A 243,793-nucleotide genomic window follows, 5' to 3' on the forward strand; every position below is an offset into this window, starting at 1 on the left:
AGGTCATAAACAAATAGTCCCAATGGTGTCAAGTGCTGTACCGAATAATAAGCCAGAGTAAGAGGATAGATAGTGATATGAGATGGGAAAGATGGCTGTGGGATTTGAGAGACGGTGGTCAGATAAGGCTTCCCTTATAAAATAGCATTTTAGCAAAGATCTAAAAACATGAAAGAGAAAGCCATGTAGATATCTGAGGGAATATGGCAGACAAAATGGGAATTGCAAATATTCTGAAATGGAAGCATTTCTGGGTGTTTGAGGAACATCTGTAAGGCCCATGCAACTCTAACAAAGAGATATAAGGATGGTAAGAGATAAGGGGAGAGGTAGCAGAAAGCCAAATAATATAAAGCCAAATAGGCCTTAGTAAGAATTTTGACTTTTATAGAGCATGAATGGAAAGCCATGGCAGGTTTTAAGTCAGGAGGATGACTACCTCACTTTTTTCTTTTTTGGAAGGACCCCATGTATGGAGGTATATGTATAAGGAGCAGACTACACTGGATCAAGGATAGAGCAAGATTCTAGTTCAAAGGCTGCTATAATAATCCAGGTGAGAGGTGGTGTTGCTCACACTGGTGTAACTGCATAGAGAGTCGTAAGTAGTTGGATTCTGAATATGTTTCAAAGAGTATGCTATCAAGATCTGCTGATAAATTGGATGTGGGATATGAAAAGAATCAAGAGTGATTTCAAGGTTTTTGGCCTGAGCAACTGGAAAATTGGAGTTGTCATACATGGAGGGGGTGGCATGACTGTGGAAGTAGCAGGTTCAGGCACAGAAGAGAGAGCTACAGGTATGGGGTCCAAGGGAGAGGTCAAGAGGAATAGTCAGCAAAGAGACTGTAAAGCTAAGGACTAGATGAACTCACCTAGGGAGTAAAGAAAGAAATGATCCAAGAACTCAACCCTTGGAGGCCTTCTAACCTTTTAAGATTGCAAAGATAAGGACAATCCAACAAATGAGGCTGAGAAAGAGCACTTGGTAAAATGAAAAAAAAAAAAAAAAAACCTGGAGATGAAGGGCTCCACTATAGCCTAGCCAAGAAAAGTGTTTCAAGAGGAGAATGACCAGCTCTGTCCAACTCTTAGAACAGGAGGGTAGAACGAGGGATGAGAATTAATCATTGGATCTTACCATATGGAAATCACTAGCAGCCCTTATAAGGGCAGTTTGGCTGAAATGGTGAAAACAAAATTCTAGCTGGAGTAAATCCAAAATAAAACACAGCTGTCCTTATCACTGGGTCAATCTTTCCAAAGCCAGAAATTTAGAGTTAATCCTTAACATTTGCTATCTTCTTCACTACAATAATGATTCATAAGTTCAGTATTGATTCTCCTTCTGAACATCTCTCTGTCTACTTCTTTTCATGCCCAAATTACCATTCAAGTCTTTTGTCCAAACCAACATTACCTCTCACTGGCTCAACTTCCTAGTGGTCTCAAACATCCACTGTTGGTCCCTTCCAGATCATTCCCCACTCAGAAGCCAGTGAAATACCTTCTCAAATCAGATCCAACCATGCCACTCTCCTGCTTAAAATTTTTTCAGTGGTTTCTACTGGTCTTAGAATAAAATTTAAAACTCATAAAACAGGGGTGCCTAGGTGGCTCAGTCAGTTAAGCATCTGCCTTCGGCTCACGTCAAGATCCCAGTGTCCTGGGTTGAGCCCCATGTTGGGCTCCCTGCTCAGTGGGAGCCTGCTTCTCCCTCCTCCTTTGCCCCGTCCCCCACTCATGCTTGCTCTCTCTGTCTCTCTCTTAAATAAACAAACACATAAAACACACAGCCATAGCAATAGCTGTTCAGCCCGCAGTTTTCTTCTAATCTTCATGTCTATTCCATGTTGCCCTGCCCTCAGCTGATTTCTTTTCTGGGAACCTGAAACCTTAGTAAAGAGGCATACAGACCATAATTAGTTCCTGAGTCTATCCCAATATAAGGGCTCTAGAAAAGGCCCACAACCAAACCTATCCCTAAAATATCCTGGTTGGACCCAGGGTAAGAAGTACAAATGGAGGCCCACATACTACACGTCTAAATATTCAAAAGTTATAAATCAAAGCTAAAAACCCATTAAGTAAAATGTATTCTGTCCTTCATCCTTTATAGTGATCTGGAAGGCTAGATCAAATTTAGAATTTTCACATTCCTGAAAGTTCTGAGGCAAACGCCTTCTTTCTATTTCTATCTGCTGCCCCATCTGAGCCTGCAAGGACATTATATGCATTTCAGTATATTTTTTCTGAGTCCTTGTTTTTGCATTGATCAAAAAATGTACTGAGTACCTACCATGCACCAAACAGTGCATTAGACAATGAGACTTCACCTCAGCCTGCATGTCCTATCTCCAATCATCAGCCCCTAAACTGGCGATTTCTAGGATTTTCCTTCTGCTAGAGGGTTCTACACTTGGAGGAAAAAGCTCTACATATATCCCAAAAGCAGGCTTATGACCTTTAGGGCAGGAAAGTCCCAAATCCCAGATACTCGGGTTATGGTCTACATGGGTGAACATGAACTCTAGGTGATCATTTACCCTTTGTCCTGAGAACCCCTTGCTCCCTGGAAAGAGGAATCACTGGAAAAAGGGCAAAGGAGGACCTTCCAAGGGATATGCCCTATAACATGGGTAGCTTTTACTCAAGTTTAAGGGCAATACTAGCCATACAACATCCTGCTGCTAATAAGCTCTCTGGAGCTGCTCAGTCTCCACCCTGAACAATGCTGGGCTGTTCAGCTTTCCTTCCATCTATAAGCCAACCCAGGGTCACTCTTCCAATAACTCCCTTTTCTCCTTTTCAGCCAGTGAGAATGTTGCCTGTGGCTTGCAAGCCCAAGAAAATTTATTAACACAATGTGGCCTTATGACAACACATGGCCTTAAATTGCTTGGGTGGTTCTGCATAATCCTCTTCCTGCCCATCTCTTCAGCTTTGCTTCACGCAGAGCCCAATTTTCTTCTTTGTGTCCTATATCCCAACTTCCTTCACATCCAGTTTCTGAATAAATCTACCATCTCACATTGCACCCCAAAAGAAACTGAGCTCTCTCTTTTCTCAATTAACAGCAATGTGTTGAGTGCCTATCATGCACCACACAAAGTGTTAAGGAGGCCACAGAAACCATGGAAACCTGCCCCCTCACCTTCAAAGAGTGTGCAGTCCTCATAATAACAACATGCTGGCCATTAAAGCAACTATATTCCCCTTCCTTACCTATGCTCCACATCACTGAGTTCCTACACTTGCTGCTGGTGGGCCCCCTACGTCCATATTACCTGCATGCTCACTTCCACTAACAGGGAATCCCTGAGCGGTACTACATGACTACATGTTAGCAATGGGTATAATCCTGGCACAGACTGGCACAATTTGGACCTCTAGATGGTCTGGTTTCCTCACTTTTAGGTCTTCTTTCCATACACCCCAAAATCAGGCCACATATCTTATCTGAATGTAACAAACCTTGGATTCCTGTCCTCAGTCCTCTCCCATTCGTCTTACTTATCTACAAACCTTGCCCTGACCTTATTATAAAGGGCGTGGGGATGAGCAGTGGAGAGGAAATCTGCTTATTTCAATTTTCTGGATACTTGGATTCTAGATTAGTGGATGCCTGCTATAAAGATTTTTTGCTAAAATTTATATAAACAGATGTCTGCTAGAAATAAAATTATATTCCTGACAGCCTCACTGTAGAATGACTTCTGACCACACAGAAAAAATAACCTTCTTTTAAAAAAATCTATCTCGGGATCCCTGGGTGGCGCAGCGGTTTGGCGCCTGCCTTTGGCCCGGGGCGCGATCCTGGAGACCCGGGATCGAATCCCATGTCGGGCTCCCGGTGCATGGAGCCTGCTTCTCCCTCTGCCTATGTCTCTGCTTCTCTCTCTCTCACTGTGTGCCTATCATAAATAAATAAAATTTAAAAAAAAAATAAAAAAAAATAAATAAAAAATAAATAAAAATAAAAAAATAAAAAAATCTATCTCTTAAAACATAAAAAGATATAAAATTAGTACCCCAGAACAAAGGGACATTTTTCTATGGTCATTCCCTTCTATACTAGTTTTTCAGAAACACGCAATGGAAGGAAGAAGATTTGGTTTTCTGAAAAATACATGCTTTTAAGAGGCTATAAAAAGAAGTCATTCATCCATAAAGGGGAAAATCAGGAATATAGAGAGCCAAAGGGGCTATCTTCACACTTTTCTTCCTCATGGCTGGTTTTTCCACTAAAAATTGAATATCTTTTTTTTTTTTTTTCACAAAACAAAATATACTTAGAGATATTACTGTGAGGAAAAAAAGTCTGCTAATGTAATTTATAAAAGATGTCACTTTCGTAAAATGTACTCATAACAAAAGATGCTCATTTTTCTTTTTTTCTAGTAACAAGTCTAGGCAGGACTATCTTAAGGTAACAATTTCTTAATTAACTATTGTAAATCATCGTAAGGAATTAAGAAGCTTAAGATTCTATTCTCCAAGTAGGTTATTGGGTGAGTGCTTTCACTAAATTTAGGGGGGTTTTTTGGTTAATTAAAAAATAATTAGCATTGGCCACACTTTTCAACTTTTTTGCATTATATTCCATTCAACACACTTTCCTAGGAATGATGTTCTAGCATGTGTTAAATTTTTCAAGGAAAGAAATGAAACTTTTAGGTATTGATTAATTTCAAAATATGATTCTAATTAGAACAAAATCACTTAACCTTTTTAACCTATCACTATAAATTATTCTATATTAAAATTAGACAAATGAAATATTAACTGAAGAAGGCTATAATCTAGAAAATTAGAATGACATGTTCCTAAAATTTTAAAACTTTGAAAAAATCATCACCCAATATATGTCTTTAAATCATTCACATAAATATTGCACTGAAACTAAGAGTGAAGGAAGCTGTTCTAGGGGATGGGTTACAGCTCAATGAGATTCATAGACTAGGAATTCTGCTATTTTTTAGCAATTTATTGTGAGTTTAGCAAAGTGTTTACAGTAGTGTCTCATTTGTTATTTATTCATGAGAAATTTGAAGGCTGATTATTTGGCATTCTTAAAAATACTTTGTACTAAGTTTTTAAAATGTTATTCCTTCATATTTTAAAACTTTTAGGTCCTCCAAAAAGGAAGTGTCTTGCATTGATCACTGATCTTTTCTGTTCCCCTGCCCAAGGGATGAAGGAGAATTACCCTCTTTATTAACTAGGATTCCTTTGGTTGCAAATGTCAGAAGACCCAATGAGTTAGAAAAAAGATAAATATTTGTCTCCCCTAACCAGAAAGTCCAGAGGAGGACTTGCCTCAGGCTTTATTATGATTGATACTGTGTATGGTTTTAACTACCATCTTCCTTTAAGATTCCTTCCATCTTCCTTATAGTCTCATGTCTCTGCTCCTCTTTACAGCAAAACTCCTTGAAAGAGTTGTTCATACTCAGGAATTTCATTTCTCCATTCTCCATGCTTTGATGATAGTGCTGGGCATGAAACCTGTGTGTCCATCACTGAGCTAGATCACAGGAACACTCCCAGCCTAAGGGAATGAGGCCTCCTTTCATAACACCACTAGTCCCCACATTCTAGGGTATCCCAGCTTCTCAACACCAACAACAGCTTTCCTTTCCAAGATCAGCCGCAAGTGGTGAGCTAGGGGAGGAACAGGGAGAGGAAGCTCTAGACACCAGGGAGAGTCTCTGGGAACAGGATGTTCACTCAGAGTCCCCATTTCTCAGCTCCCAGGTGGTTTTTCTCCACTCCTACCCCTCCCAGGTTTTTTTCCACATTCCTTCCTCTCCTGTGAGTAGTTCCTTTGCCTTCCTTTCCCTGTTCTCCAGCCCAGGCTTCTAAGAACTCAAAGAACCTCTGAATCTCTCAGCCTGACATTTCAGCTACCAGCCTTTCTCTACAAATGCCCTAGTCTTGGGGGCTGCTTCAGATGTAGGTGACAGTTGTCCAGAGACAAGGACTGGGGAAGGAGGAATTGTCAGGGTACTTCTAACAACAAAAGGAAATATTCAAGGTATAGATTAATACCTTGAGATATTATCCAGCCACAGTCTTTGTGTTGTTATTCTTTCATTATTTTATGTTTTATGTTGTTATTATTCCAACTGATACTAAATTAACATTAGCATCTCCAAATCTCACACTTCCAACAACATAACTAGAGTTGAATTTTTATTTTCCAGGGGAAAAAAAAGGAGAGAGGTAAGTTTAAATTATATCTTTAACTTGGGAGAAATATCTTCAAGCTAGCATTAACCATTCAGTGGGACATTTATTATCCTTAAACCAGTAAGTCCCTCGCTGAATAAATTATTCTACATTCCTGCAATAAAAAAAAAAATATGCAGCCATTATAAGAATGAGGTGGGTCTCCATGTGCTGTTATGAAACCATCTTTAAGACACTGTTAAATTTAGAACAGCAAAGTATAAAATGATCAAATCCCATTTGTGCATGTGTTTTAAAATAATGCTACTTAAATTTTTAACATACCTTTATTTTTTTTTATTATTTATTATTGTCACACAGAGAGAGAGAGAGAGAGGCAGAGACACAGGCAGAGGGAGAAGCAGGCTCCATGCACCGGGAGCCTGATTTGGGATTCGATCCCGGGTCTCCAGGATCGCGCCCTGGGCCAAAGGCAAGCGCTAAACTGCTGCGCCATCCAGGGATCCCCTTAACATACCTTTAAATTACACTTTCATGTATATACATGAAAATTTCTGGAGGCATACATTAGAAACTATCGAATGGCATTACCTCCAGTGGGTGACACTATGGCTAAGGATCGACTAATCATTTTTAACTGGATAGACTAGTTTACTGTTTGATTTTTTTTCCATGTGCACATAATTTCACAATACGAAAATAAACACAATTCAATTCTTTACTCAACTATATTTGAAGGTCTATGTTCTTTCAAAGTATATGAAAGTTAGGTCAACAAGGGATTCAGATTTTTGCTTATAAATATTTTTTCAGAAGTGGCTCTGGCATGGGAAATTAATTTGAAATCCCATCCTTAAATGGTCTCCTCTCCCTGCAGGGTCTCTGACAAATACATATACACAGAGGAAAATTAATCAAGTAAACATTTGATTGCTCTGAGTCTGCAATCCAGCAGCATGCTAAGCCACAGGAGACCACCTGGAGACTCATGCCTAGGTTAGGCAAGCCTATATAACCTGGAATCAAAACAACAAAAATGGCCGCTTTTGCCTCTTTCTGTCTCATGCCTTCAATTAAATGAGATCTTCCCACTCCAAAGCAAGGAAGTCCGATACAGAATACACCAAAGAGAAAAACTGGCAAAGCACTAGAGCGTTTGCCCATGCCCAGAGCAGTGAGAGCTGATCTACAAAGTCTGAGCCCAGACTGTTCTCAAGAAATAGGCCATCAACTTGGTGGCCATCAGCAAGAGGCTCCCAAGGGAGTGGGACATCAGGACAGAGACAGAACATATCCAGAAGTATTGCCCTAGTAACCATCATTGACGCTGGGAAAGGGCCTCTACTTTGGGGTAGACTCAAATGCCTGTCCTTAGCTATTTGCAATCAAAGAATAAGGAAGGCAATCCACTCCTGCTAGGAGCCAGCCCTAAATTTACTTCATACAGAATATTTCTTCAAGATCCAGCTGTTTGCATGGAGACACCATCTGGTTGGCAAAGTCACTTTTTAAAATGTATTTTCAAATGGTCACCAATGTATTTACCTTGATTAAATGTGTCATCTTTCATTTCAGAACTAATTTGAATTAAATTTGGCTAGTATTTTAGAGGATGACAGATTATTTCAGTCTGGTAGAAACATTAACATTGAGAAGCCAAATGACAAAAAGCATCAAATCAAATGGAACTCTGAGGACTACTTCATTGAAATAACAACAACATCATCTTTAAGTGTTTTTCCATACAAGATAGCATTCTAATGCCCAGCCCCCAACATTATCTCACCACAAGAAAACACACACCCAAAAAAGAGTCAGAGGTCCAAGCTATGGCAGATGTTTTAAATGTTTGTTGGGCTAATATTTAAAATACTGGTCATAGATATTTATTTATAACATCTTTAACATCCATGTATTTCAGAATTTCAAATGGTGCCTAGAACAAAGTAGGCAAGCAATAAATATCTGTAGAATAAATGAATGAATATTCAAAAGTTAAGAAGTCTTAAAAGAATATTCTTTAGTGAACCCTGTTTATTAACAGTTTTATTCAGTTATCTCAATGTTTTATTGCATCTTTTCTAATTATATTGTGCTTTTCATCATCTTCAGAACTGAAAATATTTCTTAGTAAAATAGGAGGCAATAATATATATGTGCTGTGTCACTCCACTCCTCCATCAATTATATATTTTAAGAAATTTGAGGGACACCTGGGTGACTCAGTGGTTGAGCGTCTGCCTTTGGCTCAGGGCATGATCCCAGGAGTCCAGGATCAAGTCCTACATCGGGCTCTGTGCAGGGCATCTGCTTCTCCCTCTGCTGTATCTCTGCTTCTCTCTGTGTGTCTCTCATGAATAAATAAATAAAATCTTTTAAAAAAAAAAGAAATTTTGCTATTTTGAACTTGTCAAAAATTTAATGTATATGTTTAGTAACTCAGATTGAAAACATAAATTTGACTATTAAAATTTTAAAAAAAGAAAACATATGTAAAAAAATATCAGCCTGAATCTTTTACACAACCCATACATACAGATATGTCTCAATGTGTCCATTTCACAATGACAACTCTAATGGTTAAACATAGGCATCTCTGCTTATTAAGACTGAGGAATTAGGATTCAAACTTCATGGCAGTGCCTATAGAATCAAAGACCTTCCCAGGCCAGTGTCAGCTGTAGCAAAGATGTCAATTTAGATGGGGAGGACAAGATACCAGGGCTGCCGAAGACCAAAGGCCTCTATTGATGGGTAACTCATGTATAATCAACATAATAAACTAGAAGATCATTTGAGATGTATGTAGCTAAAAATAAGGATGAAACAATTGGCTGGGGCCAGACAATGAAGGGTGCTGTATATCACACGAGAAATACTGAATTTCATTCTGTTGCAATGGGAAACCATCAAGAGATTTTAAGTAACAAAACGACATGAGTTCAACCAGGAGTTAGCAAACTGCTCAAGGTCCAAATCTGTCACACTACCTATATTCTTCTAAATAAAGAGTCATTGGAACATAGCCACACCACTCTTTACATATTATCTGTGGCTGCTTTTGCTCTATAACATTAGAGTTGAGTAGTTGCAAGAGATACCAGGACTAACTACATCACCCACAAAATCTAAAATATTTATTGTCTAGCCCTTTACAGAAAACATGTGCTGGCCCCTAATATAGACTAGTACCTTAGAAAGAATTCTGGTGGCAGAAGACAGAAAATTAGAGGCAAGGAAACAGCTTATGAGGTTCATCACTTGGGAATATTTTCAATGAATAAAACATGGGGCTAGGAAAAGACTTCTTTAAGAATAAAAATCTGCATTCTTACTGAATACAGCCAGTACCTTGTAAAATCTAGGGCTGAAAGAACTCTGAATCACTACTTATAAGTTATCTTCCCAAGAAGGTTAAATATCAAACTGGATGGAATATATAGTCGTCTTTGTGGGGGTTAGAATATGAGGATGTTTTAGGCCGTTTGGTTTTTGTTTATCTGTTGCTTTAGTTTTGTCTATCACAGCATTTGTTTTCTGGAATTCTATAGTCTTAGAAGCCCCTCCCCCAACTCCTTTCAGTCATTCATCACAATAATAAATGTTTACTGTTTACTGTGTGCTTCGCAGTGTAGATTATACCACAAAAAAAGACAAAAATCCCTGTCCCTGTGAAGTGTACACTCCAGTGGAAAGAGACAAAATGAAAAAGTAAATTATATGGTATATTAGATGGTGATAAATGTCATGTGGAATAGGAAGTAAAGATGGTGTGTGAAGGAGGGAAGAAAAGGAAAACAGCAAAGTCATGTTGGGCTTTATAGTAGGCCTGTGCAAGAATTTTGGCTTTTAACCTGAGTGAGATGGAAAGGCATTGGAAGATTCTGAGCTGTGAAGTGACATTATCTAGCATATTTTAAAACCTCACTGTGGCTGCTGTAGGAACAGCCCAAGAGGGTAAGGATAATTATAGAGAAACTGCTTAAGGAAGCTACTGGAAAATCCAGGTGAGGGATGATGATAGCTTGGACTAAGGTAATATGGGTGGAAGTGGTCAACAAAATTGTCAAATTCTGGGAATAGTTTGATGGTAGATCTAAAGTCTTCCTGATGGATTGAGCATGAGTTATGAGAGAAGAGTTAAGAATGATCCAAAGCTTTCTGGCCAGAGCAAGCTGGAAGTATGAGGTGTTATTAAATAGAATAGAGACGACAGTTGTGGGAGTTGGGAAATCAGAGGCTCAAATTGGGATATTTTAATTTGAGATGTTTATGGATATGCAAAAGAAAGTATGCTAATGTTAAAGGTCAGGTTGATGAGGAGAACCCAGCAATAAGAGATGGAGAACGGATCTCCATTGATAAAAAGAAAATCAAGAGCGTATGGAGGCTGTTTTTGATCATCTGCATCATCTAGGTTTTCTGTAATGAGCATGTAAGGCTTTAAAGGATTTTTAAGACATAAAGAATCTTTACCTTTAAGAAAAAAAAGGATATTTGTCCCATTCCCTTTTTATCACAATTCCAGCCAGCGATGATAGATACATTTTAAGAGGAAATGCACTTTCCATCTTCTTAGATAAATCAAAAGGATCCAGTATTTATCCTTAGAGCAAAAGCAAATATATCAAGCCAAATTTTTTAAATACTTATTTAAACCGCTAGAACTTTTTTGTTCCCTGAGACTATGTGTTAGATTTATTGTCTTGAAATCTACCCATGACACAGTAATAAATAAGTAAATGCTCTGGTTTGAGTCTTCTATTTAAAGTTAGATTTCTGAGTGTTTTTTAGTTAATTACAATCAGCCGTTCCCCATAAAACTTGAGAACAGAGCTGAACTGCTAAGAGAGTGCCAGCTTCGAGGGCACTACCATGAGGTTTTATTTGATGTCCTTTATTATTCAAAAGGAATTTGTTTATAAAAGGAGGGATTCAAACCATCAGAAGCAACAAACAAATGCCCTGCATGGCTGAGTCTATCAGCTATTGATTCATGAATCATTTGGAAAACTCTTTTGAAAATCCTTGGGCATCACAAATTTTGTTCAGTTCAGCTTTGCTATTTGCACCAGAAATCATGGTCTCAGAAATGGAAAATGAAGAAAATGTTCTCTGGAGTGTTTAAAACACACATGCAACTGGATTCACGAGGCAAGACTGAAATAACAGCAGCCATTTTTTGTGATGGCTTGAGAATTCCATCTATTTTAAGTTTATGTATTGTGTAATCACCACAGCACATCATTGATTTAGAAGATGTTAAACAACATGAAATCATGACAACCAGCAGCCTTGTGTGAGAGCAAAACCTCTAAAGAGACTGCAAATTGTAACATGGTTGCTTACATGCCCAACCGTCTAGAGTAAAATTTATTATCAATTCTTCATTAAACCATTGTAAAATGATGTGGCCTCTAATTATGATTATTAGGGAATTCAAGCTCCTTCCACATGAAGAAACTAAGCATGTGTGATGTGGAAACATTCATAATACATGTCTCCCTGGGTGAAGCCTGGCATCTGAAATCCTGTCCATTTCTGGAGATAGCCCCCATAGGAATTAAGGATAACCCAGATCACAAACTTCTCCCCAGAGGTAAATAGCAACTGGAGTAGTCATATCCAAATGGCAGGCTTCTGCTCATTAGTAATCTGATATTTTCCTCTCATAAGAATAAGAAAACTTTCTGATTATGAATCCTTTGAAAGCAAAGGATTTTCATTCTCATGGTGTATTCAATAGCAATTTGAAGTTATTGATTCAATGTATATCACGAAACTTAATTTTTTTTAATTATATAATTACTGGATCTACTTAACAGTTCTAGGATAAAAAGAAGCCTTCAAATTGTATGTGACTTCCTGAAAATCTTTTTTTCTATTAAAAATTAAGATTCTACCTACTAGTTGGTGCCCACTAAAAAAAAATTTTTTTTTTAAGTCTCTCATGCTTTTTAAGACTTGCTCAGGAATGCAGCCTTAAAGAAGCAGCTCCTGGATCTATATGTTAAGAAGAGACAGTTCAGTTAGATGTTAAAGATAGAGGGAAAGAGGAGGTAATTATGGATCAAATTCTAGATGATCTGGGGGAAAGTGGGATCTACAATTAGAGATTAGATCAAAACTCTTCAGAGTGTAGAGACAAAGGGAACATTCCTCAGCATCTTAAAAGCCATCTACAAAAATCCCACAGCAAATATCATTCTCAATGGGGAAACACTGGGAGCCTTTCCCCTAAGATCAGGAATAAGACAGGGATGTCCATTCTCACCACTGCCATTCAACATAGTATTAGAAGTCCTCACCTCAGCAATCAGGCAACAAAAAGAAATAAAGGCATTCAAATTGGCAAAGTCAAACTCTCCCTCTTCACAGATGATATGATACTGTACGTAGAAAACACAAAAGACTCCACCCCAAGATTGCTAGAACTCATACAGCAATTCGGCAGTGTGGCAGGATACAAAATCAATGCCCAGAAATCAGTGGCATTTCTACACACTAACAATGAGACTGAAGAAAGAGAAATTAAGGAGTCAATCCCATTTACAATTGCACCCAAAAGTATAAGATACCTAGGAATAAACCTAACCAAAGAGGTAAAGGATCTATACCCTAAAAACTATAGAACACTTCTGAAAGAAACTGAGGAAGACACAAAGAGATAGAAAAATATTCCATGCTCATGGATTGGAAGAATTAATATTGTGAAAATGTCAATGCTACCTAGGGCAATTTACACATTTAATACAATTCTTATCAAAATACCATGGGCTTTCTTCAGAGAGTTGGAACAAGCCATCTTAAGATTTGTGTGGAATCAGAAAAGACCCCAAATAGCCAGGGGAATATTGAAAAAGAAAACCAGAGCTGGGAGCATCACAATGCTGGATTCCAGGTTGTACTACAAAGCTGTGGTCATCAAGACAGTGTGGTACTGGCACAAAAACAGACACACAGATCAATGGAACAGAATAGAGAATCCAGAAGTGGACCCTCAACTCTATGGTCAACTAATATTCAACAAAGCAGGAAAGACTATCCACTGGAAAAAGGACAGCTCTTCAATAAATGGTGCTGGGAAAATTGGACACCCACATGCAGAAGAATAAAACTACACCATTCTCTCACACATACACAAAGATAAATTCAAAATGGATGAAAGAAAAAAAAAACAAACAAAATGGATGAAAGATCTAAATGTGAGACAAGATTCCATCAAAATCCTAGAGGAGAACACAGGCAACACCCTTTTTGAACTTGGCCACAGCAACTTCTTGCAAGATACATCCATGAAGGCAAGAGAAACAAAAGCAAAAATGAATTATTGGGACTTCATCAAGATCAAAAGCTTCTGCACAGCAAAAGAAAACAAAAACAAAACTAAAAGACAACCTACAGAATGGGAAAAGATATTTGCAAATGACCTATCAGATAAAGGGCTAGTTTCCAAGATCTATAAAGAACTTATTAAACTCAACAGCAAAGAAACAAACAATCCAATCATGAAATGGGCAAAAGACATGAACAGAAATCTCACAGAGGAAGACATAGACATGGTCAACAAGCACATGAGAAAATGCTCCACATCACTTGCCATCAGGGAAATACAAATCAAAACCACAATGAGATACCACCTCACACCAGTGAGAATGGGGAAACTTACCAAGACAGGAAATGACAAATGTTGGAGAGGATGTGGAGAACGGGCAACCCTCTTGCACTGTTGGCGGGAATGTGAAGTGGTGCAGCCACTCTGGAAAACTGTGTGGAGGTTCCTCAGAGTTAAAAGTAGATCTGACCTACGACCCAGCAATTCCACTGCCGGGGATTTACCCCAAAGATACAGAGGAGTGAAATGCCGGGACACCTGCACCCCGAAGTTTCTAGCAGCAATGTACACAATAGCCAAACTGTGGAAGGAGCCTCGATGTCCATCGAAAGATGAATGGATAAAGAAGATGTGGTTTATGTATACAATGGAATATTACTCAGCCATTAGAAACGACAAATACCCACCATTTGCTTCAACGTGGATGGAACTGGAGGGTATTATGCTGAGTGAAATAAGTCAATCAGAAAAGGACAAACATCATATGGTCTCATTCATTTGGGGAATATAAAAATTAGTGAAAGGGAATAAAGATAAAGGAGAGAAAATGAGTGAAAATATCACTGAGGGTGACAAAACATGAGACATACCTAACTCTGGGAAATGAACAAGGGGTAATAGAACGGGAGGTGAGCGGGGGGTTGGGGTGACTGGGTGATGGGCACTGAGGGGGGCACTTGGTGGGATAAGCATTGGGTGTTATGCTAAATGTTGGCAAATTGAACTCCAATAAAAAAAAATTAAAAAAGAAAAAAGAAATGAAGGAAACTGCTATCTTTGTAAGAGTTTCCTTGGGTGATTCTGGTAAACAACAAGATTATACTTGCCTAGAGTATATTTCATAGTACCTAGTACAAAACAGTTTTCCTCTTTGAAACAGAGAAGAGTCAGATTATGAAAGAATGAGTGCCTAGTTAACATTATAAATAGTGAGTAGAAAGTTGAGATTCTTAGAGCTGCGATACTTGATTTTATTTCATGTGATTTCCTAAAGGAAGAGAAGGAGGAAGAGTAGAATAATATTCTAGGTTGGCAAATCTTTAAATGATAAGAATGAATTTGGTCAAAGATTACATAGTATCTTTTGACAGTGATCCTTACAGAAGACAAGGTTCTTGCTTTTCCTATGAAATAAAGTTTGAGTTCTAGGAAAGATTTCGTCTTTACAAAATGCATCCCTTAAGTTTCTTGTCTATGCATATTTTAGCTTAGTTGCTGTGCAAGAATTCGTTAAACCCAATTGTGTCTATGACAGATCTCTAATTAGTTTCTGCAGATACATCCTTAAAATAGTGCCATTTTAAATGAAAATATTAGCAGTCACGCAAGAGCAAGAATTGCTTCAAATTTATAATTGTTTTGAAATTATGACTAGGTGTGAGAATGAAGATGAACTAATCAATACATATTATTCCAAATCTATAAATGCATGGCATATTTTAATAGCAACAATAATAGGAAAAAATACAGATAATACCTTCATATCTCAGTCTTTAGAGGACTTATAATCCAGTTGAGGATATAAGATATACAGATATAAAAAGATAAACTAAACTTTAAGATGACATATGAACAATTAAAAATTTTTATGAATCTGATAGCACTGCAGAGAGGTCATAACTATGTGCTAGAGTGGCTGAGGAAGATGATGTTTAAATGGGATTCTGAAAGATGAAACATTTTCAAACACAGAGAGGGAAAGCTAGCAATATTCAAATAAAAAAAGGTTTTTTACAAGTTCAAGGAATATAAACTGCATCATATTCAGAAACCCATAACCAGACAATTTGGTTTAAACACAGATTGAAACATCTACTGCAGTCCAATGTTGTTCTAGGTACTGGGATATCACAGTGACAAGGTAAAAGAAGTCAGAGGAGGCTCCACTCACAGGGATCTGAGAGTCCAGTGGGCAGAGGCAGACAATAAGTGAGTAAACCAAAAATAAAAATTTTAGATAGTGATAAGTTCTGCAAAGAATATGAAATTTATAAATATAACAAAAAGTATACAGAACACTAGCTTAGATTGGATGGTCAGGGAAGGCCTCTCTGGGAAGACAGTATTTGAGCTGAAATCTAAATGACCAAATGAAGCCAGCCATGTGAAGCTCTGGGAAACCAGCACTCCAGCCACAAGTGACAAGAAGGGGTCACCTGGGTGGCTTGGTTGGTTTAATGTCCGACTCTTGGTTTTGGCTCAAGTCATGATCTCAGGATCGTGGATTGAGCTCCACATCAGGCTCCACACTTAGCAGGGAGCCTGCTTGAGATTCTTTCTCTCTCTTTCCTTCTGCCCCTCTTCCCACTCACATGCTCTCTCCTTCTTTCTCTCCCTCTAAAATAAATAAATATATTTTAGAAAGTTATAAGAAGGACAAAAGCCATGGGGAGGGAACAAGTTGGCTTATTATGAATTAAAATATCCAGCATATGAAGCATAGTGGGAAGAATAGAGAATAATAGCAAAACAGGAGAGCTGAGTCATACAGTCTTGGGGCCATGGTATGAATGCAGACTTGAATCTAGATGATATGCAGAATCATTGGAAAGTTTTAGAAGGGGAGTCTATAATCTGATATATGTTTGAAAGATTCATCTTTATATGTGGAAGTTAAGATTTTGGAGGGAAAGCATAGAAATAGGAAACTCCCATCTGGTAAGACAGGATGGTAATTCACATTAGATGGAAGCAGTGGCTGTGACAGGAAACACTCCAATTTGAATGTATTGATAGGTAACCTAAATAGAACATGGTGATTGGCTGACCATGTCAGGTCATGAAGGAAGTGGAGGAATCCAAGATGACCTCTAACCTTTTGACCTGATGGCAGATGGTGATATTATATCCTAGGATAGGAAAGCCTAGGGGAGGAACCAGTGAGGGAAATTTGGCATCACAGTCTTTTTGTATATATGATCTGTGAGACACTTATACCTAAGTTGAGATGTCAAGTAATCTGTCAGATTTGAAAATTAAGTGTTACATGTAGGGTCACATATGAGGTAAGCTGTGTTATAAAGGTAACGGAAAGTTGATACAGACTGTGCAAACCTTGAATAAATGTTGAGGATATGGTCTTTAATCTGGAGGAATAAGAAGCCACTAAGTGTCTCTATGTAGATAGTGACATCAGTGTTTTAGGAAGGTTTTAGATGACTGAAGGGTGTAGAGCTGGAAAGTCCTAACAGAGTCTGGGTGGGACAGCACATTAGAAGGTAACTGAGGTCCTCCATACTTAAGAGGATTGAAGTTATTTTCCATAGAAATATAATTCAATCTGAAATCCTGGCAAAAAAGAAAAAAAAGAAAACCTTTTTCCTGACTATGACTTTAAGGAAGCCATAAAATTCAGATGTTTTCCCACAATTTTGTGGCATAGTCTACTGTTTTTCATCAAGTGGACTATAAACATGACAGATTCTAAATGTACAGCTGATTTAGCCATTATGGTAGTCAAAATCCCTATAAAACCAGCTACCTCTATCAAACAACCCATTATCTGCAATCTCTCTTGCCCAGTTTTTACAACTGACTTGACCAAGGTGGTACTTCCATATATTTCTGCCTAACTTGTGTGAAAGTAGACAGAGCACTCGCTACTTCCCCAGCTCACTAGGACTGATGCAGTGGCTTTTCCTGGGTGGACTTAAATCTTGAGTGCAGGAGTTAGAAATCAGCATGTGTCCTGCCCCATGGTCTGCCAACTCTGAACTTTTTGGTCCATCTCTTCTACCTTCCTCCCTTTTTTCTGTTCATCTTCAAACTGTGGCTTCTATTCTCTAAGTCTGTAAAGGGAGTATAAAAAGAATACAGAAGATGTTCTTCTGAGTGGATCAAAGAATCATACCAGTGGAAAAAAAATCATAAAAAAATTTTCAGACATCTGCAAATAGAAACAAGCTCTGAACATGGTTATTCCCCAAATGTTCAGAGCAGAAATATTCCCCAATCTCCAGCAACTCAACTCTGGAGCTGGTATCATTAAGAAAGACTGAAGCAGTTCCAAATATCACAATTCTGTCTCATTTTTTAGTTTCTGCATAGCCACAAGTTTTTTGCTGCCCATGCAAATAAATGAACAAAATATAGTCAAAAGAAATCATTTAAACACATTTTCCCTTGCCCTATGTACAACTTTTTGACAGTTTCCATAAATTATATATTTTTTAAAAATCACAAAAATCATATGTATAGCTATATAATACTGCAAATGTTCACTTACATCTGAATAACACATCTCTTACCTGCAAAAGTGCTATATTAATTTCACCTTCACAGGTTTTTTGAGAATATTAATATTTCTATGCTGAAGGTGGTAGAGTACTAAACAAATATTACTTAATATTATATCATGAAACAGTAAAGGAAAATAGTTCACTAAGTATGGACTTTCCTATTTAGTCCCTGAGAGATAAACTGCTTTTAAATAGAAAAGTAATAACAAACTATACAATTTAAATGATTATAGTTATCAGGGCACGTGGGTGGCTCAGTCATTTAAGCTCTGCCTTTGGCTCATGTCATGATCCCAGGGTCCTGGGATCAAGTCCCACATCAGGCTCCCTGCTCAGCAAGGAGTCTGCATTCTCTCCCTCTACCCCTCCTCCTGTTTGTGCCCTCTCTCTTTCTCTAGTTCACTCTCTCTCTCAAATAAATCTTAATAAAATAATAAAATAATTATAGTTACCAAAACCTATTATCCATTTGGTAACAGCCTGTAAATGATTCCTATCTCCTTGTATTCACAACCTTGTATAGTCCCTCCTCCCCTTATATGTACTATGAAGTCAAAAGTGACAGGATATCACTTCCAACATTAGGTTACAAAAAGATCCTTAGCTATCTTGTTTACTCTCTCTTGCTCTCCAAGTGCTTGCTCTGATGGAAGCCAACTGCCATGCTGTGAACTGCCTTATGGAGAACTCCATGTGGAAAAGAACTAAGAGAGATCTCTGGCCAACAGCCAGCAAGGAACTGAATCCTGCCAACAATCCCATGAGTAAGATTGGAAGCATATCCTTCCCCAGCCAACCCCTTGATTGCATACAGGGAAAGATCCTAAGTTACATCCAGATTCTTGACCCACAGAAGCTGAGAGATAATAAAGTTTGTTGTCTTAAGCCATGAAGTTTTTGAGTAATTTGTTACACAGCTATAGGTAACCAATGCAATCCATAATTAGTCGTGTCCATGGAATAAAACTGTAAATAAAACAATTTCAGTGTTTGCATGTGATGGCTTATAATTAGTTATCAATTTTCAAGTTATTTTGATTGAGAGTCCATGCCCATATCCTATAGAAGTACATGAGCAAACAGAGCTCCTTCAAATGGAAAAAAGACCGTAAATGGGCTACCCTGTTTTGTCAAAGGAGATTTATTCCCATCAGCTTACTTTATACATGGTAATTCACAAATCTGTGCCTAGTTTATAGAACAGTATCTATGGGATCTTCTTTTACTTAGAATGGACCGTTCTAAAAAACTCTTGCCAAAACTTCCACCAACTTTGTACATATCACTAAGGAACCAAGACCTTTCCAATAGACCAGGCTGGTTACTTAATCCTCTCTTGATGAAATGGTCTGCTTCCTACTACTAATAAACAGAACCTCATCATCATGATACTTTCATTTGCCTTTACTGCTAGAAAATTTTAAATTAAGCTTAATATGGAAAAATAATAAAACCTAAAATTTCTGTCCTTTGAATCTCTAAAATAGATTAAGTAGTAGATAATCTATACCCTGTCTTGGGCTAAAGACTTACATTTTTAAACTGCCAGCTGGTTTTATCAAGAGGGTATAAAAATATCTTTTACCTCATTCTCTCTTCCAAAAATTAGATTATAGCTTGTTAGGAATATTTTTGAAAAAAGTATCTTTCCTCCTTAGTACCAAAAAGAGATAATGACAATATTCTGTTCCCCACCTGTAAGGTAAAGGAACTCACTGAAAATGTAGCTCAAGATCAAAAGCAAAGTTAAGGAATCACAAAAAGAAGACAGACCATACGCGTGCCTAGAACTTGAATCTACTAAAATGCCAACTTTAGTCTCCCAGGCTTTGATGAACATCCAACGATGCATATGGGGGCCCAAATGGTATAAATATCACAGGAGAATACAGCTGACAGTATGAGAAAAAATGAATCTCTGCTTCAGAAGAGTATCACACAACACTAAACAACATAAACCAAAGCTGTACAATTTCCAAAAAATTGCCAAAATATCTAAAGTTTCTGGATTTTTCTGGGAAGTATATTGTATACCGATTTAAAAGAATTATTCTATCATTTAAGAACTAAGAAACATCTACAGATGACTCTTTTTCATAAATGTCAATTAGATCCAGCTGAGATGTGGATGCTGACAGAAGCGTGCCTTTCATCAGTGCTTTTCTAACCACACACCACCCCCACTCCCTGACAAAAATTTCTGTCCTCATTTTTTCAGTATATTTTGGCTCTGAAATATCCTTGGAGACAGACTTAAATGACAGGTCTCAGTAACAGAAGTGACCACAGTTAATTCCTCTCTTCATTGCTATGATCATAAGCTAGAACTGTGAATTGACCTATTCTGTTAGAAACACTTCAAGTTCAAACTTTGCCTTTATTTATTTAGCAAATGAGAATTCCGGCATTTCAAGTACTACTTAAAGTTGAAGATGGTTCTGAATCACTGAGCCATCAGCACATTTTATTTGCTTCTGAGTCTAAAGTTGGAGAAACAAAAGGGTTATCAAATATTAAAGAAGGATAAATTGTATTACCCCTGGGTGGGTGCATTCTTCCTACTAAATCTATCACGTGTCCCAAGTTATACAAAACTTGTTGTCATTTTGAACAACCTAGTACTGTTGGCTTTGATGGAGTATAGTGCAGGAGTCAGGATCAAGTCTTCTTGATCTCCCAGCCACCTAGGAAAAGTCACATTCAACACATAGTCCAATGACTCAACTGAATTCTCATTAGGGTTGTAGTCATTTGCAAGAGCTGCCACAAAGTACCACAAACTAAGCAGCTCAGACAACATAAATTTATTATCTCATAGTTCTGAGTCTGGAAGTCCAAGATCAAGGAATTAGCAGGACTATGCCTCTTTAGAAGGCACTAGGGAAGGATTTGTTCCAAGCCTCTCTCCTAGCTTCTGGTAGTTGCTTATTTTGTGGCAGCATAACTGCCTGTGTGCACATCTGTTTCCAAATTTCCCTTTTTTAAGGACACTTGTCATACTGGATTAAGAGTATGCTCTCCTCCAGTATGACCCCATCTTAACTAATTGCATCTGCAACCACCCTACTTCCAAAAAAGGCCACATACTGGCAGTTAGGACTTCAATGTATGAATTGGGGGAAAGGGGCACAATTCAACCCATAACAAAGGTCACTAAGCATTTTGCTAATGAGCTATTTTGGCAAGCCTTGATAGACCACAGTGTCTACTTTAGAAGGGTGATGTTGCAAGCAACATTCCTGGAAGAGAAACCGGACCTGGTAGCCAAGACAGAGGGGGAGATTTATTTACAGAGAGGTTATCCTAATACCTTTTTAAAAGTCAAAGGTAAGCCCTGGGATGAAATTGAGTATTGAGTAGGGCCCAGGGAAATAGGGCAGAAAAGAAGAACCAGCTGACTCACAGCTTTTAGAGAAGAAATATTAGAACCGCTTAATTTTTCAGATGAAGACACTGAAGCCAGAGGCCTAAAGGCACACAATTAATCAGTCACAGAACTAAGACTAGATACCAGATGTGCTGATACTCTGTCATGCCCCTTTCTCTACACTATAAAGATTAGAACTGCAAAATAGTCCAGGACATCCAGGCTCAAAGAAAGTACCAACCCACAACTAATTACTTATCCTTCTATGTCTAGAACTCCAGGAAAAGTGGATGTCCGAGACATTCAGTACTGTTTATCCCATTTAGCCTTGACACAGATTTCGGTGACTGACTCGTGAGGTAGCACTGCCCTCTAGAGGCTCGATGCCAGGGGCTCGCCTGCCTCTCTGCGATCCCCAGCCCCATAGCTGTGCCTGTAACCCAGAGTATTACTGTCACCAGCAAGCCTGTCCTAAGGGAAATGCATCCAGTCCAAGTTTCTCCCAGCAGCATACTCTGCACATAATTAAACACACACAGCCACCAGACATAAAGGCAAAAGCACGTTTTCTCAGCATGTGGGATAGTTATCCCTCACTTCACAGAAACTTTGCATAATTCATTTGAGCTCATTTATCTGGCCTCAGCTCCATAAACTGAGAGAAAATAAAAGCCAACCCCTAAGTCCAAAGGAAACATCCATTTTAATTATGTACAAAATTAAAAGGAAGCCAAATTATTAACCTTGGAACACAGAAAACAGGTTGCTATAGATGCATCTCAGGATAATAAACTGAAAGGATAATAAACTGAAAAGTGGCTGAGTAAAACCACTTTTAAATGTTATGCTTCTCAGCTTCATCCCCAAAAATCCATTATAAAGCACCTAAGAAAAGACTCCTAACTCGGGGAAACGAACTAGGGGTGGTGGAAGGGGAGGAGGGCGGGTGTTGGAGGGGAAGGGGTGACGGGCACTGAGGTGGACACTTGACGGGATGAGCACTGGGTGTTTTTCTGTATGTTGGTAAATTGAACACCAATAAAAATTAATTTAAAAAAAAATAAAGCACCTAAGAAAGCCATTTTTTAGCTCTTGGTTTTTTTTCATTTAGTTCTAATACTTTTCAGCATATGGCAGAAGGATAATGAAACTGGAAATCAGGAGTCTTAGATTCTACAACCATTTCTTCTGCTAAAAAGATGTGTGGCCTTGATTAACTCCTTTAACTCTCCTGAGTCTTAATTCCTTCAACTTTAAAACAGGGAGGTACTTTCAATTATTTCAAGGACATATGCAACTTTAACCCTCTATAATTCCCTGAAATCAGTTCTTCTGGTCTAGCAAACCTCTGTGGTCTGGAACATTCCTACTTACACAACACAGAGGGGCCTATATTATAAATGGGGTTGTCTTGGCAATGACCCAAAGAGCTAAAGCAATCAAAATAATGATGCTCAAATAATTATTTCAAATACAAAAAATCATTTTTTTAAATTTATACTATTTGGAATAAAAAGGGTTTCCCTAGGAATTTGCAAACATTCAAAAACATCTTGTGCTCTTATCTCATACCTATAGACCTGACAAATAAGCTGTTAGGCAGCAACATTTCAGTGTAGCAAGCCTGCCACGTTCACAGCAAGCAGCTGTGACCGCTAATGGGAATCAAAAGCTCCTGCTGGTCAAACTCATAAATACTTTCCCCCAAACTTTGAGTTCATAAAGCAGAGTCAAATGATTTTATTTTCACTCAGCTATTCCCAAACTGTTTCTAAATTATTAAATTAGTGACTGCTTCCCACCACAGCATCTACAAACTACAAAATTATAGGCAGTAAATCTATTGTGCAATTCATCTTTGGGGTTATTTTTGAACAAATAAATTGAAGCCACTCAGAAATGACTCCATGTGTTACGAACAGGAGATTAATTAACTTCCCCACTAGCTCTGGCAGAGCAATTTGCTATGCACTTATTACCTATTAGAGACAAGAAATATGTTGATGTGGTCAACTGGAGTTCTAAATCTTTTGTTTCTGGGACACTCAGATTCTAGGGAAAATATATGCCAAACAACCTTTAAAGACCCTTTAAAGATTCTACTGCACAACCCCCAAAATGTCAGTAACATGATAGCTCATTTTCCTGTTTGTCAAACAACAGTTCTTTATAGAATTCACCTGGCAGAAATTCTAAGATTTCAATGGTAGTCCATTGAAATAGGAAAAACTGCACTTGAAGGATGGAGCTATGAGTCAAAGGTAATCTGAAGTCCAAATTGCAAAGAAAGGGGATATATAAACCAAGGATCAGCATGGGAGAAAGAAGCTAATATCTCACCCACTCTCCCCCCCCACCCCCCAGGATGGTGAAGATGGAACTCTTGATGACTATCTGGCTTGGTTCCCACTGTCTCAAGAACTCCACTGATGCTAGAAGAAAAATCTCTTGACACTAAGTGCCAAGATGGTACCAGTGCAAGCAGGAACTGGAACAGCCTTATAAATATTCTAGTAACAACCCCCTCTTTTCTCTCTGACCTACAGTCTGCCTTTTCCCTCCATCAAGTTCTTCAGATGAGGTAAGGGGAGAAGCTCAAGTGGAGAAGAATACAGCAAAATGCAAATGGAACTCATTGTTAACAACCATTTAATAGCCCTAGAAAGATACCTAGACTACTTAAGCTGAAGGTTTTAAAAACTGAGTCACAATCATTTGTTTCTAAATGAAGAAACTAAAGCACAAAGAGAGAATAGTCTCACTCAAATTCATATTAGCCCATTGGTCACAGAACCAAAACTAGAAACAAGGTCTGCTGCCTCTTAATCCAATATACATCCCACCATAAGACATTGTCATCAAAGCCAAAATAAAGTTCTGGGGAAAGTAAGCATCCCAGGGATCCATAGCTATTTGTCCCACTTGACAACTAATTTATTGGGGTCTAACTATATTCTTTTCTAATTACTGCTGTGCTGGTTTTAAAAACGTATCAGTCCTAACACTGCATTTCATGAAATCTAGAAACACACACACAGAAACAAAGGATAGATTTGGATCTGATGCCCCAGAACACTCTATAGGAGGAAAATGACAGAATCCTAGGATAAAATGGCATGTAGTCAGCCTAAGAAGTCCCAGGAAGCCCAGATTTATGTGTCAGAGATGACATGTTGCCAAGCATGCCCTCAGAACATGTCTGGAGCTTGAAGGGCACCATTTGAAAAAACAGTCATTCAGATGCATTTTTCATATACAGCACTCATAAAGATGTGTTTCTATGACAAGCTAACATTTTTCTAATTCCCAAATGTAATGCCAAGACTTGAGGAAAAAAATAGAAGCCAAAACATATGTTGGAATGGACCTGGTATATTCAGGTCAATAAAGTAGGATCCCAGATGACTCCTCACACGAATCCTAACATAAGTGGTTGGATGAAAGAAAACTTGGTTTCCAGATGAAACACCAGTTTTAGAAGCCAGAATGATTCTATATCCCAGATGGGGTGTGGTGGGACACTATAGGCAACTGATGGAAAAAATGTGTTTCCCTCTCTGCCAGGTCCCTTTGGCCATGTGAGGACACCCACTGCACATTTCCAGTCTCCTGCTGCCTCTGACAAGTTTGTGGCATGCACCAACTGCTTGACCAGGGCAAGCTTAAGCTAATTCCAATGTGAAATATACATCAGCAATCATCAATTAAAAATTCTTGGCAAAGTTAAGCAATACTGAATCTGTCCCCTGGGTTATAACTCATGTGCTCTACAACAATTATGGGAAAACAACCTGTTAAGAATATAGACATTAAGGTCATTTATTAGGTAACTTACATAGGAATTTTGTTGTTGTTATTTTAAGGGAAGAGTTTTCCCTGAGAAACCCAGATGCCTCATTCATAGAAAAAAAAATGGTGACACCAGAAAAACATTTCATCTCTTGGCTATACAGTTCTGAAATCCTGAGAGTGAATTCTTTTGATCTCCATTCTCTGGAACACAGGGCACCTGTAAAGCAGACCCAGCCACAAATGAAAACCACATAAATGAAAGGCAAATATGGATAGAATTAGTACTCACAACTTGCAACATATGTTGAGTAAGAGCTTTCTCTGTGGCCAGAGCCTGCAGACATTCTATTCTAAAAAGTGTCCAGCTCCTGTCCACTTGTATTTTTGATCAGATTTGTGAGAGGTTTTTTGGTTTTTGTTGGTTTTTTTTGTTTTTTGTTTTTTTTTTTTTTGCTTTAGTTTTTCCTTTTTCTTTTTTCCTGGCTGCAACTCAACAAATATAGAAAAACTTTAATTTATTTACTGTTTCAGAGATTGTGATCTATATCCTTCAACTGTACTCCATTCCTGCCAAATATATTGGCAATGGAAAAATGTGTAATGGGCACAAAGAAACTTGCTGGAAGAGATAAAGTTTTACCAGTTGCTACTTTATTTAATGTTCTACCTATTACCAAAGCACTTGATAGTTCAATACAATCAACTCTCTATATTTTATTTTAAAATGAAGATGACTGGGGATCCCTGGGTGGCTTAGTGGTTTAGCGCCTGCCTTTGGCCCAGGGCGCAATCCTGGAGTCCCGGGGTCAAGTCCCACGTCGGGCTCCTGGTATGGAGCCTGCTTCTCTCTCTGCCTGTGTCTCTGCCTCTCTCTCTCTCTCTCTATGTCTATCATGAATAAATAAAATCTTTTAAAAGTAAATATAAATAAATAAAATGAAGATGACTCTCTTAAAACAGTTCTCAAAAAATAAAATATAAACAATAAAAAATAATAAAAATAAATTTTAAAAAAAACAGCAGTTCTCAAGCTTTAAAGTGTTTCAGACTCAGCTGAAGGACTTGCCTAAACATAGATTTCTGAGTCCTACCTCCAGAGTTCTGATTCAGAAGGTCTGAGGTAGAGTTTCAAGAATCTTCCTTTGTAACAAGTTCACAGGTGATGGTGATGCTGCTTGTCCAGGGACCACACTTGGAGATCTACTGTTATAAAATATCCTACCTGACTCTGCAGGTCATACAAACAAATACAAAGGGTTTTAAGCGTAGATATTGAATCATATGTGGTGATTAGTTTCAATCTTGTTCTGTGCAAAATGCAATTATGGCATAATAAGGACTAGGATATTTTTTCAATGTAAGGTGTAAATTTGGGCAGGGTTTCTCTCCTGCACATTGTATTTATGTATGCATATAATTATGTATACTAAGGAACTCACTTCATGATCTAGAACTCCAGATTTCAGAAGAGTACAGAACTAAAACCTTGAACTGGAAATAGTAGGATCATCCAATGGTGCCTAATGGTATCTTTTGCTAGCAGTCTACACTCCTTTATGGATTCATCTCATAGCAGAAATCAAGTCTAAGAGGGAGATCCTCATCAAGGAAAGTTGAAGAAGGAAAAAGACTCAGCTTTAAAAAGTTGGTATTTGCTCTTAAATTAAGTAAGGTATCCAAATTGAATATTTTCCAGATACTAAGGAAACAAGATAAAACTCAAGGGCTTCACCTTGAACAGACAAGGGACTTGGAAGGAAAGAATTCAGGCATAGGCAAATGTTTGACACCCTAGCTGGGGTTAGAATAACTCCTTATCTTAGGATAAGAGCATAAGGAAGTGTGAAACACAGTCCAATTTACTGCTGTTTTTACTGGGATAGGATGTTAAAAACTATTTGGACAACTTGCTTATTTTTATAATGTTTGTAAATTTTGTTGTTATTACTAGTCCCTCCTGGCTTTTCATTTCTTTAAATTGTTGTTGTTCTTCATATCACCTATTAAAAAATAATTCTAATCTCTTTTAGTGGAGCATAAGGAAGCAAATATCTTTCTTTCATAGTTAAGACGAAGAGAAAAACTGAACTGTGAGGGTCTAGAACTGTAGGAATCAAAGTGAGAGATGCCACAAAGAAAAACAAAAACTCAGAATGAATGTTATAGAACACTTAAATCTCACACTTGGTCATTTCCCACCAAATGGTTTCTTTATTCAATCCCCAGAGGGTTTTTACATTTTTATATGAACAATCCATTTGGGTGCTCTAGGTTTCCTTTTTCCAGATCAGGTGTCTCCAGGAAGGAAGGGCACATTTCATTGCCTCAAAATCTTAATATGGAGAGGATGTGATCAGTAAATATTTAACAGATAATTGTTCCATATACTGAATATATTAGAGCAAGGAGCATAGAATTCCCCCACAAAGAGCTGACAGTCTTAGTGAGGTGCATAAGCAAGTAAACAAATTGTTATAATGGTCTGTTAAATGCTACGATGATAGAATGATAGGAGGGCTAGAAAGTAAACACATGGAATATCATGTAAGGCTTTACAGAAGAAGCCCAATGCATGTTGACACCTGAAGGATAGATTGGAAAAATACAAACTAGCCAGCCAAAAGTATAAACAGAAAGAGGAGAGTGCCCAAAAGCCCAGAAGTGAGTGATACACATGAACTGAAAGAATTTAGTATAACCAGAACCCAAAACAGTGAGGTATCAGAAGCAGAGCAACCATTTACATTACCAACTAAACCACAACACTTTGGAAATAGAATGAGGTTGCTATTAATAAAAAGTGGAACAACAGTGGTTTAAACTGAGATGTAAAAATAAATTAAAAAATAAAATAAAAATAAAAAAATAAACTGAGATGTATAAGCACTCTAATTATGATGCAAATTAACGAGCTTGGACTTCATTTTAAAGACATAGGAGGTCCTTGGGAGAATTACAAAAAAGAACATGGCACGCACATTTGTATTTTAGAAAGATAACTGTGGTATCTGAACAGGTTGGAGGATGCCATACTGGAAGAAGACAGAGCAACTGACAACTATTCAATAGTTCAGCAAAAGAAGATAATTAATTAAACTAGAATACTGCCTTAAAAAAATGGAGAGTCATAGAGAATTCCAGGGATTCAAAGAGGCTACTTGAAGTCTACCTAGGAGCTACAGAAGTTGCTAACTGGGGCAGGGAGAAGGCTAGCATAACATGTGTTTGACTTGTTTTGCCTTCAAAATCTGGCAATTCATTCATTGTCATAACTTTAATTAAGGAACTTTGACCAGCTTATGTTTTTTTGAAGGTTTTATTTATTGGACAGAGAGAGAGAGAGAGAACAAGCAGGAGGAGCAGCAGAGGGAGAGGGAGAAACAGGCTCCCCGCTGAGCAGGGAGCCCGACATGGGGCTCAATCCCAGGGCCCTGGGATCGTGACCTGACCTGAAGACAGGTGCTTAACCAACTGAGCCAATCAGGCAACCCCTCAGCTTATGTTTTAAATAAGTGAGAATCAACCATGTTACACATTGAAAACAGAAATAACTGTATTACTAACTTCTGAACTCTCCTCCAGAAGTTTAATTGATACCAAAATAAAATAATATTCTTTATATAAAGTGGGAATACTAGATGTCCCAATGTTCTAATATCAGTTTTTCATTTCATTTAAATTCACCCCGGTAAATTTTGGTTAAAAATAAGTAACTCATCCTGGGCTAAGAAAAAGTTTCTATGGTACAATAAAGTAAGCATGATTCAAAATTAGTATGTTGAACTTCATCAAAATCAAGACTTCTCTTCAAAAGACATTGTTAAGCAAATGACAGGAAAAGTCAGACTTGGGCAAATGTTTCTATATCACATATCTGATTAAAGACTTAAGTTCTAAATTTCTTGAAACTCAAAGCTCAATAAAACAAACAATCCAATAAAAGACAAAAAATCTGAACAGAAACTTCACTAAAGATGACATTTGGAAAAAAAAAAGATGACATTTGGATGACAAATAAGAACATAAAAAGATATCTGACATCAGTAGTAGTAGGGAAATGAAAATTAACAACATAAAATTGCTACACATTTATTAGAAAAAAAAGACTGTTGGCAAGGATGCAGAGAAACTAGAACTTTCTTCATACACTGCTGATGAGAGCAGTGTACTACTCATCAGTGTACCAGTAAACTGGTACAATCACTTCAGAAACAGTTTGGCAGTTTCTTAAAAGTTAAATCTTTCATATACTCTATCCACTCTACTCCTTGATATTTATCCAAGAGAAGTGAAAACATATCTCCATAAAAGGATGTATACACAAATGTTCATGACAGCTTTATCTGAAATAATTAAAAACTGGAAAGGGATCCCTGGGTGGTACAGTGGTTTAGCGCCTGCCTTTTGCCCAGGGCACGATCCTGGAGACCCGGGATCGAATCCCACGTCGGGCTCCCAGTGCATGGAGCCTGCTTCTCCCTCTGCCTGTGTCTCTGCCTTTCTCTCTCTCTCTCTCTCTCTCTGTGACTATCATAAATAAAAAATAAATAAATTTTTAAAAACTGGAAAAAAACACAAATGGCCATTGATAGATGAATGTATAAATAAATTGTGGAATATCCATACAATGGAAAACAATTCAACAAAAAAGGAATGCAACAACATGGAAGAATGTCCAAGAAACCAGATTTAAAAAAAAAAAGACCATATACAGTATGGTTCCATTTATACAAAGTTCTAGAAAATACAAAATAATGTATAGTGACAGAAGGCAGATCAGTAGTTGCCTGGGGATGTGCAGGAGAGGTAAGAGAGAGGACTACTTTGAGGGAGCGATGATGATATATTCATTATCTTGACTGTGGTGATAGTCTTACAGGAATAGACACATGTCAAACCTTATTTAATTGTACACTTTAAATGTGCAGTTGTTGTATGTAAATTCTATCTCAGTAAAGCCATTAAAATAAAAAGAAGAAAAAAATCAATCACCCATAGTGCTGAGACTTTCTGATAAGCTGAAAAGTCAGGAAGTCTTTTGTGAGGTCATCACCAACCTTGGAAATGATTATCTAAATGTTTTTACTCCCAAATATGAGCAGAAAGTGCAAGAATAAGCCAGGCCAAAAATGGGTTGTTAAGTAAGACGATCATACCTCCCAGTTTGCCAAGGGCTGTTCCAATTTACACCTATTATCTGGTATAATTCTTCATTAAATGCCCTTGCATTCTCTAAAACGTCCTGATTTGCAAAAAAACAATTACAAATATTTCCCTGCTTTCCAAAATTCACATTATACTACTTTGCTCTTACAAAAGACCTACATTAGTACCTGTTTTCAGTAACCCAAATAAATCCTAAGACTTTTGCTTTTGCAAAAGGCATTTGTGTTGGAGTGAGCTCAAAGAGAGCTAATGCACACCACAAGCATTTAGAATGGCACGGCCAAGCGCCTTCCCTGGGAACTACACTCAGCATCTCAGTATCAAAGGGCCACATCTTCGTCTGTGACCATCTGTGTGGTTTACCTCAATGTGTTTTACACAGCTGTTAGCAAGATCTATCCTATGGTATCAGAAAAGCCTAAGGTTTGGGGGTCTGTGAATGTTTAAATTTTTTTTCACATAAATTAATGGTAATTGTTTCTTCATTTAACATCTTTTGACTTACAAAGATTTCATAGGAACACTCCACTTTCAGGTAACCAGGAACCTGTATCTTCCCAGGTATTTAAGGCAGAAAGCCAATCTGAAAATCACCAAAGTGGCTATTTTAAAAAGAACTTCAAATTAGGCTTCAGAGCATCCAGGAAGATGTTAACCAAAATAGAATTTGGTTTCCAAAATACAAACAAAATAACAAAAGCAAAACATAATTGGACTTTAAGTGAAAAATCAGAATATGAACAAAAGGGTCAACAGCCATTTCAAAGATCCATAGCACATTCATTTGTTTAGCACCCACAAAGTATCAGGACTGTGCTGAATGCTGGGAATACACATTTTGAATAAGTAGAATGAGCAAATAGGATGGTTATAAAGCAATCTTTAAAAAACATAGACAGGGACAGCTAGTTCTTAATAGTACGATTATTTCTAACAGTGTCAAAAAGTCTTGAGGACAAGAGTTGGACTCTGCTGCAAGAATTTTGAGCTCATTGCCTTCCATCTCTTTCAAGGAACTATTTTGTTTTGGCAATATTAAGCACTAAATAAATATTTACTAAAGAACAAATGAGTTAATTAATTTTCACTCAATGTATTTTCTTGGGCGAAATTAACAGCTTTTGCCAAAGGCAAGCATCAGCTTGCTGTCTGGACAAACCCTCCCTATTATGTCTATGTACAAATACAGTAATAGTTGTAATCACACATTTGTTTTATTTCCCTGGATATTACATCATAGAGTTTGTGGGAAAATTAAAATAAATTATACATGGAAAAAATAGATGTTAAAAGCACAAAATATAATCAAGTAGTGTTGGTTAATCTGTCAGAGAGGTGGGGAGGATGCCAAAACAATGATATTGTTTTCATATCCACCAAAAACCCTTCACAGCTGAGAATGGTAAGATACAGGTACCACCCCTGGGTAAGGAATGCCTTCAACCTCAAACATTCAACCCTCATTTACTGCTCAACACTTTGCCAGGAAGAAACCTTGGATCACTGAGGTGTGTAATGCATATGTTGTTCATTTCTGTCCCTATGACATTCAAAATTTATCTGAAGAGGTAAGTCTAGTATTATGTCAAATTCTCTTAACTCTAAAATTTCAAAAGTCTTATTTACCTAGCTATTATTAGAAATCTCCTTTTTAATTAACTAAACCAGGTATGGTTGTGAATGATGATGACAACAAATATAAACTTTGTGATCAGTCCATATGCAATAATATCTGTGCAGTAGCTTTTTTAGATACAACATATATAAATTCCAAGGGATAACTCTAAATGCCACAAATTAATTGGTGAATTAATTTACTTTAAGTCCCATCCATACTGATGGGGAATTCCATGCCTCTAAAGAAGCTATGGGAGCACAGCTGAATTGGTCTCATCCATTCTGCTTAACTTAGAGGTATAAGCAGAGGTTTTCAATTCTTCTCTGACTCCTATCAGCATTCCTAGAAGACCAACCACATATGAAAAATACAGAAAAAAAAGAATGAAAAAGAAAAAAATACACATAAGTAGGGTGTAAGGAGCCTGGTCAGGCCAATCAAGGGGTACAGCACTAGCACGCTTTTCTCATGACTTTGGTAGATGAGTGCACATGTGGAATTGAGAGTTTTCCAATGGAGTTTATGATCATCTCAAACATTTCACAGCAAATGCCAGGTGGAAGTGTTAATAAACATGAGACAGTGTCCCCCAAGTTCTCTCAAAGAGCCTTCAGACATTGTAGACAAAACTGTATTTCATGCCACTGTTTTAAAAACTAATAATTCTTTAAACTGCATATTTCAGTTAAGTAAGAATTTGTGTAATTTCTCCATCCCTCTAATAATGCATTTCTTCTCACCATAATTTATTTTAATCCCCATGGTAGGTAAGGACACCATTTATGGCTTAAGAAAATTGGGGGGAATAAAAGGTCAGTCTAGAGTTAGTTGTGGTAGTGGAAAAATATCTGGCCGGTATATATCATGGAATGTTTTGCAATCACTTTTAAAATCTCTGGAAAGCTAACACTGAAGAACTTTATAGAAATTAAGGAGTTATTGGCAAGCCCTGTTGACTGAGACAGATCAGTGGACATACACCAACCCCCCAAAATAATCATTATTCTCTTTCCCCTTCTTTCCCTAGCAATCACCTGCCATCTAGTGGATGTAATGCAATCTAGTCATAAATTGCTTTCTTTAAAAACAAGCAGCAGTACTCATTGAATAATGTAATAATGTTTTTAGAATAACAGTAAGGGCAGGAACTTATACCACTACACCCCCAAAAAATAAACTCTATCTGGTAAAGACATAAAAGAGTCATGGTAGAGTCCTTTCTTACCAAGACTTTCAAAAAAAAAAAAAAAGCATAATTTTCATGCTTCACTAATTAAAAACCAATTCTCATTAAATCCAAGCAAAATCAAATTAAAATTGTTTAAAAAAAAAAAAAAGAATTGCTATTGGGGCACCTGGATGGCTTAGCTGATTAAGCATCAGAGCAGGTCTTGATCTCAGGATTCTGGGATCAAGCCCTCCACCCCAGCTCAGGAGGCCAGATAAGAAGCTCCTCCCTTAGTGGGGAATCTGCTTTCAGGTTCTTTCTCCCTCTGCCCCTCCCCCCCACATGCACAAGTGCTTGCACGCGCGCACGCACACACACACACACACACACACACACACACTCTCTCTCTCTCTCTCTCTCAAATCTTTTAAAAAAAGAATTGCCATTTTCACACTTTCATGTTATTTTTGTGCTTATTCAATAAATGAATTTCACTTCAGTGTACTATAATTTTAACATTTGTGCCAAAAATCATAAAATCAGTAATTATTTATTGAGCACCTCTAGTGATGTATGCTATGGGAAATACAAAAAAGTAAGAAATGTAAACCCAGATTTACAACCTAGTTGAGAAGACAACAATAACCCAATGGAGTAATCAACTACCATGCTAATTTATGTGGTCCAAGGGAAGGAGAGAGCAGTGAGAACTGGAGTACTAGGGTGAGTGTGATAGTGACACTTTAGGTGCATTTTAATATATAAACTGGAAACAAATGATGAAATACTTGGGCCTAGAGACAGTGAAGATACTTTTTTATGAGAATGGGGAATTAATATCTTAATATAAAGGAAAGGAAAATGGATCTAGACTCATGAGTGGCAGTATCATGTGAACCTGGGCCATATTGTGCACTGTTCAAGTATCACCTATGCAACATTTGCAACATTGTGAAGATATTTATGAAAGAGTTAAGTAATATTGCTACCACCATCTGAGTCATTAGACCCTTCCTTATTCACCCTCAGTTGAGCAACTACTGCCTGATTGCAAACAGAATCAAATTCCTGTAATTAGACTCTAAAGAATACTGCAAGCCTTCCTATTCACCAAAGAGAAGCTCCTGATTGCCAGACTCTTAAAACATCTGGGATGGGAAATTTGAGTTCATAGAGCTAGTGTTATTAGTGAACTCCCCACTCATCTCTCTGGGTGAGGTATTCCCTCTGCCGAAGGGTGGGGCCAGGCTGCCCTTTGGAGATGCCAGATGCTTCCTGGAGGGCAGAGCCCCATCACCCTAATCAATGGCCACCAACCATTCTTCTTTCATGCTCCTCGACCCCACCAATGGCTTACTTTTAACTCCTGTCATCTTACTTTAACATGAATTTTAATGTGCTTTATATTTTAAAGGAATTCTTGATTCTAGAGTTAAATTTTTCTGTTCTTATCTACCTATTCTTTGACTTTGGGGCCCTTTTTATTTATAGGACCTATATAATACTAATTAAAATTACCATTTGTGGGGATCCCTGGGTGGCTCAGCAGTTTAGCGCCTGCCTTTGGCCCAGGGCGTGATCCTGGAGACCCGGGATCGAATCCCACGTCGGGCTCCCGGTGCATGGATCCTCCTTCTCCCTCTGCCTACGTCTCTGCCTCTCTCTCTCTCTCTCTCTCTCTCTCTCTCTCTCTCTCTGTGTGTGTGACTATCATAAATAAAAAAAATAAAATAAAATAAATAAAATAAAATTACCATTTGCTGTCTACTGTACACCTCTCATGTTCTTTTATTTAATATTAACAAAAGTCCTATAAGATTATGATTGTCTCACTTTTGTAGATAAGAAAACTGATGTTCAGAGAGGTTATGCAAATTGCACATTACACAGAAAGAAACAAAACAGAGATATGATTTTAGATCTTTTTAACTTTAAACCTTGTCTCTGTGGGTATGTATGTGTTTTGTTTATTTTACTGGACTCTACTGCTTTCTACTAAAGAATATATTTTAAAAGACTATTTAAGGGACGCCTGGGTGGCTCAGTGGTTGAGCATCTGCCTTTGGCTCAGGTCATGATCCCAGGGTCCTGGGATCAAGTCCCACATCAGGCTCCCTACAGGGAGCCTGCTTCTCCCTTTGCCTATGTCTCTGCCTCTCTCTCCATGTCTCTCATGAATAAATGAATAAAATCTTTAAAGAAAAAAAGACTATTTGATCTTCTTTTGATTTAGATACATTTCCTTACAATTAAATTTGATTCAATCAGTTGAATTAGATTTGGAAAAAAGACCTTTCAAGTCAGGAACCACAACATCCAGCCAAGAATAGGATTTTCCCCTACAAAGCATTATTGCTCAAACACATTTATAATAAATATCACATTTGTCTATTGCATGCCCCCCAATGAAGCCATCCTGCCAATATCTAAGATTACCCATGAAGTAATAAAAACATTCACCATTTCCCATCTAAAGCCTCTTGCAGTTATAGTTTCCTACTCTCCAGTGTCTCTACTTCCTAGATGGAGACATTCTGCCATTTCTACTCAAGAGAATCATTTCTTCAAGAAGTGGCTAAGCTCTCATTTGACTCCAGTATAGGGACAAGGTTAACAGAAACAAGGTTACTGTCACCAGCTGAAGATTTTCACAAAGAACAAAATAATCTAAACTCACACCTGATGAGCAGCTAGGTTTTCTCAGAAGCCCTGTTAGCAGTCATATTTCTGGCAAGCACTTGCTCCTAAAGTTCTTTAGAAAAGAACAGTGGAGAAAGAGCCCATGAGTTCACAGGCCTCAGGAAATTACTGGATATCCCACCAAAGCAACATGAGCCAGCAATGGGTTCTTAAGAAGAAAGTCCTGGTTCCCTATGGGCTAAAACCACGCAAACTGCACTGAAAAGAACTTCTATTATGTTCCAAACAACTTCTATCAAGATTAAAGTAGCTCAAGACTTTTCTAGAAAATGAACCCAAAGTGAAAACAGATTCTACCACTGGGTTCTCCTAATTAAGCAAGACATTTATAAAAAGGTATTGGAGAGTTAGAGAACTTTTTTTAAAACTTGGAATAATGTCAAATATTCACTTTAACTCAATAAAGTTGAAAGGGACACTAGGTCACTTGTGGGGGTTAATTACCTTGGTGATGCTGGTCTGGAGGGAGATAGGACAAAAGATCATGGAAAGCAAAAGCCATAATTGAAGTACAGAGTGAAAGGTTGCTACCTCTCTATTAGTGCAGGGATTATCCAAGAAAACCAAGTAATCTCTTTACTGAAGATCTACACTGCAATTAACGAAAGTTAAAAGATTTTTCTGAAGGATAACTGGGGCAGGAGTAGGAGATAAGATGAGGAGAACCCATACTTTGAAGCCTTTCATTCCTGAAGCAACTGAGAATCTGTAAAGAAAAAGTAAAGCATAGCAGCTAAGAGCACAAAGGCAGACAACCCTGAGTTCAAATCCTAACTCTGCTACTTACCATGTAGGAGAAGTAACCTGACCTTCTCTTACCTGAATACTAGAATGTTGGGAGGATTAAATGAAACAGCATCTAGAAGCATTTGGCATTTGGCCTTGTATATCTACCAGCTTAATGAATGGAATTCACAGAAATAAAGGGGGCTATTAGTGTTGTGGACATCACTGATTGTTCATTGACTAAAACAGAAACAATATCTAAAAATTGTAAACTAGTAGAGCAGACTCTTTCTCCATCATTGCTAACAAAATCATCCCCTCCAGATACTCCACAGCGCTGCTTGATCTCTTACTCATTTACCACCCCCAGAATCACATCAAATACGTCATTTCCACACACTCATCCACAACGTCAGCTTCAAATCTCTAAAAGATACTGCAGATCCCATCAGATGTCCTACTTATAAAAACTGCTAAATCCTTATCAGGTAACAACCACCTGGGACAAGCTATAGTCAGTCTGACAAAATCAAATTTATTGACTTTATACAGCAAGAGAGGATGCTCCAGAGCAACCATGGAATGCCACTCAACAAAATGGAGAAAGGAGGTGTTTTTACCTAAAGTCTGACTTCTGTGAAGGAATCTGAGGAATATCTAAGGGAAATAGGGGCCAGTTTTGTTTTGGTTGCTGTTTCTAAGGTAAGAGTAGGAAAAATGGAGATAAACAAGGGACTAGGTGCTGTCATGTGGTAAATACTGGATATCCTCAGTATTAAGTAGGTATAAAAAGCCAACCTGGGGGCATCATTCAGAAAAAAATGCATTTGCTCAAGGAGTGGGTCATTACAGCATTTGGCAGCTGTTGCATGACCCTGGAGAAATAATGTCTCCTATTGGTTTTGCAACTGATTTATCTGGGTCCATAAGAGGGGTGTTTTTTCCTTTTTCACTCTGAGTTGATTTTCACTCTTTCTCTCCTAGATAAATCTTTCCTCTTCCTAAGTGGCCCCCTAGAACTGAGTGTGGGGTTGACCAGAACTCTCTGCTATCTCTGCAACTTATCTGTAAGTCTAAAACTATTCTATTTTTTTAAAGTAGCCTCTACATAACCACTGACAAATGTTTATTCAATCTTCCTACAAGCACCACTTCAGAGGAAAGAAATTTCATTCCATGTTTTAACACCTAAAATTCCAAATTCTTCTTAATTTTCAGCCCAAATATGCTTTATACAAAGCTATCCTTCCAAGGTCCCAGAGAGGTTTCTGCAAAGCTATGTGGAATAAGTTTACTTCCTTTTCCAAAGGTTCTTTTTATTATAATTTTATCCTTAGATTTTTCTCCAAAGTAAATCTCTGCCTCAACCCCCTACTTGCCCATCTCTGGTTTCACATCCAGTTGCCAGTGGACCCTCTTTAAACTAGGCCCCCCTACTAGACAGAGCACTCTGGTGTGGTTTGACCTTGTTGGTTTCAGGCATTCCTCTGTGGTAGTAAAGGCCATACACGCACATGGCCCTTTTCAGCAATAGCCTGTGCTATTTGTTGGCTCATACTGCGCTTGTGGAAATGAAATCCCCTACATCTTCCCCGTATGACCTGGGGTAGAGTCACCTTTCCTCTCCACATTCTAACCAAGCTATACTCACAGAGTTTATTTTTTAAGCCAAGCATAGAACTTTACTGGTAGAATTCATCTTGTAAGTTTCTCCTACCTATCAACACTGCAACAGAATTGAAGAATACTAGGAATAAGAAATTCTGGGTGTAGGGATCCCTGGATGGCTCAGCGGTTTAGCACCTGCCTTCGGCCCTGGGTGTGATCCCAGAGTCCCAGGATCGAGTCCCACATCGGGCTCCCTGCGGGGAGCCTGCTTCTCCCTCTGCCTGTGCCTCTGCCTCTCTGTCTCTCTCTCTGTCTCTCTCTCTGTCTCCCTCTCTCTCTCTCTCTCCCTCTCCGTGTCTCTCATGAATAAATAAATCAAATCTTTAAAAAAAATTCTGGGTGCAAATTCTACTTCTCTAACAGGAGTTCTTTCTGTCCAATGGTCTTGCACCAAAGATATCTCAAAAATTCTTTCTTGGTCCTCAGCTCTGGACCTCATCCCACTAAACCTCATATATATTCCAAAACTACCTCAATTCTACCCCCCTTCCCAGGTCTCATTTCTTTGCCATTATACAATCTCTAAGATCTCTTCATTTCCCCTCATGACCCTATCATACTAAGAATCAGTCTATTGAACTATATTTCATCTTCATTTCACTGATGAAGAAACTGATTTGGGGGGAGGCGGTCAATGAACGTGCCCAACATTGTACAGTTCCAGGATTCTAGCAAGCATGGTCAGGGGCTAAAGCCTGTGCTCTTTACCCCACTCAAAACAGTGTTCTTACATCACTGATCTCTCCTCTGCTTCTCTGCCACACAAGGCTATCAAGGACCCTCTTAGCCTGGGAAAAACCATCTGCCCCCAACAACCTCCACTTGCTGCTCCATCCTATACCCCCCTCTACTATACACTTGCTCAAGGGCCATCTGTACCCCTGTTTGCATCTCACTGTTCATTTGTTTCTTTGTCCACTGAAAATCAGGTTGTTTTCCCACACACCACTGAAACTGGTCTCTCAGCCAGTAGATCCCGGGGCCTTATCTCAGTCATTATCACATTGACTCTGAGCCCACTTCCTTCTCCCCCAGAGTTTCCATAAGGTTTTTGTTTGAACTATTCTCTTTTCCAGAAAGCTTCAACTATCATCTCTACACAAATAGCTACCAAATCTGCATTACTAAGCTGTTACCTTCAGACTATATGACAGGATCATTAACTATGATACTCATTTTGGATGGACTCTCCCTGTATTTTCCTTTTCTGTTAATCCAAACAGGTAGCTTGGCCCTTAGATATCCTCCTTGGCCCTTAAAGAATTTTGCTGTGTGGAAATGTGAAGGCTCTACTAGAGAGAAATTCTGTCCAATGGCTGTGAGCAGGCTTGTGGTAGCTTTTGTCCAAAGCACTATTAATTCAAAAGCTATAAAGCAGGTAAAAGTCCACAATGATATTTAGCAGGAGGTCAGAGCGTTAACACGCATTTTGCCAATCTCTCATAAAAGTACAAAAATATTCTCTTTTCAGTTAGAAGAGGAACGAGTGATAAAGCTTAAGAGGAGCTCTGGTTACCTAGATGTGTAAATAAACATGGTTTGTTTTAGGGCCGAGAACATTTTTTAAAATCCTTGTCCATTTGCATGTCATGGAAACAGTCAAAACAATCCATATGACAACCCTTTAGTGCAAACAAGAATGTGCTATACACATTGCTGAAACAAAACAGAAACACACCAGGAAAAAAGTGAGAGGCAAACTCAACTGACGACTCACCACATATGAAAAAGAGAAAAGTCCCCTTCATTCAACGATGTACTTAGGAACACTAACTAAATGTCTTTCAATGTTTGTGAAACAGATGGGAATTTTATTTGGTGTGAAAATTTAGAGATTATATGAATAGAAGAACAAAGCTTAGAAACCCCAAATCCCCACCACAACCATCTATTCTACCCCTCCAAGTTGATAGTCAATAAAAAACTAAATTTAGATAGATGTTTTTAAGAGACTGCAACAATTTAATTTTATAGTACAATAAAAGCTAAAGATTAAAATATTTCTATAATTCATCTATAAATTCTCACATAAATCTTAGACTATTATCTGAAGATCTTTTCATTTATATTTTCCAGAATATTCATACCAGTGTGAAGTCAGGTCAGTTTAAGATCTATGCCACATGTTGTAATGGAATATAATTTTTTATTTTTTAAGTTATATCATGGATGGATTATTTAAGGGCAGTTTTATTTTTCATTTTTCTTGAATTCATTATTTTCATTAAGAAAACATGCTCATGGTAACAGTACCATATTAGGAAAGAATTTCCAACATCACCCTGCTGGTGTGGAAATCTTACTACCTGAGGTGGGCCTTCTTTTTTCAGTTATGGAAGTACATAGACTTCAGGTTGTCAAATTGAGAGGAGTGTGTTATGTTTATGAAAATATTTTTAAACTAGCCAAGTAACATCACACCTAGTAAAAATTACAAAATATGGTTCTGACTGTCCTGGGGAGAGAAATATGTTAATGGTGGTAAATTTAGGTTAATGAAGTAAGAAATAATTTGCAATGTGTTGAAGCTGAGAAACTAGGAAAGAGGGCAGGTGGGAACATTCAGAAAGTACACGCTGTCCCTAATATCCATCTATCTCCTTCTTTCAGGGTCTGCTTTTTAGCTGTACACATGGCCACCTAGAATAAACACGACATTAGAAGAAGCCAGGGGTGGCTATGTGACCTTTATGTCTGACCCAATGAGAATGAAGTAGAAGTTCCTGTAACAGCTTTCAAGAATCCTCCTTAAAAAATAATTGGTATTTGTACTGTCTTGCTGTTGGAATGCAGATATAATGGTCTGATCTCCATTTCAAACTATGAAGACAAGAAGCACAACCTCCTCTAAATGACAAAACAAAAGGCCAGAAGTGCGTCAATGTTGAGGACTTTGTGGAGCAGAACTGTCATACTAGTCATGGATCGCTATATTCATTCCCTAGAGCTGCTCTAACAGACTACCACAAACTGGGTGGCTTAAAACAACAGAAATTTATTCTCTCACATTTCTGGAGGCCAGAAGTTGGAAATCAATATGCTTGGCAAAGCATGCTCATCCCAGAGCCTCTAGCTAGCTTTCATAGCTTCTGGTATTTGCTCATATTGAGGAAATGTAATTAAACATAAAATTTTCTCTCAACCCAGGAAACCTCTCCATAAAGGTAGAAGAGAAAGAATTTTATTATTGAATAAGCATTAAACCAGAATGTGATGCACATTACAGGCAATCCACCAACAGATGGCAAAAAAACAAAAAGAAATCTTACCCTTTTACATAGCCAAGCAGATACAACTCATTCCATGAATGTTCTTGAGATAAACAATGACTAGTCCTCAAGTAAGACTTGACAACTCCATTTGTCACACACAGTTCATCCTAGATCCACTTGGTAATTGAGGTGGCCATCTGTGTTTGCAAATTGGCTTTATCCAAAGGAAAAATAAACTTCTCATAATTTATGTGGCAGGAGGTGTTTTGGGAGGGAGGTGTCTACCTACTCAAGGAAACTGGGAAAAAGAGATGCTATCTTAATGATTGCCTTTCAAAGAGATGGCACTGGAGTTCTTGAGAAAGATATTGCTGTGGGGCATAAAGCTGGCAAATACATTTCAAAGAGATAAATAACTTATAATTAAAAGTTTTCTAAAGTAAATACTGTAGGAAAAGGGAGGAGCAGGGGAGTCTCTTTTCTTATTTTCAAATGAGACCTCTTATTTTTAGTTCATATCCACCCTTACATTGGCAATCTTTGGCATTTGTTGGTTTGTAAGATGCATCTTTCCAATCTCTGTCTCCATCCTCATTTGGCATGTCCTTATGTATCTTTGCATCAAATTTTTCCTCTTCTTGCAAGAACATCAGCCATTGGATCAGGGCAAACTCTAATCCAATATGACCTCATCCTAACTTGGTTATATCCACAAAGTATTTCTAAGTAAAGTTACATCCCCAGGTGCCAGAATTAGGACTTGGACATATCTTTCAGGGAGACACAACTTAACCCATAATGATGACCTTCCCACAAAATTTTATGTTAGAGAAAAATTCTAACTTGGTTAAGGCACCATTTTTTGTGGTCTTTGTTACAAATAGTTCTGGGTTCTGGAAGAATCCAGTAACAAAATAAGGTCTCCCAGAATCCTCCACTAAATCAGGTCAGTTCTTCTCCCTTGGGGTGCAAAGAACACTCTTGGGAAGATGCCCTGGGCCATCTCTTGTGTCACTTATTCTTTACCACCCCAACCCCGATCCTAGTTACCCTTAAAGCACCAAATCAGTTGCAATCTTGAGGCATTGTTCCATTTTATCTCACCTAGCTAATATCTAAAATTGTTTAAGAGGAAAAATAAAACCTTTTAATTTCTTAATTAGCATGAGAGCCCTAATAGACATATGCTAGTTGTGGTAACATAGTGAATGAGTTTCAGTCAAAATGCAATCAAGTTATCGATCAACAGATATCAATTACTGAAGTGAAAATCTTGGCTCTTTTTCTAAGAACCAAGTGTTGAGAGCAGGAAAGTTCTGTTTCCCAAAGTCATATCCAGAATAATATGATTAAAGCAAGAGCAATTTTTTTAAAAGATAAAATGGAAAGTAGATTTAAACTCCTAAAATATTTAAAATTTATTACTAGACCAAATAGTGAAATCATGAATATGCCTTAACAACAAAACAAAAAGCCCCCTTGTTTTGGTTCTGTGGTAATTCCAAACTGCCTGAGACAGACTTCCTCTTTGTTCCTATAAAATTGTAGAACAAAATTCATGCCAGGGCAGAAAAGTGAAGAACCAAAAATGAAAGCAGATCTGCAGAGGTAAAATGTGTGCCCAGATTACCCAGCAGGAGGTCGCCTACAGCAAGGTCTAGGAAAGAAATGGAGCATCTGAGCTGGGCCCTCTACTGCTTAAGGTCTTTTCAAAGGCCCAAATGTTTAAAGAAAAAGAATCTCAGAATTCTAGATTTACACTGGGTTAAGCATCACCTGTGTGAAGTCCAAAGCAAGCACAAACAATCCTCCAGAAATCATATATCCCAAATGCACAGGGATGGGAGATGGAAGAGAGGGGAGAGAGCGGGTAGGATGGTGAACAACCCATGAGCAGTAACAGACAACATGTGGTCCTGGCAGAGATGGCAAAACAATATGAGCTCCAGTTAACTTTTTTAAGTTCTTACTTAAATTCCAGTTGGTTAACAAAGAGTATAACATTAATTTTAGGTGTATAATTTAGTTATTCATCACTAACATAGAACACCTGGTGTTCATCACAAGTGCACTTCTTAATACCCATCACCTATTTCACCCATCCCCTCACCCACCTCCCCTCCAGGTAATTTTAACTTCCCTATACATTTTCTCTCTGCAGCTTCCTGATGTTTCCACAGTCCTCACAACACGTAATATACGTGGTACTGAAAAAAATGGCTTGAAATTCTATTATTTTATTAAGCTGAATTCCATTTAGAATTAAATTCGTTTGCAAATAAGATAATAATATTCTAAATCATTTTGGAATGCAAACAACATTATTTTAAAATATACAAGGTTACCTCTTACCTTCTTTTCTATGTAGATTTGGACTATCATATTTGTGTTTTGCTCAGTAGTCAAGAAACACATAAGAGCTTTTCCAAAAGACATATTTCACAAGAAGAGATCAAAATTTCTGTGGCAAAAATAATGAGATTGTTACCAAACAAAGGAATTTGGTTCTATAACTTTTACATTTTACTTGGATTCAAGTCTCCAAGTGTTATATTGTAGTGCCCCCATGGGCTGCCATTCTGAAGTACCCCACTAAAATATCTGACTGGAGAAAGGATGGTAGATGGTATTTTAGTGATTGGAATGACAGAAAGTAAAAAAGGTCTTGCTTACTTGTGAGTGCAGTTGTTCTCAACACATTACATTAATTCAACGAACCTTATTGGAAATGAGGGTTGGTAATGCTGGCTCTCACAGTTTCTGATTCACAAAGTATGGAGTGAGGCCTGATAATCTGCATTTTAACAAGCACCTCCAACTAATCTGCTGCTGGTGATCAATAGACTATACTTAGAAAAACAATGCTTTAAACTTTGAAATTTAAAGGTTGTAGTTTATTTGTAACATGTAGGCTTCACCATATGTCCCACAACCATCCCAGCAGCCAGGCTACCTTTCACTTCTCACCACCACTATTCTCACCACACACACACACACACACACACACACACACACACACATACACAGTGACTTTGAGTTCATCCAGGAGATCTAACTCCTTGCACTTGGGGCAATGTGCTATCAGGTAGTAGAGATAATCTGGTGATTTCTCTTCTCTAGTAGACCCGGCTTTTTAATAAATGTCCTTGAAATCTCATCTACTTATTGTTTTGCTTCAAAAATTTAATCAATCAATTTAACCAATAATTTGGCCAAAGGAGTACCCATGTATATATATGGTGGTTCAGTGTAGTCTAACCCACAGGAACTCTTTGGTGACAAAGAACATTAGTACCTAAGTTCTAAGAGCTTTGAGGTCCACAAACTCTCTTTTAAAACTTTACGCCCTGAGTGTTTGAACACTAATTGGAAATTAACAGTGAAATTAATTGTAGATTTCTGATCAAAGGGTTAGAAATCTGCAGGGCTGGAACTGTATTCCCAAACTGCCTTCCTAGAGATATTGGAGGAAACAGGTGGGAAAGCTCCCTGGCCAATTTGTTTTAAGCAAAACTTTACTTGCCTAATCAGTTATATTGAAAGAGGTTGACAACAAAATCAAAATAAAAAATACTACCAACTAGACTAACTTTTGGCAGCAGAACATGAGAAAACCAAAATGTGCTGGAATTCCACAAAAAATTATGTATATGCAGAAGTTTCAATTAATGAAAAATAGTATCCAAAAAAACCACCTTAACTGAGCATTCAGGCTCTCAATCCATATTAATAGGCTGAACAAAATTGGGTGCCTATGCATTTCTGTTGAGTAAAGTATATGAGACAATTTTAACCATCTAATATGGAGTGGTAAAGTAAATATCTAGAAATTTATTTTTTTAAGATTTTATTTATTTATTCATGAGAGACAGAGAGAGAGAGGCAGAGACACAGGCAGAGAGAAGCAGGCTCCATGTAGGGAACCCGACGTGGGACTCAATCCCAGGTCTCCAGGATCAGGCCCTGGGCTGAAGGCAGTGCTAAACTGCTGAGCCACGGGGGCTGCCCCAAAATATCTAGAAATTTAATCTTTAAATCTATGTATATTTAGATTATATCAATCATTGTCAAACACATTATTACCAAAATGTAGATTAAAAATCCTGCTCAGGGGCACCGGGGGTTCCATTGGTTGACTTTTGATTTTGGTCAGATCACAGAGTCGTGAGAACATGCCTGGCATTGAGCTCCACACTGGGCGTGGAGTCTGCTTAAGATTCTCTCTCTCTCTCTCTCCCTCTACCCACCCCACCCATGCTCTTGCTCTCTCAAAAAAAAATAAAAATAAAAAATCCTGCATAGGATGGCTGTAAAAGGTAAAAATAATACATGAGAAATCGAAAGCTTATAAAAGTATTTCAAAAATCTTGCTAATGCTGAGTAAGGTCCTAAAGACACCCCTGAAATTTAAAATCCCTAAAGATGTAAAATAAAAATCTCTGAAATATAAATTAAGAATAAGGAATATGCATGAATATGAAAGAAAAAACTTTTATACTTCTGTAGCTTGCAGAAAATACATATGTAGACACACACAAAAAAATGCTATTGTGTAGAAAATATAGTTAAAAAAGACAAGGACTGAATAATGACCTTTCTTCATGCTATTAAAATGTTGTCTGGTCTTTAGTTTACAGAATATCATAATTGGAAATCATGTTTATTTAAAGCATCTCTAAATTACAGATAACCATTTTAATAGAAAAGGGTGCTAACATTCTACTGGAATACCTCATGCTATTTCTATTGCTACAAATCTTTAAATAGGGAAAAAGAAAAATTCTTATTATGAGAGACTATAGTGAAAACACTATAGAATACATTTTAATTTACAAAAATAGCAGATGCAGGGTACCAAGAGCATCTACTTTGGCTCCAGTGATGATCCCAGGGTCTTGGGATGGAGCCCCACATAGTGCTCCCCACTCAACAGGGAGTTTGCTTCTCCCTCTGCCCTTCCCCCTGCTCATGAACTCTTTCTCTCTCTCTCTCTCTCTCTCTCTCTCAAATAAATAAATAAAATCTTTTTTTAAAAAATAGTAGATGCTATTCTACATGAGGCAGAAACCTTTTTAGAAACCTTTCATTTGTATTCTTTCTGGAACAGAGCACTTTTAATGTAAACTTAGATTTACCCATCTTGGGGATCTCTCTTTGGATGTTTAAAGGTATACTTAGAACTCAAAGTCTTATAAAGAAAACAAAAAGAGGGGCATCTGGATGGCTCAGTCAGTTAAATATCCAGCTCTTGATTTCGGCTCAGATCATGATCTCAGAATTGTGAGATGGAGCCCCCTTGTGGGGCTTTGTGCTGGGCATGGAACCTGCTTAAGATTCTCTCTCCCTCTCCCTCTCCTTCTCCCTCTCCCTCTCCTTCTCCCGAAAAAGAAGAAGAAAGGAAAAGAAAAACAAAAGGATTGCTTGACAATTACAGAACCTACACTACTGAATACATTGTGATATTTTGATATTTAAACAAATACTATAAAAGACAACAAAAGCAATAATATTTATATATGGCTATTTAAGCCTGGTGTTACTAATTTTTTTTAACATTTTTAAGTAATCTCTACACACAACGTGGGGCTTGAACTCACAACCCTGAGATCAAGAGTCACTCTACCAACTGGTGGATCCCTTGGTGTTACTAATTCTTTATAATTGAAATATCAATGAGATCTTCATAATAAAATAAGTTAAGTAAAAAATGTCCTAGACTTGTACAGATCCTCTTTTCACATCATCCTTGCCATCACCATCCTTGAAAGATAGGTCACTGGAAACACATTTGCCAAAAAGCAAAATATCAAAAACTGGAAAAAAAAGAAATGACAAGCTAGAGGAACTAAGCCTAGGAAAGACAAAATAGCAACAGAATATCAAGTATAGAGGAAGCCGAAAGTTAGAGAAAGTAAGGTCAAAATTAAAGATGAAAACTGGTTGGTGGCAACTACGTGAGTACCAATTATGTGACTGGTATGTGTGAGTCAGCGGGCAGCACTGGAATAAAGCTTGACTCTTCAAGGAGTTAAATATGCTCAGACATCATCTTTGCCCTGAGGCCTCCTACCACCATCCATACTGCCATACAGAAAACAGAAAGAGGCTGATGCCTTCCCAACTTCATTTTTTATAAAACTGTCTTATAGTCCAGGGCTCATTTAAGTTCAGCCAGTGGCTCCAAGATAGGCTTCTTCAGTCTGCATCTCTGAGGGCCCACAGCCCAGCTAGACTAGTTCTCTTTGAACTACTGCTTCCAGCCACTGCATCTCCTCTATCCCTAAGGAACTCCATGGCCAAAAGGCCTTTGCTGGCAGCTCCTATCCTGGCTTCTCCACCCTGATGACTGGGAGCAGATGAGAGATTAGACAAAAATCTGCTGGCCTGGCTAAAGGCAGTAAACTCAGGAATAGGGAAGCTGTAGATCATAAGCTGTAAGAATGACTCCTTGTTCCATGGATCCAAGTGCAAGAATTGTCCTCTGCATCACAAAGGACTGGGGCATGGAGGTGTGACACAGAAATGACCCTAACCTGGCTCTGATTCCAATTACTGGCCTATGTTTCCAGATCTTGATTGCCAAGGCCTAATGGCAAAAATATTTCATGGAAATACGAATTTTTCACAGGTTAGCCTGATTTACAGTCTTTTTTTTTTTTTATTATAAGTTTAGGTATTGCAGTCAATAATGATGACAATCACAAATACTTGAACCAGGATCACAAACCCCTTCTATAAGGAACTTCATGATTTCTGCACATTCTAAGTTTCACTTACTTTTTTACTCCTTTCTTGGGTGGACAACAAGAATTTGCTTTGTCTCATATGCAAAATAAATGGGTTGGAAGAATATAAACTTTCCTATCACCTCTAGGTCATTTATTCATTCAACGAAGATTGATTGACCGCTAATAATGTCCCAGGCAATGTGCTGTGCATTCAAGACGTGTATAAGTCCCAAACTTATGCTTTGTTTGGGCAATATCTGAGGAGCAGTTCATTATTTTCTGGGCAATAAGCAAGGCTATATGGCATCCTGGTGGTCATTATCCTTAAGGCATTTAGTGCCTGGTGGGCCCTCCCAACCTCTCCTTTCCATCACCCTTCTTTTTTGATAACGTTCATTTCCACACATTCCCCCTCCCCATTTCTCTCTTGACCCTGCCAAGCACTGTGTGTGTCCTCACCTAGCCACACCCCAGCCCTGAACTGTTACATTTCATCTCTTAACCACTTGCTGTCCCATTGCATTTTTCTGCTGAGCTTATTCTTCAGTCTCACTGAGTCCTCCAATATGGTTTATTCCTCCACTTTCCATTTTCCTTCCCTATTTATTATAATCATCACTTAAAACATACCTTTACTAAAACCCCAAATCCTTTATAATTTGCTATTCCTTTTTTACTTTCTCAAAATACTCCAACTCTGGACAAATCCAGCTATTCATCTTCTTTCCATATACAAGTTGCTAAGTGCCATTAGAAGATTTCACAAATGAGCCATGAGAGGGCTGCCTGGGTAGCGGTTTGGCGCCTGCCTTCGGCCCAGGGCCTGATCCTGGAGACCCGGGATCGAGGCCCACGTGAGGCTCCCTGCATGGAGCCTGCTTCTCCCTCTGCCTGCGTCTCTCTCTCTCTCTCTCTCTCTCTCTCTCTCTCTGTCTCTCATGAATAAATAAATAAAATCTTTAAAAAAAGAGCCATGAGAAAATTTGAATACCTACATATTTATGATCTAGAACCCCAGCTGGATTTGCAATGTTGACAGACAATTCTCTGTGCTTGAGAGACTTTTTCTATAGTCTATCTTAAGGATATTCCAGGTCTTTATTGGTCTAAGTCTTTAGTTCTGCTACTTCTCCTGTGCTTTCCCAGTTGATGGTCTGCTCAAAGAAAATAAAAATCACTAACATTAGCTGCTGTCAGTGGTTTTTCTGATTTTATTCAAGTTGATGCCTATGTACAGGTGAGACAGATTGGAGGAATATCCTAGTCCAGGACATTGCTCTGTATGACCAGTGTTTGGAGAAAAATCTATCCTCCTATTTTTCTTCTTCATCTTTATACAACAATTGTCTTTTATTCTGTTTGCAATAAATCCCTCTGCTTTATTCTATATCCCCACCCCCTCCTCCTCTTTAGGAGCCCTATCACATCTAGACAATCTCATATTTCTTCCTCACCACTGCCTTTTCTTCTCAGTCTATACCCATGAGCAAGGTCATTCTATGTTTAAAACTCTCCCCTTGACCCCAAGTCTCCCTCTAACTACAGTCTGTCTGTTTCTTTCCCTACTTAGACAGTTTCTAAAAAGAGCAACCAGGAAAAAAATATTTATCATATTTTTATCTTAACAGTAAAAATATTGTCTTCATTTTAGGAACTCTGAAAAAAAACAGAAGGAAAAAAATTACTCTTAACCAACCACACAAATAAAATCACGCTTAATATTTTGATGGAGTATTCATCAGTCATTTTATTTCTCTACATTCCCAGCATCTAATCCCATGCCCAATGCATATTTGAAGAACAAATTAATAAATAAATGAATAGATGAATCAATGAACTCCTCTTATTATGATAAGCAAGTAGAGTTTTTATTGTTCAAAATTCACAACACATTCTCACTGACAGCTGATTGTCATTCTGCCCAGTTGGACTAAATTTCTCCAACAGTCAGAGCAAAGGCCATCTATGGGCCTACTGCTACAAAAAAAAAAATCCTTGTATACCTCTTTCCCTCAGACCCCACAGATGGCAGAAGATGAAGCAATCTGAGTTTGAAAGCAGTTGGGGCCTCCTCAGGGTGCCAGAAATAGGGTTGTTTTGGTAGTAGTACAGTTCATTTCCACAAAACTTCTAGAAGAGAATGTATTAGGCCCATGTAGTCGCTATATTCTTCTCCATGATAGCCCTCAAGAAGTAGAAAGTGTGGGTAAAAAACTAAAGAGGGAGAATTTCATGAAACAAGACATTGTCAAGAAACTTGATTGTCACGGAATGGCATTCACTCCACTAAGGAGAGTCACTCATCTTACATTTCTTGCCTTGCTCTGCTCAGAGTGATTGAGCAATTACCTGTTGAAAACTAAGCATTACAAAATTCAAATGGAATAGGATACATGAAAGATTGCTTTTAGCACACTAAATGTGATACCTGAAATGGCATCTTCTATTTTTCTTCCCAAAGACGCACAGCAGAAGTTGCTGAGGGTAAAGATACTAGAAGGTAAAATGTTACTCTCATAGGACAATCAAAAGTGTGAGGCAGGAAAAGAGGTAGGAGAGGTATGCAAACCCATAAACTGGAGGCCTTCCCCCTGCTGTTAGAGAAGGAGATACAAAACAGATGAGAGAAGAGGCAGGGAACTTTTAGAAGAGTGTCAGAAGTATAAAGGATTTGTCCCTATTACCAATGATTGTCTCCACTCCCCATTTCTGAAGCTGAGGGAGAGATGGGAGATTCAGAGAAAACAGAAGTAGGTATAAGTGCATCTCCTATGAAGTTTGGAGCTCTAAGGAACAGGGGGAGCTATATTCTAAAATACCCCTCAAAAGTTTCTCCCACAGTCAAATTTGGTGTAGGGAAATCTGTACATTTCTTGTGGGCCCAAAATTCACTGAGAATGAGCAAACAACACAGCAACAATCCACTCAGCAGAGTGGCAGGTAGCCTAGGTTTTAGGTTTAGGGGGATTAGGAATGCTGCATCTAGGAGAGTAACTTAACCAATGTCAGGAAACCATGCAGGGGTTCCAGAGGAAACCCCTAGATCACCTAATGACCACATGGTGGAGCCTTTAATGAACAACACCATCCACTCAAGAGATCCTAACATATGGTGACACCAAGCAGAGGACAATAGCAGAAAAGCAAACATAGATACCAAACAGAACAATTGTTCCCAAAAGCATAAGATACCTAGGAATAAACCTAACCAAAGAGGTAAAGGATCTATACCCTAAAAACTACAGAACACTTCTGAAAGAAACTGAGGAAGACACAAAGAGATAGAAAAATATTCCATGCTCATGGATTGGAAGAATTAATATTGTGAAAATGTCAATGCTACCTAGGGAAATTTACACATTTAATACAATTCCTATCCAAATACCATGGGATTTCTTCAGAGAGTTGGAACAAATCATCTTAAGATTTGTGTGGAATCAGAAAAGACCCCAAATAGCCAGGGGAATATTGAAAAAGAAAACTAGAGCTGGGGGCATCACAATGCCGGATTCTAGGTTGTACTACAAAGCTGTGGTCATCAAGACAGTGTGGTACTGGCACAAAAACAGACACATAGATCAATGGAACAGAATAGAGAACCCAGAAGTGGACCCTCAACTCTATGGTCAACTAATATTCAACAAAGCAGGAAAGACTATCCACTGGAAAAAGGACAGCTCTTCAATAAATGGTGCTGGGAAAATTGGACACCCACATGCAGAAGAATGAAACTAGACCATTCTCTCACACCATACACAAAGATAAATTCAAAATGGATGAAAGATCTAAATGTGAGACAATATTCCATCAAAATCCTAGAGGAGAACACAGGCAACACCCTTTATGAACTTGGCCACAGCAACTTCTTGCAAGATACATCCATGAAGGCAAGAGAAACAAAAGCAAAAATGAATTATTGGGACTTCATCAAGATCAAAAGCTTCTGCACAGCAAAAGAAACGGTCAACAAAACTAAAAGACAACCTACAGAATGGGAGAAGATATTTGCAAATGACCTATCAGATAAAGGGCTAGTATCCAGGATCTATAAAGAACTTATTAAACTCAACAACAAAGAAACAAACAATCCAATCATGAAATGGGCAAAAGACATGAACAGAAATCTCACAGAGGAAGACATAGACATGGCCAACAAGCACATGAGAAAATGCTCTGCATCACTTGCCATCAGGAAAATACAAATCAAAACCACAATGAGATACCACCTCACACCAGTGAGAATGGGGAAACTTACCAAGACAGGAAACAACAAATGTTGGAGAGGATGTGGAGAAAGGGGAACCCTCTTGCACTGTTGGCGGGAATGTGAACTGGTGCAGCCACTCAGGAAAACTGTGTGGAGGTTCCTCAGAGTTAAAAGTAGATCTGACCTACGACCCAGCAATTGCACTGCTGGGGATTTACCCCAAAGATACAGATGCAGTGAAACATCGGGACACCTGCACCCTGATGTTTATAGCAGCAATGTACACAATAGCCAAACTGTGGAAGGAGCTTCAGTGTCCATCGAAAGATGGATAAAGAAGATGTGGCTTATGTATACAATGGAATATTACTCAGCCATTAGAAATGACAAATACCCACCATTTGCTTCAACGTGAATGGAATTGGAGGGTATTATGCTGAGTGAAGTAAGTCAATCAGAGAAGGACATTTATGGTCTCATTCATTTGGGGAATATAAAAAAAATAGTGAAAGAGAATAAAGGGGAAAGGAGAGAAAATGAGTGGGAAATATCAGTGAGGGTGACAGAACATGAGAGACATCTAACTCTGGGAAACAAACAAGGGGTGGTGGAAAGGGAGGTAGGTGGAGGGTTGGGGTGACTGGGTGATGAGCACTGAGGGGGGCATTTGACAGGATGAGCACTGGGTGTTATGCTATATGTTGGCAAATTGAACTCCAACAAAAATATATACCAAAAAAAAGAAAAGAAAAGATACCAAAGAGAAGTGACAAGCCTGTGAGACCAGTGTACCACTGGTGTGTAGTCAGCCATGGAAGTGGGTTCCTGCTCACCACACACTCACACATGTACCCACACAAACACACAACTAACTATACATAAACAGACAGCTATATACTGAATACACAAAGCACACAAACACATATAATATATGCACACATACATATCTCCATCAGGCAGCGGGCAGGACCAGGAAGAGAGCAAGAAATAAGTCTCATCAATTCTATGAACTGATATGTAACTAAGAAAATAATCCTGAATTTCAGTGAAATCACTGAATTGGACAGGATTTTCTTGGAAGAGTCAATAAGTTTCCCACAATTTGTGGAAACTTAGCTCAGCATCTAGATAATTGCATTCTACAATTTTTGTGCATAAATTTAACCATACATAACTAAACTTATACCCATTAAATAGGAAAGTCATAGGTCAAATTTAAAATTCCTTATGGGATGCCTAGGTGGCTCAGGCTGTTGGGCAGCCAACTTTTGGTTTCAGCTCAGGTCATGATCTTGGGGCCCTAGGGTCAAGCCCTAGGTAGGGCTCCATGCTCAGTGGGGAGTCTGTTAGGGATTTTCTCGCCCTTCTCTTCTGCCCCTCCCCCACCACCCAGCTCACCCTCACACTGTCTCTAAAATGGATAAATCTTTTTAAAAAATCATTCAAAAAATAAAAATAATAAATGAATATTCTTACAAAGTAAAGTGAGGAAATAAACCAAAACCTACCACGAAGGGATTTCACATCATGTGAAGCCACAACTCCTCTCAAGTATTTTATTACAAGTCTAAGTATATTAAATTGGATTAAAAAGTAGATTACTAAAGTTTTTTAAGTCAGTCATAAAAAAATGTGATCAAATTATAAGAAGAAAACAGAACTAAAAAAAAAAATCAATCCACCTACTTATCCAGCACATTTATTGTGTTCGTTGACTGTACTGCTCATTGACAGGGATGCACAAGACAAAGTTCCCAAATTCCAGTAGGTTACTCTTCACCCTATAGCACAAGCATGTATGGAAATTGCAAATAACACCACACTCTGCCGAAGTTAAGAACTATGTAAGAGGGACATCTGGGTGGCTCAGTGGCTGAGCCTCTGCCTTCAGCTCAGGGCCTGATCCCAAGGTCCTGGGATCAAGTCCCACATCGGGCTCCCTGCAGGGAGCCTGTTTCTCCCTTTGCCTATTCTCTGACTCTCTGTGTGTGTGTGTGTGTGTGTGTGTGTGTGTGTCATGAATAAATAAAATCTTTAAAAAAAAGAATTATGTAAAAGATGCAGACAAGGGAGACCTTACTAAGGTCAAATTAGCAAGACAAAACTTCATAAAGGACACAAAAACCAAGCTGAATCTTAAAAAGGTGGCTTAGGATAGTTCTGGCACAGCCAACACACTACAGAAAAACAATTAAAATCAAGGATATCACACGCATTGCTTTTAACTTTATCATGTGTGGCAATTTTTATGTAAATAAGTGAAAAATAATAAATAAAATAGTATGGGATACATTTGACATTTTAGATCCTACCATGGTTCTACATGTTACACAGAAAATAAAAGAAAAAAAAGGAAGAGAGAAAAGCAGGATAGCTCCATGTAAGACAGAAAAGCTAATTCCAAGAGCATATATAGAAGAAAGTTTATTCAATTTAAAGTCCTAGAATAAAATTCTTAAAATAGGAACCAAGTCAAAATATTACTGTGTATATCTATTTGTAAGTTTTTTGTGTAGGGATTAAGTATATCTTGGAAAAGAAGAGAATTTTCCTAAATGAAGCCTCTTACTCTGTATTATACCCCAAGGGACTATTATAAATGCTAGTGCTTGAAACATTTTAAATGAACCAAGATTATCACTGGCAAATACACTGTGGGGACAGCTCTGGCACTAGGCAGAAGGATGAAACCAGATGATCTAATGGTGGGTCTTTTCCTGTCCAAAAACAATGAATCTGTAAAGCGGATTAATCATTTGTATTTTTTTATTTTATTTTTAAGAAATTCCTTCCTTTTATTTTTTTTTTAAAGATTTTATTTATTTATTCATGAGAGACGGAGAGAAAGAGGCAGAGACACAGCCAGAGGGAGAAGCAGGCTCCATTCAGGGAGCCTGACCTGGGACTTCATCCCGGGTCTCCAGGATCATACCCTGGCCCGAACGAAGGCAGGTGCTAAACCGCTGAGCCACCCAGGGATCCCCAAGGATTAATCATTTTCAAATGAACTTTAAAAAAAAAAAAAGATGGATAGAGAAGAATGAAAGTAGCTGTTTTGCCATTAGAATGCAGCTGACTTTGAGATGTACACAAGGGAGAATTATACTTCAATAAAGGGCAAGGGCCACGAGACTTTTTTTTCTTTTTGCCTGGGAAAGAAGAATATCCAAAAGCAGCATGGTTTACATGCTTCCCACTAACATTTCAGCGGGGATGGAGACAGGAAGGAAGGAGGCTTGGGGGAAGATTAAACCATGAAAAATTTAGGAAACAAAAGAAAAATCCCAGGAAGGTTTCTATTGTGGTAACAGAGAAGTGGATTTAACAGAAAGTGAAGTTGTAAGGTTTGCTGTGCAGATGAATACAGCACAAGAAATGTAAGTGAGCCTGTTTGTATTTGAACGTGGTCCGTATGAAATATGAGTCTTCTTGGTTGAACTACTCTAAAGAGACCATCCTAGCAACAGAAGCGGTCCTAAAACAGAACAAGACAAGGCTCAGTGGGTACTGAAGCAGGTATGTTGAAACTGCCCATAAGATCAGGGGTTTTGTTTGATTTGGTTTGGTTTTCCACTACTTGGCTCTCTCTTAGAAATATGGTATATAGTATGTGCAGCAACGTGACTTCTGAAGCATAATTCATCTGGAAACTATACTGTGCCATATTTGATGGCCAATTATTTTATTACATGACTCTGAATCAGCTTCAACCATCATCACTCCCCCCAACTTGAATATTTAACATCCAGGCAGTGCTAGCTGTCCATGCCAGTGTAGGAGACTAGCCATTCCTTGCTTGAAACTATGTAATACTTCACCTGGGGCAGATGTCCCCAAAGGGTATCCATTCTCATCAAAACCAACCCTAACTATCCTTTGTTGCCATTAGACAGGTAAGTAGGCTCACATCTCATCATGTTCCAGAAGAGAAGGACAAAGTTTGACCTAGTATATACTATGCTATACTATATATAGTGTGTATATATATATGCCCCTTTCCTTAAAGGCAGAAAGGTTTTTGACAGGGAAGTGTGGCCTATCTGTACAATAATCCCTCATAACACATGAAAAGATCATAGCAACCTCTTCTAGCTTTGAAAATTCTGTGATCTACTGGTAGATACTTGACAATTTCAACTATTACTCATTACATTGTCTATAGAATAACATTCATTCTTTGACACAAACAAGTTTTTGCTTTGCTGCTACATTATGGTATGATCTTTTTTTCAATACATTTTGTGTGCAATGAAGGATCCAGATTTAAAACCTAAGCATGTATGGAGGTAATAACGGCATAATTATGCTGAGGTGATAATCATAAGAACTGAGGACATCTCTGCATAGCAGAGTTGCTGCATGTACAAGGACAACTAGGTCATGAGTTCTTCCTATTCCTGGTAGACTTTTTCCACGTTGCATTCCAAATGCAGATATATTAAGAAGAGGGAATGCACATCTTAGAACTGTGGGAATTTGATACCAATATATATTTTTTAACCTAGATACAATCTGCATTATTCTACAACCTCTTTTCTCCCTGAACAATAAAGGGATAGTCATTTTTTTATCAGTATACATAGATCTACACATTCTTTCTAGAAGGGCATTTTATAAAAATGGATATAACATATTTACTTAACAATACCCAAATGTATGTACATATGAAAAGTTTCTTTATTGTTTTAATTACGGATGATGTCAAAATGAACATCCTTATACAAATAGCATATAATAAATTTCTAGAACTGAAATGACTAGTTTCAAGTATCCACATGTTTTTAATATAAAGTAATACTGCCAATTTGCCTCCAAAGATGCTGTATAAATTTACTCTCCATCCAACAGCCTATGAGAGTGTAAGTTTCTCCATATCCTTGCCCTATAGCTGTATTACCAATCTTTCAAATGTTTGCCAGTCTTCAAAATGGTTACAGTGAGGCAAAAGGTATTACATCTTTTTATGTATTTTTCAAGTTTTTTAGCCATTTATATTTCATCTGTATTGTCTATTATATCTTTCACCATTTTGCTATTATACTGATAGCTTCTTTCTTAGGTATGACAACTCTATATTTTCTACATATTTAAGTGTTTGTTTTATATGTTGCAAATATGCAAACCTGAATCTGTCAATTGTTTAACATTGATTATGGTGTCATTTGCCATATTAAAGTTTTAAATTTTATATCATTAAATCCCATCAATATTTATCTTGTGGTTTTCAGTTATCTAGCTTTCATAAGTCTTCCTTATCCAAAAATTACAAAAATATTCATTTCCTACTAAATCCCTTTAAGACTGAAACATTTAATGCTATTTAGGCAATATTTTATAAGATTTTTGTGGTATTAAGTGGTCTAATTTTCATTTATTTCTAATAGATAATCATTTTTATAGAAATCTTTAGTACTCTTTAAAATACATTCAAAACATATTTTTTTGACTTCCAAATGTACAGTTGCCTTTTAAAATCTTTCAGGCCAGGTGGCTCAATGGTTTAGCACCGCCTTCAGCCCTAGGCGTGATCCTGTAGACCCGGACTGAGTCCCACGTCAGGCTTCCTATGTGGAGCCTGCTTCTCCCTCTGCCTGTGTCTCTGCCTCTCTCTCTTTCTGTGCCTCTCATGAATAAATAAAATTTTTTAAAAATTTAAAATCTTTCTATGTTAGTTTTTATTTTCCTTTCCTGTATTCAAAAAATGTAGTATGTATTCTTTCTATTTTATGGAAGTCACTGAAATTTTTGTGTGAATAACACACAGTCGAATCTGTTTTTTGATAAAATTAAATTCGGCTTGTTCTAAGGCAAGATTTTTCAAAATACTTTTTAAAATTGTATTCAGACAGGACGCCTGGGTGGCTTAGCATGTGGGCATCTGCCTTCGACTTAGGGAGTGATCCTGGAGTCCCACATCAGGCTCTCTGCATGGAGCCTGCTTCTCTCTCTGCCTATGTCTCTGTCTCTCTCTCTGTGTCTCTCATGAATAAATAAATAAAATCTTATAAAAATAAAAAAAAATTGTAATCAGAGATTTGGAAAGGATCACTCTTAGAGTCTTCCTAGATTCCCAATTTAATAATTAACAGCTGAAAGTCACATCCCCTATTTTGTTATGAGAAATCAGGTGAATCTAAAAAAACATTTTATCAAATACCTTTTATCAAATCATTTATATTATCAAATTTTGTCAAATCATTTATAATCCTTCTTTGCCTATACCTTAGCACTAGTTTTCATGAAACTGTGTGATCTCATGGGACAAGGTTAGTAAGTCAAAAGAATAGGGTTTCATCCCTGGCTCACCACAAATACTACATGGTCTTTGGCAAATCATTTCACCCCCTTAAAGCTTGGTTTTCTTACCTGATATGGGAAAATACCAACGTAGAATGTCTGTGGTGATGATCCGTGAGAAATTATATTATTGTATGATTAATATGTATCACATTAAATAAGTAAATCAGTATTAATGCTAACTGGTTAATAATGAAGAACACTCCGTAGACTAGTAATCAAGATTCTTATTTAAGTGAACCCAGAAAAACAAAAAAAGTGAACCCAGAGATGGCTCCTAGTTGATTTCTTCTGACTTTGTCATGGTGACATCCTGTCACTCCTTTAATACATACATTATTTTATGAATTGGTGATCAAGACAGATGGGGAATAAACCATGGATAGCGTTTTATATCATTCTGTTAGAACAATTTTTATGTGGGCAAGGAGCCACCAAAATTACCAATCTTTACCTAAATATTGCTTTGTATATGGTATTTGGTTCCTCAATATGTCACTACATCTGTGTAATGAGGGATCAAAACACTTCAAATGATGAATTTCTTAAATAATTCTCCCCTAAAAAAATAATCCAACCACAAAAAATAAATTAGCTTTCTGAACTGTCTTCTTTTTTTGAAATCTTTTTCAGTAGTTTGCATAAACTCTACTAATTCCAAACAAGCACATTAAATTCAGGAACCATGTCTCACTTATTTTGTATTTCCATCCCTAAGCAAAATATTCAGTACACTGCAGAATTCAGTGGGCTTGGGCAGCATCACAGCAGCATTTAACTTACACAAGTTTCAAGAGTATGGTTCTGGAAAAAAAGAAGGAGAAAGAGAAGGATGAGGCAAGAATTAGCAACTAATAGTAGAGGTAATTCTTCTACCCATTCTAGCACATAGCTATATCTATCTATCCATCAGGAGAAAGAGAGACAGACACAGAGACAAAGACATTGAGATTTCTGAGTGAGTATGAAATGGAAGGTGTGAAATTACTTTTACCCCCATTTTCAGTTTCTGGCAAGCTTTCAAGGTATGAGCATGTCACTGAAATGAGTGATTTTAGCATTGAAATAGTCATATTTTTCATACAAGATGACTCCAGAGCAAAGCCAAATATGTCATATATTTCTCAATTAAAAAAACAAGAACTATCTATTCCAATACCAAAGATAAAACTGGCTGTGCTAAACTTCATAAAAGATGTGAGCTCATCTCCAAAGTGGCATTTTCCTAAGGGCTTTTGATCTTCACAGCCTAGCTTTTCCTGTTAGTTTTAGAATCTATGCCAGTTGGCTGCTTTTTTGCTCCTCTCTGTGTCCATCCTACTCCCATCTCCTACTGTGTTCTGTATCTCAGAGACAAACAGCTCCCAAAGTCTCTTACCCTCTGCCCTCCAGGTAGGACTGTGAGAATTTGATACCTGTATACGTATTTTTTAACTTAGGGTAGGTTTGGCCAATAGGAGGCCATGGTAGAAGACTGGAATGCTAGAGTAGTGAAGCTAGAGTCTTTCTTTTTCTCTATCTTTGTCTCTGTCTCTGTTTTTCGTGGTGCCACTGGCAATGGGTATGTCTCCAGTGTGGTTCCAGCTCCCACATGACTTTCCACCATGGTTCAGAGAACCCCATATTTTAGGATATGGAAACACCGTTTCTCTAACACCTCCCCCCACAACCCCCCTGACATGATGGAGGTAAAAGCGTGCTAGTGTTGCTATTTTCTGGATTGCTTCCCCATTCCCTGTTCAGCTGCTAAGTTCTTTCATCCCCTATGTGACCAAAGCCTTCGTCAAATTCCCTGTGCTGAAAAGCCTAGACTGTTTCCTAGCTGCACTCTGAATGATACAAAAACTAAGTCACACACAAAATGAGACTACCCTGCAATTTTTATTTCTCATTATGATTATTTTTAAGTAACCAGGAAAGAATAGATGCTGAACAGAAAAGTGAAGGGAAAAATTGAGCAATAACATAGTAGCAGGAATAACTCTATCTTTTCACTTCTGAATATCTTAATAACAATTATTAAGAATCTCATCTGGGGATAGGTAACCTCATAGGGAACACAGATTCTCTTCAAAACTTGAATGCCCCAATATGGAGATGTGTTATTTTTTTAAGTCACTCATTTAATGCTAGATGGTTAATGTGAATTGGACTGAAACAGTACTATAAGCCTAGCTTCCACTAAAAATTGCATGATTTTACTATTAAATAATGTCTTTCAGCTTCTCACTGACTCAGTTGCCTCAACTCTGTAAGCTAGAAAAATTAGGCTAGTTCAGTGGTTTTTAAATTTTGGGGGGAATATCAACTCATTTGAGAATCTGATGAAACCCCTGAACGCTTCTCCCTGAAAAATGGACTTAGTCACAACATTCTGCCTACCACTTCAGGGATTCTCAGACTCTTTGAAGCTTATCTGTGCTTCTTCACATGGCCCATGGACCGATGTCTTAAGCCTATGGACTAGATTCTAGACATCTCCGAGGGCCATCTAAACATTAAGTTTTGTTAAAACAAAAATTTATTGTCTTACATTCTGGATGCTAGAAGTCTGAAAGCAAGATGTTAATAGGGTTATGTATCCCCTGAAATCTATAGGGGTAATTTCCACGTGACTTTCCATATGTCAAGTCAGGAAGAGAAGACTGAAGAAAAATAACTTGAGAATACTGCCATGGTTATCTTCAATGTTTCCTACTAGACTGGGTTGACAAAGATTTTCCCAGTCCTAAGACATACTCTTTCCCAAGTGCCTGAGATGAGATCAGCTTCTTGGAGTTATCAATTTGCTGGCAGGCACACAGAGCATGAGTGCAGAGATGCAGGCTCACTGGGACTAACAATAGAGTAAGGCTGCTTGCCATTGCCTCCCTAGTTTCTAAAAGGCAAGGATAAACCCCAAAGGGAAGTGCAGAATGCTAATAATTCCAAATTTCAGGACAGAAACAAAATTGTTAATAAAGCTTAGGTTTGACTTAGCTGTTCCTAATCCATTCATTTAGAAAGCTCTTTCTCTGTTTCCACTCTTCTCTCCTCACTCCCATCCACAGACCTTCTGGTCTCCATCTGTTTCTGAATTGTCTTCTGCATGGACAGAGAATGACAAAATCTAATGACAACATTTCCCTTTCCTGAAAAGTATTCAGATAACAGAAAGAGCATTGGTTTTATTAATTTAAAATTGAAAAATTAAAAAATAAAAAATAATAAAATAAAATAAAATTGAAAAATACAGGCTTAATTCCTTTGTTTTGACACAATTAAAGTACATAATTTTAAGAGCTTTAATTTTAAATGTAAGTTATACCAAACAGTTGACAGTAACTATGCTGGGCTTCAGAAGACCCGAGCTTTAAGTTTCAGGTCTGCCATTAATTATTTGTGTGACTTCAGTATATGTGCTGCCGAAGCGAGCACTATTTGGGTGACTTCAGATAACTCGAAATCTCAAGACTGGGATAAATCATCTTTGAATTATACTCCAGCTCTAAAAATCCTATCATTCAGCTACCATTACTCTAAGTATATTCTGGAGAGCAGTGGCCTTCGGGGTGTTTCTTCAAAATAAAAAGTATAAGTATATAAATAAGCTTATATATAAATAATCTCTCCTCATCTCCATCCTATCCCTTAGAGATTACCTATACCTGTGAGCATATAAAGACTATGAGAAGTCCTATAAGGAAGAAAAACATGTTTAGCTTTATCTATTTCACTATTTCCCAAATGTACTTGGCCTCAGAAGTCTTTTAGTAATTCATACCTTTTTATAGTTCATGGAACACTCTTTCAGATATAACATTCATTGTATTATCAAAATACTGGTTTTTGAAAATTATTCTCAAGAAAGTAGACTTATTAAAAAGTGGAAGAAGCTAGAGGTTTTAGATAATGTGTAAATAAAAAGGAAAAGAGCTAGCATTCTTTCACTCAAAGCTAATGCTAATCAAGATAAAGGGCTTTAAGTAAATCCCTTAATAAAGTATTAAACATTAACCAGGGTCAAACGTTTTTGAAATTTTGAAATTGGCTGGGACAGGAAGGAGGAGCATTTCCAAGAAATAACCCTGCTACCTCCCACTTGGCAGCTAGCAGCTAACCAAATTCTGTTTGACTGACCCTCTGCACATAGTACCTTCAGACAACATAAAGCCATTTGCAAGTGTGTGAGATTTTCTTAAATTGGTAGAGGCCTAACAGAGATAGTTTCCTAGGGCTAAATTACCACAAACTTGGTAGATTAAAACAACAGAAATTTATTATGTCATACTTCTGGATGCTAGGAATCTGAAATCAAGGTATTGACAGGATCATGGTCCCTCTAAAACCTGTAGGGAACCTTTCATGTCACTACCTAGTATCTGGTGGTCTGATGGCAATCTCTGGAGTTTCCTGGCTTGTAAGCTCCATTACTCTAATCCTCCATCTTCATAGGACATTCTCCCTGTGTGTCTTCACATAGCTGTCTTCTTACAAAAACATTAGTCATACTGGATTGGGGACCTTATCTCATCTTAACCAATAATATTCACAACAACTCTACTTCCAAATGAGTACACATTCTAAGGTACTAGGAGTTAGGATTTCAACATATCCTTTATAAGGACACAATTCAATCTATAACAGCAAGATTCTAGGACTTACTCATCTTCCTATGGAAGGATTTTCCAAGATTTCTGTGGTATTTATTGCTTTTTTCACCCTTTTTGTATATAATTACATTGTAAGTTATTGACTTTGGACTCTCACCTAGGACATTATACACCCTAAATTCTACTAATTACGGAAACAACCTAAGTTTATCACCTTTCTGTTCACTCAACACCTTAGATTTCGCTTTCTTCATCTAGGAATTTTGAAGAGGCATGAAAGGAATGGTAAGAAAACGCATGGAATACTTTCTTTTGCAGTGCACCAAAATAGCCATCATCTCAAATATACGCAATTGGTAATGTTTGTGTGAAGTTTGTGCTACGGAGCCTCAATAAGGATCCAAAGAGAATAGAAAACTCCAAACAGCGGTCTAAACCTGTGATTTAATGCACAGTTACAGGATGTAGACATCTAGCCTACAATAGCAACATTACTAAATGGAACCCTGTGAGCATAAACCTTTAGGATAGGTATCATTACCACAAGCACATGCAGAACTTGCCTATCCTTTTGCTCTGAATGCCCTTTTCCCATTTGTATTAGTTTCCCATTGCTGCATAACAAATTGCCACTAACTTAATTGGCTTAAAACAACAGAAATTTATTATCTCAGTTTCTGTAGCTCAGGAATCTAGGAATGTCATGTCTATTTTCTTTGCTCAGGGTCTTACTAGGTTGAAATCAAGGTGTCATCCAGCACTACAGTTCTCACCTGGAGCACAGGATCCTCTTGTAGGCTCATTAGTCATTGGCAGAATTCATTTCCTATGATTATACAGTTAAGGACCCCAATTTCCTGATTGCTCTCAGCCAGGGTCCATTCCCAGCTCCTGGACGCTACCTTCTGTTTCTCACCACATGGCCACCGGAGGCGGTTCACAACACAAAGTTTACTTTGTTTCAAGCCATCCAGAACACATTTCTCTGACTTGTTTAGCAATCAAAAAAACAAACAAACAAACAAAACAAAAACATAAACAAAAAACTACTCTGCTCTTAAAGGGGTCACATAATTAGGTCAGGCCCACTCAGGATAATCATCCTCATGGCATAAAATAATCATAACAGTGATATCTCACTGTAGCCACAGCTTCCACTCACACTCAAAAGAGAAGGGATTCTACAAGAGGGTCAAGGGGGTCGGTCATCTTAGAACTCTGTCTTCCACACCATTCAAGGTTTCTTTTTCACAGGTTCTGGACACTTTTATAGCCTTGGTGGTAATTTATTTTAGAAGTATAAACAATGTGAAAATGGCATCAGAAGCCACATGCTCATCAGCAAGGAAATATTCAAAATGTTTCGTAAAAGTAACATGTTTCAGTTGTTCAAAGTTACCTAAAAATCTATCATTAGGCTCATGCTGTCCTTGGTGTCTGTACCCAAAACATAATTTGAGAGGGAATATTCTCAGAGAAGTAGGTCTGTCACTGTCAAATTATATAACACAGTAAAAAGAGCGTGGGGGAATAAGAAAAGTATTATCTATGATTTTTTAGTCCAGAAAATACTGAGTCGTAGCTTGGACTACAACAATACAAGAGGAAGCAAATCATCTTCAGACTAAGAACATCTGTAGCCATATAAAAAGTTTAAAATGACAGGAAACAACCTTTTATACATACACACATTATCTAATATTTTCTTATTCCCAGCAATAAACATTTGTTATGCACAGTGAACATCTATACTGCCTCATTCTATGAGAATGAGAATATTCTATTCTATTTTTTGGGGGGGGGGTTCACATTTTTTTAATAACATGGCACAGTTTACATTACACAAGTAGGTTCCACCGATGAGAACATGCTGAAGAGTCAGTCGGTTTTCACGTGTCTTTTCACACAGGGTCTAGAAAGGACTTTATTACATACAGGATAAACAGCAAAAAGGTCCGTATAGAACAATCTCTTTACAATACTGAAAGCTACCACTACAGTTCCAGTGTACATATTCCTTGGGATTTTTTTTTTAGTTGTCTTTAAAAAAAAAAAAAAACACTGCACAACATCTGGAGTTCACAAAAATCTGAAGCTCACAACTAAACCTTCAGTTTACTACTAAAATAGATCTCTCTGCTTATTAGAAACAATGGTCTGTAGTTAACTTTTTTCTTTTTTGCAAAAACAGGATAACAACATTGGATAGCACTTTAATATACTAGAAGTATATTCTTTGCCACCGCCAAAGTCTTAATCTTATCAGACTTACTCTTCTAGTTCAAAAATCCATCTTCCAGACAGTAGCAGCCCCCTTCTTCCCTCCCACCCAAGTCCCCAACATTCACAAAATCTGCAAATTGAGGTTTAGCAATCCTAATCCAAGGACTGCAAGCCCTGTAATATGGCCTGTGAAACAAACGGCTCACATCAGATTGAGAAGCATTAGTGCTGTGCCTGATCTTGTGAAAATGTGGCAGAGAAAATTATGATTACTCTTATTTAAAAAGATGGTACAAATATATACATTTTATTATGTATCTGAACAACATATTTTGTTTATATCAGAAATTGCTATATGCCAAAATAAGGTTTTGGAACACCATTCTAACATACATTATTCCAAGACAGAAGCTCCAGAATACTGCCCAAAGCACTTCCCCACAAAAAACAGTCCTACTGGGATCCCTGGGTGGCGCAGCGGTTTGGCGCCGGCCTTTGGCCCAGGGCACGATCCTGGAGACCCCGGATCGAATCCCACATCAGGTTCCCGGTGCATGGAGCCTGCCTTCTCCCTCTGCCTGTGTCTCTGCCTCTCTCTCTCTCTCTCTGTGACTATCATAAATAAATAAAAATTAAAAAAAAAAAAAACAGTCCTACTTACAGCACAATGGGGTATCCAAAGGAGAAGTGAAAATGTATTAGCTCATACATTTGGATTTGTGATGACTAGCTGATGTTTTATTTGTGATAAAAACTTACTAAGCATATTAAATCAAGATGGGGATTGGCAAAAACATGTTTTACTTATTAAATAGACTATTATTTTTGGGATCTACTTGGCTGCAGGTAACAGAATTCACAATTCATGATAGCTTAAACCACAAGGATATTTACTGATACATGACAAGAAGTCCAGAGGTAGGTGGTCTGAAAGTGGACTCAGCAAGTCAATGACACTGACTTAGACTCTGGCCCTTCCACTCTTCCTATCTGTCATCCTCAGTATCACATTATCTTCACTCACCACTAGAGTGGCTGCAACGGATGTGAGCATCACCCCTCAGCATCCCAAGCAGGATGGAGGAGAACAGACGCAGAACAGCTCTCTCCCACACTGTTATTATCAGAAAAGATCTTCCCCAGAAATCCTCTCAGCAGATATCCCCTACATTTCAATGGCCAAAAGTAGCTTCCATTTCAATCAAGTTGCTTCACCTTTATCCACTTTTAAATGTGCTTCCTACATATCTTTCACGAAACTTAAAAAGGATGGAGAAGGTTTTGCTAACTAAATGCCAATGCCAAATTGAAGCTTTGTGTCCCCATCTGCCTGAATGATTTGTTTTTCACAGAATGAAAACAAACTGACTTCCTAAATTTGCTCCCAAATATGTGCTGCTTACTCTCTGGACATCTTTAAATGAAGGCAAAACTATGGGAGGAGAAACTGCAAGACAGCTCTGGTTCCTGCCAAGCATTAATCTAAGACAAGCTACTGGCTCCCTCCTCCAAAATCAACTCTAAAACAACTGAATGCCAGAGGGGAACACAAGGTTGTAGCAATTAATAAAAAATAAAAAGATTTAAAAATCCCAGAAACTGAAGCCTGCCATGAACTGACTGGTGTGAGTTGAGTGGCTGAAGCCCAGGAGCCAGCAGCAGCAAGAGAATGGGCTGCATGAAAGCCTTTTAATTCTGCTCTTGCCGTGGCCCACTTTGTCTTGAGATACTCCTTTCCCAACCAACTCCGTATCACAGGAAGCAGTAGCAAAAACATGTGTGACCATGTGTAGGAAATATCAGGGAAGTCCACAAACCCAGCCCGGGTGAAGAGACTGGAAAACTGATGGTTATCGACCATCCACCCTAAACTCTCTCAGCGCTGAGGATTATAATTCAGGAGGCTGTCTCTCCAATGCCACTTCTCCCTAAAGCCTTCAAGATAAGTCCCTGGCCAGAAAGTGGGAGAAAGGAATTAACAAGGATTCTGTAACTCTTGGTTTTCTTTCCTCTCCACTCCCTAATGAGCTGGTACTGACACTGACTAGGGACTGATTGTTATCTCCTCCCCAACATTCTCTACCAGATGGAATAGATGGCAGCCCCAGAGGAACAAGAACTCATAGGCTCAAACAGTACACAAGACACATGAGGAGTATAACACCTATTTTTTTTAAGTGAACAAACTGGAAAGCATATACCATTTGAAGTAGAATTATTGGGAAGGACAAATCAAGATTCTAAGTTAAGCATACTAGCTATTCCTTAGGACATACATAGAAAATAAAATGAAACAAGGGCAGAAAATTGTTTCAAATAGTCCAATGCAAATCTTGGATATGAAGAGAAAATAGCCAAAATAAAGACATAGTGGATTGAGAATAATAGAAGGCAGGTATTTTAAAGATGAATTGTAGGAAGACTGGGTTGAGGAGATCCTCCAAAACGTAGAAAGAGTAGGATAAGAAAAACTTGGAGAAATGAAGGGCAAAAGCAGAAGTAGCGATGTCAATATAATAAGTCTTAAAAGGAAACAAAATATAAAAATGAAGGAATGAAAAAAATATTGGAAAAAATAAATCGAGATAAATGTCTGAGTATTAGAGAAAGGTGGAAGGTCTCATATGGGAAGTGTCAATTCTGTGCAAAACAGAACAGACAAGAAAACCACACATTGATAAGTTAAAGTGAAACTACAATATTAAAGACAGGCAAAACTTTTAAAGATTCTAGAAAAAGCAGATCACCTACAAAAGAACAAGATTCATATTGATACTGGCCTTAACAGTAGAATTAGATGAATAAAAAAAAAACTAGTGACATTATTTCCTAAAGTATTAAAGAAGCAAAGATCTGAATCTGGAATTTTATATCCAGTCAAAATGTCATTCAAATATTTTAGTATCACTATTCCTGTTTCAGCATCAACATCATGGTTGTATCATATGTCCCTCCTTTTTGTTCCTCTTTATCAACTAATTTTGTACCCATCCATGAACAAAAAGTATCTCCATGGTAGTTGTGGGATTCGGCATCACACTCCTAGGAGGAGTCTTACCTACCTGTGCATTAAGTAATAGGTAGGCTGACCCCAGTTGAGGCTGCAGAACCAGCAGGAGTTTGCAAAGTGACAACAGCTCCTCTCAGCTGCAGTTGGGGAAAACCAGGAAAGTGAGGACTTGGGTAGACACCTATGGATGAGAGAGGCTTTGCAGAAATCAAGCCTTCCCAAGGAGAGATAACAGCATTCCAATGGAAAAAAAAAAAATGAGTTTAGATGCACTTAAGAGGGGCAAAGGAATGTTGCCAGGACTGCCCCTCTTCCAAGGCAGCTTATTGCCGGGATGAATAGCCAGATACATCCTATTCCACAGGGGAAAGGGAGAGTGGTGAGTGAATGCCCACCTACCCAGCTCTGTGGGACACTGTTGGGTAAACCTGTATCTCTCCAGCACCCTGAGTACTGATGTGAGAACTCCATCATGAGGGGAAGGAAGATCAGGAAAGAGGAGCACAAGAATTTAAAAGACATTAAAGGCACAGTTTCCTGCTAACTTTCAGGACTCCAGCAGGAAGCCAGCCCACAATTCACTGATATAACCTCACCTGAAGATCACCGCACCTGACCTGCGGGCACCCACAATGCCCTCGAAGCTAAACCTACACCTCCCCCCACTATTCAGCCAGCTCCTTGCATGTGCTCCCAAGTAAACAAGGAGTCTCCTTAAAACACGGGCCAGGGTCTGGGGGCAAGGTAGAATCCACAATCTTGAACTTTAGTGCCACTTTCTGGAAAAATAAAAAGAGAGAGAGAGAGAGATTCCCAGCACCAATCTGATGAGTTGTAAGATACACAAGCTTAAAAATTCTGCAACAAGCAGGAGACGAAGTGTGAGCAGGTGTATCCATACGAGGTTGGAGAAAGTCCCAGATATAAACAGGACAGATGAAAAGTATCTCTCACTCAAAGACAAGTAAAGATTTCAGGAGGTGTCTGCTATTTTACATGAGAAAACTCCAGAGGACATGAAAAAAAAAAGAGAGAGAGAGAGAGAGAGAGAGAGAGACAAATATATCACCAGCAAAAGATAACAGTAATCTTCCAGTAACTAAATTCAAAGACACAGAATTCTGCAATTAGCTGACAAGTCAAAATACCTGTTTTGAGTAAACTCAAATTTTTCCTAGGTTCTTTCCAGAAGTTGGTCAATCTCATTAATCTGTTCAAAAATTTTTTAGTTTTGTTACTGTTCTTATTATTTAATATTTGTTCTCCATTTTATTGATTTTTCTGCCTTTATTATTTTTGTAGTTTCCCTTTTAAGCTTACTCTGCGGCTCTTTCCACAACATGTTGAGTTGAATGACTCACTAAATTTACTTTACCTTTCTTCTTCTTTTTTTTTTTTACTTTTCTTCTTAATAAATGCATTTAAATTTCCCTCCAAATACTGCTTTAGCTATGTCCCACAAAGTCTGAAAAACAGGGTTTTCATTTTCCATCAGTTCTAAACATTTCTTAACTTCCTTTTAAATACAAGGATAATTTGGCAACATATATTTCCAAAGATACTTTTTTTAAAAAGATTTTATTTATTTATTCATGAGAGACACACAGAGACAGAGGCAGAAGACAGGCAGAGGGAGAAGCAGACTCCCCACAGGGAGCCTGATATGGGACTCAATCCCAGGACCCCAGAATCACTACCTGAGGCAAAGGCAGATGCTCAACCAGAGCCACCCAGGTGCCCTCCAAACATACTTTTTAAACTATGTGTTATTAATCTTTAACTTTATTGTATTATGCTAGAAGATGTGGTATGCAAAATATTGATACCATGAAATGCACCAGAGCTCAATATAAGGTTTAATTTTTAAAATATTTATAGCATGCTTATAAAGAGAATACTCTCTGTTAAGTGAAAAGTTCTCTATATATCTAATGGTTGAGGCTCATTTTGTATATTATCTAGGTCATAGACATTATGGTATATTTTTTTCCCTACTTGATATGTTAGCTTCAAGGAAAGTATGTTAAAATCTATTAAAATTGTTGATTATTTTTCTTGCAGTATACTCATTCATTGACATATTTCTCAGTTACTCTTGGGGATTTTTAAAGTAATATTCCTCTTTGTCCACTATGATAGTTTTTATATTACATTTTAATTTTTTAGATACTATCTTTGTCATTCCATCTTTCTTATACTTATCCATATAACAGTCTTATCCTTTTCAATTTTTCTGCATCTTATTTTTCATATATTTTTTCAGGTTTATCAACAAAACTTTAATATTTTAAAAATTTAACCTAAAGGCCTACCTTTTTTATTTGACAAGTTTAACTATTTGCATTTATTGTAATTACTGTTATATTAGGTCTTTTTCCTATTATATATTTCTCATTAAAAATATTTTCTGCTTTTGCTTCATAGAATTCTTTTTTCTTCTTTCCTATTGTCAATCAGATTGATCAAGACTTCTTCTAGTTTAAAAATTATGTATTTTATTTTTATTATTATAGTGATTTTCCTTAAGCTTTACCCTCATGTTTATCAATTTCCATTGGTTTCTTAAACTTATTACTATGTTCATCTTCCCCTATAATTTGTTAAGTACTCATCCAGTCAGGTTCATTTGATTTTCAGTCTTTTTTCTTCCCCATCTTTCTCCAGACGTTAATATTTTCTAGAATTTTAGTTCCTTTTTTTACTTAATATATTTTCTTTTTCTTTCTTGGCTTTAGTTTTTTTTTTTTAAGATGACTCTTACTTCCCATATTTCTTATAGATTTCCTGCCTTTTTCTTTTTCCATTTGAGAACTCCTAAAAATATTTGCAATGTGGATATTTGGCTGGCCAAATTTTTTAGGCTTGTATGTCAGAGAATATTTTTAAGATACAAAAATATTTTTAAAAATTGAAATATAATTGACAGGTAACATTATGTAAAGATTTACAGTGTGTTCATCTGATACATTTATATATTGCAATATGATTACCACTATAGCATTAACTAACACCTCTATCATGTCACATAATTATCATTCTTTTTGTGGTGAAACCAATCAAGATCTAGTCTTTTAGCAACTTTGAAGTTTATAAAACAGTATTGTTGACTATAATGACTGTGCTATGCATTAGATCTCCAAAACATATTTATCACTAGTTACATGTTTGTACCTTTAAACATCTCCCCAATTTCCCCAACTCCATCCCCTAACAACTACCATTCTAACTCTGTTTCTAAGAGTTCAGCTTTATTCACGTATAGTGATACCATACAGCATTTGTCTTTCTCTGACTTATTTCACCGACCATAATGCCCTCAAGGTCCATCCACATTGTCACAAATGGCAGGATTTCCTTCTTCCATGTAGCTGACTAGTACCATTCATCCACTGATAGACACTTAGGTTGTTTTCATGTCTTGGCTATTGTGAATAATGCTGCAAATAAACATTGGGAAGGCAGATATCTTTTTGATACCTTGTTTCCATTTCCTTCAAATATATACCCAAAAATGGAACTGCTGGATGATACAGTAGTTTATTTTTAATTTTTTGAGTAAACTCCAACTGTTTCCCACAGTGGTGGAACCAATTCCCACCAAGAGTGCACAAATTCTTTCTCCACATCCTTGCGAACACCTGATGTCTCTTGTCTTTTTGATGATAACCATTCTAACAGGTGTAAGACGGCATATCATTGTGATTTTGATTTGCATTTCCCTGATAATTAGTGATGCTGAGCACCCGTTCATGTACCTGTTGGCCATCTTTGTATCTTCCTTGGAAAAATGTCTATTCAGATTCTCTGCCCATTTTTAATAAGTTTAGGGGGTTTTTCCATTAAGCTATAATTCTTTACATATTTTGTATATTACCTCTTATCAGACTTATAGTTTGCTAATATTTTCTCCCATTTCATAAGTTGTCCTTCATTTTTTTTTATTATTTCTTTTGCTGAGGAAGTGTTTTGGATTGATGTAGTTCTATTTGTTTATTTTTGCTTTTTCACTTGTACTTTTGATGTCATATCTAAAAATGCATCGCCAACATCAAATTCAAGTAGCTTCTTCCCTATTTTTCTTCCAATTTTATAGTATCAGGTCTTATGTTTAATTCATTTTGAGTTAGTTTTTGAGAGTGGTATAAGACAGGGTCCCATTTCATTCTTATGTCTGTGTTTATCCAGTTTTTCCAACACAATTTACTGAAGAGACTATCATTTCCCCATTGAGTGTTCTTGGCTCCCTTGTCCAATACAAGATGACTATATATGCATAGGTTTATTTCTGGGCTCTCTGTTCTATTTCATTAGTCTCATGTGTCTGTTTTATGCCAGTACTGCACTGTTTTAATTACTACAGCTTTTTAGTATAGTTTGAAGTCAACTACAGACTATGCTCTACTTTCAGGAGGTTGTGGCAGGGCTCCCTGGTCAGGTGGGGCCACAAGCTATACCCCACAGTTGGATGAGGCCGGAGGCTGTGCTACATGGTCTAGTGGGGTCACTTTTGAGACTCCCTGGTCAGGTAGGGCTGTAGGCTATGCTCTGGAATTAGCTGTTGTCACTGGCTGAACTCCACTCCTGGGTGAGGCTGCAGACTGGGCTCAGCAATTGGAGCAATACTGTAGACTTCATTCCAAGGCTACCCCAGGTCACTGTTTCCCTGGTCAGGCAGGGTAGGAACTTATGTTCCACAGCTGAGCAATGTTGCTAACTTGTTTTTTGGCCTTAAGGGGCTGTAGAATGGGCTCCACAACTCCCCAGAGTCTCTAGTCAGCCTTTCCAGTCCATTAGGACTGGAGGGTGTGCTCAGCAGTTAGGCAAAGCTGCTGACTTGCTTCCCTGTCCAAATGGGTTCACAGAATGTGTTCAATGGCCAGTTTAGCCCATTGGCTATGAACCTAAAACAAAGAGAAGTGCTGACCAAGTTTACTGGTCAGATGGACTCTGCAAATAGGCAAAGCCACTGACTAGGATATCTGCTCAGGTACCACCACCCAGAGAAACATGGTCCACCAAGATCTACAGGCTTATTGCTATAGCCCCTCCCCATTTTTCCATCTCTATCTGATCCCTTATGGTCCAGTCCCTAGTGACCCCCGTAAGGCAAGATGCATATGGGCTTTCTAGGAAGCATCCAAGAAAAATTGGATGTCCATTTGGGGCTTTTACCCCTGGAAAAACCATAGGCCTAGTGGGGTCTTACTGGTGTAGAGCCACGTCATCCTGCAGGAGAGACAATGCAGTCAAAATGAAAACATGTTTACTGCCCTTCTAATACAGTCCTTCTTGGTCTCTATGGTCCATAGGACACTTGTCTCATCCCTAAGCTCTGAAATTTTCACAAAGGTATCTTGTTTATAGATAGCTGCTAGCTGGTTTTTCTATGAGGAAGAAGGTGGTGGGCCATCTAATCTGTCATTTTGCTGATGTTCTACATTTTGTTCAATTTAAGGAGAATGTCAGCCAATTAATAAAAATACCAAACATTCATATCTGTAGGCAAATCATATAACTACATTACTTTGATTTGATGGGTACTGAAATGACTTTGTATAAGAAAGATCTCCCCATCAACTTTGAAATTCTAGATAAATGCAATAACTGATAAGGCATTTAATTACACAAAAGGATAATATACAGATAACATGTATGAATGAAGAGACTGGTTTATTACATTCATTTCACTTATTCCAAAGCCATCCATTTTCCATGATTTAAGATCCAAATAAACAAAATATAGATGTGCAACTGATAAGGGTGGGCTTTGCTCCCAGCAAGACTGGATGCGGCAGCCTATACTAGGTCCCTGGAGTAACAACCCTGCTGACTCTATGCAGATTGATCCTGCTTATGTTCCAGAAATGTTAAAACACTAAAACATGTTCATCACCTCTATCAAAATGGCTGCTGGGGGCCAGGGAGTACTTAAATGCCAGGACTAATTTTTTATTTTTCATACTGGTCTGAGTAATTCTAATTTTTAAAGAGGAGAAAAAGCAGTTTTCTAAGAAGTTATTCCATAACAAAGAAGCATTATTATAAGTCCCTTCCCAGTGCCCCGAAAAAAGTGGAGTGTGTACTTAGACTAAATATCAGGCCATATCCTGTGTCATGTGGAGTGGTATAGAGCAATGCCTGATCCCTGGCACCAAATGGTAACTCTTTGGAAATAAGTCTTATTCATTTGTCCTTTTACAGGAGTAATTATTTAAAAATTCTAATGAAACTCATTCTCCAGAAAGAAGGCCAGACCAGTCTATCCTGCCACATAGACAAAAATGAATTCCTCAACCTCCTTCTACCCTCCCTCTAGACAGACAGACAGACAGACCCTCCCTCTAGACAGACAGACACACACACACACCCCTCTCCCCAAACCAGGGGAGCTGTATTAGAGCATGCTCCTGGCACAACCCCAAGCCACACAGTACAGAAGGCACCAAGATTTGGGGATGCCAAACCACAACTCAGGATTTCCTTAGTTTATTCTTGTTTCTTTCTGAATTTCAGGTGGAGGCCAAAGGAAGAACAATCTTTAGTTGAATGATGTTTCTAACCAGGTGTACTCTAACCAGGGTGAATCAACCCTACGCCTCACCTAAGTAGAAAAAAAAATGTTTTTCCCTTAAAGCTTATAAGGGAGTTTGTGTTCCCTTGTAAAAAGATGAGGCGTGAATTAGAAAATCCTAATTTAAAAAAGCCAATGGTGAATATTAATATGTTACAGAGAAAGTAGGAAGGATCTAGTGTCTAATAAAAGTGACTTACACCCCCCTCCCAGAGACCCTTCATGTAAGTTAAACATCCTATCACATCTTCATTTGTCATGCTGCCATCACAGTCCACAATGATGCTACTCTAAGTGCTTTTCCAACTACTCCATTCATTAAGCATTGCCATTATTTTGTTTATTCATTTGTGGTGGGTTTAAAAAGGGAAAGAGGGGTAAACTGTCTACATCTATACATGAAGCATTGCCTTCTACTATCTTCTACTTCCAATTCTTCTGTTAACCCACTTACCAAACCTAGTGTCAGTGCCAAGATTATAATCAGGTAAAACTAAAAGCAATGGCCTATGGCTAGAAAGGAGAGCAACAGTAATATATCCTTTGACTTAGAGGCAAGAGTTCTGATTAAAACAAATTATTTTTTAAAAATATTCAAGTTTGGCTCCAAGTTCCTCAGTCTGTTTGGACTAGACAACTTTTGTCATCAACTAGGTCCTAAATTAAAGGAAAATTTCTATATTGACTAGACAAGTGTCTATTCAACAATGAAAGCTGTTGGAAATTGTTTCCTAGCTCAAATTCTCTCTAAGCTCTTCCTATAAATGACTGAGCTATAATCAGTTCATCAATTAACATGCCACACAATGGCTTAAAGGGATGTACTATTTTTTTTCTAAAGATGTTTTAACATGTCTGTTTATATGTACACATTAAAGACTCTCTGCTCTTTATTTCCTCTTCCATCAAGCTCACAGAATTTTAGAAACCCCTTAAGACCATCCAAGTTATGCCACCTGTCAAATGAGAAAACTGAGATAAAGAGAGCCTTACTTATACTGGTCCATTTTTTTGCTCCTGACATTATATTGTTTTTACCCATTCTCATTAGTAACCATTATAATTGGCAGTCATCTAGCAGTAACATAATAGGCATATAGTCACCATCATAAAAATAGCTCGTTTCATTATCCTATATTAAAGTATACTTAAGTAGTTCCAATTCTTATGCAAATGGTCCAATTTTCTTAAAGGTTTATTTATTTATTTTAGAGAGAGAGAGACAAGAAGAGCATAAGCAGAGGGAGGGTCAGAGGGAGAGGGAGAGAGAATCCTCAAGCTGACTCCCCACTGAGTGTAGAACCCAGCTCAGAGCTCCATCCCAGGACCCCAAGATCATGACCTGAGCCAAAATCAAGAAATAGCCACTTAACTGACTAAGCCATCCAGGCACTCCCAAATGGTCCAATTTCAAAGAAATACCTAACCATAAAATTTTAAGTCAAAATACTTGGATGTTGGGGCATCTGGGTGGCTCAGTGGTTGAGCATCTGCCTTTGGCTCAGGTCGTGATCCCGGGGGTCCTGAGGTCAAGTCCCGCATTGGGCTCCCTGCAGGGAGCCTGCTTCTCCCTCTGCCTGTGTCTCTGCCTCTCTGTGTGTCTCTTCTGAATAAATAAATAAAATCTTTAAAAAAAAATGTTTGGATATCTCCTTTAAACTAAGTGTGATTGCATGTAATTTATGTATTTATTCAACTACCACTTTTTGAATACCAGTCACTGTTCTAGGAGTTACAAAAAAGGGTAAATCCATGAGATTTGAGATAAATTTACAAAGGGTTTATATCACTTCAACTAATGACAGGGACTGCCTAGAAATAAATTAGCAATGCAACAGAAAATAATCGCTTCAGCAATGTGGAAGATGAGATAAGCTTAGGATTGAGTGAAGAAGGAAAGCCTTTCAGAAAAATGACCCAGACCTGACCAGTGAGCCCAGGCCTGAATGACAAGATGCAGAGAGAAGAAATATTCTAGTAGACAGTAGGGTAGGATTTTAGCTATGGGAGAGCACACATGTCCTTCTCTCAAAGTAGCTCTTCTTCAAACAGCAAGATAGGAAGCAAGCTCTATCTCTAGGCCTGTTTCTAGGCATTGGATAAAGGCTAAATGTGTCCTGGGGGTCTGAATCCTTCTACCCATCTTTTTGTTTCCTCTCTACCCTTTATACCAAAGCTAGTATCATATGGCCCTACAGGTGCCTGATCTGTGCTGTAGGCTACCGAACAGATATGGAAACTGTAAATTACAGGTCAGGCTCTGGAAAAATGTAGAATCTGATTAGGTAGAATCAGTGCACAAATAACCATCAGAGAATCACCAAGAGGTACATTAACCATATGGCAGAGACTAGGCACATGGTTAAGTCACATTAATAGGACTTCCTGAAAGGGAAACTGCCATGGATAAAGATGCATTAACCTAGGTACGTTGTTTTGACCCTGCACTTGTCATCCCTGCCTTCCTTCCTCAAAGGTGAGAATCACATCTCATATTTCTGTATGACTTTAAGTCCTTCTTAGCATTTTGACATCCTACAGCCTCCTATTTCTTATTAACTAAATAATTTCTTATTAACTAAATAATCTTGAGTAACATTCTAAATTGCCATTATAACAACTAATCCAAAAACTTCACCAGTTTCACATTAGAGTCATAGCTGACCTTAAATAATAAGGAAGAAGGAGTAACAGAATCAGGGCATAATATATTCACACTAGCATTTATTTAAAAGGAGTCACATATAATTACCTCATTAATCCTTAAAGAAACTCTTAGGTAGTCATTATTATCCCATTTTACAGAGAGGATAATCGAGGCTTAGAGAAATCCTGTGATGGCCCAAGAAAAAGGCAGACTCAGGCTTCTTGTTCTAAGTTTATTCTATCCACTGAATTGAACCATGACTTACTATAACTTATCTATTCTAGGTAAAATATACACAGAGTTGGTATAACATCATATAACTTTAAAAAGTAGTTGCTAGGGCAGCCTGGGTGGTGCAGCGGTTTAGCGCCGCCTTCAGCCCGGGGCCTGATTCTGGAGACCCGGGATCGAGTCCCACATCAGGCTCCTTGCAGGGAGTCTGCTTCTCCCTCTGCCTGTGTCTCTGCCTCTCTCTCTCTCTCTCTCTCTCTCTCTCTCTCTCTCTCTTCCATGAATAAATAAATAAAATCTTTAAAAAAAAAAAGTAGTTGCTAAGGGTGGATAGGGAAAAATGCATCATAAGACTTAACCAAGAAGAATTAGGATGAAACTTCAAAGGCACAGAGTCAGAGCCACTGGGACTGGCAGACAGCACACCGGGCTCATAACACAGACCGAAGAGGCAGATTTTACAACCATACTTTAAGAGATCACTGACTTTCTTTAAGAGATCACTGACATTATCAACTTACTAACCACTATCAAGTTACCAAACACAGTTATGGAGAGGTGTGTGTGACCATGGGTGTGTGTGACCCTTAACTGCCCCCAAACAGTTTTATGATCAAATCAGTGAGGTGAGCTCACTGAATTCAATTTTAGCTCCATAATATATATGATCAATCAATGTAGCAACACTAAGTGTGAGAATGTTCCCTCTGAAAAAGTAATAGTAAAAAAAGGTAGAAACTTTTTTAAATACACTCAGTGTACCAGAAGTCAATAAACTAATAGGTTAGTCATAAATACTTAAGGATGCTGGGATCACACATGATCTACTTTTCCTTCTCTCCTTATTCTTTCTCTCCATCATTTTCTTTATATTCTATATTTCAATAATGTGCATTTATTACCTTTAAAATACAAAACACCTGAGGACCCCTGGGTGGCTCAGTGGTTTAGCGTCTGCCTTCAGCCCAGGGTGTGATCCCGGAGTTCTGGGATCAAGTCCCACGTCGGGCTCTCTGCATGGAGCCTGTTTCTCTCTCTGCCTGTTGTCTCTGCTTCTCTCTTTCTGTGTCTCTCATGAATGAATGAATGAATGAATGAATGAATAAAATAGAATAAAATAAAATAAAATAAAATACAAAACCTTTTTTAAAATGCAGGATTAAAGAGTATGAGTGGCAATAATGGTTAAGACCCTCAAGATTAGCTGTTCTTTGTGCCTCATGAAAGCCCAAAGTCCTCGGAGGTGTCTATTTCCACCAAGAAGGCTGGCTGCCTCAAATCCAACTTCCACTCTCACATTCAAGACAAGCTTGCTCCTTGGTCTTCACTACCCTCAGATGGAGAAGGGTAGGAGTTCTCTCTCCTCGCAAGGCCCATTCTGGCTCTGCCTGATCAGGACTGATACATAAGCTCCATGGCTTGCTCTGAAAAGCAAGTATCAGAACCCCCTCTCCAGCTTTTTATTTTGCTGCTGCTGCTGCTACTACTACTATCATCATTATTATTAACATTTTTGTAATAGAAATAGTTTGTACTTGGGAATTCAAAAAATGCAGCATTTCTAAGCTATTTGAGGTATTTCTGCTAAAATAAATATATTGAAAAATGCAATAAGTAATAAACATGGTGATAAACTGTTTACACAGAGAGCATTAGTAGAACTCTCACCAGCAGTTGGTTGAAGAGGGAGTTTAGGAAGAGAAGCTGACTGTATAGTCTATTTCCCCTGGAAGAAGTCACGGACTCTGGATCCCAACTGCTCAAATGCAAACCTGAAAACCACACACTCCAAGGAGAGTATTTAAACTTGTTTACAAGTGCCTGGTAAGGAACTGAACTTTGAAAGAGCCTTTGATGAAACTTGGCTTGGCTTTTTCAGGTCTAAGAGAGTGGCATCTGGGGCTTGTTTACGCTTAGTGGGATGAGGAGCTATTTACATTTCAAATACATATTTGCTTTTAAAAAAATCAACTTCAGATGGTTTGGAGGTTTGATTTGGAGACTCAGCCAAAGGAGCACTACCATCCTCCAGTTTTGATTGTCACAAGGCACTGAGTGGTGTTTCCACAGGCATCCAGTGTTTGAAAGTCACCCACAGAGCCAAATAACATGCAAGGGATAGTCACACACAACCAAGAATTGTCCCACCCCAAATACCAATCAAAAAAAAGACAGACACTTATGATTCCACTTGTGTGAGGTACATAGTAGTTAAATTCATAGAGACAGAAAGTAGAATGATGATTGCCAGGGCGGGTGGGATAAGAGGATAAGATAGGAATAAGAAGTTATTATTTAATTATTATTTAACTGAAACAGAGTTTCAGTTTTCAAAGATGAAGAGATCTAGAGATGGACAGTAGTGATGGTCTTACAATAATGTGAACTGCACCCCTAGAAACAGTTAACATGGTAAACTTATGTGTCAATTACCACAACTAAAAATAATTTTTAAAAGATGCAATGGCATCTCCAATGGAGGTACACTGAATCCCAGCCCAATCCTGAATCTGCCAAAGCAAACGTAAGTGCCAAAGAACAGGCTCCGTTCTCTTGATCACTTAGCACTAACCAGGGGAAGAGTTCTGGGAGCTAGCTGTCTTACTAGGCCTGAAGCCAAATAGGCTAAAATCCCATGAAATATAAATAATAGCGAGTAAGCATGGTTCAAATCTGAGATACATAAAGGGACTTCATTTCATTTGGTCTAAGAACTCAGAGAACAGTTCATTTGGTACCAATTGTGATTATGTGTATTAAAAGTCCTTTTAGGGGATCCCTGGGTGGCTCAGCGGTTTAGTGCCTGCCTTTGGCCTGGGGCGTGATCCTGGAGTCCCGGATGGAGTCCTGCATCAGGCTCCCTGCGTGGAGCCTGCTTCTCCCTCTGCCTGTGTCTCTGCCCCTCTCTCTCTCTCTCTCCCTCTCTGTCTCTCATGAATGAACAAATAAAATCTTTAAATAAAATAAAATAAAGGTCCTTTTAAATTGTAAAACAATATGTAAATAAGGTATCCTACTTTTTATTCAATAAAGATTCTCTATCCTGTTTCTTCAAATTAAGACATTCTACCACAAGCAGAATTGGAAGACTTTATCTGAAGTTTCTCAGAACACAAGAGTTTACTATGTATTAGGAAGAAAACACACATTAATGTTGCATGATGGCACGCACTAACCTATTTAGTGTTTACATTCCTACATATCAGTAAGAAAAACATGACATGCTACAGGAAAATGGGAAGGAAATGGAACAAGCAATTTTCAAAAGATTTACAAAGGAGCAGACAAATCAATGGAAAAGTACTTAATTTCATTAGTAATCCAAAAAGTGCTGATTAAGTAATTAAGATATTTAGGCTGGTTGGCAAGACTGGAGAGGATGTAACTGGACATGGCCTTCCTCTTGCCTTCCTCCAGATGAAAACAGAGAATAAGTTCCTTTTACTAAGAAAAAGCCTCTCTAGAACTGTCATCTCACAGATCGCCTTTGTATAGGCAGAAAGGCAGAAAAAAGAATTAGATCCTTTCCCATCCTACAGTCCCTAACACGACCTGGAATACTATCCTACCCAGAAACAGCGTGCAAATTATAAGACATTCTCAGGCGTGAGAACGAAAGCGTTACCCTGGGAGATGTGTATTTGTAGGGTTTCAACATGGGTAATGGTAAAGAAACAGGCCTGCAGCTTGCTCACCACCCGCACCACGGCCACACAGCCCAGGGCTAGGGGCCTCCTCACCCCGCTCACCCCGGACTCACCGCGAACCCCGCGCTCCACACCCTCTGGGGAAGAAGGGCGTGACCTCCCTCGCGGACTCGTGCCCAGACAGAACCGGGAAGCGCCGGACAGCCGCAGGAGGAACAAGAGTCTCACACAAGAGTCCGTGGCGATTAAATAAACCCGCGACAGCTCGGCGGACCCTCACAGCCGCAAGCGGCCTACAGCGGACGCGCAACTCCAGATACGCAAGTGCACAAAGACCCAGTTAGCCTGAATCAGAGTGCGCCTGCGCCGAGTTGCTCACCCCCGCCTGTTGCCCCAGGGCCATGCTTGGATGCCTTGGGCCCCAGTTGTAACCACCCGTAGAAATCAGGGCCCCCCACATCCACATCCACAGGGTGTGACTTAGATCCTCTTTTTTTTTTTTTTTTTTTTTTTTTTAAGATTTTATTTATCTATTCATGAGAGAGAGAAACAGGCAGAGGGAGAAGGCGGCTCCATGCAGGGAGCCCGACGCGGGACTCGATTCTGGGTCTCCAGGGTCACGCTCTGGGCTGCAGGCGGCGCTAAACCGCTGAGTCAGCCGGGCTGCCCTCATCCTCTTCTTTTTTTTTTTTTTTTTTTTTTAATTTTATTTATTTATGATAGGCATACAGTGAGAGAGAGAGAGAGGCAGAGACACAGGCAGAGGGAGAAGCAGGCTCCATGCACCGGGAGCCCGACGTGGGACTCGATCCCGGGTCTCCAGGATCGCGCCCTGGGCCAAAGGCAGGCGCCAAACCGCTGCGCCACCCAGGGATCCCCCCTCATCCTCTTCTTGAGTGCACCTTCACCTTCTCGCCCTGCACCTGGAGTGTACCAATTGTGCTTTGCAATATTTTCTGTACTTTGCTCCTTGAATTTTCTTTTAAAGATTTTATTTATTTATTCATGAGACACACACACACACACACACACACACACACAGAGAGGCAGAGGGAGAAGCAGGGTCCCCGCAGGGAAGCCCGATGTGGGACTCCATCCCGGGTTTACAGGGTCACGCCCTGGGCCAAAGGCAGGCGCTAAACCGCTGAGCCACCCGGGCTGCCCCTTGAATTTTTTTTTTCTACCGGCCAAGTGAAGAACCTGCCACCTGCTGGTGGTCGAGGTCTCAGGTCCTGAGAATTACCCCAGCCTCCGATATCACTTAACTCCAGTATCTTACTTACTAAGTACATTATTTTACTTTCTTCTTCCTTTGTTTAAATTCCCTTTTATTTAAAAGATTGCCTGGGCCCTTAAATAAAAATAGAATACACCTGGACAACTAGTCTGGTGGTATGGGGGAGACTGAGGCACACGATAGACATGAAGAATCTCCACTGAAGCTTGTGGGGTAAGGAAGCAGGTCAGAAATCTATCAAAGCTATCATGACCTAAAGATCAGCCAGTAGCCAACCGGAAGAAGGCCTCACCTACATTGCAGATTTTCTGTTGGAAGGGACTAGATCTTCACTTTGTATCTTGTTCAGCATTATACACCCAATGCCTTATCTGTAAGCAATGCTTAATTCTTACTAGATCTACTTTGGTGGTAATTATCAAGTGGCATTTTCCTATAAGTAACACAAAAACTCATTCTTGTTCTCTTCCCTTCTAACTGGGAGTTTAATAAATCATTTTATTAATTAAAATATCTTAATGATGGGTTACAAATGCTCCTGAGGATAAGAGTAGGAAAGTCCGCTGAAACAAAAACATCCCATCCCCATTTCTTCTGGGGTGAATTACATGGGGCCCAGTTTTGGTCAGGACACCTTACGTCACTTACAGATTGTAAGGCTGTGTTTCATTAGGAGATGGCTGAGAATTTATGTCAATCTGGATTCTGGTCAGCTCCTGGAAGCCAAGTGCTGACAGTGGGTGAGACACTATATGCCCAGCTCTCCTGGAATGAAAGAAAACAGCTGTGTTTGTAGAAAACAGGTGGACATCATTAACATGTTGGCCAAATATTCGTTGGATAAAAATGAATTTCTCTCCCTTTACAGGAGGCAAAAAGATGAGTGTATCAGAGAATGCTCTTTAAATTGAAGCCTAGAAATCTGGAGAAATTCTCTTCATTACTACCACCTCCCTAGAGTCCACAAGACTTTTAATAATGACACATCTAGTGGCTTCAGTGCCATTTAGTTTTGAGAAATAAGTGGAATTCCCTGATGTAATATTTTCCTTTATTTAAATGTTAGCCATTTGTCAAGAGCACTGTCTTAGCACCAGATGTCTAAAACTATCTTCAGGATAGATCATACCTCAGGCCAGGAGGGCATCTTTTAAGTACTTGAGAGGAGAAAACAGACTCACATTCCAGTGCTGAACATCAGTATAACTCAAGGCATGCTAAGAATCTTCCATGACATCTGCTACAACCACTCCACTAATAAATGTCGCCTAATAAATGTTTTCCCTTTGGCCCCTTAGGCAATGCACCCTTCTAGTCAAGAGCCATAAAGAAAGAGAACGGAAGGAGAGGGGGAACATTCGGAGCCCAGCACAGTCAGCACGGCTTTGCAGGATTTTGCATCCCACTGACCCCGTCACCTATTCGTTTTAATTCTTGGAAATATCTCAGGAAATATTCCCTTTGTCCCTGGCACCTTCCTGGCCTCTTTTACTGGAATAACCTCTGCAAAGCCCTACATCCACTCCAAATAGACCCTTTTATCTACTCCAAATCAGCCCACATACCACATTTGCCTTTATTTTTAAAGAAAAGTTTACAACAGTTCAACACTCTCCAACTCAATAACAAATCATTCATTGATTAAATAAAAACAACAATAAAAATATTGCTTTTAAAGTCCAAATGCATCACCACAACATCCAGGTGAGCTATCCTTCCTATCTTAAATGCCTGCCCACCTGATATTAGGGTGGGATCACTAGATGAAGCTCACCTCAGTGGCGCTAAACACAGTTTGGTTTGACTGCCTGAAGTGAGATTGGATCTCTTTAGGTCTTGGTGGGCAACTGGGGCCTCAACAAAAGTGAGGTCTCCAACAAGACTAGCCTCAAGTAAAATTGAAGGGCAAATGGGGAGCACATGAGTTGAGCTGTGAACAGTCTGTCAAGGACATGGAGCTTCAGGCTTGAATCAAAGGTGAATGAAATAGAAATAAGCTGAGCCAAATAACTGGTGAGCTCTCCCAGGCAGCCTCAGGACACAGCTGTGGCACTTACCTTTGAACTTGTGTACCTGAGGGAAATGGCAGTGGGAAGAGGGGGTAGTGCCATAGGTATGCCAACAAAAGCCAGTGATCTACTAAGGCAGGATGTGGGTAAAGATTCAGTCACAGGTAGAATAGATTCCTCCCTTTTCCTTCAACTTGTATTTTTCAGCCAAGTCTGCAAGGCAGCCGGGGTCCACCTGTGCTACCCTGCACTCTCAAGATTCTAGATTTAACCCTTTAGTGCTGGGACCAAATAAGCAACATGAGACTGGCCGCACAAAATTTCATTTTGCATTTCCAAGGAGTGAGCTGTAGCATGACCAACCTCAGAGTTTGTCAATATATCTACAGTCACACAGAGGCAAGAGCTATCAAATAGGTTTGAATTTAAGCACACGTGAGAAAGAAGATTTCCCCAAAAGGCAGGTTTTACATGCCTAAGCGATTCCACATGAAGAGGTAGTGGGAACAGCTACTGGGGCACCCGAACAAAATGTCAGCACACAAAAGAGAGAATGGTCGGGCAGCCACACAGCAAATTTCTATAAACTTCACAAGAAGACAACGATGTTTCAGACACCACGTTCTAAGAGTGGGGAAAAGATGGTTTTTTCCCCCAAACAAAAGTGATGAGAAATTTCTCCCAGATGACTTTAAGTCATTGTGGTTCTGGACAACAGGCATTAGTTGGCATCCCTAAGAAACTAAAACCAAGTTTTCGTTAGTGTCGTTTGGTTGGTTGGTCGGTTGGTTGGTTGGTTGCTATTGCTTTGTTTTGTCTACTTTGACTCAGATATTACTGAATTTCTTACATTCAACACTACACATTGGATTCTGGGAATATAATTTGCACAGATTATTTGCTAAAGTTATTGGGTATAGGATCAGTACTATGAGGCTCCATCGACTCATTGGACCCTTTTTTTTAAAGGAAGTTTGTCAGAGAGTTGGCATCAGAGCTCCTGAAACCCTGAACCAACTATATTCATTTATGTGAATGATAGGTCTAGGTGTTTACACAGGGACCAAGTGCCACTTCCCTCTGTCAAAGCAAGCAAAATGCAGTGATTTCTGTGATTACAGAAATTTGGGGACCATGCCCAGCTCAGTCCTTTCCTTCTTTTCAGAGTCAGCTGCGTATGGACATCATCTGCTGTGCTACTCATTGAGAAATCAAGTAGCAGGGCTTGAGGCTCTCACACTAAACTAAAATCTCAGATTTAGCCTTTACCTGAAATCAAGATGTTTATGTCATGGTTTCTCATCTGCTACTCCTTTTTTTGTTTGTTTGTTTGTTTGTTCAACATAAGGGAGAGAAGGAGATGCACTATTTATTAAGACTCCCACTATTCCAACATTACCTGCTAAAGCCATGCCTACTGTTGACCCTGGTGGCTTCCCTACATCTACTTGTAATGCCTCCATCTTTGTGGCACCTAACATAATTTATCAAGTTGAAAGTACTTGATAAATTATCTTTTTTTAAGAATTTATTTATTTATTTGTGAGAGACACAGAGAGAGAGAGAGGCAGAGACACAGGCAGAGGGAGAAGCAGGCTCCATGCAGGGAGCCTGACATGGGACTCGATCCCAGGTCTCCAGGATCAGGCCCTGGGCTGCAGGCGGCACTAAATCACTGAGCCACCCGGGCTGCCCTATCTTTTTAAATAACTGAGTACTTCCTCTGCATTTCTCTAACATTTAAAAACACTAAAAGATCTCCTTTCTATGTAACAGAATGATAATAGTTTCAGACATTTGAATATTTGGACCACAAAAGGCAAAATTGTTAGGAATGTATTGCTTTTTGTAACATATATAAATCGTAAAAAAAAAAAATTAAAAAAATAAAAAATAAATAAATAAAATTGTATGTGAGAAATCCAAGGAATTATGTATTCCTACAAACTGAACTTCAGAAAATTTTTGCCATTTATTTCATTTTTGTCTACTGAGCACCCACCATACACCTAGCCCATTCTAGTAAAGGGACTGCAAAGAAGAAAGTTAGAGCCTAGTTCTCAGGGAGACCACTCTTGAGATGTGTGAGATTTCAAAGTGTGGCCCAAAGACTATCTCATCAGCATCACCAGCCATTAAACATTCAGACTCCCAGGTCCCAGGACCTACTGAATCAGAATCTCTAGGATAGGGCCCAGTAATCTCTAAATGAGTTCCCTGGATGTTTTCAAGCACACTTAGAACCACTGCTGAAGAGAAAGATGGAGGCAAGTATGCACTCTAATTGAGTTATGAATACTGACGGAACACAAGGAGGATCTAGACTGCTTTTATTGGGAAGCAGAGAATCATCTGGAGGGAAGTGATGCCTGAGCAGAGGCTGATGATTGATAACAAGTTAACCAAATAACAAAAGGAAGAAAGTAGTTCCAACAAGCAAGGAAGTTTTTATTTTTATTTTTTATTTTGCTATGCAATGGTTCTTGCTCAAAATAAATTCACCCAACAAGATGTTGTTTTCGTGATTGTGGTTGTGTTGTTAACACCTGCTACCTGAATAATGCACCATTCCATTTAATTCTCACAACAACCCTCTAAGACAAGCAGAGCTAATATTTTCAAATCTATTTTATAGATAAAGAAACTAAGGTGAATAGTTTGTCATACACCTGTCAAATGCCAAAGCCAGGACCAAAAGAACTAGTTTTCTTATCCTAATAGCTGTGCCCTCTACCTCACCATGACATGCTATCTCTTCAAAAATTTATATCAACTTTAAAATACATTCTCGGGATCCCTGGGTGGCGCAGCGGTTTGGCGCCTGCCTTTGGCCCAGGGCGCGATCCTGGAGACCCGGGATCGAATCCCACATCAGGCTCCCGGTGCATGGAGCCTGCTTCTCCCTCTGCCTGTGTCTCTGCCTCTCTCTCTCTCTCTGTGACTATCATAAATAAATAAAAAATTAAAAAAAAAAAAAATTTTAAAATACATTCTCAACCAGTCTCTCCTTTCCAGTTAGGGATTCAAAATGATTTGTGCACGCTAGATTACATTTGATGTCCAACAAGCAGTAGCATTCCACAGATCTGGGGGCACCTGGGTGGCTCAGTGGTTGAGCATCTGCCTTTGGCTCAGGGAGTGATCCTGGGGTCCTGAGATTGAGTCTTGTATTAGGCTCCCTGCAGGGAGCCTGCTTCTCTCTCTCCCTATGTCTCTCCCTCTCTTTCTGTGTCTTTCATGAATAAATAAAATCCTTAATAAACAAATAAAATTCTACAAAACTTTAAACTTTGCTAAAATGAGAGTTATGATGACCACCAAGAGACTCACTCATGAGACATTGCCCTTAGTTTCCTATATGTGTTGATTCTCAGGCAAAAGCCATGGTCAAACTGGGAAATGACAGCTGGAAGAAATATCAAAAATTAATATTATGATTTAAGTAACAATGCAAAGATAAAAGAAAAAGGCTACCATGGCTGAATATTGTGACATGACATGATGTCATATGAATATTATTCAAATACCAGTAAATTTTTAAAAGGAAAATGTTTAGCTACTTGTAGATTGATTCTGATTTTGAAATCATTTATTGGGTTTGAGACACAGCCTTTATTATTTTGACCTATTTCAATCTGATAAATGAATAGTGCAAAAGTAGTACCCAGCTCCGTCTTTCAAGGAGCATTGGTATTTGCTATAGATGTGAATATTTTTAATTTTTAATTTGTGTTAATTCTTAATTTAATTTGTTTCAAGAAAGTGATCCTTAAGATTGAAGGATAGGAGGAAGAAAGCAGGGTAAGGCACATTATTACGTATGCTTTTAACTTAAGTAACTGAAAACTTTGCTTCAATTGATTCAATCAATGAGGAATTTATTATCTCATGTAATAAGAATCATAATACAGGACTGATTTATTTAGCAGCTCACTGGCATTATTAAGAATAAGTTTCTTTCCCTTTTTTTTTGTTCAGTCGTCTTTAGGAAATCACCTCATCCACAAGCAATTGGAAACCACAGTTTGTAGACATCATATTTTCACAAGAATGGTCAGACACACACAATTAATGGTTCCTTCTCATGTTATCAATGTGCTAAAATTTTCCCAGAAGCACTCCAACACTCTTTCTCTTTCATCTTATTGGTCAGAATTGTGTTAGATGCTCACGCCTACCCCAATCATTGGCAAGAAGAAGGGGGCTTCTGTGATTGCCCTAGACTGATGGTTCTCATATGGGACTACTACTAACCAACCCCTCAGCATGCCTACTTACTCTCTCCTCCCATCCCCTGCTCACATGGAACATCTAGAAATGCTTTGGAGAATTTTTAGTTGTCACAGCAATGGGAGATACTTTGGAAGTTAAACAGCAAAGATCAGGGATGTTAAATGTCCTGCAATGCATGAGTGAGTCCAAAAAACCACAGAGTTCGCTTACCAAAAATTCCTAAAATATGCTCCTTCCAACTTCAAAAATCACTAGCATTGGTCCCAGGGGCTGGATATGGAGCCTTCCTTCGCTGAAACAAACACATGGGCCTGTGGAGGATGGGTCCCATAGAGAAGTCAGGTTTCTGCTGGGTGGGCAGGTACCATCAGCACCTGCTATGGAGCACAAGCTAGTAAGATCATTTAGAGAGTGAGAATACTAGAAGTAAATTCAAGGCATTCTTCCTGAGTTCTTAGGTTCACTCTTCATGTCTTATACAGCTTTTATATGATTTTATGGCAATCAGCACTCCAAACATGACGTAAGTAGAAAAGTCAATGTTCTAACTTAAACAATGATCATACTGACCTTCACACTTAGTCCTATAATTTCAACAAGAATGATAATTACCAGTGCTCTGCTTAGTTGTGAAATAGTAAGTTATGCTCATCCCTATGATGCTACAAAAAAATATATATATATATAATATATATATATATATATATATTGTTTATTCACAAGTGCCAACTTCTTTCCATTAAAAGCAACAAAGTGCTGTTGGTTATGGAATTTGGAATATACCTGCAGTAAGTTGACCGGCAATAGAAGCTTCACGAGACAGTGAGATGGGGGAGCCACACCTGTCTGGTAGAACCAGCAAATCTTCTGATTTATGGCATGGGGGAACAGGTCCTAAACTCTGCCAATTCTCCTTGTTTACCCTTTCTGCGTCTGTTCCGCCTCTTGAGTTGCGCCTTGGGTTAGAGTGATGAAAGACCCCAATTTATGAAAATAAAATCATACTGTTTTTAAATATTTGAAGTCTGGTCATGTGGAAGAGAGAGAAAACATTTCTCTATGGCTCCGATGGATGGGACCAGGATAAGGAGGCAATCATTTTCTAGCAGAGTTTTCTAAAGATGGTAAGATAAGCCTTAGGTAAGAATGAGGATATAGGTTTGGTGATCTTTGTAAGAGAGAGTTAAAGAATTTGGGACTAGAGGAACATAAAGGTACCAAGGGGCCCTCCATTCTAGTCCAGTGATTAAGTAGCCTAAATGAAAACTTGATTTGGAACACCAATTTCCACTCCCCACTGCCTGGCCTCTTATTCTACTGTGAATTTCTTCAAATCTCTTCAGTCAAAATCCAAAAGATAGCACTAATTTATATCACTTTAAAGAACTAGTACATTGTAGGGGCATCTGGGTGGCTCAGTCGTTGAGCATCTGCCTTTGGCTCAGATCATGATCCTCGGGTCCCAGGATCGAGTCCCACATCGAGCTACCCACAGGGAGCCTGCTTCTCCCTCTGCCTATGTCTCTGCTTCTCTCTGCCTCTCATGAATAAATAAATAAAATCTTTTTTTAAAAAAGAACTAGTACATTGTAATATAACTGAAAAATTTAGCTACATAGAAAGATAGGACGTGGTTAGAATGTCTTGCTCGTATTTAACTGGTAAGTTCAAACAGCTTTCACTATTACATGGTAAATACATAATTGAATATAATATGTTAAGAAAATTTTTCACAAATCAAATCCAAATTTGTTCAAATATTCTGCCTAACACAGACTTTGGGAATCTATCCAAAAATCTTATGAATCACATGTAGTCCCAAGGCGTTCAACTTTTATGGCCTTCAGTGATTTTTTACTTCCCTGATGAGTTATTAAAGGCATCACCTCACATATTTGAAACATTTCCTTAGAATGTTAGATATTTCACATTCCAATATATCTGTCAGAACTACAGACAGATATGTAGAAATATATGATATTTCTTTAAAAGTGATTGACTTTTCAATGTTCCAGCTAGAAAAAGATAACACAATTCATGCTCATCTGGGATAGTTTTACTAACTACTTATAAATTCAGTTAGCCCTTTCCTACTTAAAAGGCATAGATCTTAAGTAGTATTCTCTTTTCTAACTACTCATACAATTTCAGAAGAAAATAACAAGTGTGTTCAGGAAAAGTAGATGCAATTCATACGTCACCAAACTAAGCACTTATTATTTAATAGAACTAACAAATATTTAGATACCAAATACTTAGGCAACACTCAACTATAAAAAGTATACCTGGAAGTTTCATTTTATTTCTAAAATGGCATTTGTCAAAAAAAGTTTTATCAACTTTAATAGAAATCTATGACATAATGCTTCAAAAATAAAAATACTCTTACTGAATTCATGATTAAAAAAGAAATCTAAAGTGAATTAAGCCAGTCATAAAAAGATAAAAACATATTATTTCACTTATATAGCAGTCATATTCATACAGACAGAAAGCCCAATGGTAGCTGAGAAGGGTTGGGGGAGTAGGGCAGTGGTAAATTGCTGTTTAATGGGCATAGAGTTTTAGTTTTGCAAGATGAAAAGGGTTCTAGAGATTAGTTACAAAATAATGTGAATATACTTAACACTACTCAACTATACACTTAAAAATTATTAAAATGGTAATTTTTATGTGTATTTTACCACAATTAATAATTTTTAAGCTTCAAGAAAGAAAGTAGGAGCATCTGGGTGGTTCAGTCAGTTAAGCATCTGCTTTCAGCTCAGGTCATGATCCCAGGGTCCTCTGATGGAGCCACACAGGGTAGAAACTCCCTACTCAGTGGGGCGCCTGTTTCTCCCTCTTCTTCTGTCTGCCACTCCCCCCCTGCTTCTGTGCTCATGTGCTCTCTCTCTCTCTCTCTCTCAAATAAATAAAATCTTATTTTAATTTTTTTCTAAAGATTTTATTTATTCATGAGAGACACAGAAAGAGGCAGAGACACAGGCAGAGGGAGAAGCAGGCTCCATGCAGGGAGCCCGACACGGGACTCAACCCTGAGCCTTCAGGATCATACCCCAGGCTGAAGGCGGCGCTAAACCACTGAGCCACCCGGGATGCCCCCCAAAAAAAAATCGTAAGTAAGTAAGTAAAGTAAGTAGGTAAGTAAGAAATCAGAGCACCTGGGTAGCTCAGTCTTTTAAGCATCTGTCTTCGGCTCAGGTCAGGATCCTGAAGTTCTGGGATCAAGCCCCACTTGTGCTCTCACTCTCTATGTCTGTCTCTCTCAAAAAAAATAAATAAATAAATAAATTCTTAAGAAAGAAAAATCTATTTCTCATTCTATCTGTTGAAAGAGCTTAGAAGCAAAGACATCACAGTAGTAGTGGACACATCTGACATCCAGTTCTTGTCTTCTAAATCCCATTTTCAACTAAAAGGAGAAACGCTAAACACAGGGAAAGTACATCTGGAACCTGAGACGTCTTACTGTGCCAGCTAGCAAGGGAGGGCACAAAAACTGATGGAAACATAGCAAAAGGTCACAGAAGCCACCCAAATCGGGCTTCCTCCAGTGCCCAAACATGTGATAATTTGGGCATCAAAATGAATCATGAAAGTCATGGATTGTAGTACACTGAATAAAAATAATCTGTGAGTTCACACTGATACCAAAACAAACAACAAATAATTTAGGGAAAAAAAACATTTTTTAAAGTAGATAGCTAACTATTAAATGTACAGGGAATCATAGAGCTAAAAAATTACTCTTTTACAATCATTATACAAATAATTGGTTCGAATAAGAACCATCACTGGATACTAAAATCATTGGATGCAAGTTTGGGTGGAACAGATTATTTGCATATCTTATATTATCTCCCCACAGAGAATTTATTAATTACAAAGAGGGGAAGTCATGCCTTTATGTGGAGAATCTGGAAGATAGCACCCTAACCTAGTGATTAAAATTACCATCAATAATGGGACAAACTGACATTAAGTGCTTCCAGGTATAATGCAGTGAGAAAGACACAGCACAACTTACAAAGTAGTCCATCTGCTGAAAAAAAATGCAAAACAGTCAGACGCATCCAAATTGAGGGATATTCTACAAAACAACTGGCCTGTCCTTTCCCAAAACATCAATCATAAAAGACAAAAGACACTGAGAAAATATTCCAAATCAAAGAAGAGTTAGATATGGGTTAGATATGACAATATCAGCACAATTGGCAAATTCTCCACTTTTTTCTTGGTTTTACCTGTTAAATTTCCTGATTTTTGTTAAAAATTTGAGAACATAATGCATTGTACACTTGAAATTTGCTGAGAGTATACCTCAAGTTGTCACACCACCAAAAAAAAAGGAAGAAACTGTGAAGTAATGCATACGTTAGCTTGATTGCAGCAATCAGTTCACAATGTAGATGTATATCAAAATATCACCTTAGAGATAATCGTACACCTTAAGTACATACACTTATACACCTTAAATGTGTACAATTTGTATGTTTCAACCATAGTTCAATAAATCTAAGGGAAACTTTTTCAGAATAAAAGTCAGATTTCAACGATTATTCAAAGTAGAATTTGTACATTGAAGTAAATGAAAACAATTCAAAGATTTATCAATCTTCCTTAGGCCAAGGCTTCATTTTCTATTTCCTCTACCCAAAAGTCAACAATAGTTCCTGTCAAAATAAGTTCAAATTCCTAGTCCTACAGTTGAGACTCAAGACAATTTCATATGAAACTTCATTTCTAGGCTTATCCTGAAAAGTTCCTGCTTAGATCAAATCACCTTCCAAGGTGCGCATAGGTGCCATATTCCAATACCCAAAAAATAACTTTGCAGATTGAAACAGTAATTCTTCTCCTCTTGGTTGTGTAGGCAGCCTTGCAACTCCAGCAAGGGATAAAGATAATTATAGAGGTGATGAAGAAATGAATCAATCATATAATAATTAATGGTGGTGGTGGATTAAATAATGGTGTTCATAAGTTTTGTAAGTATTGTATTACTTCATAAATATTTAATTTTTTAAAAAAATTTAAAACACTAAACATGAACTGATATACCAAGTATATGAAGTTTATAAGCCTGATTCATAATATTTATAAGATATTTATAAACCTACTGTAAGTATATGATAGATTGTGCATTTTAAATGTATATGTCACACATAGGAGTGTAAAAGTAGTATGTTACGTAAAAGCACATGTGCTATACTATGCCAATAAAAGGAATTTTTTCATATTAAGTGCTCAATGAATTTTTCTAATGATTACATAATACTTAATAGTAGAGATTCATCTTATTATAGTCACTTTTCCCTATATATCACAGCCCAGGTTCTCAGTATTAATAGTTACACTATAAGCATTTAATTGAAAATGTCAACTTTGAACTAGAACCACCTCTAATCAATCTAAAAAGCTAATGGGCATCATTTCCTAAAGATGTATCAAACCCATTTTATGGAAGGCAAATAATTTGCATGTAGATACTTGCCAAGTTTAGCACTCAATCAGAATTCACTGTTTTTATTTTTGAACTAAGCTTAATTCTTTGATGTTATAGTTTGGCAGCCCCTGACTAAGCCAAGACTTCCTAACTTCTGAATCAGACTTCAAAATGACCAAATTTAAATAATCAGGAAGAAGCCCATCATTCTTGGATCAAATAGCTTGGAAAAAGTAATCTTTGAGACTTTAAATGTAAATTAAACCCCTTCCAACCCTAAGCTTCTATGTTATATGAATGAAAAATATAAGGATTCCATTTCTCCTCCAGAAGGAAGATAATTTGCTTAGAACTGTGGGTTTTATCTCAGCTTAAAATTTGAAAAATTGAACTAATCCTCTAAAGTCTGGGTTCATCATCAAACTGTTGTGGCATGTGCTATTTAGAAAGGGATATCTCATTTGGGAAGTGATCTAAATGACTCTCTTTCCTGTATAATAGAGGTGGAAATATTTGCTCTAAAAGTAGAAGACATTCTCTAATTTTGGCTTATTTTACTACAGAGTTTCTCATAATTCAAATGTGTGTAGCCATTCTATTCTCTACTTTTTCCACATAAAAAGTAGAGAAACTTTACAAATTAGATGAGTAATAAAATTAAAATTAATGCGCTCCAGGCAAAAATTTTATTTTACTTGTACAGAGCACTAATTTCCAAAGTTCCAACTATTTGGAATAATTCACAATATTTCCCACTCTGATATCATTCACAAGCTCTGGGGATTAAAGAAGCCAAATATAAATTTGACAAAGAATCTTTCCTGGAACTTAAAAAACATATATTCAGTACAATAAAAAGAGACCTAGCTGGAAAAGAATGAGATCAATTTAAGAGATGTAGCATATGAGACATTTCAGATAACTTTAAGGTAATGCAACAACATGTAATTTCATTTAAGAAACATGTATAGGACTTCTGCTTTAATTAATCTGATATAACTAATTTGTTCATTCAGAGCAAATGATATATAATGGTCAGTACCGTAAGCTACATAGAAAGTGTTATGTATATTATAGAAATCGCTCCTTAAAAATTTTAAATAATTGAAAATATAATTTAGAACATAGGTACTTGATTATGTGTGCCTTGACAACATCCTATATACCTTTATTCTCTCTTTAATATATGGGATTAGGAGGCACATTATTTCTCTCTAAGATGAACCCTCTAGAAGCAATAAGCCTTAACATAATTACTATGGAATTGTAACCATTTCTGAAGGGAACTTTTAAAAATAAGTATTCTATTTCTAGTACTTTAAAAAGCTAGATTTATGATCTTGGTTGAATAGATCTTTTGTATTCTGTTGTAATATTAAGGTATCTTCATGGCTTAAGATAGAGCCATCTCTATGGGTATGATCTCATCAACCTCTTCGATCATCTGCCACATCTCACAATTTTATACAAGGCAAAATAAACGCTAAAGGTAAATTTGAAGGGAAAAGTAATCACAAGGAGAAGCATAAGAAAAGGGTAGAGTTGAAAAATGAAAGAAAAAGTCCCACCCATTTTCTTGGAAAATATTTAATGGACTGTTATGCCAACATCTGAGAGAATCCACTGCTTCGGTGAACCTCTACCTTTCACTCCTCCTCACCACACCACTTCGATACTACTCATTAATGCATTTCATGGAGCACTTTGTCCTAGATGCCGTTACTGCAAGTACCAACTATAAAGGAAACAAACCCTCATCTAAGCCTCTCTGTCACACCACCTCTCTTAAGATGTCACCCTTTGGATGACCAAACACTACTGTTATCTGAGCATTTCTAATTTCACATGGAATATATATCCTTCCTTATTCATATCTGATTCCAATTTCTGATCCAACTTTTCCCCTGTCACATTCACATCACCTTGAAAATCCAGAAATCCACCCAGTCCACTTAGCAGATACCTGTTGATTGGTAGTAGATGAAAGAAAGCACAATAGAGTCAATGCACACACAATCCAAACAAAAGCCAGAAGGAAGACTATGAAAAGCATCCGAGCCAGGAATTTAGAGGCAGAAACACCAAATGACAATACTAGATTCAAAAATAAAATCTGAAAAATACACATAAGACTAAGGCACAGATCTCCAGAGCACCCTAAGATTGATTACGAAGGGCAATGGCAGCTAATTCACATCAGTTCTGCATTCCCTGTGTTGTCATTCATGCAGATCATGCAGGTGTCTTTACTTAGCTAGAATTCACCGTAAAGGAATTGTTTGGTATTCTGATACTATCCATCCTCCTCACATTTCTTGCTCATGAAAGTCAACTTTCTATGATTGTTATTTCTACTAGCTAACGTTCTTGCCTCCTAGATTCACTGTTGGAAACTATAAGGCTAGTCTCTTCTCCTTCAGGAAATAACCCAAAAGCAACTAGGAGAATGAAAAACAGAAAGCTAAGCTCCACTTTTAATAAAATTCAGAGACTTTTATAATTCCAAAACATAATATGTGAAGATGGGCTGCCAAATGCATTAAAAATCAAAGAGAGGTATAGGAAGACACCTAGAGAGGAAGTACTTAGCTAATAATCTTAAACAAAATTATCAGAACACAGGTCTCCAGGTCCAGCAGGACAACCTGACAGGGTATACAGTCTGTATCAAGGAGGGAAGGTAGGGAATCAGGAATCACTCATACACACCATATTTTTAGGAAGCTTTTGAAAAGTAAAGCAGAATGGAGTACACTATGGGCAGTGTTGTGGCTTCCAATCACAGGTGACTGTGAAGAAATAAAAGCTAAAGGAATTTACTCACACAACTTTGTGTCATAAGGAATTTTACTTGTAATAAAAATTTTCTACAAGCTCAAAACTTCTCTTCTTTCACATAACTCCCATTTAATGTATAATACAGAAAGAACCCTACTCATTACAAAGAAAAATTTAAAAAGAATAATTAAACAAACTTCCCCCAATTCCACCCAAAAGTGTGTGTGTGAGAGAGAAAGAAAAACAGACAGAAAGAGGGAAGAGACTGGAGGAAAAATGGCAAAAGATAATCACAAGAAAAGTTTTTCATGGAGCAGATAAAAGCAAATTTTAAAAACTTAATAAACTAGTTCTGTAAAACAGGAACTCAAAGCAAAGATCCAAGAATTTAAGCAAGACAGTCTTTATCAAAATCCCAATGACTTTTTTTGTGGAAATAGAAAAATCCATCCTAAAATTCATATGGACTCTCATGGGACCCTGAATAGGCAAAAACAATCTTGAAGAACAAAATTGGAGGTCTCATACTTTCTAATTTCAAAATTTACTCAAAGCTATGCTCTAGAATAAAGACAGACATATAGATAAATAAATAGAACAGAGATCCCAGAAATAAACCTTCACATATATGGTCAAATAATTTTCAGTAAATGTGTTGAGACTGTGCAATGAGGAAAGGATTCTTTTCAGCAAGTGGTGTTAGGAAAACTGGGTACCCACATACAAAAGAATGAAGTTGGGCTCTCATGCCTGCCATGCAGAAAAATTAACTCAAAATGGACCAAAGATTTAAATGTAAGAACTAAAACTCTTAGAAGAAAACATAAGTTAAAATCTTTATCACATTTATTTGGCAATGATGTCTTAGATATGACAGTAAACATAGGCAACAGGGATCCCTGGGTGGCGCAACGGTTTGGCGCCTGCCTTTGGCCCAGGGCGCGATCCTGGAGACCCGGGATCGAATCCCACATCAGGCTCCCGGTGCATGGAGCCTGCTTCTTCCTCAGCCTGTGTCTCTGCCTCTCTCTCTCTCTCTCTGTGACTATCATAAATAAAAAAAAATAAAAAAAAAAAACATAGGCAACAAAAACACAGGCAACAAAAAGTAGAAAAGATGGACTACATCAAAATTTTAACTTTTGTGCTTCAAATGTGACAACATATAGAATAGGAGAAAATATTTGCAATCGATATATCTGACAAGGGATCCAGAATATACGAAGAGCACCTACAACTCAACAACAACAACAAATCCAATTTAAAAATTGATGCTTAAATAGACATTTCCAAGAAAATATTTACAAATGGCCAATAAATATGTGAAAAGATGCTCAATATCACTAGTCCTTAGGTAAATACAAAGCAAAATTACAACGTGATACAACTTCACACCCATATAGATAGCTATCAACAAAATAACAGAAAATAACAAGTGTTGGCAAGAACAGGGAGAAATTAGAACATTTGGGCACTTTTGGTGAGAATGCAAAATGGTGAAGCCACCATGGAAAATGATATGGCAATCTCTTAAAAGTTTAAACATCAAATTCTCATATGATTCAACAATTTCACTTCTGGGTGTAGACCAAAAAACCAAAAGCAAGGACTCAAACAGATATTTGTCTACCCATGTTGATTTTCATAAGAGCATTACTCACAATAGCCAAAATGTAGAAGCAATTCAAATGTCCATTCATGGATGAATGATAAACAAAATGCGGTATATCAATTCAATGAGCTACTATTTAGCCTTAAAAGGGAAAGGAAATCCTGACACATCCTACAACATGGGTGAACCTTGAAGACATTATGTAAGTGAAATAAGCCAGTTACAAAAGGACAGCACTGATGATTCCACTTACATGAGGTACCTACAGTAGCCAAATACACAGAGACAGGAGGTAGGTTTATGGTTGGGAGAAGAGGAAAATGGGGAGTTACTATTTAATAGGTGTAGAGTTTCTGTTTAAGAAGTTGAAAAAAGTCCCAGAGATGAATGGTGGCAATGATTGCCCAACAGTAGGAATGTACTTAATGTCACTGAACTGCACACTTTAAAAATGATTGAAATGGTAAATTTTATGTTTCATATACTTTACTACAATAAAAATATGACTGTTTACAAATGATCAGAAGCTCAATAACTGAGCAAAAAGGCACAGGAGTCTGTCAATGCCAAAGGCAGAGTTACAAAAATCCTAGGGAATGGATGAGGAAACATGGTGACTAGAACACTGGAAAGAACTAAAAATTTCTATTTCTCATCTATGCCACTCTGTAGTTATGTGTCTCGTTATTCTCTCTCACTGATGTCCTGGTTTATATCTCCTTTGTTTGGGAGAACACCCCACTGTGTAGAATCTCTTGGTCTCAGAGATTTGAGAAGGGACATATTGGCCCACCTTCACCCAGTCAGCTGTGAAGGCGAATACATGCTGTGTGAATTTGGCTTCTCCCACCATAATTACTTGAATAGGAAAGGAAGCACAGGAAGCAGGGACAAGGAGTGGAAGGTTGCCAAAAAAGGGAAAATCACTATGAGCTGGAAGGGCAATTGCATAAATAACCATTACAAGTCCACATCCATATTTAACTTTTCCCACTTTTTCAAATTCCTCTCCCCCTTACACAGCCCCCCAACCCTTACTCCCACCACCACCCACTTTCTTCAAGGCTTTCCCACCCTTCAAGCTCTCTAACCTACTCATTTCTGCCTAAAGTTATATGTCTGCACTGGAAATTAATTTACCTATCCCAAAACACGAAGATTTTGCTCCCCTCTCTGTAACTTGAATGAACTCACTTGGCTAATACAACACTCTTAATAGGGAGTCCCAGGATGGCCTTATTTGCATTTTCAGATATAATACTTTCTTTCTCTATTCCATTAACAAACATTTTAAGGCAGACACTTTTTCCCTGTCCTCAGATCATGCCATGTGGAAAAAATGACATTGGCAAGTGAGTTTGGATCAGTTTTGTTTGACAAACCATTCACAAGGATAATTGTAGGGCCAAAAATTTATCAATTTAAAATTATATATCCATATATATCATTTTTCCTGAAAATATCCACCATAGTAATATATAAATTCCATTATTGTAGTGAAAAAATAAGACTTCAACGTGGTAAAACATGTATTATTAAATTAACTACAAAAAATGGTTTCCATAGGAAAAGGAACTAAAACAATTCAAATCTCATAGAGGAAAGAGTTTGAGCAAATCAAAGCCAGATGATGAAAGTTGAATACTAAAGAAAGAAAAAATGGTATACAGATGGTTCAAGAGCAGAACAGAATCAGCAAAACAAAATTCAGGAATAGAGAGACCAAGGATACACTGTTCCCAGTTTTTCAAGAAAACTAACTATTGGAAAGATGTCTATCCTGAACTATAAAACAACTAGGATATCGGGATACCTCAGTGGTTAAGAATATGAGTTCTGGGGTCATAGTGTTGAGTTCAAATCTCACTTCTGCTTTTTAAGAAGCTATACAACACTGAAAAATTATGCAATGTCCCTAAATTCATATGCAAACAAAGGACAGTAGTATTTACCCTATTTGGTCACTGGGTGGATTAAAAAGTACTAAATAACATTTCAATAAATTATTTGTTGTGTCATTTGAAAATAGTATTAGTGAGTTGGAATATAGGGAGTGACTTTCCAGGCCACATTATTCTTGAGTTGGTATTGGAATGACTTTATCATTAAACTCCAGCTGGATTGCTCTCTCCAAACAAGAGTAACTTTCATGTATATGATCACACCAGAACCTAAGGGATTGTGGATTAAAATCTCCAAGACTTAATGTAGGTCCACAGGGTTTCATGGAAGTCAAGTGGATGTTACCAGGTGGCAGGATGGTGTAGTAGTTAGGAACACATGCTCTGGAACCAGAATGCTTGGATTTGAGTGAGGCTTTCTACCTACTATCATGATATATACTTCTCCTTATTTTGTCGGCATCTTCATCTGTAATACTGCACCTTTCTTATAGGATATTTGGAATGATTATTTGACATGAAACAAGTAAAGACATGTAGAACAATCCAGGCACATAGAAGATAAGCAATCAATCTGTTGTCACAAATGGCACATGCTGGCACAGAGAGCTGTCATATAGGAGGAGGACAGACATTATGGAAGAGCAATTGACAATATCATACAATGATTTTCCTTTTTCACAGGAACACAGGAGGTCAATCATATGAGTTACTAAGTAATTGTCATCAACATCTTGGTGTTCCTTTCCCATGAGGTAAACTGTACTGAGGAGGAGAAAATGGAGTGTTTGGATGGTCCACTCAATGCCAACTTGCTTGGGATTGAGATGGCTTACTGCTTTCATGTCTAATGAACAATAGAAAGGACTTTGCCCTTCAGTGTACTGAAGGAAGGAAGAAAGTGATGATTCCATGTCCCCCGACCCAATATTTCTTTCCCAAGGAAACAATAAAGGAGTCACATGCATACTCACACACGCACATTCACACATAAAGCATTTATCTTGTCACAGCTTCAGAGTTTGGCTGTGGGGATCTAAAAGAAACTTCTGCCTCTGTCCTTCAACCAATCAGCCACATAGCTCAAGATTCCAGAGTCCTTGAAAGAATTCCACTTTGAATACAAAGCTGAAGACCATGCAATTAATATCTAATATTTTTTAGCATTGCCTTGAGTGGAAAATGAAGAATTAGTAGAAACCTTGTTTGGACTGGTCTCTGTCTCTTGGTACCCTGAAACTTCTATCATATTGTAGGGTAAGACCTAGCCAAAAAAGTGGACACATCCCTATGTGGGTCAGTGTCAAAACAATTTGGAATCAGGAAATTGGAGTTTTCTCCCAGCCCTGACTTTAACCCTGTGATTTTAGGAATGTCACTTAACCTTGCAGAACCAGTTTTTGCTTTATGAACCTGGAAATGGTTGGGTAAAGGAGTCAATTCTGAGATGATAATAAGTATAGACAAATCACCTACCTGATCTTCTCATCCTAGTAACTGATGGATTTGAAAGAACTTTGTTAAGGGAGAAGCTTAGAGGGCAGCTCTCTGTAGCATATTGTGTGGAAGAAGTCCCCACAGTTCTCTTTCCACGTGCTACAGAGAGCTTCACCATGCGGGCAGCCACACACAGGGCCTCTCGTGGAAGGGAAGGACTGGGTGTAGTGACCCTGACACTCAAATTCCTGCTTTCAATGTCTCTATTTATTAAAGCTATCACTTCGATATTGGCCCCACAGGGAAGCATGGTTCTTACCTTACAGTTTAAACTCTTTTTTGAAATTCCCTTCAGTGCAACTAAAATAAGGCCAAAATATTTAGAAATCACAAACATCTAAAAGTTAACAGGAAGAGAATAAGTGAGCAACTGGATAATCCAGTTTAGGTATTTGAGTTCACTCATCTTTAGCTTCTCCCTGTCTCCTAGCCTTCCTCTGTATGGCAGGCTGTCTTAATCCCCTCCTATCTGGGGGCATCCTCAAGCATGTCTAAATATCTCCAAATCCACACCCAAGAGAGCACTACCCAGAGAAAGGCAAGAATTCCCTCTCCCACTCCGTTACCCATTTTCCTGTCCCACTTTCCTACAACTTCTCCCAACTATGGCCCCTGGGAATGACTGCCCCCTTCAGAGATATGCAAACCCCATCCTCAGATCTTCTCACCAGGAAAGTTGTATAACAAAAAAAGCATTCACTTTAGGAAAGGGAAGAAGAGAGCAGATGGGCACTGTGGAAAGGAGGTCCCTTCAGCATACTATCAAATCAAATAAAGCTCTTCCTTATTAGAAAATTTCTAGACAATTCTCTCAGATGAGAGGGGTTTCTTGGATTCTCATGAAACATTTTTATTCAGATAAGCTAGCTACTTCATTTTGAAAAAGAAGATGTGGGAGTCTGGTGCTGTAAATGAAGACAGGCTTTGAGAAGCTCACCAGGCAACCAAACCTCCACTAACAAGCCCATTTTGCTATCTTTTCCATTATATTTGTTCTTCTCCAGCTGTGACTATGAAAGCAGCAGCACTGGGAAGAGAAAAAAATCTTCAAGTGCACAGCAAATGTCAGCAAAGAAAGATATAAATAAATATATGTTAGAGGATTAATGGAGATCCTTTGATTCCACTAAGAGATTAAAATTCCACAAACTAGGTCAAACTTGACTTGCCATAACTTATTCCCTAACCAAAAGAGGCTAGAAGAATGATAGTAGAACATGGCAATAGGATCTCCTCCTAAATTTCCAAAACCTAATGATATCTTGGGTTTTTTTTAAGTCAGGATTTGTTTTCATAAAACCAAAAGGCAGCTCCCACTCTGGATATGTTTTTTTTTAATATGTTTTCTGAAAATAACAAATTATTATGCATAAATTTCATGCCAATGAACAAAATGCATCCTAAAAAGTATATGGTAATAGAAGTAAGCAGAATATCTTAATCACTTTATTATCTGCTTGCACAAAAAAAAAAAAAGACAGAAAAAGCTCTCAGATCCCATTTCATTTTTAGTTCACAACAGGAATTTTTAATTTTGGCAAGTTGGGGATTTTCTTTGTTCTAATCCTCTTCTGCCCTCTAGTGGCATCATATTTTTATGTAATTTTTCCAGTTTCAATGAAGCATAATTGACAAAAATTGCATATATTTAAGATGTACAACATGATGATTTGATATATACATAGAGAGAGGTGATGAAATGTTTACCACAATTAAGTTAATTAGCACATCCGTTCCCTGACATAGTGACCTTTTTTCGTTTTCTTGTTTTTTGGTGCGGGGAGAGCACTGAAGATCAGCTCTCCTAGCAAATTTCAAGTATACAATACATTATTTCTAACTATAGCCACCATGCTATATATTAACTCCCCAGAACTTATTCATCTTATAATTTAAAGGTTGCCCTTTAACCAACATCCTCCCATTTTCCCCACTGCCTGTCCCTAGTAACTACCATTCCACTCTGTGGTTCTATGAGTTTGACTTTTTTTGCCATTAGGAATATCTAGTTGTTACATTCTGCCATTAAAGTAATTTTTGTCTTTTATATCTATTATAAACCTTAAGATCAATTTCATAAACACATTTGACTGTGATAAAACTTCATGGTAAAACTTCATGATCATTTTGGAACTTAAGTATTGTATATTAATTTACAACAGCCTTACCTAAAATATGTTTCCTGGATAACTCTCAGGAAGAAATAGTCTCAGAGAAGGACATTCAATGTGCTTGTCTGAAGGTTTGGAAAGCACAGAATATCATATCTTCTCTTAGAATTTAAAATATACATTGCCATATTAAAGATAAATCCTACAATGATGACACTTTTTGTGATTTCCTAAACTCTGCCATTAAACACTTTTCCACATTAGACCTGTTGTCACTCTGTAAAATACACCTTGGAAAGTGCTGGCATATAGGTGTTGTTCCCAACCCCACTGTTTTCTACTGAGCATGACTAAGAATTTTCTTCTTTGTGATTCTTCTTCCTTTGTCACAATTATTATTCCCTATTGTTGGTGACCTGAATTCATTTGGACATTTTACATCAGGATGGCAAGGCCATGTATGCTCCATACCTAGAACTCCCACAGGCTCTCAAAATCAAATTTTGCAATACTACTCAGCAGTAAAAGGGAACAAGCGTTGATACATGCAACCACTTGGATAATCTTCAGGGTATTATCTGAACAAGGAGAAAAATTCAAAAGGTTACGTCTATATGATTTCACATATACAGCATTCTGGAGATGAGACTTAGAAAAGATAAGTGGTTGCCAGGGATTAAGGAAGGAGAGGAACAGTATGACTTGACTATAAAGCTGCATGATGCAGTTCCTTTGTGGTAATGAAATGGGTCTGTATTTTGGTTTTAATAGTAGTTATTCAAATTTTTAAGTCTTAGTCCATTCAAGCTGCTCGAACAAAATACCATAGATCGGGCAGCTTATAAACAACAAATATTTATTTTTCACAGTTCTGGAGCCTGGAAAGTCCAAGATTAAGGTGCCAGTAGATTTGGTGTCTGGTAAAGACCTGTTTTCTGGTTCATACATGGCTATTTTTTCTTCCATAACTTCACATAGCTAAAGAGGAGAATAAGGGATGTCTCAGGTCTCACTGATAAGGACACTGATTCCATTCATAAGGGTTCTGCCCTCATGACCTAATTACTTCCCAAAGGCCCTACCTCCTAATAACATCACCTTGAGGATTAGGTGTCAATGTATGAATTTTGGGGAGACACATTCAGACACTGAAATCAGTTAAAATTAAGAAGAATCAAAAGCTTCTTCCTCCAGCACACATGTACAAGGATAGCCAAAAATTAGATGATGTAATAACACACAGAGCCACACTCACTCAAGACTTTATAAATTAAGGGTAGCTTTTTATTCAGCACTTAAAACACATGACTTCAGGAATCAGCTGAAATTCTCAAAATCCCCATAACTAAAATTTAGTAATTTTGTAATTTATTTTTTTTGTAATTTTGTAATTTAATAAGTCAAATAATGGTTATGCCAGAACTATTCCTTGTTTCTTCATATCCACCATTTCTTTCTTTCTATCTTTTTCCCTTTTTACTTCCTATATCTCTAGGCCTGTATCTTTTATTTATTCATGTGGAAAAGTTCTTAACTGCAGGTTCTGCAAATTCTATTATTCAGTTAAACATTTCTGAATATCCACAGTGTTAAAGGTAGTGTTGAGAGATAATGCATGACTGTGATATTATACTGTTCCTTATAATTAGTAGCTGAGATATTGTGATTTACAAGAAAAATATGTATTTGATCTTTGTCCACAGTTTCTGGCTCAGGGGCTCCCCATATCCTTGGGATTTAAGTGTAGAGAGTGAGAGAGGTGTCTTCTGTTGTTAGTAAGATGCCATTTAGCACACCAGCAATGGGGGCTGGTTGCCAGTAGAGCCCACTGCTGACTAGAGAATTGAAACTTTCTATCTAATCCCCCCACCCTCCACCTGGGGAAGGGGAGGAGGGGCTGGGGATTGAGTTCAAGCACCAATGGTCAATGAAGTCATCAATCGTGCCTATGTAATAAAGCCTCCATAAAAACCCAAATGGCCAAGGTTCTGAGAGCTGCCAGGTTAGGGAGCACATGCAAGTGCTGGGAGAGAGGCCCTCCTGGAGAGAGCATGGCAGCTCTGCACCCTCTCCCCATATCTGGCCCCAGCATTTCTTCCATCTGGCTGCTCCTGAGTTTCATAATAAATCTTGTATAATAAACCAGTAATCTAGTAAGTAAACAGGTTTTCTGAGTTTGGTGACCCTCTCTAACAAGTTAATTGAGCCCAAGAAGGGGGCTATGAGAGCCTCTAATTTGTAGCCTGTCAGGAGCAAAGGTAATAGCCTGCACTTAGAACGGTGATTGGCTTCTGGAGGGCATGGTACTGAAGCTGGAACCTGTGGAGTATGATGCTATTTCTGGGTAGATAGTGTTGGAATTGCACTCAGTTCTGGACACCCAGAATTGCTTGGTGGTGCGGAGAAACCCGACACACACGTTCAAATTGGTGACCAGAACATTTAGTATCTAAACAAATTAACTGAGGTTCTGGAGGAAATCAGGCAATGAATGGGCCTGAAAAATAAATAATATTCTCTTCATTCCCCTCCCCCCAAATAATTTTTTGATAGCTACCATATTGAGTATCTACTATTTGTCAAACTATATAAATGCTGAAAATTAAAAAGTAAGGCATAATCCCTGACCTTTAAGGAACCTGCTTCTCATTACTTCTGAGACATAAAGACTAGGGTGATAGAAGTGAGCAAAGTACTTTCCGAAGGTATTGAGAAAAATGACATAAAACTAGTTTAAATTTCCCAAGAATGGAGAAAAAAATCCAGTATGCTTCGTTAAAATAAATGAGAAAAATTAAAACATTCAAACCATGAACTTTTACTTGCCCAATTTACCAACTTATCTTCTATGCCTAAATAACTCCTGCTCTTTAACATCTGTTAGCCAAGAAAATAAAATGTATAACTTGCAGAGAAAGAAAAAAAACTACTAATCCTGGAAAATCAAAGCCTTTAAGAAAAAATAAACTATCAATTCTCACTTATTTAGAATGCCAGGACCTTTATTTCATAACTTTATTACTATTGTTGTTGTTGTTGTTCTTTATAAATCTACAGTTCAGACCCTACAGCACCAAGTACCTCAGATAGTATTTACCATAAATATGACGGTGGAAGCAGATGATCAAGACATCATTTATACATAGAGAGCCTACGGTAGGGGATAGAAAATTTAAAAAATTAAAGTTTACAATATAGTAAGTGAATCAAGACCAGTAACAATAAAAGCAATTTGTTCAAGTGCAGGACAATGTAATGAAATGCTAAATTATGCAGTGCAGTCCCTACATCAGGAACAGCAAATTCCCAGCTCACGTGCCACCACCTGGCCCTGCCTCCTCCATGTAGATATTCACAGCTGGGTCTATGTCTTGTTCCCATGGGGTTCAGAAGTGGCCTCAAAATCCCTGGTAGAAGCTCTTCGGGCACTCATTTCCAAACAATGTCACCTGGTATTCATGAAGAAAATACTGGCCAAGACTGCTGTAAGAGCTTATAAAGAGGACAGCCTAGAATGGATGGCAATTCCAGCCCTACCACCTGTGAGGGAAGACATGGAGGGAGGAATGCCAAGAGCAGAGGGTAAATGTCTGGGGCTTAGCCATCAACACTGAGCCCATGAGACAGGAAGCAGGAGCTGGGAAAGCCATCACATAGTAGAATCCAAACTCAAGGGAAAGCAATGGGTTAATTCATTCCACAATATTTATTTAGTGCTTGCTACTCACCAGGTAGAAGTCCCAGTTTTGTTCTTGAGAAGTTGTGGAGGGGGGAAAAAGCTGTAGAACATGTGTAAGGCACTTAACCCCCCTGGGTCTTAGTAATATTGGGGAGCCACATCAGTCTACGACTGCTGTAATGAAGTAACACAAACTGGGTAGCTTAAAACAACAGAAACTTATTGTCTCACAGTTCTGGATGCTCAAAGTCTGAAATCAAGGTGTCAGCAGAAATCCTTCCATATCCTTTCTAGCTTTTAATGGCTTGCTGGTAATCTTGGGCATTCCTTGGCTTGCAGTTGCATAAATCCAATCTCAGCCTTGTCATCATATGGCATTCTCCCAGTGTCTCTGTCTTCATTTATCCATCTTATTATAAGGATACTAGTCATACTAGTAGAAGAGCCCTCTTATAGGGATACTAGTCATACTAGTCATATTAGCAGAAGAGCCCTCCCTACTGAAGTATGACCTTATCTTACCTAATTACATCTGCCACAATCCTATTTCCAAATATGGTTATATTCAGAGGCACTGAGGGTTAGGATTTCAACATTCTTTTGAGAACACAATTCAATCTATAATAGGAGCTAAACTGGAAAACCTCTCAACTCTCACCATTTTTAATGCTCAATGCAAAAAAAATGGAGCCTGCAAAAAAAATGGAGCCTGTCCCATTTTAACATGTCTGCCATTGGTGATCAGGCTCCACCAAACCCCTTTAGAGATCATGGAGTCACCGTCTTCTGAAATAAGGATGTTCTATTTAATTCCTCCTAATATTGTGCCAAAATCTACCCACTTATAACAGTTCCGTAATGTGAGCTTGCAGGTGACAGCCTTTCAGATATTTAAAGGGTGTTAAGAGTCCACATTGTTTCTTTCACCAGTTGAGCATCCCCCACATCCTGTGATGTTTCATCCCAACCCCATTAAAGCCCCTCTGCCCCATATGGACCCCATATGGACTCCAGGTGGTCTTACCTTCTTAAATTGTGGCCTTAGTACTTGGTGCAACACCCTGAAACATGCAAGCTACACCCAAACTAATACCTCCCTTGTTGAGCAACTGAAGGTATTGGCTCTCTCATCACTGACTCATACTTTGCTGAACCATCAAGCCTTGTTCGTGTCTTCTGCCATTTAATGTCTCCATCCTGATTTCATGCAGTTGTCTGACCTTTTAGATCACCAGGATAACCTACAAGAGAATAAAAGCCAACTACCAATCAGAGTGGAGAATCATCCAAAGGGTTTTCATCACTCCTCCACCCTAGGGACATGACCCAGCAGCAGAACAGGCAGAGGACAGAAAGCTTTGGCTGGCTGCTCACATGAGACCAAGAGAAAATGGAAGGCAGAAGGGAACCTTAGCACTTGCAGATTTCTGAGAGGAGAAGTGAAGGTGGGAGCTTCAGGATGAGAACACAGATAAAAGCTGCGGGAGAAGAGGAAGAGAGCCTAGAGAAAGCTGCGAGAATACACCCACTACCTCCTCTCCTGGCAGCGTCCCTTGTGGGGACACTGCAAAAGTCTGGGGGTGATGCCTCATGTGCCTGTGCAGCGTGACTATATCAAGGGGCACAATGCCCCATCTCTGACTCTCCTGAATCTGGATTTATCACTAGTGACCTCAAATAAATTGTTACCTGGATCTTCTTTAAGGTCCAATTTTAGATCACCTTAGCAGAAAAGATGACCCAAGCAATAGCAGGAAGGGGAAGAGAATCCAACAACTCTCAAAGCCAAGCACTACCTCTGGTCCACTGTGAGAATTAGAGATAACCTCAGACTCACAGGAACCCATCCATGCCTCCCTTCTTTTGTGTACACAAACTGTGTATTCTCTGTTTCTATAAAATTTCCACAAGTTGAGTGAGTGGGTCCTCATTTCACATTTTTTTATTGGTTTATCACTTACCTCTCCACAGACCCTACTTCAACCCAGAAGCAAAGCATAAGGAGGGAGGTGAAGCAGGTTGGTGGTTGCTCCTTTCACCTCACTCATGTCAAACTCCTGTAACACAATAAACCACTCTCCGACATCTCATTTCTCACAGTTAAATAGGTTTAGGTCAAGGAGATGTGATAGACATTATTTAAACTAAAATAAAAAGAACACTGATAATAATAGATGGGAATTTTATTTTTTATTGATAAGCCATGATTTCCTACTGAATACATAACAGAATACAATTAACAATAACATAAACATCCTAACATTTAAAATTTAAACTTTCAGAATCACTTTGACTAGCATACAATGCTTTAATTTGGGGGAAAATAATGTTTTATTTCAACAGTATTCTTCTCATATGCAAAAGAGATGCTTAAGGTAGGGGAAATGAATAAAATTGTACAAAGCTTCCTGTGTAGAAAACAAATTGACTCTACTACATCAGCTGCACCCTACTAAAACTCTAAAACAGAAAGCCTGGAAGGACCAAAAAAGAGCCACATTCTACTGAAGCTATCAAAAATAAATCTTAAAGATCTACAAATGAACATGGCACTACCCTCTACCACTAATTCAACGCACTGGACAGAAGAGTGGTAAATCATAGCCTCATGACAACATGAGATAAAATTATTCTTAAATATGAAGCAATACATATATCAGAATCATTCATCCCTATTACAGAGATATGCACATATCAATGTGAACGTGTCCTTTGAAGTGAAAAGCACAGAAATCATCTACAAAATATCTATTTTCCCGGGTTACAATAACTGAAATGAAAATGATAGTTTATGGAATGATGCAAATGGCACTGTCTTTTGATGAGGCATACAAAAACACACTGGCTAGAAATAGTTTTGAAACAAGCCTACTCTCACTAATGTATCCTTAATTAAAAATTTATATTTACTGGTTAGTTTCTGGAAGAAAGTAGGAAAACAGTACTCTATTCAAAGTAGTGATAAAAATAATTGCACCTCAAATTACTCCCAATGTAACATAAGATATTGACTATTAACATAAATATCATTTGAATAGACGATATTAACTCTTTAAGTTCTTAAAAGTGCTGTGCTTTATTGGAGTCTGAAAACAAAACAAAACAAAACAAAAAATGAGGAATATACTCTTCTGTCTAACAGAAGCCTCTACCGAAAGTAGAATAGTTTTTGAAGCTGAACCAAGAGCAAGTCCACTTACTATAATGTCTCAGACTTGAACTGTGCAAGAAAATATGCCCCTAGGAATATTTAATAGCATCTGGACCCATGGTAGCCATCTGGCAAATTCAAATAAGTACTGTCTTTATGTTAAGAAACCTTGTCGAGTAGGTATTTACAACATATTTCCACAGAAATCAGTATTAAACTTCAATAAAGCAAATGAGAAAAAAGTAAGGATGTCACAAAAACTCTAGATTATATGCCAGCTGGTTAATAAAATACCTTTTTCTGAAGATAACAAAGAAAAATGATAGCTCCAATTTTCTTTAAATGTCATAGGATAGCCAGAAATGTTGAATTAAATAATTGAATTATATCAAAGATAATTGGTACTACAGTATCAGACTATTTATAACTATATTTTACATTAACAGAAATCAGGGCTAAATATAAATTTTAAAAAATAACTATACCCAGGCTCAAAAGAATGGGAGCAGGGATAATTATGCTATCTACAGTTCTGAAAATCCCCACATGTAGGATATGATATTGCATATATAAGTAATATTGTTAGGTAATAGGCATATATCTGGATTTTATATTAGCACAACACTCCTCATATTACAGTTTACCCAAAATACTAAACCAAAGATACTATTGTTACAGTACTTTAAAGATATAAAGTATAATAGAACCATACAATAAAAAAAAAGCATTTCATCAACCGGCCATGTTTTTTCTGAAATCATAGACACAGCAAACAAATTGTTGGTTGCCTTAGTTTCTTCTTTAGAATTCTAAGTGAAGGTAGTAGGATGGGGAAACCCCATATAAAAGTGTTGTTCTATCTTTGAATTGTTTGGCTGCTAGTTATTCAGTCTCTGGAACCACTGGCCAGTCAAAACCAGAAGTGACATATGCTGGTGTCTTAATGTTTCCCATTCGGTAAAAGAGAAGGGGAGATTTTACATTAGTTCATATCAGGAAATGAAATGGGTGGCATTCTAAACAGAAGAATCTCAGCATAAGCAAACTTAAAGGTAAAATGAGGTTTTTTTAATATGAAGAAAATAAAATAGTCTATACTATTAGTTATTACTACCATATGTCCTCCTTTTCCCTTCTGCCTGTGGCTTTTTTTTTTTTTTTTTTTTGCCTGTGGCTTTTTAATCACTTTTAATGTCACCCCACCGCTATGTAACAAAGTCAGTTCTCTAAGAAAGATATAAAGAAGGACAAAGACAAGGCATCACCATAGCCCTACACACCATGTAGTACAGCTAACTGTCTTACTCTACCTCCTCCTCCCCTTCTTCCTCCTCCACTTTTAATAAATGTATAATAAAAAGAGATGCATTATGAGAAGTTACAAGATGATTTTTTAATCTGGAAACCTGAAGTACTTCACAAAAAAGTATTAGAGTTCTAGTTTTTAAATGAGGATATATGGCCTAAAAAAGATACATGCTATCTTCCACTGGCCTTTCCATTCTAGTGTTTCCCAATATACTACACCAGAAGTTCAGCATAAATTATTTACTGAAGAATATAAGATACCAGTGGTCAGGATAAGGTTCCCTGGGCAAGGCAGGCGAGGAGAATATCCTTTGCCAACACTCTCCCCCTTAATCAGAGGATATTTTCATGCTTAAGAAGTCCTAGGATATAAAGGCCAAAAACACCATAGCAGAAGGCCCAAACATACAAATGCTATTTTTAGATCAGACTGTTTCAAATGTGTAACAGAACAAGCTTTTATCCACTTAAAAGTAAATACAAGAAGATTATTTATTTGATATTTATCTTCTTCCTCTCCATAGAGCACTCTCTGAGGATCTACTTTCTATAGGTTTCAAGCTTTAAAACACTGAATGTTGGTAACTCCTACTTTGGTATCCAAAATACCTAAAAGCAATTTATGAACATCCACTCCACTATAATTTCTTAAAATTCACTAAGATAAAAAAGTCTTAAAAATTAATTTTAAAATATATTATTTGCATACTTTATTTTTGATGGATTCATTTTTAAACAGTTGAAATACTGTTGGAGTTCATGGCAATTATTTTCTCCATGTTCACTGGAGAGAAATGCCATGGAACTAAGGAGCAAAATTAAATCATTTCTTAGATTTAGTAAGAGATCTTTAATTTATTTTTGATATATCTGAAATATTTCAATGTGCTTGGAAAAGAAAGGAAGAAGGAAGGAACGTTAGAGAGAAAGGAGGAAAAGGAAAGGAATGGGAGAAAAGGAATTTTTCTTTAAAATTTTCACCCAGATAAATTAATATTACCCTTCAGAATACAAGGTAACCAATTATCCAGGTGGTCAAAGTTCAGAAATCTTAAGATTCAGAAGCATTAGATGTTACCAGACAGCTGGCTGTCTGATGCTCAGACACCTGAGTCTAGACAGCTTCTACAGGATGCTGAGCAACACCCTACCATACTTCAGGTCAGTGGTCATGTTCACCTCTCCTGGTCCCCATCAAGATCCAGCTTCTTTTTTTTTTTTTTAAGATTTTATTTATTTGTTCATGAGAGACACAGAGAGAGAGAGAGAGAGGCAGAGACACAGGCAGAGGGAGAAGCAGGCTCCATGCAAGGAGCCTGATGTGGGACTCCATCCCAAGGCTCCAGGATCACGCCCTGGGCCGAAGGCAGGCACTCAACCTCTGAGCCACCTAGGCATCCCAAGATCCAGCTTCTTTCACAGACAACAGGGAGACCAGCTGGCTGTGTCTTACACAGGATCTTGTCGGACCCTGGTTAACTGTCCCCCATTCCTAACAAAGCTGCATCTTCTGGTCTAGGATCTTCTAGTCTAAATCACCTAGGGCACATACTGCCATGCCCTCTGACTCTTATTCCTGAAACAGAGCCAGTGTGTGGGGATGAGGAAGTGAGAGAGAGGGCAGTGCACCCAGGACCCCCAAAGGCAGGTTTCTATAAACTTCTCAAGCTCTGAACCACACATTCCCCCTCTCCTCTCCAAAAGAAAAACAGGAAGGGTAAAGATTGGTGGATGAGATAAAGATTGGGTGAAAAAAAAACACCACTTCACTTAAAAATTAAAAAAAAAAAAAAAACAACCCTCACCTCCTACATTCTATAAAAGAAGAAGTGATATCCAATTAAGAAGGATATACTGAGACCACTGGGGATAAGGTAGGATTGGCAGGTAGGGGTGGATAGATGTGGGAACAGAACAGAGCAATTTCCTCCTTCTGGTTGCTTTCTCCCAGTTCCCAGACTTTAATGTGTTTAATGCTGAAGCCAACACTGGTGTATAGTAATGCTTAAGAATCTAGGCTCATTTCTTCTAGGAAATAAAAAGAGTAACTAATCTAAAATAACACCTTTATTCTGGGAAAAATGACCTCCATGAAACACCCTTAAATGATTTTTAAGAGGTGGGGAAATAAAGACGCACAACTGCAAGACTCTGATTTTTTTTTGTTCTACACAAGTCAGGTAAAGACAGCATTTATGCAGCTATACACACTAGGACCTGTTGTGCACCATCCCCCACAACCCCATAAGAAGAAAAACATTGTTTTTCAAAAATAGAAGCAATACTTGGTAATGAAGACAAGACAATCACGTATGACTTCCAGAAATGTCAATGTTACATGGAGTCCTTATAAAATGAATCACAGCCACTGCTGTATAGAGAACAGCAGCATAAAACAGAACACGACAATGACTGTAGAATGACAAGGAGTGGCCGCTGCTCCTCTCTCACAAGGACTGCATCCATGATCATCCCCACAGAGGTCACAAGGAGACAGCTTCACTTCTGAGTTGTAACTCCTCACTGCTTGTCTCCCTGTGTGGAGGCAGATATTAGTTTACATGGATCACTTGTTTAGAAACATATACTCTGCCAAAACTTAAGAGCATTTCAGTACACTTCTCTGAATTTTCTATTCTTCACATAATTGTATTTTTCTTTACAAGAAACAACTGAAGGGATGCCTGGGTGGCTCAGTGATGGAGCGTCTGCCTTCAGCTCAGGACATGATCCTGGGGTCCTGGGATTGAGTTCTGCATCAGGCTCCCTGCAGGGAGCCTGGTTCTCCCTCCACCAGTCTCTGCCTCTCTCTCTCTCTCTCTCTGTGTCTCTCATGAATAAATAAATAAAAATCTTTAAGGAAAAAAAAAGAAAGAAACAAACAACTGAAATGCTCAGGAGGGGCCCACACTGCTAACCAAATCTAAGAAAGAAACAATGCCTTCCTGGCACGGTGTCCACTACCAGCAGTTGGCCGGCACTCAGTGGGAAAACACACTGCAGCAGCCCACTGCAATCCCACATACACACCAATCTCTTCCCAGAACAAGGACTTTGGATTGAGAATTGTTTAACCTCCATGAGAGTTTATTTTAGAGTGTAATTTTCTATGCATTCAAGCAAAGCTCAAATCATTAGAAGATTTACATGGGCTTTATTATAAAATATAAAAATGTGGAGAAGCCTGCATATGTAATGCGTCTCAATATTTCAAAATGTTGAGCAGGTAGCATCCAAAAACTAATCCACTTAGGTAAATTTTACAGTATAAGCTAATATTCTTTTAGAGCTAGATAAAGAAACCTACAGCACTATAGTAAACTTGCTATATGACATATATGATTTTTATATTTACAGTTTTTAAAAACATTCTATTTTCAGATTTCTTCATGATTTTTTAATGTTATATTTTAAAGTATTTTTTTTATTATATGTTTTTTAATTTTAGGATCTTCAAAGCTGGGTTTTCAGGTTTTTATTATTTCTGACCTTTCCCATATTTTCATTTGAAAATGTCCCCCTCATAAATAAGTTGCTTTCCCCAAAAAAATTTACATAGGCTGAATATTTTGTTTCTTGAATGTTTAAAATATTCTCTATTTACGGAAGAAACATCAATTGGAGAATTTTTGCAACTAGTTTGAATTCCAAAGTTGGATGACAAAACACTACCACTGAGTCTCCACAGTGTATCCCATCATTCCACCAGAAAAGAAATGCTGTCCTCAGTGTCTTCCCCAAACCTCCCATACAAACCTAGGCAAATGCTCTTCCCCAATTCCACCAGGAGGCAAATGCTGAGAACTGACTTGACTCAGAAGAAGAAAGAACTGGTGTTCTTAACCTTAATCTTCAATGATCCTCTATCAAATACCTCTAATGTTAATAAGTCCATTTTACTTTAGAGTATAATTATCTACAACTACAGAACACGTCAAAATGTTAACGATTCTCAATGCACTCAATGATTCTGAGCCACCAGGAGTACTCACTCAGAGTACAACTTTTTAGAATTACAGAAATCATACACTCTCAAAATGTTACTCTGTGACTGAGTGTAGAGTAGTCCTAACTTGGGTAATCTACAAACCAGATCTCCACTTTCACATCTGGAATATTTAACATTTTATAAAGTAGGAAGTCACCAGGAAAATCAAAGAAGTTCAGGTTATTTTCCAAACAGGACTATCTTCTTCTTGATATACTAAAAAAAATCTGATATAATGTATAAATTTTAGCAAAACAACAGACTCAGCTTAACCCATCCCAATCTTTTATACTGTAAATTAGGCTTATTTTCTCTCCTGAAGAAATCCCATTTTAAAATAGAAAACAGATGGAAGGGATGTTTGGAACAGAGGCAAAACCTTGGAAACTGCACATAACTGTACTCACAGTTATGTCAGTTTTTCTTTGTAAATTTTGGAATTGTGACTTAAAAACCTGAAACATGAGGAATAGTTTATTAGGAAAGATAATGACTTTTTTGTATTCATCTGCTAAATGCTATCATGTGACTTTTTTAAATTATCAATTGTTTTCATTTAAATGGAAAGCTCATCTCCTGTACTTCACTTCCTACCCTCCCCACACACAAAATAGGTGGCCACTTGAAATAAATGAATGTCTGGCTTAACTTCTAACGTATTAGGAACTCTAGAACACACTTACTCGGTTCATAGTAATCCACGATGGACACCAAAGCATCTTGTGTGTTTGAAACTTTAAAGTTTCTCACAGCAGGAATATCAACACAAATCTGGGTTTCATTTACCTTGAAAACAATACAAAAGACTCTTAAGGGGGTGACAGATGATGTGTTCATGATAAAGCAAAAGACATTTCTTTTTCTTATCATTTTAGGAAATGATAGAGACTAGCATTTAGGGAGAATTTCTATGTGCCCAGTACTATGGTAGTAAGCACTTTATATAAATTATCTCATTTAACTCATAAAACAATTCTTAAGATTAGGTATTGTACTCACTTCCATTTTACCAAAAGCAATACTGAGAATCAGAGAGGTTAAGAAAGCAGCAAGTCCATGGATGCACGCTCCTGGGCCCTGGTGCCTTATCTAATCCCCACCTCAGGCAATGCACCCACCTTGGGTGCTGCTGATAGCTCACAGCAGCACCCTTCTCTGAAGAATTGCTCTCAGCTCAGGGGAGCAACCTCACCCAGTAAGAGGAAAGTTCCACAACCAATCACATTATTAAATAAAAACCTTAAACTTGTGTTTCATGTTCAAAATCAAGCCCATGGTATTCAAGCAGTATGTAATATATAAAAACTCTTGAACAGAGAAACAAGCTAGAGATTTTGAATGACTTTTAACAGAGTTTTGGCCAGAATGGTTTTTGAAGTCCTAAAACAAATGAGAATGTTCAGGAACTAGTTTTTTTTTTTTTTAAGTGTACATATCGCTAAAGCAAAATATTTCTGATTCTTACTGGGCAAAAGTGGAATGAGAAACATAGGTATTCCCCCAATATAACATGAAATCCTAAGAACACTTAAGAACTCAATTTTGATTCAACCTAAAAGTTTCACAGAGATGTTAGAAAAAAAGAATAAGTTATATCCCAGAAGTTTTGAGACATACAACTACAGTCTTGAATTCTTCACTATGTTTCTCTCATATATTTTATGCACCTTATTTTTGGATCAGTAATTTTCATACAACAAAGAGAAGAGTACATGAAAATCATATAATAATTTGTATAAAGACTAAACCTCGAGAATATTCTTCTATGATTTAAGCACCTAATATATATATTTATTGCAGGAATATTAAACACTTTGGGATTTATTAAAAGCTCCATGAACGCATTTTAAAACTCATAATTAAAGCTTTCATTGTCAACATTTACAGACATAATTTTAGCAATTCCCTAAGGCAGAGGGGTTCTCAAACTGAGACCTGGACAGAATTTTTGAAGTTACAATGTGACAATTTTTTTTAATAATAAATTTCTTTTTTATTGGTGTTCAATTTGCCAACATACAGAATAACACCCAGTGCTCATCCCGTCAAGTGCCCCCCTCAGTGCCCATCACCCATTCACCCCCACCCCCCGCCCTCCTTCCCTTCCACCACCCCTAGTTCATTTCCCAGAGTTAGGAATCTTCATGTTCTGTCTCCCTTTCTGATATTTCCTACCCATTTTTTACATAGGTTTACATCTGACATGAAATAGTGACTTAGTTATCAAGACTTTCATCAGGCTCATCATTAATAACCTTGTCTTTAAGTTGATTTTATAGTGATGGCTTTTTAGGGGAGACAATATAAGGTTGCCACATTTGGGTCATTCGGGGGACACATAAAGTTGAAATAAAGACAAAGGATATAGGCCTAGAGTAGGGCATACTTTCCAACACAGTAAATGGCAGCCTTGTCACTAGTTAACCACATAAAACTTACATTTTACTACTTACAGAATCTAAATATAGGTTGAGTTTTCCATGATCATGTTCCACTTTCCTCACTGTCTCGCTCAGAGGAATCGCGTCTGAAGGCACCATAAAACCACTGAGGAGGTTCACTTCCATCAGAGCCATGCCACTTCTAGCTGGGCCCAAAAATCTAAATCAGAGGAAAGGATGGAAAGAAGAAAATCCTTTAGGAAAAACCTAAAGCTACTGGCAAACTCTCTTCACATATAAATTAAAACTTCCAAGTGTTATTCCACGTACTTACTGTTTAGTTGAAGTAAAAAAAAAAAAAATCACTATAGAAAATTATAAAACTGGCAATCCTTTCCTTATAGATATGAAATTTTTATAATTTTCAACCACATGAGGAATAATGACTTAGCAATGCATCTGTTTGACATGAAATGCCTGCAATGTATCAACCTTGGGCCCATATATTGTAACAAGCACAACCTGGATGCCCTTTCAGTGGGCAACTCTGTGTTCTGGGGGGATTCCAAATTGAATTGCATTTTTCATTTTTTCAGAAGTTGGCACCACTAAGCTTTCCAGCTGAAAGCCAGGAACTGAAAAAGAAACTGAAAACTTGACCACTTAGCAGCAGACCACCGCCAGAACTTTAGCAATCTTTTCTTCATCTGGTTTTAGAAAAAGAAGACCAGTAGGGAGAGTCTTTCCCTTTGTTCTTCAAAATGTACTTGGAGCACATTCTGTGTTTTCTTTGGCCACCTAGTGGGAATTACAAGCCTTGGAAAATTCTGTTACACTACATTGTTCTCTCACCCTGTCCTACACAATGTGAGCATCAAACAATCTGGGCACCAACAGTGTTTGGTCTCCTTTAAAATAAACAGTTTTCCAAAATGAATAGGTGGCAAGAGCTTTTTGTTTGGAGTTGAAAGAGCCCAGTGTGGTTATGGAAAGGAGTCTGTCTACAACGTGAAAGGATCAGAACATTGTTAAGTGGGTTTCTGTTGTCCCTTCAGATGGCAAAAGCAAGAAGGGCTGGTGGAGAACCTTGCTTTTTAGAGCAACAAACCAATGGCTGCCAAACATGACTGATTGAAAAGCCGTATAGTACAACTGCCGACAACAGCTGGCTCAGCAATCCCAAACAAGTGAAACCATCTGTGGAGGGATGCACTAAGCCAAAAGAGATGCTTTTGAAAACTAATAAGTCCACTGCAGCCAGAGGTTTGTGTCTGAGCAAACATTTAAGATGAGAAGAACAGCCAATCCAATTAAATATGATGACTTTCAGTACATCATCAAAAGTGCCTTGGTTAACCTGGTCTTTCTACCAGCCCAGAGCAGAATTTGTCAAATGACCATGCCACACACAGAAAATCTTGTCTGAGATGAGTAAGGGCTTGAACCCTACTGATGGGAATAAAGTGCCTAAAATATCAGTTTTTCTTTTTATTAAGTGCCACTGAAAAATTTCACTGAAAATGTTATTTGTATTCATATCAGATTTTTCTCAGAAGACTCGTAGCAGCATCCAAACCCTCTATAAAACTACTACTCTCACATGAAAACTGTTCCCTTCTCTAGTTTCTCCCCAAAAAAAGAGAAAAGTCATCTATCAAAGGCTATTGCCCATCTGATTCCTGATGATAGGGTAAGACTGGGACTTGTGCATCCTTTCATGAGCCCTTATAAGTAATGAGTCCCCATCATGATCTGAATCCTACTTTCACCTAATTTTCCTTATCTGTTTCTTCAATTAACCTCCCTAGGTAAACTCCCTCTCACAATTCCAAAGACTTTTCTGCTTTGCCCACTTCAAAACTAGAATTTTAGGCTTATTTAGAAGATTTAAGTTTAAATTAGAGAGGAAGACAAACCGTGAGATACTCCTGAGAAACAAACTGAAGGTCACTGAAGGGGAGGTGGGTGAGGGGATGCGGTAACCGGGTGACAGGCACTAAGGAGGGGACGTGACATGATGAGCACTAGGTGTTATACTGTATGTTAACAAACTGAATTTAAATTTTAAAAAGTTATGTTTTTATTAATTTCTCTCTGTCTCACCTCCAAACAGTAATTTCCATGAAGACAGGGCCTGTGTCTTTTGTAGATCACCATCCAACATCTGACACAGTGTTTGGCACATAATGGAGACTCAACTGATATTTACTGAATGAATGAATGAATGAATGAATGAATGAATGAATGAATGAATGAGAAAAGCAGGGACAATAATACTACCTGCTTTGTAAAGTTATTGTAAAGATTAAATGAGATACATGTAAAACTGCTTGATACAGGGGCTCCTGGATGGTTCAGTGGTTAAGCATCTGCCTTCAGCTCAGGTCATGATCCCAGTGTCCTGAGCTTGAGCCCCACAGTGGGCTCCCTGCTCAGCAAGGAGCCTGCTTCTCTCTTTCTCTCCCTCTGCCCCTCCACCCTGCTCATTCCCTCTCTCTCTCTCTCTCTCTCTCTCCCTCTCTCTCTCTCTCTAATAAGTAAATAAAATCTTTTTAAAGAAAAGTCCGGGATCCCTGGGTGGCGCAGCGGTTTGGCGCCTGCCTTTGGCCCAGGGCGCGATCCTGGAGACCCGGGATCGAATCCCACATCGGGCTCCCGGTGCATGGAGCCTGCTACTCCCTCTGCCTGTGTCTCTGCCCCTCTCTCTCTCTCTGTGACTATCATAAATAAAAAAAAAAAAAAAATTTAAAGAAAAGTCCTTGGTACAATGTCTGGCATGTAAGCTTGTGATAAATGTAGCTTATTATTACTTACAATAATAATAATAACTTGATACCATTATTCTGGAAAAGGACCCAATCATAAGCTTCATAAACAATAATGGGAGTTCTACGTTCTTCTCAGCTAAAAAGGAAGCCACTGAAGAAAGTCTAATATCCCCCTATTGAGGGTCAAAACTGCCCAGTAATGAAGGGACAAACACATGTGAAGTTTTATACCAAAATCATGAACGTTAAAGCCCAAAAATAGTAAAGATGGTAGCAGCAATGGAGGAGATTGGATTCAAGTGATGGCTAAAAGGTTAGCCACCTGCAGAAACACCCAGTGATGACTTTAAAGTACATCTGGCAGCTCAGGACCACATCTGTGGCTTCCAGCCCAACAACAAGCAAATTTCAACCAGAACACTAGGGAGTTCAACCCTAGAATGTTCAAGAACCTTCTAAAGGATTTGCTCTCAAACTTGTGTATGCATTAGAATGACCAAGAAAGCTGAAGAAGGCAGCTTCACAGACTGAATCTGAGAAGTCAGCAGATTTGAGTTGGAACCCCTTTTCCTTTTGACTTAACAAGATCCTCAGATGTGTGGATACAGACTGAATTTAAAAATCACCTTATTAAAAAAAAAAAAAAAGAATCACCTTATTAAGTACTCCTGGAAACTAAAAGTGCCTATTTAACCAAGGTGAAGACCTTCTAAGCTGGAGCATTTTCACTGTGCCTACAAAAACTATTCTCTTCATTAAACTTGCATGTTCTTATGAAGTCTTGGGGTAAAGCATACTACTAAAGGTTAAACATAAACCTGGAATAATTATTTAAGAGAAAATTACTAACCAAGAAATACCGATTTTTAGAGTATTAAACATGATTGGTTAACTTAAAATTTTCATTAGACCCACATTTTATGAAATTTTTCTATTCAAAGTTATAAACACAAGGAAAACTTGTAAATAATTCTGGACACATTAAAAAATACTTAAATATAATTAAGCAATATTTCTAGTTTGTAATCTGAAGTATATGACATAACTGAAATCTTTGTTAAATATTAACTCCTTATATTGATATAGTTAGATAACTACATATATATAGATTTTCAAATCTGGGGTGCCTGGGTGGCTCAGTTGGTTAAGCATCTGACTCTTGATTTTGGCTCAGGTCACGATCTCAGAGTTGTGAGACTGAGCCCCACATCAGGCTCAGAGCTGAGCATGGAGCCTGCTTAGGGTTCTTTCTCTCTCCCTCTCCCTCTGCTTAGGGTTCTTTCTCTCTTCCTCTCCCTCTGCCCTTCTCCCCATTACATGTACTCTTTCTCCCTCTCAAAAATCAATCAATCTTAAAAATCTTTTTTTTAAAAAAAAAAAAAAAAGAGAAAGGACTGAAGGCAATACCAACCTTGTGCATACATTCAAATTCAAGTGATTGATATCATTTTTATTGTCTTTTACAACAACATCTAAATCAAAGGCTTCTTGGTCTTGAAGGGATCTCCGTCTTCTCTGAGAACCCGAATCTTTCACATTATAAATAACATTAAACTGCAACAAATAAATAAGCATAAATAATAAGTTAGTCACAATTATTAGCAATAAATTGCCATCATTACATATTTTAAATATTAGATAATGATTCTTTTTAGGATAAAAGCAACTAGATTTGTAAAAAAAGAAAAATTAGTTTTACTAGCTAACAAAGTATCATTAACAAATATTATAAAAGTTCATAAGAATGATCTTAAAAATTGAGAAAAATTTTAGGTAATACTCCAGAACAGGTATAGACCTTCATGATATTCACAGGTATTGTTTTTTTTTTCAAAGAACATAAAATATTCGCATTAGGGAAAAAGTGAAACAATTGCCCATTTCTTTCTTGAAAGCATCCACCAATTTCTAAGCTCTGCTGCCCAACTGGTGTCATTTTTCACAAACTGAAACCTTAGAAACTCAGGAAGCTAAATCAAAACAAAAATATTTAAGAGCCCTGGTTGAACAGAAAACTGTTCAACTGTTCAGTATTCTTTTTGGTTGTACAATATTTTTAAAAGATGATAAAATAAATAATGGATTTCAAGACAGTTGGATCTTTTTCAGCAAATACTCTGTGCCTACCACTAGTGAAAGGTGCTGTGGTGACACTGGGCAAATGTGAGGTCAAATTTGGATTTTTTTTTTTTTTGTTTCCCAAACAGTTCCTAAGATCAGAAGCTTGGAGATATACTCAAAATTTCCTACGCCTGCCTCATGCCAAGTTGAATTGGAATCTATTTCAATTTTGTAACTCTTCCACCTTCATTGATACCAAGGTTCATAAGCTTTACCATTGCTATGAAATGTATTCTCTTACACTTGAGTCACACACACACACACACACACACACACACACACACACACACCTTAGAACTAAACATCTAGTCCCTCTATAGATTTTCACATTAAAAAAAAAAAATCTTTCTAGGGAACCTGGGTGGCTGAGTCGGGTAAGCAGCCAACTCTTAATTTTGGCTCAGGTCATGATCTTAGGGTCGGGGGATCAAGCCCACACTGGGCTTTGTGCTCAGTGTGGAGTCTACTTGTCTCCTTGCCCTCTGCTCCTTCCCCTGCTTGCACTCTCTATCTCTAAAATGAATAAATCATTTAAAAAACAAATAAATAATAAATCTTCTTTTTAAGCCTTCATCTTTCAGACCTAAGAGTTCTAACTTTTTATTCTGCTACACACAGCTCATAGAATCCCTTCATCCACTTGATCATTCTGCTTATCTCACTCTGGACATTCTCCAACTCTTTCTTAAACTACAATTAAAATTTTAGAATATTCTTGGAGGAGCTGAAGAATGGTTTCATAAAACTGGAGAGATGATCTCTGTTATTTCCATCATCCCCTTTCCCGTGGCATGCAATCGTCCTTTAGAGACCAATGTCATAGGAAACAAACAAGAACTACTAGTTTTGTCCTCTGGGTCATAATTAATATGCATCTATAACTTAGTATTGGGGTTAACGTTTGACCCACGAAAAGCTCAACTGCTCTTTTAGAGAACTTTGAAACATCTTGCAGTTTATTTCCAACAGCTTAGCATTTTAGTACTTGAAAGAGATTAACATTTACTGTAAACCTGAGAGGTTTCTTTCCTTTCTTAGTACATTCCCAGGTGACCAACTATTTAACAATTTGTTTCTCCATTGTAAGAAGTGTCTATAGGTTTCTTGCCTTGTTAATTTTCCCCATTCTCACTGCTGTGAGGTGGTATCTCATTGTGGTTTTATTTGTATTTCCCTGATGGCAAGTGATGCAGAGCATTTTCTCATGTGCATGTTGGCCATGTCTATGTCTTCCTCTGTGAGATTTCTCTTCATGTCTTTTGCCCATTTCATGATTGGATTGTTTGTTTCTTTGGTGTTGAGTTTAATAAGTTCTTTATAGATTTTGGAAACTAGCCCTTTATCTGATATGTCATTTGCAAATATCTTCTCCCATTCTGTAGGTTGTCTTTTAGTTTTGTTGACTGTATCCTTTGCTGTGCAAAAGCTTCTTATCTTGATGAAGTCCCAATAGTTCATTTTTGCTTTTGCTTCTTTTGCCTTCGTGGATGTATCTTGCAAGAAGTTACTGTGGCCGAGTTCAAAAAGGGTGTTGCCTCTGTTCTCCTCTAGGATTTTGATGGAATCTTGTCTCACATTTAGATCCATTTTGAGTTTATCTTTGTGTATGGTAAAAGAGAGTGGTCTAGTTTTATTCTTCTGCATGTGGATGTCCAATTTTCCCAGCACCATTTATTGAAGAGACTCTCTTTCTTCCAATGGATAGTCTTTCCTCCTTTATCGGATATTAGTTGAGAAAAATTAACAAGGCAGGAAACCACAAATGTTGGAGAGGATGCGGAGAAAAGGGAACCCTCTTACACTGTTGGTGGGAATGTGAACTGGTGCAGCCACTTTGGAAAACTGTGTGGAGGTTCCTCAAAGAGTTAAAAATAGACCTGCCCTACAACCCAGCAATTGCACTGTTGGGGATTTACCCCAAAGATACAGATGCAATGAAACACCGGGACACCTGCACCCCGATGTTTATAGCAGCAATGGCCACAATAGCCAAACTGTGGAAGGAGCCTCGGTGTCCATTGAAAGATGAATGGATAAAGAAGATGTGGTTTATGTATACAATGGAATATTACTCAGCCATTAGAAATGACAAATACCCACCATTTGCTTCAACGTGGATGGAACTGGAGGGTATTATGCTGAGTGAAGTAAGTCAATCGGAGAAGGACAAACAGTGTATGTTCTCATTCATTTGGGGAATATAAATAATAGTGAAAGGGAATATAAGGGAAGGGAGAAGAAATGTGTGGGAAATATCAGAATGGGAGACAGAACATAAAGACTCCTAACTCTGGGAAACAAACTAGGGGTGGTAGAAGGGGAGGAGGGCGGGGGGTGGGAGTGAATGGGTGATGGGCACTGGGGGTTATTCTGTATGTTGGCAAATTGAACACCAATAAAAAATAAATTAAAAAAAAAAGAAAAAGAAACTGTGAAATAGGAGAAGCAAGAGAGACTTTTCGCATTAAGCCATTTATTACTTTTGAAAAAAAAAAAAAGAAGTGTCTATAGGTATCTACCTTTTGTTTTCTGCATTGTTGATACAGATTTGGAGTAGTGAGCATTCTGACCAGTAGGTACCACATTTACTCCTGTGTTCTTCCAAGCTCAGCTAAGACTCATTTGGCTTCAGTAATTTATCTACATTCAGTTTAATCAAGACTGAATGCCAACCAATCTGGTGATTTAAGTATACATAATTTTTAAATTACATCTAAAATATCCTGTGTATTTACTTTTGGATATTCTGTTTGCTTTAAAAGACAGCTTGAGAATGAGAATTTTCACATGGCCTCTGTTAGTAAAGATAAATATAAATTATTCACTCTTTTCTCTTTCTATCCTTTTTGTTGAATATGTCCTTTTAACTGTGATCATTTTTCCTTGCCTTTTAAAAAAACATTTACAACTGTGCTTTGAATATTATACAAATAATCTTAGAATTATTTGGAAGTTTTGAAATTATACCTGACCATCTATCTGCCCTACTCAGCAAGTATACTTTTTCTTTCAACTAAAACAGTTGTCCTGGTTTTGGAAGTACCTTTTCTCTATAATAGCATTTTTTTAACTTTCTCAGTAAATCTTTCAGGGTTTATTTGGTTTGTATACTTTAACCAAGCACATAACCTTTTTTGGTCCTATAACATATTATTTTTGGTTTCCAAAAGGATTATGTCAAGTCCCTATAGTTTTCAATGTATTAAGTAGTATAATAACTATTCCATTCAGGATTTTACATACTACTTCCATTTTATTCTTTTTTTATATAAATTTATTTTTTATTGGTGTTCAATTTGCCAACATACAGAATAACACCCAGTGCTCATCCCATCAAGTGCTCACCTCAGTGCCCGTCACCCAGTCACCCCCACCCCCCGCCCACCTCCCCTTCCATCACCCCTAGTTCGTTTCCCAGAGTTAGGAGTCTTTCATGTTCTGTCTCCCTTTCTGATATTTCCCACTCATTTTTTCTCCTTTCCCCTTTATTCCCTTTCACTATTTTTTATATTCCCCAAATGAATGAGACCATATAATGTTTGTCCTTCTCCAATTGACTTATTTCACTCAGCATACCCTCCTGTTCCATCCACGTCGAAGCAAATGATGGGTATTTGTCATTTCTAATGGCTGAGTAATATTCCATTGTATACATAAACCACATCTTCTTTATCCATTCTGCACCATTAAGGGTAAGTTTTTTTTGGATTTTATTCTTATAGCAAAGCATTGAATGTATCATGCTCTAATTGTTTTATTTACTATTATATAAGATTTTATTTTTTAATTTAAATTCAATTAGCCAGCAATTATATAAGATTTTACATTAAAGGGACACATTTTCCATCTTCAAGTCAATTCCTTATAATACCATGTTGAATTTTATATTGTTAGATGAATACTAAGAGGTTACAGGCAAAATTTATTCCATTCATTATCAAGTCATAGTAGAAACTGAGATTCCTGAGCTGTATTTTCACAAAAAATATGGGAGTTCCAACAACTCTCATGAATCATATTGGAAGTTAGGAAACTTCAAAAAGCATATAATACTCGAGAAATATTTTTCAGATTATCAATCCATTTGGCTGCTGTCTACTGACTAGAAGTAACATCTCTAATACTTTTTATTAAAAAGAGTGATTTATCTTACCTAAGTCACAGATATACATCCTTAAGAATTTTATACATTATCTAAGTTACAGATATAGCAGTACCCCAAACAAAAGAATTATCATCACAAGTCACATTGAACTAAACAAAAATAAACATTGTTACATACCTGACAAATAGCAAATCCAAAACCACTTGCGGAAATATTGACTGCAGTTGGCTGTGCCACAGCAAGCTGAATAAAGATAGAAAAAAAGTGAACAAGGCTCCATATCTAGAACCTTCCAGATAGCACAAGAAATCAGTGTTATCCCTCGCTAGGAGTATAAGCCAACTGTGAAAAGCTCTAAGAATTGTACATGGCCTCACATGTCAGCTAGAGGCCAACCAGGTAAGAGAGATGAAGGCAAAGGAAAGGCCCACTCTTCACTCACCCTCATCTCTACCCTTTGAAGAGGTGATAGGGCTGCCTGCCCTTCAATAGGTGCTGAAGCAAGAGATACAAGAAACAAAAATCATCTCACTCCTCCAATCTCCCTTGGTCAGCACCTAATCCTCTGGCCCTCCTGGAACACAGTGGTGCATGATCACTGTACTTTAGTTAACACTACTCCTTTTTCTTTCACCATCAACCCTCTTCCTCAGTTTCCAGCCTTGAAGTTATCACTTTCATCCATTATTCTCACCTTCCCACCAGGTTAACCATAGGAATAAAGTTACGGTCTATGATATGCCTTTATCCTATTTTAAAGTAAGAATCCTACTATTGATTCTATCAATCTCCTAAGAGGACATGCGGTACAGCTGGAAAGAATATGGTCTGAAATCATGGGTTCAAATCTTAGCTTTACTGTTAGTAGCAACATGATCTTGATTAAGTTACTTAACCTCTCTCAACCTGTTTTATCATGTGTATGGGAGGGATCAAAGTACTTACTTTCTTAGTGTTGGTTTGAGAAGCAAATGCAATAGCACATGTAAAGAAATCTGGCACAATGCCTGCAAAGAATAGGAACTCAGCAGGTGTTCATTCCTTTCCCAACATGATAGAGCCCATATTTTCTCCTTTTCAAAATCTTTCCAAAGTTCTTATCCCTTCCTTTCTTCCCCAGCTCAGCAAATTCAACCAAAGGAGTGCACTCCTTCCTCCCAGCCTCTTTACAGAGCTCTAGAGACAAGTTTTTGTTGAAGTCAATAGAATGGAAATAAAATAGCATTCCAGCATAAGGAATCACCTGCATTTAATTTTAAATAACCACCCCCTTGTCCACACCTCTGCTGTCTGGAGGAGAAAGCGGTTCTGTGCGTCAATCCGAAACTTTACGGGACTTGGTGAACTGGGCCCCATCACAGTCACTTGGATGTTTGTCCTTTCTGTGTTCATTAGGGCTACAAATTCAGATAGGGCCTTCAAGGCTATGATAGTGTCCTATAGAGGAAAGAAAAGTATGTGTGCATATAAATATATATCAAGGTCACCAAAGAGTAAAGGTAGCAATGTTTAGGACACCCACAATGCATTCGTTCACCTTCCTTGGGGGTGCAGCTCTCCTTTATTCATTTCTTAATGTCCTTGACCTACAGTACAGGAGAGGTTTGGAAGGTATCTACTGACTAAAACTGAATATCTAAAAAAAAAAGAAAAAGAAAGAAAGAAAAGAAAAGAAAAAAAAACTGAATATCTACTGTATTGGTTACCACATATGAAAGATGGCCCATATAGATGGGGAACTCATTTATTTTGTATACATATCACATATGATGTTTACATCTGTGATGAGAAAAAGATTAAAATTGGCAATTTAGACCTTTGACTTAAGGTACTAAATTTTTAAATTGCCAATTTTATGAAGTCATGAGAAAAGCAACCACTTACTTCTTTTAAAAACATACATATATGTTTAAACTATTATTTAGTTTAAAAAAGGAAAACCCTACCATCACTCACCTGAGTAGATGCAAAACCTCCCAAACTATTTCTTTGCCTGCTTAGCCACCTCATAATTGGGATTCCCTCAGAAACCCGATACTGCAGGAAGTGTGAAAGCAGTGCATAGGCTGCAACTTCAATATCCAGGGAACGTGGCTGCCAGGATTCAGAAAGTTTAGACTCTGATGACACCCAGAATTGCATGCCTCCTGCAGGAGACAAGTAATAATAGTCTGATGAATGGAGCAAAAATTACATTTTATACCATTAAATATTCCTACACTGGTCCAAGTCCTACTTGACTGGCATAAATATATACATATATAGAGAGACATATGTCTACATATTTATGCCATGCAAATATATGGTATTCACAAACACAGACACACATGTTGTAAACATGTACTTATAGGTCACTTTCTAAACTATTACAACTTGGAAATTTTCATCTTTTTCCTCATTTTGAGGATGTTTTGATAAAAATAATTTCCCAAGAGAAATTCCACATGTTTGGCTTGAGACTAAACAGCTATAAATAAAAGAGAAACATACTATACTCCAGAAGATAATGTACATAACTTTTCTGACTAGGCCATCCCAAGAAATATTTTAGGACACATTAGAAAGAACCCTGTTCTGGGAATCTGCCATTAGCCAGCTCTAATATTCCCAGAAACCTCTCCTTTTTTTCATTATCTGAAATTTGGTGTTATAAGTTCAAAATCCAAGCCCCCAAGAAAAAAATGAAGGACCCTAGCCAATTCAACAATCTTCCTAGAGATATTCCTGCTACCCTCAGAGGAACCTCTTACTTGGCGCCCCCTCCCCCCTCTCAAATATTACTCTTTAGATGATCACACTCAGGTGGAATGTGAAATAACTACCACTTAGACAAGCAGAGAAGAAATGTCAAGACCCACAGTCTCCATGCAACAATCTAGTCCCCAGCACTGCAACAGGCACTAAAGATAATAAGAATTCAATCTAAGTTACTGTTAACAATAATGCAATATTTTTTATAGTCTTCGAAATCTCGAAGCACTTTCAATAATTATCCCTTCTTGAATTAACGGGGCTTCGAATTGGTGAACTTACTTTATTGGTAAAGTTACTTCTCCCCACTCATCCCCATATCTGTCTGTCTGTCTGTCTCTCACACACACACAGACACACACACACACCCCTACCTGGATCCCTGAGGCCATTTGGGAAGTAGCAACACCTGTACTTTTAATCCTGTTGTAGCCCATTAAAAAAAAAAAAAGTCATCCAACTCACTAACAGCATTTTCTGGCATTTGCATGTCTATTAATTAGCATTTTGCTGGGTATTATTCACATTTTATAGTCAGGAAAACTGAACTTCATAAAAGTAGCATAACTAGAATTTGAACCCAAGTCTCTCCACAACCCAATGTCCTAAAATAACCACTCAAAGCCACCAAACCAGAAATGGAACCAGACAACTCAAAAGGTAACTGACATACAGGACATATCTAAAAGAAGGAAATATTCAGGCCCTGAAATTCTTTATAAAATGCAGGGAGAACAGAAGCAGCCATGCCAGACCTCTCTGACTCATCTGTATTTCATTTACCATCCCATTTAGAAGAGGTAAATGAAAAAAAGAAGAAGAAGAAGAAGGAGGAGGAGGAGGAGGAGGAGGAGGAGGAGGAGAAAGAGATAAATGTTGTCATCTTCATATCTGGCTTACAAAACTTTCTCACATAACTCGTATATTTCATAATGCATAGCAGTCTAATAATCTCAAATGACCCCATGCATTACCTTCTTGTTCTGCTCTCCAAGTCAGCATATTCAACGCTTCCTTGGCTTTAGGGCTCCCCACAGATGACAGTGCATATGTTATAAGAGCTAGAGTATAATTGTCTGAAATTCCTCTATTAAATTCAGACTCCAAAAAGTTGATAGACTCTTGCACATCAATATTAGGCTTGGAAAAAAAAACATATATTTTACTATTCAAAATAACCCATTACCACACATTTAAACAAAAAGCATTTCAAACATTCATTCAAAAAATAATTTCAGTGTCTGTTTAAGCACCTGACTTTGTCCTAGGCCATGGGAATCAATGATGATCACAGACATTTTAAGATTTGCTATTCATTTTAAAAATAACACTGCTTTGAAAGAGAAATAAAAAAATCATACCTATTTACAAATGCACCAAAAATAAGAAAATACCTAGGAATAAACCCAACCAAAGAGATGAAGGACCTATACTCTAAAACCTACAAAACACTGACAAAAGAAATTGAAGCAACACAAAGAAGCAGAAAGACATTCCATACTCATGGATTGAAAGAACAAATATTGTTAAAGTGTCTATACTTCCCAAAGCAATCCACACATTTAGTGGAATCTCTATCAAAATATCACCAGCATTTTTCACAAAGCTAAAAAACAATCCTAAAATATGTATGGAACCACAAAAGATCCCAAATAGCCAAGGCAATCTTGAAAAACAAAAGCACAGCTAGAGGCATCACAATTCCAGACTTCTAATTATATTACAAAACTGTAGTCATCAAAACAGTATAGTAAGGGCACAAAAATAGACACATACATCAACAGAATGGAATACATATCTCAGAAATGAACCAACAACTATGAGTCAGTTAATCTTCAACAAAGCAGTAAAGAATATCCAATGAGAAAAAGACAATCTCTTCAACAAATGGCATTGGGAAAACTGGACAGCTACATGCAAAAGAATGAAACTGGACCACTTTCTTACACCACACACAAAAATAAATTCAAAATTGATTAAAGACCTAAATGTGACACCTGAAGCCATAAAAATCCTAGAAGAAAACATAGTAGCCTCTTTGACATCAGCCAGAGCAACTTCTTTCTAGATAGGTTTCCTGAGACAAGGGAAACAAAAAGAAATATAAACTACTGGGACTACATCAAAATAAAAAGCTTCTTCTGTATGCCAAGGAAACAATCAACAAAACTAAAAGACAACCAACAAAATGGGAGAAGATATTTGCAAGTGACATATCTGATAAAGGATTAGTATCCAAAATATATAAAGAACTGATACAATTCAACACCCAAAAAACAAATAATCCCATTAAAAATGGGCAGAAGAGGGGCACCTGGCTGGCTTGGTCATGGAACATAAACTTCTGGATGGCTCAGTTGACTGAGCATCCATCTCTTGATTTCAGCCCAGGTCATGATTTTGGCATAGGGTTCTGTGCTCAGTGGGGATTCTGCTTGAGGATTCTCTCCCTTTCCCTATTCCTCTCCTTGCTTGCATACTCTCACTCAAATAAATAAATAAATCTTTTTAAAAAAATAGGCAGAAGATACTGCTCCAAAGAAGACATTCAGATGGCCAATAAACATATGAAAAAGTGATCATCACTACTCATCAAGGAAAAGCAAATCAAAACTACAATGAGATATCACCTCACACTTGGCTAAAATCAACAACACAAGAAATAACAGGTGTTGGTGAGGATGTGAAGAAAGGAGAACTCTCTTGTACTGTTGGTGGGAATACAAACTGATACAGTCACTCTGGAAAACAGTATAGATGTTCCTCAGAATATTAAAAATAGAGCTACCCTGTAATCCAACAATTGCACTAAGAATACAAAAATATTAATTCAAAAGGATACATGCACTCTGATGTTTATAGATGCATTGTCTACAATAGCCTAGATATGGAAGCAGCCCAAGTGTCCATCAACCGATGAATGGATAAAGAAGATGTATATCTGTGCATGTGTACAAAATGTAATACTACCCAGCCATAAAATAGAATGGAGTCTTGCCATTTACAATGACATGGATGGAGCTAGAAAATATAATGCTAAGTGAAGTAAGTTAGTCAGAGAAAGACAAATACCTATGATTTCACTCATATGTAGAATTTAAGAAATAAAACAAATGAATAAAGGGGGAAAAAAGAGAGGCAAACCAAAAATCAGACTCTTCACTATAGAGAACAAACTGATGGTTACCAGAGGGGAGGAGGGAGAGAGATGGGTGAAATAGAGGATGGGGATTAAGACGTACACTTGTAATGAGCACTAGGTGCTGTATGGAAGTGCAGAATTACTATATTGTACACCTGAAACTAGTATTACACTGTATGTTAACTACCTGAAATTTAAGTAAATACAAAGAAAGAAAAGGAAAGATTCAAAAAAAAAAGAAAAAAGAAAAAAAAACCACTACTTTTCAGTTTCTGTGTAAATAGGCACCATTCCCTAGAAGGAATAAGAAATAAAAAGAATTTTTGTCAGGGTTTCTACCATCGATTATCATGAACTCAGGTGACAGCAAAAAATACGGCTTTTTTACTCATATCTGATCTGAGGTGTTGAAGCTCTACGCTCAGGGAAAAGGTACATTTCCATGTGCCTAGTACTGGACTAGCAAAATAGTATGAGTTTACTAGTAGGAGCTTACTATCAAGAATGGCTGTTTTCAATCATGTGAAATGCAGTTGCCATTAAACCAGTAAAGCCATCAATCACTGAGACAGTTCTGGAGCAAAATCAAACTTATTAGCATAACTTCCCATGCATACTCATTCTCATCCAGATGTCCATGCCCATTTAACATGATTTTTAGAGAGTGGGTATACTTTGTACTAAATTAGCAGATGTTGTAATTGCTCCAGGATATTTTAGAAACAAACAAAAATCCTTCACCACCTGAATGTGCTAGAATTCATTCCCAAATTCTGAAGAATTTTTAGTCCCCTAAGAAGTTAGCCTTTCCAATGATAAAATATGTATTAATTTATCTTACCAATAGCAAGTACAACAGCATTTATATTAGAAAGCATTCTTAGTTATTCTGAAAGAGTGGGTTCATATTTTCATTCTCAGATTTAAGAATATGGTCACAAATGCAAAGCAAAAAGATGCCCAAATTCAGATCTCCAATGTGATGCAAAACTCTTTAAGTCTCCAGACACATTCTTGACCTATCAAGATCTACCTTCCTTGTTATTTATCACCCATCATTTATTAAATTAAAGATTAAATACCTGATACTTTTTATATCCCAGGAGAGAAGTCACAATATAAGCTGTAAGAGTTACTGGACTTTTATTGCCACCTTGAAGCTCACTATGGATCACTCTTCCTGGCTCCCAAAATTCACCGTTGGATTTCTGACGTCCTCTGAGCCAAGTATATGTTCTGTGTAATACATTCTGATCAATATCTATGTAAGGATCAGCTTCAAGGAAACATCTTAACACAAAGGCTGACAACCTAGGTGAAAAAGTAGAAAAGTTGCATAAAATACACATTATAAGTCTTCTAAGTAACACTGAGCAAGAAAACAACAATAACAAATTTTTTCTCAACCACAAGATTCACAGAAGGATAATCCCTGAAGAAGGAACAAAGGGAAGAAAGGCAACAAAGAGACAACATAAACATCTCAGTCTTGCTGGTAGACACAGTTTCCACTTGAGCATGGCCAAGAAATTCCAGGTCAACTCCCAAAATACCAGGTTTGGGAAGACTTAGAAATCATCTAATCTCCTACACACACTATTTTATAGGTTGAGAATTCGACACTCTAGGAGAATTAAATTGTCCAAGGTTATCATCATTGGACTGTTCTAGGTATTTACCAAGGAATATCCCATTATATACTTTGCTCAGCCCTAAACCCATGGATGAAGTATATATAGTTCACAGTCAATCTGTAGTACTTTTAACTAGAGAAAATGGATATTTTCTCTCCTATAGGACAGGAGTCAGAAAATTACAGCCTATGAACCAAATCTGTCTGAGCCAAATCTGGTCCAATCCATCCCAGAGTCTATTTACATATGCCTCCCTTCTACCACCCTCCCCTTGAGAATGTTTTTTAAAAGAAGAAGGAAAGAGAAGGGGAAGGGAGGGGAGAAAAAACAACATGCAACAGAGACTCGATGTGGCCTGCAGTGCCTAACATATTTACTATCTGAGCCTTTACAGAAAGAATTTGCCAAAGCCTGCTACAGAACAATAAATATTTATGTGAAAAGATCATCAAGCAATAAAACACAGAAACCTTTCTATTTATGGATCTATATTCTGACACAGGCCAAGAGAAAATTTGAAGCAGATATGGCTTCCCCCTATGAAATGTTTAGGTGTGATAAATCTTAATATTCAGTAATATCTGATCCTCTTTTACTTTGGAATATGCAGAAAAATTCACTTCTTGGCCCTTTTGAAGTCAAGCACAGCCACGTGACCAGCTCTGATAATGATAAAGTCAGAAGTAATGTTGTACCCAGGCAAAAGTACCTAATGACCAGTGTTGGATACTCCAGCCTTCTGTTTCCAGGCTGGAGCCGACCTAGAGATTCCTTGGGGAGATGGTGGCAGCTGAGCAAAGACTATAGAGCCCCCTGCTGACCCATAGTGGAAATGCAGCACAAGCAAGAAAGACGCTCTTGTTAATTAAGCTACTAAGATTTTAGGGGGTTGTTACCATAGCATGCATGTCTAACCTGACTGTTACAGCTAATCAATCTTCTCTGGGTGAAATGTAGAATTGACAATAGTGTAAGGAGAGAAAATAATTATCCAAAATCAGTCACAGAGAGATTCCATTCTGGAGGAGATCTGGATTCTTATTACTTAATTCCATCACTGTTTTTCACAAAAAATAACCTTAAAGAAGCTATCTTGACTATGTTAATACAAAATTTGTATTAATAATGTCCAATTAATAAATGAACTATGTCGAGGTGCCTGGGTGGCTCAGTCGGTTAAACAACAGACTCCTGATCTCAAGATCATGAGATTGAGCCCCATCAATTCACATTAGGTATGGAGCCTGCTTAAGATTCACTTTCTCCCTCTCCCTCTGTTTCTCACTCTCCTCCCCTGCTCACGTGCTCCCTCTCTCTCTCTCTAAAAACAAAACAAAACAAAACTATGTCACAATCAATATCTCTAACCAGTTTTTCTTGTCAACTGCACCATCATCATAAAGTACTTTTATTACTTTTCCCACAAAAAAAAGGATTTATGACTTATCTTTTCTCAATAAAAACATTTTACTTATTAATGTGTTAAAACTGTATGTAAAAATGAAAATCTCTTTTAAAACCAGGCTACAGGAAAAGCAACCTACACTATACACTATAGGAACACATCTGTCCATTTCATGGCCATTTTGACCTAATGAGAGCTCATACATGACAGACTTGTTCTGTTAGTAAAAACACTTACCAAGTGGGAGCCCTTGTGTAGCACAGTTGGATAAATGTCTAATGCTGGATGTCAGCTCAGGTCATGATCTCAGGATCTTGAGATCAAGCCTCCAGTCAGGCTCTGCTAGTTTCTCTTTCCTTCTCCCAATGCCCCTCCCTGCACTCACTCACACTCTCTCACTCAAATAAATAAATAAATCTTTAAAAACAAACAAACGTACTTACCAAGTGCTCCCAGAAGGATCATCATTCCCAAAAGCACTGAAAGAGCCATCTTCCCTCTGATAGAGAAGTTCTCTCTGGTAACCTGAAGACATAAAAGTAGACAACGTAATCACAACTTGAAATGAATGAAAGTTTCTAATGACTTCATACTGAGGAAACATGAACAGAGAATGGAAAAGAAGAAACAACTAATATTAAATACTTTCTGTGTTAAGTGCTGTGAGAGATAAAATATCAAGACTTTTCAAGCAAAATTTGCAATATAAGAACTGTAATAGCTTCAAATTAAATTCAGAAGAATATTACAACAGAGACAACAATTCTAGCCAGTTAAAAGGAAGCAAACTAGTCCAACTCAATTTCAGCTGAGGTCATGATCTCAGAGTTGTGAGATGGAGCCCAGGTTGAGCTCCACACTCAGTGCAGAGTCTGCTTAAAGAGTCTCTCTTCCTGTGCCCCTCCCCCAACATGCATGCAGTCTAAATAAATAAATAAATAAATAAAATCTTTAAAAGCAAGCAAACTAAAGGCCAAGATTTATTTAACTCTAATGTTAACTACAACAGTTTCAATGCTTAATCATCTAAAATTATTTGCTACCTAAGAAAAATACTATCTAAACTATCATAAATAAGGTTCAGGGCTAAAAGGAAAAGTAAAAATACTTCCTATTTTTAGGCCAACAACAGAAGGGGAAAATAGCTAAATAATCTAAGACAATTGCTTTAAAATTTTTTGGCCATAGATCAACTGGCCTACCCACCACATCAACTCCATATTCTCACTAAAAAAAAAAGAAAAAGAACCCAGCAGTGGTAATGAAGTCTTACTATAGAAGTAAATTGAGAAGGGGGTTAAGGCTCATATAGCTGCTTTAATAAAAGCAGATGTTTCATATTCACAAATAAATGGTTGCAAATAAGACAGATGTTTCATATTCGCAAAGCAATGCATGCAGTCTCAAAGACCAATGACCAAAAAATCACAGGCCAAACACTAAAAGATTCACCAAACAACCCACAACAAACTAAGTTGCTAAAAATGAAAGTAAAATAACAATAATTTATCATTAGAAAGCAAGCATAAGCAGGAGCCAAAAATATGTCCAACTCAAGGCATTATCAATGATTCTCTGATACCCAAGAACTCTTGCTATAAATTACAGGACTCTACTATAGGCAGGTGACATCACACAGTATGAACTTTGCAGCATGGTCACATAGAGCCTGGAAACCATAAGCATTTATAAAATGTTGAATTCAATCCCTAGTAAACTCTAGTAACAAAAAAAAAAGTTTAATCTACGAATACTACATTTTAGAAGCATCAATAACTATAAGTAATTATTCATGTTTAACTAACATAACATGAGCATTAATGGTTTAAAATTACAGTTAATCTGCTCTTGCCATGTCCCAAACTTTCCTCCTTGAGCCCTTCCCCAGAAACCCCAGATGTGAGCATCTGATTTAAGCAACAATAAGACAAAGTATGTAAAAAACAAGACTCTGTTTCATGGTGATCTTTAAGACCTATAGTAAAAGAAATATAAACAACATTTTGGTAATGTCAGAATTTCTCTTTAAAGAATGGGGCTAGAATCTTGATATTTGAAACTGAAATATTAAGGCATAATAATTAAATATCCGATCTTGATCCAATACTATGTCTCAGGAACTGTTCGAAGCCCTTTCAGGTATGAACTTAGGTAATTCTCACAACTCTAATGATGTAGATGCTATTTAGAGACAGTATCTTCAGAGATGAGGACACTGGTACTCAGAGCACACCAAGTGCAAGGTCATGCAGCCGGGAGGTATTGAAGCCAGAAACTAGCCAAGGTCTATGTCCCCAAAGCTGCTGTTTCCTGCTAACTCACAGAGCTTTTTCAGTGATTAATGTATGAAAAGTCCTCAGCACTGCACCTATTTTATACGGCAAGCCCTCAATAAACAAGAAGTATCCATACTAAGTACATACCAAGGACATAGGAAAAGGCTTTCTAACACCCAATTTTTTAAAAAAATATGTACTAAATAGGACCACAAAAAAATTCTTTAAACTTTTCCATGGCAAAACACACTATTGGCAAAGTTAAAAGATAAGTTAGAAGAATATATGTGCTACACACAGATAAGTGGCTAATGTCCCTAATATTAACATATAAATTATATAATAAATTATATATATCCTTATGTATTATTACTGCATACCTATACATATATAAAGTACCTTTTAAGTACTTTTAAGTTTAAAGAAAAAGAGTAAAATCCTACAAAAAAAGAAAATGGACAAAAGACAAGAACAGTTTCACAAAAAAAGCAAAGAGAGATGGACTTCAATATGAGGGAAAATGTTCAACTTCATAAGTGCAATCCAAATTAAATACCATTTCTCTGAACTAGGGGTGGTGGAAGAGGAGGAGGGCGGGGGTCGGGGGTGAATGGGTGACGGGCACTGAGGGGGGCACTTGACAGGATGAGCACTGGGTATTATTCTGTATGTTGGCAAATTGAACACCAATAAAAAATAAATTATTATTAAAAAATAAATAAATAAATAAATAAATACCATTTCTCACCCATCCTATTAGCAAAGATTCAAAAATCTGGCCACTCATTCTGTTGGGAAGGCTGTAAGGAAACCAATACCTTGTTCACTGCTACAGGGAACTCAGAATGGTACAACTGCTATAGGGGAGTGTTACACCTTTTGACCCAATAATCCCTCTTCTTAGATTATACCCTTAAGATATACCTTCAACAATACAAAAATATGTATGCAGAAAATTATTCATTGCATTATTTGTAATTGCAAAAATACTGGAACTACCTAAATGCCCCCTAACTGGAGATTGCTTGAGTAAACTCAAACTGTAGTACATACACACAGTAGAGTCTATGCAATTGTGAAAAAAGATGAGAAATAGCTCTCTGAATTCATACAGGTTGATTTCCTGGATGCACGGTTAAGTGGAAAAGTATAGTACGCTACCTTTTGTGTAAGAAAAAGAGGAAATAATAAAATATATATGCATATGTTAATTTCTTCAGAAAGAGAGAGAGAGAAAGAAACTAGAAACTAATGAAGTTACCCACAAGGGGCTGGGAGAAGGGATACAAGAGGGAGAGATACCCCTTTTAGAGTAGGTTGGACTTTTGGAAGCATATTAATGTTCTACATATTCAAAAAAGAAAACAAACAAGACTAGGAAAAAAATGATAGGCATTATTAACACTAGTTCACTCCAACATGTTTCAGTTTTCCAAACCTTGAAAAAAACACAGCATATAATCTCTTCCTTTTTCAGAGGCAGTAAGGGTTCACAGAAAAGCAGAAAAACTTTCTAGTGTTTACAAAGGAAATTAGCAAAAGAATCCAAGACATTCTTCAATTTCCAATTCAGGACTAAATCCACCAGATAGCAGAGTTTAACTGTGAACTCAATCTGACAGAGGAAGGAAAGAGAGAGGAAGGCAAGAGAGAGAGGAGAGGAGGAGAGGAGACACTAGGGCTGGAGAGGAGAGGAAAAAGAAGAAAAGAAAGCTTTCAGGACCCACCATCACTACAGGAAACATCTCTGTGAGAAGGACCAGCTTCTAAAGAGAGGACCATGTGCCTCCAAGCCCCTAAGTCACGTCAACAACTGCAGTTCCAAGTATGAGTTATTGTAAAACCAGAGAGATGAGATCATGCAGATGAGATCAGTGCTTATGGAAATTACCCCTCAGGTGGATGACCTCCAACAGTCCCCATTTTAATATCAACAACTCGCACCATTCCTCTACAGTGCAGCCAGCCCAGAGGAGGCGGAGGACTCGCAGACAATCTCTAATTGCAGAGTGCATTTCTTGAGCTGGCTTAGATGACACTGAGACTCCAAACCTCCAGCTCTGCTCCCATAGCAGAACAAAGGAAAGAATCAGAACCTAGAGAGAGGAACTAATATGACTCTTCTAGTAGGAATATCCTGTGAAGTTTCCTTCCTTACCTTAAATCAGCCATGCATCCCTTAGAGAATCCTCAACTGCTTCTCTTGCAAATCAACCATGCCACAAGCAGTAAAGGACATTGTTGACTCAGCTGTGATGTTCACTATTAATACAATTCAACATTCAAGCATAGTCACCTCAGTTGGAGACTTTTCGTAATAGATGAAAAAGGCAAAAATATGGTTTTCTCCAAAAGCTTATGAGGAAATAAGAGAATTGCCCCAAGGTCATAGTTTCAAGAATAGCTCTTGAGTTAGAAAACAATAGTAAATAGGAATTAACAGACACTTCTTTATATTAGAATACAGAAGAAGTCAAGAGGGTGACAGGATAATGACCATGAACTATTGTTTATGAAGGGTCAGATAACCTACACACTTACTGGGTTATGAATTTTCTTTGGAATAGCCATAAATGTAAAATATTTGCAATTTATTATAATAAAGATGAAAATACTGTTCACAGAAATATATAGAAAAAAAGATAATTTCACTTGGTATACCTCAAGTATCAAAATTACATATAAATAAAAGAAGTAAAATCAGCTCATTGTGACTCTGTCACTCACTTCCTCTGGTAAAAAGCTGATAAAAATATTTTTTGTGCTAAGAGAAAAGTAATCATCATCAATGTCCTTACTCTGCATGATATGGAATATGGGAAATAAGAACTTCCCTGGGTTTTTAGGTTTTCAGCAATTTCACTATTGCCTGTAGCCATTCTTGCAAGGACTAGGGCAGCATCAGAATTCTAAGACCTATTTTTCCTGTTTTTTTATTTCAATGTAAAAAATATATATAATGTACTCAACTAGGCTTGGTCTGAGTCTCATTTGAAAAATGGAGCCCCGGGTTCCATTTTTAAATATTTGAGGAAAACAAGTGATTTAAATCTCTAATTAACAGGATTTCCAGTCCTTACCCAAAACAGTTTTCAATTTACGATTCTATTTTTCTTTTTGACAGCAAAAGAGACTTCATTCAATGATGTAGCTGTTGTTTTGACCAAAAAAACAATGGGTTAGGTTACAAGGCTCCTGGGCCAAGCATGATTTAAGTAAAACAATGCGCTGTTCATAAATGACATTTAAATAATATAATCATGACTCATGCCAAAGCCACTTTAATTTCTTAAAAAATAAAAACAACTACAGTATATTTAGAGGACTTTGGCAAATGTGATGGCAAGAGAAAAAACAAAGTCTCTGAAATGAGACACTGATTTCATAATGAAAATCATTATACCAAGAAGCTATTGTCCACGACTTTGAAATACAATTCAGTTCAGCATGTGAAATGATGTATTTGGGGAAGCTCCATTGTGTCGGTTGCCATCAATCACTTCACCAGCTCAAAAGGTGAGCTGAAGCCACTGGCTCCATTTCTTAGCTTATAAGAACATGCCAAGGCCAGGTAAACCTTTAATGTTTGGAAACAATTGCTGCATTGTGGAAGTACTTAAGAGATGTTGTGGGCCCAATCTCTGCATTAGGATAAGGAACCTAAGGCCCAAAGAAATTAATATTGACAGTAATTCATTCATCCAGTCTGTATTTATGGTGGTGCTTATGTAGTGATAGAATAGTGCAAAGATTAAACACAGTCCCCACTGTCATGGAGCTTACATTCTATGCAGGAGACACACAGATAATAGGCAAAAGAGATCATTTTAAATAATGTTGAGTGTGGTGAAGAAAATGAAATGAAGTTATATAAATGAGAGCTCCTAAATGCGAAGGCAAGGCCACTCCAAGGGAAACACTACCTAAATGACGAGAAGGAGCCAGCCATGGGAGGATTCCAGGAGAAGGAAGAGCAAGCTTAAAGCCCTGAAGCACCATGGAGCAGGGAGGGCTCCAGATAGAGCCGAGGGGTTGCCAAGATGGGGCAGCCTCAGATTCACCACCAGAGAACCCATTAGAGAATTTTAAGCAAGTAAGTGATGTGACTTTAACATTTTCAAAAGATCCCTTTTATTATATGTGGAACCTGTATTGAAGGACATAGAAGCAAAGAGATTTTCTAAAAGGAAGACACTGGCATTGTCCAGGTGAGCACTGATGCTGTCTGAGCAGAAGGATTTGCCGTGGGATGGAGAGAGCGGAAGAACTTCACATTTGGTTTTTAGGCAGCTGGACAGGGTTTACTTGCTGACTATGAACCCTAACTCCCCAGTCAGATGCAACCAACTGTATACTACAGCTAACAATTATTGGGCACTGACTATGTTAAAGTGCTAAAATATCTTATTTAATCTTCAAAACAGCCCCCATGAAGTGGGTACTTTATTATCCCTATCTTACAGGTGGGAAAACATGGCTCAGGAAAACCAGCGTAGGCGGCAGGATTCCGAGCCCTGGTGTGACAGCCTCCACAGCTGGCACCGTAACCAGTGGACCCTCCTGTCCCCAAGGTGGTGTTTGCCTCCTTCACAGCAGTAGCGTTGTATATGGTTATGGTACCTTGGAAAACTACGTGGCCTTTAGAGAATGATGTTTTCTCTGCCCTCTGGCCCTCTGCACCTTCTAACAACCAGCAAGTGTGAGGAAGGGAGAAGCACCAAGGAAAAGCAGCCACCCAAAGGGTGGCTTTGAAATAACTGCAGGTTGGCCCTCTTAACCTGGCTGAGGCTGGCCTGAGGGACCAGCACTCCTTTCGGAAAACCAACAGATACCAAGGATTTGGGGCATTCATTTTTTAGGACCTCTGCTAACCCAGAGCAAGGTATCTAAAGCACAACTGAAATTATCTTTAAGGGATGATTTTATCATTTTATCATTCCTTTTTTTTTTTTTTTTATAAAGTGTGGGGCCCTTTTTTTAATTTTTATTTATTTATGATAGTCACAGAGAGAGAGAGAGGCAGAGACAAAGGCAGAGGGAGAAGCAGGCTCCATGCACCGGGAGCCTGATATGGGATTCGATCCCGGGTCTCCAGGATCGCGCCCTGGGCCAAAGGCAGGCGCCAAACCGCTGCGCCACCCAGGGATCCCTCATTTTATCATTCCTTAAATGGTTCAAACTATAAAACTGATCCTCTTTTTTTAAAGCATTAATATTTGACTACCTAACATTACCAACCATAAAGCATATAAAATATGGAATTATGTGGCATTTTCAACAATATTTTATCTTATTTTATTAAATTATCCCAAAGAATGTGTATCAGACTATAAATCAACAGTCTAGTCCCTATGTACCTACTTCTACATGAAGCCAGTCACACTGCATTCTGAATATAAGACAGAATTTTGTTTACAAAAGGTACAGCATTAAATTATGACAATCCCAAATACTTTTCCATCTCCTTAAATATGTGTTATGGCACATAACCATTATGGCATGGTTATAAACATAACCATTATGGTAACCATTATGGCAATGTGTAAAATCTCATTTTTCTGTTTACCACAGCACACACTGTACCACAGACAGCACTTGGTACCACGTCTTAAACCTAATTATAATAGAATTTGAAAAAAAGCAGCTCTTGTATTTACATGTTTAAATATGACTGATTCACAAATATATGTATGAAGGAGGATGATTTTAAATGGGCAGCTCTGTATGGAAAGTACCAATTGCTAAATCTTCGAGAATTTCCTGAAGACCTAACCACATCCCAGGCCTATGGGCCTGGCTCTAATCTGAGTGGAAAATACACCACTATCTCCTTCATCACAGCAGTACTCAGTTCACACCCAACTCTGATTCCAAGCCCTGGTCTCCCTGTTTGTCCTCTCATGCAGCACATGGTTTCTGACTCACAATCCCCTTCCTCCCTCTCAGCCCTGGTCTGTACCAGCCTACCCCAGGGAGAGTTTTGGATACCAACCAGCTCATCCTCCTGGATCTCACCGGACACTGCAGATTCTAACCTTTGCTTTCTCCTTCCCTATAGGAGCCTAGGTAATGTCCTTACTATTGTATCAGAAGCCTCCTGAGACCTCTTGCACATTAGCCACACTCAAACATCTTGGCCAATTCCTAGACCTTTTCCATCCAAGCTTATGGTTTTTAAAAACCTAAAAATGTTGCCAAGTAAACTTATCCCATATCGATCTGAGGAAGAACACATATTCCAACACCATATCACCTGGAAATAATCATAGGTAAGTTATATACCTTCTCTATGCCTCAGTTTCCTCACCTGTAAAATGGAAATAATATCAGTATGTATACCTCCTAGGGTTTTTGTAAGAATTAAATGAAAACATAGGGCACCTTGGTGGCAAATCCATTAAGCATCCAACTCTTGCAGCTCAGGTCATAATCCCAGAGTCATGAGACAGAGCCTCACATCCAGCTCTGTGGTCAATACAGAGTCTGCTTAAGATTCTACCTCCCTTTCCCTCTGCCCCTTTCCCTTACACATGCCAGAGCATGCACATGCATATTCTCTCTCTCTCTCTCTCTCTCTCTCTCTCTCTTTCTCTCTCTGTCAAACAAATAAGTAATCTTAAGGTAAAAAAAAGAATTAAATGAAAACATTTGTAAAGCCTTTAACAGGGTTGGTTATTACCATTATTACATAATATTTAGTTTAGGATAAATAAGTTCCTACATAATGAGGGAACCTGGAAGAAAAGCTCACATCAAAATATGTCTTTAAGCTTTCTAATTCATAACTGTAGAGAAGTTAGTAAAATCACTAACAGTTTGCCTCTATTTGCATTTAACCTATTCCTTCCAAAAAACAAAAACAAAACACTTAGGAGTTGGGATTTTTAGATTACACTGAGCAAGGATTTTTTTAGCATTTTGCATAAACCATTCTAATCCTCATAAATTTGATGGGCAGCAGGTAGCCCAAATTATGTAGACAAATAAACTCAACCACACAGAGATTTTCCTAGAAGTCCCCTAACATGGAAATGCAAAACCTAGATCATAATTTTGGGTAGTTGGCTTCTGGAGTATTTGAGGAAATCAAATATACATTAGTAGTAGTAGTAGTAGTAGTAGAAACATTTTTGTTTTTGTCTAAGGATGGACATTAAGTGCATGGACTCTGGGGCCAGGCAGTGAGTTCAAATCCCAGCTCTACTACTCACTTGCTAATAAGTTAATTAACTTTTCTGTGTCTCAGTTTCCTCTTCTGTAAAAACAGGAGGACAATACTAACACTGTGAGCATTAAATGAGACATTAATTACAAAGTGCTTAAAACACTGCCTGGCACATATAAGTGCTCAGCTAATAGTAACTGTTGCTATTTGCAAGTTGCAGACACAAAGCATCTGGTATCCGTGAACAATATCTGCCTCTCAAGAACTCAGGGGACAGTAATAACAAGTCTGACATCTGAGAGTCGAGCAGGGCCTCCTCATATAAACTATGCCCTCCTAACTCCCACCTACCTGACATTTTAAACGCACTGAGAAGGTGCCCGCCCCATGGCACCACATGTGTGTATGTACAGACTGTCTTCACTGAACAAAGAATTCCTTGAGAAGAAAGGCCCTGACCTCCTGTTTCCTCAGTGGCAGAGCTGACACTGGCACCAGCAGATACTCCATAAATGTGTGATGAATAAATGAACACTCAGTCCTCTAGATTTTTAAGTAGCTTTAAATTTCAGGTCCCTAATTAAAATACAAACCCTTCTAGACACTAATTCCTTAACGTGTTAGCAGCAATTAGTGACAATTAGCTGCAGGAAGAATGGTGACAGTTTCCCACTGCTTCTAGCACATTTCAACACCATCTAGTTCTACAATCACACAGCAAAGACAAATCAGTCTATACTGAAATACAGTCTAGAGTGGATTCTGCCTAAAAAAAAGAAATAAAGAAATTTACAAATAAAAGTACATTTCTAAAATGCTTACCTTGCCTCATAAATGAAAGGGCTTTTTCTTTTAAGTTTTCTGTCAGTTGTCTCTTTTTAGTTAGGTAATCCAAAACATAAATATTGGGAGCAAAATTTATCATGTTCTGTTCACCACAGCCATAAGGCATCCGAATCAATGAGGCTAAGCCATTGATGGAAGAACCAAGGATATCTCCTGAAAGCACAAGATATTCAATACATTCAGCAAATACTCAGTAATTGTAGCTCCTGGTGGCAAAGAAACTTCTGCTGAGTACAGAAGGCATGTGACACTGAAGCAAACCTAGAACAGGGTACAGACTTTATATCAAGCTTTTAGGGAGACTGGTCAAGTAACTGATTACACAGTGGCACCAAACTTGTAGATTATGTGACAAATAAGACTTCTAGTTCAGTTAAAGATGTGGCATATGCCAGGCAAAAAAGAAGTTTAAAAAATAATTCTTGAACAAAAATATCAGGAACTGACCATCAGGAAACCATCATTTTTATATAAGAAAGAAATGTTTTATTAGTAGTATTCTTCACTTAACTAGAACTTCACTCTGATTTCTTACTAACACACTACAAACACTTGAGAAATTATTTAAGAGTAAAGATTATAATATTTTTCAATGTGTTCTCTTTAATAAAAACAAAGTAGAATTAACATGTAAACGTATTTCAATGAATCTCAGAATCAAAACAGATAAGGGATATTCTTCAAAGTTAGTAATATAAAATTAACAAAATGCCTGCTTAAAAGACACCTCTACCTACATTCTAACACCATGACTTAGGGAAATAAGCAAAAAATTTAGAAATACAGAGGCTGAGTTCCAATTCTTACCCCACTGTGAGGGGTATCTGGATGGCTCAGTCAGTTAAATGTCTGCCTTTGGCTCAAGTCATGATCCTGAGGTCCCGGGATCAAGCCTCACATCAGGTACCCCCTCCCCTGCTCAGCAGTAAGCTTGCTTCTCCCTCTCCCTCTGCCTGATGCTCCCTGCTTGTGCTCTCTTCCTGTCAAATAAATAAATAAAATCTTAAAAAAATAATTCTGACCCCACTGTGGCTAAGTTGTATGGAGAACACTCTTCCATCTAGTTTATTTTAGAAACTTACTCATTTCAAGTCCAAAAACTTAGTGATAACCTAATCCTTAAAAAAAGAATCTAAAAAGACAGGAAGACCTCTTTTAAATGAATAGGCAGCAGCCATGCTGGCATATGATGTCTTAAACTTAAGATGTTAACACAAAAAAATTAATAGAGGTTATATTGTTATCATTCATGTTTTTATGGTTTTTAACATTCAAAGTGAACATAAACTTATAGTCTCAAAATTCAAAGAAGCAAACTAATATTCACACTAAAATTCTGGGCTACCAAATAGATTTTTTTTAAATAAATAACCATATAAAAATACAACTTGAAAAATCATTCTTTGTATCAAGCTTAAAAATCAAACCTCAAGAGTATTTCAATAACTAAAGATAGACTCATTCCAATGTAAAGAATGGTGGTATGCATTTGAAACTGAAAGTATCTTCCCTTTGTGTGTATGTGTATGCACACACTTATGTGTGTGTGCATGTGTACTGCATCCCCCCATGTGTGTGCTGCACCTCCCCACATCCCAACACTATGGAAGAATTTATTCCCCTAGGTAGAGAGCTTGTTTAATTCTTCTTAAGAATTATGCCTAAGATTCTCAAAAAGTACTCTATAAGGGATTAGTTGGTTGAGCTATAATGGAAAGTATTAGATCAGATGGGATGTAAAAGAACCTCTGAAAAAAGTGCCTTAGGTCCTGACATCTTGAAGACCTAACAAACTATTTAGATTCATTAATCTTCATTAATCTAAACATTTCCTTCAGTTATTTGTGAAGTGCAACCAGATAAATAGTTTATGTGGAAGCTATGTTTAACAGCTGATGTAATAATACTTTCAGGTTGCCAGAAGGTGACCAGGAGAGGGTGAAATCAGAAGGTTGTTTGCATCCTGCTGTAAAGGTTATCTGCCTCCTGCACAGAGAACAGCTCTAGACAATAGTGCTCAACTTCTAGTTAGAAGCACTTGTGAAATCTTTTCAAAATATACATAGCCCGTGAAATTCTGATTGTGTGGGTTGAAAGTAGAGCTTGCGTTTTTACAAAACTCCATAAAAGATTCTGATATGTACCAGTGGCTGAAAGTCACAGAAGCCAGAAGCTCCACTCTTAGAAATAACCCCACCCTCCAGCCACATTATGGTGGGTGCTGCTACCCAAACAGTGGTCTATACACCAGAAGCATCAGCATCAAGTGGGAGCTGGTTAGAAATGCATAATCTAAAGCCCCACCCCAAGCCTAATAAACCAACATCTTCCTTTAAACAAGATCCCTGCATGATTCATATGCACACTGTGATTAAGAACTGGTCTAGGACACATATCTGCTCGTCTTTCTATTGTACTCAGCAGCTGGTATCAACTAAAAACTTTTGCAACCTCTTTTCATTATGACTAAATTAAAAAACACACCTAAACATAGATAAAATATGTACATTATATTGTCATATACAAATTAACCAGTAGTAATGGTGATAAGACTGTATTCTTACCAATTGCAGTGATCTGAACTCGTTCACTACCACTCACTGTGTTGGGAGGAAATGAGAAACTCAAAGTTTTCAGGGGAGTTTGTAACTTGTTGTCAGTCAAGTCTAACAAGATGGATTGTGAATACGATTTTTCTATTCCTTCAGCCTGTTGGAAAAAACAATTAACATCATCATCTCTCATCTGTTTAGAGAACTTTATATAAATAAGATAAATGTCTTGCCTGTTGTATCTGCAGTATGTGTACAATTGAAAAAAATACCTACTGTTTTTTATTCCTGCTCCAAATCTGTTACTAAACGCTTACTTTCTAGTTAAAGTAGACAAAACATTTCATGAAATGGTAATTGGAATGGCAAAGGATAAGATGAAAAGGTGATGAGAAAAACCCTCTGAAGTAAATCCTATTATTATCCAAAGAGAGATTATACATCTTGTTCTAAATCACATTTGACAGAGCTGGGATTTGAACCTAGGGCTGTCACATCGGAACACAAGTGCTTATCTACTAGGCTGAGTTGTCTTTTTCTGCATAATATCTTCTCCAAAATAAATCTACAAAATATCTTCCAATTATATTGAGGAATTTCAAAATTCAAAATCTACATATCCACTTGGCATGATTTACTAGGACCCCAGTGTAACACAGTTTGTAAATGCAATTGATTCCAAAAGAGATTCACTATACAGGCATACCATAAAGTTAAAGAGAATATTGGCAATTATCTCCAAAACATAATATAGATCTTTGCATACAGATGAGAAAACAATTAGACAATAACAAGTGGGTAGAGATGACCTACTAGATCTTGCCAACAAATTTAACCAAGAGAAAAACCATCTTCTGTTTCCTTTTCAATTATGTATTTCTGTTTCACTTACTCAAGACTTCAAATACTTACCTTTACTAAAATCTTCTGGGTGACAGCATCAGAAGCAGTAGGTGAAATGGCTGTGACTGTGATAGGTATTTCCCCCAGATATGTTGGCCTGATTGGGAAAAGAACAGTTGCCCCATCCTCACTGGGAACCAGAATGGTCTGCTGGTGTCCTGTGGCATTTATTTCATTTGAAGCCATTAGAATATCAAATTTGTCGCTTTTCTCAATGATTACTTCAACCTGGAAGGAAAATTATCAAAATTTTTCTATACTAAGTGCTCCTCAGAAAAGTGTTGCTTTATCCCCACGTTAAATGCTATTAAATCCATGGGACTCAAGACTAAGGAAGATGAGACAGAGATTCAGCCAAGGATAGGATGAGAGGGTCATCAGGAAAATCTTCATTTCTCTATGCTCTCCTCCATCTCCAGATATGTGGGAACAGGGCACTCTGCAGTTCCACTTATTTTTTTAAATTTATTTATTTTATATATAGAGAGAGCACAAGCAGGGAGAAGGGGGAGCAGACAGAGGGAGAAGCAGGCTCCCTGCTGAGCAGGGAGCCCAAAGCAGGGCTCGATCCCAGGACCCTGGGATCATGACCTGAACCAAAGGCAGATGCTTTAACCAACTGAGCCACCCAGGCACCCCAGCAGTTCCATTTCTAACATTAAATGCCCATTAACATTAAGTTCTGTCATTATGCAAAGCCTTTGAGTGGGAAGGACATGCCCAGAAAGGTTATTTCATGTCATGGTATTGCCACCAGCCTGGTTTAACTGAGTCATCCTAGGACACTGGTCCCGTTAATAAACACCTAAGACAAACAAGATGAAGTGTTATTACATCCTTCGAGAATCTCTGCTAAATTATTCCAAGGAAAGAATGACACAGAGATGAGTACTGAAGCATATATTGGTTGTAAACTTTTGTAAAATATGTCAAAGCTGCCAATCTTATCAAGAACGGCATTTATGGGATGCCTGGGTGGCTCGGCAATTGAGCACCTGCCTTCAGCTCAGGGCATGATCCTGGAGTCCTGGGGTTGAGTCTCGCATCAGGCTCCCTGCATGGAGCCTGCTTCTCTCTCTGCCAGTGTCTCTGCCTCTGTGTGTGTGTGTGTGTGTGTGTGTGTGTGTCTCTCATGAGTAAATAAAAAAGATTTTAAAAAAAAAAAACAGCATTTACCCAAGCCTTATACTTTATGAGTTGTTTTCCATTTCCATTTCTCATCTGTTTATCAAAATATTTTCTCTAGGAATAATAATTATTAGTCCTATTTTACAGAGGAGGAAACTACTATTAACTTATTTGCTGGTAAGTTATAGAGCAGGACATTGAATCCAGGCCTTCTGATTCCAGATCTTTTGCTCTTTACAATGTATAATTGTTGACTAAGTTAAAAAGTACAATTCAGGGGCACCTGAGTGGATCAGTTTGTTAAGTGTCTGCCTTCAGCTCAGGTCATGATCCAGAGTACTGGGATGGAGCCCCCATTGGGCTCCCCACTCAGCTGAGAGTCTGCTTCTCTCTCTCCCTCTGCCCCTCCCCCCAACTCCTGCTCTCTTTTTCTCAAATAAATAAATAAAATCTTTTTTAAAAAATTTAAGTACAATTTTAAAATACAATTTATAAAACATAGTATTTAAAGAGATTGTGGAATTTTTATATAATGAAATTAATTACATACCCCTACTTACTCTAAGGGGAGAAAAAAATCAGTCACTTGGTTAGTACTACAATGGGCACAACACAAACGGTGGCCTAATAGGCCTGCCTTCCAGAGAACTGACTAACTAAAGGAAACATAAGACACATGACTCAAAAAACAAAGCCTTGTTTTGAATACACTGTATTCAAAATAGAGTACACTATATAAACATGGAAACAAGGCATAACAGAATGGGTGAGGAAGGGCATCCTAGTTTCAAGCCAGGTCTTGAAAGAAGTTCTTACCAACTGCAAGGAGCACGAAATGGCAGTGAGAAGCAGCAACGTCTTCTAGATGCAGGGAAGGCTAGGAAAGGGTACAGGGAAGCAGGAAAGATAATGACCTGCCTCAGATATAGTGAGGAAATTATGCAGCTAATGTGGAAAACCTGTGCTGGAAATTAAACAGAATGTAGAGACACACGCTAATACTATCCTTAGACATGAATAAGTAGAAGAAATCACTGACAAAGTATATTTATTTCCAGCCTCTCAGAAATGTATAAAATGCTTAAATTCCCAGATACCCAAACATTAACAATCCAATCCCTGTGTGTTTTCTCCATTTTTTTTCTGAAGTGTGAATTAACAAAACATTTAATATATTACCTCAGTGGCATCTTTCAAATAATTGAATATGGTTACTTCCAAAGCAAACTCTTCACCTCTGATAATAGAGTAGGGAAGATTCAAAAAAATGAAAAACGGTTGGAAGGCTTGTAGCTGGAAAAGACAAATATATATTTTATTCAAATCAAAATGCTTCACATTCATGCAATTAAAAGCAAATCTCACAAAACCTGTGAAGCTTGTAATTCCACATAGAAATGTCCACTTGCCTACCAACAAAAAACAAACAGCAACTTATCCCAAATCAATGATGATAAATTGATATGATGCTATTTAATAGAGTAATTACTACACTTTATAAATGCCTACTAGGACCCAGGGACTTTATTTTTTTATCATTTTATTTTATTTTCATCATGATAAGTATACTCTTTAACCCCCCTCTTTAATCTCCTCTCTGGTCACCATCTGTTTGTTCATAGTTCAATCTGTTTCTCAGTTACCTCTTTTTTTCCTTTGTTCATTTGTTTTGTTTCTTACATTCCACAAATAAGATCATATCGTATTTGTCTTTCTCTGACTGACTTATTTGACTTAGCATTATACTCTCTAGCTCTATCCATGTTGTTGCAAATGGAATATTACTCAGCAATTAGAAACGACAAATACCCACCATTTGCTTCAACGTGGATGGAACTGGGGGGTATTATGCTGAGTGAAATAAGTCAATCGGAGAAGGACAAACAGTGTATGTTCTCATTCATTTGGGGAATATGAATAATAGTGAAAGGGAATATAAAGGAATGGAAAAGAAATGTTGGGAAATATCAGGAAGGGAGACAGAACATAAAGACTCCTAACTCGGGGAAACGAACTAGGGGTGGTGGAAGGGGAGGTGGGCGGGTGTTGGAGGGGAATGGGTGACAGGCACTGAGGTGGACACTTGACGGGATGAACACTGGGTGTTTTTCTGTATGTTGGTAAATTGAACACCAATAAAAGTTAATAAAAAAAAAAAAAAGCTTTCATGCTTTTTATAGCTAATATTCCATCGTATATTTATAACACATCTCCTTTATCCATTCATCTATCTGTGGACACTTGGGCTGCTTCTATAATTTGACTGTTGTAAATAATGCCCCAATAAACAGGTGGTGCATGTATCCCTTTGAATTCGTGTTTTTGTTTTTTGAGAGGTAAATACCCAGTAGTGTGATTCCTAGATCATGGAGTGGTTTTATTTTTAGTCTTTTGAGGAACCTCCATGTTGTTTTCCAGAGTGGCTACACCACTTTGCATTCCTACCAACAGTACAAGGGGTTCTTTTTTCTCCACGTCCTCACCAACACCTGTTGTGTCTTGTGTTGTTGATTTTAACTATTCTGACAGGTGTGAGATGATATCTCATTGCACCTTTGATTTGCATTTCCCTGATAATCAATGATGTTGAGCATCTTTTCATGTATCTGTTGGCCATCTGTATGTCTTCTGGGGAGAAATGTCTGTTCATGTCTTCTGTCCATTTTAATCGGATTATTTGGTTTGGGAGTATTGAGTTTATCAGTTCTTTATATATTTTGGATACTAATCCTTTATCAGATATGTCATTTGCAAATATCTTCTCCCATTCATTAGGTTGCCTTTTAGTTTTGTTTTTTCTTTCACTGTCCAGAAATTTTTACTTTGATGTAGTCCCAATAGTTTATAGGTACTTTACACAAATTATTTCATTTAATCCTTACAACTTTTATGAGGCAGGATCTATGCTCATATTTTACAGAAAAGAAATCAGAAGCTCAGAAATCTCTGTAACTAGTACAAGATTACATCACTAGTGAATGAATGAGCCAGAAATGGATCCCAGCATGTCTGATGCCAAAGCCCAGCTCCTCACCTACCATGCTATAATGACTCCACCAATCTGCTTTAAAAGCCACTGGCCAAGTCAAACAGCTCTTGTTTTAGACTCATGGAGAAAGTCTAAGTGATGTTCTGCTTACTACCTTCTAACATATATAGGCACATGTACTTTCTCCCTGGTGACCCAATTCTGATATTGTTGGCCAAATCCTACAGCGGCAGCTAAACCCCTACCCTGCCTCTGAAAATAAATCTTGATTAGTTTAGGCCAATGGTTGTCACTGGCAGCAGTAGTTCCCTCTAGAGGTTTACTCAGACATTTGTGGAAGTGTCTTAGAATGTTACAATGATTGAAAGGTACGATTGACACATAGTGGGTGAAAGTCTGAAATGCTCAGGACCGTCCCAGACAATGAAGAATTGTCCCACATCTCTTATGATTAAATGCCTCTTCAGACATTCACATAAAGTACTTACTTATGATGACCTGAACTTACAACCTAATTCGAACTTATATATAAACCCAAAGCATTTTTCAACACACACTGAATTTTTCATAAATACAACTATTTTGTAAATCAACAGAAGAGTGCATATTTTTGTGTTTGTAACATTACCAAAAGTGGTTCATGATCTCAAAGACTGACATCACTACAAGCAGTATCAATCAAGGTTTTTGAGTTGCTAAAACAACATATGTATATCAAACTCCACTTGCAGCTGTTACACAGTGGGTGATTTGATGCATGGAGTAAATATTTAAAGATTTATGCCTTCTAATGTGGCTATGTCTGATCACTTATACACTATAATATATATTATTTTATTACACCTTACTTTTATTTCTCCTTCATATTTCACTTAAGGCATCATATTCATGTTTTTAAATTGAGTATGCAGATATACTGTATTTTCTATGATTTTCATTCCAGATGGTAAAGGGGAAAACAAAATATCTGTTATAAAGAGAAGGCTTCAGATATGACAGAGTAAGGGCTACTGGTCTAAGACCAAACATGGTCATTATATTCCTCTTGGCAGCAACTAATTTGGAAAGTAACATGTGATGCAATTTGACCAGAAATATGAAGGAATGCCTGCTAGAAGTACATCTTGAGAAGTTCTGTCCTTTCTTTTCAGAGGGAATACACAGAAACTCTCTCTCTTCTGGCCTTTGGAAATAGCTAGATTCATTCAGTTATAAAGTTTTTAATCCAAATCTTAATATGGATGTAGCACATTTAGGAGTTTAGCACAGCTCACATTCTAAAGTATAAAACCAATGAAAAACAAAAGGAAAAGCTGACAAATCTCTAAACATCAACATCAGAAGAATCATTTTTGAAAATCCATTGAAGAGTTGACACTTTATTTGCTTTGGACACTAACATTTACAAGAAAGTCTTTAATATACTACCTCCACTGGAGTACTTGTTAATCCAAGACCTAAGTCCTCAGAGATCACGAAAGCAGTAGCTACCCAAGAAGTGATAGAATCAGGCACAGTAACTTCAAATTCTTGGTATATCCTAGAACTGAAGTCAAGATAAAAACAAAAATCACAACACCATGAATCGACATGTATCCAAAAAAGTCAACATAATCTAAATAATTTTTAGAAGAGTTTTAATTTTCCAAATTGTTTGGAGATCTAAATTTTTTTAAAGTAAGCATGAAACAGTAGATCTCAAATTCTCAAGGAACAGGTCATTTAATAAGGCCATAACACTGCATTCTGACCCATATTCCATTGAAAGCTTTCTGCAGTGTTTATACCTTCAGAATGACAATTATTTTTATAAATGTTGTATATAGAAAATAAATATCTATTTTCAAATTTAATGTAATTTATTTCTGTCAATTTGCATAAAACTTTCTCTTTATCCTAGTCAATGCTATTTTTTTTTTTGAGGTTTGACTTGTGTCTTATTTCAAGTTTCCATAAATGGCTGACTATAAAGTATGTGAAGGTTTCATGATTCATCTGCTCAGTCATCAGGCCAGATAGCACAGGGTTTGTCAACTAATCTGAATCCTTCTATCACCTGTGCTCTTCTTCCTGTGGCTCATGGAGAGATTTTACAAGGAGCCACAAGGTCAAGGGAGTAATTATGAGTGCTTCCCACTCCAAGGCAGTAAGTGTACTCTCAGCAATTTTCTCTAATAAGAACCATGAAACTTCAAAGAAGTTAAAAACACCCTTCACTAGAAGGAGTCCAGCTTCTCCTTAATGACACTCTCACTGCCCCAATTTGCATGTGGCTTTACTAAATACTACATTTAAATACAATAAATATCATTCTAAAATAAAAACTTCTTCATCTATTTAGTTGTTAATCACAATATTTGTACTTAAACATTAGAAAGAACAAAAAATTTATTTAAAACTAACACTAGACAAAGTATGTATGAGCAAAGAACATTACAAATCTTTACCCCATCTTGGTGTCCAGCCAAATCCAAGTCTCTGGAAAATGCTTTCTGACATGTGGATTGCTAACCGAAGAGAAGTCATGAAAATCTACCAAGTATCCTTCATTTTCCTCTACAAACCTCTCAGCAAATTCTACACTGTCATCTAAAAATCAACAATGATAATTGTTAGGGAAAAAAGTCACTGTAGAGGATGATTATAAACTTAGTTCACAGAATCACAACACCTCTTAGCTAAATGGGACGTCAGAGTTCATCTTATCCAACCTTCTCATTTTACAGATGAGATACCTGATTCTCATAGAAGTCAAGTGACTTACCCAAGGCTTTGAGGCCAGTTACAGAAGCACCAAAACTAAAAAACGAGAAAAAAAAAAAAAAAAAAAAACCTTCCCTGCCTGTACAACTACTACCTGAAAAACTACTTATAGTGCAGTTGCTAAAAAACAATTAATCACATTTTTTTTTAATTTTTATCCATCCATGATAGTCACAGAGAGAGAGAGAGAGAGAGAGGGGCAGAGACACAGGCAGAGGGAGAAGCAGGCTCCATGCACCGGGAGCCCGACGTGGGACCCGATCCCGGGTCCCCAGGATCGCGCCCCGGGCCAAAGACAAGCGCCAAACCGCTGCGCCACCCAGGGATCCCAATTAATCACATTTTTAAAGTTCCCTCCAATTTTGTTCTCTTTTCAGTTCCTTAGTGATCATTACCATTGGTTATACCAGCCATAAGATACTACAATCAACCAGTTTACTAGCTTAAAAAAAGTCATGTTGCGATACAGACTGACACACTTCCAAAAATGTCAACGTTAACCTAAACCATTTTTGGAAAAGTCTTAATTTTTCAAATTGTTTACATATCTACATTTTTTTTAAAGTAAGCATGAAACAGTAAATCCCAAATTCTCAAGGAACAGGTCATCTAATAAAGCCATAACACTGCATCCTAACCCATATTCCACTAAAAGCTTTCTTTCTATTTCTATCACCCACTTCTATTTTTTCAACTTTTCTAGAAGTCTAAAATTATTTCAAAATAAAATGCAAAACAGGGGTGTCTGGATGGCTCAGTGTGTTAAGCATCTGCCTTTGGCTCAGGTCATGATGTCAGGGTCCTGGGATTGACCCCACATTGGGCTCCCAGCTCAGGGGGAGTCTGCTTCTCCCTCTTCCTCTGCCCTCTCTCCCCATCCCACCCCCACCCCACTCATGTTCTCAATCTCTCTCCCTCAAATAAATAAAAAAAAATTTTTAATAAAAATAAAACAAAATAAAAAATAAAATAAAATGCAAAACAATATACTGTAGTAGGTACCACGGATACAAAGATGAATGTAGTGAGCTCTACTCATAGTCTATGGAGGAGACAAATAGCAAACTGTAGTAAACATGGTAAGAATTATAACAGGCATATATAAAATGCCTATTGTGCACAGAATGGCTGATTTTACCCAGAATCTGAATAATGAAAATAGTATGGCTAGGGGAAAAAATCCATTTTGCAGGAGTGTTGCTGTTTGTTTGCAAATTCCATTTTCTTTAAGTCTCTAGTTAGAGAGTATCCCATACAGGGGCGGGGCGGGGGGAGGGCAGAAAGCTAAGTACAAAGGCATGTCCAGAATATGATGTGAGTATTAGGTAAGAGTGCCATAAAATGAGAAAAAGAATGGCAAGGTCCAGATATTAAAATATCACATATGCCATGATGAAGGACTTAGAGTAATCATTTAATCAATTCTGACCCTTTGAAGGTTTTAAAATAAATTTGAAACATGATGTAGCCCATGTTTTATAACGGTAACTCTGGCATCACTGTGAGCAATGGTTTAGAGGTAGGGGAAAATGAAGGCAGGCAAAAGTTAGTTAAGAGGCTCTTGCAATGATCAAGGAGACACTGTCAAGGGCCTGAAGCCAAACAGAGGAGAGGAATGATAGTCTCAAGAGATGATTCTGCTCTGTCTCTTGGGTGGGTGACTTCTGTGTATTTCCCCTGGCATGCTGTACTTTTCCCACCCCAGTGCTCAGCACACACTTCTAATGATATGTTGTTCTGCCCCACTAGACCAAGCTGAAATCTCATTGCCTCATATATGCTAGGCATGCAATTAATATCATCACTATCTGTTAAAGAATGAATGAACAAACTGGACCTGAGAAATAAGATAAGAATAAGATAATAATAATAAGATAAGAATATGATAAGAAATAATAAGATAATAAGAAAAGATAATAGGGAATTATGGACTTAGAAGTGCTAAACACATGCTAAGCATTTTATGTGCTTTTGAATTTAATCTCATAATAACCCTGTCATACCAGGAATATTATTAGTCCTATATTTCCCTGGGAGGCCTGAGGCTGAGAGAGATTAACTGATTTTCTCAGGTCATAAAGCCAGAATTTAAAGCCAGAAGTAGTTGATGTCAATTCCTTTCCTAACCACCATGCTGTTCCACATCTGACAGAAAGAAAGGAAGGGATTAAGGATTAGTTCTGGATTTCTGATTTAGACATCTAGGTAGATGATGATTTCATTAACACGGATTTGAAATTATATCCATTCAAGGAATCACATATCAGTAAAGTTATATTAGGGAAAAGCAAAGTTGTTAAGAAAGAGAAGATCATAAACCTGGTTTGTGACATATTGAATTTAAGGTATTTGTGGGATATAGAATCAGAGGGGTAAGATAAACAGTCAAGATGTTCCAGAGTTGGGTGTAATGGGGAAGATGATATGGAAGTACAAGAACTAGGAAAGAATTCTACTGAATTGATTAACCATGTAGTCCAGACAAGGCATTGGAGGAAAGTCAAGGCAGAAGGAGCCAATAATTCCCAATAACCAGGAGATGTCAAGACCAAAAAAGATATTTGGTCTCTAGAAAAGATAAAGACATTTGATAGATTTAAAGGAGTGAAGAAATATACAAGGTAGAAGGACAGGCATTTGAAACTTTAAAAGTAGAACAGTGTTCCAGTGATAAAATGACCTTGGGTCACTACTGATGCCATAGTGGTGACTACAGGATAGTATATATTAGATGGATCAACCACATGTGGGACAGTCAAATCTTCCCAGGATGATAACAGGAGTAAGACTTTAAGGACTCTGAATCTTTTGTGAGGTTCATCAATGCATACAGAGGTAAAGGGAAAGTAGGGGACCTAAATGTTGACTGAAGGAATTATCACTGAAATATTTGAGCTTCAAATGAGAAGTTGCTCTAAACTAAGGGTTGCCAAACAGTGATCTTGAAGTGGTCAAGATAACACTGTATACTATGTACCTAGGAACCCTGATCCAGAAGAGAAGCAGAAAAAGTCATGTCAGTCACTTGAGAAGGTTTCTAAGGACACAGTATGCTAGTAAGAGTATCAAGTTTCTTCTGTTACAGGAGGGGGGGGGAGCAGAAGAAAGTTCTCAGGAAAGGTAAAGGATACAATAAGTATTACTAACAATAGAATGAGTATTACAATGGAAAATCAGGATTTGGTAAGTAAAGAAGACCAAAGATGAGTAAAAGCTAATACTGAAAGACTGGAAAAAGATAGATGGCTTAGAAGGTGTCTAGGATGGATGAATATATGGAGAAAGTTGACTGCACCATATTGTCTTTAATATATAAAAATCATAATGACTTCATAAAATTTTTAAGACTATAAAATTATCTTTTTAGCTTCAGGACAGTGGACCAGGTATCCAGTGGTGTCAAAAACCAGCCCAAAGTTGGAGAGCCTGGGGCTTAGTGTGGAGTAACCAAGAACACCTGACAGGAATAGAGAATTCAGAGATAGGAACTGTGACAGTTCTGGAGCATTACAAGATGACATTAGCCTAACGTTACTAGAAAGAAAAGGCAACAATTTCTATAGTTAACCATTCACATTTATACACTTCCTTCAGTCAAAACATTTTTACTTCTTACTAAAAGCACACTTATTAGTTGGGTGGCAACTCTAGCAATACTGGGAACCAGGATATACAGATGTGACGCTGTCCAGGAGAAACTCAGATTGATGAGACACATGCACGTGAGTGTGTGTGCATACATGCACACACCAGCATACTTTATGGCATCTGGGTTATATTCCAGGTGAACATCAAAAAGCTAGAGTACAAAAATGTTTCAAAAATATGTTGCTCCTTGGGCAGCCTGGGTGGCTCAGCGGTTTAGCACCACCTTTGGCCCAGGGTGTGATCCTGGAGACCCAGGATCGAGTCCCGTGTCAGGCTCCCTGCATGGAGCCTGCTTCTCCCTCTGCCTGTGTCTCTCCCTCTCTCTCCCTCTCTCTCTCTCTCTCTCTCTCTCCTCTCTGTGTCTCTCATGAATAAATTAATAAAATCATTAAAAAGAATTTTTTTAATGTTGCTCCTTTTAACTAATTCCAAAATAATAGCAGAGTTTGCAATACAAATTAAAGCACAGGATCTTCCAATATGTCCAAAAATATAACCATCTCAAAGAATTACAGAGAGCAAATGGAAAGTATTCATTTCAAAAATCTAGATAGGAACCCAAACATTCCATGTCATGGCTCAGATGAACATAATACTCCAAAGATTTAGGATAAGAAAACAGAAAATGAAGATCATGATTACCATGTCCAACCAGAAAGTAACCATACCTATATACATAATTTTAAATACCTGAGATTAAAGACTTAAATACTTTAAAAACATATTGCCAGGTTTTACTTACAAACACCATCAATGTAATCCTTCAAAAGGTTTGCATCTGTCAATACCCAGAGGCCACATTCCTAGAAAAATAATTTTAATTTTCTTTAAAAATAAAAGTTTAAATGCTCTATAAAATGTCACAGCAGTCTCCCACACTCTTAACTCACTCATGTTCATTTATTTTTATGCATATGTGAAAGTATTTTTTTTTTTACCCTATCTCATTTTTGAGAATTTCTCCCTCTCATGCACAGGATACACACACACACTCTCTCACATGCACTTTTTCCATTTGCTTTCAAAATTGGAAGGATGATTATCTTTCCATTTCAAATTATATTTATATAACATGCTGCACTTCAACACATTTAACAAAATGCTACCATTTCATAATGCAGATAATGAATTCTGAAAGTGTTTGCAATAGTAAAAGATATTAATATCTTTTCAAATTATGTAACAAACTAAACATACCTGAAAAACTGCAAAAGAATTCATGAACATGCCTAAATAATATCCTGTGTTATATAGTTCCAACTCATGGACCACCTAAGGAGAAAATAAAATACATGGAATGAATTGATTCATATCAACCTGTTCTGCCCTCTGCAATATTTCTTGCATGTTACTTAGATATCATATAGCCCACAGCTTATCTAATTTGAAAATGACACAAATGGAGGAATAAATAAAATTTGTATGTGCATGCCTTGTGCATGATTCAATCAGCTAAAACTACATTTCTTTTTTTAACTTATCTTTACTCTGTTCAGAATCAAGAGTTCCTAAGAAGTGTATGCTTGAGGGGCGCCTGGGTGGTTCAGTCAGTTAAGCGCTCAACTCTTGGTTTCAGTTCAGGTTCATGATCTCATGGTCCTGGGACCAAGCCCTGTACCAGGCTCCACACTCAGTGGGGAGTCAGCTTGTGGATTCTCTCTTTCCCTCTCTTTCTGCCCCATCCCCCTACACACTCTCTCTCAAATAAATAAATAAGAGCACCTAGGCAGTTCAGTCAGTTAAGTGTCTGCCTTCGGCTCAGGTCATGATCTCAGAGTCCTAAGGATCAAGCCCTGGTTGGGTTTCCTGCTCAGTGGGGAGTCGGCTTCTCCCTTACCCTCCCACCCCTCCCCCTGCTTGTGCATGCTTGCTCTTGCTCTCGCTCTCTGTCTCTGATAAATAAATTAAATCTTTTTTAAAATAAATAAATTAGGGCAGCCCAGGTGGTTCAGCAGTTTAGCGCCACCTTCAGCCCAGGGCTTGATCCTGGAGACCCGGGATCAAGTCCCATGTCAGGCTCCCTGCATGGAGCCTGCTTCTCCCTCTGCCTGTGTCGCTGCCTCTCTCTCTCTCTCTCTCTCTCTCTCTCTCTCTCTCTCTGTGTCTCATGAATAAATAAATAAAATCTTTTTAAAAATTAAATTAAATTAGTTAATTAAATAGTAAAAAACAAAAAGGGGGGGGGTATGCTTGAGTTTTGCCCAAGAAGAACTTAAATGTCACCAGTTGACTAAACCAACACATAGGGATTAGCATTGAAAACAACCCACACTTTTGACAGATAAATGGGTTAAATCAGAAGGTTAATATAAGTTCTGTACAATATCAGTTAGAGTTTTAAAAATAACAAAAAGAAGTAATTCACAAAAAAGAAATGCAAATGATTAATAAGCATAAAAAATATTTAACCTCATTGACAAAGTAACACAAATCACATCAATGAGATAGCTTTTTCAATACTGAGATATTTGCATTATCACATTAGCAATGCTATTTTTTTTTTAAGAACAGCACTCATTGCTAGCAAGGGAGAGTAAAATAGGCTAAAAGAGAGAGTAGACAGCTCCTTTAAAAGCTAAACATAGACTAGCATATATATGACCTGGCAATTCCATTCCCATGTATATAATGAAAATAACAGGGACTTAAAGAGATACATGCATGCTGTGCATCACTGTAGCATTAGCCACAATAGCCAAAAGACAGAAACAACTTAAACACCCTTCAACAGAAGAATGGATACACAAAATAAGGTAGATAAATACAATTGTATATTATGCAGCCATAAAAAGAAATAAAGTTCAGATACATCTACAACATGGATGAACCCTGAAAACCTTAAGCTAAGTGAAAGAAGGCAGAAAGAGAAAGACAAATTTTATATAATTTCACTGACATGAAATATCTAGACTAGGCAAATTCATAAAGACAGAAGTAGATTAGAGGTTTCTGGAGGGATGGGTTATCATTTCATGGTTACAGAGTCTCTAGAGTGATGAAAAGGTTTTGGAAACAGTGATGATGGCTGTACAACATTATGAAAGTAATTAATGACACTGAATTGTCTTTTTTTAAATGGTTAAAATGGCAAATTTTATGTTATATATATTTCACTACAATAAAAAAGTTAAGATATTATACCCTTTTTGGTAACTATTCCAATGCATCTCCCTGATTTACATTAGCATTAACCAGACAAATTAAAACAAAGGTGGGAATTAAAATGATGAAAGATTCTAAGTATAAGTTTAAAAAAAATACCTTGTTTAAAATTAAACACCCGCATCCACTGTTTCTGCCATGCTAACGACCACCATTGCTACCTCCATGGCAAGCAAACATGGTGCTAGAACAGGCACAAAGAAGAAAACAACAGAAGGAGAAAACAGGAAATGTCATAACATCCCAACAGGCTGGCAAATATAGTCAACCCAACTATAGGCAACAGAGCCAGAGCCAGACATAATGGAGAGAAAAAGTGTTGGACTCATGACTCAAACTCTGCTACAGGACACAAATACATGCAAGATCACCTGCTGACACTCCAGTGTGAATCAATAGAATTACCTAGGAAGAAGCATCTATCTTGAAAAGAAATTCTCCTCTTCCTCAGTGGCTCAATAAAAAGGCATTGCCAAAAGGGCAGCAAAGGCTGGTGTCTGAAAATAATTTCTGGAAGATCTAGCACACTTAAATTTTCCCAAGGTGCTCAAGAATCTCTCAGCACCACTCACAAATTTAACAAGAACAAAAGAAACCAAAATAGTCTATCACTACAGGCTCCTAACTCCCTCCCCCAGAGCCAACTCTGGAGAAACAATGAAAGCCAAGGAGGAAACTCAGATGAGTGGGATGAGAAAACTTGGGAAGAGTGAAGGATATCTTGAACTGGTGTGTTGGGAGGAAGCTGGTGACAGAAAGTGCCAGAGGCAGACAATCTAGGGAAAAAGTTTTTAAAGTCTGCTCTTGCTTCTTTCCAAGGGGTAGCCTCAGGAAAATCATTCCCTGCATTTTCACCGCCCTTATTAACTGCTGCAGCAGCAGTCTACACTGCCTGTACAAGTGTCAGGAAGATAATACCAGGTCAGCATCTCTACCCTTCTGGTGTGAGAAACTAAGGAAAACCTTTGGATAGACTCACAGCCCCAAGCATTCACTCTTCCTCTTGTCCTCCAAACCCTTATGGTTGCTGAATCATAATCTCAAGAGACTGCCTCTTCTTGGGGATGCTTTTCCCTAAGAGCTTAAAAGTGAGACACTACATAAAAGCTAGCAGTACACAGGGAGGAGCAAGAATAGTTCCCTGGTCCCTGGAGCTTGACCACTACCTCTCTTTAAATTCACAAGATTTACACAGATTGGAATAGGGTGTTCAACCTTCGTCAACAGACATTATCAGAACAGCTGCCAAATCAACTACATCCAAAGAGTATGACTTCCACAAAGACATCCAAGTAGACTATACATAACATATGAAGAAAAATATTGAAAAAGCCAGCTCAATAATTAAAATAAACATGGTAAATATACATAAGGAGATAAGGAAAAATATTAACTATATAAAACAAAAACAAAAGATAAGAACCAAATGAAAATAATAAATATTAAAAATATAATAGCTGACATAAAGAACTCTATATAAATAATCAAAGTAGGATAGATACAACTGACAAATGATCAGTGAGCAAACACCTGAGGAGCATTCTCAAAGAAAAACAGAAAAGACAAAGAGACAGAGAACATTAAACAAAAAGCTAGGAGATATGGATAAAGGAAGTAGACGTGCCAATCTCTGAATAACAAGAGTCTCAGAAGAAGAGAAAAATTTAAATGGCAAAGAGGAAATATATGAAGAAATTACAGATGTAAATTTTCAGAATTAAAAAATGAAGGAAGAGAGATGCCTGGGTGGCTCAGCAGTTAAGCATCTGCCTTTGGCTCAGCACGTGATCCTAGAGTCCCAGGATCAAGTGCCACATCAGGCTCCCTACATGGAGCCTGCTTCTCCCTCTGCCTATGTCTCTGCCTCTCTCTCTCTGTGTGTGTCTCTCATGGATAAATAAAATCTTTTTTAAAAAATGAAGGAAGAACATAGATCAGAAGGGCAATCAATAATGACACAGAATTACAATCCTGTATGATAGCAACATGGTCTGGCCGGGGTTGGAGAAAAAGGTGGTAACAGGTAAAAGACAAAAGGGATGTGCAAGAAAATGAGAGCATACTAAAATGCTCATCTTGTTAGATGAAGATACAAATATTGATAGCCGTGAGAAATCAACAAGGATAAATAAATAGGAGTATGGTCTGTGAGTTAAGGGCATCTGTCATAGAAACAAAAGCAGAATGTATGACTTCTAAACCAGAAGAGCAAAATTTTATCTAACACATGGAAAGAAGAAAAATAAAAAGAAGGGGAAAAAAGAAAGTAATCACATTTAAAAATATCAAATAAAGTAGAAATAAGCCTTAATTAGAACAAGAATTACCGAACTTGTAAATGGGTTAAATAAGCTTATTAAAAGTTATGGACTACCGGACATTAAAAAACAAAAGCAAGGGGAGCCTGGGTGGCTCAGTGGTATAAGCATTTGCCTTCAGCTCAGGTCATTATCTCAAGGTCCTGGGATAAAGCCCCACATCGGGTTTCCTTCTGGTGGGGATCCTGCTTCTACCTCCCCCCAGCTTGTGCACCCTCTCTCTGTCTCAAACAAATAAACAAAAACCTAAAAAAAAAAGCAAAATATAGCAAGATAAACTTAAAGGAAAAACATACAAAACTTTGAAAATAAAAAGGTAGAAAAATACATCAGCAAAGTATGAGCTAAAAGAAAGCTGGGATAGCAATCTTAATATAGGACAAAATTTAATGTAAATATATTAAAAGATAAACAAAATATGAGCACTAGACAGGGGTGTGTGTGTACATAACTACAGAAACAAAAATGAAATAATATTTTTAAGAATTTAGAGACTGATAAAGTGAGAGATATTACTAAATTCAGTCAAATCAAATGCAAAATGCTATAGGCTTTTTAGAATTATGTAAATTTTTAAAAAGTCAAGAGAAAAAATGACCAATTAGTTTTAAAGGAGTTTTTTTAAAAGGGGATTGAGAAAAAATGAGCTTTATAGGCTGAAAATTACATATAATTTTTCTCAAGTGAAGTAATTTACAACAAGATGACCAAATTAGCCTAATTTGGTCTACATCTTTCTTTGGTCTACATCTACGTTTACATCTTTCTTCCTATATGTTGTTAATCGCTGAACTTAATTAATTGACATAGGTTATACAATCTAGATTTCAACTGCCAGTGGCACACAAGGATATATCAAGAATTTACAAATAAAAATGAAATGATTAACAAATAGGGGATTAGTTTATGTAACAGTAGATGTTCATATATTTCCTGGTTTATAAGTTTTCTGCAATTTCAGTCCCTTAATATACTACAAATTCCTGATTCAATAAGACTGTAATTATATATAACCATTATGTATAACCAAAATAGAAAGTACTTCAAAATTATCTAAAGCTTTCTTTTCCAATTTCATCCAGAAATATACAAGTCAACTAGTACTGCTGACACCTAGTACTTTCTCAAGAGTCTTAAATTCAAATACAGTATGAAAATGAGGGAAAACTCTAGAGGGCATCTCTCATGTAAAACAGCAAAAACACTTCATCACATGAAGCCTCTTTCTAACATTAACAACCAGAATGCAAATCCTTTTTATTTGGAAGCTTTACTGATAACTGACTTATACTTGAAGAGGAACTAATGAAATTTCCTTTTCTTTCAGATATTTGAAGTAATGCAATAAGGTTTCCTTTTTGCTCTCTTTTTTTAAAAGATTTTATTTATTTATTCATGAGACACAAAGAAAGAGAGGCAGAAACATAAGCAGAGGGAGAAGCTGATTCCCTGTGGGGAGCCTGAGGCGGAACTTGATCCCAAGACTCGGGGATCACAACCTGAGCCAAAGGCAGATGCTCAACCACTGAACCACCCAGGCGCCCCTCCTTCTTGCTCTTTTAATATGTATTTTTATAATGAAAAAACAGCCCAACTCACATTTTCCTTTTTTTTTTTTTATAAAGATTTATTTATTTATTCATTCAGAGAGAGCGAAGAGAGAGGCAGAGACACAGGCAGAGGAAGAAGCAGGCTCCATGCAGGAAGCCCGATGTGGGACTCGATCCCGGATCTCCAGGATCACACCCCAGGCTGTAGGCGGCACTAAACCGCAGCGCCACCAGGGCTGCCCCCAACTCACATTTTCCATTGTAATATCATTTGAGACATTCATCAGATTAACGCTTTTGTCAACAGCTACAATCCCAATTGTCGAGTCTGGCTGTGTCACAGAGATCCTAAGAGAGACTTTCTCTGATGGTTCAGCATGAGCTTTACTCCAAAATAGCTTTATCTAAGAGAGAGGGAAAATGGGGTTGATTTGACTTTTTTAAGAGCATTACTTACATGTCTTACCAACAGCAGTTCAATTACTCAAAATTTAGCAAAGATTCTACATTTGCCTTGTCTCAGAAATTGTTCTAAAACCATACATAGACCTTCTATAGGGAAAGAAATTTAAAAAAAAAAAAACTTTATTCACGGTGTTTACAAGTCATAGAACCTCCCACAGTTCACAGGCATAAATCTGATTTATCCTTCATTTCTCTGCCTTTCCTCTTCCCTTTCTCCATCTCCCAGTGCTTCAGAGAAGGCAGTAGTGTCTGGCACACCTGGGGAAGCACAGTATCCTGGAGGGGGAACAGGAAAGAGGAAGAAACCAGAGATCCTCACAGGCTAGTAACCTGAACTTTGAAGTGAGTCAAGTGAGAGCTCCCCTGGGGACTCACAGAACCACCTGGGCTGGGGGCAGGGGTATGTCTGTCCAAGGGAGGTGGTGATCAGACCAAACACTTGGTAGGCCCAATGTTCTGTGTCTCTATGGCCACCTGAACTTATCCGTCATTACATTCATCAAAGCGTGGTCCTAAGCAGTGTTTCTTAAAGAGCCTCAATTGTGTCAACAGAGTGAAAGTGAATGGCTTTGTCATGAGGTCCCTTCCTATTAGGAATGTTCACTTTGTCTAGCTCTATTTCAACAGTCCACTGCCATAGTGGCTTAATCTTCCCCTCAGTTTGACTAAACCTCAGACAGACTTCCTCCTGACCAGAAGCCCCTTATTCTCCCTTTCCTTATAGCATTTACTTTAGAAAACTTGCAATGATAAATTCTTTCTCTGCCCCTTTGAAATAGAAGTCTTCTTCCAGCTACTTGACAGTTTTCCAACTCAAAACATCTTTCTCAAGGACCTGGGAGCCAATCCTTTGAAATGTAATCACCAAAAAGACAGAGTCCCTGATTGATCTTCTAGTCTCTGTGGAGGACAGGAGCCTAACTTATATGTTGCCAGTCAGCAAACAGAGGTGGGTGTCCTAATCACATTGACCAATCTCCCCTCAACATCCTCCAGTACTTTTCCATAAGCTTATCCTCTGCTTAAAACTCTCCTGCCTTTTGCTTCAGTGATGTTGCTTCAATGTCTCTCCCCCTACTGCAAGAGTCTTGTATAAAGATTTGCCAGTTTAACTTCTCTAATGAAATCTTTTTATACATATACCCCTTACACCACTGTATCTAGTTTACTTACAGTTTAAGTTTCCCCACTCATACCCAAAAGAAAGGAGAGGAGAGCAACATGTTCCAACCTTGAACTTCTCACTCTTTACTCTGCACCTCCAAGACCCAATGGCTTCAAAATCTGCTTACATGTGGATGATCGCTAAATTTCCATGTCTTGAGCCTTCCACATCCTATCCATTTATTCCACAGTCATTATCGAACATCAAAAAGACTAATTTTCTCCTGCTTAAATATATCCTCTTTTCAAATTTGTAGGTTCTTTGTGAGTAATGTAATAAACATTATATAAAAAGTAAAGAAAGAGTGGTGCCTGGCTGGCTCAGTCAGTAGAACATGAAACTATCTCAGCGTTGTAAGTTCAAGCCCAATGTTGGGTGTAGAGATTACTTTAAAAAAAAAAGTAGAGAAAGATATATCTTTGCAACTATACCTGAAACTGTATTTATCTTTCATATCTAAGAAATTTCTTGGAATTATGCTATTTATACACTCTGCTTCTTCAAAGCCAATGACCTCTTATGCTGTAACGTTTTTAAAACTTGGTCTCACTTTCAAAGATGTACACTTCCATATTTAAGCCTGATTCCTACTTTAAAACTCATCTTTGTCAGGAGATTAATGGAATCACTAGAAGTCAAATTTTGTGCTCTAAAAATAACAGAATGTACCACTGTCTTTGAAAAGACTCTGCATAAAATGAAAAATAGAGGTTTGTATTCTATTTTAACAAAGTTAGTTAACCATTGTCAACAAAAGCCATGGATGACTACTTCAACCTCTCAGAATTTTAACAAATTAAGCAGACAGAAATGCTATCAGAGGAATTGTACTCTGCAAATCAATACTTTTAAATAATGATTATTTTTCTTAAACTGAAAAGGCAGCAGCTTTCATTGAGAACAATGGCTCATTTTATAACATGTGAGATGATTCAATTCCACCTGGCACTCTTATAGCCAGGTTACTTTACAAAGCTGGTGTTCAAGGGGGTTTCCTATACAAGCTATATACATCTTAAACTATAAAAATCCCTGGTGCTTCTGGAGACCAAAGTCTACACAAATCTTCACATGCAAGGTAGCCAGGCTTACTGTAAATCTGTCCTGGGTTAGTTTGCAGGCTGGTGAAATGGATAAACCAGATCTGGGCTCTACTTCCACCCATCTCTACTGATGGCTGCACTCCCTCCCATGCCCTTCATTTCACTCTCATGCCAATATCAGCACCACACAAATTCTATAATTGCCGCTGGAATTCCATGCCAGAGCAATACTGACTCCACCATTTGGGAGATCCTGAAACAACCTCATGGAATTGAGTTAAAGTCTTAAAGCCAAGAATCATAACTTACAAATAAGACCCACATTGCCCAATAATTCCACATGTGAAAATACCTATGTAGTAATAATATGAAGAGGTTTAACCATATTCTGGAAATGAATATAAATTTCTAACCAGTTTTGTTTAGTGATACTTCTCTAAAGAAATATTACATTTCTCAGACCTCATTAATATGAAGTTTTCTTCTGACATCATTACCTTAAATCTTACCTTATTTTTAAAAACAAGCTGAACAGGAATTTTAAGAACATCATTTATAATTTCCCCGTCATCTTCAATATAATACACAATAATACAGGCTTTTGGAGCCCAAGAATTTTCTGGTGTTAAAGAGAAGATTGTTGAATTTTGCTTGCCTACAGCCACCAACTGTCCCCTGGATACTACCTGAAAAGAAGAGTAGAAGACTCTACTTTCATTTATGCCAAAGCTAGTAAGAATCCCAACTACGGCTACAATCATCATAATTTCAACTATACACACATATTGTTGACTTAAACCAACTTCAAAGCCTTTTTGAATGCAAGAAAACCTCCCTGTCCAACACAGAGAGTATAAGCCAGGAAACAGAAAAGGTTAAGATAAAGAAATACTGATTGAGACAACAGTAGCTTCACAGTCATGAATCTATTTTTTGAGAGGAAGGAATACAGAGCACCACTGGAGAGTCAGATTAGCAAAATTTAAGCTATGGGCAGCAATTTTTATTTTTTTGGTTTTTCTCATACTTTATAATTTTCTATAATAAACTGAGATGGATTATCTCACAGAAATTTAAATTTTAAACATAATGCAAGATTTAATTATCCATCTTAGGTTGGAAATGCAAATGTAACTGAAGGAAGAAAAAAAATTGATTGCAATATAAAAAGGGCAGCCTAAAGGATTTAAGAGTGAATTTTTTAAATTAGTGAGTTTAGATATAAGGTAGATATCATTTGAAATGATCCCATAGAAGATAATAAATTTAGATTCTATAAGGGATTACCATATAGCTTAACTCCTTCAATTGCTTGTTGCCACTAACCACCAACTCAAAAGGTGATCCCACCTAGAAAAAAAAAAATCTTAATTAATAAACACATATTAATTGAAAAAGAGTACATTATATTGTAATCATAAGTTATTGTAAGCATTACCTTTATATTTTCATCTCTCGTCTTTAGCTGGATGTATGTTTTACTGGGAGACTTAAACATACCATGAACTGCCATGCTACTCACACTACTAAGAAAAAAGGCCTATAACAAAAAAAAAGGGAGCAAATAAATTTTCATCTTCAGTAACACTCTGAGAAAGGATACTATCTGTTGAATAATTTCTGAAAGGCAAATTCACTTTCACTTTTTTCTTGCAGAAAAAATGTGCTCCTGAGACATTGGATTTTCACTGTATAGCTTATATTATATAAAGAAAGTGACAGCTTTAAAACACAGAAGAGGATCTGTATCACCATAATCTAAGAAGAAAAAGCATAGTCCTTATTTCATAAATGAAAGTATAGTATCAGGAAACACCACAAGAAGAGAGAACAAAATGAGAAAGGACTCCTTTCCTTCTCTCCACAACATAGAGTTCATTTACAACCAACCTATGTATCTACCAATAGTCAGAGTAAACCTCAAAGGACCAAACCTGTTGGAGGGCTAAGTAATGAAAAGAAAGGTAGCAGGAATGGCTGGGGTGTCTCAGATGAGCCACTCTGGGAAAGAACCCAGCAAAGGAGTATAGGTTTTAAAAAATATTTTCCTCTTTCATTTCAGCTTCTACAAAATACACCTTCAAATGATTGAAAACCAACCTAGACTGGGAATCTCAGGAGCTTCTTCACATCTTCAGAATACTACACTTCAGTGTGCTCTCCAAAATGATTTTCCAAGGAAGCATTTGGTCTACCCATCAGCCACTGTTACTAAGTTACTTTTAACACTTTCCTCCATTTTTTAAAATATAAACACGTGTCTACTTCTTACGTCCTGTGCATTCTGACCTCTATCAGGATTAGTGCCTACCCCGAGATTATAATTTTAATAATGTTGTTGCGATAACATAATGATAAGAAACAGATGGTACCTTCAACTGTAGCTCACTGGAATCGTCCAGGATTGGGAATTCAATCTTAAAGATTCCATTTTGGGGAAGAGTATAATTTATGACCTGGACAGATTCTATTTCCTGCTTTCTACTGTCCCATCTGCTCCAGTACTCGGAAGAATTTTTCTGTGTCACTGTTATAACTACATTATTTCTTCTCTCTTCAAAAGTCAGTCGATTGCCATCAGCACGGGTTACCTTCACCTAATTGTCAGAATACAACATTTTAAAAACAGGTAACAAGAAAAGCAAAGGATTTAAGTTCAGATGAATCCAGTTCCCATCTGTGCTATTTCCATTAAACTGAACTCTGAAAAACTATTGGTATTACCCTGACTTCCAGATGAATCAGTCTCACACTAGGATTCTGACACCACTGACCATTTGCTTCTTGATATTATATGGCTTCTCTTGCTCCTATGGCTCCATAATCACCTTTTTTATTCCAAAGCCCTCATTCTGCATCCTCATAGTATCCTTTTTAGGTTCCCCCTTCCTCTCCCTAAATGTGGGAATTTGTCAAGGCCAAATTATCAGTTATCTGGGCTTCTCTTTTTCTCAAAGGTCTCAGCACTCCTACTAGTTTCCTCAGCTTGCTCTGGAGCTCATACTCAACACCCAATTTCTGTTTGCAGGAAACTTCTACTTATGTATCCTTCTCAAACCAAATTCAGTACATTTATAACTGAGCAACCATCTCGCCTCTCCCATTTTTGCTAACAGCACAATTCTGCCAGACTTCTCATCTCTCAGTTTCCCTTCCCTCTTCCCACCTCTCAAATCCAATACACACCAAGTCTTGTATTTCTCTCTTGCATCCTCTCCACTTGAATGTCCACCCCCTCAAGGTTCCTCGCCACCTCATGCCTGAGCCGCAGCCATCTTCCTGCACACACCCCGATCCATCTCCCTGGAATGCTGCTTTCACAGCATAAGGCTCCTAGGCTTTTTTTTTTTTTAATTTTTATTTATTTATGATAGTCACACAGGGAGAGAGAGAGAGAGGCAGAGACACAGGCAGAGGGAGAAGCAGGCTCCATGCACCGGAAGCCCGATGTGGGATTCGATCCAGGGTCTCCAGGAGCGCGCCCTGGGCCAAAGGCAGGCGCCAAACCGCTGCGCCACCCAGGGATCCCCGCTCCTAGGCTTTTCACTGCTTAAAGTACAAAGTTCAAAACCATGCATATACCATTTAGGATCCTCTAGACTCTGCACACTTTGCCTTCGGTTTACTCTTTCACCACTACCAGACAAATCTGCTACAATTGGACTGATCCAGGAAATGCACCTGAATTTGACAAGCAGGGCTCTTGCCTTGTGTCTCAGCTCATCTTGCTCCCCATCTCCCACCCCCACAGCAAACACTTAAAACCCACTGATCTTGGCACCTGTGTGGCTCAATTGGTTAAGCATCTGACTCTTGGTTTCAGCTCAAGTCATGATCTCAGAGTCACAGGATTGAGAACCGAGTCAGGCTCACACTCATTGTGGAGTCTGCTTGGGATTCTTTATTCCTTTCTCTCCCTCCACTCTGCTCTCTCTCTCTCTCTCTCTCTCAAATAAATGAATAAAATCTTTGAAAAAAATAAAATAAAATATCCTACTGATCTTTTAACAAATAGCTTAAATCTTCCACTTCCATAAAGCAACCTTTAATGACCCTCTCATCACTATTCCAAAGCCAGCTCTTCCTCCCAGACTCTCATTGTTTCACTACTCACTTGGAAGCTATCATTTGCAGCCTCAAGGGTTTTGTTCTTACCTTCTCAAACTAAATTATATGATCATTGAAATCAGAAACTATCTAAAACTTCTCTTGATCCATTCAACAAGAAATGATACCCCCTTTCTTTAAACCAGAGGTCAGCAAACTATGGCAGGCAGGAAGGCCAAATTCAGTTTTCTTGTAAATACAGTTTTATTGGAACATAGCCACCCTCACTTGGTTACAAAGTAGTTAAGGCTGCTTTCATACTACAATGGCAACGTTGGATAGTTGTCACAGAAACCATATTCCCAGGAAGCTAAAAATATTTACTATCTAGTCCTTTGCAGAAAAAGTTTGCCAACCCCTGGTTTAAATCACTACAGAAGTGTATGCATAACAGTAACCTTATCCTGCCTTAAGTCATACTTGTGTGTATATTTTCTTGTCACCATCACAAAAACTGTGAATCCAGGGTAGAGACTGGGTTCTTCTTAGCTCTGTAAGCCCTACCCAGCAACTTGCCTTGCATGTTGTCAAAATTCACTCCATAAGTGTTAACTCAAAAAAAAAAAAGAGTAGATTTGTTGATAATTTTTTAATGCAATATCTTTGCTAGAACTAAAATTAGTCATTATGAAAATCAAACTGAATTGAAATTTTTTATTAACATCTAATTCTTCCAAGTAATTTATAAAAGCTCCAATGTAGCAATCTAAATCTAATTTAAATTCCTCATTAAATAAATTTTGAGGAAAATACTTTTGTTGGAGACTTTTTTTTTTAAAGAAAACTTAAAGTTTATTTGGGAACAATTCCATATACTTCATATATCTAAAGGGGAAAAGTAATCTATCCACTCTGGGCTTAATTTTTTTTGAAAGCACTGAAAATATTATCTGCTATTCTGTTTCATTAAACTAAACTTGCTGCTTTAGATCATTAATAAACATGCCAACTTACGGTGGCTGTGAAGTTGAGAGATGGCTTCAAGACAGTAGCATAATCAAAAAATTCAATGATGTAGTCATGTTGCTTGAAAAACACATTAGAACTTGCATTTCTTGAGATACCTGTTTTGAAAATTGCACCATTTAGAAGCCAAACGCAACAGCTTATTCACCAAATTTCTCTATCTAAGCTACTTCCTCAAGGAATTAATGGGGCACAGAAGCCTCATTCCCACACTGGCTTGGTCATAAAGAGAACCATACAGTTCTACTGCATCTTCCATGGACCCCTTCTAAGCACCATTACTATTTCTAAGCACCATCCACAACATGGACACTGCAGATTAAAGCCTCTCACTGAATCATCTTTGGGTCTTTTGAGGTTTGGGGAAAGTCGTTGAGAACAACAGAAAGATCCCAGCAATTAACCTTTATGTTAATATTGAAAGAGAAAACTGTCCATGAGCAAACAAGAGCTCAGAAGATGTTAAATGATTAAAAAAAAAAAAAAAAAAAACAGAAAGTGGTTAGTCAGCTGCAAAGTGGTTAGTTAGGCCTTTCCCTGTAGTTTTCAGGTTGAAAAGAAAGCAGAAATGGAGAAAATTACAAATGCCTACCACATGTGGTTAAAGCACAAACTATCATAGAAAATAGGCATTCCTCCAAACATTTGAAATTAAAATTAGGAAAGAAAAGAAGTGTCCCCTTTATAATGAAAACATTCTGCAGGTGACACTAATTAATAGTCATGACAATTTCAGAAGTAGCATCTTTAGAAAGGCTTCCAACGGAACGTACTCATTATAATAAGGAAGAAGAGAGAGCAGCACCATATAAATAGCTTTACCTTCACTTCAAAGTCTACAAACCTGTAAGTGATTCTGTCACTGTGGCTAAAATTTCTACTGGCCCAGGGGAAGACAGATACATGTGTTCAGAAAGACCTTCTGAAAAATCCATTACTTTTTTCATCTCTTCATCATTAAAAGAGAAGTTTGCAGATCCATTTATCTGTTTTGTTTAAGATAATTCAATTTTATTCTTCACTTTAGCAATTCAAATTTTAAAAATAAAATTCAAACTAAGTCACAAAAATATAATGGCTCTGGGGTACAAAATGGGTAGATTCCCATTTGTCCAATTCTAGAAAATTCTTGGTTTTCTTACACTCAATTATTTGTTAATTCAGTATGAAATCTCATTTCTAGTAAAAGTATACTTATAGTGTTTTCCAATGAGAAGTTATAAGATCTCTGTAAAAGTTACCTTAAAATTTTTTGTAATATTTCTCTTCATGCCCCAAAAGGATAAAGGTAAAAATGTAAGTGTTACATCTCCTTTCACTGGCTTCCCATATGTATACCTGAAAAACAATAAATGGGGTCTTTTTACATTTTTTACTTGATATTATCAACATAGCACATGAAAATATTACTTTCGAAAAAAGAAAATATTACTTTCAATAGCATACACTGGCAATCCAACTTAAAAGAATTATATTTTTAAAAATACTCTCACTGCAAATTTTTTAAACTAAGCATATCTAGGAATATCCTTAATAAGTGGTGATCCTTAAAATTAAGTCTCCAAAATGAGAAGACTTTTGTAGAGAAACTACAATACTTTAAAACAGTTCATAATAATACTTTACCTCTAACCATTTAGAGATCCAGAGGAAAATCTGATCATAATTGCAAGTGCAGTTTCCTGTCCAAAGATATTTCAAGTTACGAAAATGTTTTATTCCTAGAAATCAAGACTGGCCCATTAACTGCATGCCCAGGACACTTTGTAGCTTTTGAGCATTTTTATTTTTTTTTCAAAGATTTTATTTATTTAAAAAAAAAGATTTTATTTATTTATTCATGAAAGACACAGAGACATAGGCAGAGGGTGAAGTAGGCTCCCCGTGGGGAGACCAATGTGTGACTCAATCCCAGGATCCCAGGATCACAACCTGAACTGAAGGCAGATGCTCAACCACCTACGTGCCCCTTTTGAACATTTTTAAATGGTAGTTAAAATTGTAATCACTAAGGCCCATTGTTGCATGTTCCAATATTAACCAGAAAAGTTTATTAGACCAAACACACCAGGGCACCAAATGTGCTCATAGCTTGGACTTGTGCAGAAAAATGTAAAAGAAGAGTATTTTTTATCCAAAGTACCAAAATTTATCTTCTTGAATCAAATCTCATCTCTACTGCTTTACATTCTATATATTCATTTTATCCCTCTTCATTGATGGGAAAATCTCTTCATGTGAAAAAAGAGTGGCAATTTTGGTAAACCATTTTACTGCCAGAAAGCCTTTTTTAAATGTGTTTCCTGGGTTCCTTCCATCTCTTTTGTGTAATAAATACTCAGCCAAATGTGGAAGTCAATTTTGCTTTGCACTCTATAAATCTAACAGTAAACTCCTATTTCCTGAATTCATTAGTTGAACACAGAAACAGCCCCTCATCTGGATCAACTCAACTCAAAAGCCAATGATAAAATATAGCATGTTCCAAATTAAGGAGAATAAAACAAATACATTTTCAAATGCATTGCCTTCCAAATGAAAACAGTAATGTTAGAGGAAACCCTGGTCATCAACTCCAGCACCAAATTTATTCATTCAAAAGAGAGTCCTCAAAACTTAACAGTTCTTGTATCTTGTTAAAGATTAAATAAATGCATTAGGATACCAGAACATTATATTTTAAAAGAGTTCTATCACATGATAGGACAGGGGGCTTGAAAATCCAGACATAATTTAAAGTATTCTCAGACACAAATATTTTTTATTTTGGTTTAAATGTGAAGCAGATTTAGCTTTCTTTGCCTCAAGCTGATTATAATAATTATGAAACAAGGATACTGACAGTTATTGTCCTAAATAAATCTGGAAGCATTTTGAATAAACTAATGATTCAGAAAATTATAGTTTGACAACATTTTAAAAAGCAAATCAAATATATGCTAGGGTAGTATCATTAACAAAACAAAGATTTTTATTTAAACAGCCATAGCACAAAAGGTTTACAAAATGATACCTAAAAAGTTGAACCTATCAGCATAATTCATGTTTTTCCCACCTTTTTTCCATGTCATTTCCAAGGTACAAGTGTCTCAATTCATCAAAAAATAAATACATTAAGTAAACTTTAGCTTAAAAAATATTTTTTCAATTTTACTATCTGCAGGGATGCATGGGTGGCTCAGCAGTTGAGCATCTGCCTTTGGCTTAGAGTGCAATCCTGGGGTTTGGGATCAATTCCCACGTTAGGCTCCTTGCAGGGAGCCTGCTTCTCCCTCTGCCTATGTCTCTGCCTCTCTCTGTGTGTCTCTCATGAATAAATAAATAAAATCTTTTTTAAAAATAAAACATAAATAAACAAGTTTTACTGTCTGCAGAATATATAGAAAGAACTAGATGTGTGCTATGTTATTTTCTTACAATCCTCTAGAACTCTCCATGGTTAGTGGAAAACAGTCTATTATTTATTTTAATGAGGTGGGAATAGTGAGCAGATGTTCACATCAAAATAAACAAACAAACGCCGATTTTTATTCATCTCAGCTAAAGATTTCAAAACCAAAAAGAGACTGTTAACCTTCTCTGGGAAATTTCAAGCAATGCTCTTCACATTAACTATGCCTTGATAGATTATCACTTCATCATCATTTCCATCTTTTCTGGGTCACAGTATTTCTAGAATAGGTCTATGCCAATTTTTATAGACTGATAAAAGACTCTGCTGGTCAAAAAGATTTCCTTAATCTGTTGTGACGATGTAAAGTGTATTCTCAATGTGAATGTAAACAAGTCCCCCGCAATCACATAAGCCAATTCCTTGCAACAACCTCATAATTTACATCTCCTACAGGCTCTGCTTCTTCAGTGGAACCTTGATTGACACACATACTAAGGAAAATGATGCCAGTACAACATGCTGAATACTAAAGAAATACCAGGGGCCATAGTAATGGTCATGCTGTTCTCAGCCATTAGTATTTCAAAGAGGCTCTACAAATGAGAATCTGGGTGAAACTCCAAGAATTCTTTTTTTTTAAAGATTTTACTTATTTATTCATGATAGACAGACAGAGAGAGAAACACAGGCAGAGGGAGAAGCAGGCTCCATGCACCGGGAGCCCAATGTGGGACTCGATCCCGGGACTTCAGGACCACACCCTGGGCCAAAGGCAGGCACTAAACCGCTGAGCCACCCAGGGATCCCCATCAAGGATTCTTTTTATTATTATTATTTATTTAATCTAATTGGCCCTATTAAGCAATTCGTGACTCATTGGCAGCATCCCATCTAGCAAGTAAAGAGATGCTCCTGTAAGAGTTCTCACTGGGCTTGCAGAAAGGAGCGTGTCAGGGGATCCACACCCCCACACACAAAAGTTGTATAGAAAACTTTCTGGCAAGTGACCAGAGCTTAAGAATAATTGTTTTAACTGATTGTAGTGAATCCCTAGCCCAGCCCTGAAAACCAAAAACAGAAGCAAAGAAGGTATCCACATTCTCCCTAATCCATAAGGTCACTGATGGTTTGTGTGGATTTGCACTCACTGTTTCATAAACTCTAGTCAAAGAACTCAAAATATAACCCAGACAGAATCTTTAGCCTTTAGCTAAGATCAAGGGGAGGATAATAATTATGCAAAATGCAGGTATCTATGTGTTTTCTAAACTACAAATCCATCCACGGTACCCAAATTCATGTTGGAAGCCACCCCTTAGTTGAACACAGCAGAAAACTAAGTTGGTATATAAATTGTAGACATATTTTTGCCTTTGTGTTGTAGGATTTTCACATGGGTTTTTTTTTTTTTTTTGCCAAATAAAATCTGAACCAGGAGTCCTCAGAACATCTCGCCTGTGGGCTGCTTCCACGAGGAGACTCATTGCCCATCACTTGTCATTGCCACAAACCCTCACCAAGAGAGGGATATGGTGATGAGAAAGCAGTGACAGGGAGTCCAGTGTTTATCAGCTATTACAAATAAATTCTGAAACTAAATAAATTTCAGAAAGCAAAGCACAACTATTCACGCATCAAAAATGAAAGCTACATAAGATTAGTACCAGAATAACTCCAGCCTACATTTTTGAGAACTGCTAGTCTAGGACTCTCAGGATGCTTTTTACCACAGCAAAGTGAAATGATTTTGAGCCAATGGCTCAAAATCATGAGAGCCATGATACCTCTACCATACAGATGTGTTGGAATCTCTCTGTGTACATCTGCTGAAATAATGAGGGCTATGAACTACTCACTCATTTGCTAATTGCCATAAGATAACTAACAAATTCCTCCCCCAAGATTCAACCTCCATTACTGCCAGAAAAAAAATTAAGATTGAAGAAAAGTTAAGTACCCTTGATCCATGTCAGCTGAATAAGGAATAAAGATATGACTTTTTTAAAAATCTGGAACAATCTATAATGTAAATCCCCTGGCTAGTCTCAGAAAGATACTTGTCTGTGGGAAATATTTCAGGACTGGATCAGCTTGGAAGCAGGCAGATGGGTGCAAAGACCTTTATAGATATGTCCATGCTTAATTATTTATTACAGATATTTGTTTTCTGCCCATTGGGATATTTTAATAAGCAGAACATGGTGCTAATACTCTGGAGTATATAGTGAGTTCTTTGTCAATTTTATAACAGTATGTAGCCATAAAAACAAATGAATACTTACTTTGCTATTACAGTACCATTTAAGCTCCTAGAGTTCAAAGAACAATATAATGGTGTCTGCAAAGTAACTTCAAATTTTGGCAATACTGGAAAAGAAAAGTAAGGATAAATATCTTAAAGAATCTATTTTACTATCACTTTTAGCTTAACAAAAGAAAGACTGGATTATTCTAATGAAGTCGACAATTGGTACTATTTGAACTTAGACTCCTTAGAATCCAAATACATAGTAACACACAGATGAAAAGCACTTCATTTCATCTAAAATGAAAAACCCTTAGGAGGATGGCGACTAGACAATGATAGTGTGGGCCAGTTGCTATGAACACTTGTGTCAGTGGAAGCTTCTCATTGGTAGAACCTACATGTATCCAGAACCCTAGCTGCTAAGGCATCTGAATGCTGGGAGACCAGGGATCATCCATTGGTGCCACCTTACTGCTTGTTAAAATACTTTCCCATCATGTGGTAAACAATTGCTTCTAGAGTACTCCTTTCCCTAGGACATTCTCCAACTTGGTTACTAAAAGTACATCCTAGGGCCCCAAGACTCTCCCTCTGCATGGTGCCATGTATGCAGTCATACAGAATCCTTATTCTTTGAGACAATCAAAGGTGAATCTGGAGATAGTCAAATGTAATGGATTGCTATGAAGGGAAAGTTGTGTAGCAGGATTTCTAAGTTAGTCACTAAAATATAGCTACAAAGTAATGATGCTTTTCCTCATGTGACAGTGATTCCTGAAGTCAATCCCAAAGTTAAAAGCCCCTACTTTGGTCAGCTTTATATAATTAAGATATGAAACATTTTATAAATATGAACACTATGTAATATAAAGCATACCACCAGAGTAAAAAATTTTGTATCTTTCTAGTCTATAGAAATTTTTTTCTTGAACTTCACTAGCTAAAGAAATAGATCAGTCCAATTACAAAGCATCTCACCATTCAATTAACAGAAATATATAGAAGGCCAATAGGTAAACAATATAAATCAGACCTCCAACTCCAAACCAGGCCAAAGGCCCTTAGTATGTTAAGACTCTCCTAGACAAATCTAGGATCAGAGGGCCAAAAAAGCCAAATGATCGACTCAGAGGTAGGATTTCCTTAGAACAAAGAATTCAAATGTGCCTTCTTCAAACATCATAGGCTAACAATGAATTCCCTACCTCCACTATAATGAATTCAATAATATATAACAACCCAGAACCACCTCTATGTGAAATGAAAATAGCCGATAAAAACCTTGGCGACCTCTGATTTCTTTTTTTAGAACAGCACTGTCCAAAAGAAATAAAATATGAGCCACGTGCAATTTCAAATTTCTAGTAGCCACATTTAAAAAGCAAAAAGAAGCATGTGGAATTAATTTTTGTAATAATTTATTTGGTGCCATATACCTAAAATATTATTATTTCAACATGTACTCAATATAAAAAATTACTATTAAAGAGCTATTTTTCTTTTTTTTTTTTTTTTTTTTACTAAGTCTTCAAAATCTGATCTTTTAACCCACTCAGAGTACATTTCCACTTGGACTAGCCACACTTCAAGCACTCAATAGCCACATGTAATAAGTGACCCCGCCCCCCCAATTTGCACAACACAGTTCCAGACCAGGGGTCAGTAAATGATAACTGACATGAACTAAGAATAGCATTTACATTTTTAGTCTGTTGGGGGAAAAAAAAATCAAAGAATATTTTATGACATAAAAATTAAAGAAAACTTTAATTTCCACGTCTTTAAATAAAATTTCACTGGATCATAGCCACATTCACTTACATATTGTCTATGGTTGCTTCCTGCTACAACAGCTAAGTTGAGTAGTTATGACAGAGACATATGGCCCACTGAGCCTAAAATATTACTAACTGGCCCTTTCTAGGAAAAAAATTTTGCTGATTCCTGTTCTAGTGGATCATGAGACTTAGAAGTAACAGTGCTGGGGCTCCTGGGTGGCTCAAGTCAGTTAAGCATCTGCCTTCTGCTCAGGTCATGATCCCAGGATCCTGGGATCAAGCCTGGCATTGGGCTCCCGGCTCAACGGGGAGGCTGCTACTCTCTCTGCCTCTACCCCTCCCCCTGCTTGTAGTCAGTCTCTCTCTCTCTCTCTCTCTCTGTCCCTCTCTCTCTCTCTCTCTCTCATAAATAAATTTCTTTTAAAAAGTGACAGTGCTGGATGAGTTATGTGGAACCTGAGCCACAAAGTTGTGGCACTACTTTCCAGAATTACTACTGCCTGAATGAGATACAATGTCAAAAAGTGACACAAATCAAATGATAAAGCTCATTTGTAGCCTCAAAATAGCCCCCCAAATTATAACTAAGAGTGAGATCCTATACTAATAGATGAGATCCTATCCTCAGCTTTCCTCCCTCTCCATCTACCAACAAAGTAATTGAGCCACGTGGTCTTTATCTATACATGTATAACTGTTCTATAAATGTGACACCTGCAAGAAGAGGATTAAACCAAGTTAAACAAACTGTCTTTACCAAAGCCTACCAAATGAAAAATATGGGAAATAACTAATGTTATGTTAAAAAATAACAAAGATGTAAATATGTTAAGAGCACAACAAAGTAGAAAAACAAAAAAATCATACATAAGAAAGACCACATAATAGGACTCTAGGTGATGGGTTTCCTTTTTTCTTTTCTTTTTTTCCCACAATAACCATCTATATCTTTTACAAAGGAAAAAATATGTTTAGGCCTGTACGAAATACCAGGATTTTACCTTCACTAGGATTTTTACTTTAAATAACATATCTCTTGGAAATCTCTCTTATCTCTGTGGAAAGTTTCAAATATTTTTTCTTTCAAAATAAATTGAAGAACTCTTACCATATTCTGAAACCTGAAATGATTGATAATATGTCTGGTCCTATTGGGAGGAAGGAAAAAAGATAAAACATAAAAGAGTTCTTATTTAATTATTTCGCTTGCTTACTTACCTACATAAAAAGATTTAGAAAATTATTTTTAATTGCATTTATAATGATTCAATGAGAAGAACAGTTCATTTTAACTTGTGGAAGTTTATTTTTAGTCACCTGCAACATGAAGCCTATGAGATTTCATGAGTTTTTCTTGTCAATTCACTAATACAAAAAGGTGATCTGTCTCTATATTTCACTGCAGGTCATTTGAACAAACTGCTTATTTTGACTTTAAACATTTGTGAAATGAAAATTAGATTAAATTACACATTCTAGGAATTTATGAAGCAAGAATAACACATGTCAAACCATGACTTCAAATTTGTTTTAAATTTCATTCTCAAAAAAAAAAAAAAACAATGGAGAAAATAAAGTTACACATAATTCAAGTATTTATACATAATCAAAAATATAAAATCATCATGGACTAACATTTTTTACCTTCCAAAGTCCTTGAATTACTTTCTTGTGCAAACCTGCAAATAATACATTCTACTCTATTTTAACAAATATTATTATTCCCTTTTCTAAGATCAACAAGAAAATATGTGGCCTATTATTATGTCACTTTTCCTAATTCCCTATATTTCTGCCCACTCTAAATCCATAAGTAACATATTAAATAGAATCTCTTCAAAATAGCTAAGTAGCTCCACCATTAAAATTTGCATTCTAAATCTGATTCTCTCTGTTTATCAAAGCAAATACACAGATGCAGCTACAAACTAGGTTCTTTTTTTTAATCATCCTTGGTTAATTCAAAGCAACTGTACAAGTTGTTTTTTAATCCTAAAAGAAGGATAGAGTTCATTTCAAAGTTTAAAACAAATGTAACTATTTATATGCTAACAAAATAATTGCTTAAAACTTAGCCTCGATGATGTCATTTAAAGTAGATCCCAAAGAAATTGTGTTGATCAAGGCCCTAAGAATCACATTTGTGGCTTCTATCTTAAATTGTTTTCATGTCCTATATAGGAATGTTACAATTACATGTATTCGGTTCATTTACAAATTCTAATTTGTCATCCGCAGAAATCAAATCAAGAAGGTAATCTACCCGTATTGCCTCTTTTACTTATAAACACAAGAATGCTGGTCATGAAATCAGTTTTGGCTTTATTACTGAGGCTAGCACAGGTGAGGCTATGTAATAAGCAATTTTAAAACAATGATGATCTTTCTCCCAAGTTAAATTCATATTGCAAATTCTCAGTAAGTACTACATGCAAAACACCATATGAGGCTCTGTAAAGATAAATTAGTCTTCAACATAGGAAGGTCAGTCAAGAGATGGAAACAAACATAGTAAACAGCAATAATGCAAGACTGACAGTGTCCTGCAGTTTTATGTACTGTGTTTCAGCTCCTACTCTCCCCTATGCTTATCCTACTTCCATCTCTACTCATCTTCTAAGACTTAACTCAAATATTACTGCTTCCCTGAATCCCCAATCCAAAAGCAATCTTGGCACTCTAAGCTTCTATGCTCTATAGTTCCTTCTGTCCCTTTTTACACCATAAATATTTTGGTATGTAATTTATCTTGCTGCAAGTTCTTTGAGCACCATGTCCATGTTAGATCATTTTTTTATCCCTCATAGCTTATTCTTGAAGGTGCCAACCTAAGAATGTCTAATACCAAAAAAAGTGCTTAGTAAATATGTGTTAGATTAAGTAAATAGAACTAGCTTTGACAAATGTAGGAAATGAACTGATTTGTTTGGGCCTACTTTAAATAGCCTTGAAACCAAGTTTTAGGCACTTATTTGTTAAACACATAAGTAGTTACATTAACTATATTTGAAATGAATTCTCCTCTTCTGTCTCCTATATTATTCATCATCTCTGATAATTCCTGGATTTTCCATCTCTCCTGTTTACTATCTCCTCCTTCATTCAGTCTATGCTGAAATGTTGGCCCTACCCACCCTGAACCTGATGCTCTTCCCATTCTTCAGACTCTTAAGTGAGTTCATCAACTCTCACGGTTTTAATTGCCATCTCTATACTAAAAACACTTAAATCTATATCCTTGGCCCATACCTCAGCCCAGAGATTCAGACTTAAGTCCACTTTCTGGATGTCTCCCCTCAAATGTCCTACAGAAGTTACTGGACTTCTTTAACTGGATTTAGCCTCCTCCAGGGAACTTTTCTTATTTGCCTTTCCTCGTATTGGGTTAGATACCATTCCCTCCCATAATAACTTTTATATAACTCAATTGTTTCACTTAACACAATATGTTATAATTATCTGCTTTGTATCCATCTAAATCACTGGGTGCCGAGCACCTAATTCAGTATGCTTTCAATGTTTGTTAAATAAATGTATGTAAAAATGAATGAACAAATAGATTCTTGTCCCCAGGCTTGTTCTTACAGGGCTCCTCAGATTAACCTCAATTACTGTACAGTGTCTCCTGCCAGAAATTGAAATAACCTTCTCATAAGAAGAATCAGACAACCCTGAAGAGACACGGCCATTTGTCAAATGGCCCGCAGAGTAACCTTAACTCTCTGTCCTGTATTTGGAAGGAATATAAATGCCAAGGAGTGGAAGAGGCCAACAGCATGGAAAAGTGGAGGAAAAAAGTAAAAGAGTGCTTCTTTTTACCGTCATTTTAAATTGTCCCAATAAATCACAAAACCATTTTGTAACTGAGCGCTGACAGGGTGCTTTGTACTGGATGATGTTTTCCCAGGGTGTTTATAAGTGGTGAAATGCAAATCAAGAAATAAATTATTTTACTATCCAAGGGTTTTCAAAAGCAGAAATGAGTTTTGTAATTTTCAACATATTATCCATTAGGCAATCAGGCCATACCAATTTCCACAATGAGTTCAGTCATTTTTATTAAATATTTTTACAAAACATATAATCAGGAATGGTAGAAGATATTGAAATACTTGAAACTATTAATAATTCAGAGAATCAGTAGTAACTTATGTCATATATAACCATAAAAACACTGAGTACTTTCATAAGTCTAGAACAGGTATTTGCAAAATTTTTCTATGAAGAATCGATAGTAAATATTTTAGGCTTTGCAAACCTATATGGCCCCTGTTGTAACTATTTGCTGAACCCTGATCTAAAAAAATAAAATGTACTTCCAAACTGTTCTATGTTAACTCTAGATGAACTAAATTGACTAACCTTAACTAAAAACATGAGAAGAAAGAAAAAGAAAAAGAAAAGCACAATCCCATTTACTAAAAATGTTCCTTCAGTTCCACAGAAACAATCTGCCTCAAAATGAGTTTTCATGATTATTCTAGCTCATCAAATACAATTTGTACTCATTCACTCTGCCAACAACTGGAGAGGAAGGCTGACCTGAAAGAGTAAATATTTCAGCAGCATGTCTTCAAAGAAAACACCGTTCCAGGTGCAAGAATACATAACTCATCAACATCTTCTGAGTGCTGCTTTTCTCAAGTGGTCGCTCTTCCATGGTGAAAGTGCTCCCTTACAAAACCTGCTCTTAGCATATACATTCACTCTTTATTTGTATGAGATATAAGCCTGTCTCAATTAGACTTCCTAAACAAATCCAAAGGAGAACCAGGACGTATTCTCAGTAATCTCTGTAATTTCTTTCTTCCCCTTATCCCTAAATCAATAGTTCATTGTGACAGTATATGTTACAAACATCGACCAAATGAAAGAGAAAATACCAGTAAAAGTAAATTTCTTTCACTAGTCCTAAAAAATATGCTATGACTGGATGCAAATTAAAGACATGTGAATTGCTACAAACATCTATTCCAGTCACAGAATTTCTCTTCTCTAACCATGAAGCCATCCAGCTCTTGAGAGAATTTCTATTTTTAATAAACTTAAAGGAATATGGCATGCTACATGATCATTTAAAAAAAGATATATATTATATAAATTTTATATATTTATTATATACATATATAATATATTTATATATTTTATTTATATATTTATTATATAAATATATAATAAATATATATTATATATTTATTATATAAATATATATATTATATAAATATATATATTTTTTTAAATGCAGGTCAGCTTCTTTTAACTCTTATTTCTGAAGTAAAAAGAAATGCCAGAAACACAACTAAAGTGTTGGGTGGATTTTTGTTTGCACATTTATGTTCATTAATGATCATTTCAATTTCCCAAAAGTCTACTTGAGTGCCCAAAGTCACATTGTCAAAAGGTAAAATGAAGCACATTAAAAATGTTAAGGTTTATGTGAACAAAAATCAGTTGGAATTGGGCAGTCCTAAACTGCTAGTGGTCAGGCATGCTCTACCAACAAGAGCTCAGGAAGAAACTTTTATAGACAAAAGGCAGAAGCAAAGTAAGGAAATTACTGAATGGTTGTAACTTAAAGCCTAGTTGGCTGTTTGTGACTGGTTATTCCTAGAATTTTGATTTCATAACCCTGAGACATTTACAGACTTAAATTTTGGTTTGTTTAGGATGTCCGCCATGGCAATAGAGCCACATCAGTCTGATGCCCTTTCCTAATTAATTTAACCTTTTACTCCTTTCTCCCTTTCACAATCCAAGCATCCCCTAAACCTGATGAATCTTCCTTTAAAGTGTCTCTTAAATTTACCCATTCCTCTTTCGTTTGTGCTGCTCCCCTAAAGCACCCCCCTACTACCTTCAGACTAGACTATTATAACCTAACACAGAAGGTGGGCTGTATTTGCTAAGCACTGATGCTAACCTCGTGGCTGTCTCCCTGACTTCAGTTCCTCTCCTTTTAATCTCCCCACATGTTATGATCTCCCTAAAATTCTATTGCAATCATGTCATACTACAGAAATCGACAAGACAACAAATATCAATGACTTTTTTTCGTCCAGAGGTTTATCATAAGCACGTCATTCTGTCTACTGAATAACGTTTTGCTGTTTTTATTTTTTTTGTTTTTTTTTCGTTTTGCTGTTTTTACATTAAGTATGCATTACTTTTATAATCAGAGGAAAATAATAAAATAATTTTTATATCTTTTATAATGACATTCACATATAATTTCTGCTTTCCTTCTCCTCAGAAGCCTTATATGAAATTTATAAAATTAACATTCAAAGTAAAATAAAAGTTTTTAGAGCCCACTAGTAAAATGAAATCTAAAACATTAGCTTGATATCCAGTATGTTCCACAGCTGAACCCACAAACTCTTCCAACATTCTCTTTGACTATTACTGTCTGTAGGACTCCACTCCAGGCAAGTGCCTGTTCCCAACTCTACTCCTGTCACCTAGATCTAAACCCCATTCCACCCCCATGGTCCCCATCTGAGTTCTACAGTGCCCTCTACCTTCATCTAGTTGAAGCATGGAATTTTAAAATTATGAAGAGGCTTACAAATCCTCTGACCCAAGTGCCTTATTTTATAGCTGAGGACACAGATCCAGAGCTAACACAATTTATCCTGAGTCCCTGGAGTACAGCATAAGCCCCACATCAAGTAACTCTCAATCTAATGCTCTTTGCATTTATTACATGAAGTCTTCCCTGACTGTAAGATCCTTGAAAGTAGAGTCTATGTCTTACCATCTTTAGATGTCTCCTGTGTTTCTTCCCACCTAACATACATAGAAAAATTCCATATTTTTAGTTTTATTCAGATTTCTACTAATTTTGCTATGCTTAGCCCTAATACCTACAGAACGGTAGTTGTGTAATACCCTTTTTCCCACTTTCATTTTTACTATAAAATTAACAAAGAACTTAAAAATTAACAAGAAATCACAGTGAAAATATCATCCATAAAAGTGTCAGTGGATGTATATTGACCTACTTGGAGAAATGAGGGATGTACAAAAGAATGGAAATGTTTGTTAACATTCACATTGCCCTTTCCTTTCCTGTTTAGAGTCTAAACCTCTGTAGCCTACACGGCAGTTGCAACATATTTCTCTAAGGGTTTTCAACACAGACATCAGGATCAACTTTGGTAGATTCAATAAGCAGATATGCCCAGTTTCCACCCCAGAGCTACTGAATCAGAGTTAACAGAACTGCAGTCCAAGGAGAACAAATGCATTCATTCATCCATCCTTCAACAGAGAAGTACTGTAAGTGCACTTAGCATTGTGCTAAGTGATGGAGATACACTTTCCCAGGCTGAGGCTTTTAATCCTGTGGAAACAATCTATTTATCAAACAATCTCACACATAAGTATGTAACTACAGACAATGATAAAAGCTGTGAATTAAATTCATAGGGGAATTATAAATTCTGAAGATGAGGCTGGCCAAGTAGTCAGATGAGGCAGGACCTTGTGTAGGCCATGGTGAAACATCTGAATTTTATTCTGAGGGCAATGGAAAGCCTGTGGAGAGTTTTAAGCTGAGCAATAACATGACCCAATTTAATGTTTAGATTACTTTCACTACTGTGTAGTGACTGCAAGAGGGAAAAGAGCAAACTTAGGGATATGCACTAAGAGGCACTGTAAATGTCTACAGAAAATATGAGGATGGCTTGGATAAAAAGGTAGAGGGAGAAATAGAGAAGGAGAAGTAGATGGATTTGAAATATCTAATATCACAATCTATGGGAATCAGTAAAGGTCTGGATAAGGGTGATGAGAGAGCATGAGATGTCAAGAAAATTCCAAGATTACCAGCTTGCACAACTGGATGGAGCAGTTCAATAAGCTAGAGAATGCTGGAGAAGAGCCAGATATGGTGAGGAAAGATAATGAGAAGAATGATATTGGACATGAGGACTTTGGGAAGCCTTTAAAACATCCAAGTAGAGATGTTAAGAAGACAAATGATTATAAAGGTCTGGAACACAACAAATGAGATAAGGAGAAGAATCCAGACTAGCAAACTAGTAGAAAGAAACCTAAGTGCTAAACTGGAGTGAGCTGAGGAAAATGGGAGGCACAGAGATTAGACTACCTTTTTTTCAAAGGATTGGCTAGAATGGAAAAGACAAAAAAAGTGAAATTACTGGCAAGGAAACTAGTGTGACTCTTTCTCTCTCCCTCTCTCTCCCCTTAATCATGTGAGAGACTTGAACATACTAGATTTTGTGGAAAGATCCAGGAGAGAGAGAGAGAGAGATCCAGATTGAAGATTCAGGAGAAAGAAAAGATAATTAATATTGTAAGATTTCTGAGAAAGTATAAGAGAGAAGCCAGGGAAGAGGTTGAGGTTTTGGTCTTAGATATGAAGAATTATATCTTTTCTGTAAAAGAAGAGGATGACCATGAGATGAGTACACACACAGGTAGTCACATAGATCTGGCAGAGGAACTTAAAAGAAATTCCTATTTGATAAATTTTGTTTTTGTTTATGAAGTAGAAAGAAAGATTATCTACTGAGAGTGAGGAGGGAGGGACCAGAAGCTCCCCCATGAGACAGCATTTTCCTGAATCTCTTCTCTCATTGGGAAGAATTACAAACATCCTGGTACTCCTCAAGACTGGAACTAAACTAAAGCAGAACTTAAGTTATTCTATACCTAATAGTTACTCATAGTAATAGGACTGGGGAGAATGGATCTAACCAATAACCAAGACATAGACCATACAAGACTTCAGTTAAAGAACAATGGGTCAGACATCCAATACCACAACCACATGCATACTCCTAAGAAGTTTCTCCCTTTGCAGTACAAATGTTATGCTGCACAAAAGACAAGCTAATAACAAACAAAAAACAAAGCAAAAAACAACCAAAAATAAAATAAATTTAAAAAGAGAGAGACAAACTAGTTTCCTCAGGAAAAAATGTGACTTAGAAACATATTCTTTTTAAAACAAACAGGGGATCTCCGGGTCGCTCAGTGATTTGGCTCCTGCCCCCAGCCCAGGGCGTGATCCTGGAATCCCGGGGTCGAGTCCCACATCGGGTTCCCTCCATGGAGCCTGCTTCTCCCTCTGCCTATGTCTCTGCCTCTCTCTCTCTCTCTCTCTCTCTCTCTCTCTCTCTCTGTCTCTCATGAGTAAATAAATAAAATCTTTAAAAAAAATAAAAATAAAACCATCAAAAATCATTCACTGAACCCTCTCTGTTCCTACTGAAAATGGAAAAAATAAAAGTTTTTTAAGTTATGCCACATGACTACCTTTCTTGGGCACCTATCTCTAGCAAAAGGAAAAAGCAGAAGGGTAGCTAGTACTTTGTATTGAATAGGAAAGTCACCCCTGAGGCAAAAATATTCCATTTCTTTCTCATTTATCCTTTTCTCACTGCACCCAGGGACACAGTACTCATTCTAGTGACCCACCCTGGGACCTAGGGCTGCCACTAGCAGAGTCCATTGAGCTGTGATTTTCCAAAACTCCCTCTATGCCACTGAAAACTAGGCATCTTATAGAACTATACACACACATATCAATGTAAAGTTCCTGTTTTTGAGGCTGTACTATAATAACGTAAGATATAACCATTTGACACACTGCGTAAAGGACACATAGGGCCTCTCAAATACGTTCTTCACAACCTTCTGCAAATCTACTTAAAAATAAAAAGTTCTAAATAAATAAATAAATAAATAAATAAATAAATAAATAAATAAAAAGTTCTTTGAAAAATTAATCTTCTATGACTTATATCACCAAGAGTATACAGCCTGCTAGGTAACAGCAAAGTAATCCTTACTAATATATTAGTAGAAATTAATGTTTCCCCTACCAAGTAATAAGAGTCTCCTGAACTGAAAATCTTCCATCTAAAGTCATGGCTGTTGTGGCAGAATATGAGACACTCTGCAGGCAGCCTGGGTGGCTCAGCGGTTTAGCGCTGCCTTCGGCCCAGGGCATGATCCTGGAGTCCTGAGATCGAGGCCCACATCGGGCTCCCTGCATGGAGCCTGCTTCTCCCTCCACCTATGTCTCTGCCTCTCTCTCTCTCTGCGTCTTTCATGAATAAATAAATAAAATTTAAAAAATATATATGAGACACTCTGAAAACAACCCAAGATGAAACTCAATAGATAAATTCACAGATGAGAGAGGAGACATAACCACCAGCACCACAGAAATACAAACAATAATAAGAGAACATTATGAAAAACTAAGTGCCAACAAATTGGACAATCTAGAAGAAATGGATAAATTCCTAGAAACATATAAACTACCAAAAGTGAAACAGAAAGAAATAGAAAATTTGAACAGACCCATAACCAGCAAAGACACTGACTCAGTAATCAAAAAAACTCCCAACAAACAAAAGTCCAGGGCCAGATGCATTCACATGAATTCTACCACACATATAAAGAAGAGTTAATACCTATTCTTCTCAAAGTATTCCAAAAAGTAGAAAAGGAAGAAAAACTCCCAATTTCAATTTCATTCTATGAGGTCAACATTACTCTGATACAAAAACCAGATTAAGATACCACTATAAAAGAGAACTATAGGCCCATATTTCTGATGAACATGGATGCAAAAATCCTCAACAAAATACTAGCAAACCAAATTCAACAATCCATTAAAAAATCATTCACCACAATCAAGTGGGATTTATTCTAGGGGTTGTAAGGGTGGTTCAATATTTGCAAATCAATCAACATGATATATCACATCAATAAGAGAAAAGATAAGAACTATATGATCATTTCAACAGAGAAAAAATATTTGACAAAGTAAAACATCCATTCATGATAAAAAATAAAAAGCCCTCAACAAAGTAGGCTTAACTGTTGGGGATTTACCCCAAAGATTCAGATGCAATGAAACACCGGGACACCTGCACCCCGATGTTTCTAGCAGCAATGGCCACAATAGCCAAACTGTGGAAGGAGCCTCGGTGTCCATAGAAAGATGAATGGATAAAGAAGATGTGGTTTATGTATACAATGGAATATTACTCAGCAATTAGAAACGACAAATACCCACCATTTGCTTCAACGTGGATGGAACTGGAGGGTATTATGCTGAGTGAAGTAAGTCAATCGGAGAAGGACAAACAGTGTATGTTCTCATTCATTTGGGGAATATGAATAATAGTGAAAGGGAATACAAAGGAAGGGAGAAGAAATGTGTGGGAAATATCAGGAAGGGAGACAGAACATAAAGACTCCTAACTCTGGGAAATGAACTAGGGGTGGAGGAAGGGGAGGAGGGTGGGGGGTGGGGGTGAATGGGTGACGGGCACTGAGGGGGACACTTGACGGGATGAGCACTGGGTGTTATTCTGTATGTTGGTAAATTGAACACCAATAAAAATTATTAAAAAAAAAAAACAAAGTAGGCTTAGAGGGAGAATATCTGAACATAATGAGGCCATCTATGAAAAACTGTTTTTCCCCTAAGGTCAGGAACAAGACAAGGATGTCTACTCTCACCATTTTTATTCAACAAAGTACTAGAAGCCCTAGCCACAGAAATCAGACAACAACAACAACAACAACAACAACAACAACAAAAAGGCATCCAAATTGGTAAGAAAGAAGTAAAACCTTCATTATTTGCAGATGGCATGTTACTATATAGAGAAAACATGAAAGACTCCACAAAAAAACTGCTAGATTTGATAAATTGACTAAAGTCACAAGACACAAAATCAATATATAGAAATCTGTTGCATTTCTATACACCAATAATGAAGAAATTAAGATAACATTTACAACTGCACCAAAAAGAGAAATTAAGAAAACATTTACAACTGTACCAAAAAAATAATAAGATACCCAGGAATAAATCTAACCAAAGAGATGAAAGACCTGTACTCTGAAAACAATAAAACACTGATGAAAGATATCAAAGAGAACACAAAGAAATGGAAAGACATCCTATGCCCATAGATTGGAAAACAAATATTGTTAAAATGTCTATACTTCCCAAAGCATTCTACACATTTAATACAATCCCTATTAAAGTACCAATATTCTTCATGGAATTAGAAAAAGAGCCCTAAAAAATGTCTGAAATCAAAAACAACTCTGGATAGCCAAAGCAACCTTGAAAAACAAAAGCAAAGCTCGAGGCATCAAAAGTCCAGACTTCGAGTTATATTACAAAGCTGTAGTAACCAAAACTGTATGGTACTGGCACAAAAATAGACACATAGATCAATAGGACAGAGCAGAAAAAACCCAGAAATACACTCACAATTAGTCTTGAACAAAGCAGGAAAGAATATCCAATGGAAAAAAGACAGTATATTCAAAAAATGGTGTTGAGAAAGCGATACAGCTACATGTAAAAGAATGAAACTGGACCACTTTATTACTCCATACAACAAAATTAATTCAAAATGGATTAAGGACCTAAATATGAGATCAGAAACCATAAAAAACCCAGAAGAGAACACAGGCAGGGGTGCCTTGGTGCCTCAGTCAGTTAAGAGTTGAACTCTTGATTTTGGCTCAGGTCATGATCTTAGGGTCGTGTGATCGAGGCCCAAGTCAGGCTCTGCGCTCAGTGGAGAGTCTGCTTGAGATTCTCTCTCTCTCCCTCTCCCTATACCCCTCCCCCCACATGCATGGGCTCTCTCTCCCTAAAATAAATAAATAAATCTTTAGAAGAGAACACTGCCAGTAACCTCTTTGACATGAGCCGTAGCAACTTCTTTCTAGATATGTCTCCTGAGGCTAGGGAACAAAGGCAAAAATAAACTATTGGGACTACATCAAAATAAAGAGCTTTTGCTCAGCAAAGGAAACAACCAACAAAACTAAAAGACAACCTACTGAATGGGAAAAGAGATTTGCAAATGACATATCTGATAAAGGGTTAGTATCCAAAATTTATAAAGAACTCATCAAACTCAACACTCAAAAAACAAGTGACCCAATTAAAAAATAGGCAGAAGACATAAACAGAGATTCTCCCAAGAAGACATACAGATGGCCAATAGACACATGAAAAGATGTTCATCATCACTCATCATCAGGGAAATGCAAATCAAAGGTGCAATGAGATATCATCTCATACCTGTCAGAATGGCTAAAATCAACAACACAAGAAACAACAGGTGTTGGCAAGGATGTGGAGAAAAAGGAAAACTTGTGCACTGTTGGTGGGAATGCAAAGTGGTGCAGTCACTCTGGAAAACAGTATGAAGTTTCCTCAAAAAGTTAAAGATAGAACTAGCCTATGATCCAGCAATCACACCACTAGATATTTCCCCAGAGAATATGAAAATGCTAATTCAAAGGTATACATGCACCCCAATGTTTATAGCAGCATTATTTTCAATAGCCAAACTATGGAAGCAGCCTAAGTACCCATCAAATGATAGATGGATAAAGAAGATGTGGCATATATATATACATATATATAATGGAATATTATTTGGCCACAAAAAGGATGAAATCTTGCCATTTGCAACAACAAGGATGGAGCTAGAGAATATAATGTTAAGCAAAATAAAGCAGTCAGAGAAAGTGAAATTCCACATGATTTCACTCATATGTGGAACTTAAGAAACAAAACAAAACAAATGAAAAAGAGAGATAAACCAAGAAACAGACTCTTAACTATAGAGAAAAAACTGATGGTTGCCAGAAGGGAGGTGGTGGTGGGAATGGATTAAATAGGTGGTGGGGATTAAGGAAGGCACTTGTAATGATGACCACTGGGTGTTGTATGGAAGTGTTGAATCACTATATTGTACATCTGAAACTAATATTACACTATATGTTAACTAAATGGAATTAAAATTAAAACTTAAAAAGCCAAAAAAAAAAAAAAAGAAAACAAACCAATATGTGAGGGAGTGACTGTATGGCACCCTCGAATCATGTCACAGAGGTGGGAATCATCTCCACCAACACACACAGCAAGCTCTGTTGACATCTAAACTCAACCAAAAAGGTGGCCATCTTTAAACAGCAATTGCTGCACATATTAAGTAATTTAATGTTCTACAGATGAAAGTGTCAGGGGATCTAGCTTCTAGCCCCATGTAAACCTAACCAGGTCACACCACTTCTCTCCAGTTCCTCCTCCATAAAATGATGAAATGGATCTGGGTAACCTTGCTATGTGCTGATGGCTTCCTGAGATCATCCATTTCACTGATGATCAGGACATGCTAACATCTAATTCCAGAATTTCTGCCTGATGCCAAAAGGATGTACCCAAAGACAGTAGTAGGTAAGACACTTGAAAGGAAGAGCACTCCTAGCATTGCTTTTGAAGGGAAAGCACAAGACAAGGAACTCCTCACAAAAATTAGGCTGGGATCCAGAAATTATAATGCACACCACTGAAGAGCTGACAAGAACAGATCAAAGGACTCACTAAAGCCACAGGAATACCACAGCACAAAAATCATGAGCACATTACGAATTTTACAAGAGGCTAGGATATTCAGTTCTTGACTGAAATCTTTAATTTTCAAAATCGGAAAGTCCAGAACGTTAATACAAAAGGCCTGTTTTCCACCAGCTCACAGGTACACCAAATACAGCAACCATACATATTCTCAAAATGCAAATATATGGACATGTTTCTTCCACACTGTAGTATCATATGGAAGAGAGGAATTGTAAGTCAAAGAACATCACAAAGGATAATAATCAATGGCGGTAGCCTAGGGGAAACTGAACACTCTCTTTCTTTCATCCTGCAAGCATGAACAACTTCCAGCAACAGGGTCAGATATTCTATTAGAATAAACAAGAAAATCAATAAAATAGAACTTCTATCTTCAAGGAACTCACAGTCTAATAAATAAGGCAGTCATAGTTTGGAAAGATGAAACAAATTCTGGAAAGATTGATACCAGTGACAGACGTAAACATCTTTGATGCCACTGAACTACACACTTAAAAATGGCAAATTGAACACCAATAAAAATTAATTTAAAAAAAATGGCTACAATGGTAAATTTTATCATTTCTATCTTGCCGCAGTAAGGAAAAAAAGCAAACAAACAAGGAAACAACTACTCTGACCCGTAAATGCTGCAGTAGAGATATGTATAAGGCCCCAAAGAAGAACTGAGAATGAAGTGCTCACTTCTGTCAGTCACTACTGTAAGAAATCAAAATCCTAAAACCGACTCCCCCTCCCTCCCTTTCTCACTGCACATGGAAGAACTTGAAGTGTTTCCAAAAAAAAAAAAAAAAGCTGTCTTCCTTCAAGCAGAGGCCAGTGAAAGTATTTTGGAAGTTCCATCCACATTCCAGAGGATGCCACTGTTTTCTGACCTGTCACACTGTGCTCCATGCTCCCTGTTAAGCTGTCATCACAAGCCAGGGGAGGAGACACCAGATGCTACTTGCAGAGAGCTTCAAGGACAGGAACTGTCCAAACAAAGATGTGTCCCTTTGCAAAGGACAAACAGCCCCAGCAGAAAGTGAACCGAGCCAGGCAGCAGCTAGGCAGTTAGGTTGCTAGGCAGGAAAGATAAGGGGTGCTCTGAAAGGATATAAGAAGCCTGAGGTACTGCTAGCAGCCCTTCCTGACCCTTCCACAACAACTAACTCAAAAGAATGAATGTAACTGCTATAAACAGAGGAACAATTCAAGGCAGACTGCTTCTGAATTACGTAATAACTTGACATGCACGTGTATTAGGGCTCCAGAAGACTGATTTCCAGCCTGGGGACTACTGAGATGTCTACCTTCTATATCTTGTCCCCACTCTAACACTGCTTCAGGATAAGACAGGGGCTGAGACACCACGGCCCATGCAGCAGCTTGAAGAGATCACAAGATTGCCTAGTTCCATGGCTCCCCTACTGGCTGTGCATTCTAAATCATGAGATGCTGTTGTAAAAACATGGACTAAAAAAACCTAATAAAGTAAGGCTAGGGTGCCTGAGAGCTCTACAGAGCTATTACCTAAGAGTCAGAGAGCTCAGAGCCTCATCACTAGAGAATTAAAGAATGAGTTGGGGGCCTGTCCTATTCTACACCCTTTACACTACCCAACTCCACCCCTCAGCGGAGTGGATAGAAGTGAAGACACCTGGCCAGTGGATAGAAATCAGCACTTCTGAAGTTGCGGTCCTAGGAAACAAATGGAATTTCCCAAAGTGCTTATTTAAAATGCAAATTCTGAGGTCCCTCACCAGCCATATGGTCTTATGATCTGGGGCTGGGGCCTGAACTCTGCATCTTTAATAAGCTCCTCCTTCAGTTATTCTTACACACACCGATGTTTGAGAACCTTTGGTAGGTTCCAGCAAGTGCAGCCTCAGGTGGTCGACTTGGCTGCATGAACTCATCAGGAAGGGAAGAGAGGCTTCCACCCGCCGCTGTGGAAAAAGGGCACGGGCTACCATTATCAATGAGCAGGGTTCCCTCTGTGACTCGCTCTCCCTTCAAGTTCTCAGAGCAACAGAAGCGCCAATGCCAGGGTCACTCAGAGGCCTGAAACTCGGGGCTGTGGGGACCCCCAGGGAAAGGGCTGGTGTGGCCAGATCCCTCCGGGCTCCAGGAGCCAGAACTGCACACACCAACATTAGCAGTTCTTTTAAAGAACCTCAAAACCAGGAATACAGTTTTTTGTATTCTAGTAACCAAGAATACAATTTTTAAAAACAATTTATAAAGCTTTTTTAATTTATTTATTCATGAGAGACACACAGAGAGAGAGGCAGAGACCTAGGCAAAGGGAGAAGCAGGCTCCTTGTGGGAAGCCAGATGTGGGACTCCATCCCAAGACCCAGGATCATGCCCTAAGCTAAAGGCAGATGCTCAACCACTGAGCCACCCAGGTGCCCCTGGAATACAATTTTTAAATCATAGATGCAAGACCATCTGTGATGAATCCTGGTATAAATGTACTATGGAATATTTTTCACCCTTAAAAAGGAAGAAAATTCTGACATGTGCTACCATATGGATGAACCTTGAGGATAACCCAGTCACAAAAAGACAAATACTATGTCACTCCACTTATATGAGGTACTTAGAGTAGTCAAATTTAAAGACAGAAAGTAGAGTGCTGGTTGCCCAGGGCTGGGAAAGAGGAGGAATGGGGAGTGTTAGTGTTTAGTTACAGTTTTAGTTCTGCAAGATAAAGAGTCCAGGAGATGGATGGTGGTGACAGCTACACAACAGTGTGAGTATATTTAGTACCACTGAATTGTACACTCAAAAATAGTTAAGATAGTAAATTACACATACATTTTACCACAATTTTTAAAAATGAAAAAAAAAATTCAACTATTTGGGAGACCCAAGGATACCAGTGAAGAGATAGATACCTAGAGAGATAAGGCATCTAGAGAAGTACTTAAAAAAAAAATGAAAATACAAGCAATGTTTAAATTTCACAAGTTATCTGCCCAAGATGTATTTGTGAGATGATTGTTAAATTGGAGCACGTTTCCCCACTTGTCCTCTAATGTACTTGAAATATCATAACACTGTAAAACACACTTTCTATGAAGAGGTGTTACAGTTAAAATAAACTTCTTCCCTCTGAGGGGAGGTCACAGTGCCCCTGGAAGTTAAAGGAGAAAGGACATTGGGGATGGGGAGGCTGGAAGAGGGAGAAGGGATGGTGATTCTTCTCAAAAGAAGCACAGTCCCCAACGCAGCAAAGAATTATCCACATTCCAGGGAGGTATGCAAATTATGTATATGCATAAGTAGCACACATAAAAAAATCAGTGCCCTCACTAAATTTTAGTAACTTTAAAAGAGCTTAAAAGTTATCATCATCAAAAAAAATAAATAAATAAAAGTTATCATCGTCAAGAGTAGCTTTGCAATTTAATTACATTAGCATTGTAAAAAATGCAGATCTATAAACATATAAGGAATTTATTATGCTCTACCATCATATACTGCACAATAAAGGATAAAAAATAAGAATAAAAACTTAGAAATTTTACTAACTCAAAATAATTACTCAAAAAATCCTGAAAGTGAAAAGCAATACTTGAAGGTCAAAAGCAATATTAGTAATCCAGAAAGGTTAGCATATAATAAATGACTCATTCACTCTTATTCTATAAATGTACATGTTTAGTGTTGGAAACACCAAGGAACCCACCAAGTGAGTTTTGCCTAGAGGATCTTTTTCCTGACCTAGTAGAAACAGTGATTTAAGAACCACTCTGATTATCTGTACAGTCACTACAGATCAAAGCTCTGATAAGTCTAATACCAGGATCATTCCATATTTTTTCTAAAGACAAATGGAATTTCAATTTCAAACATTCTTCTGAAATATTTTCTCCTCCCTGAGATTTATACTGAGATTGGTCACTACCTTAGAAAAACAAAAATATAATCTATTGTGGTGGATTATTTAAATAATAAATACATTTCCACCACAGTCATTATTCACTGCTGGAAAAAAAAAGGAGTTTAATAATAAGCAATAAACAGTCTTTGAATGCTATGCAGGAGTCAAGGAAAGATGAAAACCAGAGACAGACTGGGTCTGGGCTTGCTTCCCACTACATTTCTTTGATTATACTGACCCCTGGCGGTCTTTAAAGGACTTGTTTTTGTTTTTGTTTTTAATAAAAGCTCTTATTTTTCCAGTGTGTGCCTTAACATTATATCATTTGGAAGGAATCTTCACAACATGCGTGTACATCAAACAATCACATTGTACACTTTAAATATCTTATCATTTTGTCAATTGTACCTCAATAAAACTGGGGGGGGGGGAACATAACACCAATAATAAGTCCCTGATCAATATGCTTCTCTTCTAAAAGATGAAGATGCTTTACAGAATGTGGAAGGGGGAAATTATGTTTAGTTCAATACAAATGATTATTATATAGCTTTAATACACTCATCTAATAAATATTGACTAATACCCAAGTGCAAAACATGTGGTAAGTCACAGAGATACAAACGTGAACAAGCCCCAAAAGACCATTAGGTACCACCAGTTAAAAGTGACATCAGTGAACCAAGAGAAGCACAGGGTACTATGGGAATGTCTAGAGGGAACTGGCCATTCTAGCTCTAGAATTAACAGCAGAAAAAGAATGTTCCAGGCAGAGGGAACGGCATGGGAAGGCTCTGGGTTCTGACAGAAATGTGAGTTTAAGGAACTTAAAGAACATAATATGTCTGAAGCATAAAGTTCAAGGATAAAGGTGGCACCTAACAAGGAAGAAGAGGTGGGCAAAGGCCAAATCTTGTAAACAAATGGAGTTTTGTAAGCACTTACCCTTCCTTGTCTTTTTTTTCCTACCAAAGCAACATGACAGGTCAAGTCCACCATTCAGTGCTATGAGAAATCCTGTACATCTTCCAACCTAAGATCTCACAACTTCCAGTCTTTCTCCACTATTCTATCGCCCTCTGTTGGCTGGTACATGCTCTGTTCACCACTCTTGGAGGCTGCCGCCCTGCTGAGACTGTGTGCCCCCTGGCCAGAAAGCAGAGGTGCCACTGAATGGACCAACAATGGACACCTGACCCAAGGGAAGCCCATCCATAGCTTGCCAGCCACCAACGAATAGGCTTGCTGGTAGGGCTCTGAGATGATGGTTATTTAGCTGAGCCACTTCGACTGTTCAGATTTAAAGGTTGGCAGAAGGAGAGGAGAATGGCACAGGTCACAAGAGACAGAGGGAGCCACGGTCGTAAAAGCATCAGCACTCGTCCTGACAATAAACCCTCCTTATCCCACATTCGTCCAAGTCAGACTGCACTCTTGGAAGCATCTGATGGACCTCACAGACTCAGCACCTTACAGCTCCTCCACTGTTGTGCTTCCTTGTTCTTTTGTCACACCTGTGTTATTCACCTCCTATCATACTATTCATGTCAGCACAGCAGTGGTCTTCAAGGACAGAGATTCCAAGTGTTTACTTGCTTGTATCCACCACTGCATTATAAGCCCTCAACACATATTCACGAGAAGGACAGGTGGAAAGATGGACAGACAGATGCATAAACAAACAACCAATCCTGGAGAGTTTATAGTGAAATCAAAGGTGAAAACAGAATAAAACCCTAACTCCTTCAGACTCACAGTGTACATCCTAATCCTCACTCCCATCATGCTCCATACGTGTCAGTAACACCACACTTCTCCGCATTTCAGACCTGTGAGGCTCTCTTGCATCTTCCCTGCCTCTACACACAGCTTTATTTCTCTGAAGTCTCACGAACATCCACTCTCCTCTTTCTCTATAAGTGCAAAGAAAGGTCTGGTCCCTTCAGAGCCCATCACCTGCTGCCCCAGGCTCCTCTAACCCCAGCACATTCCTCCACATTTTCTTGTTGCCTACGTGTCTCCCTCCACAGCACCACCTCCCCCGAGGCTGACAGCACTCTTCATCTTTATGTGGGTGCTCAAAAGACATGCTGGCAAAGAGGGATAAATTCTGCTTTTAGGGTGTCACCCAAAAATGTGTTAACTAAAAGGGAAATTTTTTAAATTTTTTATTTATTAAGTATTTGTTACTTTTATCTCATTTAAGGTCTTATGCTAATGAATGATCATCCCTTCTAATGAAGTGGTTCTCAATGGGGAAGGGAGAGGGTATTCCCCCACCCACTCCGGGGACACTGAAAATGTCTGTAGACATGTTTGGCTGTCATACTTGGAGGGAGGGAAAGCTGCTACTGGCATCCAGTGGGTTGAAGCCAAAGATACTGCTAACCATTCTCCAATGCCCACAATGCCCACAATGAAGAAGTGTAGCCCAAAATGTCAACAGTGAGAAGCTATTTTAATAGAGCTATTTTTAAAGGCTCTTTCCATATATTTCTTTTAATAAACATCAAAGAAAATGGGAAAATATTCAATGAATCATCAAAAATCACTCAGTGACACACAGGAGAAAACCTAAGGCAGAGAGATGAGGGCATTTTCATGCACCTGCCCTGCTAGATCTCAGAGCTACAAAAGCTGGCAGCGAAGCTGGGGAGAAAGAGGGCTGGGGAACAAAAAATTGGTGTGGTTTAAAATCACTGTGGGGTTTTTTTTTTATTTAAATTCAACTTAGCTTACATATACTGTATTATTAGTTACAAGGGTAGAATTTAGTGACTCATCAGTGGCATATACCACTCAGTGATCATTACATCAAGTGCCCTCCTTAATGTCATCATCCAATTACCCCACCTGCCCACCAGCCTCACAAAATCACTGTTTTTTAAAACAAAGATAAAGTAGATTAGTCCAATCTCATCAGGAGTCATTATTCAGAGACTAATGCCAAAATTTGCCAAAAATAACTATGTATTCACTGTTTCATTTTAAAATACTCAATGTGTGCACTAAATAAGTAAAATAAACATTAATCAGCTTTGTACTAAAATGCAAAATGTTTTAACCTTCAAACATTATTATTACAGAAAAAAGCAGTAATGACTACAACTCTAATATGTTACAATGACAGCTAACCCATTGATAAACACAGTAAATTAAAAATAAACCACTTAAATTATCTAGATATTCAGATTAAATTTCTTCCTTCATCAAATAAATGACTTTAGAGATATTTCCCTACGGACCTATTTAAACCATTTAAATTAAACCATAAATTAGGTTTATACTCACATTCACTTGAACTTGAATGGACCAGTCACCAAGTATTGGATGGGAGGATAATTGAAAAGTTTTGGAAACGACACCAAGATCGCTTTGTTCTGACAACCATTGTTGAATCAAATTTGATTTGGGGTCCTACAATGAAAACCATACATGTTAACAATATAAAGACTGCCACGTACATGTGATCCTGACTGGTTATGAACAATGCCCTGCAGCACTCCCAGGCACATCCAAAATACAGCACAGAGATAGTTTTTGGAAAATGTTGGCTATGTGTTACTAGACAGAAAACCAATCAAAATTTCTTCCTTTCTCGGGGCAACTGGTTGGCTCAGCAGCTGAGCATCTGCCTTTGGCTCAGGTCGTGATCCTGGGGTCCTGGGATCGAGTCCCACATCAGGCTCCTGGTGAGGAGCCTGCTTCTCTCTCTGTGTCCCTGCCTCTCTCTCTCTCTCTGTCTCTCATGACTAAATAAAATCTTTTTTAAAAATTTCTTCCTTTCTCATACTCTTCTGAGAACATCTTTATTCTACTTCACCTTTTAACACTTGGCACCACATTTCCTTCTACATAGAAGACTTGTGATGTGTACACCACCAAACCTGTGTTATTGCTGTTAACCATAGAGATAACAGGCCTGGTGTACTAAAGGCCCACCACGTGTCAGGCACTCTGTCTTATTATTACAACTCACACATCACTCGATCATTATAATTCTCCCTCAGAGGAGGATCGTCTTAACATTATAGTAGAAAACTGATTCCTAGAGAGCTTAGGTAAGCACTCAACTGTAAGTAATATATGAATTCAGGATTCAAACCCATGTGCCTTTTAATCCAACAAAATATATCATAGAGATGTTTAGTCAAGGGGCTGCATGAAAAACACTTTAATCTTCCTATACTTTCCCAGACAATGATCCCCTCACGCAGCATGCATCAAAGCCAATCCAGCAGTCATTCCAATTCCTCTCACAGTCCCAGCCATGTCAACTCCATCTCTTTAATCTCTTTCCAATTTGTCTCCTTCTTTCCATCCTCACATCCAGCCACCACATCTTGTTTTCACTATTACAACTAATCTCCCTCCTCCAGTGTTGTCCCTCCAATACACCTTCCCGCTGCCAACAGTGTTATCCACCTGAAACACAAATCAGACTGAGGCAAAGTGGTTAAAATGCCTGGTGCAGTTCCTGACATACAACAAGCAGTGAATAAGCACTGGCTATGGTTATTATGCTGGACCACAAGGTGATGATGGCTTCTGTTTGCCTACAAAATGATGTCTATACTCTGTTACATCAACTATGTAATCTAGTAGTCTGACTCCATCTATATTTCTACAATCATCTTCCTCCAAATATATAGATTTGTTTGCAATTCACCCCCAAAAGCCCATGCAATTGCTGCACGGAATGCCCTCTCTTCCTGTTCAATTGGTGAAACAAGCTCCAGGGTCTTGCCTCCAGCAGACAGAATGACCACTTCCTAGAGACCCCCTAGCACAGCTGGAGTTTACCCCTTTTGTGTACATATTACTATTTAAGTTACTCATGGGTTATCAAGGGTTTTGTTGTTGTTGTTGTTCTCAACTAGACTATGAACTCCTGAGAGCAAGGATCAAATATTGTCCCTTATTCTTATTCTCTCTCCTTTGACCAGAGGTAGTGGATTAGCCCAGTTACTAGAACCCAGAGTTGGGGAGAACGTGAGAGTCAGAGAAAATACAATGCCAAGCACTGAGTAAAGCCTAGCCTAGTAAGCCAGAAACTAACTGTTAAGACCAAAGACCAAAAGCAAGTCAAGACTAAGCAGGTCAGCATCTTTGGCAAGCTCCTGGGACGGCCAGGAGTCAGCAAACCTGCACCTGCCACTGCATGATGCATATGAGGCCTACACAGTGTAAAGGCTCAAAAACCAAGTTAAAAATACAAATACCTAACAAACATACTGTGTCTAATAATTAAGGGAATGCAAATGAAAACAAAAAAAATACCATTTGTCTTCTGTCTGATAAAAATTTTAAAATAATGATAATTCCCAGTGCTACTAAAACTGTAAGAAAAGGAATGTTCATTCTCTGCTGATGCATTATTTTGGTGAGGGTGCACATTCCCCCAGGTGGGGCCATGGCCCTACAAGTACAGGAAGTCCTAAATGAAGTCTTTGATGACTTTTTTACCTAGAGGATCTGGAGGGCTGGGAGTGAATGAGGTAACTCATTGGTTGCTCAAGCCTGTCTTAGACCGAGGCCTGACTGTCACCAACAGAAAAACATAGAGACTGTAGAAACACCAGAAGTCTTCACACATCAGGATTCGAATGGGCCATGCATGGTGGCATCACAGCAGAACCCAGCATTTGCACATCATCATCTCCTGCTAAGTCACACACAGAACAGCCATGTGTACAATGTGAACAGTGTCCCTGGCACAGCCACAACAGCCACATGCTGGAGGTACTGAAAAAGTGGCCCCTTGTGCCTTCTGAGTCACCTTTAGATGACTCTGGATGTCTGGCAGGTGCCTCAGCACAGCACAGTATCTGCTGCCTGGGCTAGACTGTCTCAAGCAATAAACCCCCTGGCTGGAGAATCCATCCCCGAGGAAAATCTCTGCCTTATTTAGCATCCTGGACTGTGCATCCAGTGTCCGTCTAGCACACAGAATGGAAGAAGTCAAGTCACTTAAACAAGGTGGCCCCCTCACTTCACCAGGGATGAGGTCCTGGTTTTGCCACTGCCGCTGCAGGCCAGAGTATCAGGGCACAATCAGAGGATATAGCCCCAAGGCAACAACATCTCCTCCCACGCAAGGTCATTCACCTGTACAAGAAGCAGCACCTTCTTCAGGAGGAAGTCAGAGCAGAAGCCAGCTGAGCCAGCTGCCATGCCACTTATTTCCATAGTGTCAGGCCAGATGAGCAGGAGGGAGCCAGAATTAGGGCAGAGGTAGGCCATGTTTTTACTACTACCAAAAGGGCTCTGAAGGCCCTTTCATCCCAAGAAGGTCAGTTACTGAGGCAGGCAAAATGAATAAAACCCAAATGACAAAACAAAAGAAAACAAAACAAAACAAAAAAAACACTGAGCACCCCTGAATATGTTGTGACAATCAATATTTTAGCTATATCCTACAGCCATACTTTTACTTTTACAGCTTAGTGATTTGGCAAGTTTATACGTTATGCTATATTCACCACAAATGTAGCTGTCTAACCCGTTTCTTTGGTATCACAGTATCATCAACTGGGCAAGATGGATCCTGAGTCAGCTTTAGCCATCAGATGCACTTCTCCACGGTAGCCTGCAGGTGGTGCTGTACCAGGGAGTACAAACATATTCAAGTCAGGGTTCTACTTTTTTCTGGTAAGTTTTGCCATGAAACCAACTATTCCACACTGAAAGATGTAGAAAACATCACAGTCTGTCCCAGATGACTGTTTTCAGATGAAGGAGTAGAACAGCATGGGCATCAATGCTCTGATCTGGCTTTTGCAAGTTACAAGGAAGGAGGCAGCTGGCCCGGAGTTCATACCCCAGCCTCACAGCCTGGATGCACAGATTATGGTTATCCACCCAGTCACCTGTTACCAAACACTCTGGGTTTCAGGTGGAATTTTAATCTAAACTCCACTCCCCTGGCCAAGAGGGCTATATGTTGGCCAGGCCAATAGGATCTCTCAGGACCAGAGATCTCTCTGAGCACTTCTGAGAAAGTCACATGTGGCAAGCGAAGTTCAAAATCAGAGCAAAGAGCCCCGGAATACAAATTGAAGGTTTCAAAGGCAGATCCTAAAGCAGCTTAGAGAGGCAAAATAAGAAAAATGCACAGACCAGCAGTTCTAAATGCTTAAATTATCTCACTTAATCCTCACAAAAACTCCTGTGAGGTATCTGTCCGGCCACAGCAGGGTTAGTACTGGATTAATGCCTAGAACAGGCATTCATCCAGTGCTGACTTTTATTACCACAGGGAAAACAGGCAGGTTGGTTAGAAGTAGCCAGAGACAGGCAGATGTTGACTTCCAAACCCTCCATCTTATAGTTAGTAAGATCTTAGTATATGTGTATAAATGATGAGAGATGGTATGGATGCAGTCCACAAAGCCCTGCTTAGAGGGCAATGTGAATTTAGAAATGCTCTTCACTATGATAACCTCCTTTATAGACATTCCAATATATACCACAGGCAGAAATTCACAGAGCTGTAATTCTTGGGAATTCAAGAAGTATGCATTAAGCACCAAGCCAACCAATGTTGTATTCACTACAAACACAAACTGGCCTGAAGTTACACATATGAAAGTTTGATTGCTTGATTTTTGTTTTTTAGTTTAATTTATAACAACAAATAAGAATAGAAAGATACCACTAAAAAGCCTGAATTTCCCTTCCATTCTGTGTTATTATTCATCAGGACGTCTAGGGTAATCAAGAGCATTCCCAGGACCAGGGACTTTTAGTTGCAATATCAAGAGAGTCCCAGGGAGGAATATAAAAAATAGTGAAAGGGAATAAAGGGGAAAGGAGAGAAAATTAGTGGTAAATATCAGTGAGGGTGACAGAATATGAGAGACACCTAACTCTGGGAAAGGAACAAGGGGCGGTGGAAAGGGAGGTGGGTGGGGGGTTGGGGTGACTGGGTGACAGGCATTGAGGGGGCCACTTGACGGGATGAGCACTGAGTGACATGCTTGGCAAATTGAACTCCAATAAAATAAATAAATAAAAATAAAAAGAGAGTCCCAGGGAAACTGGGATGGGTTAGTCACCCTTTGTCCCTTAATGAACAAATGTCTCAGATTCTCCTCAGCATAAAAGTAGAAAAGCAGGTCCAGTTGGATCTCAATTGTTCTCAGCTTGGTTCTCACAGGAAAGCACTACATCTAACTATGCTGCCTCCAGACCATCAGAGCAGCAGAGGCCAAATGACTGTTCCAGCAGCAGAGGCCAAATGACTCCTCGTCAAAGGGGATTCCCATAATAGTGAGAGCTAATGTTTAGTGAGCATGTACTATGTGGCAGGCATAGTTCTCAATGCTTTACTCGGATTATCTCAAAAAACCTCTGTGAGGTACTATTATTATTACACATTTTAGAAATAAAGAAACTGGGGCTCAGAAAGATGAATTTTCTCAAGGTCACACAACTAGCATCTATTCTTCTCAGAGCAGACAGTGATCCTTTTATAAGTCAAATCACATCAGATCACATCCTTTTGTAAGTCAAATCACACAGATAGATGAACAGACATCGAGTCAGTCCTCAGAATTCTCCAGTGAATTCTCATTCCACTCAGAGTAAAATCCAAAGTCCATATCATGACCAGGAAGACCCTGTATGACCCCTCCTTCAACCCACCTACCTATATCTTACCTTATCTCCTAATATATAATATCTGTCTCCTCACTTCCTGGTACACTGTCAGCCTCCCCCCCCCCCACCCCACCCCCACCTCCCTCCGTGTACCTAACAAGTTCCCACCACAGGGCCTGTACACGGCTGCTCCCTCTGTGTGGTCTCATTCTTTTATTTCATTTAGGCTTCTGCTCAAATAGGACTTCCCTAACAACTCTAGAGAAAAAAGCAAACATAAACATTCTTTCTCTCTCTTACACACACACACACACACACACACACACACACACACAAACCAATTCCTTTATATACATTTTTTTTTTAAGTAGGCTCCTTGCCCAGCACAGAACCCAACATGGAACTAGAACTCACAACCATGAGATCAAGACCTAAGCTGAGATCAAGAGTTGGATGTTTAAATTACTGAGCCACCCAGGCCCCAGGAGCCCCCCTTTATATACATATTTTTGTGTTCATTTCATGTCTATCTTCAGACTATTCACTGAAATATAAGCTTGATGTGAGCAAGGGACTTAATCTATTCTATTCACTGCCCCATCCAGGGCGCTGAACACAGAAGTTCAATAAGTGTTTAACAAATGAATTAATCAACAAAGAAGCAAGGACTGGAGCCCAAGCTGGCCAACTCGGGAGCCTGAGCTCTGAACCCATTGCTCTACCATCTCCCCTCCGAGAGAGAGCATTCTCACATTGGGAGGGAAGCTTACCCATGGTGAATGTTAAGATGACATGAGCAGAACTTTGAAGAAAGCTTTAGTAAGATGACTTGAACTTCTTACTTTATTCTGTCTGGCACTTACCTTAATTAGAATGTTTAAAGAAGTTTTATAAGGTTTAAAATCCGAAAAGAGGGTAACAATTCGAAACTTCACTTCCTGCTTTGGCTTGTAGAGGGACTTGTCTGTTTGAATAAAGACAGTCATTCTCTTGGTCTCAAATGATAAGCGTGTGCTGTTAGAGAATAAAATCTCATCCTGGGCACGTCCAGTTACACGCAGCTCATAAATCCCGTCCGCACTGTTCAGAGGTAGCTGGAGAAAATAAAGAGATCAAGCAACATTCTCATTTTACCTCGAAAGGGTTTTTAATTATAAGTTAGAACAGAAATTTTCAATCCATAGTATTATTAAAAGTAATTGCCATGTTGAAAAACTTGCCCCTCCTAGACACTGACATTAAACAATTTGTTTTCCCTCCTAACATCCTGTAGTTTCCTCTCCAGCTAAATTGCAGGGTTCCTGGAATGGAGGGCTCAGCAGCAGTCACCTTGTCATGTCCTGTTCCATGTGCAAATTCTTCCTCACAGTCACTGTTGGTCAGGATATCTAATATCTATCAACATTTTTTCCATGTCTCTCTATTTAAGGCAGTCAACTGGTGAACACATTTGCACAAGACTTGTTTTCTTGCTTCTCTCTCTCTCTCTCTCTCTCTCTCTCACAAGCTGTTTTCTACAGTGCTCACTCTTCCTGCATCCTGCACATCACAAGTCAGAGTCTCAGGAAGGATAGAGGCACTGCTGCTTTCCTACTGTTCTTACCAATAGAACTCCTGCCTTCTAGCGTCAACAGATCAGATCCCATCCTCAGCAGTTTACATGACCTGTGTCATTTCACCTCACAACAATCCTTCAGGTGGGTGCTCTTATTGACACCATTTTATACACTGGGCTTGGAGGATTTGCGAAGTTGCTCCAGGTCACTAGTTGAGATGCAAACTCACGATGAGCTATACTACTCTACTAAAAGCCTCCGTGCAGTGGCTTTAAAACACATCTGACATTGTCTGACTCTCTGCCCTTCAAAAGATAGAGCCTCATTCCCCAGACTTAGGGACTTGCTTCTCAAGAAGAGAATGAAGCTGGGTCATCGAAAGGTTAGCTTTTGTATGGTTCTTCTTCTCTTTCTCTCTGGGATTCCTCACTCTGGGGGAATCCAGCTGCCATGTGACGAGGACACTCAAGAACCCTGTAGAGAGGCCCGCAGAGGGAGAAACTGAGGCCCCCCACCAACACCCACCACCAGCTTGACAGCCATATGAATGAACTACCTTACAGAGGATCCCCAGCCCTAGTGAAGCCTTCAGGTAACTGCAAGTCTGACTGTAGACTTGTAATATCCCAAATCAGAACAGCCCAACTATGCAGTTCCCATATTCCTGACCCACAGAAATTGTAATAAGCAGTAAAAGCTTGTTACTGTTTTATGTCAAAGCCTTGGGATAATCGGTTACACAATATATGACTAGCGTACCTGACTTTCAGTTGGTTTTCATGTTAATAAACCTGTGGTACTAAAACTAAATCCTGACTCACATTTACAAACATGTTTTGTCCACAGAAAGCTCGGAGATCTTCCAGAAATCACAGCTACCTTAAAGCGAGCAACATGGATAAGAACACAAAGGAAATGTAAACAAGGTACCAATACAGTGATCAGCAAAAAATATTTAGGGAGAGAAATACTGATGTCCACAATTACTTGGAGATACATTAAAAATAAGATGAATTAATGGATGGAGAGACAGACAGATGAACAGACAAGTGATACACAGCAAGTATGGTAAAACGTTAATGACAGATTCTGAGTGATGAGTACAGAAGTGTTCACTATGAAATTCCTTCAAGTGTTTTGTATATTTGAGAATTTCTTAATAAAAAATTAGAAAAAAACAATCAGTAGCATCACATGCAAATAACTTCCAATGCTGACTTTTGCTTTTCTTCCATAAACATTTATTGAGCACCTTCTGGCTCCAGGTTGTTCTAAGTCCTTGGGATACAACATGAACCAGAGATGTGTGCCCTAGTAGGGCTGGGAGTCTAATCTTGGAACCTGCATTCTTATATTCTATTTTCTCAAATGATACTTCAGCTCTCAGATTCTTTTAAATAGATATTCTAATACTAAAAGTAGGAAGCTATATATATGCCAGCATATCATACTGTTACATATGGCAAAGATTCATAAACACTTCGTGTTTAAAACATGATATTTGATAGGACTGTTTTTCATGATTTGGATATAGTTTGATCATTTTTAGGCTCCAGAACAGATAGTAGATTGAAGATTTATGTCAAATTAATGATGCATAGGCCCCAAACTAAAGAGGCCCATTAATCACAAGAATGCCAAGAGTTAAAGAAGCAGAAGTAACACAAATGTGTCCAAAAACATTCTTTCTGGGATGCCTGGGTGGCTCAGCAGTTAAGTGTCTGCCTTCAGCTCCGGTCATGATCCCGGAGACCCAGGATCTAGTCCCATATCAGGCTCCCTACATGGAGACTGCTTCTCTCTCTGCCTATGTCTCTGCCTTTCTCTCTCTGTGTCTCTCATGAATAAATAAATAAAAATCTTTAAAAAAAAAAAAAAACATTCTTTCTGTGCTCTACTCCATCCTCCTTCTGGGAGCTGGCACTACCTCAAAAGGAAATAGTACTATCTTTCTGCTCCTTTCAGCTACCCCAAGTAATTTGCTTTCTCAACTGCCCCATTAGAAACCTTGCCCCCATTCCCCACATAAGTAAGATTTGGATAATTCAGGATCCTCAAAGCCTCAGTATTAATCCCAAGGCTGGAAAGTCAGAGATTACAAATGAACTTGGTATATCAGTAGACCAGGGGTGACTCTACAAATCATGGGACATCACTACAAGCCTTGGGGTGTCACCACAGACTTTGCATGGCACTACAGATCCTGAGCTGTGGTAGAGATCTTAGCCTTCCATTGTTAACAACACAGGGGCATTATGAGGAAACCAAAAAAAAATAGCATGGATTTTAAGTAATCTCTATGAAACTTTCTCTCTATAACAGACCTAGAATGCATTGTAACCTGCTCCCCACAGTGGAGAGGATGCCAGAAAGTAAAAGCTCCTGAATCTCTGCTTATCAATTGCTTTCTGCCTTCTTGGGATCACAATTACTGAAAGAGTTCCCAGAATTGGTAATAAATCCCTCATCAGAGATTTCCATATCCCTTATACAAGAACCAATTATTTATCCACAGAGATTTGGGATTCCTATATTTGGGTCAAGAACAAGGGGCTGAAGAAGATACAATTTCCACAGATGGACATGTCTGGCAGCAGGACAAGAGTCTGGAAGTATACAAAATCAAGGGGCTTTTATGAGCAAAGTATCAATCAGCATCTGACTTGGGCATGCAAGATCCTCATTGTGCTAAGTGTACTCTGTGTACACATAAATGCAAATTTTCTGAGTAAATGATTGCTCTTTGCCCAGGGTATCTAAGGAAGGTACACTCACAAAGGTCCTCCCGAGGGTAGTGTATCTGGCTGGTTCAGTCAATGGAGTATGGGACTCTTGATCTTAGGTTGTGAGTTCAAGCCTCACATTGCGCATAGAGTTTACTTAAAAATAAAATAAGATAAATATTTTTAAAAGGTCCTTGGTGGGCAAGAAACTAATCTGGGTTGACTAAAACCATTTTGCCTTCTTTAAAAGATCATATGTCAAAGAAACTGAGATAAAACAATAGTATTTGTCCTACTCCATTAATAATGCTAGTTACTAAAAGTAGTGGAGATTTCAAATAACTCAAAATAAAGTTGAGGAATTTAAGATAACAGTTTCTATTAAAAATATTTTTTAAAAATTATTAATTATACATAAACTTTAAAACATTTCTAAATTTAAAAACCACTCCTTCATTTTAAGTTGGATTTATTTACAAAGAGAATAGAAGAAATTTCTCCTAATACATTTTGTGCAAAAAATCATATTTATATTAAACATCAATTTTTTTATTTACTTCTTACTAAAAGCTGATTGTAGCATATCAAAAGTAGAAACAATGGGCTCATCAGATTTTAAAAACACATTTTTTTTTTTTTATGATAGTCACAGAGAGAGAGAGAGAGAGAGAGGCAGAGACACAGGCAGAGGGAGAAGCAGGCTCCATGCACCGGGAGCCCAATGTGGGATTCGATCCCGGGTCTCCAGGATCGCGCCCTGGACCAAAGACAGGCGCCAAACCGCTGCGCCACCCAGGGATCCCAAAAACACATTTGTTTTAATGCTGTCAGAATATTTCTATTTTACAGCAAAAATTCATGAGAACCTTAAAAGACAATTTAAAATATTACATTTACAAATATCAGAATGCAAGTGCACACTCTGAAAGCTAGGTCTCTTTTAACTGAAAACTCGTAACAATACAGAACTTTCTATTTTTGCCAAGCATTATCACATTTTCCCAGACACCTTATAACTAAATCTTTAAATTTTCATTTTACTAGGAAAGGGATACAGTCCTAAATATAATCTCCAATTAAGCTTTCAATAGACAATTGCTATATATTCATACAATAGAAATGGCATTAATATTAAAGACATACAGGATGTTGGAGTTCATACTTCACATACCTGAGACCTAACAGAATCAGGGCAGCCAAGTTCCAGTTAATGAAAGTTTGGACAAGTACAATTTATAATAAAACCGACATTACTGGAACAAGCCCAAGTGCCTGGTACCACCTAATGCTTCCTCTGCTCAGCCTTTCTACACTTACAGCCCATGCACCTTCAGGCTTCTCTGATGAAACCAGACAGTTGTACTTTAAACTGTGGTTCCTGGACTTAAATCCCACCCCCTTCTGCTGTAGGACAATTGTGTTATGCAGGAGTTATTTTACTCTTCTCATTGGAATATTATTTCAACAGCATATGGCCAGCATCTAACGTTTTAGGGTACATGAACGCAATGCAATGTTTTATTATCTCTGAGATGGGTTCCCCAACACCACCATTTCCACCTGCTTTGCCTCTTTTTCCCTACTTTCCATTTAACAATAGAAAAGCAGTTATATTTCTTAGTAAGGAAAATGCAAACATAATAGGTAAGAAAACAATAGCTATACTTATAAGTAATTTTTATGAGTACTGTTTGGGAGCTACTGTATTCTCTAGGAACCACCTGGCCCCGGAAAAACAAATGTGGTTTTTGAATGTGCTTGATGAGTAACCTTCAAAAAGTAATTGAGGAAATAGAGGAACTTGGCCCATTAGGTGATGCTGATCCTACATTAAGTATGTAAAGTGTCAGGGCTAAAGTTGTTCAAAAGAAACCACAGGCCCAAGATGGACTAGTTTGCTCCCAGAAGAGCAACCAGAGACTTAAGTGCAGTTTCAACCTTCCCAAGAGTAAGTAGAATTTTAGGTCAATTAATCTGGAACTTTTTGACAAGCACCAATGAGGTAATCTGTCACAAGGGTCTTCTCTAGCCCCATCCCCCTAAAGGAAGATGAGGTAATCTGCAGGATAAAACCCCATGTCCTTCCCCTAAGGGAAGGTGACCTTGCCTGGAACAATCTTTTCTTTTCTTTTGCTAGGCACTTCCTTGCCCCCCCCTTCCTTCTGAAAAAAACCTTCCATACTGTACAACTCAGGAGCTCCCCTCTACTTGCTAAATGGGATCCTGCCCAATTGCTTAATAAAGCTAATTACATCTTCAAATTTACTAGACTGAATTTTGTGTTTTGACAAAGTCATCAGTTATCTCTTCTCACAAAAGTATACCAAATTGCGTCTCTTGTTAGGATGCCCTGGTCTACTTTCTCTATTGTACGTTCAGAGTGTGAAGCTCCAAAACAAAACATGGTAATAAAAGTACAAACTTTCAAATCAAAGTTATGATAAGTAGGATCAGTTCACAAAGAGCATGCAATCATTAGGTTTTATGACTTTCTCCAAAAATAATAACCCCTTTCCACTTCTATAGCAAATTTTACAGCACTTTTCACATCTTATTTCACCTCCAGAGAATCCCCTATGAAACAGGCAGTTTCTTTATCCCCTTTTCCAGGGCTGGAATAAGGGTGAGGTGGGCGAGGCCCTTGCCTCAAGTGCAAAAATTAAGGAGGAGACAAAAAAAATTCAGTAATCAAGATAAATAAATTGTTAATATTCAAAAGATTTTTAAAATAGCAAGTATAATGCAAAAAATTAAATTATGAACAAAAAAATGTTTAAACAAAGACAGGATCAGTATCACCAATGCCTCGGCCTTCAATATGGCTCAGTGTGGTACTACAACTTTCCAGGACAGAGAAACTGAGCAACAGAGTGTCAATTACACACTCAAAACTGTAAGGTTCTTTAAGGCAGAAGCAGATTTCTGTGACAACAGTCCAGGCCAATTCCCTGTTTTATAAGAGGAAAACATTTGCCATGAGTTTGAAAAGGCTAATAACCAAATCTCTTTGAAGTAACACTATTCTTAATCTAAAGGTAGAACTGAAGTCGAACTCACAAGGGATGTAAATTGATATAAAGACCAACAAAATATTAGTTTGTTTCCCTAATCGATGCAATGTATACGTCTGAAACCAAAATTTTTAAATGGATACTTACTGATGGAAGAATAAGTGTCTTGAAAGAGCCTAAAAGCAAAACGGGGAAGAAAATAGAGTCATAATTTGAATATGATGATATAATACACAACTCCAAAGACTCTCCTAATACTCTTTCAGATAAAGAAATCATAAGCTTATAGAATCACAAACTTATTTGGTCAAAACAAAACAATTTTATCAAAGCCCAGAACGTGTGAGAGATTACTACACATCCTTGTGCCAAAGAATTAAGGAAACCTGACCCATACTTAAAAAGGTATCAGTAGGTGAACCCCACCCCACACCTCAAAAATTAGTTTAAGTTCTGCTTCTCTTTTCCTTTATCATTTTTGTCATTGTTGCTGCTGTTCTTGTTGCTGCTTTAGGGTTATACACATATGAGAGACACTTCAATGGATGTTGAGAAAGAACCTGAGGTTTATTTCTTATGTTCTCAGACCCTCATGATTAAGAAAGAAAAGGAAGGGATTAGTCACGTCAGGGGTGAGCTGGGACTCATAAGTGACTCACTGGTATTAGAGTGATGCAGACTTCTTTTCACGTACAGTTTCTAAACATAGGACTACTAATTTAACTCATGCCAATTTCTCATCAGATCTAATTACTTCAAGGGAAAAAATGTTTCAAGTTAAAAATAAAAGAGTACTTATCCGAAGTTCCCATTTAAGTGATATGAATTCAGAGTGGTGATGGACCCTCACAGTTTCTTCATTTAAGAAATACTTGTGAGTGGTGCCTGGGTGGTTCAGTCGGTTAAGCGTCTGCCTTCTGCTCAAGTCATGATCTCAGGGTCCTGGGATTGAGCCCTGCATTGGGCTCCCCGCTCAGTGGGGAGTCTGCTTCTCCTTCTCCCTCTGTATTCTCTCTCTCTCTCTTTCTCTCTATCTCTCTCTCTCTCTCTCTCAAATAAATAAATAAACCTTTTTTTAAAAAAAAGAAATATTTGTGAATATTTAAGAAATATTTACCCCAGTGAACAAGACAGACATAGACCCTATCCTCCTGGAAGCCTCGTGTGTCTATCCTAAGGGAACAGAGAGACACTGGAGCACAGCACAGTACAGAGCAGGGGGTTGAGCAAATGGCTTCTGGAATTAGACTACACCAGTTCTATACTGAATCAACCATGTACTAGCTCCATCCTTGAAAAAGTTGCCTGATTATCCAGGCTCAATTTTTTCATCCATAAAAAGAGCATATTCATAATTGTATGAATCTCACAAGGTGGTTGTAAAGCATAAGTATGTTGATACTTATAAAGTGTATAGAACAGTGTCTGGCATAGAGGAAATGCTTGATAAATAGAAGTTATTCCAGAGCCAGAAAACATGGAAGAGATATCTGCTGGAGATGTCAGCAGGATCTTCCAATTTTTATAATGGAGCATTTAGTCAATCAGAACACATCACCAATGTCAAGTTTATAGATTATAGAGTCATATAATGCACTTTCTCAACCAAAATATTAAGTATTAGAAAACCTTGATTTCTTAGTTTTGTTCAATAAATAACAGAAATAAAAGCTAGTACATTTATACCCTGATAAATGGCCTAAAGCAATCCCCAATCTGCACACACCCACCTGAAGACCACTGCCCCAATGGGCCTCAGTGAAATACAAATATGTTGTCTGCAACAGATAAGCAATTCATCAAAATCACTTATCACCTAGCACAGATCAGTTTATCCAGTAACTGTCACCATAAGAAGCAAAGAATAGGACTCTTAAATAACAGGACATTGGACAAAAAGTGTCTTGAAAAAGTGAAGAAAGAGAAACAACTGAACAGATACAGCTAAACACGAAGGACTGCAATAAAGATAGATAAGGTGGAGCCCACCTCACAGGGATCAGGGGAAGTTACCTAGAAAAAAATGAATGATGCCAGAAGTCGAGGATTGTAGGATAAAGAAAAATTAGCCAGATGAGAAAGGAAGGGAAGAGTTTCCAGGCAGAGCAGCAGCAAATGCCAAAGAGTGGAGCTCAGCATGTGTCCGCAGAAGCAGAGCTGGCAGGGAGAGGACTGTAGAGATGAGGCTGCACCAGACCCTGAAAGGCCTTTTACACAAAGTGAGTCCTGGCCAGGACAATCACAGGTTATGCTGCTATCCCAGAATCCTGATTTAACATTTGTCCTGAATCTTTTTGGTTCAGTAAACTATTGACATGAGATGGATTTAATCTGTACAAGATTTAACTTTGAAATATTGTAATCATACTTTGGTAATATCTCAACATATGGGAAGAAACTTCTTTTTAAGTTCTTATTTTTAGTGGGATAGGCATATTCTATACTGAACTGAAGTAAAGTTAAGAAGCCCTATGATACTGCAGCAACTAAACTTGGTGAAACATTCAAAAGAACCATAAATAAAATATACTTGACAACTTTTATGCTGTAAAAATATTTGTTGAAGGGAGTCATAGTACTATCCAGGCAAAAAGACAAACCCTGTTATATTCTTGAACTGAAACATGTAAATAATTCAATATGGGGGAATAGCTGGAATTGAGAATATCCTCCTGGGATCCCTGGGTGGCACAGCAGTTTAGCGCCTGCCTTTGGCCCAGGGCACGATCCTGGAGACCCGGGATTGAATCCCACGTCGGGCTCCCGGTGCATGGAGCCTGCTTCTCCCTCTGCCTGTGTCTCTGCCTCTCTCTCTCACCCTCTCTCTCTCTCTCTCTCTCTCTGTGACTATCATAAATAAATTTTTAAAAAAATGTTTTTAAGTTTTAAAGAAAAAAAAAAGAGAATATCCTCCTATCAGTAGAATTTGCTCTGATCTTAACATGTACCTCAGCTGATGAGAAGAATGTTCTCAATTAAAAATATACCAACCAGGGGATTCCTGGGTGGCTCAGCTGTTTAGCACTTGCCTTCAGCCCAGGGCATGATTCTAGAGTCCCAGGATGGAGTCCTGCATCAGGCTCCCTGCATGGAGCCTGCTCCTCCCTCTGTGTCCCTGCCTCTCTCTCTCTCTCTCTTTCTCTCTCATGAATAAATAAATAAAATCTTAAAAAAAAAAAACAACCATGAACAAGTGGAATCTGAAATTAAAAACAATACCATTTACATTAGAATCCCCCCAAAAAAGAAATACTTAGGTATAAATCTAAAAAATGTGTACAAGATCTATATAAGGAAACTACAAAACTCTGATAAAATGAAATCAAGGAAGGATTAAATAAATGAAGAGATGTTCAATGTTCATGGATAGATAGACTAAATATTGTCAAGACATCGATTCTTCCCAACTTGATCAATGCAATCCTAATCAAAATCCCAGAAAGTTATTTTATGAAAATCAAGAAATTGATTCTCAAGTTTATAGGGAGAAGCAAAAGACTCAAAATAACCATCAATACTAAAGGAGAACAAAGTTGGAAGATTGGTGCTACCAATTCCAAGACTTACTGCAAAACTACAATAATCAACGCAGTGTGGTATTGGCAAAAGAATAGACAAACTGATCAATGGAACAGAAGAGAGAGCCCAGAAATGGACCCCTACTAATATAGTTGAATGATCTTTGGAAAATGTGCAGAAGCAATGCAATGGAGCAAAGACCGTCTCTTCAACAAATAATGCTGGAACAATGGACATCCACATACAAATAAATGAATATAGACACAGACTTTACTCCTTTCAGAAAAATTAACTCAAAATGTATCATAGACTTATAAAAAGCATAACTACAAAATTCCTAGAACATAACATAGGAGAAAACATTGATGATGACCTTGGTCTTTTTAGATGTAACACCAAAGATTCAATCCATTAAAGAAATAATTCAGGGGCACCTGCGTGGTTCAGTGAGTGAAGCATCTGTCTTCAGGTCAGGTTGTGATCACGGGGTCCTAGGAGTGAGCCCCATGTTAGGCTCCGTGCTCAGCAGGGGGTCTGCTTCTCCATCCCCCCCAACTCGTGCTCACTCACTCTCTCTTGCTCTCTTTCACTCTCTCTCTCCCTCTCAAATAAATAAATAACATCTTTTTTTAATAAATAAGATCTTTTTTAAAAAAGAATTCATAAAGTGGACTTCGTCAAAATTAAAAACTTCTGCTATGCAAAAGACAATGTCAAGAGAAAGGAAGAAACGCTGCAAACTGGGAAAAAATATCTGCAAAAGACACATATGATAAAGAACTATAATCAAAAACATACAAAGAACTCTTAAAACTCAACAATGAGAAAACAAATGACCAACTAAAAAATGGACCAAAGTAATTAACAGACAGCTCAGCAAGGAATATACACTGATGGCAAATAAGCACAATAAAAGATGCTCCACATCATAGGGAAATGCAGATTAAATCAATAAGATACCAGGATGCTGGTATCCATCACTGACAATATCAAATGCTGGCCAGGATGTGGAGCAATAGGAACTCTCACATACTGCTGGTATGCAATGCAAAATGGTATGGCCATTTGAGAAGACAAGTTTGGCAACAAAACTTAACATATTCTTACCATACAAACCAGCAATTACACTCCTTGGTATTTACTCAAAAGAACTGAAAAAGTATGACCACACAAAAATCTGCACACAGATATTTAAGGCAGCTTTATTCATAATTGCCAAAGCATAGAAGCAGCCAAATTTCCTGCAATCAGTGAGTGGATAAATAAGCTGTGATACATCCAGACAATGGAATATTATACAACTCTAAAAAGAAATGAGCCATCAAGCCATGAAAAGACACGGAGGAACCGTAAATGCATATTGCTAAGTGAAAGAAGCCAGTCTGAAAAGGCGACATACTGCCTGACTCCAAATAAACAACATTCTGGAAAAAAGCAAAACAATGGATACAAAAAAAAGATCAGGTTACTGCAAGGTGGTACAGAGATATGAATAGGCAGAGCACAGAGGGTCTTCATGGCAGTGAAAATATTCTGTATAGTATTATAATGATGGGTATATCATTATACATTTGCCAAAACCCACAGAATATACAAGAGTGAACCCTAAGGTAAATAATGGACGTTGGATGATTATGATGTGTCAGTGTAGGTTCATTCTTGCTAAAATAATAATAATAATAATAATAATAATAATAATAATGTGGGATTCCCGGGTGGCTCAGTGGTTGAGTGTCTGCCTTCAGCTCAGGGTGTGATCCCAGGATCTGGGATGGAGTCCCATATCGGGCTCCCTGCGGGGAGCCTGCTTCTCCCTCTGCCTGTGTCTCTGTCTCTGTATGTGTGTCTCTCATGAATAAATAAATAAAATCTTAAAAAAAAAAAAAGTACCATTCTAGTTAGTGATGTTGATAATGGGGAAGCTATGCTTGTGTGGGGACACAGATAATATGGGAAATCTGCAAAAAAAAGAAAAAGCCTTTATGTTCAAATCATCTGATCATTCTATTATATATATTTGTATAAATTATATAAATATATAAATAATAAAATATTATGCATACAACAATATACATAATGAAATGGTCAGATGACTTGAACATTCAAATAAATTGTAGGTTATGGATTACAGCTACTGAATAAACTAAGAGTCCACGAACTCATGTTGCTCAATAATCAAATAGATGACTAACTGAAGGAGAAGAAAAAGTTCTTCTTTACCATAGAATTCCAACCAGTAAATGTAGAAGGAATCATGGAATTAGAAAATTTCACAATTATCATGGAAATAACTGTCTCAAGCAATAATCATCAATCTTATGAGTACAAGCTGGGTGAGTGAGACTCATGAGAAATAATGAACTAGTGTTTTTAACTGCTAAGTTTCAGAGTGGTTCAGTCACAGAAATGGATGACTAGAACACTCTTGAAATAAAAAGATTAACTAGCAACCTTCTAAAGGAGCATAGTGCAACACAATAGCCTCTAGCCACAGTGGCTATTAAAATGAGCTACTGGAAAAAAATAAATAAATAAAAATAAAAAATAAAATAAAATAAAATGAGCTACTGAAATGTGCTACAAATGCAAAATACACCCATATTTCTAAGACTTAAAAAAGCAAAAAGAATATAAACTATCTCAGCAATAATTTTAGAGTAAGTACATGTTTAACTGATAATATTTATGAATTATTGGGTTAAAGTATATTATTAAAATTAATTTTATCTAAAAGTTAAAAAAAGGGAGGGGGCACCCCGGGTGGCTCCGTGGTTTAGCACCACCTTCAATCCAGGGCCTGATCCTGGAGATCCAGGATCGAGTCCCATGTCGGGCTCCCTACATGGAGCCTGCTTCTCCCTCTGCCTGTCTCTGCATCTCTCTCTCTCTCTGTGTCTCTCATGAATAAATAAATAAAAATTTAGAAAATAAAATATAATTAAATTAATTTTATCTGGATTTTCTTTACCATTTTTCTAAGATTTTATTTTTAAGTAATCTCTACCCACAACATGAAGCTTAAGCCCAAAACCCCAAGATCAAGAGTCACATGTTCTACTGACTGAGCCAGCTAGGTACCCCTATTTTTCACCTATTTTTCCCCAAAGATTTCATTTATTTATTCCAGAGAGAGAATGTAGGGAATAGAGAGTGTGGCAAGCCGACTCCATGCTAAGCATGGAGTCCATCTTTGTCATAGTGGGTCTGAGATCATGACCTGAGCCAAAACCAAGAGTTGGATGTTTAACCAACTGAGCCACCCAGGTACCCTTATTTTTTACTTTTTTATTTGGTTAATAGAAAATGTTATATTACATACGTGATAGCATCATACTTCTATTGGACAATGTTAGTCTAGAGGACGGAAGACTCACATTTCTGATTAGAAGCAATAAAACCACCAACAGTTCTGACCACATACAATTTTTTTAATTTGGTGAATAAAATAATAATAGATACTATTTATGATGTTATAAAAGCCTTACATATATTAACTGATCTAATCTGCATCATAATCCTATTAAGTATTATTTTCCTTATTTTATAAATGAGAACCCTGAGTCACAAGAGACATTAAGTGACTAGCCCAAGGTCACACAGGAAAGAAGTAACAGAGCCAAGATTCTAACCCAGGCAGCCTGGCTCTTGGGTCTGAGCTGTAAACCACCACTCCATACTGCCTCTAGGTACAAGAACAGCAGCTGTACCTTTGTTCTTTTACTCTACATACCCTTGATTATTGTGAAAGTTCCCCAGGCTAGAGAGCTTCTTTGTGCATGTTATCACTACCACTCATAAAGATTCAAAATCTCAATTATCTCAGGTCTCCTCTCTTCAGCTCTATGCTAGTGATCAGAGAACCTAGGGATTCTTCTTCATCCATTTTCTCCCAATCTTTACAGTTATCCTATAAGCACTGCAATAGCAGAACTAATTTTTTTAAAAATTCATGTTATACAAAAACTTCTGAAGAGGATATAAAACCTAGAAAATTTCCCGACTCTTATATCACTTCACACAGTTTCCATACATTTGAAGTTAATTTCAAGATCCGAAAAATCCCTCTTCAAAGGAAAGTTAAACAATAACCACATCTGTCTATAGCAGGATCCCAGGAACGCCAATTCTGAAATGGTTATTAAAGTGCCAAGAGTGTTGTTAGGGAGTGCTCCTGTAATCAGCACACAGAGAAGGGAAAAGAAAGGAGACAGGACTAGGGAGAGGGGGAGGTGGAGCTGCAAGACAGGTTCCAGAGGTGTCCACAAGGGACACTCGGAAGCAGGGGAACGAAGCTGGACCTTCACCCAAGGAGGGGTGCCCCTCAGGCAAGGCAATTCTCTTTAGCAGATGCAATCCCCAAAGGGAGCTGGCTGTGAGGGCAGTCTGCCGCAGCACTCCCAGGTGCTTGAGGAAACCAGTCCTTCTCCAAAGGGCTCTCTCTACCTGGTGGTACAGCACAGCATCCACCACGCTACCCTACAGTGGGATAAAGTGGACAAAACTAAAGTGCAGAATGCTGAGCCCAAAAAACAAGTACCCTTGATTATGGAGAGGTATTTATTTTTCATTACTTTAAGATAAATCATCGGGGTTGACTATTTTCTCAGCCCAGTGACTTGGAGGAAACAATGTGCTTCCTTTCCATCATGGCCTGACACAGTCTACCTCCCATCACTGGCAAATTTACAAAGACTAAGTGTATTTGTTGAGGCAGGGAGTGGGGAGGGGTAGTATTTATTTTTATCTAAGAGACACTAAACAAGGAGAAAGTAAAAAACAGCTGTGAATCTACAATCCAAATAAATCCAGTAGGCTGATTAATTGGAGGGCAAGCATTTCAGCTGAAATTCAAGACCAGCTATCCAGATTTGAAGTTCAGGAAATCCCATTTCATAGAACTTTTTTTTTAATGTAGCTCTTTTGGGTCAAACCTTTGAGGGGTTTTCTCATTAAAGAAAAACTGGAAGAGAAAGTTGACTGCATGCCTGGCTCTCACTACTCTGACAGATGACAGTTGTGTGTTCATAGGCCCAAGAAAAAGAGCCAGACACAGAACTGCACCTAAAAGCAGCAGCACAGGGGCACCGAAAAGCAGGAGCACCCACCCCTAATTCTTGCTAGGTTCAGAGAGTGGCTCAAAGGATGTGTAGGGAGATCCAATTTAAAGCCCACTCACTAGTCTCATGTGTCCTTATTAAAAGGTCAACTTTAAGCACTTGACATTTTTTTCAATTTGTTTTCTCTCTAAATTTACAAATGCAGCTTGGAATGTCCCAGGCACTTACTAAGCCTTCTGTGAACATCCTAACATTCTAGCAATAATTTACACAATCAAAACATACAACTGGGAGCAGAGTGGTGGGAATGTAGATGAGGAATAGTAATCTTTCTGTGCTGTTGCTAGGTTGAAGATTAAATAGACAGCATTTGCAAATTTTTGCAACCATTTCAGCTCCCTCAGAGCAAGGTTCCACTCAGACACAGGAAAGAGTGAGAGCACCTCTTGAAACACTGCCTGGCATGCCTTTAAATCACGGACTAAAGATCTGCTCTGTTATACAAGGTCCTTCTCAACATTATTGTAGATAAGTCTGTAAAATTCAGGTCATTTTTGTGTATAACCACAGAAAGTCAATCTTAGAACCCTTTCAGATGCTTTCTCCTTCCCAACATTGCAGAAGCCACTCAAAAGGAACCTTGTTTTAAGGCTTCACACTTGGCATAAGCCTGACAGCTGGCCGTTTGATTTACAAATAGAGTCAAGCTATTTTTAAGTTGTGTAATAAGCATACACAAAAACTAACCTTCCTTTAACTTTTTAAACACACTCTATAATACCATATGCTGCCTCTTCTGACATCTGTGTTCACCAAATAGCTCTGTGGAGAACTGCTGAAGGGAAGGAGTGTATATAATTGGAAATCCAACAGATCCAGAAATATTCTCTATGGAAGAAGAAAGCTTTTCCATTATCTGCATATACATATATATATATATATATGCTACATGTACGTATATAAATATATATGCAAATATATATATGCTATATATATAAATATATATATAAGCTTTTCCATTATATGCATATACATATATATGCTACATGTACGTATATAAATATATATGCAAATATATATAAATATGCTATATATATAAATATATATAAGCTTTTCCATTATATGCATATACATATATATATGCTACATGTACGTATATAAATATATATGCAAATATACATATGCTACATGTACGTATAATATATATAATATATGCATAATATTCAAATATATGCAAATATATCAGCTCTCTGATACTCAGCAACATAATCTTAAGTATATCACTTTCTTAGCTGAAAACTTTGACCTCCTTACCAAGTTATTAAATACTCTCTCATTCAGCATTTTCTCAGATCACAGATGGACAAAGTGAGAAAGGGAATTTCCCACTACCTATCTGTGGATGACAAAACCTTAAAATAAGCTTCTGCCTCACAGCTTAATGTCACTTTAAAGCCAAGTAACTCTCCAGTGAATCCAATCTATACAGAAACGACCAGCATTTCGAATAAAAGCAAGCAAAAAAAAATCTCCTTTGGTCCTTTCTGCAGGTCTTTAACTTTTTTTCTCTCCTGCCTCATTCTTATTTACAAACATCTCAATAAACACAAGTTTCATAGTGTTGTGTTCCCTTTAGACCACTGTGAATCACTAGGTCAAACAAAACGCACTAAAAGTAAAATAAATACAATGGTACAGTATAAGCCAAATGTTAGGTTCGACACATATGTAAAACCAAGAGTCAAACAAGGCTCTGGGCTACTAAGTAAATGTACAGGGCATTTGCAATGGCAGGGTTTGCAATTTATAGCCCAAGGGCCAAATAAAGCCCACACCTACTTTCATATAGTTTGTGAACTAAAAATGGTTTTGCATTTTTATATAGCTGGAAAAAGAAAAAGAATAATATTTCATGACATATGAAAATTATATGAACTCCAAATTCAGGATCCGTAAAGTTCCATGAGCACACTCATTTACTCTGCACCATCTCTGTAGCTACTTTGCTGCTAAAAACACAAACAACAAAAACCATAAGGCAGCAAAACCTACCATGTTTACCACCTGGCCTTTTATAGAAAAAGTTTATTGCCCCCTATGGTATGGTGCTTTTTTAGGGAGATTTCCTCGTTTCTCAAGGGATAAGGAATAAGGTTGAAGGCCTGCTTGAGTTAGAATCAAAGTGCCATCAATAGAGACCTGGCCTGATGCCACAGCTGGTGCTCACAAGGGTGACATCAATAATAACATATGATACTAGGAAGTGCTAGGTACGACAACACAGCTGACATTCTCCAGTGTTTACTATGTGCCAGACAATATGATAAACGTGCTAAAGCAGTGCAATAAAAAAAAGGATAAAATTAATTTTAATAACATATTTTATATAACCCAATATACTCAAAATATTATCATTGAATGTATAATCAATACTGAAAAATTATCAGTTTAAAAAAATTTCAGTTTTACTGCACTTTTTGGTATTAAGTATTCAAAAGTCCAGCGTGTATTTTATACTTGTAGTCCATCTCAATTTGCACAAGTCACAGTTCAAGCACTCAAAACCCACAGGTAAGGGGATCCCTGGGAGGCTCAGCGGTTTAGAGCCTGCCTTTGGCCCAGGGCGCGATCTGGGAGTCCCGGGATTGAGTCCCACGTCGGGCTCCTGACATGAAGCCTGCTTCTCCCTCCTCCTGTGTCTCTGCCTCTCTCTTTCTCTCTCTCTCTATGTCTATCATAAATAAATCTTTAAAAAAAAAAAAACACACAGGTAAGTCACGGCTACCATACTGCACAGTGTGGCTCCTAAGCACTATCACATTTAATATTCAAAACAATGCTCTAAGGTAGGCTCTATTATTATTGCCATTATACAAATGAAGAAATGGAGATTAGATGAAATAAAGTGACTAGCCCAAGGCCACTTAAGTAGTAAGAGGTAGTGTTAAGGTTTCGATTCCAATGTGGTTCAAGAACCCCCAGTTTACCTGCCATATCTCCCAAACTGTACAGAACAGACCTTCCAAAATATTAATCCAAACAAAATCTCATGTTCCCTCCCTATCCCTCCTCTGTAGCTTGGTGCACTCACAAGGTTAATATTTGAACACAACACTCTTCTATCTTTTCTCTCTTATCATGTTGTGATTACCTCAAGCTCCCACGTAGCCCTGTAGAAGTCCATCCCTCTTCAACCCAACAGGCTCATTCGCAGCATTCATACCATACTCCCTATTCCCATGCCCATGGTAGACACAGTTAATCCATCTACTCTCTATTCCAGTGAACCCAGACTTGACCTTAACACCATCAACACAGCACTGCAAGAAGCCTCTACCATAAACCTAAGACAGCACATGAAATGAAACCTACTTTGCATCCCAGTGAGAAGCCAAATATTTACACCACCCAATGCTGTGCCATATACAATTTGATGCCTAATAAATATTTGGAATTCTCAAAATAGCAACGCCCTGTCTCAACTATATTTCTGAAAAAATTTAACAAGATTTCAGCAAAATTTAAATTTATAATATTAAATCATTGCTGCCAGCTACATTTTCATAAATGTAATCTCCCAACATTGCCCTACCAAAAGGAACCTATCAAGTACTCTTAAGAGAATGTAACTCCCTGTTTATTTCTGAGTACTTTACCACTCTGGCTTTTAAATTAGTTCATGAGGGACCCCTGGGTGGCTCAGTGGTTGAGCATCTGCCTTGGCACAGGGCCTGATCCCGGAGTCCCAGGATCGAGTTCTGCATTGAGTTCCCTGCGGGGAACCTGCCTCTCCCTCTGCCTGTGTCTCTGCCTCTCTCTGTGTGTCTCTCATGAATAAATAAATACAATTTTTTCAAAATTAATTAATTAATTAATTCATGAGTCATCTCTTCAAAACTAAACACCCAAGGACCTGCCTACTACTCCCCACCCAACTTCCTTCATCAAATTTTCTTTGGTCAATTTCACCCTCACCCTTGCAAGGTAAGAAAGTCAAGTCATGGAGTTTTCCTAAAAGAAATGAAGACTGGAAGAAACAGAGCAAGACCAGAACCCATTATAATTTCCTTCTCCTCAAGTTTTGTCATTGCACCTTTGGTATGATGATCATCTTAGCCCAGACCAAGAGTTAATAAGTTACAATTCCACTTCTTACTCACACTGACATTCCCATGGCAATAATAAAATAACTACCCAATCCCTACAGGTTCAAGTGAAGCATATTACCACCATAAATACCCCGTTCTCTTTTCTATTCTCCTGTGTTCCTTCTCTTGATACCAATAAAAGTATCAGGCCTTGCATTCCAACATCCCACAATCCAGCAGGAACCCATTTGGTCATGACCAGGAAATATCTCCAATTTGTATTTCTCTCTCCAAAGGGCCACTACTTGTAACATATATCCCCACTCCCTATTGAAGAGATGACCAGGTACGTACAATTTAGAGGCAGATAAATAACTACTGCAAAGTTTTCCTAAAACCGTATTTCAATTTTATTCTTCATCTCAAGTTCATACCTCAAAATATTTATTTCGTTATCTGTTCTCTTGCTTTTCTTGCATCAAAACAAAAAGAACAAGTTGGGTTTCTTTTTTAAGGATTAATCCACTTACCTGTGCCCCTAATCCTGATCCCACCACTTCTTATCCATGAATTATCCACCCCTTCCTTTTACATCAACCCTTTTACCCCTCTACTGGGCATTTTAAGAGAACATATACTTCTCTCCTTTCAACTGTCAAAGTTCAGTAAAGAGTAGCCTACACTCTTATAGTTTCTCACTACCCATTTATTACTTAAAACTTGGCTTTTGCTCCCAACATTCAGCTTAAAACCATTCACTTCTTGTAACTTCCTTCCCTCAGCTTCTGAAACATATCACCATCTTCAGTCTATCCCTGTCTCTGGCTGCACGTTGTCTATCCATTTCATTGACTGATTTTCCTTCTTGCAAGCTTCTGTCATCAGTCTTGCCCCTTAAGCTTTGTCTCTCTTGTCAATCTCATGCATTTCCACCAAGACTTCAAATATTGTCTGCCTCTATGAAAACAATTCCTTAAACTCTCTCCCTGCTACAATTTCAAACTATCTGCTGCACATTTCCACCCGGATGTCTTTCTAAACTTACACCTAAAGCAGAATGTAGCATCTTTTCAGAAAACACACACAAACCTCTATCTCCCCATAGCTGCCACTCCCAGCTGTCAGCTCTTTCCTCTGGCACACCCTCTCCTCCTCTAGAATGTGAAATAACTGTTCCCACTAAATGCCAAATATATCAGCAGGAGTGGAACATGTATGAATGGACATTTGTATAGTTCTGGATGTAAAAGGTAACAGTACCAGGCACAGGGTCACACACAAGAAGTACTATTTACAAACCACATGAATTTTTTATACAAACAAGAAATAAAAACTCTCCAGCCTTCTGCACTGTAAATATTACAGGTTATCCTTCTGGAGCCTCTGAACCTTTTCTAATCCTTCCTTCCTCTTATTCCACACACACCCCCATTCATCCACATCCATACACAGCAAATAATCAGTAAATAATAAATTAAGGTGGGGGGAGGAGATGTCATTGGGCAAACAACTAGTTTCAACATTATAAAGCCCTCTTAACAACATAAAGGATCAAACAGCAACCCAGCCCAAATTCTTACAGGATCTAATTTCTATTTCCACCACAACCCCTCAGTGAGTCACTGAGGAACAGTGACTCATTTCGTGTAAGAAGAGGAGTAGCACATGTTTAACTTGGAGTTTAAAGAATCAGTATGTTCACTTTCAGCTTCACTCAATCACTGATTCATAATTAAATCCCAAAATATGTTTCTCCATCGCTTAAAATTAACATCCATTCTTAGGGTTGGGGGCTGCTTGAAAGCAAATACAGAAGTCTGGGAGGGGACTTCTCTCAGCTGCTATGAATCATCTGAGACTTGCAAAGGCATGCCTCTCACTCTCAGGCTTTCCAGTACTTGGTAGGAGCAATTCGTAAGATACTAAAGAGTAGTCGTTCTCATTTTAATGGGGCTACTTGTGATTACTGCTCAAAATAAAATTGAGATTCCCAGACCTTACCAATGTCTTGAAGGGGTGACCATGAGTCTGCATTTTGTTTATGATTTTATTTTTAGGTAGTCTCTACACCCAATGTGAGGCTCGAACCCACAACCCTGAGATCAAGAATCGAATGCTCCGCCAACTGGCAAGCTAGGCGCCCTGAGTCTGTATTTTTAATAAGCACAACTCACACTGCGAGAAATCCGGCAACAGGATTTAGTGTTAGGAAGATCTATGAGGCCCGGAGCTCCACCCCCACCCCATGCAGAACCATTAGTCCAGAAAGAGCAACTCTACCTTGAGCTGAAACAAGAGACTTGCACAAATATGCAGGTAAGCATTTTAAAACTCCTTAGTTAGCCTTATTTTCTTCCATATCAGAAAAATCAACATTTTCAAATATATCCTGGGTCTTACACATACTTCTCTATATGTTAGGAAAGTTTCCTAGAGTATAATGGAAACAGCACTGGACTGCAAATTTGGGGACATGTGAGATTTTCAGCTCTGCTACCAATAAGCAATTTCACCTTGGGCGAGTCATCAAACACCAGGCCTCAGTATCCTCAGCCATAAATTAGGTGACTGAATTGACTTATCTCTGAGGTCCCATCCAGATCCAAAATTCTATAAAGCTCCAAGTAAACTGGGTAGAGAACTTGCATTGCACTGTGATTCTTCAGATCCAGATTAGATTTCATTAGATCCAGGACTAAATCACCACAAGAAAACATAACAATCATTTTAGAGGAAGCTAACTGATACAACATTACATCAATATCCCAAAGTAAGGGAAACAAAAAATATGTAATGCTCTTCCAGCCAGTCTAAACCTTCAAATTCAGAACGAATAGAACCAACCTCAAATGCAGGCTTTACTATTTACCTTGTTAACTCTGGAAAAATGTTTTTTTCTCCCTTAGCCTCAGTTTCTTCATCTCTAAAATGAAGATAACAGTGCCTTCCTCGCAAGTTTACTGAAGTTAAGCATTGCGCATTAAGTCCCTGGCACTATAAGGAATATGTAATATGTTAAATCCCTTCTCAGCGCCCCCTGGTGATGTGCCTTTCATAGAGTTCCCAGTTCAAGATCATGCCAACAGATGATTATTAATTGCCTCTGCCACGATTGTTGCTATTCTTTTCTAAAACAACAGCTGCCATTTTCTTGAATAATTCCTATGTGTTAAGTGCTTTAAACATGTTACCTCACTTGCATAAGGCAGGAACCACTATGCTCCAGATAATAAAACTGAGGCCCGGTGAGATCATGACTGGCCACAGCCACACAACCACTAATGGAAGGACATTCAGGTAGCCTGGCTTCAGAGCCCAACCACACCATCATTACACTATGGTCCTTTATCCTCCGGCCCCACCTACCTATTTATATATATATATCACACACAATAGCAAAGACATGTGAATGAAGAGTCCACACCCTTTAAAAATAATTCTCACGTAACTACAAGTTCAGACTGAGTTCTACCGTCAAAGCTGCCTGTGAAAACCTGCCCTGGGAGATCTGCCTACACACTACACTAATTAATCTACTCTCATAAAAACCATGGGACTGATTTGGATCTACAAGCCATGAAACGTATGTTCAGGAGTTTTGTTTCCACCGGAAAGCCATCCAAACTGAATTGGGTGATTTTTTTTAGGTTTTTCAGATAATATCTCAAGTTTTATGAAATATTGATTTCCCACCCTTACTGGATCAAAATGGAAAATAAAATACTCCATTGTCAATGTGAGAAAGACAGAAAGACAATAAAGGACAAAGAAGAATTTTTAACTCAAAAAATGGGAAGTAAACACCCCCCCCCCATTAACTCTCCAAGATTTTAGAGCAAAAAGAAAAAGCAATTATTAAAGGCTATGGATACACTCATAGAGTAGGTCTTATGTCAATGGGAAGATGGAAGCAGGCTTGGCACAATAAATAAACAAACAGTGCATCCCAACCAGCAAGCACTCACCACAAGATGCCCTGCAGAGCACCTGAAGTTTCAGCTGACATTTTCTGTTTAGGTTTTCTTCTTAAATCAGATTCATGTGAAACCAGCAACAATGAATTCATTAATGAGGGGGAAAGGTGCATTCATTTTTTTTAAAAGCTTTTATTTATTTATTCATGACAGACTCACAGAGAGAGAGAGGCAGAGACACAGGCAGAGGAAGAAGCAGGCTCCACGCAGGGAGCCCAATGTGGGACTCCATCCCGGGTCTCCAGGATCGTGCCCTGGGCGGAAGGCGGCGCTAAACCACTGGGCCACCGGGGCTGCCGACGTTCATTATTATTTTAGGCAAATCTCACTCAAGAGAAACACTGAAAGTTCACAAATGAACATTTCAAATTGTAGAAAGAGGAAGGGAATGAAGCAGAAATAATAATTTCAAGGACATCAAACATAGTTCAATCATTCCATTTGCCTTCACAGATGAGAAGACAGTTCTCGTTTATGACCCATAAAATCAAATATTCTTAAGCTTTTTTTTCTTGATTTGGCATGGAACTCCAGGACAATATCACACTAGTGGAAAAAATAAAAAACAAGAAGGGAAGAAATGAGAGGACAGACTCACTCTCCACCCAACATATAGTCTGAATTGATTTCAAATGCCAAAGGGACTCCCATCGTCTCCCCTCTCGTAGATCCTACCTGCTGAATTTCTACCATGTTTTGTCAATTATGATTTTATACAACAGAAGACTATGAACCTAGCTCTCTTCACTATAAAGAGGATGATGTGCTGGTGATGATGGGTTGTGGCAATGAGGGTAGTAGTGGTGGTGATGATAATGGCAAGCACACTTCAGTGTCTGAATTTCACCACCGAAGAGGCATTTATATACTTTAGAGAATGCCACAAAGTTTAGCAGAAACACTTTTTCCTTAAGGGTTACTGTTCTAAAGGGCTACCCTAAAAAAAACTCATAATCGATTCCAAATAAATGGAGGATTCATATATTTAAAAATGAAAAAACTAATGTAATCAATGCCGCTGACCTCAAGGATGGAAATGTAAATAAAATCTTCCTTCTATCTGTCAAACAAATAAATGAACTCTTCCTTGAGGACAAGCCATACTTTTCTGCCTTTTTATTGTTTTTAATTTATTTATATTTTTCCATTTTTTACATTTTAATTCCAATGCAGTTAACATACAGTGTTATACTAGTTTCAAGTGTACAATATAGTGATTTGACACTTCCATATATTACTCAACACTCATCAAGATAAGTGTACTCTTAATTCCCTTTACCAATTTCACCCATCCCTTTTTAAAAGTATATTCTGCAATTTGAACCCCTTAGCTATTACCATTTCTAACATAAATTAAGCTACCAATACATTCTGGTTATGGTGAAACACTGCTCTGCCCTGGGAATTTCTAAAAAGACCCAGAGTGTTAGAAAAAGCCACTCAGAAATAATACCCCTCTTTACCCAGCTCTGCAAGAAGATGAATCTTTATTAGAACCGACCTTTTCCTGAAGGCCCTCACAAAAAAGTAATGAAATAATCAGACCTAAAATGTATTTATTTGCTTGTGTTTATGTGGCAACGAAGAAAAAAATGGATCCTAGGAGGATCTGTGGATTTAGAAGATCCATTCATTTGGAATGCTCATTTGTCTACATATTGCTGCAACTGGAGAAGTTAGATTAAAAAAAAAAGTCTTGGTCCTTAAGTCCTAACATTACAGGAAGCATCTGCTTTGAGAACAATGACTCAGAGCCTCTGATAACAGTAACATTCTCCTTTGAAAAAGAGAGAGCGCTCCCAGAAATGGTATTTTTCAATGAAACTGTATGTCAACAGTCAGAAAACAGCCAGTAAAAGAAGTACATTTTCTCCCTCTCTTTATCAAAGATGCATTCTGCTCTCAGGATAGTGTTGCCTGGCCCAGTCTTGAGCACTTTAGCCTTCCCAGAGACATATGACCAACTCTCTTCCCAAAAGAAAAATCTAAGGAAAAGGTTTTAAAATGAGTTACATAGCCCCCACCACCACCTGTACCATGTTGGTACTACTTGCAGAAAAAAGAAAGACTGATAAAGGAGATTGCAGAAAAGATAATGCAGTAGAAATTCTAAAATAAGAATATACAAACATCTGTGCAAAGCCCAAATATTTATCAAAATCATCCATGTTATTCTAGACCTCTGCATTGCAGTAAAACTGCCACACTAGTAGAGCCAAAATGGTAATTCTTAGTGACTAAATAATGAATGCGGAACTACATTAAGTATTGTCTGCTCTTAGTATTTCAACATTTTCCTTAGCCATTATCATAAAACCAGGATTCATTCATTTTCAGAAATAATAGGCAATAATGAAAGCAGAAGTCTGCCCTCATATAAAAAGAAATAATGCATCCTGCATCTTCTTCAGTATTACTACTTACAAATGATATTAATAGCTGGTGTTGAATTCCTCATAGATGCTGGATACTAACTTTCACTTTATACCTACTCTGGGAAGTAAGTTTCATTTATCCCCATTCTATAGGTAAGGAAATCGAGGCTCAGAACCGTTAGGTAACCACACAAAATCATATTGTCTTATTGTCAAGAAGACAATCCCAGATCGTAAGCCCTAATCTACATTTCCTCCCCAGGGAAACAAGGCCTCCCACTTTTCTGACATAGCTCCTATGAGCCTGGGTGGCTCAGCGGTTTAGCACCTGCCTTCGGCCCAGGGCATGATCCTGGGGTCCTGGAATCGAGTCCCACATCGGGTTCCCTGCATGGAGCCTGCTTCTTCCTCTGCCTGTGTCTCTGTCTCTGTCTCTCTCTCTGTCTCTCATGAATAAATAAAATATTCAAAAAAAAAAAAAAGAAGAAAGAAAGAAAGAAAGAAAGAAAGAAAGGAAAGAAAGAAAGAAAGAAAAAGTGGTATAGCCCCTGTACATATCACCTCTTCCTGACTTTTATCCCAAACTAGTCAATCTCCAGTGGAGAAAAAAAACACAGTTATAGATAAACTTTGATTTTATCTCCTTTCATGATGGTGTTAACTTCTCTGTTGATAGAGGTTAAACATTTATAAAATGAACTACTGTGGAATCCCTTCCACCCTTCATTATGTGCCCTTAAATTAAGGTTTTAAGATAACTCTTAACAGTATGGGCATTTATGTCTCAATTTCTGCCCTCTGATTAAACATCTGAACATGCTCCTAGTTAATTGTGTTTATATTAGGTAGTAGGATTATGGGTGATCTTGGTTTATTTCCTTCAGTTCCAAGATATAAGCACCAAGTATGTATTACTCTTTCAACTCGAAAAAAATACAATAAATGTTCATTTTAATAGGGAAAAAAAAGCTTAATTATTTATGCCCAAAATTATTTTTCCCTTAGTATTAAAAAAGAAGACATTCATCGACCCAATTTAATCCTAAACCAGATTAGAATCCAAATTTAAGATGTGGGTTCTTTTACAAATGACTCCTACAGTTACATCATTTTTTTCCTGTATTTAAAAATTAAGAAATATTCCATAAGACTGAACTTTAACACTGTGTAGCTCTTTTCCTTTCCACGGGCCTATTTAGTAAAATCCTTAGCACTTTATTAATATAAAGAAACATGGTTACATATGCTTTATATGAACTATATATAAATATGGTTTTGCTTCAGATTGTTGACTTTGCCCATTTCTCCCTCTGAGCAGTCACTGGCATCTATTTCCCAGCCTCCTTTGCAGCTAAGCATGGGGTCATCAGAAGAGGAACAGAAGTGATCTGAGCCATTTCTAAGCCTATCCCATAAAAACCTCCCACATAAGAAACTCTATGCTTCCCCTGCAGACTTGGAAGCCACATGTCGATGACCAGAGAGCCACAAAGTGGAAGGAATCTGGGTCTCTGCATCGCCGCTTGGGAGAGCATCCAGGAATACCATTTTGGACTTTCTGTGAGCAAAAGTTAAAACTGTACTATGTAAAGCACTGCAACTCTGGGGTTTCTCTGTTACCCTACCTAATGTGTGGTTTTGTTAACATACTCCAGAAGGGTAAGACTTCATGCTGTTTCTCTTACCTTTTTCAAAGACTCCTTCTGCTTCCAGGACAGAGACAGAGAGGTTGGCTGCCATCTTGACCAGCTCGGCCTTCACGGTGACCTGGGGGGGGCTGTGTTCCAGAAGCTCCACCCCAATAGTCACATTTCCTCCAGGCCTGACAATCCCTGGGGCTGTCACCAGAAATCTAGGCCTAAAGAGTCCCCGAGATGAGAAAAACACAGTTCCTTATCCTTACATCTCCATTCCTCACATTTCAGATAGTGAGACTCTCCACACTGTGCCAACTGCAATTGTTCCAATTATCCCAATATTGCCCCACTGCTCCATTTAGCAACTGCATTGAAATGCTATTGAAACAAGAATTCCCATAAATCAATCTTAATGCAGTAATTCCTGCACCACTAGTGGAGAGCATGTGTTATTATTTCCATTGTATAAACCACAAACAGCACAGGATGAGCCTCGGTGTAAATGGCTTGCACCGAGGCATGCAGAAGTTACTGGCAAAGTACAAGCCCCTACACTTCTCCTTCACACACCTCATCCCAGCGTGATTTTTTTTTTTTGACTTGTGCACACACACGCACACACACACACACACACACATTTTGCGGGTTTTATTCAAACTTTCATCCATGGGCATCTGCCCCGGAAAACATCATCTAACAAATACCAGTGATTGAACTCTATCGCCGGAAATTAAACGGCCAGGGGTAAAACGGCCAGGTGTAGCAGAGCAAAAAAGTCAGCAAAAACACCACTTTCTCTGCCCAAGCCAAGGGTAAGGGCTCAACCGCAAAAAAAAAAAAAAAAAAAAAAAAAAAAAAAAAAAAAAAAACCGGTTGGAGTGGGCACTTTCCATTAATGTGGGTGTCTCGTTAGTTATGTTGCTAGTTAGTGTGTGCACCCCAACCACTCCCTTCACCTCGGCCACACCTGGCCAGTGCCCGGGCTGAGAGAGCTAGTCTGGAAGGAGAAAACACACACACACACCACACGCCTTTGAGAAAGGAAGGCACGCTGTGCGGGGGAGGAAACAACGTGTTACGGGAAAGGCAGAGGTAACGTGCACTAAAACTAACATCTCTCTCTAGAAAGGTCGTTACTGCCAGAAAGACGCTAAACAGCTTCCACGGGCGGAGAAAGTAACTGTCCCATGGAGAACCGAGCTGCAGCGGCTGACGCTCTGCCCTCCGGGCCGGGGCCGCGCTGCCGGTTGCCACCCGCCCGCGCCCGCCCCGCCCCGCCCCGCCCCGCGCCCCCCGCCCCGCGCCCCCTCCGCGCGCCCCGCCGCCTGCCCCGCGCCCGCGCCCGCCCCGCCCCGCCCCGCCCCGCCCGCGCTCCTACCGCGAGCCCGCAGCCAGCACCGCGGTCCACACGCACACGAGGTGGGCGGCGGTCAGGAGCCCCCGGCCGCGCATCTCGGCCGCGTCTGCCTGGGCCACCGCGGGCTCCTGGGGAAACTCGCGCGCGCGGCGGGGTGTGGCTTCCCACCTCCTCCCCGCTTCTTTTCCCCTGACTCGGAGTTCAGCAATCTGAAATGGGCGCGCCTGCAAGCCGAGTGAGAAGTCTAAATTGAGACGGGACTTGGTGGCTCCACCCCTCCCTCCCGCATCACAATGGCGCTTCTCGCGGCTCCCGGCGAGCATCGAAAATCCCGGGCCGTGGGGGGGTCAGAGGTGCGGTCCGCTCGGCTCCCCGCGGAGAGCACAGGGCGCGCACTTGCCCAGCCCCCGGCTTCCCCGGGCTGTTTACACCAGCGCCCACCAACGATGCCCAGAGTGAATAAACAGGCCCATCCTTGTGAGGAGAAATTCAGAGCGGCTATGCGAAGTGGAAAAAAATCAATCATTGTCCCCCAGACTATGAGTCATAATTTTAGAGAAATGGCAAACACACAGACACATACACACACACAGAGCCCAAACCGAGGTATTTTCTGGGTGGTTGGTTAATGTATATGAAAGGACAGGAGAAACACTATTTTTACTTAAAACGCAAATCAAGGTATTTTGTTTGCCTCTCCGGGAAAATGTTACGGTTTGTCAATTTAAAAAAAACAACAACAAAGAAAGGAAAGAATTCTGGCACATGCAGAAATTAGGTGTTGCTACTTGGAGCTGTGAGAAACAATTATCCAGGGGGATGCGTTCTCTATTTTTGACTGTCTCTAAATGGCGTTTGCTACAGGCGTTAGTTATGATTAGAACCAAAAAGCCCTGAGCGATCTGTATGAACACACTCAGGGTTGGGGTAACTCTCCTGGCCCAGTAGGACAGTAGCCCTGGTGCGACAGTGACTGAGCCCCAGCTCCTCACCGTCCTGGCTGGGCAACAACTCCTTCCCCAGTTCTTTAGCACTGGCACCATCTTCAGATGACTCAGGTTTCACCATGACTACACCATAAAAGCAGAGAACTGCCAAAAACTGTTGGAAAACAGGCACATTCAGTCCTTGACAACTTAAAGTTTCTAATTCATGGAGAAAAGTTTTAGATGGTGACTTTTTAGTGCGGGGCAAAATGCAGGAGGAAAAGAGGTCAGCAAAGGGATGTCACATGACAGCTATGTGCTAAATAAAGGAGAAAGTAGCACCTAGACAAACTGTGGTTTTTGGAATCCAGGAACTTGCTTTCCTCCCTTTCCTGTTCCACCCTTTTTCACCCTGTTGAACTGCTTGCCGAAGTCCCTTCTGTCCCTATGTCTCCTACAGGCAGCCTATCTTTAGTCGCCAGCTTCTTGTACAGGCAGGGTTGGAGGACAGTGAAAAGTGTCCAAGTGGATCCTTGGGGACGGATCCTGTCCCTGATGCAGCTATCACTACTGATCTGATCTCCTTACCTCTGTTGTTCAGAGAGTAGGACCAGGGTCATGTGTGAGCTCAGCCTGGAGGGCTACACCAGTGCTTCTCAAACTAAGGGGTATGAGAAGCACCTTAGGGTACAAATGCTATTTCTGGGATGGGGACCAAGATTCTACTTTACTTCAGTATACAATGGGTCACAGAAGGTCTACAAGTTGAGACAATTTGGGGCACTTTGATTTAAAAGGGAAATTGGGGACATGGAGAAAATTCTTTCCAAGCTTCACATAGTGGATCAATAAATTCAGGCTTAGGGATCCCTGGGTGGCCCAGCGGTTTGGCACCTGCCTTTGGCCCGGCGCGCGATCCTGGAGACCCGGGATTGAGTCCCACATCGGGCTACCAGTGCATGGAGCCTGCTTCTCCCTCTGCCTGTGTCTCTGCCTCTCTCTCTCTCTCTGTGTGTGTGTCTGACTATCATAAATAAATAAAAATTTAAAAAAATAATAATAAAATAAATGTACATATACATTGTAGATATATGCATCAAAGAAATTGAAGGATGCTTACCAAAATGTTGTCTGTATCCTGGTGATTACTTATGTCTGCCAAGTTTTCTATAATAAATATAAATATCATTTTCATTTAAAAAGAAAACAATGCAATGGTACTGTTCTACTAAGAGGTTTTTAAGGCAGCATCTTAGAAACTATTTAAATAAAGTTCGTGAATTTTAATACTAAAAAAAATTATGTGTGTTCCTTCTATGAAAACTGAATGGCCCTTTGCATAAGAACTCCCCACAGTTCCTGTATACCTCCTGACCTATCTTTAGGGTGTGGTTCAACGAGAAATCAGAACCAATATGAGACTGATCCTACCCAATCATGGCAAACAGCGGAGCAGCCATTGCCTCTGCATCTAGTGTTGAACCTAAATTCACTCCAGGTCAGCCAAGGAGAGTATAGCTAAATGTGTACAAGAACAAGAAAACAGGGCAGGCTGGGTGGCTCAGCGGTTTCACACCACCTTCAGCCCAGGACGTGATCCTGGAGACCCAGATAGAGTCCCACATTGGGCTCCCTGCCTGGAGCCTGCTTCTCCCTCTGCCTGTGTCTCTGCCTCTCTCTCTCTCTCTCTCTCTCTCTCTCTCTCAATCATGAATAAATAAATAACATCTTTAAAAAAAGAACAAGGAAACATGAGGGAGAACTGGAACCCATGTCTCTCTTACACCTCCAACTTTGATGTCATGGGTAATCTGCAAGAGAAGCTGATAGCTTTCACCAAGGGCTGCATATGCACCTGGCCCAGAATTCAGAAAAGTCAAGGAGGAGATCTTCTAAGAACTGGGGGAGCATGGGCCCCACTGTCACCCCACATCCACAGAGTGGGCTAGCAGATCAGTTAACAATGAGGGCAAGTGGGTCACCTGCCTGGCATCTTGCACTGATCTTCAGAGAGTAAACAGTATGGCTTCTGCTTCACTGCTGGCTTCCCAGTTCACACAAAATGTCCCTTGTGACCCACTCCAACTCAGAACCATACAAAGATGAGACTCCTGAGAAATTTAGCTCCATCTTAAATAAGTTGCCACAGTACAAAGCTACCAAAGGCTGTGCCTTATCAACTTGACATTTGTATATACCCATTTTAACCATATTTAACTCCGGAAAAAAGCAATAGAAAAATCATCCTTTCACCTACATGATGCAACATTCCCTCATACAACCAAATACAACTTAACCCTCTCCCTAAAAGGGGATACAAAGTTCCTTTAACCATCTTCATACTTGGTTCATGCCTCTTCTAGCTGAATCACATTCTCCCTTTGAGATCCTATAACTTCAATACCAAGGTATAGGTTAACTATTATTAACACAAATGGTAGAGGAATGACAGGGAGAAAAAAATATTGGTTAATAATGTACACAAATGTATTTATATCAAGACAACAGGAAATGCAAATAACTAGTACAGTCCTCATTCCTGCTGCTAGTCACATAGAGGTATATGGTATTTATAACTACCTTCTTCCATTACCTGTTTCTCTGCCCTCAGTTCTTTGCATGGTTCTTTGTATGATGAGGTGACCCAAATATTCATTCCTGAAGGACTTGGGCCATTAACAGTTCTCCCTATATTGTACTGTTTTCTATCAACTTCGATAAAGGAACCTGGGAGAACTAAGGGATAGATGCCCTAGGATATCTTCTGCATTCCAGAAATACTCCTTACTTTCACTATGTAGTGGCAACTCCTTGATAATCAGGATCAGTCACTCACTCCTGCCAAAAGAGTGACCTTTTCTTTGGCTCTTGATTCACTGGCATGAGGAGCCCCAAGTAACCAAGGGGTAATCAATCTCAACTACCAATTTAGTGGAAGCATTGCAGTGTCCCCTACTGGAAGTACTGCTGTCTTGGAAACTGAGACCTCTGCACCAACAGAGCCCAATGCTGCTCTGGAATGGGAAGCAAAAATTTCAGTAGTGTGGATCACTAGAGGTAACAAAGGAACTACTCTTATTCCACCCCTTTATTCTCTGACTAGTGAAGCTGGCTTTGGGATTAAAACATTAGTTGATGATTTAGAGCATATACCATATCCAGAGTATGTTGTTCAATTTTTACACATTCAAGTTTATAACATTTCAGAAATATTATATATATATGATTAATGTCAACTTAAATTCATCATCTATTTAAGAACTATTTTGATAGACTCCTGCACAGAACACCAGAATATTCCCTGAGAACCT

The 243,793-nt window shown here is 38.0% G+C and overlaps 1 protein-coding gene across 1 annotated transcript; it reads right to left on the bottom strand.

Annotated features, from left to right (window-relative positions):
• Window positions 1–110,292: 110,292 nt before the first annotated feature.
• Window positions 110,293–239,781, bottom strand: CD109 (CD109 molecule). The gene is made up of 33 exons (XM_041725239.1): window positions 239,578–239,781; window positions 238,248–238,420; window positions 217,697–217,725; window positions 211,123–211,353; window positions 204,950–205,075; window positions 184,450–184,489; window positions 181,598–181,682; window positions 177,163–177,259; window positions 176,766–176,907; window positions 175,910–176,019; window positions 173,221–173,445; window positions 172,287–172,388; window positions 172,136–172,198; window positions 171,358–171,534; window positions 168,427–168,579; window positions 162,343–162,417; window positions 161,888–161,948; window positions 157,182–157,323; window positions 156,163–156,280; window positions 152,925–153,038; window positions 150,627–150,845; window positions 149,727–149,871; window positions 147,139–147,315; window positions 137,319–137,400; window positions 134,919–135,147; window positions 131,669–131,834; window positions 129,900–130,090; window positions 129,225–129,380; window positions 128,121–128,186; window positions 123,129–123,271; window positions 119,022–119,169; window positions 117,252–117,354; window positions 110,293–115,115 (listed from the first exon to the last, which is right to left on the bottom strand). The coding sequence occupies exons 1-33, from the start codon at window positions 239,649–239,651 to the stop codon at window positions 114,940–114,942; spliced, it is 4,338 nt and encodes a 1,445-aa protein (XP_041581173.1). The 5' UTR covers window positions 239,652–239,781; the 3' UTR covers window positions 110,293–114,939.
• Window positions 239,782–243,793: the final 4,012 nt, after the last annotated feature.

This window comes from Vulpes lagopus, chromosome 1 (genome assembly GCF_018345385.1).
Source record: "Vulpes lagopus strain Blue_001 chromosome 1, ASM1834538v1, whole genome shotgun sequence".
NCBI lineage: Eukaryota > Metazoa > Chordata > Mammalia > Carnivora > Canidae > Vulpes > Vulpes lagopus.

Excerpts from the sequence above, each read along its gene's own strand:
- CD109 (XM_041725239.1), bottom strand. The coding sequence starts at position 239,651 with ATGCGCGGCCGGGGGCTCCTGACCGCCGCCCACCTCGTGTGCGTGTGG. Across the intron at positions 177,260-181,597 it reads AATGGTACTGTAATAGCAAA|GTATACATATGGGAAGCCAG; the intron begins GTAAGTATTCAT and ends ATTGTTTTTCAG. Across the intron at positions 162,418-168,426 it reads ATGATATTACAATGGAAAAT|GTGGTCCATGAGTTGGAACT; the intron begins GTGAGTTGGGGG and ends TTTTCTCCTTAG.